Source organism: Kogia breviceps, chromosome 11, assembly GCF_026419965.1.
Source record: "Kogia breviceps isolate mKogBre1 chromosome 11, mKogBre1 haplotype 1, whole genome shotgun sequence".
NCBI lineage: Eukaryota > Metazoa > Chordata > Mammalia > Artiodactyla > Physeteridae > Kogia > Kogia breviceps.
This window is the reverse complement of record NC_081320.1, coordinates 58,107,332-58,395,689: the sequence shown is the minus strand read 5'-3', so window position 1 is coordinate 58,395,689 and position 288,358 is coordinate 58,107,332. Positions and strand designations below refer to the sequence as shown.

Sequence of the window (288,358 nt, the reverse complement as noted above, 5' to 3'; positions counted from 1 at the left end):
AAGTTGTAAAGGAAAAAGTCCTTTGAAAGTCCGTCATGTAGCCCAGGATGTCTAGTATACAAAATTTTGTGTATAGTAATTCTTATATACACTAAAGTATCACTGAGCTATAAGGACAAAAGGAAAATCCCTATCACATGTCTGCCTGCCTTAAGGGTTTCCTTCATTCTGTTTTTTTAAATTAGGATTCTATAACCCTACATGTTTGTGTAGTGAAGGATTAACCTTGCCTAGAAATAGGACTGGCCTCTCCTGTAAGGTCACTTCTAAGTGACCTTGGAATATCCTTCCTGATAAGAGTATCTTTGTTGACCTGGGAACCTTGGGCCATGCCAGATGGTCTATGCAACAGTGTGATTTATTGAGGGGTGTCTTGGGCTATGCAATATTAGTTTGATCTCTGGAGGGGCTGGAGACTAAGGTCAGCCATGCAGGCAGTCAACAATGGCTATATGACCAAGCTCAATAAAAACTCTGGACACCAAAACTCAGATAAGCATCCTAGGTGGCAATATTTCATATGTCTATCATGCAGTACTGATAGCAGTTAACACTATCCACAACTGCACAAGGAGACAACAACTGGAAGCTCAATCTTGGATCTCTCCTGGACACTGCCCTATGTGCCTCTTTTCTCTGCTGATTTTAATGTGTGTCTTTTCACTGTAATAAACTATAACCGTGCGTATAAGAACTTTTAGTGAGTTCTGTGACTCCTAGCAAATTATTGAACCTAAAGGTGATCTTGGGGACCGTTGAACTTGCAGTTAGTGTCAGAAAGGAAAGTGGTCTTGCGGGCTCTCAAACATTGCATTGCTGATTTATTTGTTGTGAGGATTAAACAAGATAATTAAGCCTATAGTGAAACTTCTTGGTAATGTAGAACCTCTCACTACATTAGATGGAGCTGGAATGACTGATAGAAGAAGTTAACAATAAATTGCATTTGTTTAGCTCTAAAAATATTCCCAAGCATTTTCAACCATGAAATTCTGAAGTTTTAAAGGACAAAGTATTGATATTATTACAACTAACCTCGGTTATGGTACAAGAAATGGCAAAATGAAGAAGAACTCTAAATGAGTCGATAAAACTCTCATTTCTTTAATCAATCCTATCAAAGGTCCTTTCAGCCTTAAAGTAGTAGTCACTATTTCTGGCTATGGTACAGCACCCTCCTTATTGACTTCTTTTAACTCTGCCTGCAGCTTCCTAAATAATCCCTTTATTCTCCACATTCACCCTGCTTGAGTGGTCATTATTATCTAGCTGGACCAGACTGATAAGTGATTGGCACTATCACATATGATCACAGAATCTTCTCAGCACTGAGCTCCAGGTTGTAACTATGAATTGATTAAAGCTGACATTTGAAATGCATTTGTCCTTCTTAGATTTGGGATGATATTCTTCTTGGTTTGAGCCTCCACCAAGAAACATGAAAAACATACCTTATTATTGGACACTTGATGGCTCTCTCAATTTCAGTTCACTGAGGAACAACTTCTAGTTAAACCACATCTCAGGTACACCACTCTATCTGTGGCCTCAGTAATGGGAATTTTAGCCCAATATATCTGTCTGTTAATATAACCTTGACAACCACCAAGATGCCCTGTGACCCAGTGAACTTCTGCATCATACCTCTTTGTTTGAGTCACCTGCCTCTATACCTCAAATGTCCTCAGAGACGAGGCAGGTAAACCAAAATAAGGCAGTGAAATAAATAAGAGACAGTTCTGATTTCTGGTATGTCAGAGAAAAGACTTCAGAAAATCCATTCCTCTGTGAAAGAAATGAGAACACTGGCAAAAGTGGTTAAAATCAACCATTTCAAAACTTTGAAAATTCATCAAAGGCTTACAATAACTGGAAGAGCAGTCATTCAATAAAAATGACTGAATCTTTGTGAGAACAGTGAGATTTGTGGTGTTTTAACTCACTCTATTTCCATCCCACTCTCAAAAAGAATAAAACCGTTAGGAATAAGTGTATCAAAAAATTGCAAGTCTTTTAAACTGAAAATGATAAAATATTGTAGAAAGAAATTAGAGGATCTACATAAGTGGAAAGAATGTGCATGTTCATGGACTGGTACAACTGATATTGTTAAAATCCAACACTCCCCAGTCTGGTTTACAGAGTCAACACAGTACCTTTCAAAATCCCAGGTGCCTTCTTTTGCAGAAATCAAAGCTGATCCAAAAATTCATATGGAAATGTAAGGGGCCCAGAATAGCCAAACAATCTTGAAAAAGAAGAACAAAGTAAGTACTCACACTTCCTAGTTTCAAAACTTACCACAAAGCTACAGTAAATCAAGACAGTGTGGTACTAGGATAAGGATAGACATATAGACCCATGGAATAGAATTGAGATTCCAGAAATAAACTTATATATCTGTGGTCAACTGATTTTCAAGAAGGATGCCAAGACAATTCAAAGGGGAAAGAATAGTCTTTTCAACAAATGGTGCTAGACAGCTGGATAACCACATGCAAAAGAATGAAGCTGGACCTCTTTTTTACACCTAACAAAAATCAATTCAAAATGGATCACTGATCTAAATGTAAGAGCAAAAACTATAAAACTTGTAAAAATACAACATAGGTATAAATCTTTATAGCCTTGGATTAGTCAATGGTTTCTAAGATATGACACCAAAAACACAAGGAACAAAAGAAAACATAGACAAGTCAGACTTTATTAAAATTTAAAGCAGTTGTGCTTCAGAGAACACCATCAAGAAAGTAAAAAGTCAACCCACTGGAGAAAATATTTGCAAATCATATGAGAGACTTTTATCCAAAACATAAACAATTTGTAAACTCAACAATTTTTTTTAAAAGGCCCATTTAAAAAACAGGCAAAGGGGCTTCCCTGGTGGCGCAGTGGTTGAGAATCTGCCTGCCAATGCAGGGGACACAGGTTCGAGCCCTGGTCTGGGAGGATCCCACATGCCGCGGAGCAACTAGGCCCATGAGCCACAACTACTGAGCCTGTGCATCTGGAGCCTGTGCTCCACAACAAGAGAGGCCGCGATAGTGAGAGGCCCGCGCACCGCGATGAAGAGTGGCCCCCGCTTGCTGCAACTAGAGAAAGCCCTCACACAGAAACGAAGACCCAACACAGCAAAAATAAATAAATTAATTAATAAATTCCTACCCCCAACATCTTCTTTCATAAATAAATAAATAAATAAAAATTAAAAACAGGCAAAGGATTTGAATAACTATTTCTCCAAGAAAGCTATATAAATGGCCAATAAACACATGAAAAGATTCTTAACATCTTGGGTCATTAGGGAAATGCAAATCAAAACCACAATGAAAAGCCACTCCATACCGCCTAGGATGGTAAAATCAAAAAGAAGACAAGTGCTGTTGAGAATGTGGAGAAATTGGAACCCTCATTCATTGTCGGTGGGTTTATAAAATGGTGCAGCCACTGTAAAAACAGTTTGGCAGTTCGTCAAAAAGTTAAACACAGAGTTATCATACAACCCAGCAATCCCACTCGTAGGATACCCAAGAAAAAGGAAAACATGTCCACACAAAAACACGTACACAAATGTTCCTGGCAGTGTTATTTATGAGGCAGAGGGCAGAAACAACCCAAATATCCATCAATTTTTGAATAAACGAAATGCAGTACAGATCTTCCTGGACTTACAGTGGTGTTAAGTCTCAATAAACCCATCTAAAGTTGAAAATAAAAGTCTAAATGCATTTAATAAACCTAACCTACCAAATATCATAGCCCAGTCTACCTTAAAGGCACTCAGAACATTTACATTAGCCTACAATTGGGCAAAATCATCTAACCGAGTCTATTTTATAATAAAGTGTAATCTCATGTAATTTATTGAATGTAATTCAATAAATATCTCATGTAATTTATTGCATGCTGTACTGAAAGTAAAAAAAGAATGGGTGTATGGGTACAGAATGGTTGTACATGTATTGGTTGTTTACCCTTGTGATCCTGTGGCTGATGGATTCTGCTGAACGTGTATCACTTTCGCACCACATAAAGTGAAAAAACGCTTAAGCTGGGGGCCATCTGTATACGCATCCAATGGAAGATTTATCAGCCATAAAAAGAAATGAAGTACAGATACATGTTACAGCATGGACAAATGTTGAAAATATTATGCTAAGTGAAAGAAGCCAGACAGAAGAGTCCACAAGTTATATGATTCCATTTGTAGGCAATGTCCCAAATAGGCAAATCCACTGAGACAAAAAGGAGATTAGTGGTTGCCAGGGGCTGGGGGTGGGAGAGAGGGAGTGAGGAGTGACTGCAAGGTAAGAGGTTTTTTCTGAGGTGATGAAAATGTTCTGCAATTAGATAGTGGTGATCAACGCACAGCACTGAATTCTACACTTTAACATGGTGAATTGGGGGTGGGGTGGGGATAAATTAGGAGTTTGGGTTTCACATATACACATTATTATATATAAAATAGATAACCAACAAGGACCTACTGTGTAGCACAGGGAACTATACTCAATATTTTGTAATAACGTATAAGGAAAAAGAATCTGGAAAAGTATATACACACACATATATATGAATCACTGTGGTGTACTTCTGAAACTAATACAACATTGTAAATCAACTATACTTCAGTTTTTAAATTACTTTTTTTTTTTTTTTTTTTGCGGTATGCGGGCCTCTCACTGTTGTGGCCTCTCCCGTTGCAGAGCACAGGCTCCGGACGCGCAGGCCTAGCGGCCATGGCTCACGGGCTTAGTTGCTCCGCGGCATGTGGGATCTTCCCGGACCAGGGCACGAACCCGTGTCTCCTGCATCGGCAGGCGGATTCTCAACCACTGCGCCACCAGGGAAGCCCTACTTCAGTTTTTAAAAGGTGCATTTTTATTGCATGTGAATTATATCTCTATGAAGTTGTTATTACAAAAAAGACAGTAGGCAGTGCTTAAATCTATAAAAAGCTCTGGAGTTCAGGTCCCTTCTAAAGATATAATTCAGAGACATTAAATATACAGGGCTCATTAAATAAAATACAGACTCAAACTTAAGCCCCAAGTAAGCATCTTCTAAGAAGGTCTTTATCTCATCACACCAGCCCTCTTAGAGATTCTGGCCTCTCAACTGGGAAAGGGAGAGGGAGGGGTTTCCCTCTGAAGTGAGCCATCACCTCTTGGCTGTCACCCCCTTTTTCTCCCACATATGGGACCTGGTCAGGAGGGCACCAAGAGTGAACCTGAGGTGTCTCCCTGTCACGTTACTCCCTTCTTTGCTGCCTCCTTGCCCACCTGGCATTACTGATTCCAGCTCCAGTAGGGTGGCTCAATCAAATTGAGCCCAACCGTCCTTCTAATCTTCTTGGAAATCCTGAATCCTCTCAAAACCAAGTCCCAGCTTCCTCAGGAGCGACCCAATCACTCTCATGTTCCTTACTGGCCTGTGGTGCCTCGTACCTCAGGCACGTGAAGCACAACTGGCCACAAGAAACTTCAACTGACATACCAGCTTGCAGAATAATACTCCTCTCCTAATAAGCACTTACATCCTCAGTTTACCAAAAACTAAAATTAAATTGACACAGGCAAAATGTTCAAGAATTTGTGTGGTGTGTGTCTGAAGTGAAATGATCCTAGACTTATAGACACTTTGACTACGATCATCTGACAATAATCCCTTCTTAGGACGCTAACAACAACAACAAAAAAATCCTGAACATTTCTGGGGAGGCAGCTTGGACCAAACCTGAACCAAATGCCGAAAAAACGGATTTCTAACCAAGGCAGGTCTTGGAGCAGGTCATCTCATCTATATAAACATCAGTTTTCTATTCCATGAAGTGAGAACAATTACATTCAGCTCTGCCTAAGTCACAGGTGATCTTGAGGATGAAACTGGAAACAAAAATTGATTGGAAAGTGCCCTAAAATTCGTAAAGCATCAGACAAATGTGAGGTTTCATGATGTCTTTGAAGTCATGATTCTATGAAAATTTTAATAGGCAAATAAAAATGGTTGTTTAAATAACTAGGACGATTCCTTGGTTACAGTGAAGCACTGTTTTTAAAGGGAGAAAAAAGAATACTACTGAATGCACTTATTTTCATATATATATATGAAATATATTCCTTCCTAGGCCACAGAGTAGTTTGTAAGTCAGTGTCATGCTGACATTTCTCATCACACCAGTCACACCTACGTTGCTAGAGTCTAAAAGAATTCAGTGACAGCAACGAAGGGTGTCCCGCTGTCCGACGGTCGAGTGGGAAGTTCCTTTCTTCATCTTGCTCCTAACATTATTACCAGTAAATTCACACAGTACAAAAACACCTGGTAATTCACTGCTACTTTAGTCTTATACTATATTTCAGTGCTGCCAGCTATCAAAAAAAGTCAAAATTACATTTTCAGAGAAGGGAGAGGGAAAAGAGGTAAAATTTCCTACTACCTGTACAAAAATGTTATAGAAAGCATGAGAGGTTAATTATAAAAATAAGTTTGCATATTCCTTTAAAAGTACATATTTTTTAAAATATTAGTTTTTATTTTAGTGCTTTGTAAAAAAAAAAAAAAAAAAAAAAAAAAACATGTAAAGAAGAGTAGCAATTTATTAACTCAGACCTGTTTCTGCACAGCTGATATTTTCTGGTTTTGCCATCCAGGATTCCACCTCTCAGAATCTGAACTGGGCTGGAACCCAAGTAACTTGTTGGAAACATGCAAATCTGTGAAAGAGTTCTGCCTGGTCACTCCTCCTAGGTAGCTTAAACTGTGGGGAAAAGTGAAGTAGCCCCAGTGAGCTTTAGAAGAAAAAAAGTTCTGTTTCAAAGGCCCCTTCCCTTGTGATATGGGTGGAGAGGAAGCCTGGGTGGAGGGTGGGCTGGGACTCACCAGGACCAGACAGGGTTCCTGACGTTCTTGGGAACTTCCTGAAAGCCTTGAGAGGTGAGGCCCAAACCCTGGAGGGACAGTCCACCGGTCAGCTCTGGCCTTACCCAGGGCCGCCTGCCAAGGGAACTGTTTTTATTGTTACCAAATGTCACTCCACCCAAGGCAGGATTTTCAAAGATTCCTTAGATGAATGGAAACTTCTGGTTGCTCCTTGTTTTCCGAAGTGTGTTATGACAGGCATTTGATCTGTTCCTCCTTTGTAATTCAGGAAAAATTCCTCAGGGCCTAGAGGGTGACCTTTAACAGAAAGCAGCGGACATTGTTATTCCTTTCCCCACGGTTTCAGGGTCTCTGCTGGGCTGAGAGATTCATTTTCTCACAGATGCATCCATGTTTTAGGCTATTCAAGGAGGAAGAGAAAACCCCTCACTGTTCTGAATATTTCCTTGTCCGATTTTGAGCCCTCCAAATAGGAAGATGGGGTGGATTGAGACTGGGTAAAGTATAAGCTGGGCCACAGCCCCCAGGGAGTGAGAGGTACCACCCAGCTGGGACCACCACTGGGGGCTTCCAGCTTTCCGCAGGGTGCTGGCTGATGTTGGGTTTTTAGGGGAAAAGCAGGCCTATCTTATTCAGCACCCCCTAACCTCCACAGCCATCTATGCTGGGAAAGGGGTCAGGGACATCTGGGCCTGGCATCTGCTCTGGTGCTGGGTCCGGAGGGAGCAGAGAGTACGTTGATGCGTCCAATCCCCAGTTCCTATTGGCTTCACCCCACCCCCATGCCAGAGCAAATGCGACAGTCTGGAGGTTTCAAGCAGGGAGGCCCTGTGCCTGCAGGAGCCACACCTGCTGTCACAGTTGTCAGCTTCTCGCCTCTAGTAAATTTCAGACATGCCGGTGGTGGGCGAGGGCCAAGGTAGCCGCAGCGGCGTCTCCCGGGAGGACAACATCAGTGCCAGAAACACAGTGGCTTTGCCAGGAAGCTAATCCCACAGTGTGGGTGGGCGCGGGAGTGAGCTCTTGCCTGGGGAGCAGCTGTGCTGGCTGCCGTGGGAAGAGCTGGGTCTAGGGAAGCAGCAGAGCAGGTTTCCGAGTTCCAGCTCAGTCACCTTCCAGCTGTGTGACCTTGAGAATGTCACCTAACCTCTCATTCCTTCATCTGTTAGATGATGATAACGCAAACAGCTACATCAGATGGTCCTAGTGAGGAATAAATGAGATGATGCATGTGGAATGCTCTGTAAACAATAATAGCTGCTAACATGTATTGAAGGCACCGTGTGCCTTGTACTATTCACAGGTCTTACTGGAATTCTCACTAACCCTTTGAAGTAGGTTACTATGATTATACCCATTAAAATGGGATAATAGATAAGGCACATGGGACACAGAGATAAGTAACTCACCTCTGGTCAAACTCTTCATGTGCACTGGAGCTGGTATTCAAACCCAGGTAGTCTGATTCCAAGTCTGCCCTCTGATCCTAGCAATAACGTTATAATGTGGGAAATTTCGATGTGCATATTCAGCTTTGAGGCTTCCTTCCTCCTTAACCTGATATTCCATCAGCTGCTGAGATCTGAAGAGTCTACTGGTGTCTCATATTTGTCCTCTTGTTTTTTTATTCTCTCAAACTTCTTGTGCTGGTTTTAACACATGGCCTGAAACTTTCTGATGTTCCTCCTATTGAGAGGAGTCTGTGTCCCCTTGCCTTGAATCTTAGTGGGCTTCTGACTACTTAGACCAATAGATCAAGGTGGAAGTGATGACGTCAGACTTCTAAGGCTAGGTCATAAAAGGCCATTCTCCAACGGTACAGTAAGCCACCATGTAAGAAGTTTAACTTCCCCAAGGCTGCGGTGCAGGGAAGGCTGCATGCGGGCATTCCACCAGCCTGGGCTGAGCCCAGCCTTCCAGTCTTCTCCACTGAGGTGCCAGATACATGAATGAAAAACTCATCTTGGAAGTGGCTCCTGCCGCTGAGCTCTTCCTGTCCCAGCCATCTGGAGGGTGTCCCAGCCTTCCTGTCCTGAGGCATGCCCAGTCTCCAGCGGAGGCCCCAGATAGGGAACAGAGATGAGCCATGTCCACAGTATAATAAAATGATCATTATCGTTTGCCACTACGTTTGGAGTTATTTATTGTGCTGCGATAGATAACTGGAACACTCGTCATGTCCCAGATCAGACTCATCCCTGCCCCCTATGTTCCCCCTCCCTTATTTCTGCCTTTAAGTTAATGGATCATAGGTTACCCAATGGGTCAGAAACTTTCATGTTCCATCTCTAGTTAGTCACCAAGTTCTATTTCATCCATCTGTTTCCTGTTTTCTATTTCCACTGCCTCTGCCTTACTTAGCTCAGGACTTAGCACTCACTCATCTACAGGCAATGCTTTCTTAACTGACCTGCCTGCCTTTAACTTCTCGTACCCCATGCACTCTCTGCACTCTGGCCAGATTTGGTCTTTGCAGATTCACCTAAGTTTGAGCAGTCTCAGCCTTACTGAAAACCCTCTAAAAGCTCCCCACTGCTGCCAGAAGGCCTTACAGGATCTTCATAGCCAGGCCGCCTCTCTCCAGCCTCCCAGGCCCCAGCCCAATGCCCTGTGCTCACACCTGGAGCTACTCACTCTTTCCAGAATATGCCAGGCATGTTCATGCTTCGGTGCCTTTATCCACACTGTTCCCTCTGCCTGGACCGCCCACACCTTCACACCTCCCCCACGTCTGTAACTTTCTTTTAGTCTTCCAAGGCCTAGCTCAGATATCACCCTCTCTGAAGCAGCCCCTCAAACAACCCCCAGCAGAACAAACTGTTCCTTCCTGTACATCCCATTGTTTCCCAGTTTGCATGTCACTTTGTAGGATGTACTTGATGTGTGTCTCTACACTCTGCATCTCCAGGGCCTACTGTGCAGCCTGCCTGGCATACAATATGTATGTATCAATGCTTCTAGGATAGCTACTGCTGCTGCCCTAATTTAGAGAATAATCTCCACCCTGTCTTCTTAAAATATAGCCCCCAACAGGCCACCTTCCCCTCAAAATGTTAGGTGGTTCTCCACCGAGTAGAGACAGAACTCCTTAGTATGGTATCTGTGACCTACACCTATGTCTATGGGCTGGAGGAGACTCAGTATAACGGTCAAACAGTTCAAGTTGCCCAATAAGCTGGGTGGGTGGTGCCCACCCCTGGGCTGTTTCTGACCCTCTCTCCCCTTGTCTGTACCCAGATATTCTCCAGCATGGTCCTGACCTCGGTTTTTTAATTTCTACTCATATATTTATCTTCCTAATAGTCTCTGTCTCTTGGACAACATTTATCCTTCCATTCCTGTCATCGAGTCTCCACATCAAATCTCAGGAATGCCCATGAGGTCATACTTAATTCTGGGTGCCAGACAGCAAGTTCACTTTCTTTATTGCCCATTGCCTAGGCAATGGCATATAGACACCTGGCATCAGAAGTATTGTTTTTTTGCTTCCTGTCCAATTATCTTAACTTGCATTTTACTATGCAGTTTGCCTTCTGTATTGCTCTTTTTTTTCTTATCCTCAATACTCTCCATAGTAACTGGTTTTACAGTCTTGTCTGAGCATTCATTGCTCTACACTGTAATTCTTACAGATGGGATCCTAAAATGTTGAAAATGAATGTCTTTTCTTTTTTCTCATTCTATTATAAGATATTTCAAGCAATTATATACCCATGTACTGGGAGTCCTATTTAAAAAAAGGTATTCTGAATAATTAGATTTGAGTTATCTGGTTGAGGAATGATAGTTAATAATTGCTGGTACATTCACAGTTCCTCTGGTCGTTGATGGGAGTTCAAGTAAAAAGAAAAACTATCTCAGGGCAAAAGGAGCATATGGATTTTAATATTTTAAGTAAAGACAAAATAATGCTTAAGGCATGCTTAAACATGCCTTAGGTTTCTCAGAGAATGACTAATTCCTTTCAGAATAACAGCATTGTTTGTTTCCATTTAAAGAACTTAAGCAGCAACCAGCTCCCATTTTGGTCCCTTTACAGGAATGTCATACACATTATTCTAAACGTGTGTTAGAAAGGGAAAACTGGGATAGACCTGGCCTTAAATATAGTGGTCACTTTTCAAACACAGAGCACTTGACAGATTTCTAATTCTCTTTCTTTTCTTTTTACGTGGCAAATAAAGGCAGAATAAACCAGTGCTAAATTTTGGCTCCAGAGCAAACGATGAAACGCGTACGTCAAGGCACCCTTTCCGTTTCCCATTTACCTCCCTTACTCCATTCCCACACACGTTTACAGCAGCTTTCTACTCCGCATCAGTTTCTTTCCTGATCTGTGAAAAAACATTTCTTAATCTTACTGGAAAATCATTTTTTGAGGTTTTGCTTCTGCATATAATAGAATATCTAGTAAAGTATTAAGTAAATGCTTGTTATTATTTTATGACATTAACTGGTCAAACTTTCAAGGTTTCTCCTTAAGGCTTTCCCTTACCTTATCAGCCTTTAAAAAATATCCAAAACAAGACCCCCAAACCCAGAAGCCAGAAGGAACAGATCAGAGTTTTCTACAAAAGAATGTTAACATGGCCAAAAATATAGCTCTAATAAAGTTGAAAGATAAATGGAAGAGAGAAAATATTTGTAACATATAACAAAATATTAATATATTCCCTAATATATAAAGATCTAAAAAGTTCTATATAAAGAACTCATACAAATCAGTAAAATAAAGTCACTCCAATAAATAGGAAAATGGGCAAAGGGCATGAACAGGAAATTCAAAGAAGTAATACAAAAAAATGTGAAAACAATGTCAAATAATTATAAAATAAGAACAAGATACAAGTTTTCACCTGAGTTGGGCCAAAATTTAAGATTGTTCATATAAAGTGTTGGTAAGGATGGGGGGGGGAAGGTACTTTACTATAAGGTTGTGGGAGTATAAATAGGTACAACTCTTTTGAAGGGCAATTTGACAAAAACAAAAGTGTAGATGCACATACAGTTTTACCCTACAATTTTATTCCTCGGTAGCTATCCCACAGACATATCTATACAAGTCAACAGGAGCATATTTATAAGGATGCTTATTTACTATATTATTTTAGTTGCAAACCATTGAAGAAAACTTCAATGTTCTTCAATAGAGAGCTGTTTAAATACATTATGGTACGTTGACACAATTGAATTCTCTAATGTACAGCCAAAGCAGGGGTTAGATCTCTAAGATATGTTGTGAACTGAACAAGTCACCAAACTATTTATACAGATAGTATGATCCAAATTTTTACCTAAAAATTTTCAAATCATGTAGATGAATTTGTGTGTGTGTGTGTGTGTGTGTGTGTGTGTGTGTGTGTGTGTGTGTGTGTGTATGTGTAGATAAAGTTCTGGAAGGATACACATCATTGCGATTATCCCAGGAAAGTTGGGATAAGGAGGCAACTCCCTTTTTAGCTTTATAATCTTGAATATTGTTTAAAATTTTTAGTGACAGGAGTCACTTTCTAATTTTTTTTTTATAAAAATAATTGAAGAAGAGAAATAATAACCAAAGAAATCTTACCTATATTCCTGTCATGGGTATTGACCCACCAAGTTTGAGATTCTCTAAGACCATATTTACCTTAAAATTTCAAACTTACTTTATGGTTCCTTCTCTCGGCACTAGAGTAGAGGAATGATTTTACATTTAAGGCCATGAGGTTTGTTTCTGAACCTCTTCCCAATTATTCCGAATTACTCATTTACAGATACCTTATTCCCATGGAGGTAAATCTGACCTTTTGTGAAGGTTGCCTGGAATAAAACAGTGTATACACACTGGGGCAATGGGCTGGCAGTGCTCAGAATCAGGAATCATACAGAGGGAGTTAAAGAAAGCCAGCCAGATACCATGTTCCACAACCTGCTGTGAGTGTGTGTCCACACACCTCACCAGCCCGGGCTGCCCTCTCTTGGCCATTAGCACTGAGGCCCAGGAAGAAGAGTATTCTGGAAAAAGCATTAGACACACTCCAGGGCTTCTGTCACTGTAAGCACAAGAAATTAGGCTTGGTTTTCCTTGAGGGCAAAGGCTCTACCTTTCAGGGTCACTGTCAAGCTCACAGAAGAGTCTTTGTGCCACAATTTTGTGAAAGAACAAGTCTTTACTACTCAGCCCACCAACATTCCAACAGACTTTCTGTTTTTTCCGACTTCCCAACCAAGTCTCTATTGAATGGTTGGCACTAGTGGGCTTACGGAAGATATTCATTAGTCTTTGCAGATTGTTTATTTCATGACAACACCTGTATGGGGACTGCCCAGTGGTATGCTGGTGAATGTATAACAACCGGCTCCTGGAGAAACTATGACCTGGTTGGTAATATTTACTGATTTCCACAGTGTGGCTACAATTCCCATGGCCAAACTCAAACTACCAACAAAATGTCACTGAATGTCAGTTGGAAGGTAGTGTACATAGCAGCATACGGTTATACAGTATTTCTACCTCAAAGTGTAAAGTAAAGTGTAATAAAATATTAGGAAGCACTGAGTTGTAAGAATGACATTTGTTTTAATAAAATTTATTTAATTGTAAGTTTATATAAATATATTTCTAATAACGGCTGGGCTTAACAGCAAGCTCACAAAATTCCTGAAAATTTAACAACTGACGTTTGCAGGCCAGTACAAGAAGGCTCCAGCACACTCGTGAGACCACCACATTGCAAGATTTTATGCATATTCTTTCTCCTGGAAAACCTACAGTCGTTATTTCCTTAATAAGAGCTCAGATCTCCAAGTGTTTCGGACAATACATATGTTTTTACATGTATACAGGTGTTTGTACATTGATGTGTGTCTGTATTTGTGCCTTCTTGGGCTTGGTGTTGGGGCTGAATAGTGCAGTAGATGAAGAAAGGCATGGACATTGGAATCAAATAGACTGCTCTGTGCCAATGTGCAATTTAATTAACCTTTAACTCTTAATTTAATAATATGTATTACCTATGGGATTGTTGGAAGAAGAAAGAGGAAAAGGAGGTAGAGAGTATACCTAAACACAGAGCAGGTATGAGGTTTAAGGACTGACATTTGTAAAACACTTGGCACATAACAGGAGCTAAATACATGTCAATCCCTTTTCTCTTTAACAAGCGTCTCCACGGATACCCAGGTAATTGACCAGAGCACTTTAGGGAGACCTGCAGAGCCAGGCAGCCTCAGGACACAGACAGGCTGAACTTGGCTCTCTTTTTCTTTTTACCTGATTTGAGAATCAGGCTGGGAGACACACTGACTTTATCATTCTGGTGCCTGGCAACAGTCGGTAGTTTAATCCTGTCAATTAGGGTTGTCATTGTGGGGCAGAAAGCTCTAGAGATAGAACTCTCCTGGATTTGTGGTGATAATATTCCTCTGGGTCACCAAGGTTGGATAAACAGTGCTACTCATTCTTGAGAAAAATCTCAGCCTCACATGCTTTGTGGCTGCACAAGCTTATCCAGCATGCTAGGCCTGCACCTAGCCAAGCCTGAAAGCAGTTTAAAAGTTTTTAAACAGGAAAACTATGTATTACAGCAATTTTAATTCTTTCTTAATTAATTGATCACATCAGATGCTTTATACATGCTAATGGATCTTTTTTTTAGAACATCAGAAGTTCATTCTAAAATGTACTTGGGAAAATATGCAGGTGAAATTACCAAAAAAATTGTCTAGAAAGAAGAAGTAAAAGAATGCCCAGCTTTCCTCCAAAATAGAATATATTATAATTAACAATAAAGTTTGAATAACAACACAATGTAGTAACACATCTAAAAACAGACTAAAGGATATGCAATAACTCACAAAACAATACACAAAAAAGAGGTACTCAATGAAAGTAGAAAGCTGGAATGCCCTCCTCTTGCTCTGTCTATTCAAATCAAACCCCCTTTTCAAGTCCCAACCTGGTTGCCAAGGGCTCCAGTAAACCTTTTTGGACCCACATCTCCTGTATTCCTGCAGCTATAGAACTTGTTACTTCTACTGCCCAGTTGATACTTTCCTCGCATTCTGTACTGTTATCCTTTGTAGAGATTCAAACTGTTATATTTAACATCTGTTTTTGAGTGCAGAGAACATGTACTGTACTTTTATGTGAGCTTCACGTAACAGGCAATTCATTTCATGAATGAATACATGAACCAACCAAGCAACAAATGAATGAACATCTATGGATTTGGGTAAAGCACAACTTCCATGGCCCTCAGTTTCCTTGGCCTTACACAAGAAGATTACATTGATTCAGCTGAAAAAACAGGCTTTTGCTGTGAATGTGGTTTACTGGCCTCAGGCCACTGTGACTGACATCTCTGGAAAGTAGTCTGGCTGCTCCTAACAACCCCTCCTCATCCACTTGGATAATAAAATAGCCAGAAAAAGACCCCTGCTATTCATCTGAGATCTTATCCTTTGACTTCTATTTTCTTCTCTAGTTCCAACGTCCTCCAGGGCGATGTTTTTCAATGGGTGGTTGTCCGATCAACTCATCAGATCACCTCTGGCCCTATTTAAATATGCTGATTTCTGGGTACTGTTTGCAGGCTCCTGGCTCAGATTCTTGCAGGTGAGGCAAGGCCTGCATCTCCCAGGTGGCTCGTATGTTACTCTAAAGTTTGATACTCTCTTATTGACAAGAGAGGGAAGGGAAATAAATGTGCTGTCTCCCACATGCCAGATGCTTCCTTTGATCTCGCAACACCACTAAAGGTACATTTTAGCATTTCTTTTGGTGATGAATCTCAGACACTAATGTACTGATGAGACAAATTGCCAAAGGCCCCACAGTGAGTTAGTACTAAGGCTGGATTCCAAAGTCCATCTGACCCCATGTCCTCAGTTCCTTCCATGACAACACACTGCCTACTCCACCCCCACCCAGGACACCTTCCATTTGCACACATTCAAGATCCCAGAGTCCAGCTATTTCCTATATTGACCCAAAATGACCTCTGAGATGCTACTCCCCAGCTCATTTGCCATAAGAGATAAAGCTCAAAAAGCTCCTCAGTTTAGTCCCAGCCATCAGCACTGTTTATACATCCTGACCATGGCTTAGAGAGTACAATTCAATTCAGTTCAGCAGGCCATCGTTAGGCCTGCCAAGCACTGGAATCCAGAAGAAGCAGGACTCCACTAGGCCTTGCAGATGTGAGGAGAGAAGACCTTGGCAGGGCGTGGAGGACCGCAGAAGGATCAGAGCGGTCGTCACCAGGCCTGCTCCAGCAGTGGCGGAGGATTGTGGGCAGCCTCTGAGATGGCCCCCAAATGTGGAATCCCCTTCACTGAATGTGGTCTGGGTTTAATGACTCATTTCTGACAAATGGAACACAGCAGAAGTGATGGTATGTCACCTCTGAGATTAGGTTATAAAAAGACTGCTGCTTCCATCCAGGGTATGAGAACACAGGACTTGGTGAAGCAGAAGGAGGAACGTAAACAATGTCCAGGTTTTTAGACTGAACACCTGAATGGATGTGGTGTCATTTACAAAGATGCTGAAGATTCAATTAAAAATCAGTTTAAACTCAGCCATAAAAAAGAACAAAATAATGTCATTTGCAGCAACAAGGATGCAACTAGAGATTATCATACTAAGTGAAGTCAGAAAGAGAAAGACAAATATATGATATCACTTACATGTGGAATCTAAACTACAACACAAATGAACCTATTTATGAAACAGAAAGAGAATCACAGACTTAGAGAACAGCCTGGTGGTTGCCAAGGGGAAGGTGGTTGGGGGAGGGGTGGAGTGGGAGGTTGGGATTAGCAGATGTAAGCTATTATATATAGAATGGATAAACAACAAGGTCCTACTGTATAGCACAGGGAACTATATTCAATATCCTATGATAAACCATAATGGAAAAGAATATTTTAAAAAGAGTGTATATATATATATATATATATATATATATATATATATGTATAACTGAATCACTTTGCTGCACAGCAGTAATTAATACAACATTGTAAATCAACTATACTTCGATAAAAAATAAAAATTAAAAAAATCAGTTTAAGAAGGAAAATGTTCTTAATCATGATTTTGGATTTGGATGTGAAGTTTGAGGTGTCTGTGTGACATCCAGATAAAAATTTCTGCTAAGCAGGTCGGATCTAGATCTGGAGCTCAGAAAAGAAGTTTGGGCTTGAGTGTTTGGGCTTGGGAGTTTCCAGAAGAAAAAGAAAGCTCCCGGGGAGTCCTCATCCACCTGTGGATACTACTACATGGGACCATGTTCTTATACCCTCCCTCCCAACTGCAACACCATGTGAACTGGGTGTGGGTCGTCCACACCTGTCCCCCCAACACGATTACACCTATGCCTCTGGGTGTAATCAACCCTACAGACGTGTGCTGCCATGGGAACGCGGGCACAGAATACATAGCTGGTTCCCCTCTTTCCCTTATAGATATTTTCAAAACAGTGTTTCTTTGGTGATATCTTTTTTAGTCTCCTTGTTTCCCTGACTACAGATTGAGAACGATGAAAATCCTCTGGGTGCTTTTTAGTAGCTCTTTCTCCACTGAGCATGGTGGCTGAATGACCGTATTCCTAGTCCTGATTCAAAGTCTATTGTATTAATCATTCACCTATTTGCAACCAAATCTCAGAATATGTTTGCATAAACCACCACGCTGCCTGAGAATTAAGGCGCTTCGATCTCAAGCTCCTCTCCGGCTTTCAAGGGCTGCTATTGCTCTGCCCTGCTCTGCCCAAACCTTCCTCTGCCACCTCTGGTCCAGGCCCACGTGATATTTCTGACCTCTATGCCTTTGTTCATGTGAGGTTCTTTATATTTATCTATTTATTTATTTATGGCTGCGTTGGGTCTTCGTTGCTCTGCACAGGCTTTCTCTAGTTGTGCTGAGCAGGGGCTACTCTTCGTTGCGGTGCATGGGCTTCTCACTGTGGTGGCTTCTCATTGCAGAGCACGGGCTCTAGGCATGTGGGCTTCAGTAGTTGTGGCTCGGAGGCTCTAGAGCACCGGCTCAGTAGTTGTGGTGCATGGGCTTAGTTGCTCCACGGCATATGGGATCCCCCAGGACCAGGGCTTGAACCCATGTCCCCTGCATTGGCAGATGGATTCTTAACCACTGCACCACCAGGGAAGCCCCTGTGAGGTTCTAATGTGAGTTTCTAATCCATTTCCTAACTATTGGGTTGGCCAAAAATTTCACTTGAGTTTTTCCATAACATCTCTATGGAAGAACCCGAACGAACTTTTTGGCCAACCCAATAATTTCTTATGTTATTTTGAGCAAGTTGTTAAAAACTCTCTCAGCCTGTTTCTTCCTTCACCATAAAGAAGCTCCATTGATCCTTGGAGTTACCGTTTGCTGCCCTAAATATTTTATGCATGTTTTCTCAAATCCTCCTAATACCCGTTCAAAGGGATATAATTGTTCCCATTATACAGATTAAGAAACTGAGACTGAAAGGGACTAAGTAAATTGCCTGAAGATACACAACTATTGAGGAGCAAAGAAGGAATGAGAAGCTGTGAAAGGAAAATTTGTTTTCCTCTACTTTACTCATGTCTGTGACCGTGTGTGGGTTTTATCCCCACACCAACCAATTCTCCAACACAGCTGGGCATCGTGCAACTTGACCAGTTCTGACATCATCCACCTGGAGTTAGCATTCAGTCCCACAAACTGCCCTCTTACTTCAGATACCAATTGCATGTCCCCAGTTATCACCTGCACTTCTGATTGACTGGCTATAAACTGGGGTTCTCATGACCCCCTCCTCGGGTTTGATAATTTGCTAGAATGGTCCATAGAACTCAGGGAAACACTTACTTACATTTACCAGTTTATTATATTATAAATGAAATAGATGAATAGCCAGATCAAGAGATACATAGAGCAAGGTCTGGAAGGGTCCCAAGCATAAGAGTTTCTGTCCCCGTGGAGTTGGGCAGTACCACCCTCCTAGTACATGGATGTGTTCACCAGTCAGGAAGCTCTCTGAACCCCATATTTTAGGGACTTTTATGGAGGCTTCTATCCTATAGGCATGATTTTTGATTAACGCAACCTCTAGCCCTTCTCCCTTAACTGGAGGCAGTAAGGAATGAGGCTGAAATTTGGTTCCCCTGGCAACCAACCCCTCATCCTTGGTGGCTTTCAAAAAACACCACATTAAAAATTAAAACAATGGGCTTCCCTGGTGGCGCAGTGGTTGAGAGTTCGCCTGCCGATGCAGGGGACACGGGTTCGTGCCCCGGTCCGGGAAGATCCCACGTGCCGCGGAGCGGCTAGGCCCGTGAGCCATGGCGGGGAGCCTGTGCGTCCGGAGCCTGTGCTCCGCAGGAGAGGCCACAACAGTGAGAGGCCCGCGTACGGGGGGGGGGGGGGGGGGGGGGGGGGGGGGGGGGGGGGGGGGGGGGGATTAAAATAAGCTCAGGTGTGGTTGAAAGTGGCTTCTTATAAATAACAAAAGACACTCCTTTCACTTTTCTTTGCTCTCATGACTTAGGAAATTCCAAGCGTTTCAGGAGCTCTGTGCTCTATATATATGTGGTCCACAAATTCTTCAATACTCCTCCTTTCAAGAAATGCAACTTAATTCCTCTTCCCTTGAGTGTGGGCTGGACTGAGTGACTCTCTTTTAGTGAACAAATATAGCAAAAATGGCAGCATGAGACTCCTGCAACTAGATCATAACAAGCATTAGGGCTTCCTTTTAGTTCTCTCTCAGATCCCTGGCTCTGGGGGAAGCCAGCTGCCATGTTGTAAGAACACTCCAACAGACCAATGGAAAGGTCCACATGGCAAGGAACTGAGACGTTCTGCCAATAGCCATGTGAGTAAGCTGTCTCGGAACATGATCCTCCAACCTCATTCAAGGCTTCTGATGACTGCAGCCCAGCCGAATCTTGACTGCAGCCTCATGAGAGACCCAAAGCTAGAACCACCCAGGTAAGCTGCTCTAGAATTCCTGACCAATGAGATTATGAGTTGTTTTAAGCTGTTTAAGTTTGGAGCAATTTGTCACACAACAATAGATAACTAATAGACCAGCCTAGCTACAAAACATCCCAAGCAGTATTTCACACACACATCCTCCTTTTTCCTACTTACCTTCCTACTTTCTTTGTCCTTTTTCCTACATACTTTGAAGTGAATGATACTGAAGCTCTAGAAGGCCACAAGATGGAAGGAGCAAGGATCCCTGAGTCACTTGGAGGAGAGGTAAACTCAAAAATCATCCCTACTATGTTAAACCACAGGCTTGGGGCTTGTGTGTTACAATAGCTAGCATCACTTATTCTGCGGATACACCCTCCTTTCTACTTCTCCTAGCGTGTGTGGTTCTTTACCACCTATGATATAATTGTGAGCATAAATGTCTTTTTTCCATTCTGGTCTACAAATTGCTTTCCTTTTAAAATGAATATCAAATGAGCAATTAGAAGATGCTTATGCTTGGTATTATGTACTTTGCCAGCATATCTCAACTAATTCTCACAATAGCCCTATAAAGTAGATTCTGTTATTATTCTGATCTTTCAGATGTGAACTCTGAGGCTGGGAGAGGTTAAGCGACTTGCTCAAGATCACATAGCCCAGAAGGGCAAAGAGGACAAGTGTTCCGAATGCCAAATTAGAACTCTTAGCCTCTCTGATCTCCTCCCTCCCAGGGACCCCTGGATTTCACACTGTGCCCAACAAAGTCTCTTGCATACTATTGTTGCTTAATTAATGTCTGCAGCTGCATGAGTAAGTCAATGAACAAATGGTAATATGTTAAGAGAGGAAATGTCATGAAAGTTCACAAATAATAAAAAATTCTGTTGTCCTGAAATATTTTGTTCCTCATACAAATGTCTCTTTTTACTTGTATGCCTCTGAACTTCAGGGTGTCAGTGGCTGGGACACATAAAGAGATTCATTCACTGGATGAAAAGTATGCTTTAGAGAATGATAAGAAATTCTTCGTGATGTCTACATTTTCAGATAAAGAGCCACGAGTGCTTAAGACATCAAACACATTCAGGACTTTTCTCAAGAGCAGACTCATTAAGGAAAGCGGCTGAAATCCACAGGCACGTCTTAAGGAGAGGATAGTAACTACTGTACAGCTGGGCCCCCATTTCACCAGAAACCCGCGTCCATTCACGGACCTCAGCAGCAGGACAAAGTCCGGATTGTTCTCTCCAGAACAACTCGATAGTGCAGTGGAAGAGTGGGCACCCTGTGTACCGAGGAAAAAGGCAGTAAATGAGCCCCTGGCACTGCCACAACAGGTCAGCCTTGACAAAGACGGGACAGAGCTCTTCGCCAAAAATCCCATCTCAGCTAGCTCGCTCTCTGAGAGAAGACTTGATCAGATTTAAACTAAAACCAGCTAAATTTCCAAACTCTGCAGCCAGGGCACCATGAGAAAAAGAAGACTATCTATTCCTAGGGAGGGTAAGTAAGTAATAAATAGTCTCAAACTCTTTTAATGAAAACAAAGCCCAGGCCTTCCTTTCTGATTTGTTCGGAAGTGGCATTAGCTTCAAGTCACCCCCGTTTCCACTACTAGTTGACACTTTTGTCTATTCCAATTCTCCCAGAGCAAAGCTTAAATTGTCCTACTGTAAACTTTTTTTTTTTCCTGAAATGAAAAATCTTGAAAGTGGTGGGCTCTGGGAAGAGAAAGAGAGATGGGAACAGAAAGAGGGAGATATTTGTTTTCTATTTTTACCTTCTGGTGTTCCTTTCTTTATTGTATTATTTATTTTATTAATGTTAGAGTTCATCAGAGTTAGGATTATGACCTTTTGGGTCTTCATTTTTCTATTACTTTGTTTCAAAAGAAGTCAAATATGCTTTCGTGTAAGTTTTATAACCACAAATCTCTGCCCTAAAACAACACTTATTGTTCCCATAAACAGAAGCCTTGCTTCTCAGAGAAAAGTCCCTTCAGTGTGTGTTTCTCACAGCAGAATGTTATAGAACACCTTCACTGAACAACAACAACAAAAAGTGGGTTATTGGGGTTTTCTGTCATTTTAGTATTGCTTAAGGTGGCATAAATATATATTACTCTTTTATATAGATTCATGGTTTCCAACTCAGGGTGATTTTTCCCCAGAGGACATTTGGCAATCTAGAAACAGTTTTTGTTGTCGTAACTAGGGAAGTGGGTCCTACTGGCAGCTGGTGGATAGAGGCCAGGGAGGCTGCTAATATCCCACAGTGCTCTGGACAGTCCTCACAACAGAGAACCATCTGGCCCAATATGTCAGTCATGCCCAGGTTGAGAAACCCTAATATAGGTATGATGACTCCACTGTTTAATATGTAGAAATTCACCCTAACATTGTGCTCACAGAATAACTGATTAGATTGGGGTGGGGAGGATGGTGATCTCCTGTTTGGATGACACACCAAGTGTGAGGTTGAGATTGACCAGAGTTAGGGGAAGCTGTTTGTGTCTGATCAAGGCACTCAGTAAATGCACATACCAGCCACTTGATAAATTCTTCAAAACAGAACTGAATCTATCCTTTATTCTTTATTCATTTATTTAACAAATATTTGTTGAATCTCTGCTATGCTATCAGGTAGACACAGCTAATAAGGGAAATCACACTCCAACTAGGAGTGCATCTGTTCTTAATAAAAACTAGAAGTACCCAGGCCATGTCAAAATATTACAATCAATATTTTGGCCAAGATATGTCTTTGAAGAACTGAAACGAAATGAGAATGAAACTGACATGCTTAAATATCTTACATATTAAACATACATACGATTAATTTCCAGCATGACTGATTTTGTCCTGCAGCCATTAAAAATAAACTCCTATTCCTTTAAAAAAGCCAGATCCTCAAAGGGCACCAATTCAGGGAGGCTAAAATAGGCTGAACAAGCCAAGTAAGAATTTAAGCCTGGGACGTGGATGGCAGGAGCTTTTGGTATTTCTGCTTTGTATTTCTGACTGGTCCCCACCCTAATCAGTTGTCTTGGGACAGGCGGTGCTCCTGGACTTCCCTTCGCAGCTAGAATAGCCAGAAGGACATGACCGTGTGGTCCCAGGGGCTGGACTTGTCTCCTCACTCTGAATGGAGTCATTAGGAAAGTTCCTGAACTATCCTTCCCTAAGCAATCATAAATCCACACTTAATTCTCCCCCATCAAAGTAAGCCTCATAAAAATATTCTCCCTTAAAGAAACCCCAGCAGGATGAATTCTCTCAGAAGTCGTAATAGTTGTAGCATTATTGATCCATGAACAATTGAATTCTTTGAATTTGTGCCTAAGAACACAAAAGACCCTGTACATTTTCACAAGTCCCTGTAGCATTTCTCATTCCAATAAAAGCAAGTTACACCTTTTTTGTTAATTTAGTAAGAGCACCATTTCCAATCCAAGTAACCACTTAATATAGTTTTTTTGTTTACTTACAATTCAGGAACTTTTTTATAATAAAAAAAGAAATGCAGCTAAAAAGTATTAAGATCAGAAAAAATCTATTTGCAAAAAATATATTGCAAATACAATTTTATCCCATTTTTGGTTACCTTCAAGGAAAACTTTAAGTTAGAAGAGCAGCATCGACACCAGTGCAACTGGGTCAGTAGCTGACCCAGAGTTGGGTGAGCCCACCAAGCTGAGGGCAGAGCAGGTCCAGCCTGACCTCCCTGCTGGGCAGGAGTCTGAGTAGGATTCTCTCTGTCTCAGATCACCCCGCCTGTGACTGCTCCTGATTAACCCTGCCTCCCACCCCCAATGGATCTTAGCTTGTAGCCCAACTCTAGTTCTGTACACGACCAAAAGCTCTGGTCAGGGTCCAAAGCCTATTGTCATTCTCAAAGTTCAGGATGTCCTGGTCTGGCCTGGAAATAGCCCAGATCATTTGGGGCCATAGCAGTGGATGCTGGGTCCAGGATCAGCCAAGGAGTCCTGGATCAACCTCATAGCTACTCAAAGCCAAGCAGTTTGACTGGAACCAGGAAAAATATGGGGAATGCAGCAAACCATCTGTCTGGCTGCATTCAGCCCTCTGGGTCAGTCACAATAGGTGTTCAGAACCCCCAGTCCCGTGTAATCAATCAAAGATAGACAACTTCCACTAAGAACTAAAAACCTGGGCAGACTGTCTGGCTTTAAATCATGCCTTGTGTCACTTTGGAACTATGGAATGAGTTAAACCTCAGCATGCTCCCTGACTTTTAACTCATTCCAGTTTTTAAAATGAGAACAAAGAAAACATGAGAATGTATCCATCAGCGTCACGATAGGCTCTACACTGGGCTAAGCACTGTATTTTCACCCCTAACTCAGAATTTCCTTTCACTTACAGATTTAATGCAAACCCTTTGTTTTGTTACATGGTGGCACACGTATTTGTTTTTATTTACTATGTGCTCAGAGGTGTCCTAAGTGCTTTATAAACATGAACATATTTATATGTATTTATATATGTATATGTACATTTATCACAAAATGTACATATCATGGGGTTGCATAAATTCAAACAAAGGATGCACTTTTTAAAGTTTTATTATTCATGACTGAATTTATTTTTTAAATATTTTTAATTGCTGAAGCAATATGTGCCAATTTTAAGAAAATAAAGCTAAGAAAGTTTTATGAAGAAAAAGTGAAAACTCTTGTTGTCGCCTTCTAGATCCATCCTTCCGAGGTAACACCAATGGTTAGAGTGGGATAAGCCTTCCAAAAGGAGTACAAGGAAGAGCCTTTGAAGGAAACCCAAGTCTCAAAGCAAACAATTAGCATGAGATAAAGAATGACATTTTTTTAAGTTAAGAAAAGAATTAAGAGATGAAGTGGAACACAAGGTAAAGGAAAATGCTCCCAGCATGAAAAGAGGCTCAATAGTGTAGCTGAGACGAATGGATAAAGAAGATGTGGAACATATATACAATGGAATATTACTCAGCCATAAAAAGGAGTGAAATTGGGTCATTTGTAGAGACGTGGATGGATCTAGAGACTGTCATACAGAGTGCAGTAAGTAAGAAAGAGAAAAACAAATATCGTATATTAACGCATATATGTGGAACCTAGAAAAATGGTACAGGTGAACCCGTTTGCAGGGCAGAAATAGAGACACACATGTAGAGAATAAACATATGGACACCAAGGGGGGAAAGTGGTGGTGGGGTGGGGTGGTGGTGGGATGAATTGGGAGATTGGGATTGACATATATACACTAATATGTATAAAATGGATAACTAGTAAGAACCCGCTGTATAAAAAAATAAAATAAAATTCAAAAAAAAAAGAATTTTTAACTTAATGCTGTTGAGGGAGGAATAGTGAAGAATGGACCATAAGTCAGCAGACCTGGGAGGTGGGTGGAGGGGACAATGTGACACTGCAGGCCTCCCATAAATGATCCGGGAGTTTCTAACAGTACAGAGAGAGTGCCTAGTAGTTCCTTTCAGCAGACATTTCCTTTCAAGAGTTTAGGCACGTGTCCTTTTCAAAACAGTCCAGTTACCCCAAGGAGCCCTGGGTTTGCATTTGAACAGTCTGGCAATGCAAAAAGGAAATCTCCTCCCTCTTCCCTGGAAAGAGGAATGCAGTGGCCCAAAAGGCAAATCTGGAAAAGTTTGTCCACTGAGACCCAGCGTCTCCCAAAAGCCTTCCTTCTCCCCTGTGACATGTGCAGAGGCATCTTGGCCTGACCTTCAAAAAGGCTTTGCAGCTGAGGGAAGTTCACAGGTGCCCTGGAGAATGGGATCTAAAGTGGTCAGAGCCAAAGAATCCTTTGTGGAACCAAAACATAGCACAACACAGTGGAGAGGATTTTGAGTCGGGGGAATCAACTGGAACATAGAGAAGGTAGCAATCAGGACAGAAAAACACTGTAAATCCTTCAGGGTCACGATTGCAAAACCTCAGAATAAAATGAAGGCTTCAGGCTCCAGGGACCACCCTTTCAGCTGCAAAAATGTTACAGACTGGGCATCTTTGTCTTTCAAGAAGAGCAAAACAAAGATCAAATAATGGAGGGGGTGGGGAGTGAGAATACAGACCCCCCCTAGCTCGCTGACCTTGACACTGCAAGTGATTTGGAAGCTTTGTTGTTATCACATAATAATCAGTCTCTTAGGCCTTTTAAAAATACATGTGTTAATAGTTATTCCATATCTGCATAGAGAACTCCTCTCCCCATAGCTAATTAATAATTATTAATGAGGGCAGGTGTCTTGACTTTAACTTCAAAGTGTTGGAAATACTCATGGGATGTGGTGAAGATGGTATATGTCCAAAGCAATGGTTCCGCACCCTGGCTGCACATTAGAATCACATGGAGAGTTTTAAAACATTGATTCCTGGAATCTACCCTCAGAAATTCTGATTTAATTGTTCTGTGGTAAGGCCAGGTTATCTATATTATTTTTAGAACCTCCCCAGGTGATTTGAATGTTCAGGAAGCCATGAAAAACAGGTGTAGGATCATTGGGATCCTAAGCCTTTCTAAACAACCCTCCCCTTCCTATGAGGTACACAGAGGAAAAAAATAAACCAAGTAACCCTTTACCAGCAGCTTGGGCCCCAAATCTCACTGCAACACTGCAGTGAGCTGGGCTGGAGCTAGTGAAGAATGCTTTGGCACACACCTGAATAGCCAAAAACCAAAGCCAGATGAAAAGCTAACTCTTGCTCTCCATCCACACAACCAAACCCAAGTCTGAGTTGTTACCACTACAACAAGAGGAACAGCCACATCCACCAGCAAGAAGCAAAATAAACACAACATATTTGCAACTCATATTGTCAATGAAGAAAGGATTTGTATCTCGAAATAGAAGGAAATATCAATCAATAAGAAAAAGGCAACAACCCAATGGCAAAGTGAGCAACGGGTATACACAGCTAATAAAAGAGTAGCCTTGAAAAACTAATAAATACATGAAAAGATCTTCAGTCTCATTAGTAATCAGGGAAATGCCAATGAGAATAACAAATGAGACTGATACCACTTTACACTTACCAGAATGACCAAAATCCAAACGTTTGGTAATACCAAAGGTTAGCAGGCATGCTGAGGAACAAGAACTCTGCTATATTACTTGTTGGGGTATAAATCTGCACAACTTAGAAGAGCAGTTTTTCAATATCTGCTAAATAATAATATAGAAGATGCTCATACCCTTCAAGAAATCAATTTCGGGCTTCCCTGGTGGCGCAGTGGTTGAGAGTCCGCCTGCCGATGCAGGGGACACGGGTTTGTGCCCCGGTCCGGGTAGATCCCACATGCCGCAGAGCGGCTGGGCCCCGTGAGCCATGGCCGCCGAGCCTGCGCGTCCGGAGCCTGTGCTCCGCAATGGGAGAGGCCACAACAGTGAGAGGCCCACATACCACAAAAAAATAATAATAATAAAGAAATCAATTTCCCTTTCAGGTATTTGCTGCTCAGACAGATACAGAAGGAGATACAACATAAGGTGTCCATTGCAGCATTCTTTGTAATGTGAATAGGTTGGAAGGGTTAATACCCTCCAAGAGTGGAACAGACAACTGTGGTTTCCTCACTATACGATGAAATAGTATACTCAGTTACAATAAATAAATAACATGCACATATTCCAACACAGATTAATCTAAAAAGTAAAGTTGAATGAAAAGTACAAGTTACACAAAGTAATTTTCAGTATGATACCTTTATGTAAAATATTAAAACACAGAAACAATAATATATCTACCCATGAACAAATATGTAGAAAGAGTATAAAAGCATAAGCAAGAAAATTGTGCATGAACAATAAATAAGAAAGTTATTACCTTTGGGGAGAGGTAATATCTCCTCGCTTGAGATTGGCAAGGCATTTCAACTGCCACTAAGATGTTTCCCTTCTCTTCCTTCCTTCCTTCCTTCCTTCCTTTTCTCCCTCCCTCCCTTCTTCCTGCCTCCCTTCCTGCCTGCCTTTTCTTATTGTTGTTTGTTAATTTGAAGCAAATGTGGCCAAATGTTAATTCAAAAACCTGGGTATTGGTAAACGTGTGCTGTTATAGTTTTATTTGTATCATATTATACATTTGAAATATATAATAATTAATTTAAAATTTTTTTCTTTCTTATTATTTTTCTTCTAATAATTAACTTTTAAAAGACTTTCTAAGGGGAAGATAAAGAAGCCGTGAGCATCTCCTTCAATAGGAGTTTTGGTGTATTTACTCTCTCTTCCTTTAGTACTGAGATGGCAAAACAGCTGTGGTAAAGAACCTGCAGCTGGCTTGCCGGGACCCACTTGCTGATGGGGACGGAGACTTCAGGGCTCCCAGGTGGCCCACTCCATAGTCACCCCACCAGGCTCTTGCTGCGTCATCAATGTCCCTTCAGTAACTCCACTTTGGAACGTGGGAGAGATTTAATCTGACTTCTGGAGGGACACACAAACCCTGGAGCAAAGGACCCTCCTTACTTATATAATTGGTGTTTTATGAGGGGAAATTGACTTGTATTTAACCTACGTTTGATGTGTTTCAAATACCCTGGTCCCTACAAAGATCAGGTTATGAGTTATTGATGAGCAAGCTGAGGGGATATTGGGAGCAGCTCAGGTGCCAGTGCTGCGGAGCATCGGATGGACAAGGAAACCGAGACTAGAGAAGCAGTGGGGCTTCGCAGAGCCTGCAGCTGTGCCACTGCTGGAGCCAAGGCCCCCGGGTCCATGACCCACTGCACAGTGCTCTGAGACCCCAGGCTGCCAAGCTGTCCTTTTTATGGACAGGTGACACATCCTCAGAGGAGAAAACTAGAAAAAGTTGAAACTTCTTGCCTGTTTCTTTTTCTCTCCGTGGTGTTATTTTTACACTTAAAATTTACAGAAACTATGTGCTAAACGTTTTAGGTAAACCAGTTTATTTGAAGAGCCTTAAACTGAAGAAGGATATATAAGAAAGTGGCTTTATACACACTTCTATCATTGCTCTCAACCGTGTCCTGTCAAACCGTCGTTTCCATCACTTAGTGTCATTGACGGGAGATTTGGTATCTCTCAGGTCACTTTTAGTTATTAAAATTTGTCCAAACTAATCTCATAAGGTATTCAAAATTCTTCTCTCCTTCCCCAGGGTAGGCTTCGAGTGTTGTGTGTGTGTATGTGTACGTATTGGGCCTGGGGGATAGGACTTGGATCTGACACTGCCAGCCCCTTGCTTCTCAGGCCCTAGCTTACTTGGGGGCTTCTGAGAGGGACAGGGGAAGCTTAAGAAACGTGCTTCTGTGGCTAGTGGTCCTCTGTTGGGGATGGGGGCTACTGGTGTCACACTGTTTTGTTGTGAATGTCTCTGAAACTAGAGGCCTCTGGTAATTTCATGGCCACCAAGAATCCATATGGTGCCTAAGCCAATGAGAAACAGGTGCCCCCAGGAAACCTTCCGGGGTGGTGGGAATGTTTTATTCCCACCATCTCTAAGGCAGCCACAGGAATAGTCCAGGCTCTTCAGTCAAGCCCTTCAAGGCCAAGGGTAGCACAGAGAGCAGATTGTTGGAGAATACCAGCTATACATGCATGGATTTTCCGGGCTCCACTGCCATCCAAGCCCACAGAGGCATCAGGATGCCTTTCCTGATTCAGTGTAGCTGCCAGAAAGAGGCTGAGTCCCTCTCAAATTCAGAAAAGGCCTTGCTTTTACCCTGAGAGGAGTCTGTTCTCATCTGCTAAACTAAGGGCTGGCCATTGAATCCTCGTGAATAATTTATCAGCACCTGTATCAATGTTTTTTCAGTGAGGAGTTAGGAAAAGAGGGGAAGAACAATGGGCCTCATCCATCCAGGTGGAAATGTCTACCCGGGAGAGAGGAAGTGTTCAAAGCCTTCATTCCAATAGCTATTTTGTTGTTTGGTTGTAGGAAGGAAGGACAAGGGTGGAGGGGAAGGAAGACGTGCCTGTTCTAATCAAAAAAAATTTTTTTAAGAAGAAAGTTCACCAGGAAGTTACCTCTGGAGAAAGGGTAATCCCCTCATCTGACCACGTCCACTCCCTACAGCCTTTACCTGTCCCCCCATCCACTGACTTAAGTTTAATGAAGCCTTTGGGTAGTGATTCTTGCTGAATCCTCCATACCAAGGGAGCTGTGAGCATTCGACTCCTGAAAGGAAGCTGTCTTTAAAAGAGAGGGCTATCCATACCAAATGGCAGGTCTTTTGGCTCTTTGGACCTTGTCCAGGACCTTCCATTTTGGATGAAATGCACCACATTTTAATCCCTTTCAATTTAGAGACCTTAAGCAGTTAAGGCTCTGTTTCTTATGAGCTCTTATTTAAAATTCTGTTTTTAGTGTCAAAACTTTCAAACCGGGCTTCCCTGGTGGCACAGTGGTTGAGAGTCCGCCTACCGATGCAGGGGACACGGGTTCGTGCCCCGGTCCGGGAATATCCCACATGCCGCGGAGCGGCTGGGCCCGTGAGCCATGGCTGCTGAGCCTGCGCGTCTGGAGCCTGTGCTCCGCAACGGGAGAGGCCACAGCAGTGAGAGGCCCACGTACTGCAAAAAAACAAAATTTTCAAACCTTAGAAGGGTCACTATATGTGCCTCTGGGTAGAAATTGATTTGCACTATATAGATCCTGAAATAATCCATGGAATACTTTGGTTAAGCACTACAATCCATATATTAATGTTATTTCAGTATTTTTTTATGTAACTGGGATGTTCCATAACCAATACATGTTCTGTGCTCAAAAGATGTTTCCAGTTCACAGGGGTCAGAAGTTACACAACCCACAGTCAATATAAGTTGCACTTACACCTTATAAGTGTAGAGGACTAGCTTCTATCAAACATTAAAAATAACATTCTGAAGGTAATACAGGATATCCAGGGAGAGATTTTGTTTCTTTAAATTTTCAAGACATTAATTTCCCTTTCAAATGTGTAGTCATTATTTACATTTTATGTCATTCATGTTAGTTAAAATTCTCCTCCCCTTAAAATATTATGAAATATAATGCTCTCTGGCTTTCTGTTCAAGTTGTGAGGAGCAACCTGGTGTGCAATTCAGGGAGGAGAGGATGAATCACAGTCATCTCAGACCAGAAGAGCGTATGGATCTCAAATACATATAATGTGGGCAGCTAAAGGATAAGTGCACTTGAGGGTGATTGTATGTATGCAATTAGCAGGATGCACAGCCTAACGATATATAGAAAAAGTGACAGTTACAAATAACATAAGCCTCTCTAGCTAAATATACATCTTCCAAATGTCTCTAAAACATTTCAGAATGTCTGTCATTAGCAATGATCACAGTGATGGTTTTAGAGAATTGCCACATCTCTTTGCATGAGTGGCTGGATGTGACTCAAGGCTGTAGTTTCCCATTAGAGAAAATCATGGGGTTGAAAAATGTGTGTGTGTGAGAGAGAGAGGCAGACAAGAATTCCAGGAACCCAATCATAAACCCACCATTGGGACCCCCAAGTTGCTAATACTGGCAGGTCACATATCATGGTGTTATTACTTCACTTGACCCCTTAGGATGATTCAGCAGAGGCACCTTCTCTAGAGATATTGAGAACTGACCCAGGAGTGCTTATCAATAGGGAACTTTCCTTCAGCAGGAGTTTTAAAGCAGAGGAACTCCTTGGTTTTCTCTCCTGCACATCCCTGCTCCTCAATCAGAAAGAAGTCAGTGAAGACCTAAGTGTCCTTTCAGCTGCAGCTGTTAATGCTTTGGCTACTAGAGACCCCTCAAGGAAACTTCTCTTTCCCCTGGGGCAGTTCATATGCCTTTAGCACTCTTATTCTACTCAAGGTGTCTACTAATTTTCTCTATATCTTTTTATATTTTAAAAAATTTATGCTGGGCTTTTAGTTTTTATAGGCTCCATCTCATACTCTTTATATCATGCAATGTGAAAATGCTCACATTTTCCCACCATCAATTAATTGACCTGGCTACTTGACTGTAAAGCACCTTTAGTGTTCCATTCAGAAACACAAGCGAGATGCTAATATTTTTACAGTCTACCCAGCTGCCTCTTTCTTCTCTGTGGTGAATGTGTATTGTGTCAATTTAGCTAAGCTTGGACTACATTTCCCAGAATTCTCCTCCTTACACAGCTGGCTTGGGTCGGAGGAGAAATTTTGTTTGTGATTCAGAAGGCAGGAATGAAGCAGCCATATTCTTTCTGTGCTCAGCAGGTTGATGCTGGTGTAGGGTGTGGACACCCCTCACAGGTGTCATCGCCAACTTGCTGGTTCCACTGTATGGTGTGGGGCAGCAGCCTGGCCCACAGCTCCTCCGGATCCCACTAAGTCTCCTGGGTCAACTTCTCTGACTCCAGGGCCAGGTCCACGCTTCTTTGTGGGAGAGAGAGGTACCAACCTATCCTGCAGGTCCCCTGTATCCTAGAGTTGGAGCCTTGTAGGTAGTTGAGAGTCCAATTCGAGGTCCAGCCATTCTCATGGTTTCCGCCGCATGCTCACATGTTCCAGTGTGTCTGTGCTTCCCTTACTTCACACCCCATGTCCTTCCCGAACTTCAAGTTCTAGTAGCCCCGAAGTAAAGCCTCACAGAGACATTTTAACCAGCTTCCACAACTGAATAAAGTCAAATCCCTAAAATGAATCCCTTATTATTATGTTACCCCTAGCTGTTGTGCTTCTCTGATAAAACCTTGATGTATACACTAACTTTACTCGCTTGGGTGTTATTTTGGTGAATAAAGAAAAGAGCACTTAGACTACAGCTCTTAAGGACAAGGTTACCTGTCCCTTAGCCTCACCTGGGTGGGAAATCCCCAGTCACACTTAAACATTTCTATTTGGGTCAAACACCTGGAATTTGAACCAACAGTGACATCAGCTTCCGTTCTAGTACTCAGAGCATTTTAAGGTTTTTGTCAGCGACTTTACTTTAGGTTCTCTGACATGAACAACCCCAGGATGAGTAAGTGGAGCACTGAGTGGCCGGGGTAGAATCTTCACCTTTGGGAGTGTCGTGCCGCCAATCTTCCACTGAGGCTGGGCAGTTCAGGGCACCCTGAGGTCCTCTGATCTGCCCAGTCAGCCGCCCCACATTACAGGATGTATTAAGAAGAGGACTTCTTAGAGAAAAGAGTAATCTTCTTGGGTAGCCAAGCAGTGAGAATTTATTTGACTCTTCTACATGGGTGGGTCTGTTGATTTTAAAGGATATGTTTTCAATTATGAGAGTTGCCCCAAAGCCACAAAAATACATTTTGGTTACACGCATGTTTATGCACAGAGAGCTGGTGGGATCTGGAAAACACTTTAGGAAACTCTCAGTATTGTTCCCATGGCTGAACTTTCTTGAATATAATGCCTTTTTTTTTTCATTTTTTATAAACATGAGAGTTTCTTTTGGATCTGCTTAAGTATATGGGTCATGACTTGTACAGGATCTTAAGTAATCCCAAATCTAGATGAATAAGAGCAGTTTCCAAACACAGCTGCTTGCCAATGTTCTTTTTATGAAGGGAAGGAAAAGATATTTTCAGAAATCTGTTTTCTTTCCTCCTGGAGTTTGTTTTTCACTCAATTCAAGACTGAAGAGTTATTTTTTTGTTAACTCCAAATATCCATCCTTGAAGTAATTTGGGGGTGGCTTTACTGCCTTAATAATCTTTACACCTTACCTAAATTATGCTGGATTCATTTTGTACAAGATCAAGCAAAAAGACTAAAATCATATTATGTTTAGCGAAGTAAGTCAGAAAGAGAAAGACAAATGCTGTATGATATCACTTACATGCGGAATCTAAAAAATAATACAAATGAATGATATGCAAAACAGAAACAGACTCAAAGATACAGAAAACCCACTTGTGGTTACCAAAGGGGAGAGGGAAGTAGGGAGGGAGAATTAGGGGTATGGGATTAACAGATACAAACTACTATGTACAAAACAGATAAGTAACAAGGATATACTGTAGAACACAGGGAACTATAGACAGACCTTGTAACAACCTATAATGGAGTCTGATCTGCAAAAATACTGAATCACTATGCTGTATACCTGAAACTAATATAATACTGTAAATCAACTAGACTTCGATAAAAAATAAATTAAATAAAATGGTTTATGATGTTGAAACAAAAAAGACTAAAATCAGTCCAGCTGGGCATGTACATGTTCAACTACATGATCCTGGCAGGAAAAAGGTCATAAATGGAAGTCAAACATTACCCAACCAAAGAAGACTACACCTTTTGATGCTATCTTTCATAGTCAAGTTTACAGTGAGGATCATTAGAAACTTGAGTGTCCTCTGGCCATACCAGGCTGAGGATACACAGGGGTTCATGCATTTAGGGATATTAGGATGTTCATACATACTACCTATCTTTTACCCATCTGGGTTCAATAAAAATTAAGAGCTAGACACAGGTGTCAGAAAAATAACAATCAAAATTATCAGCTTTGTAACTGAGAAAGGCTAAGTTAGAGGACACAGCTGAGTTGTGCAACAGTAGGCTTATTCCATGCTGCCCCGGTCACAGGCACAGCTGGATAACCTCCATCCTCAAGCACAGGGTCAAGGGCTGTCCACTAAGCTTCCTGCATGATCAGGAACAGATGAGTCAGGAGACCCCAAGGGAGTGGAAGGAGAAAAGGAATGAGCTGAGCATGCCCAGTTCCTGCCACCAAAATCCCCCATCAGAGAAATCACTACTCCTCTCATACAGAAAATGGAGTAAGGGTTGGGGAGAGAGATCAAGATGTTGTTCTGGGGAAGTTCCTCCACTTGGACATTGCTGCCCTTCCTGAGCTCTGCTGCTGTCTCCTACCAGGTTCCACCATGGCTTCTGGAGCTGTCAAGGAACCCAACAATCTTTAGCAAAGTAGGAGAGAATATATCCATACTTTTTATACTTTAGTGGCAGCATCTTGCTAACAGAATCCCAATCTTGCTCAGGTTGGCAATGTAGCAAGCTAACTATTTTTCTCCCCAGTCCCTTTGCATCAAGGGATGGCCATGTGACACAATTTGGACCAATGACACATTAACAGAAGTCTCCTAAATTTTTCTGTGACATATTTCAAATTTTAAAAATACATATAGGTAGTAGTATCCTCCCCTCCCACTCCCATCTTCCTTGGATTGGAAATGATGGATTTATAGCCATCTTGCAATCACAAAGAGTCAAGGATGAGGATGAAAACTGGCGCATTAAGCATGGTGCAACAGATACATAGAAAGAGACTAGGTGCCTGGTGGTACTTTGATCAGCTGAGCTAAACAAGCATCAGACTACTTCTGGGTTTCTTGTTATGTGGGAAAACAAAATCAAAATGGAAAGACATTTCTATAAGACACTCTGAGATGGGTTTTCTGTTACTTGAAGATAATTGCGGTCTGAACTGATAGCAACTGTTTCCCCAGGCAGCTTCTTCAGGAAGGAGTTTTGTGAAGCAGTAAAGGAGGAAGGAGGCTCCTCACGCTTCCCCGCTACCGCTCAGCCAGCCATAGCACCCAAACCAACACCGGAGACCACAGGGATGAAACATGTCATGGCCATTTCACCCCTACCCAATCCTCATTTAATTACACTGTCGGGCAGAGCCAATTTCTTCACTCTTATCACCCATGTGCTATTTAAATTCCACTCTCACTGCCTATACCAAGCCACCACCTCACTGACAATAATCACAGAGTCCATTCTCCTGGCTTTCTTGTTTAATCTAAAGGTCAGTTAACTTGCTAAGTCATCTACCATTTAGGAAAAAATAGAAAAATAATTATAAAAAGAAAAAATAAGTTAGAAATGTGTTTCTAATAGAGTCCATTTATAACAAGCTATTTTGTCACCAATGTCTCCAGCTTTTAGACAATCAATTCCTTTCTCAGCCAACCCCAAAACTTATTATCTTCAAAACCAGATTTGTATTGAGTAGAGACAGAGGCCGAGTCGAAGAGATTCCTGATACTAGATCAATAAAGAAATCATATCTCACCCCCTAGGTGGTACATCCTCAAATCCCAGGGAGTTCCATCTTACATAACTGAGTAGTATTCTTTGCTAGTCAGAGAGGTCGGAGGATATAGGGAGGGAGAAAAACCACCACCATATCATACCCTCATAGGCTGCTTCCTGACACATACAAACTTGAAAAAGATTACAAGGCAAAAGTGTCTGGATGCTTGTTTTATTTTGGTCAGAAATATAAAGTAATTTTTTTTTCTACCAGGAAATATTAACAGATCCAAGGAGCCTTGCAACAAATACTTATTGGGTTATTGGTTTTTCACTTTCTTCTGTAAGAGTATAACACTTTTCATATTAATCTGTATATTTGTTGTGATGTTTCCTGTCACTTTGTGGTTTCTATACATTAGATAGGTCTGTGTGCCAATAAGTTTTGGGTTTTTTTGTTTTGCTTTGTTTATGAATTTATTTATTTTATTCGTTCATTTTTAGCTGTATTGGGTCCTCGTTGCTGAACGTGGGTTTTCTCTAGTTGCGGCGAGTGGGGGCTACTCTTCGTTGCTGTGTGCAGGCTTCTCATTGCAGTGGCTTCCCTTGTTGCGGAGCACGGGCTCTAGGCACACAGGCTTCAGTAGTTGTAGCACACAGCCTCCGTAATTGTGGCTCGTGGGCTCTAGAGTACAGGCTCAGTAGTTGTGGCGCATGGGCTTAGTTGCTCTGCAGAATGTGGGATCTTCCCAGACCACGGATCGAACCTGTGTCCCCTGCATTGGCAGGTGGATTCTTAACCACTGCACCACCAGGGAAGCTCCAATAAATTTTATTTTTGTCTGGCTGCATCAGTTAGAATGCACCAAGCTTCAAGTAACAGAAAACCTAATAGCGGTTCAAACCACAAGGACATTTACTGTTTAGTTATCAAGAAGTCTTGAGACAGTCTGTCCTGGAGTTTGTCCAGTGACTCAGTGACATTGTAGACAACATCATGTACTAAGGCTCCTGCTATCATCCAACTCTGCCCTCCTCAAAGAGTTGGTGATGATTCAAAATGGCTGCCACAGCTTCCAGAATCAGTCCTTGTAAGCAAAAAGACAGAGCAAAAAGACAAAGGCAAAAAGGATTTTCTTTATGGGTCTCACTTCTTTATCAAGGAGGAAACTTCACAACAGCACCCCAACAGGCTTGCTATTGGATTTCACTGGCCAGGAATGGGTCACATGGCAAACACTGGCTGCAAAGGGGGTGGGGAAATCCAATATGGCATTTTCAACCTTGTGCGTAGGAGACAGGCAAAGAAGAAGGGCATTGGAACAGCTGCTGAGTAGGCCATGAATACCAACCACAGATATAAACTTTTAGAGATCACCAATTCCACATTTTTATTTGCTCTCTGTGTCCTTTTATAACAAAAAAAATAAAAACAATAATAACAGTGACTATATTCAAATAGTACTTTGAAAAACGAAAAACAATCACCCGTAATTCCACCCCTATTACAAAGATTTCTTTTTTGTGTATTGTTTTCTATTCACTGTCCATAGTCCATATTCATAAACACTTTTTACCTATTTTCAAATTAATTTTATATTTTTGCATTTAATATCACATCATAATTATTTTCCTATTTTTTCTATATATTTTTCATAATTATAACTTCTAATGTAAAAATAATTTTTTATTAAGATTCATATATCACAATTTACTTAACCATTTCCCTATTATTAGGGAACTCAGTTGATTTTCCATTTTTTGGCTAAAATAGATTATACTACAATAACATCTTTGTGTGTGGAAGTTTTCTGTGCAAGTAGATTAAGTGCAAAAAAAACTATGAAGTCATAAGGATGTAAGGTACAACATGGTGACTATAGTTAATAACACTGCAGTGCAAATTTGAAAATTGCTAAGAGAGTAGATCTTAAAAGTGCTCATCACATGAAGAAAACATTTTAACTATGCGTGGTAACAGACATTAACTAGACTTACTGTGATGATCATTCTGCAGTATATACAAGTACAGAATTACTATGTTGTACACCAGAAACTAATGGTATATGTCAATTGTACCTCAAAAAAACTAGGAATATTTTTATAACTTTTAAAGTATTGTCATAATCTCATACAATCAGGATGACTGTCAGTTTAAAATACTACTAATCATATATATATGCAAATTTCATCACAACCTCACTAGCATGGTGCCATCATTATTTAGATGCTTTTTTGTTTGTTTGCTTGTTTGCTGATTCACCAACTATAAAATGTTGCATTATATTTTATTTCCATTATTTTCCTTTTTCCTGGCAAGGAGACCACAGGACTAAACCAGCCAGGGAGGATCTTATATGACTACAGTTGGGGCCAGATAGTTTCTTATGCAGAGCTAAGTTAAACCAGAATGCTAATAATCTTTTGAATCTTTCAGAAAAGTATGTGAGGGAGATTTTGTCTGATTTTTATTTTCTGCCTTGTTTTTTTCTAATTATATATACATATATTGAATAGGAATTACTTTACTTTGATAATGAGTCTAAAGCAATTACAATATATTATTTTACTTTCAATGAGTTGAACTTTGATAGTACTGGCATAGGCGTGTTAGTAAAGAAAAGGGTCCAAAGAGGTCATCGGAACATGGTGAACCTAAGACAAGAATACACAGATGGGGCTTCCCTGGTGGCGCAGTGGTTGAGAGTCCGCCTGCCAATGCAGGGGACATGGGTTCGAGCCCTGGTCTGGGAGGATCCCACATGCCGCGGAGCAACTGGGCCCATGCACCACAGCCACTGAGCCCGTGCGCCACAACTACTGAGCCTGCGCGTCTGGAGCCTGTGCTCCGCAACAAGACAGGCCGCGACAGTGAGAGGCCCGCGCACCGCGATGAAGAGTGGACGCTGCTCGCCGCAACTTTGCCGCAACTAGAGAAAGCCCACGCACAGAAACGAAGACCCAACACAGCCAAAAATAAATAAATTTTTTTTAAAAAAAAGAATACACAGATGGATATACAGCCAAGGCTTGGGGAGTCCATGGAGACTGGAGTCTGGAGCAGCATGCCAACTGAGCAGTCAGGAAGCTAAAACAAGGGCTTAGGGGCAGCTGCTTCTCATGAGCCCCTGAAGCAAAGCAGGAGACAGACCAGACCTTTAGACAGTGGAAAAAAGAGCAGATTGTATCTGTGATTACTGCCAAGGTGTCTGCTTACTGTTAACTGTTCTTGAGTGAACTGTGTATTCACATCCTATAACATGCCTTTGTCATTATAATGGTCGTTCATTCCACAAATATTTATTGAGCACCCACTATGTACCAAGCATTGTGGTAAGCACTGGGATGCAGCATTAAACCCAGCAGACAAAGCCCCTAACCACAGTGGAAGATTAACTGTCACAAAGAAAATAAGGGTAAGGGTATAGAGAGTGTCTGGGAGAAGAGGGGGCCTCTTTCATGTAGCAGGTCCAAGAAGACATCTCTGGGGCTTCCCTGGTGGCACAGTGGTTGAGAATCCGCCTGCCGATGCAGGGGACACAGGTTCGTGCCCCGGTCCGGGAAGATCCCACATGCTGCGGAGCGGCTGAGCCCGTGAGCCATGGCCGCTGAGCCTGCGTGTCCGGAGCCTGCGCTCCGCAACGGGAGAGGCCACAGCAGTGAGAGGCCCACGTACCGCAAAAAAAAAAAAGAAGACATCTCTGATGAGGTGATGTTTGAATAGGACCTGGATGAAAGGAGGAAATAAGATATGCAAATATCTGAGCGAATGGTTTTCCAGACTGAGAAAACAGAAAGTAAAGAGGTCCTAAGACCTGAGCATACTGGAAGTGTTCAAAAAAAGAACAAGTTCAGTGTGGCTGGTGGGTAAAGTGAGGGAGAAAGTGGTAAGAGATGTGACTGGAGAGAAATCCAGAAGTCGCATTCCGGAGGCTTTCACAGGCCAAGGTAAGAATCTGAGATTGTGTTCCCAGTATGAGAAAAGTAGCTGGGTTTGCAAAGAGTTACATTTTAAAGGAACCACACGTTGCTCTCTGGAGAGTAGATTGGGGGCGGGGGATGGTGAAGGCAAGAGTGAAACCTGAGACTTATTGCAATAGTCTAGGGGTTTGGACCGAGGTAGAGGCGATGGAGCTAGTGAACAGCTGTCAGATTCTGGAGAGTTTTTCAGGATGGAGTTGCCAGAATTTGCTGATGGAGTAAATGTGGCATGTGAGAGAAAAGGAGGAACCCAGTGTGACTTCTAGGTTCTTGGCTAAGTGAATCTGTAGTCCTTTGTACTGCATTTTGAAACACTGGGGAAGGGGCTGGTTTAGAGGAGAAAATCAGAAGTTCAGCTCTCTTAAGTTTGAGATTAGGTATTCAAGTAAAGATGTTGAGTTGGCAATTGAATATATTTATTTGGTGTCCAGGGCAGAAATCAGGATTGGAGGTTTAATTTTACAAGCATCAGGTATAGGTAGTCTTTAAAGCCAAGAGCCTGGATGGGATCACCAAGGGAGTGAGTACAGGTGGAGAAGAGAAGCAGCTCTTTGTCAAGTGGGGACTCGGAAATTGAGGAGGATCCGGCCAAGGTCACTAAGGAGTAGCCAGAAAGGTGGGACGAGAACCAGGTGGGTTCGGGGTCCTGGAAGCCAGCTGAAGACATTGTTTCAAGAATTGTTTCAATTAACCATGCCAAGTGCTACCAAAAAGTCTAGTAAGATGAAGACTAAGCATTGATCTGCACTTATGTTCTGGCGCTTGGTAAACTTCCACATGCCCAAGGTGGATCAAAAGCACGTAAAACAATCCCAGCAACCATCTCTCCCTGGATGCTTCCAAAGTGACACCGGCAGGATTTGGATCTGTCTTTATGTAAGTAAGGACCAGTTGGCTGGTAGCTGGAAGTTCCACAAGTTGTTGTAATTCCTTGTTGGAGCTGAATGCTCGGGTATTCCTGAGGTTATTCTGAGAGGATTAAATGGGCAATAAATGCAAAGTATGAGGCACAGGTCTTGCACATTGTAATTGCTCAACAATGTCGGCGTGAGCTCTTATTGTAAACCTAGTGAGTCTCATTTAATGTTTAGCTCTCATTTCAGGCTGTTGCTTAGCAGTGTTCCAAAGATAAACACTATGTTTTCTGGAAATGATCGAAAGTAATCACAATGCCTTACAGGTGAAAAGAGTGTATGGATTAATTACTCCACTCTCTTCACTTGATAGATGAGAAAACAGAGATCCAGCAAGATTAGGTGACTTTCTCAGGGTCACCTACCAAATTTGTGGCAAGACTCAGACCAGAACACAGTTCTCCAAATGGCAAATCCTTGAGAATTAGAATAAAGCTCACCATTAGAGAACTGAACATTCCATTCCAGGGAATATCTCTCAGGTAATGGAAGCTTGTTCTTTTTAACCACTGTAACTTACCAACAGTCATTAGCATCATCATTATCACTCTTAATTAAAATCTTCTACTGCTTTTGATTAAAACACTTCAGCACAATGGAGTTATTTTAGTCTAAAGATTTGAAATCCTGAAAGGCAGCTTTTCTTGTTACCTCATTTCTTTACCAGCTGCTTTAAGCTTTGAGCAATCCCTTTGACTTGTAAAGCAAGTGACAACTTCATATGATAGTGTTACAATATTGTCAGATTGATCACTTGATATTTTCTAAGAAGACAGAAATCTAAGAAGTTAAGAACAGAAAGAAGCCCATGACTGCATCTAAGAGGATCCATGATTATGACTACATTTAAAAAAATTATATTCAATATATGCATGTAGAATTGTAAGTGTATTATTATGGAGATTTCAGTGCACAACACAGATTTGAAACTCAAAGGGAAATTAATCTTAAATGAGTCTGTGTTATTGTTCCTTCAGTTTTTCAGAGTATGAATGAAGCTCATATATATTTAGTTATTGAAAGAATTTGTGTCTCTAGCATTTTTCTGTAGAGAAATTCTGAATATCACTTCATTTAACACCTAAATACTCCTATGAGGGATGAGGAATCAGATATTACTATTCCTATTCTAGAAATGAGAAAACATCCTCTAATGTTAACAGGCCCAGAGGACCTATATGAACAAGAACAAAGTCCCTTTCTCCCTTCGCCTTCTCACCAGGCAATCTTTGAGTCTCATCCAGGTGTCTGAATTTAGCCCTCAGAATTTTCAGCTGTTCCAGGAATAGACCCTGTCAGAAAATAAAGCCCACTGATTCCTGGTACTCACAAATCCAACCTCAACTTTCCCTATCGCTAGTGACCTTAGGCTCAGCCTCTGTCTGCCTCTGAGGTCGTGGGGTCTCCATTGCTACAACAACCGTGAATCCACCACATTTCACTATTACATGTAAAGTGCCATTTACTTATATTCTGTCCGGTCTTGTTAGAGCAACCGAGCTGAGCATCTCTAGAGTGGATAGCAAATAACAGACCAGCAAAGGATTCCTTCTCTGCCTATTTAGATTTTGGTGCCTGTGAGTGACGAGAGATATTGGGCATGTGGAAAGTTCTGGAGGAAGAGATGACATATGGAATAATTACAAGGTGGTTGAAAGGATTAACATTAAAGGAGATAACACATGTAAAGTGCGTACTAAAGAGTCTTGCTGAAAGAAAATGTTCAAAAGATGTTAACTGTTGTTATTAGTATTTGTAGGTTAGCTGGTAGAATTTGGGAAGAGCTAATCATCATAAACATGGTTGCCATTTATTAAAATAGACTTAAATTTCACAAGGTTACAAGATGACTATCATTTTTCCCATTCCACAGATCAGACAGTTGCAGACTTGGGATCTGACAAAGGTTTCTCTGATTTTAGCAAGCTTATTCATTCATTCATTCATTAACAAATATTAGCTAAGCTACTGTGTACCAGGCTCTGAGCTAGGCAAAGAGGTGAACAAGACAGACCTGTCCTGTCCTCACAGGACATGGAACATAGAGAGGAGTAGAGTCAGGTGAAACCCAATGTCATCATGTCCCAATGCTCACCCCCATTCTTGCTCTGCCACCTTGCTCTGCCCTTCTCTTCCTCCTCCTAAAATAAATCTATTCTATTAGGCAAGGAAGAAAATGGTGTTTTACTGAAGAATGCATAGGGGAAGGAATTTACACTTCAAAACACACGTAATTTCTATCCATAAATCCCCCATAAACTCTTTGTTTTTCCCACCAGCTCAATCTTAACCTCCTCACCCAACCCTACTCTACCCCCAGGCTCCCAGCCCAGGGACAGGCCCCTGGCCCAGGGTCACCCTGCAGGCCAATCTATGGCTCTTCCTTCCTTATGCAGACTATTTGTCTTGCATCTCAGGTATCAAATAAAGGTCCTCCCATTAGCAAGATAAACTTCCTTATGAGATGGCCAGGGGATTACAAATACATTATTTTTTTTCTGGTCCCACAAGTAAACATGCAGCTCTACTATGTATAATCCCCTGTGTTAGAGGATCACAAAGAGGGTCTTGGAACTTGGACTTAGGAAAGCAATTCAGGAGTCCTGGGAAAAGTAACATCTAAAGTGTGGTGGGGCTTCCCTGGTGGCACAGTGGTTGAGAGTCCGCCTGCCGATGCAGGGGACACGGGTTCGTGCCCCAGTCCGGCAAGATCCCACATGCCGCAGAGCGGCTAAGCCTGTGAGCCATGGCCGCTGAGCCTACGCGTCTGGAGCCTGTGCTCCGCAACGGGAGAGGCCACAACAGTGAGAGGCCCGCATACCACAAATAAATAAATAAAGTGTGGTGGACGTTACGGTCGCCTTCTCAACATCAGTCATTCAACCCTTGGTAACTGCTCTAATTTGGTGGTAGAAATTGGAGTGGAGGGATACTTGTACCTCCTACATGAAGCCCACAAGCCTTGGGGGGGAACAATTCCAACCCCCCACTCAAGTCTAAGCTAAATAGCGTAATTTCATCCCCGCCCACTCAACCTTGCCACAGTTATTGGTTCAGGGGTGAGGGAGGACCTAAGCTTAGCCAATAAGACTGAAAAAAGATGTTGCGGAAAAGAGAAGGGGAGAAATGCGGGAAGGTCTAGAAAAGAAACAGTATCTTTAATGGACATAAATAAGGAAGTGCATAGGCTTAATCATTACTGTTGGCCCTCTGATCACCACAAGGACCACCAGCCTCAGCAGGAAGGCCTTGTGGCCCAGCAGATTGAAGAGCTAAAAAGAAATTAAACCCTTCAATACCTGGTAGAGCTGCCAAACTAACCTCAGTGCTGTGAGCCTCTCTTGTGTAGGGCAGTTTCGGCTTGAGTTTTCTTCTACCTGCAATCAAACCCAGCCTAACTGACACAGGTGAGATTAGATCAACAAGTAGGCAGGCAAGTCCCAGATCTACAACTTAAAGTTCATTTCAATAAAGACTGGCAAACCTGTGAGGAAGAACTTTTTTCCTTAAAACTTTATGAGGAATGGTAAAGAAAGAAAAAGATAGATAAATTCACATATGAATTTTAAACTTCTACACAATAAAAAATAGCAAAGACATAAGAAAACAGAATATAAAAAAATCTATATCATATTTTACAGACTATTGGGTCATAAATAAAATATAAAAGGAGCTTATTTAAGTTTATTAGCTGTATTTCTTCACTCTGATAGATAAATGGGCAAAGAACGTGAAGCAGCAATTCCCCCAAGGAGAAAAAGAAACAATAAATAAACACCTGAGAAAATGTTTGGCCCTGCTAGTAATCAAAGAAATACAAATTAAAGCAAACTTGAAATGTCATTTGACACCTACTAAATTAGCATTTTAAAAAGTGATGGGCTGGGCTTCCCTGGTGGCGCAGTGGTTGAGAGTCTGCCTGCCGATGCAGGGGACGCAGGTTCGTGCCCCGGTCTGGGAAGATCCCACATGCCACGGAGCTGCTGGGCCCGTGAGCCATGGCCGCTGAGCCTGCGCGTCCGGAGCCTGTGCTCCGCAATGGGAGAGGCCACAACAGCGAGAGGCCCGCATACGGAAAAAAAAAAAAAAAAGTGATGGGCTGGCAAGGTGACGGTGATATTGGCACACTCATTCATTTCAGGTGGCACAGCAAACTAGTACTGCCTTTGAGAAAGCACTATGGCAACATGGAGAAGCATTCGTGCCTTTTGACCCAGTAATTCCAGTTTTTGTAATTAGCATTAAGGAGAATAATTTGACAGAAGCAGAGACACTCAGCACCGTTCTTCAGAGCCTTGGCTGATTCAATTATATTCAATTAGCATATATTTGACACCTTCCACTGGCCAAGCAGGGGCAACAGGGACTCAGAAATTAGTAAGACACTGTATCTGACCTCAAGGGGCTCACAGTCTGGCAGAGGAGTCACGTAGGTAAATGAACGCATTACAGAATGGTTCGGTAAGTTCAGCAAGAAAACCACAGATGCAGTCAGCTGAGTTCGACTTTTATGATGGGGGGGTGGGGTAGGTGAGCAGAGAACAGCCAGGTTGACAGGAGGCTTGCAAAGGTGACAGGTGAAACTGTAGTTGAAGAGGCACAGAGAGTTAAAACAGGGACAGTGAGTGTCCGGTACTGTGGGAACAGGGATACCAGGAGGAAGCTTGTGGAAAACCAAGATTGGTGGCAGAGTGGAAAAAGAATTTTATTGCCCTTGTTTGACATCTATAATAGCAAAAAAATGGGACATTCTTAAATCACCAACATTGGAAATACCTCTTCATGAATTATGATACACAGTGGACCATTATTCCACCATAAGAATGAAAATTATGAAAAGTGTACACTTCCCTGGTGGCGCAGCAGTTAAGGATCCGCCTGCCAGTGCAGGGGACACGGGTTCGAGCCCTGGTCCGGGAAGATCCCACATGCTGCGGAGCAGCTAAGTCCGTGAGCCACAGCTACTGAGCCCACATGTCACAACTACTGAAGGCTGTGCCTAGAGCCGGTGCTCCACAACAGAAGAGGCCCACGCACCGTAACGAAGAGTTGCAGGCGGCAACAAAGACCCAACTCAGCCAATAAATAAATAAATAAATTTTTTAAAAAGAAAGAAAAGTATATAAGACACTTAAAAACATTTATGATATGCAGGCAAGATACCTGGGGGAAGAGCAGATGACCTTAACAGCCCTGAGCATTGCTCCAAAATTCCTTTTTCCCCTCAAATTTCTTTAATTGAAATATAATTCACATACTATAAAATTCACTCAAAGTATACAAGCCAGTGCTTTTAATAATATGTTCACGAAGTTGTGCAAAAATCACCACTAATTCCAGAACATTTTCATCACCTGAAAAAGGAACGCATTAGCAGTTACTCCTCATTCCTCCCAGACTTTGGGGACCACTAATCTACCTCCTGTGTCTGTAAACGTGCCTATTCCTCACACCTTGCCCTTTGAGAAGCCTCCCAAACCTCTGCTGTCCTCCCCAGGCCTGGGTAGGCAGGGGCAACACCTATTCGATGCTCTGGCCCCAGCGTAGCTACTGGCCCTCCCCAGGGTGTAGCTGACTGAATGCAAGTAAACACCACCCATTAAAGGCTCAGAGAGAACACAAGGGAAATCAGCATAGACTCAAGTGAAACTGGAGACTCTGCTACAGAACCGGTAACTTGCTCTGTGAGGCTCTCAAAGTCACCATGCTAACTTGAGGCCCTCCTCCCTGAGGTGAGCACTATCTTAGCTCCCACCCCGCAGCTTCCCTCTTTTTTAGTATATGTGCTGCCAAAGCGAGCACTCAGCTTCCCTCTTATATATCGAGAGACAAGAGAGCAGGACCAGTGAAATCCAGCGGGAGGAGAAAATGAGGGCAAGGCAGGAAGCACAGCGACCTGGGCTAACACACGCAAAGGAAACCTGGGGGTGAATTTTCACTTTTCTACTATGGCACTTGCGGGAGGCATGGTTCACGTGGTGGCTTGGCCTCTGGCTGCCTTCACCAAGTTGATTAACTCTCTTCTCCAGCCTTATCTACTGCAGGACACTGTTTTATTCCTTTCTTGGGGACACTGAGTGTAAAAGCTCTAGTTCTCTATGGAAATGACCGCAGGTGAGTTTCCTTGCAATTTGTGTTTGCCGTGTCTTCCTGACCAGTGAAAGAGGATACTGCATATTTGATGGGGAAGTTTGACTTTTTTGTCACCACAGCACATTTTCTTTGGTGGTCTCAGCGGTTAGAAGACCTTACTCTTCACAAACAAATAACAGTAATAATTTATCACTCCATTTTTCCCAGCCTCCTGGTAACCATGAAGTGAAGATGGGGATGAACTAAAACATCGTGTCGCAAGTGCAAACACAGAGGCAGGCTGGTGATGTGTTAGGAGGAGCACTGAGCAGGAGTCAGGTGGGTTTGGGATTAACCTCTCTGTTCTTGGTTCCTTCATTGATAAAGTGAGGGTTGGAATAGACAGAGGCCCCAGAACTTGCCACTAAATTGAAATTCCATAGTTTCTCTAAATTAGTAAGGTAAGAACCAGGTCTCATTGTTTAGGAGATATCTAGTCTCAGGGCCTTGTGAGAGGAAAAATGGGGAGGGGAAGGAGAGTAGGGGGCAAGAAACAAGAGAGCAGGGGACCTACAGGAAGGGAGGGGAAGTTCAGGAGGTGATGGAGGGGAAGGGGACAAGAGGGGATGGGGAAGGACAGAAGGGAGGGTGGGGAGGGGAGGAAGGGAGGGAGGGAACAAAAGGAGGGAGGGAACGGAACAGGTGGGGATGAGAGGAGAAAGGAAAGCAGGAAAGGGGACAGATGGACAGGAGGGGAGAGGAAGGGAATGGAGGGGAGGGAAGAGAAATATGGAGGGGACAGGAGGAGAGAAGAATGGCAAATGAATGAGACTTCGTTGGAGAGAAGATGGGAAGAACGGAACTAACATTTCTGATGTCCTATTAGATATCACTTCTCAAAATCACCTCCAAGGGGCTTCCCTGGTGGCACAGTGGTTGAGAGTCCGCCTGCTGATGCAAGGGACACGAGTTCGTGCCCCAGTCTGGGAAGATCCCACATGCCGCGGAGCGGCTGGGCCCGTGAGCCATGGCCGCTGAGCCTGCGCGTCCGGAGCCTGTGCTCTGCAACGGGAGAGGCCACAACACTGAGAGGCCCGCGTACCACAGAAAAAAAAAAACAAAAAACAAAAAACAAAAAAACCACCTCCAAGGTAGAATGCTGATACTGCTCTTTCACTAATGAGGACCTGAAATTTCAAATTCTTCGGTACCCTCTCCTGTATGTTGGATGAGCAATACCTCTCTCCTCCAAGAGATTTCAGTGCAATTGGACAGACTCTGCGACAAGATGGGCTAAGTAATTTGTCCAAAGTCTTACACTGATACTGGAATTCAGACTCAGGTCTATCCAGTTCTGAGACATTGTTCTTTCCACTCTACTAGGCAGAGAAAAGAAAACACAAAGAGAAGTGAGGAAAGGTTTCAGAGTAGATACCTCTCCGTGCACATAATAAGAAATGAGCTAAGAAACCCTCTCAATAAAATCCACCCTCAAAAAAAAAAAAAAAGGAGGAAGGAAAGAGTAGGCTAGTAAAATCTATTCAATTCAAGGGAACAGATTTAAGAAAAAGTCTCAGAGGCATTCCCGGGACAACAGACTTTTTCCATAATTAATATGTCTCCCTCTGTACTGGGCTGAAAATAACCCTTACTGCCTATTCTTTAATAGTGATCTTGATTTAACAATAATGCTTTTCATTTTATAGCAAATTCAGAATCTTTAAAACACTTTCACATTTATTATTCCTTTTGACCCTTAACATAATAATAATAATTATAACAGGCAGAAGACCTATTTTTGGAATAAGACCTCAGTTTGATTGTCATCCCTGAAACTTGTGAGCTGTGTGACCATAGGCTGATTAATTAACCATTCTGTGCCTCAATCTTCTCTCCTATCAGATGGAATAATAAAAGTGCCTATCTCATAGGGTTGTGGTGAGCCTCCAAAGAGATAATACATGGCAAGTGTTGCTCAGCACAGTGTCAGTGCTTAAGAAACGCTAGCCAAGTATTATTGTTATACACGTTTGTCAGAAAAATTATCTGACATTTGAAAATAGGCAGAGAAGTTTACTGGGCCTTCTTTCAGTGCCGTAATGGGATTGATTTTCTACTGTGCAGAGGCTAACTTGAAACTTTTTGTCTGGTGAAGATGCAAATAATTTCTGTTTAATAGAACAGATAAGTGCAAAGATTACAGCCTATTGTCCTGTGGGACATTAACCAGTTTTGTGTTTAACTTGGCAATCTTATTTTTTTTTAATTGAATTGTATATACACACATCTCTAATGCTCTTTGGGCCAGTTTTAACATCTTAATGTTCCCCTCAATAAATAAAATCTTTGACATGTATTCATATTATATTTGCCGGAGAGATATGATTTTACCCTTTTATATTGTAACATATTAGCTAGTACAGATAGGCCTGCCCCATTTACCTGAGGAACTCTGAAACTCAAAGAGATTTCAAGTTGCCCAGAGTTAGGAACAGAAATTGGTTTTCTCAAATTCCAGTCCCATAGTTTTTATTCTACCTTATGCCTTTGCGCAAATGATATACGAAAATAGAACAATAACAATAAAGAATATAAGGCCTCCTCTTCCCTTAGGCTTCAGCAGTTTGCCAGCTATCTACACAGCCATCACTCAAAGAGGAATGGAAGAAACGTCACGTGAAGCTGCTTTCAAAATGGTCTGCTTCTCTAAATATTTTTCAAACACGTAGGGGAAAAGAACCCTCTGTAAAGACAGCAATGGTCTAGAAAAGGGACGAGGTGGGGAATCCAATAGTTCACTAACCTAATTAATGAGAAATCAAAACTATTCTATGCAAAATAAACTTAATCTATATTGATTAGGTAGAGGGAGACTGGGTTGAATCTATCTTGGAATTTGAGCGGACTCAGTGCCTCTGAAAATTTTATATTCTCTTTTCTCAGCCTGAGAGGAAAGTTAGCTTTCAGAATTACGGGGTAATTAATAGTGATCCCTGTTCCAGTGGGCTGAACTTGCTGTAATGCCCTTAAGGCGGAAAGTAACCAAACCTAGCATGGTGCTCAGAATCCAGCAGGCCATTCTGTAAGGCAGAAGCAGCAAGCAGAGCAGAACAGTAGGAAGGTGAGTGTGGAACCAGGGTTAATTTCAATGAAGCAGTGCCTGAATCAAGTGAAAGGAGCTCTCTGTACACTTACTACAACTGTGGGTTTATTAAAATTATATAAATGAAGAGAGGTTTTGGTATTTTAAAAATTCTACCAACACGACATTTTGGCACAGTTGGCCGCTCACTTGTGCAATTCTTTCGTCTCCAAATTTCCCTGGATTTCTTCCTGTCTCTCTAGCTGTTTCTTCTCAGTCTCCTGATTGTTCACCCTTAATTCCTCAATGTCAACTCACACAAGAGTCGTTCCTTCCTTGGCCCTATCTTCTCATCCCTGCCTGATTTAAAAGTCATCCACAGACTGACGCTTCCCAAGTGTTATCTACCGCCTCAACCTCTTGCCTGAACTTAGAACTAATACATTCTGTTGCATATGTGAAACCCCCATCCGATGCCAATGATCAACTTAAAATTAATATGTTCAGAACAGAGTTTTGATTCTGTCCCCTAAAAGAACAAATTCCAGGTTAGGGTCTTTGCACAAGCTCTTCCCTGGGCCTGGAACACTCTTCGCCCAGTCATTTCATGGAAGCCTCCTCACTGTCATTCAGATCTTGTCCAAACATCGCTTCCTTCATGGAGCCTCCCCTGAGCCCCCATCTGAAGCAGCCTCTCCCTTCCCTGGCACCACCAGTCATTCAGCAGTCTTGGAGATAACCTGGAAACTGCTCTATAACCTTATTTTTATCACTATATGGAATTCTATTACTTAAGTGTTGAGTTGTTTCCTGTCACCCGCACCCCACAGTTCTGCCCCCCACCCCAACAGAAAATGAGCCTCGCGGGAGCTGGGACCATATGTCTTAGTCTCTGCTTTTCCATCAACACCTAGGCACTCAGCAAATTGTTATTGAATGTGTACATACATGCACAAATGCATCTCTGGAGGTCTGTTTTCCTGTATAACCCAAGGGTAATTATCACAAAAAGCATGCATGATGACTGGGAAGGAAGAAGATACCAGTGCAAGCATGACCTTGAATTTCTAAATTGATTCAGGGTTAGCAAATGCCACTGGGATGGTGAGGAGAACAAAGGATGTGTGTAGGGGGTGTGGAGGGGTGGGGGCAGGAGGGGTGAGCAAATAGAAGAACACAAGGAAGTGAATTGTTTACTTTCCAGACTTTGAGATTCCAATAATTCCTAAATGTCCAGAAAAACTAAGAGGTTGACATAGAGTAATCATTTTATTTTTATTTTGCCAAGTAAAAATACTAAGGGGAAAAGTTATCACCTACTGTCACCATCACCATCATAAAACAAAGAACAATTATTTTCCAAAAAGTAGAAAAGATGTACATTTCACAGTTTTTTCAAACTGAATAAACTTGGTTTGATGTAAACTTCCTATATTGACTCTATTTCTCTCATTGCTCTATGGTCTTTTGGAAGTGTCACCATTGACACTGTGAGAAACCTTTGACTGAAATGACAGTTCAAGGTCAATGGGCAATCACTGGAAAGTTTCCCAAGTCTGCACTTCTCAACATGTCTATGGCCAAGTAAAGCTCTCTGATAAATATTCTCTTCTAGGGTATTGTAATGTGCACGTGTCCTCAGAAACTTGACTTTGAAATGTTACTTTGAATTTTTCTCATACATTAACCAATGATAAGGCCAGGCATACAAAAAAAGGTAAGATATCTGAAATAAATAAACGAATACTTGTGCGAGCGTGCATGGGTGTGTGAGTGTGCGTGTGTATGTATAATGCACTAAGGAAGAAACTGGTGGTGGATATTCAATAGAGTTGTATCATGTAAAAAAGATCGGTAGTACCTACTGAAAATAATGACCAACATATCTCGTATCATGGTTACATTACATAAAATACAAAATAGAATTTCCTTTCATTTTACTATAAATTGTTTTAAAAATAAACATTTTTTAAAAGAATAAGATTAAAAGGTACACATAACAGAGACAACTGAAAAAAAAATGTGTAGTCTCTTGGGGAAACTAAGAAACAAAACCACGTGAGGTGGATGACATCAAGGGTTATTCACATTGACTGCTGAACCAATTTCTTCAGGAATAACACCCACACGAGAAGGAGAATATATTTTGAAAATGGAAATGTGAACAATTTCCTCAGATGACTTACTTCATATGAAAAGAGAAAAATCTGCTTGCAGAGAATACGCAGAACACAAATGACGGTGAGTAGAAACAAATTGTAAAGGGAGGAGAGAAAGTTCTGGGCAGAAGAGGCATCAGCCAGCCTGTATGTGAAAGAAGCAGGGGTGGCTGAGACATGCGTCACTACCCATTAGATGCCACTTTAAGAAATTAATAATTCAGGGCTCAGGGGGAGCATTGGGTGACTGTAGTCATCCATATAAGTAAATAACAATAAGGACAAAGTACTCTGGTCATTTCATTGACCTACGGGCTCCTGGAGGGCAGTAAACAGGGACTCCGTGTCTGGCTCTCTAATAAACAATAATAAGAGGAATAAAGGTTCCAATTTAGAACTCTAGCTCTTCAGGGGGCAGCCACATAATCCACTCAAGTCAAGAAGTAAGAAAACTCAATTAGCAGCTGTCTCCCCACCCCCTCTGATGAGGGAAAGGAGTAAAATTTTCCCCCCCACACTCTCTAAGCTGTAGGGGTGTCCATTGAGCTTCTGAACAACAGTCAGGAAAAGAGGCTGTTCAGTAAGTTGATACTGTGAACCACAGGTCCACTGAAGAGATTAAGTGGAAAATACTAGTAGATAGATTCAAATTCCCAGTAAAACTAAAGCTATTCTTCCTACTTAGTTCTAGTAGAAATTGTCATATTTTAAATAAGCACTGCACTACATTTGTAATTTAGAATCAAATTCAAAATCTTACCTTTCGGGCTTCCCTGGTGGCGCAGTGGTTGAGAGTCCGCCTGCCGAGGCAGGGGACACGGGTTCGTGCCCCGGTCCGGGAAGATCCCACACGCCGTGGAGCGCCTGGGCCCTTGAGCCATGGCCGCTGAGCCTGCGCGTCCGGAGCCTGTGCTCCGCAATGGGAGGGGCCACAACAGTGAGAGGCCCGCGTACCGCAAAAAAAAAAAAAAAAAAAAAAAATCTTACCTTTTGATGCAACAAGCAGGCAAGCCTTTTACTAGTACTCTGGAAAAACTTGGTACCAAGTTTCCTGAACCAGAGAATGTCCACCCGACACGCTCGTCCTGGAACCATCTTGAAAGCAAAATGGCTCCCAGACCCTCTGGTTTCCCTTTGTTACGGCAGTCAGAGCCCTTCATGGGCTGAAATCCTGCATACTCTTGGAGATATATTCCCAAGCAGAAGAGAATAGACCCAGGGACCCTGATTTATTTGAATATTAATAAAAAGTTTGCAGAGACTCCTATCATTTTTTGCTTCAAGATTCATCTCAGCTGAACTCAGGTTACTCTTACACTCACAGGGAGAGTCTCTGTGAAGAGGTGGGGATGGCAGGAGAGAGAAAGTGTCGCGAGACCTTCCCAGCGGCCCGCTGTGTGTTGGTGGTGGTCATGCAGTTGTCACTTACCTTCTCTGCACTTTCATTTCCTTGGCTGGATAATTGGGGTATTGATGATCTTTAAGTTTCTTTCTAGTTCCAAAATAATATGATTTGATATTTATAACTCTGTGTGATTGGACACAAAGTTTGAATAGGTCTGTTGCCCAAGAATAAACTGGTGATATCATTCAGTTATTTGAAATGACCAAGATAACTAGATTAAAATAAATGGTTGGCTAATTATTTCAGCAACCTTAACACTGACTGGCTTGACCATGAAGCAGTCCTTTTGATTGCTTAAAATAGCTTTAAAAAATAAGAATAGCCATCCATCCTTTGGTCTCTGATCTTGTTTATGGATATCTTGAGACGTACATCCCACAGGGTTATTTTGTAAACTCTCCCCTATAGCATAACATTTTTGCTGCATCCTGGATGCTTCTTCTTGTTCTATTTTACAACTTGTCTTTCTCTGCCCACTCCCTAAATGTTACTTCCTTAGCACTCCTCAGAACTTTTCCTCTTACTGTATTTGCCTTCCTTGGATGATTTATTTCACCCTCCACCCACACAAAGTGTGTGGTAAATGTTAACCAACAGCTCTTCCAGGGGGATTAAAAAGCCCAGATTTGTAGTGTTTGCTGATTTCTGTGGTGTAATATTCTCACCACTGTTGATTTCAAGCTACCAATCCTTGTGGAGTTGGGAATTGATGCACAAAATCAGCCCTTACCAGCTGTATGAGCCCACGCCAGCACACCACTGCACCCACCACTGCTACTACCACCTACAGGCTGAACCTCCTCCTCCCTCTCCCTCTCCCTCTCTCTCTCTCTCTCTCTCTCTCTCGTTTGCACCAAACTCAAATCTACTCGAATGTCATATCTTCTCAACAGCATCAAAGGCAAAATGGACACATGATCTTCCCATATACCTTTTCCTGTATTCCCAGTTTCTTACGGTAACCATGGGTAAGAGTGATCTACCCAGCCTGTGGGAAATATGCTAACCTTGAACTATTGTGTGAATGCATCTTCTGAGCAATAGAATAAGACCACAGGCTGGTGGGTGGATATAGAGTTTTTCCCAGCAGAGAATGGATACTTCTGCTCTGTCGTCCTGTGATGTGGTTTCTCTTGGGACAGAAATTGGAGGGTGGGGGGAGAATGCTCTAAACTGGAGGAGGAGAGAAAGATCTAGGGCCTAAGACCAACTGAGTCTGAACCTCAGATACAGAGGAGCCTAGAGTCGTTCTACTAGCAGAGTAACTGCTTCTATCACATGGAGGCAGTGAATGATTACACCAAGTTTCTGATCTAGCAGCAACGTGGAGGCTGGAAAAGCAAGGCCAAAAAAGAAAGAAAGGGTGGGGGTTGGAGTGGGGGGCGGGAAGCAGCTCTGCAGATGCCAAACTGAGGCAGCAAATGCGGACCTCGTTAGTCCCTAGAGGGCACATCCCATTTCCGAGGCTGGAATGGGGGTCCATAGGCAGCAATACCCGTAAGTCATCTGATCCCCAAGAGCAGGGATGTCAGAATGGCATTAACAGTAGCAGCAGCAATGAAGCAGCAAGATTAGGTTAGAGGGGAAGAACCCAAGGAACTTGCTCTGTAACTCAACGGAGACGCAGGCGCTCTAAGATACAGTCAGAATTAACAAACCAGACACTGACAGGACCTGGTTTCCAGCAAGTAGTTCCAGTGCAGGCTCTATGCTGTAAGAATTTAGATAGACTAGGGAAGAATCTCTTTTCTGTCGTAGTCACAGGCTAGCGGGGCCAGGGTATTCCATCTGGATTACATTTATTTCCATCTAAATCAGACCATTTACCCCAATGCCTAAGCCTGAGAACTGTGAGTCCTTCTGTATTACCTGACCTACCCTGGGTAATCAGTCACACAGCACTGTCAGTGCCATCACCCACATTTTCTTGAATCCATTTTTTTGCTTTTCAGGTTTACAGTCATTCCTTCAATTCAGGCCTTCATCCTTTCTCATGTGGATTTCTCTGAGAGCCTCCCAACTAGTCTCCCCAGTTTCTGCCTTGCTTCCTCCAACCAGCCCACCTACCACATTGCTACAGAGTCATCTTCAAACAAAAACTTGTTCAAGTCACTTCTTTGCTAAAAATCCTTCAGGATGAAATCCAGACCCCTCGGGATGGTATATGAGATCCTTCATGATCTTCCTAGGTTCATCTCATTCTCCCCTCTTCTTACCTCCAATACACAGAGTCAGCAGGTATGGGAGCATGCTTTGAATCTTTTCCCTACTTCTTTTTTTTTTTTTTTTTTTGCGGTATGCGGGCCTCTCACTGTTGTGGCCTCTCCTGTTGCGGAGCACAGGCTCCGGACGCGCAGGCCTAGCAGCCATGGCTCACGGGCTTAGTTGCTCCGCGGCATGTGGGATCTTCCCGGACCAGGGCACGAACCCGTGTCTCCTCCATCGGCAGGCGGATTCTCAACCACTGCGCCACCAGGGAAGCCCTCCCTACTTCTTTTTTAATCTTAATAACGTAGTTTTAAACTCTCATGCTTTCTATTGTTGGTGGGAATGCACATTGGTACAGCCACTGTTGAAAATAGCATGGAGATTCTTAAAAGCTTTAAAATAGGACTACCATATGATCCAGCTATCTCACTTCTGGATATTTATCCAAAGAACACAAGACACTAATATGAAAAGATATATGCACCCCTATGTTCATTGCAGCATTATTTACAATAGCCAAGATATAGAAGCAACCTAAGTGCCCATCAACAGATGAATGGATAAAGATGTGGAGTATATACATATGCCATAAAAAGATGAAATCTTGCCATTTGCAACAACATGGATGGACCTTAAGGGTATTATGCTAAGCTGAATAAGTCAGTTGGAAAAAGACAAACACTATAGGATTTCACTCATGTGGAATATAAAAAACAAATAAACAAAACAAAATAAATGAACAAATCAAACCAAACAAAAACAAACATGAAGATACAGAGAACAGAGTAGTGGTTACCAGAGGGGAAGAGGAGGTGAGTGGGAGGGTAAAGGGGGTCAACTGTATGTGACAGGTGGAAATGAAATTTTTGGTCGTGAGCGCACTGTAGAGTATACAGAAGTAGAAATATAGTGTTGTACATGTGAAACATACACTGTTATAAACCAATGTTACCTCAATTTTGTATTTTTTTATTTATGATTTTTTTTTTTTTGCGGTACGCAGGCCTCTCACTGCTGTGGCCTCTCCCATTGCAGAGCTCAGGCTCCGGACGCGCAGGCTCAGTGGCCATCGCTCACGGGCCCAGCCGCTCTGCAGCACATGGGATCTTCCCGGACCGGGGCACGAACCCGTGTCTCCTGCATCGGCAGGCAGACGCTCAACCACTGTGTCACCAGGGAAGCCCCAACCTCAATTTTTAAAAACTGATAAAAAAATGAGGGCAAAACTCTTATGCTTTCTTCCATTATACCACTCTCTTCTGGCTTTCTTCTTACATCCCTGGTTGTTTCTTCTCACATTCTTCTTCCTCTACCCATCCCTTAAGTGTTGATTTTCCCCAGGTTTCTTTCCTCAGATCTTTTTTCTCTCTTCCTGGAAAATGAAACTCATTTCTGGGGCATCTGCTTCCACCTAATACTGAATTCTCTTAAATCTTTGCCTCCAGATCAGAGTGTACTTCTCAACACCTCTATGCTATGTCTCTTAGTTATATTAAACTCCATATGTCTGAAACAGAGGTCTTCCACCTTCAGATGGGCTTTCCCTCCTATATTCTCTCCCCCAGTTTATGTCTCTGTTTGGAAGTTGTATCAGTTATTTACTGCTGCCTAACAAATCACCCCCAAATAGTGACTTAATATAACAGCCATTTATTATTGCTCACAAGTCTATGGGTCAGCTGGGCATTTCTGCTGACCTGAGCCAGACTCAGCTGATCCTGGCTGGGCACTCTCATGTCTGAGCCTCAGGTGGGACAACTGGGCTAACTGGGCACATATGGTCTCTGACCCTCCACCAAGTTGGCCTAGGTTTATTCACGTGGCAGAGGGGCAGAGTTCCAAGAAAGAAAGCAGAAACCATTCAAGACTTCTGGAAGACTAAGATGGGAATGAATACACTATCATTTTCATTATATTCTATTGGCCAGAAGTCACAAAGCCAGCCCAAGCTCGATGGATGGAGAAATACACACCAGCTCTTGATTGAAGAAGCTGCAAAGTCAAATTGTAATTGGTATGTATATGCAGAGTGATGGAGAAGTGCAGTGATTTTTGCAATCTACCACAGAAGTAATCCCAAATACCTCCATAATGATAATGTGCTGCTGGTGGTGGTGGTGATGATGGCAGCTAAGTTTTACTGAGTGCCTAGCACGTCGTACCTTGCTCTGAGATAATGTCAAGGAAAAGACAAATCCTGCATTGTGTTCCAAGTTATTCATTAAAATAATCTTTCATTTTATTTATAAGAAAATCTCAACTTTATGATATGATATAGGATACACGTACATTTAGTCAAATTATTTCATAAGGATTAAATCAAAACAAAATACTTGTCATTTAATGATACCTTCGATTTACTAATTCCTTGTCCTGGACTGGACTAACTATAGCTTTAAAGACTTTCTGGGTATTTTCACCTATACTTTTCATCAGCTAAATATGGGCAAAGAAAGCTGAAAGATGTAATCTTGTTGTCATCTTCAATGAAGTACATTTTCATATTTGCTAATATATTACATTTAGAATAGGATGCAAAATTTATATGTATTGCACAACTATATGTATTCACAAAGAAAATAATGGAAAATAAGTGCTCAGACTTTTAAAAAATGTCCTCATTCTTGCAAGTTTAATAATAATAAACAAATACATTTTAGTAATAAAGAAATTGTAGCCTCTGGTTTCAACTTTAATTTTAATCAAGGCTAAATCAAATATATTGGGGATTTATGTTAATTTTTTTCCAAATAGGTACTTTTCATTATCTCATTCAGTCCTCACAGTAACTCTAGACGGAAGTTATTTTTATTAATTCTTTAATTTATAGTTGAAGTAATAGAAGTTTACTTAGTATGGTAAAATGTGAAACTCAAGGTCACACAGCTAGTAAATGATGGGGTCAGTGTTTGAGTTCACCTAGTCTGACTCCAGTGCCTCTCTTAGACAAATGCTAAATTGGCACCTCCCTCTCTTTACCCCCCATTGATCTGCTAATTCTACCTCTTTCTCACTTATTGGCCTAACCTCTCCTATCCAACCCACTGGCCCTGAGTTTGTTCAGGCTTTCTTAAACTCTTAACTAGATTATTCCTTTAGCTTTCTGATGAGTTTCCGTATTGCTAGTCCTGCAGCTAAAGTACAAATCTGATAACTTCCCTCTCTTATTTAAAAGACTATGAGGAGTAACACACAAATTAAAACCGGATTGTTGTGATTCCACAACTCTATTAGTCAGCTTGCCCTGCGGTAACAAGATACCACAGACTGGGTGGCTTAAACAACAGACATTTGCTTCCTCCCAGTTCAGGAGACTGGACGTTCAAGATCAAGGTTCCAGCAGTGTTTGTTTCTTATGAGGGCTCCGTTCCTGGCTTGCAGTCAGCTGCCTTCTCACTGTGTCTTCACATGGCTTTTCCTGTGTGTGTGTGTGTGTGTGTGCAGAGAAAGAGAGAGGTCTCTGGTGTCTCTTCCTCTTCTTATATGGACACTACTCCTATTATAGATTAGGGCCCCACTTTTATGACCCAATTTAACCTTAATTACCTCTGTAAAGGTTCTAACTCCAAATACAGTCAGAATGGGGGATTAGGGCTTCAGTATATGAATTTGAGGGTGAGGCAAAATTCAGTCCATAACAATTACGTACACACACACACACACACACACACACACACACACTGGAACGGCTAAAATGAAAAGGACAATATCAATTGTTGGAAACTGGAACAGCTGGTACTCTTATACCCTGCTACTGGGGTTTTAAATTAGTCCAATCACTTTGTAAAACTGGCAGAATCCAATAAGCTGAATATATACTCAGCTTATGACCCAGAGATTCCACGCCTGGGTATTTTAGCCAGTGGAAATGTACACATATACTTACCAAAAGACATGTTCAAGAATATTCACAGCAGCAGTATTCATAATAGCCTCAAACTGGGAAGAACTCAAATGTTAATACATAATAGAAAGGATAAATAAATTATGGCAAATTCATACAATGGGATATTGTACAACAGTGAGATTGAATGAGCCACATCTCCATAAAACAGAATAGATGGTGCTCAGAAACATAGTGCTGGCTGGGAGAAGACACAGAAGACTACCTGTTTTACAATTCCACTTGAATAATGTTCAAAACAGGCAAAACAAATCTATCATGTTAGAAGTCAGGCCAATGGTCCCCCTTCGAGAGGGAAGTAGTGACTGGAAGGGAACAAGAGGGGTCTTCAAGGGTTTTGGTTACATTATAACCTAGTTTCTGGCTACACAGCTATGATAAGGTTATAAAAATTCATCTGGCTGAACACTTATCATATGTGCACATTCCTGCATATATTTTATACTTCAATAAAAATTTTTCTTAAAAAAGAAATATTCTGAAGACTCCATATAAACCCAGAATAAAGTTTCAATACTTTAGCCTGGCCTAAAGTCCTTTGTGACCTATTCCCAAGCCAACCTCTCCAGCCCTATCTGTACTACTCCTGGCCAAAACTCCAGCCAAAACAAGCCATCACCAATACCCACAATGCATCATGCTCTTTTGCTCTTTTCATGCTCTTCCCCTGCCTGCATACCCTCCTCACTTCATCTACCTGCTTAACTCCTTTCTCAACTGTAAAAGTCAGCTCAGACCTCATTCTCCACCAGGAAGTTTCTCCTCACCCCATTCAACCCAGGCTGAGTTAGGAGTCCCTGCTCTGTCCTCCTTCAACATTCTATGTATTGTATTTATACCCTTAGTATATCACACTGTCATTTTTGGTTGATACATCTGTTTTCACTGCTGGACTGTGAGTGTGATGAGGACAAGGACTGTATCCTTTATCTCTGCATTTGCATCTAATGTAGTGTCCAGCACATAGTACATACCCAGTGAACAGCAAATGAATTAATAAAGGGATTAATGAAATTCAGCTTGCATCTTGATTTTGGCACAGAATTTTTCTTTAGTCATTCTAACAAAAAAAAAAAAAAAAAAAAAAAAGAGAGAGAAAAACTAATTTGGCAGCACAGATTATACCTTACACAAAATTTAGTTTGCAATGAGTGTTTTGTTCCCCCTGAACATTAATGTCAGGAAAACCAAATACACATTTCTTAAAATATGTAATAGTAATATTGCCCATTCCCTAAAGACTATCCAACTGTACAAAATGATTGCATTCCTCTGGAATATGGGTGAAGTGTTAATGTTCTTGGTTCACTTGAAACTCAAGAAATTCTTCTAACATCTTGATTGGCCATGTTTCGTGCTGAATCTGCCAAAAATTCCTCAGATATCCCAGTCTGGGATAATGGACTGAGACGTTTATGATATTTTAGAGTGTAGAATAGGCTATTGTTTTACATAGTAGACAAGTCAAGTAAATGCAGCAAAAGCTGTGATTGGGCTGGGGGCCCAAAAAATGAGCCAAGTTGACAATAGTCATTTTCTGTGCAAGTTTCAAGTAGGCTTAACCCAGGCAAAATGCTAAGCAGTCATCATATTGAATTCTCAACAATGCTTCTTCCTACTTTGAGTTCGGGTGAGAGATATGGCTCCATAAGAGAAAGCCAGAAAAGGTATTAATGATGAAAGGTGGGATGATGAGGATATTGCCATGATGATGATTCATGGTAAATAAGGGTACACAATGCGCAACAGAACAAGCACAGATGCAAAACCTGACCTCAAACTGCTTATCGTCCAAAAATGTTAAAGCAAAGGTGAAGAGGTAGTAGTATAACTATTTTAAATATGTGTACAACCTGGGTCATGAACGTATACCTACCTTTGGAACAGGGGTCCCTAACCCATGGGCCATGGACCGCTACCAATCCGTGGCCTGTTAGGAAATGGGCCGCCCAGCAGGGGGTGAGCAGTGGGCGAGCGAGTGAAGCTTCATCTGTATTTATAGCCGCTCCCCATCATTCTCATTACCGCCTGAGCTCCACCTCCTGTCAGATCAGCGGGTGGCATTAGATTCTCGTAGGAGCGCAAACCCTACTGCAACTGCGCATGCGAGGGATCTTGTTTGCATGCTCCTTATGAGAATCTAATGCCTGATGGTCTGAGGTGGAGCTGAGGCAGTGATGCTAGTGCCGGGGAGCAGCTGCAAATACAGATTATCATCAGCAGAGAGGTTTGACTGCACAGAGACCATAATAAATCAATTGTTTGCAGTCTCATACCAAAACCCTATCTGTGAGTGGCAAGTGACAATTAAGCTGCATCTGGTGGCAGGCTTTATAGTGGCAAGTGAGTTGATGTACTTCAATTGTACAGCTGCATCTGTAGCAGGCATTAAGTCAGAATCTGACACTTATTTTAGTCTGCGAGTGGCCCGCCTATTATTTTATTTACCACTTCCATCTTTGCCTCTTTTCCGCACTGCACACTTGTCTCAGTCATAGTTTTGGTAAGCCCACATGCTAACCCTAGCCAAAATGAGTAAAAAACAAATGTCACTGGAGAGCTTCTTTGAAAAGGAGGAAAGACCCAATGATGAGGCAGCAGAAGACTCTAAGACTGCCTACAAAAAAAGGCTGCATTTAAAAGAAAATACCAAGAGTCCTACTTAAATTACGGGTTCATTGCAACAGGTGATTCACATCCTCCAAGCCCACTTTGTATAACATACGGTGACCAGTTATCCAATGAAACCATGAAAACTTCAAAACTGCTTTGCCACATGGAGACAAAGCACCCTGCATTAAAAGACAAGCCTCTGGAGTTTTGCAAAAGAAAAAAAAAGTAAACACGAAGAACAGAAGCAATTATTGAAGGCCACCACTTCATCAAATGTGTCTGCACTGAGATCATCATTCTCAGTGGCTAACCGCATTGCTAAAGCTAAGAAGCCCTTTACTATGGGTAAAGAGTTGATCCTGCCTGCTGCTAAGGACATTTGTCATGAACTTTTAGGAGAGGCTGCAGTTCAAAAGGTGGCACGTGTTCCTCTTTCGGCTAGCACCAAAACTAGATGAATTGATGAAATAGCAGAAGATATTGAGGCACAATTATTAGAGAGGATTAATGAGTCACCGTGGTACACAATCCAGGTTGATGAGTCGACCGATGTTGACAGCAAGGCAACAATGCTTGTTTTGGTGTGATATATTTTTCAGGAGGATGTGCATGAGGATATGTTATGTGCACTTCTGCTGGCAACCAACACCACAGCTGCAGAACTATTCAAGTCTTTGAATGATTACATATCAGGAAAACTGAATTGGTCATTTTGTGTCGGGATATGCATGGACGGAGCAGCTGCCATGACTGGATGGCTTTCTGGTTTCACTACTCAGGTCAAAGAGGTCGTTTCTGAATGTGAGTCTATGCACTGTGTCATCCATAGAGAAATGCTGGCTAGCCGATAAGCGTCACCTGAACTTAGCAACGTTTTGCAGGATGTGATTGATATAATCAACCACATTAAAGTACATGCCCTTAACTCACATCTGTTCGTGCAGCTCTGTGAGGAGATGGACCCAGAGCACACACGTCTTCTCTCATACACGGAAGTGAGATGGCTTTCTAAAGGTAGATCGCTGGCCAGGGTTTTTGAGTTAGAGAGCCGCTCTAGAGATTTCTTTTAGAAAAGCAGTCACCACTGACAGCACATTTCAGTAACACAGGATGGGTCGCAATACTTGCTTACTTGTGTGACATATTCAACCTGCTCAGCGAACTCAGTCTGTCACTTCAGGGGAGAACGACAACTGTGTTCAAGTCGGCAGATAAAGTGGCTGCATTCAAAGCCAAACTGGAATTATGGGGGCGACGAGTGAACATTGGGATTTTTGACATGTTTCAAACATTCGCAGAGATTTTGAAAGAGCCAGCGCCTTCTTTCTCCCAGCTGGTGTATGATCACCTATCTCAGCGTTCAAAAGAGTTTGAGCATTACTTCCCAACCACAAAAGACCCCCAAACTGGGAAGGAATGGATCCACGACCAATTTGTGTATAAGCCAGGTGAAATCGATTTGTCTGTGCTAGAAGAGGATCAGCTGCTTGAGATTGCAAATGACGGTGGCCTTAAAAATATGTTTGAGGGCTTCCCTGGTGGCATAGTGGTTGAGAGTCCGCCTGCCGATGCAGGGGACACGGGTTTGTGCGCCGGTCCGGGAAGATCCCACATGCCGCGGAGCGGCTGGGCCCGTGAGCCATGGCCGCTAAGCCTGTGCGTCCGTAGCCTGTGCTCTGCAACGGGAGAGGCCACAACAGTGAGATGCCCGCGTACCGCAAAAAAAAAAAAAAAAAAGTATGGTTGAGACAATGTCAAATCTCCATATGTTCTGGATTAAAGTCAAGGTGGAATATCCTGAGATTGCCACAAAAGCAATGAAAAGCCTGATTCCCAGCATCCTATCTTTGTGAAGCAGGGTTTTCTGCAGTGACAGCAACCGAAACGAGATTATGGAGTAGACCGGACATAAGCAACACACTTTGGGTGTCACTGTCTCCTGTCACTCCCAGATGGGACCATCTAATTGCAGGAAAACAAGCTCAGGGCTCCCAGTGATTCTGCATTATGGTGAGTTGTATAATTATTTCATTATATATTACAATGGAATAATAATAGAAATAAAGTGCACAATAAATGTAATGCGCTTGAATCATCCTCAAACCATCCCCCCACGCCACCGTCCATGGAAAAATTGTCTTCCATGAAACCAGTCCCTGGTGCCCAAAAGGTTGGGGACCACTACTTTAGAGCATTTGCCCACCCCCTCTTCATGAGGACTTCTCACCCACTCCACCCCAAGGATGTGACCTGAAGGTTTATTTATACCGTCCCAGACTCTATCCATCCTCTTTAGCCACAGCCAATTGGACCAGACATGGGCACCTGACTCAGGCTGGACCAATCAGATGCTCCGGATTTGGAATTGAGCTGCAGTTAAACCAGAGCTCCAAACCAGAGGACATGCAGCGCTGTCTGCCTAGCTATTTGGGGTGCAGAGGAGTGGGGAAGCAGAGAAAAGTGGATCGCAGGGAGAAAGAAGAGATAAAATAAACTATCGTGGCGGGATATGGGTTGGCAAGAAGAAAGATCAATTCCTGGTGCCTTTCATAATTCTGTTTCCAATCCTCTGGAAAGATCTGATACATTCCCTGCTCAAGTCTGGCCCACTCCTTATGACAAAACACCATGTTTTGTTCATGTTGCTCTGGGTGGACTTCTGAGGTTCCAGGACTAGGACACAAGGGCTCTGGTATTTGGGCAGGTCTGTCTTCACTCCCTCAGTGCCTTTGGAAAAGGAGAGAGGGTGCTAATGAGCCCAGCCCTCGGATGAGTGGGAATGCCCTGCAGCAATCCAAATCCACGGGCATTGCCCACTGGAGTTTTAGCTCTGAGTGCCAGGGCTTGCAAGCTGCTGGTGTGTCAGGGTGTTAAAGTGCTTCTTTAAAAAGGCAGCAAGACACTGTGAATGATGATATTTGAGTGTCAACAATACAAAATTAAGCCTGTGGAAAATTTTAATTATGATAACCAACACAGGAAATTGCATTTATGTATGGAAACTAAATTTCGAAGCCTGGACAGATTGACAGGCTCCTTCCTAAAACCATGTAAATAGCCCATGCCAGGTGCCAGGAAGTAACTGCAGTAGAGGGTCTGGCTAGGCAGGCAGGCCTTTTGGCTGTGTTAAAGTCTGAAGAAAGAAAAAAGGCTTTCTCTAGGTAAATTATTTTTTCAGAAGTGTTACCTTCCAGGGTTAGAGAGAATTAACAGATTTTAAAAGAAACATTTTCGAGGCAGTGCCTATTCTTTCTTTCGCTGCTTTGTGTTCGTAAACAAGGAAGGGTGTGGTCAGGATTTGGATTTGCTCTGGGCAGTGTTTATGCAGCCTGGCCAGCTGCTAGAGAGGCAGGACCCAGTGGAGAAGGGAAAGTGTGAGAGTGGGTGAGGGGAAATCTCTGTGCCCCCTACTCTTAGGGTTCCTTCCTTCCCACGCATTCCTCTTCAGCTTCAACTTCCAAATTGGGATCAGAGGCAGAGGGGTGACATTAATGGTGGTTGAGTAGGGCAAGGACATTGGAGTCAGGCAGACATGTTTGAAGCTCTGGTACTGTGACCAGTGCTACTCTCAGAGCCAGGCAAGTGGACCCTCTGCCCTGGGCCATGAGCTCCAGAGGGTCCCACTGCAGCCCTCCTCAAGGCGTGCTCCCCCCCATGGAGTGAAGGTCAAAAACCAGGTCAAAAAACATGCCCACCAGAGCCCATATCCCTCCCCCTAGACCATAATAAGACACCAGAATTCCCCTGTCAGCAGCCCTGAGCCTGCTTCCAGGACCTGTGCAGGCCACTCCCAGATGTGTCCTCCCCGTGGTATGCATCCCCTAGGTTTCAGAGTGGCTTAGGACAGCTGTTTGTAGAGAGTATGGACAGGAGTAGGTCATGCACACTAGAGTATCTGGATGTGAGTTTCAGGGGTGAGAAGAGAAGGGTACTGGGCCAGGGACTGGGGTATGACTCTGTGCCCCACCTCTTCTGGCTCAGACCAAGAAGTCTGAAAATTCTAAATTTGAATCTGGTCTTCCAGGTTGTTTTGAAGGTTTATTTTTCAAAACAACGGAAGAGAGGACATTTTGTTTAACCTTAGCTTGATGTAAAAGTTTTGCCATGAATATGGGTCTCTGTACTCTTGCTGCAGCTCCCCCAAATGTTAGGGGTGGGCCATGCCACCACTTCAATACTGTGTGACCTTCAATACATTACTTGCCTCTGAGCCTCAACTTCCTTCTCTGCAAAATGAAGGTAATATCAGTAGTAGTTGTTTAGAGAATTTAAAATGTAATTAATTCAATTATCGTTATATGCCCTTTGCAAGTTACTTAAACTCTCTGTGCCTCAGTGTTTTCATCTGTCAAGTGGGAAGATACAAACAGTACCTGTCGTATAGGATGTTATCAGTTAATGCATGTGCAAGTCTTAGAACAGTGTCTGGTGCATAGTAAATGCTATGTAAATGTTAGTTGTTGCTGTTGTTATTATTGTCCACTGCCCACTATCACCACCTGGCCAATTGGATTAAAGGAAACAGCATATGCAATGTGTAGGTCACAGTGAAACACGCCCCTGCCACATATTTTAGTTACTTTGAGACTTGTCTCATACTCCAGACTCATCCTGTGATTTCAAAATCCCTACCAGACTTCTTAGGAAACATGAAGGCTGTTCCTGCTTCCAACTGCAACTGTTGCTTTGGCCAAGTATAATCTGATGAATACAGACTAAGAGTCCTGTCCTGGGATAACCCTTATTCTTGTCTGTAAAGGGCTTTGAGATTCACTCAGGTGCAAAATAAATCTTAAATCTCTGGGCAGAGACACAATGGTGGCAACGAGTGAAGAACGCAGGTAGGACATTGGCCCTTCTCTTGAGATCGACTGATTGCCGTTGCTTTCTGTGGAAAGGTTTCCGCAGCCCTGCACACTGGCAGGCTCTCAGGGCTGGGCTGGGTTTGGGAATTAACTTGAAATATTAATTTTGTAAATATCTAGAGAGGGCTGATCTTCCATAGGAGGAGACTTGATCATATAGGAAGAAGCTATAAGCCACAGAAAGCTACAAAAGGGCTTGCCATCCACAAGTCGCATTTCTTTCTGCTACACAGCACAGCCTCTGTGGAGCAGCAGCTCTTCTTTCTGCTCAGGACCCAGGTAGCTCATTCGGTTTGCTTCAGCTTTGTACGGAGTCACCAACAGGCAGCTTAGACACCAGTGCTCTCCATGGGAATGAAACTTACGAGGGTTCTGAGGGAGGCCCTTAGCAAAACATCAAGCATCAAGCCCTTAGCTCCTTCCTCACCTTCAGGAGCACCCTTTCCCCAAGGGTTCATTGCAGGCAGGTTCTTCCTAGATCTCCAAGCTCTGTGGATACTTTATCTTAGGAACATGCTATTCCTTATTCATATTGAGACACGGGTAACTAAGAACAGCATACAGTATTATACCTCTCTCAAATATTGTCATTTTGAAAAGGCTTATCAAAGCCCTAAGCCAAAGAAATAAGGCAATTTCAGACAGCATTTAGCAGTCAGAGAGGGTTTTTATCAGGATGGTAGTCCTGGGAACCGTAGGCCTATTCCAAAGTCCTTCTCATCTCAGGGTCCATTTATTCAGCCTAGACAATTTTCTACCTGTGCTTTCTACCTGTGGATCAACGCCACAAGGTCACTGCCATCACTGTGGTTTAGGGCCAGTCATACAACTATTCCCCAGGACCGATGAACAGTGACCACTAAATCCATGTGGCCGTGGTTTCCAGCGAGGCCTTTGCTTTGGAGTTCCCTTCTCCTTATGGTCAACAGCTTTGAGTTCTACGGACACTCATGGAATGGTGCCTGTGCCACCTTTTACTTGTGTTTTGTGGTTCTGACCACGTATGTGCACTCCTACATCATAGGAATGGGATTATTTTAACATCTAGAAAAATGCTAGAGTGAGGAAAAGCAGAGCCATGGGGTTGCCAGTAAGGGTGCCTACTTTGATTGGCTTGAGCAGTGCCTTTAAGATCCTATTTGATGCTGGATGTAAATATGTAAGTTGATTCGCATGCTATGCTGAACAAGCCCAGCAATAAATTATAAACATCCTTGTGACATTTCTTAAAGGAAGTAGTTTCTATGTGTGATGTGACTAGTAACCACTTTTTCAAGAGTTAAGCATCTGAGCTATTTAAATTCCTCCGCAAAGTATGAAAAGCAAATTAAGTCATCATGGCACAATCACTCAAATCAGAAGGATGAGGAGTGCAGTAGTTTTGTTTTTTTCTTTCTTTCTTCTAACTGGTGAGGTGGTAGGGGAACATCAAATCTGATTGTCAAAATTCAGTCAAAATCTCTAGCAATTAAACGTTTTTAGGAGATAAATATCCCTGACAGATGACTAGCTAGGATGAACATCCTTGTGGCACAATCAAATCAACATGTATAATATTTGAAGGCTAACTGTTCGCTGTGTACTACAGAGTGTGTGTAAGTCCAGGGCGTGGGGAGACCATTGTATGAATGTGTTACAGGTGTGTCCATGAAGCAGCAGAAATATTTTTCTCAATGTTCTGTTTATGAAGCTAGTTCATTGGACAGCTGCTGAGGAGTCCAACCAAAGGATATGATCGTCAGTATGTTTCATCCATAAGACCTAATTTGAACGAATTTAACAGTGGTACAATAAGCCATATACTGTGCCAGCTCTTTTCTGTTCAAAAGTAAACAGAGATATCGCTAGGCTATTTCCCATGAAGGAAAAGTTTTGATTCAATCCTGAGTGTACCTTGGTTTATTTGTAGAGCAATTTCCTGTTTTTCTTATCAAAATATTTCAGCTGTAGCTTAAATTCAGAAGGTATTGGTGGTTCTATCCCAACCAAGTCAGATGAGTGTGTTTAATAACAGCTCTCAAGCAGATCCACTATGTTAGCCAGTAAAAAAAATAAAGGGAAAAATATTTTTTTCCAGTGTGTATCTCCCATGGGAAAAAAGACAGATGGAAAAAATAGCAGTGACGAGATAAAATTAATATATCCATATTATATAACAACCCAAAAAGCTGCCGTGTAACATTTCTGTTTTCTTTTACAAATAATGTGCATTTATTTCTTTGAATACGTGTTTATGCTTGAGTGGACAGCAGTCAAGCCTTAAAGGCATAGGCTAGATGATTGATTTCTGCCCCTTTAAGGAGATTTTACATATCTCTGCCCAGTGTCATTATGTGTTGATTTCAGAGTTTATCACTCAGAAAGTATGCTTCTTTCCTTATTTCCTATTTCTTGGCTGTATGTGTTTATTTCTCTATTTCCTATTTCGTGGCTGTTTTGGGGGCTGGGTGCTGACATCTTACTTTTGCCCTCGAGAACCTCATGATTTCACATATGTGAAATCAAATTCCGAGGTAATGTCTTCTAACTCCTCTGAGCGACATACGAAAATGTTTTATTATCAGAGACTGAATGTATTTCAGATTGCTGACAGATCCAGCTCTAAGCTATCAAAAGTTAGAGACTTTTTCTCCTCTGTTTCTTTCTATAGAGGAGTCAATAGTATTGAACAAGAAAGAACTGCCTTACTTTTAGGGCAGAGGGGTGCGGGCAGCACTTAGGAGAAGTAAGAGAGTTAATCATGCGTCCTAAATGCAGCTGGCGGCGATGTACCTAGTGCATCCAGTTAACTAATCTTTCATTTTTGTACTGGGCACAGAGTCAGCACATCCAGGGACCAGGAGAGATGATTAGGGAGAACGTTGTAAAACTGCTGAACCTAATTCCCTATACCAAATATAGACGTCTCTGAAGCTGATAATCTTATTCATAGGAAATGCAAGGACATGGTCCAAATCGTGAGAAAAGGAATCCAACTTGGTTGGGATAGGAAAGGCAAAACGAAAACAACAAAACTTTGGCCCACAAGTCCTTTCTGTTTGGAAAGATTTCTACAGAGTGCACTTAGGCCTGCAGTACACCTAACAGTGCGATCTGCTAGCGGGCCACCACGCAACCAAACCCAGCAGCTCAAGGTGGGAGAAAATTAAGTGGACAGAGTCTACCTTCTGAAGATGCTCTTCTTGTCAGAGCTTCCTGAGACCTTCCAGAGTGATGGGTTCCACACTATGTCCAGTCATTGCGGAGGGGGAGAGGGGAGATTTGGCCACCTGTAGACACTGGGTTTAATAATCTACAGGCTATTTCCAGCTTCAGAACAATTTCTGCTTCTACCTTATAACCCGCCACAGCCCAATTTTAAAGAATCTTAATGTGGTTTATTTTTTTGAAAGAAAATGACCGCAGAGAACACATTTTTTAAAACAACTACTTTCAAATTATACATACAGTGTATGTATATGTATGAATACATATATTTTATTCACACTAGGGATTTAAGTCAAGCAGGTGTTCTGGCTCTTTTCCCTATATGGAAAGTTTAAAGAGGAGGATCTAAACATGGCTTCTTCCTAAGTTAGGCGTATTCTTTGGAGCACATTTCACAGGATGTTACTTAGGTGTTCTAATTAGCTGGACAAAATAATAATTACAAGTACACAAAACAAATGGTTAATTTCTTTAGTATAAAAATGAGTCTTAGAAATCAATAAGTAAAGGATAATCCTGCAGGAAAATAGGCAAAGGATATATACAGATAGCTCAGAAACAGGAACAAAAACAGGAAATAGACATACAAAAATAAACTCAACTTCGCTCATAGTTTAAAAATTCAAATGATGATGAGATAGCAATTTTCACTTCCAATTGGCAAAGATTAAAAAGAGCAGTAATATCAGGATAAGATGTGAGGAAACAGTCACTTTAACACATTGTTGGTGAATGTATTGATTGATGTAATGTTTTTGTGGTGGCAAGTTTGTAATATCAAAGTTGATCCAGGAATTTTACTCCAGAAGGTAACCAGAAACACATAAGTACACAAAGACAAATTTACATGGATGATGATTGCAGCATAGTTCCTAATAGCCAGAAACTGGAAACAAACCACTAAAAAAAATGAGGTAGATCTATATGTACTCACACAGAAAGTGTTCTAAGATGTGGCAACAAGTGAAAACAGCGAGTTACAAAAATGATATAGAAAATGGTTCCATTTTTGTTATATGCAAATGAAAAAAATCTGATGGCATATATACTAAAATGTAAATACTGGTTATTTCTGGGGGTGACATTTTGGAGCACCTTCCATTTCTCCCTATGTATTTCTGTAATATTTGATCACATATTAAAGGTAAAATAAAAATAGTTTTAAAAAATAACAGCATGAACATCACTGAAGTCATTTTTCTGACAAACATATTAGATCTGAATCTCAACATGAAGAAACAATCCCGTAAATTCAGATTATGTAATATTCTACAGTACAATCTACCCAGACTCCTCAAATTTAACAATGTTATGAAAAATGGGAAGAGACTGTTCTAGATTAAGAATAACTAAAGAGAACTAATAACTAGCAATGTGTGATCTTTGGATCCTGCACACATAGAAAACATTATAAAGGACCTTGTAGAACACAGTTGCCTTGGTGAATCTAGGTGAAAGAATAGGATTTCTAGAATTATATTTTGGGAAATATTAGTATAGGAAATGCCTCTTTAACTGAAATGTATTGATGGCCTATTGATGCTAGGTGGTCCCATGGATTACCTCTTAAAAAAGGAAGATGACTTATTGTAGCTAAAACTCTAATTATTACTATTATTGCTGATGGATACCAATAGATTCAATTCTAGAGTATCTTAGCTGGTTTATAGATTTGCAATTAGTGCCTAGATGCCAACTAGGATTTATTATGAAGTTGGGGAATTTCAGAACTGGAGGGTTTCTTTCAGGTTGCATGGGCTCAACCCTCATGATTTTACAGATGAGCAAAAGGGAACCCAGTTGGGCTACAGTCAGTACCCACAGTCAGTTAAAGGAAAACTGGTTTTGGAAATCTTGCCTTCAAATTTAGTACGCTTACAATAAAACCCTAAAGACTTATTTAATGCTAGCTGAAACATCAACAAGGGACTAGGCATCATAATGGCCTGTCCTGAGATGGGCCCCTTCTGCATGGAAAAAGGCTTAACACTGGAAAAAAAAAAATGCATGATAATCCTCAAGGCACACAGAACCTCCACCTCTTAGCTCTTGTGATAATGCAGGCAGGCTGTGAATCCAGGTTGAACTAAGACATGCCATTTGCTTGACTTTTTTATTACATAAGAAAGCATGAGAGAGAAATCCCTGGTGGTGCGGTGGTTGAGAATCCTCCTGCCAATGCAGGGGACACGGGTTCGAGCCCTGGTCTGGGAAGATCCCACATGCCGCGGAGCAACTAAGCCTGTGTGCCACAACTACTGAGCCTGCACCCTAGAGCCCACGAACCACAACTACTGACCCCAAATGCCACAACTACTGAAGCCCACTCACCTAGAGCCTGAGCTCTGCAACAGGAGAAGCCACGCAATGAGAAGCCCACAGACCGCAATGAACAGTAGCCCCCGCTCACCGCAACTAGAGAAAGATCTTTGCAAAGATCCAATGCAGCCAAAAGTAAATAAATTAATTATTTTTTTTAAAAAAAGCACGAGGAGTTCAAGCCAACACTTTTATTCTCCCGAAGAAATACAAAAGAGAAAAGTGCCTGCTTATGGAAGGTAGGTGACAAAAGAGTCCTAAGTGCTTTACTATCCTCCTGATAAACACCTCCCTCACAACATTCCCAGCAGGTCTCACCCCATCTGGTAGAACGGTAGGAGAGACAGTAAATCATTTATCCTTTATAAAAGTTCTGTACCTCTTTCTTGACTGGACTAAGACTCCAGATTTACATCCCCTATTTTATATTTCCTTCTGAGAATAACTCTTGCCCTACACGGTGAATTTAAGGAAATCAAAAGCCCTTGTTTGTAAAATGATTTCTCTGACTGGCTCATGCTGATTCCTCAGGGGCCAGTGGACTGTCCTATAATGGTGACGGTGAGAGTGTGACTTCTTGTAGTGGGGCAGGTATTGGGGGTGGGGCAGGCAAAGGGCTCTAGAGGACACAGAGCACAAAGGTGAACAAGTCTAATGTCTGTAGAGGGAAGCCCAAGTCAAATAGCTGGAAGAACACATACGAGGTCAGGTCAGGAGGCTACTGAGATTGGGGTTGCTCAGTCTGGGACTGAATGGAGATGGGCTCATAGGACAGACAGTTTAGAGCCAGGCAAGGTGTCTTGGTAAACAGTCCCAGAGTCTAGCTGGCATATACAGCTCACCACTTGTGGCTGTCAGGGCCTGGTGTCTTGAAGCAACCAGGATCATGTGGACCCAGAAGAGCCACTGGTCAGTGAACAAGAGTAAGAGCACCAGGGCCTGCTTTAGGGTCTGGAGTGAAAAGTGGATCTCCACGTAAAAGGAGATCAGCAGGATGTAAAGTCAAGGATAAACGCATTGTTGCCCCAATAATCAAATCAAGGGAGGAGCAAGAATGCAAGTGTGAAGCCCAAGATAGCAGGCAGCCAAGGGGGTCGATCTTGGAGAAGTCCACACAGTGCTGAGGTGGGATGGGTTGGAGTGATGCCAGGGTCAAAGAGTGGACGGTGCAGCCACTTTGCACTCTGTTCTTACTGCTGTGAATGGGATGTGTCTTGTGCCATCCAAAGTTCCATCAAAAAATTTGTTTACTCTGTTTCCTTGCAATTAACTGGGAGTATGAAGGAACAAGGAAATGTTTGCTTATGGGGAAGAGTGTGTTTCTGTTGACAGGAAGGTTGAGTTGAAAGGAACCCGAGAATTTCTATCCAGCAGGCATTTCTACTGGAATTTACTGGAGCAGTAGGAAGGGGGGAATATGGCCACAGGGACTGCACCATGATCAGCTACACCGAGTTCTCCAACTGACTGACTGGTTGGGGATCCATGGGTCAGGCCAAGGTGTTCTGTTTAGAAAAACTGTGAGAATGCACTTATTTTGGAGAGGGTGGGTAGCATTAGCACACAGCTAATGAGGCTTTTTTTTTAAAATTTATTTTTGGCTGTGTTGGGTCTTCGTTTCTAGTTGTGGCAAGTGGGGGCCACTCTTCATCGTGGTGCGCGGGCCTCTCACTGTCGCGGCCTCTCTTGCTGCGGAGCACAGGCTCCAGACACGCAGGCTCAGTAGTTGTGGCTCACGGGCCCAGTTGCTCTGCGGCATATGGGATCTTCCCAGACCAGGGCTTGAACCCGTGTCCCCTGCATTAGCAGGCAGATTCTCAACCACTGCACCACCAGGGAAGCCCTAATGCGACATTTTAACAGCTCAACTAAGAGACATTTATGCTTAAGCCTGGAGAGAATGGAACGGAGGAACCTTGGGTTCTAGGGAAGGTGAGGTTCCCAGCATGGAAGCCTGAGAACACAGCGCACCAGCAGGGCAGGGGACAAAGAGAGCCTGCACCCTGGGGGTGCTCCAGGGCCTGCTCAGAAGAGGGTAGAGAGTAGAGTCCAGCTGATGGGATGCCAGTGTACCTACCTTGACCACAACTTCTACCACAATAGGTCAACCTTTGTTTATTTTGCACATAGGGTTTCTGTGATTTTCTTTCACTTGGCTTTAGATCACTTGAAAACCACCACCTTATACCAACAGCACTGAGTGCTGTCCATGTTCTCACCTCTGTGTTAGATGCTTTCTTGGTTATTCATGTAGGACCCTCTTCTCAAGGAGTTTACAGTCTCTCTGAAAATCCCAGTTTTATCTAATGGCAAAAAGGAGAGAACAGTACTTCCCTGGTGGTGCAGTGGTTAAGAATCCTCCTGCCAGTGCAGGGGACATGGGTTCAAGCCCTGGTCCGGGAAGAGCCCACATGCTGCAGAGCAACTAAGCCTGTGAGCCACAACTACTGAGCCCGAGTGCCACAACTACTGAGCCTGAGTGCCACAACTACTGAAGCCCGCACGCCTAGAATCTGTGCTCTGCAACAAGAGAAGCCACCACAGTGAGAAGCCCGTGCATCGCAACCACGAGTAGCCCCCGCTCACCGCAACTAGAGAAAGCCCACACGCAGCAATGAAGACCCAACGCAGCCAAAAATCAAACAATAAATATATAAATTAATTTTTTTAAAAAGGAGAGAACAATAGGGGAGCACTTAAGTGCTAAGTGTTAGGGGCTAGAAGTGAATCACAATTGCAAGGAAAAAGAGATCCCTGGGTTATGGCGGTGAGGGGCCATGTCAAAAAGGTACAGAAATTTCTACCCAAAAAAGTGGCGTTAGAGTTGAACCTTAAAGGAGAAGAGGATTTGGAAAAGTGGGAGGGTATTCTTAGCTTTGAGAACAGCATGAGCAAAGGTATAGGGATAGGAACACTCAAGGCCAGTTTGGAAAATAGTAGATAGAGAAAACATATGGATGACTGACAGTGTTTTCCATTTTCTAAATTACTTATTCAGACTGTATCCTGAGCAAGAACAATTTCCTGTGGTTTATAAATAGGTCCCAGTTATTTTAGTAGAATGTAACGCTGATGATCATTCATGGAATGTTCCACAGAGACTTCAGTTTCCCAAGGGACAGGAGAAAATGTATAAATGTGTAAGACACGGTGTAGCACATGAAACATCATATATTACCATAGGTTCATCAAGCCTAGCACAAAATTTATGCAGAAACTTAGTGCCACTAACCAGGTAATTGTCACTCTGTCTCATTCTCCCTCCTGGATTTGTTCCTGATTTACTATGCAAAGTGCATAAGGCTTCAGAAGACATGTACCTCTGGATACAAAAGAACGAGAATAGAAATTGGGAGATTAAAAAAAAAAAAAACAGGCACAAGAGATGTAGCCATTTGTCTGAGCTCACAGGGAGGGGGGGGTGCCAAGGTTACAATTCAGGATGCCCACTACAAGTTTCCTTTCACCCAAGATCTTGAAAACAGAATTCCTACCCACCTCCATAAACTGAGAAGTCACCAGAATTGGACAGAATTCCAATTCTCATGATTTCTAAGACGAGGAGCTTTTCACAAAGCAGGTATGTTTCTTGGGGGCTGGGGGTCCCAATTTCCTATACTTGAGAAACATTCCATTGCATACGTACATGTTATATGGTATCCAAAAGAAAGAAGATATTTATATTGGTAATTAATTAGTTGAGGGATGGATCTGTATTTTGTTGCAGTTAGCATTATCTGCAATGTTCCTATTCTATTTTCCAATCTGCTTAAAAGGGATCACTACCGAACATTCCCCAGACTATGAAATAACACTACAAGTGATTCTAGAAGTTTTTGCAAAATTTGGAGGCTTCACCCACACACCAGCTCTCTAAATAAGAACAAGTGTTATTAAATAGCCCTTTCATTCTTAAAATTAGGTCATCTTATTGAGTAATTAAAACCACCACCAATAGCATTTCTGGTCATTCCAATAATCGTCCCCCAAATTCTTAAAATACTACTAGAGTTGAAAAAGAAGTTCCACCCAACTTACCAAATGTCATAAAAAGTTCCTGAGAAAAGTCCTTTGACAGGCAGAATTTGTAGCCAGTCAAAGAATATTATTTTCACACAGTGTTTAAGATTTACAGAATCCTTTCTTTTTTTAAAATTTATTTTATTTTTTGGCTGTGTTGGGTCTTCGTTGCTGCACGCGGGCTTTCTCTAGTTGCGGCGAGCAGGGGCTACTCTTCATTGCGGTGGCTTCTCTTGTTGCAGAGCTCTAGGCATGCGGGCTTCAGTAGTTGTGGCACGTGGGCTCAGTAGCTGTGGTTCGTGGGCTTAGTTGCTCTGCGGCATGTGGGATCTTCCTGGGGCAGGGGTCAAACCTGTGTTGCCTGCATTGGCAGGTGGATTCTTAACCACTGCACCACTAGGGAAGCCCCAGAATCCTTTCTTAGTGCCTAAGGTTTTACTTGGTTCAGTCATGCTGGGTATAGGTTTTACATTTTATGACGATTTTCAGAAGGGAGAGGGTAAAGGTATTCTTTTTTGGACATGCTGTCTTTTATAGTGTTATGATAGCAACACTGGATTATATATTAAACCACCAGCTAAATACAAATTAAGTTCACAGGCATAATCCAATCAAGCATGACCTACATATATTTTTGGGTTTTGACATCCCAACATCTTAACCTTAGGGTATGAGAGAACTAGACTAGGAATTGGGAGATTCTACCATAGAAATCAAATCAGGTTTTTCCATTCTGATCCCTAAAACAAACAAAGACAATTTATTTGTTTTAGGGATCAAAAATTAAACAAAGACAAAAACAAAAAACAAAACACACCAGCATTCCGAGATGTGGAAGTTTAGATAATGTCTTTTCTGTGTAGTTCTCAGGAAGTAAGATTCAAGTGCCCTTTGTTTGTATTTGTAAAGAGTGGCCACACACCCAGGTGATCAGGAAACACACCTTTCCTTCCTTTCTCCAGTATGGTCTATGTAGGCTTTCCCAAACTAGTGTCCACCCAGCACTCTCTCCACCGAATGTGACTTGAACAAAGGGCTTGGGGGTGGTGGGAAAGGAGGGTATCGTGGTAAAACTAGCTTTGGAAATGTGAGACGTCCACCTTATGAAGCATGGTAGCCTATTAAAGTCTGAGAAAACCTGCAATTAAATTAAGGTCTGTTTTGGATTATCTGAGCATTTCCCAAGCCAGCTTCACCACGGAACTCCATTCCCCTCTAGGCCGTGCATTCTGTGGGCTACATTTAGATAAGCAAGAACGCTGGCTTTTGCTCAGACACAGGTCCTCAAAGTCTTTCTTTGCCACTTGACAGCTTTGAGAATCTGGGTAAGTCACTTACCCTCTCAGAGTCCTGGTTTCCTCATCTGAATTATGTAGAAAAGAAATCTAGCTCTGCCAGCCTGCCCTTGGATTCACCACCCCGCCGAGGAGCGAGCCTGGAAAGCCCACACTGGTGGGCCCCAAGTGGAACCCCCCCACACCAGCTGCCACCAGTTGCCTCAATGCCAGAGTAGAGCAGGGTCAGGGTTCCAAGTCTGTGGAAGACATAATCTTGTGCCTGCCTGCCCACCCCACTCTCTGACCTTGCTAGTCTCTCAGGGTCTGAGACCCTGACCTTCACTGCTCAGCTAAGGGCTCCAGAGACTCTTCTGTCCAGGGTCAAGCTGAGTAAACCTAGGATGCTGTTACACCTGAGGGGAGTGAGGAGCGAGCGGTCAAGGCACCAGAGTAAGAGCCTTCTGGGGCCTCAGGCAGAGTGAAACTGTAACCGACAGGGGATGAGTGAATTTTGGCACAAACTGGGCTGCTACGTGTTAGGGAGACCCCAGCTGAAGAAGAAGAGGAGGCGGCTTGACCGGGCCATGATTGGGGAACCAATGAATTTTGTCCACCTGACTCACATTGGCTCTAGGGAGATGGGGGTTGGAGATGGACTGGCCATGACAGGTGCAGTTCAGGAGCAGATGAGATTCAAGGGAAACCAAGACAGGCTGTGGAGCAATTCTAGGGGCTCGTAGCTCCAATAGGAATGGTTCTGCTGTATGTCCAAGCTTCACTCTGTCCAGCCCGGAAGAGATGCTGCCCCTACCAGTTTCCCTCCTAGAATCAGTGACCCCAGGGCCCCTCCTTTCCCTATCTAATAGTGCCTCAAAAGGCTTGGGCGCTGGACTCCCTCTACTCCCTCTGGCTGTAGTCCCTCCTGGAGATGGGGTCAAGGCAGCAGGACTGACCAAGTGACTATTCGTTCGCCAGAGGAGCTCAGCTGAAGCCCTGAACACTCTCAGATCTGAGGTAGGAGTTTTCTTGGACTTGGAATGTGATCCCTTCTCCTGAATGACAGCCTAGGTGCCATGTGCTTTTAAACTCTTAACCTGGAACTCCTTAAATATGGTCGGTAGGTGAGATAACCAAAGCTGAAGCTGGCTTTGCTGAGATGCTCCCTACCTCCCTGCCCTTCTCTTTCCTCCTGGAATGAACTGAAGCAGATGTCAAGCAGGGGCTGGGAGGGTGACCACTGGCTAGTCTACTCTTTCTCTTTAGATCTCAGACTTTAAACTCACAGTCCCTCAATATCTCTCTGCCAGTACCAGGGTCTTTCTCTAGGTAGGCTTCTAACCCTACATTTTGGTAGCATTGCTGGCTCCCTGAGATCTTTCCTTTTTTAAAATTAATAAAAAAGTTAATTAAAAAAAAGAAAATAAATCTATCTCTCATCATATTTTGAAGACATAGTATATACTCAATAGAGACTTGCCTCCTTCCCTTTGCAACCCATGGTAGTATAAATCTTTCTGTGTCTCACCAAGTGTTCCAACATCCTCTCTAATGTGACCACTTTCTTTTTCCAGTCTCATCTCCCAGTAACAGGGAGAAGTGCTAACGCTCTTTTAAAGCCAGACTGTCTAGAATGTAAACTTACTAGCTGTGGGACTTAAGCCCAGTTACCTACCTTCTCTGTGCCCAAGTGTTCCCACCTGGAAAATGGGGCTAATAATGGTAACTGCTTCATAGGGTTGTGAAGATTAAAGGATAATATTGATAAAGCACTCAGAATAACACCTGGCATAAGGTAAGTGCTCAATAATCTCATTAAAGCTACTAGTAGTTTTATTTTCTAATCATACACTATACTCTAGACACACCTGGCTCTTGGCTACACAAAGATACCTGATGCTTTCCCATGTCCATGTCTTTGCTCTTGCTGACCTCTTCACCTGGAATGTCCTTCTTCACCTGTTCAACCTGGTAAAATCCTATGCATTCTTCCAGGCCCAACCATGAATTCTACCTTCTTGATGAAGCCTTTCCAGACTTCCCCTAACCTGGTATCTTCCTCTTTGAAGGAATCCCCTCAGTGCTTTGTAGCTCTCTTCTGGCTCTTATCATGTTCAACTTCGTATCCAATGAGTTTTATACTCCTGGAGGAGCAATACACACACACACACACACACACACACACACACACACACACACACACCACCCAGCAGTGTGATCTAGCAGCGAAAACTTCAGGCTGGGAACCAGGAAGCCTGGCTCTGGTCCCAGACCAACCACTCTGTAATCTTGGGTAAGTCACTTCATTGAAATTTGGTTTCCTCTTTCTTAAAACAGTGGGTTGGATTAGATGAGATCCAAAGCCTCTTCTATCTCTACCCTTCTCTAAGTCAAGTGTACACTCCTTGGACTGCCATATACATGCCTGTGGGATTTCCAGTGAATAGAGGAACAAAGTTTGATCCAGAAATATCTGGTCACAAACCCTTGATTGCATTGTTTTTAAAAGCAAAAGACTGAACAATCCAAATAAAGTGTGGCATATAATGGAATAGTAAGCAGCTGTAACAACAACAACAACATAGAATAAGGAAGCTTACCATGTGCTGAGAAGGATAAAACTTTAGGATGCATTAAGTGGAAAAAAAAGGCAAGATACAGAACAGTGTTTGTAGTATGCTACCTGTTGTATAATAAAGGGAGAGAAGTAATAAAACTATATATTTGATTTTGTTTATGCATGCCTAAACAGACACTGGGCAGGTATCTCTTTTAGAGGGGTGCCCCGTTAGAATACATAGAAATTTAAAAAGTGGTTACCTATGGGGAATGGAGGTGGGGCTATGAGGTGGGTGGGGACAGGGTGAGAGTGAGAATTTCAATGCATACCTTTCAATACCATTTTGATTATTTAAGAATGTGAATGTATTGCCTACACAAAGAAAAAGCTAAAGTTAAAAGAGAAACCTCTGATGGTGACAGTATTTTTAAACAAATACAGATATTTATCTTGTTGATTTTCAGTTTTCATTGAGGCTAGGGAAGAACTAAGGAATGATTTACTAATTTATTGCTGCAGCTTTGTACTCGGGTATGAATCCCTGTGGCAATATTGTCGTTGGAAAGGTGAAACTTTGGCAGTTGAGATATTCCTGGAGTTTTCTTCTCAAGCCAGCCACATTGATTCTCCAGTTCATACCACCTGATACAGGTGCTCAGAAACCAGAGGCCTCCATCTGTCTGGGATGTGGCAGCCAGTGATTGTGTGAAAGGCCCACAACTACAGCATCAGCATCCTTACTCTTTCTGGAGGATCTGGGAGAATTCAGTTGAGGAGGACAGGGGCAGCCTAGCAAATTCTAAGATCCTCTTGGAGGGCAAATTAACAGAAGAATGACTGGAGAAGGCTCTGAGTAGCACCTACATTGCCAATAGCTAAGACACAATTCAGAGAACGCTTTCGGATAATTTTCCCAGCCTTTCCTAGAATCTACCCCTCAGATAGCATAAATCTTCCCACCAAATGGGTAAAATCCCCAATTCTTCTCAGATTCAGTTAGCCCACTGCCTTAAGAAACTTAGACCTAAAAATATTTTTGTTCCTACCAGAGCCCTGTAGCAATTAGAAATCCAATATATGATTTTCTCAGCTTGCTTTGGTCTAAGGTCCTCTTTGGAGAGAATCCTGAGAGTGTAAATTACTTGCAGCTGAGACAGGCCCATACTTACCCAGCAGGTATTGTATCAAACCCCAGCACTCCCACTTGGCTGCTCCTGGGAAGGCCTCAGAAGAGCTTTTCAAAGCAGACCTCATAAAAACAAACACTCCCACCTCTACCCCCATCTCCTGTCCCTTTCGAAAAAAACAAACAATACGGCTCTGTTCACCAAACACAGGGGGATTTTCTGTTTAAAGTATTTTTTCTTATTCCATATTGGCAGCACTTATTAAGGAGCAGATGACTTTCAAGTTGGGTGAACTTTGAAACATAAGCTCATAAGAATCCAGGTGCTTAAAATTTTTTCAAACTTAGACACATCCTTACAGACCTCGTCTGAAAAATATCTTTTTAAAAAATTTTATTATTATTATTATTTTTTGTGGTACGCGGGCCTCTCACTGTTGTGGCCTCTCCCGTTGCGGAGCACAGGCTCCGGACGCGCAGGCTCAGCGGCCATGGCTCACGGGCCCAGCCGCTCAGCGGCATGTGGGATCTTCCCGGACCGGGGCACCAACCCGTGTCCCCTGCATCGGCAGGCGGATTCTCAACCACTGCGCCACCAGGGAAGCCCTGAAAAATATCTTTTTAAAGTTTTATTAAAACCATGTCAGTTTTTTTAAAAAAGGGTGCCTTTGACCACATCTCCAGTCATTATGTTTGCTTTTAAAGCTTGTAGTAAAATGACTAAAATCCTATTTCCCTGTTCAAACTTTTGGAAATAGCTTTGGTGTCAGATGGACCTGAGTTTGAATTCTGTTTTCATCAGAATTCAAGACCTCTAAGATGTAAAGTACTTAGAGTGCCTACATATATATGTAGCAAAAATAATAATGTCAAAACAATAACCAAAAATATTATACCTTGCATCTCATTTGGGGAAAATGCTTATTAACTGAAATTTAGCAAATATCTCCTCATTTTTGTGAGTCTTTAAGGGCCCACATTTCAGTCTTAAATAAAGGCTTATTATTAAAATTGAACTCTTGCTTCCTCTAACCTGTGTGTAAAAGAAAGAACCCAAGAGAAGAGACCAGCCTGCAAACCATGAGAAGCAAGCAAGGACAGAATTTCATCGCCTCTATGGCAAATGTTCAGATAGTCTTAGTGTTTTTGTCATCCTCTGAGAATGAGGTGTAAAGTTTGTGCTGTGACCACACATCCCCACCCACTCAGTATCTGAGGACAGAGGATGGGAAATGAGGATACCCCAATGTCAGAAGTATGATTAGAGGACAAGATCCAATCACTCAATCCAGACAGAAGAGTTTCTCTTCAGACCAGCTACATGTTAAACTTCTCTGACCTCTGTGAGGGAGTGGTTTTTCTCTCCTTGTTTCTCTTTGTTTCTCTTTGCTCCTCCCCCATCAGCCTATGAATTTTTGCAATTTCTTGAATGAATTCTAGGCATGAATCTAGCCCACTTCTGGAATCCTTTACATAGGCCAGCAAAGTATGTCAGATTGGGGTGGGTGGGTGGTTTATCTTGAGGCAATGGCAAGATGTCATTGCCAAGGTCGTCTTTGGACTTCCAGAAGAATGATACCAGTCATGAAAACATTAGCCATGTCTGCCTTATGCTCTCAAAAAGCATCTGGCTTGCTGCCAACAGATACCGAGGCCATTGTGATGGAGGCATTATGGGAAGCCTGGCGTTAGGAAATGACCTCACTTTGGAGTTCTTGCTTTGTGACATATTCCAAATTCTAGTTGCTTTTCTTCTGTTTTCCCCAAACCTAAATAGTCAGAATGCCAATGACTGAGGTCCTCATTGACAATGTCAGCACCAGGGTTGTCCCACAGAATTGTAAGATGAGCCACATACATAATTTAAAAATTTTGCAATAGTTTCATTTGAAAAAAATAAAATAGAAATGGTGAAAATAATTTTTAAATGTTTTATTTAATCCATTATACCCAAGATAATATCATTGCAATGTATAATTGACATTTTACAAATTGAGATATTTCATTCTTTTTTTCTAAACTAAGTCTTTGAATTTGATGTGTATAAAGAGTTCATAAAATTTACAGTTACAACAAGTAGTTTCAAACACCCAAGTTGTTCTAAACATACTTAAAAATTGTCTAATAACTAAACTAAGAATCAATTTTAAAATTTAATCAAAATTAAAAATTCAGGTTTTCTGTCACTCCAGACACATTTCAAGTGCTCACTACCAGATGTGGACTGGTGGCTACTGTATTGGACAGTGCAGGTTGGGACGATGAAGAAAAGTACACGTTGTTATATGGAGAGCCATCACACTCTGAGCTTTTCCCCTCCTCATTCTCAGCTGCTACTTGCCAAAGGGAGATTCCAGAACATTCTTTTAAAAAATTTCTACTTTAGTTTCAACAATAAGAACTCAGATTACTTTTATATTTCTGTAGTGGAATAATGAGAATCAAGCTGCCTGAAAATATGCAAGTGGACTAATTAGCTTATATCTGAGAGGTAAATTGTGATAAACGCTTTCTCGAGAGGACCATGTAGGAAAGTTCTTTTTTTTTTTAACTTTATTTTCTTTATTTTTTTGGCTGCATTGGGTGTTAGTTACGGCACGAGGGATCTCGGCTGGGGCACAAGGGGTCTTTCGTTGCGGTGCACAGTCTCTTCATTGAGGCTCTGGGGCTTCTCTCTAGTTGTGGAGCGCGGGCTCCAGGACACATGGGCTCTGTAGTTTGCGGCACGTGGGCTCTCTCGTTGAGGCGCGCAATCTCAGTAGTTGTGGCACACGGGCTTAGTTGCCTCATGGCATGTGGGATCTTAGTTCCCCGAACAGGGATTGAACCCAGTCCCCTGCATTGAAAGGTGGATTCTTTACCACTGGACCACCAGGGAAGTCCCTGAAAATTTTAAAGAACATGCAAAAGTCCGTTTACCTGATGTGACAAGTGGTTGGTTAGTTATGAAAAAATGATGTTAAATGAGGAACTAATTAAAAAAAGATTTTCAATCTTGAATTGCATTTTTTAAATTGAGATGAAATTCACATAACTTAAGCTATCCATTTAAAGCAACCGTTTCAGTGGTATTTAATATATTCAATGTTATGCATTACCTCCTCTATCTAAACATTTTCATGACTCCAAAATAAAACCCCATACCCATTAAGCAGTTATACCCCATTCTCACACAGCCCCTCACTCCAGCCCCTGGCAACCACAATTTGTTTTCTATCTCTATGGATCTACCCATTCTGGATACTTCATATAAATGGAATCATACAATATGTGACTTTTGTGTTTGGCTTTTTTCACATTATGCTGTGTACATATGCTAAGTGTACAATTTAGTGCTTCGTTCCTTTCATGGCTGAGTAGTATTCCATTGTATATATCTATCACAGTTTGTTTATCCATCCATTGATGGACATTTGCAGTTGTTTCCACCTTTTGGCTATTGTGAAGAGAGCTACTATGAACATTTGTGCACAAGTGTTTTGAGTACCTGTTTTCAGTTCTTTTGGGAATATAGCTAGGAGCGGAATTGCTGTATTGTATGGTAATTCTATTTAACTTTTTGAAGGACTGCCAAACTGTTTTCCACAGCAGCTGTACCACTTTGTATTCCCACCAACAGTGCATGAAGATTCCAATTCCTCCACATTCTTGCCAATACTAGTTATTTTCTGCTGTTCCCCCAGTTTTGTTGATATATAATTGACATACAGCACTGTATAGGTTTAAGGTATACAGCATAATGATTTGACTTACATTTATTGTGAAATGATTACCACAAGTTTCGTTAACATCCATCATCTCCTATAGATACAAAATAAAAGAAAAACAATTTTTTTTCCTTATGATAAGAACTCTTAGGATTTACTGTCTCAGCAACTTTCACATATATCATAGAGCAGTGTTAACTGTTGTCTTTGTGTTGTGCATTATTTATCTTATAACTGGAAATTTGTACCTCTTGACTATATTGTCCACACTCCCCTCCACCGCCAACATCTCTGGTAACCACAAATCTGATCTCTTCCATTTTCTTGTGTTACCTTTTTTTTTTTTTTTTTTAAATTAAAGCTATCCTAGTGGGTTGCATTTCCCTAATGACTAATAATATTGAACATATTTTCACGTGTTTGTTGATCACTTGAATATCTTCTTTGGAGAAAATTCTATTCAACTCTTTTGCCCATTTTTGAATGGGGTTCTTTGTCTTTTTGTTGTTGAGTTGTGAGTTCTTTATATATTCTGAATACTAGACCCTTATCAGATGTATGATTTGCAAATATTTTCTCCTATTCTGTATATTTTTTCACTTTCTTGATACTGTCCTTTGATGGACAAAAGTTTTAAATTTTGATGAAGTCCAATTTGTCTATTTTTGTTGTTGTTCATGTTTTTGGTGTCATATCTAATGATTCATTGCCTAATCCTTGGAGCACATTTCGAAAGAAAAATAAAATTATAGCTGTATATCTGGAAAAAGACAAAGTTTTGTTTTACTTGAAACATAAATTTATATTCACCTGTTAATCTGTTGAAAAACAAAGTGTCTCTCTGAACATGTTTACTGAGTGAAAGGTCACTTCTCTTTTGCAAAAGCCACAGCTATTTGATACACAGTTTTGTCTTCTTTTAAGTTGATTCAGAACTTAGAGACACCTGCAAAGCAACCTGTCTCCTAATATTTCAAGGTTTTTATAATTTCCACACTTTCTAATTTTTTACTGTTAGTTTGACCATGCATAATTTGATGGCAATATTTTTAGCCTTTCTTGAGACATTTCAAAAATACTCATATTTAATTGGTGTATGTAATGCTTAATTATAGTAAGTATACTTTATAACTGGCATAAAAAATTTTGGGACAAACACATCTGCTTTGGTAAATACATAACACAACTGGTAGGAGCTGAAATACACAGATGTAGAAGAGAATAGTCTACCAGCAGAGTATGTTTGTTGTGCCTTAGACATCAGTGTGCTTACAACACAGAGCGAGTGAACAGTGTCATCCAACAAGTGGGCTAAGTGAAGAATCATTAAGATAACTTCTACTCTCTATTCCAGAGGTTTAAATTCAGAATTACTTTAAGAACTTTAAAAAACCTGTGGTAACATATACATAATATTTTCCATTTTAACCATTTTTAAATGTACAGTTCAATGGCATTAGTTCAGTCACACTGTTGTGCAACCATCACCACCAACCATCCCTAGAACATTTTTCATCTTGCACGGATAATTACTTTTTAATAATTAATATGCAATGCCCAGGCACACAGCTCTGATATACTAGCTTCCAAGTAGATATCATTGGCACTTAGTAGCTGTGTAAACTTGGACAACTCAACCTACCCATGTCTCAGTTCTTTCATTTGTAAAATGGGGTTGATATCTACGTCACAGAACTGACAAAAGGACAAGATAGTATGGCATTTGCTAAAGCACTTTAAAAACTGTTAAGCATTTTATAGTTGCTACTTATGATCATTATTATTGTTAACAGAAAAATTTGAAGAACCTTTATAGAAAGCTGAGAGTATTCTGACCATGTTACAAATATTATTTCTAAATATTTACATTACCATATAGTCAGATTAATCATCAGACATATGTTTTACTTGCTTATTGATTGATTGTACCCCCTACTACAATGGAAGATTCATGAAGGCAGTGATTTTTTTACTGTTTTCCCCACTGCTCTATTTCAGAACCTAGAACAGATTAAGGCATACATATTTCTTGAATAATTGAAAGAATGAATTATTTTATTCAGCAGTAAGTGTGTTATTGGTTCTCAAAAAGTATTCATTCATGGTAATGACAGTTTAAACATGTAAGTCTTTAGGTTTCCCCAGTGCAGAATTAATATGTGTAAATCACCAAATGGAACATTTCTAATATGAGGAGACTTCCCAGACTAGTTCAAGGTTGAAAGGAAGTCTGGTTTAAGGATATTAGAAATGAAAAAAGTTATTCAAGTTTTCAAAATGTGTCCTGATTTTAAAATTTTAGAGTACTATTATTATAATAAAAGATGGGCTTTATTTTTTTTTTCTTAATTTTTATTGTGGTAAAATATACATAACTTAGCATTTATAATCTGAATTTTTTTTAGTTATTATAAAATATTGGCTATATTCCCCACGTTCCACAATATATCCTTAGCTTATTTTATACATAATAGTTTGTATGTATATGGGTATTAATTGTGTTAATATAACCAAGGAAATAGTTAAAGTACCATTCTCTCTTTTCTAAATAAAACAGGTAGTGGCAGACAACACTATCGCTCATTCGTATCTGTTTTCAAGTGTAGCCACATGACTTGCTCTGGCAAATGAAACATGAGTGGAGGAAACCTTGTGTCATTTCTGGGCAGAAGTATTTAGTTGCTGGTACTTAACCCTCCATTACATTCTTCCCTTGCAACGGATATTGTGGGAGTACCCATTGACATGAAGGTACCATAGTATTAAAGTATTCTGGAATGTTGAGCTGACACTTGGAAGACAGCTTCCCCAGAGAGTCTCTTGGAACCACAGTTGACTTTGTATAAGCAACAAATTATTTTTTGTTGATTTGGAAAGTGCATATTATACTGAGATTTGGGAATTAGGTGTTATCATAACAGTCTATGGTGTTATCATAACAGTCTATAGTGACTAACGTATGTTGACAAGATTTTCCCCTAAATTTTCAATGGAAAGTTAAAATAACTATTCATATCTCAAAAATTTTGTAATAAAGTATTATTTCTATGGGAGACAAAGCCATATATACTCACATGGTTTTAAAAATGGAGAGTAGAATGTTACAGACAGGAAAACAAGGAGTTTAAGGTTCCTTTAAATCAACCTTGATTCTAAGGTGAGGATAAACTTCAGCAAAGTTGCTTCTGAGATATTTGGGAATAATCCTTTTGAGTTACCATCATTACTGCCTAAAGTTTTTTCTGTTTCCAGATTCTTTCTTTCCACAGAGAGATATGTGTGATGTGTCTTCTCCAATAATCTCTCCAGATTTAGACTTTTTTTTTTGACTTGTTAATTTTTCTTGGTTAGTGATACACTGGGCTCTCCTGGGTGATGCTTTCCCCCCACCCCAAAAGGTAAGAATTTGAAATTGCTAGTCAGGTATTTATAGTGAAATTCTGAATCCTTGTCTTTCACATGTTTGGAATACTTACTGCCACTTTACTGAAGTATCTTGCTAAAGTTATGTGTGGCTTTCCTTTTTGAAGGAAAATTTTAAAACGAAGTGGGAGTGGAATGGGGTAGGGGAGGTGACTCATGCATCAAATGCAGATTTATTCGAGTACTGTTATCTGTGATAAAGGAAGCAGTTAAGAGTCACAATTTCAGAATAACATTGAAATAATTTAAACAGGCATTTCTCAGTACTGCCATTGTTTTCATTCTATTTCATTAACACTGTAGGTGGGGAGGTGCTGGGGGCTCTGGCACAAAATAAGTTAAAGGGAAACAACTTTAATTTCTAGTGGGTTTCCAGCATCACCTAATAAGGGCAGCCACATACATGTTGATTCTGTTCAACTCAACAAATATTTTTTGAATACCTTTTAAATGCCTGCTATGTACAAGGAGTGAACAGAGAACCCTGCCTTTCGAGAGTTCACCAGGCTGTGTTGATCAACCTTGCGAGAAAAATGTTAAATCATTTGCCTTCCTCAATTTTTCTTCATATAGATCAAATATAAGCTTTGGTCAAACATTCAAACTGATGGCGAAAGCCTAAAAGGAAGAATCATCTTCACTTTGCGGAGACGATTTTGTTTAGTTTTATTTTAAAATATTCACGAAAAATACATACAAAAATATAAATCCATCATGTCTACTGATTTGAGACATAAGCACGATCCTAGCTATTTGACTGTCTATTATCATCGTTATTATTACTTATTTTTTGAAAAAAATTTTATTCAGGTATTGAGGGTCAGATCTTTAGGAGAAAAGCCTTAGGGCTTTTTTTTTTTTTTTTTTTTTTTTTTTTTTTTTTTTTTAAACAACGGAGAAGGCCCCTCTTCCCTCTGAAGGCTTACAGTGCCGCCTTGGGCACTTACAGAGCACGCAGAAAGTCAGTTTCTCCAGGCTGTTTTCTAAAGAGCGTTTCTATTCGTGGTCCTGGTGATGACACCATCTTTTCTCCTCAACAGTGGCCGTTCCAGAATTTCTACATAGCTTCGGGGATTGCCAGGGTAGGCAAGCTGGTTGAGAATCGGCTCCAGCACTTGCCAAGTCTCGAGGAAACGTCCCGTGTCCATCTCACGGTACATGGGTAGGGGGAAAACTCAAGCCCTCAGGCCATCGCGTCCCCACTTCCTAGGAGTGGCTCGGGAAGGGCACCCGAATCAGGCTAAAATGAGCCGGCGTTAGGGCGAGAGAGGCAAGAGTTGCACGAACAACTTGTAGGGCCTATTACCAGCTACCCCGAGGGAAAGGGTGAAAAATCACTCATAAAGGAGGAAAATCTTGACTTTGCCGAGGAAAAACCGCCTTCCCTCCATCGCCCAGGTTTCCCACGGAGAGGTCACCACCGGTCTTCATCAGGCTGGGCAGAACCTATAAGGCATCACCACCTAGAACTAAAACTAAACCACCAAAAGACTCTCCAAAGCCTCCCTCAACACGCTCTCTCCATTGCGTTCCAAACGCAAACATTGGGGGCAAAAAGAGGCTGCACGAGTCACGTAGAAAATTAGGCTGCCCTTTTCCATGGCGATAATCGAATTAGCCTCAAATTAAACATGAAATTGGCCCTTGCCGGCTGCGGGGACAAAGCCCCCATTGTCCTTTGGCTCGGACAGCGCGGCGGCGGTGCCCACCCTGCCCAGGCCAGCCCCGGCCAGTCCCCGCGGCAGGGGACAAGGTCGGCGCCGGGCCAGGGCAGAGGCTCCGCGGGGAAAGCGTGGACGCGCCCGAGGTTCGGGTCGCGCGCGGAGCAGGCGCCTGGTGGGCGGCTGCGGGTCTCACGGCGAGCGCGGAGGGCCGGCGGGCGAGGGAAACCGAGGAGGGAGGAGCGCGGCAGAGGGGAGGAGGGTGTGCGGGAGAGAGCGTGTGCGCGCGCGCGCGCCTGTGCGCGCACCCGGCGCCTGCCCGCGTCCGCGCGCTCCCTCTCCCCGCCCCTCGCCCCCTCCCTGCAGCTCCCTCCCCTCCTCCCCCCGCCCCGCGCTCCCGCCCAACCCCCGGAATCAGTGCAGCTGTTGCCGAGCAGGCTGCGGATTCCTCCAGTCCCTCCCTCGGCCGCCTCTCCGCCCGGAGCGAGCGCGCAGCCCCGCGCAGCAGCGCCCACTGGTCCCGTCCTGTGAGCCCCGGCCCCAGCCGCGGACAGCCCCGCGGAGTCGCCTCCCGGCCCACCCGCCCGGCCGCCGAGGAGCGGGAGGAGGACGGGACCCCGGCGCCCCCACCCCCTTATCCGCGGGAGGTAGGTAGGGGGCCTGAGGCAGGAAGATGCCAACTCACTGGGACTGTCTCCCGGGCTGGCTTCTGGGCGGCGGGAGGAGGGCCGCGGGCCCAGGCAGGGAGGACGCGGCTGTCCCGCTGTTGCCCTGCGCCTGGGAAGCGGGATGGGGGCGGGGAAGCTGTAGAGCCCGGGCGGGGGCGGCGCGGGGAGCCGGGTCTCCAGTGGCTTCTGAGTACGCGGGCGGTGCGGGGCGGGGGGCGGCGGGCTCCGCAGGGAGGCGGTCGCAGAGCAGCCGTGCGCACCGCGGCCGCCCAGCCTCATCCCTGGACGCACTGGGGCCGATTCCTTCCCCGCCTCCACCTCCACCTCCTCTCTCCAGCCGGGCGCAGCGGCCCCCGGCGCGGGGGTGGTTGCGAAGTGGGCAGACGGGAGGGTGTATTTTCGGGTGCCCTCTCTCTAGCCCCGGCTGGTGGCGAGCGGGGGCGGTGTTGACAGGGCCGAGCTCTGCGCGTAACGGTACGGGGGATGCAGCCAGGCGTGGTCCCGGCTGCGCCGCGCTGCAGCTGAAACGGAGGCGGCGGCCCGGCGCCCCCACCCCCGCCCATCCTCGCGCCCGCCCCCAGCCCCCCGCCCTCCCTGCCGTCCCTGCTCTCCCAGGGCTGGGCGGGAGCCGCCTCGGGTCGCGGAGCCGCCGCTGCGCCCGCCCTTAAGCTCCTGCCACCCTCTCTTCAACAGGTTTGTGCTAGCGCGGGGACCCTCCGGGCTTGCCTTTGGGGAGGTGGGCTGGAAGTACCTCTGGTCATCAGCCCTCACACCACGCCCGCGGCCCTCTTTTTGAGGGGAGCCTTCCCTTTGTTTTTGTGATAGGAAAGATGCCAAGTGCCTGCCGTCAGATGGGGAGGGGGGAGTGTTGTGGGCATCGGTACACAAACCGTGTCCGTTATTTTTCCATTCAAAAGCCGGGCCAGATAGTAAGTGAGGAGAGGGCGAGTATGGGGGTGCTTCGGCGGAGGAGAAAAATGGATTCGGTGAGGTTTATCTGGACGGGGATGTGATTTTTTTGGCAAGATGGATGGCTCACGGTGCCCTCGCCGTGATGCAGCACAATGCAGCAGTATCGCAGCCTCCCCTGGTTCTCGCTGGCGGGGCTTGGCAAGGCCACTCGGCGCCTGCGGCCCCCGCCGGGCCCCACCCAGGCCCAGGGCTGCCCTTGGCCGAGACCCGGAGCTGCTTCTACCTTGTCATGCAGCTTCAGCTGGATGTGGCGTCGGGAGGACCAGGTCACCTAGTTGTGAGGGGGACGAGTCTTCTCTTTGGGTAACCCCCTCCTGCCTAGCCTGTTGGGCCGTGCAGGGATGAAGGGGTTCCTGCAGTGCTAATGCGGACAGAGGGAGTCGGCCTGCGGCTGCGGACCCGAATCACATCTCCGACCGAGGGACCTGAGTCGTAGGGAGGGGCTACCGGGAGGACCGGGCCCAGTGGTGTGCGGAGGCAGTGGTGCAGTCTGTCCTGGGAGTCGCAGCGTCTTTTCCCCCGTAATTCGTAAACCACAACCCACCTCTCCATCTATTTCACCATACGTGAAAGTTGCTGTTTATTTCTTGGTGCTTCACAGCTACGGCATTACAGTACCTCCGTCTTCGATCAATACTAAGAGTAGGAATTTTTCCTGTAGGAAACCATTTTTTGAAACGAAACCATTGATATATTTTAGTTCTTATGTCCCTGAGACATTTTTAAAAATATTAACATTCAGTAAATTGTTTTAAAAAGAACTTATATATGTTTTTGATGGCTGGTAAATGGTTTCTTTAACCTGTATTTGCTTTGTTTTCGTCGTTTGCGTTTTCTGTAATCGAATACAATTACATATTCGGATTCTTTATTAAGGATTATTGGGTAAATGTGTCATGGTTGATGGTAAATTGGTATTCAGATTGGCTTTGATAGCCAAGTTAAGTCTCCAGTCATGAATAATGGGATTGTGGTGGTAACTGACTGCATTTGTTTGTTTATATGTATGTGTACTTTTTATATACATATATTTTGCAGATGTGGCGGGGGAGGGGATTGTGAAGGGTAGACCACCAGGGCCTGTGTAGCTGGTATCTGGTCAGAAGGAGATGTTCCAACATCCTCATCTATTTAGTCTGGGGTAGTACCCGAGGAATTTCCCTTCTAAATGCCACTTCTACAATTCAATGTGGGATGGCAAATGGGATACATTTCAGATTTCACTCCAGGCTCTTCTAGAATGTATAGGTGAAAAAGGGGATTTCAGTATGTTAACTGGAAGATCAGTGTTTCAAAGCAAGGGTATGTCTGCTTTTATTTTTTAAATCTCTAATGAACCCAAGTTAGTGGCATTTGATTTTATGTGGCTCTGCAGAATAGAATTGACTGCAGATTGTGTGATTTATGTGCATTATTTTCAGTAATAGAGGGCTATTAAAATGTAGAATTTTTTAGATTTGGGCTAAACCTTTGTTCTGGTTGTATAAAATCATGTTGCATTATGATGTTTGGGAGTATTCCTTCCATGGATTATCCAGACATTTTGGATTTATTGTGTTGTAAGAAAATACCCTGTGTTGATGTCACAGGAGTTTTAGCTGTTCTGACTTACCAGGTGAAGAATTCTGTTAGGTTAAGCTCTTTGTAACTCTGTTTTCTCTGGATGGACCAAAAGCTTCATCAGAGAGAATGAATGAGAAGTACTGGGGCAGTGAAGAAACTGCTGTCACTTGGACGTCTTCTCCTGTGCAGGCTTTCGGTAAAGAGCATCTCTCGGATGAGAGTAGTAACAACTGTCTGTGATGTCGCAGGAGCAAGCAACAAGACCTCACTCTACTAGTGACACATCCTTAGCAGAGACTTGGCATTGGCAGAGTTTCCTTGGAACAGTATGTGAGTGGTTATTTTGTCTTGCTGTATGAAAGTATGACTTTACATGTAGAAGTACTATTTTGAGATGGGAGGATTTTACTACTTCTAAACAAACGTAGTCCTGATGAGTGGAAATTATTCGGTGTGGTTTTTGTTGAGATAATAAGCTTTTCATTTTAACAGCATATTCTTAGAATTTTAAAGCCCAACATATATATTTTTTACATGCAGTGATGGGTTGCTCTTTTAATTATGTGGGGCCCCCCACCAACATCTGCATGATAATCAGGCCATAATTAATGTTTTGTGAATATCTTTATGGTAGTCCTGGTTTCTTCCTTTGAGACTTTTGGGAATGTAAACCATTCTCCATAAGGAAAGGGCTAATACCCCTGCTGGAAAAGCTATTTCTCTAGGTCTGTGCACGTGAGTACAACCTCTCCTGGAGTTCTCTTGTAAGTTTTCAGTCTTTGCTGTTTCTCAAAGCACCTTTTCTTTGCAAAAGACCTAGTTTAGTACTCTTGATTTTTTTCTGATAACGTGTCCTGTATCCAAGTTTTTATAGTGTAGGAATAACGTCATCAATCTCTACTTCAGGGGAAAATGAAACGGTCTCAATTAGATATTCTCATTTCTGTTTTTAAACATTACCAGAGAAGGCATTTTCATGATGTCTCTTGCTACCATAGTGAGGTGAGGTTCATGGACCAGCAACATCAGGACAGGGTCACTTATGAAGTGGGAGCTTGTTGTATATGTAAATTCTTAAGAGGCTCAGTCCTTTCCAATCAAAATTTGCACTTTTTTTTCTTTCTTTTTTTCTTTTATTTGTGGTACGCGGGCCTCTCACTGTTGTGGCCTCTCCCTTTGCGGAGCCTGTGCTCCAGACGCGCAGGCTCAGCGGCCATGGCTCACAGGGCCCAGCCGCTCTGCGGCATGTGGGATCTTCCCGGACCGGGGCACGAACCCGTGTCCCCTGCATCGTCAGGGGAGGACTGTCAACCACTGCGCCACCAGGGAAGCCCCAAATTTGCATTTTAACATGACCCCTAAGTGGTCTGTATGGACATTAAATTGAGAAACTGCTCTACTCCTTCAGCTAAAAGACCTCCATATCAAAAGGTTCTTACTAGTATCTTTTGTCTTTTGCTGACGTATCAGCATATCTTTTCATCTTGCATCACTAAGAAATTGATGCATGCATTGTAACTTATTTAATACAGAAATATTAAATAAATATTTAATTTAAAGTTCTATTATCTTTAGGTGGAAGAACTCTATTTACTGTGTTTATTTAGATTAATCATTTTTTTAGGTTCTTTTCTAAAACACCTCTAAAGTTGAAATCACAATCTCCCCACCCCTCCCCTAGAAGAAGGCGTTAGTTTTGAGAGAGCAGAACTGGAGTCCAGGAAGCTAAAGCCCTGACCATAGGGTCCCCTCTACTACCTCTGCTCTCCTCTGGCATCTTGTTCTCTGTCATCAGCTATTTTTCCTGGTGTATTCAATATCCTGACCTTCTGGTCCATTTTTTTCCCTTAAAGTTGTTTTTTATTAAGTGATTTGTATATACAAAATAATGCTCATAAAAGATATGTTACAGAATCACAAACCAATGGACACTCAGGCAGCCACCACTTAGTTCAAGAAGAAGAACCTGTTATACATTCGGAGTCTCCTATGTGCCCCTCTGTCATCCCATCTGAAGCAGCCATGGTCCTGAATTTTGTGTTTATCATTCCCTTGCTCTTTATGGGTTATCCTTTTAAAAATTCTTATTTATTTATATGTTTCAGAACTTTATATAAATGAAATTACACTTTACGTATTTTTCTGTGACTTTTCCTTTCAGATTAACATATTCCTGAGACTCATTCATTTTGTTGCTGTAGTTCATTCATTTTCACTGCTGTGTAGTATTCCACCATGGCTTATTTATTCTTTCTACTGTAGATGGAGATTTGGATTGATTTTAGTTTTTTTTTTCTTTTGCTATTATAAAAGGGCTGCTATGAATGGGTCTTCTACATGTCTTTTATTATGTATGTGGGGATACATGCACACGCACACAAACATATTATTTGTTTTTCTGTCTCTCAGAAATGAAATTTGCTGGCTCTTAGGATATATGCATCATCAACCTTACTAGATAATGCCAAACCTTATTAGATAATGCCAAAGAGATTGTATTGATTATATTCCTACTAGAAGTATACAGCTGTTATAGTTTTTCCACAACCTTGCCAGACTTCAGAATGTTGTCCAGTCATATTTGTGAAATGTTATCTCTTTGTGCTTTTTATTTGCAATTTCCCTGATTATTGAGGTTAAGTATATATTTATAGTATTGACCTTTTGGGTTCCCTCTTTTGTTAAGTCCTTGTTTAGTCTTTTGTCTGTATGTCTTTTAGATATTTTTTTATTGATTGCTTTAATGTAGATTGCCTAATAATCCCTTATGGATTATATGTGTTGCAAAACCTACCTCCCAGTTTGTGTTTTTTTTTTTTTTAAACTCTTTGTGGTCTATTTTGGTCAACAGTCACTCATAATTTAAGTAGAGTCATAATCAAGTTTTTGTCCTTTAAGGTCTGTAAGTATGATTATGATGTTGCAGAAAATTTTTCCTTAGTTTGGAAAGAGCTTGGGTTTTGGAGTCAAACAGATCTGGGCTCAAATCCTAATGCTATTGTATACCAGTGATGTGGTCACATCTAGGTCCTTGGGTTAGTTCATTACTCTTGGAATCATGATTTCCTCATCAGTAAAGTTGAAATAATAATACTTCCTCATACAGTTGTGAGATAGCAGTGTACGGTGCTAGGCACATAGTAGGCGTTCAGCTGTTAACAGTTCCATTCCTTTCTCTTTGGACTACCCAAGCTATACAAGCCACTGACCCCTCTTGGAGTGCTTTCTCAAAACTACCTTAACGTTTTTATGTCAAAAGAGCTGTTATTCGTTTATTTTTAAAAATTCTGTGTTACCAATGGAACTTTTATATTGATTAACAGAGGCTGCGCAAGACCACTTAGTGGAAACCCTTTGTCAGTTCAGTTTCCTGTTCTTGAAAGTAGTGTAATTATAGTTCTTTTACCAAGAAACATTTATATGAATGTTATTCCTTTGCTGCTATTCTAAGATTACTTTGCAGTATGGTTTTTAATGCAGTAAATAACTATTGGGTACCTTCTGTAGCCAAGACTTGTCATTGGGTTAGGATGATGGTGGTGTGGGCTGGCTTAAAGCTGGATAAGAATTAGTTCCTGAATCCAAGGACTTTATACTTCTAATGTATAGAATATACTCTCAAGCTGCCTTGACCTCTCTGTGAGCCTCAGTATCTTCATCTGCAAAACGGTGGTATGACAATTTCTGTCACAAAGGATTATGAAAGCTAAGTGGGATAATCCAGTGCCATCACAATACATTTTAATTATCATAAAACGTAGAATTTTTGCTTAGTTTCTCTTACTTTTATGCTTCCTTTCAAATAATTTGATTTATTCAGGAAAGACATGTTCCAGTAAACAATACCATCATGCAGATAAATAATGCTAAGTCTATATTAAACTTGTCCCTATGTCTAATTAGTAGGAAAAGCAAACATGATTAATACTTATTTTTAATAAATAAGAAAACGCTAAAACCCTAGTGCTTAGGGAAAGATAGGAACATAGTTTGTAAAAGAAGATAACATAGAAGCCAATAACCGTATTCAATTGTTCAAACCCACCAGTAATATGAAATAAGAACTAAAACAATTAGATTAATTTTCCACTTAAATTGGTAGGTAATGCTCTCTGGGATGCTGTGAGATTGGGCCTCTGCATCACCTGTTGGGAGAGTATTTGGATTAATACAAACTGAGAGGAAAACAGGGGGTCCTATATATATAAAACAGAAAACTTAAATGTTTATGCCTTTTGGGCTGAAATTCCCCTTGTAGTTCTGTAATCTAAAGAAAGAATTAAAAATAAGGACAGGCTTTTGAGCAGGGATTTTCTTAGCAATATTAATAGTGGAAAAGCAAATGTGGCATAGTCAAATAAATTATGGCACAGGCATAGTATGGAATTCAATGTACTGCTTAAAATAACGGTTTGTTAGAGTATTACTGAAAAGGGAAAATGCTAACAATATAATATTCATTGGAAATATCTGTATGCAAAGCTGTACAGTATGGTATAACTCCAGTTCTATTATATTAAAGACTGGAAGGAAATACATTAAAATATTAATGGTTGCTTTGGATGGTGGGTTGATGGGTGATTTCCTTTCTTATATGAAAGGAAATTCCTATGACTTAATGTTTCTCATTTGGAGTTTTGAAATAGTTTACAAATAGAGAAGAGTACAGTAAAAATAGACTACCATGAGGATCATTTTTAAAGTAATAAAGAAAGCAATCAACCATTTAGTTTTTTAAAAAGAAATGAAAAAAGTAAGCCTGGCCAATTGTAGATTATTGTTAGGGGATGGTTTAAGACTCCGAAGGGTTGTCATATCTGTCCTCTGCACTTATCTAGAGCAGTGGGAAAACATCAGCATCTGTAAGTCACCTTCTGAAGGGTGTGGATCTGAGAGGGGTAAAGCATTTAGATGTAGTGGAATGATAGCTTGACACCACTAATATGGGTCAGCTTAAAGAGTGGGGAAGAACAGGTTTCTTTATTGTTTCCAAACTGCACACTTGTGTCATGAGAGCAGTGGAATTCTGTGACATATTTGTTCTCACTTGTAGAAGCCCAAACACTGCTGCTGGAACTAATTTTGTAACCATTAGACCATCAGGTTTCATTGGTATTGGTTAGAAATGTAGATAAAATTACAAGTGAAATACTGTATGCTAACACATATATATGGAATCTAAAAAAAAAAAAAAAGGTTCTGAAGAACCTAGGGGCAGGACAGGAATAAAGACGCAGATGTAGAGAATGGACTTGAGGACACAGAGAGCGGGAAGGGTAAGCTGGGGCGAAGTGAGAGAGTGGCATGGACTTATATACACTACCAAATGTAGAACAGATAGCTAGTGGGAAGCAGCCGCATAGCACAGGGAGATCAGCTCCATGCTTTGTGACCACCTAGAGTGGTTGGATAGGGAAGGTGGGAGGGAGGGAGATGCAAGAGGGAAGAGATATGGGGATATATGTATATGTATAACTTATTCACTTTGTTATAGAACAGAAACTAACACACCATTGTAAAGCAATTATACTGCAATGAAGATGTTAAAAAAAATTATGAGTGAAAATTTTAAAATAAAAATGACTCGAGATTTAGATTACTTCCAATTAATGGTTTCTCAGCATTTGGGAATATTCAAGCTAAGAGTGGGAGGAATGAATTTTAATGATATCCTTCCTTTTTTCTTATGAAAAATTCTTATATGTTATATATGACATTTATGTATGCATATAATGATATCTAGTTTATCTGTCTATCACATAAATGAGAAAGAGAGATGTATGTGATTGAGAAAGCTCTACCATGAAGGGAGACAAAGGGCTATTTTAAGACTTTTTAAGTGGGGAATTTTATAGAGATAGTATTTTGAAGGAAGGTGAATCCCAGCAATGGGTCACTTTGTCCTTAGCTGGTGAGGGAAATGTTTGAGAGGAAATAGTACTTTCAGGTTTATGGTCCATGTCCTCAACTGTACTGGTACTTTGTAAAATGTAGCTTATAAAAATGAACTAATTTACTTTGAGGAATTTTGCATTTTTTCTGCCATGAACTTTAAATGGTTGATTGAGGAGGGGTTCAGGTGAAGTGTGCTTTGAGATATGAAAGTAAGATGTTATAACTTCAAGATTGCTTTAAAATTGGGCCTTGTATATAGGCATCATAGTTCCACTCTTAGTGAACTCTAAAGAACCGTTTGACATCTCTGCTCTAGGATCCTAGAGTTCCTTGCTGGTTCAGATCTTTAACATATAAACTTGAAGCCGTTACTTAGGCAGTAAACTCTGTATCAGAATATAACTACGAATTTTTATTTTTTTTATTTTTGGCTGTGTTGGGTCTTCGTTACTGTGCGAGGGCTCTCTCCAGTTGCGGCGAGTGGGGGCCACTCTTCATTGCGGTGCGCGGGCCTCTCACTATCGTGGCCTGTCTTGTTGCGGAGCACAGGCTCCAGACGCGCAGGCTCAGTAGTTGTGGCTCACGGGCTTAGTTGCTCCGCGGCATGTGGGATCTTCCCAGACCAGGGCTCGAACCTGTGTCCCCTGCATTGGCAGGCAGATTCCCAACCACTGCACCACCAGGGAAGCCCAGGGAAGCCCACTACGAATTTTTTACTCAACAGATGAAATAGGATGAAATTTAGAATGACATATAAATAGAGTTTATTCTTTTGAAATATTTATGTTCAGTGTTTAATTTGTATAATTAAATATGTCTCTGCTTAGTAAGTTCATTAGCCTAACAGTGGTTATCTCTGGGTGATGGGATTGTTGAGGAGTTCTAATTTCATCTCTCCATATATTCCAAATTTTTTGAAGATACTTACCAATAAACTTTTGATCTTTATTAAACATATCCTAACACCATAACAAATGTCATTTTAGCTGGATAAAAACTAATGAGTGAAATGATTAATCAGCTAAATATACCCTCTGCTGTTCAATTTTTTTCTACCAGGGCTTTCAGAAAGGCAGCATTAATAGTACTGAAGGTGTAAAGAACGCCGAAGTTTTGAAAAGATTTTTCCATTCCTCATTTAAATGTGCAGTTTGTTAGAGCCTTGCCATTTCCGTGGAGTGTGGGAAAAGATGTAGAAACTGGGACACAAGGGAGCCTGACAGAAGCATCATCCGGGCAGAGACCAGCCTCGAATGGCTACTGCTTTTGGTTCTGGATGAAATTTCTTGTTGTTTCCCTACCCTCTTGGATGGCTGTTTCAGGGATAATTTTTGTCCTGGTGTGTTTGCTTCAAGGCCAAATCTAAATGTTCAAGGGCTACACATTTTTCCGGAATGTTCTTCACCAGCTGTACAGAGTCTTTGAGGTGGGATAATGCATATTTTTATCACGGTCTAGGGCTTTTTTTTCCCCCCTTTTATCTTACTTAAAGGGGAAGAAAAACCTAGATTCTTCCCTAAGACAATACTTATTATTTTTCTCTGCGATGTTTAAACATTTTCCATTGCATAGGAGTGCTTTTATAGGGAGAACAATCATCTTAAAAATTAAGATGTTCATTTTCTTCACCTTTTAGAATCCCTGAATTTTTTGACAGTGTCTGCTACTATATACAGTATGTTAGGTTTTTTCTGAATAGTTTATGTAAAATATATATTTTCAAAAAGGTATAAATTAGCATAAAATCATCATAACATAACAATTTAACAAATTTCAAAATAATATTTCTTACTAAAATAATAAATATTGTAGAGCATGGAAAATAAAAATGAACACAAAGAAGAAAATTAAAGTCACTGACCCCATTCAGTGACCCCAGAGACATGCAGTTATCGTTTTGGTGTTTGTCTTTTAAACCTTTTTTCCCTCTTTACATATTTGTTCATCTCATGAATAAGGGTCAGTCCTCAAATCTCAAGCTAAAGATGTAAAGTTTTCACAGTCTGAATAATCCCTTGATGTTTATCACCCTTCCAGTTGGTACATGTAGCATGACAGAACATAATATCTTATTACTACTGGCCATATTTAAAACTGTGGCTTATGGATACTGTCGGTTTCCCTGAGTTGTTTCAGTGGCGGGGTGTTAAGGAAAATGGCAGAGATAGAGAGAACCCCAAATTTGCTTATTGTAGAACTTCTCTTCTTTAAAAAAATTGTTTTATAGTGGAAAAGTACTAGAAATTAAGCTATCATTAGATAATGTGTGCTTTCTGTTTGTTTTGAGAGGAATTCCCATCAGAGACATCTCGGTATGCTTCGGACAACATCTGATTTTACTTTTGTCTTCAGATTTCAGAGTCTTTGGAACCAGCTACCCTATAAAGTGTTGCAAATGGAATGGATGTGGTTATTATAATCTTGGTTTTAAATGTAATAAATTTTACTGGGCTGGGTTTGGTTGTAATTGTTGAAAGCATACAGTATAGCTCAGCTTTCCTAGGGTATTTGTATCAGCTGAACTCTTTAAAATTCTATCTTTGGATCCGGGATCTATTTCAAGGAGAAAAAGCAATATACATATTTGATTATGCAAACCAGTTTCTTAAGCCGTGGGACCTCAGATGGTTGGATGTGATGCAGGTGACTTGCTGGCGCTTCTTTGTTGCCTTAATCCTAGTATAGTTGGCCTCTTCCTGAAGAAGGTGCTAAAATGGTTTCTTCATGTGTTGAGGGAAAGAGGGAGTGGCGAGAGGGAAGAAATACCCTTTCATTGGAAGAGAAAGAAAGCCCTTGCCAGCAATTTCTGTGAGGTACTTTGTGGTTGTTACTGGTCTCACTTGGGTTGGTTGGCCACAAGGAAAAATGGCAAATGACCTTCTTCCCAGGGTTAAACACTAAGGCCTGTGGTGGCTCCTTGCACAGTTGAGAGGGGAAATCTGAGCTGGGCCTGGTGATGGTTGGAGCTGGGCTGTGTGATGGATGGAGCAGGGTTGGGTGATGGAGCTCAGGTACACTATGGACTTCCTCTCTCCAAATGAGGGATTGTTCAGAAACTCCCAACCTAGTGGGGAGTCATTTTCTTTGAGGGTGGCCAAAACCCATCAAGGGAAATGTTTAATGGTTAATGTGCCTGGGCTGACTGAAGCCTGGAGTAGGGAGGGAATCTCAGCTTGACCTACAGGCAGCTGCAAACGTTGAGTCTTGGCACCTGGGGAGGCACTGAGCTGAGACAGTGCCCAGAGTCTGGTCCTCGTGCCCCAGGTTAGGAAGAACAGGAGGCTTGAACGTAGCCTTATCTGGACCTTTGACTGGATGAGCACACCTGTCTCTATTTTAGGAGGCGAGTGGTTAGAGATATCAGTCGGGTAACTTCTCTGAAAGGGGCCTGGTCCTTCTCACAGCGAGGTTGACAACTCTGTGCTGCCAGCTGTCCTTAAATACCCGACTTATCTCCTGGGACGGAGTTGAAGAAGCACCCTGATCCTGGAGCAGAGACATTTGTGTGCCATTTGAGCAGAAGAGAAACCAGTGCACACTTTGTATTTTATTCTTTAAGGTAGGTTTTTTTGTTTTTTGGGGGGGGTTTTTGGGGTCTGTTTGTTTGTTTTTAAATCAACACCCACTGCCAGAAGAATTCCTGAATTTCCCTGATAATCAGGATGATTTCTCATTTCGAAAGACTTGTTTTGCTTTTTAAGTATGTGTTCCTGACATTAAGAACATCAACTTTCATCCTAGTTCTAAAAGTCATTGATTCAGAAAGGGTGAAAGTTTAATTAGACAGCAGGCTAATTTATTGTCTTGTTCCTGAGGAAGACTGTTCTTGTCTGTCAGTTGAATTTTATATATATTGATATATAATTTTATATATATATATATATTTCCAGTTCTGAAGAATGATTTTGTTAGTGTATGTTTGCATGACTATTTTCTCAATTATAATATATTTTCCTTTGGACTGTACCCTTGTTAAAGGAAACTTGTTCACATGAAATAAATATATTTTTAGTGGGTCATGCTTGAGAACTGCTTCTCAGTCTTCTCAACTTTTGAAGTCAGTAGTTTTTCAATGTAAAGCCTGTATCGATAGCTGGCCCATCACTGGAATGTTGTGCAGCTGTGCAGACCATGAGGAGCAAATGTGCTAATTAAATATATTTTTTTAGCAAGAATGGAATGTAACAGCATGTGGTTAACCATTCCAGTTTGTTTTTGAAGAGGACTTTTTTTTTTGGCCAAATATTCACAATTAGAGAGTACATTGACTTAGAGGATGTAATGCTGTGTTAAATCATTCTTTTCACGGAGGTAATGGCACTCATTAAGTCCTGAGATTATCCTTTAAAATACACCGTGATTAATAATCTGCCTCAAAATGTAGGCAGTGGCTGCATGACTAGGGTCTAGCATCTGTAGTCGGCATTTGATCTTGTTTTTTTCCCTCTGTATCAGTTCTCCTTCCTTGGTTGGTGAGTGTTCAGTCTTTCTCTGGGCACTGACACACAGCATTTCCTCCCAGTTTGAACAGTATTCTGATACTTGTTTTGGGGACCCATGTGAATTGGATCATTTGGATTAAGCTGCATCCACCCAGATGGTGCTCTGATTTTTTTTTTTTTTAGTCAGACATTGTTCAAAGTGAACGGATGGGAATAAATGGCAGGTTGGTTGTGTAATGTGGCAACATCTTACTTAGTGTGTCTTTAGAGATAAGTGGGGTGAGATTCCAGCAAGGCTGTGCATAAAAAATTAGAATGTGTTGGAGAACTGCCAAGAGATTGGGAGCAAGCTGTGTGACAAGCACTGATGCAGTTTTGTCCTGCCTTAAAATAGCTACAGTTTAACAAAATATCTTGAAACTTGTCATTTCACTTGAGCAAAGAATTGGAATAGAGGTGGTAGCTTTCCTCTTTAGCAAGGTTTATTTTTATTTATTTATCTTTTTGTTTCAGTGATCTTAAATCTTGTGACTATATGGAGGAAAACACTTCTGTGTAACATCAAATCTTGCATGGTTTTACCTGGACTAATGAGTAACGCATTCTCCCAGACTTCACGTGGAGGTTCCCCTGCCCCACCTACTCCACTCACTGCAAAATATGCAGTCTTTGTTGTTTGAATGAAAATTGGGGCCCCGAAGGTTTAAAGAAAAGTCCTATATTTTATATATCTGATTGTCATTTGTATATGAATTATTGATGGTTGGATGCCACAACATTGTAGAAGCAGAATAAAAGGCATTTGGTTACTGTCATGCAAAATCTTATTTTTTTCTTTGCTTACTCACTGTTGACTTTTTGACTTTTTTGACTTCATGTCATTGGCCGTTTGTCTGCAGTACTTGATTCTTGTGTGTAATTGGTTTACTTCCTGACTGTGGTCTTTCAAAATTGTTTTTAATTGCAAGGCTTGTTTTTTTAAGTCAGCATGGTAGAAACAAGGTGGGGGGGGGGCGGGGCTGTGCAGTCTTTAGGAGGAGCCCCGTGTGGGGCGCTGGGAGCCTGATGGGGACATGAACAGCGCAGGCGGGGTTGGTGGGTTGGGTGGCTGGGTGGAGGTGGGGGCTGCCTGTGGGGATAATCCAAAGAGTTTGGGTTCTGTGAAGATGAAATTTTTAAAAATGCAGTATTTGGATTACTGAGTGGAACTAAAATAAGAACAGAGGATGTAGATGTTAACTATGACAGGAAAACAGTGAGTGAACTTTTATCTTAAAGCACTTATATACAAACCAAGTTCCTAGTAAGAATTTTCTGAAAGTTGTTATTAACAGATATCTTAATTATCCTCTAATTTAAAGTCTGTTAGAAGTTTGGACTTGGACTAATTGCTATAATTTTATAGCTCTTTAGAGTGCCCCGCAAATGGCTTTGTTTCTTTTGTTTTGCTGTCTGCAGATCTATTATATTTTGAATTTTGCTTTGCCACTTTTTGTATCTTACATATATTTCAGAGGGCTTCTCCTTGTTTGGAAACATTATTTCTGGCTCTATGTAAGTGCCTCATACAGAGATTTATAGTTTATAATTATTAGGTCTTTGGTCAGTAAAGTTAAGGTTACTTTTCTAGGTGTGTTTTCAGAATCTGTAAAAAACATTTTGTTTTTTTTTACAACATGAAAAATATTTTGTAGAAAATGTGGAGATACTTAGCTTCTCAGAAGTATTGGTCTTTTTCATTCTTAAATGGCAAATGACTTCTCTATGTGGTATGGTTGATGTATTGGAAAATTTCTTTATGATTTCTAAACTTTTTAAATTACGCGTTTGCCTTTCCCTTCTTTTACACATTCCCTGTTTTTTGAAACATACTCTTGGATAGCCATGTTGGTAAGTTGAATTCAGAAGGTGTGAACTGTGAGCCAGAGCCACCAACCAGTTCCCTTTTTACTTAACACACTGTTATCTGATCTGCTTGTGAAACTTGATTTTGGGTTATTTTCATCTCAGACCATTCTTTTAATCTTGCAAGAGAGTTCAGTCATTCAGTGTAAGCAGTGAAAAGCCGGCAAAAAGTAAAATATTTGAATATCCCTTTTCTGAATTATTGTCTAAATTAGAAAGTCATTCATTTTAATTTTATACATGCATACAACATTGTATCTCTCTTTGTATGCCTTGTATTGCCACAAGCTTATAAGACTAGCAACAAATAAGGTTAGCATTTAAATTATTCCAGACATAAAAATTTACGGAATTTGCTTATGTATGTTGGGGGACACACAGAACAGACCCAGGGTTTTAATTGGCTCTTTGTGCCCTGTGAAGGCAGATGGAAACGTTACAGAAATCTGCTGCAGATGGCAGTGGGGTGGACAGGTGAGGACCACGTGGAAGTTCATACCAGGGGTAGGTGGAGCAGTGAGTTGGTTTATGAAATGCTAGCTGTCTTAGATGTTTCTACAGCTGTTGTCAGCTAGCTGAAAATAAATTGAACTTGTTAAAATGGTAAGAGTTTTGCTGTTTGAATAGGTTTAGATAAAATATTGCTTCAGATGCCTATAAAGATGTCTATTGTTAACATTATTATTATAATAGAAAACAAATTGGTAGTAACGCAAATGTCCATCATTGGTAAGTTAGAGGAAAGAATATTATGGAGGCAGTACAATATAGTGGTTAAGAGTGCTCACCCAGGGGCTACCTGGGTCTGGATCCCGACTCTCCCATGGATTCACTTTGTGACCTTGGGCAAGTCATTAACCCTACTCTGTCTCAGTTTCCTCATCCATAAGATGGGCACAATTGTAATACAGGCCTTAGAGAGTTATTGTCAGGATTAAATATGTTAATGTAAGTAAAGTGATTAGTCTAATACCTGGCAAATATATAACTATTGGTTATTATTATACTGATAAAATATTATTATTGAAAACCTAATAACATAGAAAAGTTTTTAATATGAGGGAAAAAAAGCAGAGCACAGTATTATATAAATGGTATGATCTCAACTATGTACAAAGCAAAGAAAAAGAGATAAGAAAATACTCCAAATATTAATTTTGGGAGAGAGTGGTAGGATTACTTGTGATTTTTATTTTTGTCTCCATGCTTTTCTGTACTTTCCAGTGTTCTACAATCTGTACGTCTTACTTTTATAATTTGAAAAAATAAACTTTTTTTGGAAAAGTGAATGTTATCCTTTGCAAGCAATTTGTATGTTAATTATAAGAACATCCTGTTTATTCTTTAAAAGCTCCAGGTCTTCCATTTGGCCAAAGTTTGCCCCCTTTTGATTCTACAATACTTTCACATTCTTACAAAGTGCATTAGAGTAATGACACTCCAAACTATTTTTTAAAAAATTTCATAGTTCAGGTGTTTCTACTAATTTAGACTAATGGTGTAATAAAAAGAATGTAGACAGGTATAGTTATATGAAAGCTGTTTATTACTGGTATGATCTTAGACGAATTATGTAATGGAATTTTGGTTTTCTCATGTGAAAGGGAGATGATGCCAACAGTTATCATTTACCAACTATCACAGTGTCAAGATTAAAAGCAGCAATCTGTACACTTTGTTTCTCAGGGTCCTGCACATTATAGGCACTCGGTAAGTGTTGTTGCTACCCTCGCTGCCCACCCGTGCCAAAAAACTAAACTGCAAACAGGCTAAACTTGGCCACTTCAAGTAGTCCATACATGGCATTTAGTTTTAGCTCACTGATCTTTAGATCTTTAAGATTCTGTAGACCAAAGTGGCCTTCTTAAAGATGCTTTCTTGTTGTATGCTTATTCTACTATCTGTCTCCCCATCCTTCAAATATTTCTATCTCTACATTTATTTTGTCACTTCCATTTATATTGTCATTTTAGTCAATTTGTATTGATTTATTTAAGAAAATTTACTTCCATAGCATATCAAGCAGGTGAGGCTGGTGCTGCAGTAACAAACATCTCCAAAATCTCAGTGGCTTAAACCCACAGAAGTGCATTCCTCATTCATATTTTATGTCCATCATAGGGTGGCAGGGGGCTCTCCCCCTTGTTTTTCTCCCTTAGGAACTCTGGCTGATGGGTCATATAAGTCAGTGGCCAGAACTAGTCACACGACCTTGCCCAGCTGCAGCGGGGAGCAGGGAAGTGTAATCTACCCATGTGACCGGAAAGAGAAGAGACTGGCTATTATGAACATTAGAAGTTTCTGACCAAACGTAGATGACGGTATAGGTAATACGGTCTAACTTGGCATTCCTTGTCAAGTTTTTTGTAGTATGTTAACATGTGTTATTTAAAAGAATGCTAGGTGAAGTAAAATGTAATAGGTTTCTTTAGTGAGGGACTTCTCAGAGCCTTTATAAGCCGATAGGCATTGTAGAGGGGAGAGTGATGTATGTTGTTTCCAAAGTTTAGCTGACTTTTGAATTCTTTTTTTTTTTTTTCATAGCCTCTCTTAGGCCAGGGTTTCATAGAATCTGCTTTGGGATGCCCTAGTCTAGTCTGTTCTCATACAAAGCAAAACTATTAGAATCACGTTTTAATTATTACATATGCTGGGAGGAAGCTTTGTTTTTATTGTTTGCTAGAAGAATTGATTATTTGAAGAGTCTGGTTTCTGCGATTATGAATCAGATTGCAGGCAATGTTGTTTTAAAATTTTAGTCATTGGTTCCTTGCCTGTGTTGAATCCATGGGATTTTGTCTTCATTTAGTCACTTTTGTGTTCTAAACTAACCCCTGAAAAGAGAGAGGTAAACAAACCAGGACCGCACATCTTTGTGGTGATAAAAGATTAAATTGGTTTGAGCAGATGGCCCAAACACATATACTTGTTTATTGGTTTCTGCATTTTTCTTGATTCTCTCTGACTTTCCATAACAAATTTTCTAGAAGTTTTGACGTTACTGAAATGAGGGCTCTGATAAGAAGCAGAGGACAACTTTTGTCAAGAGGTATCACTTATCTCTCTGCCAGGAGGCTTTGGGTTTAAACATGAGGTGTGTTGCCAGGGATTTAAGCCTGCATATGTAACAAATCTCAATATGGAAGTTTTCACTGAAACGTGGCTGTAAACTTCATGCAGTAAAACTTTAGGGGAGAAGGTAAGGTGCTCCTCCTGTTTCATAACTATGCATGAGTAGAACTTTATCGTGACTAACTCCCAGACCTTTGAGCTTACAGCGTTTTTTGTTAAGTGATGAATTCAGTTTCTGTGAAAAATCATGTGAAATCCAGGCTGAGAATTCAGTTTTCGTTTTCTGTTTTGTTTTTTTCCTTTGTGAGCGAAAGGCGTGGAGGGCCACTGCTGTTACGTGACAGGAAACATACTTTTAAAGCTATCGGTTAAATCAGCAGCCCCAATCCCACCCCTTTCCCACTGCTTTTGTAATCAGGACCTGACCAGCAGTAAACTTGCCTTGTGAAGGTGACTTGTGAGGATTTGAGGCAGGAAAAAAAACCTTCTTTGGAGCCATGGTTCCTAGTTTTGTCCTTTTTGTTGATTTTAGTGTCATCGTAGAAGAAGCATTCATGACCCATCACAAAAATAAACAGTAAAAAACATTTTTCACATGGCCTGGGTATGACAGGAGTCAGACTTAGTATATCAAGGAGTATGACAGACATGAGAATATCACTGTCCACCACAGGGCTGCTTCTGGGCCAGGTCACAAGACCGCTGTCTTTCAAAGGTCTTTCAGGTGTTCGACCACCTCAGATGCTTGTGTTGGCTTTCAGTAAAGGTAGCTTTGGTGTAAGTCTGCTTTTGAGAGAGGAGCATTGATTTCCTCGCCTTTGGGGACCTGTAGTGGTGTCCTTTCGTGGACCACCCTTCTGGACCAACCAGCTGAGAAGCCAGATGTTAGGAGGGTTTGTGGAGGAGCAGAGTTTTCACATTGTAGGCTGCAGTGCATGGTCAGGAAGACTGTAGAGAGTGTGTAGAATTGGAAGTTTCAGGGCCAGGCAGGACCCTGTAGACCTTAGTCCGTCCACTCCATTTTATAAGGAGGAGATAAGCTAAGAGAGACCAGGTAAAGTCACACAGCCACAAGTGTTAAGGGCTGAAATTACCATGTTAAGTGGGTGACACTTCCTTCTGAAGCATTTGCAGATATGTGGGAACACCTAGTCTGCTTGTGACCATTTCCTTGTGCTGAACCTTGAGAGGCATCTTACTTCTTGGACCGCTTGTGATGCATTTCATAATTATGTATATGAGGAGAGCCTACAAGTTAATGCTCATGTTCTCTGTCTTCATTGCTGTTAAACGAGCATTAATGTTTATTGGGAAAACAGTGTTTTGCCAAAGATTTTTTTTTTAAAAAGAGAGAAGTTTTTATTATAGGGAAAGAAGGAAAGCTCATTGTATATGGAACTAAAAACCAGCACGTACAGCATGCCCACCTTTGTTTTAATATAAATAGCAACAACCAAGCCCTGGCTGCCCAGACCAGGCTGAAGGAAGATGAAGGTCATTCCAAAATAGAAAAGGATCTAGTTAAATATTACTCTGATTAGTCGAGTAAGTTTAAAAATTTTTAGACCCAGTGATGTGGATATAGGTTGGCTGAGGAATTCTCTCTGCTCACAGATGATTTGTGCTGTGTATTATCAATGATTTAAAGGGAGTTAAAGGACAGTTCTGAAAAACATGACCCTCACCTACCCCCTGCCTTCAACCCACTTTGATTTGTAACCCTGCGGGATGTCTAGTAAAAAGGTTAATCTCATCTCCTTTTGGAACCCTCTTCCTGGAATGTAGGACTTGGGAGGGAGTATGTTTCAGTGACTGGCTTCTGTTTCTGGAACCACACTACCTGGATGGAACCTTGCCTCTGCAAGTTATTGACTGTGGGTCCTTGGTAGGTGACCATGTAATTTATCATCCAAACTGGGTAATTCATGAGCGTGATGAAAGGGGGTGCTTTTAATAATTGTACCAGGACAACAGGCATAAACTGGGACTGCCCGAGGCAAACCAGGAAATATGGTCGCCCTAGTCTTAGCAGATTTTCTAATCTCTGTGTCTCAGTTTCTTCACGTTGTAAAATGGGCATGATGGTAGTGCTCACTTCTTAGGGGATTAGGATTAAGTGCAATGAAACATGTAAAGTGTTTGGAATGTCGTTTGGCGCATAGTAACTGTTCAATAGAGTTAACTATTTTAAAAAATACTATTTAGGATGCTTAGTTCACGTAATAACCCCTTATATATTCAGTTTACTGTCTGTTGTCTTCATATTGTTTCTCCATAGCAAATTTTGCTTTTAATTTTACTGAATAAATAATAACATTTACTAATGACTTCTGTTTAGGGTACCTACTCATACTTAATTACTTACTTTATCTGAGCCCTTTACCCCTGGCACTGAGTTATGTAATTAGCATCTGTGGTCCAGAGAAGGATGGGCATTGGGGCTATTGTTTATCAGATGGTGGCTAATTAGTAGCCATACTAGAGGGAAGAGTTTTCACAGTTGACCTTGAGATACAGGAATGGTTGAGTGGTTGCTAGACTTCTTCCTTGCCTCTCTCAAATTGGATTTTCCTAGCATACTGATATGCAGGGTTGCCGGATTCAGGAAAAACAAAGAAACCAGAATACTCCATTAAATTTGAATTTCAGAGACTTTTCTGAAATTTAGCATATTTTTTTTAGTGGAAGTATGTCTCATGCAGTATTTGGCGTGTACTTTTGCTAAAAGTTTGTTTATCTGAAATTCAGCTTTAACTTGGCATCTTGTATTTATCTGGCAATTCAGTTATAAAGTCAAAAGAGACTTTTTAATTCTATAACCCACATTCAGATGTATATACAAAAGTATAATCCAGTTCCTGTTGTAAGTACTGTGTTACCTGTTAAAAAGTCCACGTTTTTTATCCACAATTGCAGTGGACAGTTGAGAAGTTGTTACTGTGTAGCTGCTCCTGGGTATCCACTAAGGCCAACACCAAATGGGCTTCAGTCTTCAGTTGTCACAGCAGCAGGGCTTACATTTGCTCCGTGAGAACTTCTTGTCTGTGAGTGTGTATGGACTCAAGCCAGATCTTTCTCTTTGAACCGGAGTCTATTGGTTAAGGTGACTTACTGAAGTCTTGGCTGACTCGGGGAGTTCTTGGTTTGAGATTGAATTATTTTAGTGATAGTTTGGGGAAGAGGATTTAATTTTGGATGATTTGTATTTCACTTGTCAACATAGAAGCAACAGCTCTTACTGTCATTAAGAGTGACCTTCAAATACTCTTCCCATTAAAATCTCTCTTCCTGTTTTTGACTTTCAGTAGTGCTGCTTAGAAAAAGCTGGCGAAGTTTTTGCATCAGTCTTGGAACTCTGTCAGCATTCAGCCTGAAGGGCAATGCATGCCTTTGGGAAATGCTGATTGGAAGATTAGAGGCCACGGAAACCTGAGTGTCTGTTTGCATTTCTTACACTCTGGGTATGATGCCTCTGTTAAGCCAAGTCTTGGAGAAAAAGCTTCACCCCGTTAATGATACACTTGGGGAAATTAGTAATGGCAAGTGAAGGTTGCCATTGTGCCTGCTGGAGAAGAGTGAGCCAGAGAGAGCGGGTTTTGGACCAATGCTGGCTTTTTAATTGCTGCCATTTAAGAAGTTTAATGTACCTAGTGAAAAAGCACAGGTTTCAGATTATCCTTTGAAGAAAAATGGGCAGTGGTGAGAGCTTACTCTGAGGCACCGATAGTGTGTGAGTGGATTAGCCAAAGGAAAAAATCCGATTAGAGCTGTTTGTCCAGAGTATCTGATCTTGAGGTGTATTTTGTTGTTAACTGGTAGCTTTCCAGAAAATAACTCATTTGTATGTAAGGGCTCATGCTAGCCAGGCTTTGGATGCCGATAGTTATTTCAAAAAACTCTTCCTTTCCTTTCTGAGCAGTCTCCTTGTCTCCTCATTGCTTCCTTTGGTGGCCCTTTGCCTTTGGACCTGAATTGCTCCTCAGGCTGTCACAAGCCTGAGGTTTATCATAGTGTTGTAGAATTGATTTGCATGGTGGGTGGAATATTTGGCCTAGTTGTTTAAATGGCTTAGTACTTGGAGGTGTCTGGTTGGATGAGGACTGGTTATTCATGGTGGACATTTTCACCTTTTAGAGCAGTGATTCTCTATCTTGGCAGCACTTGAGGAGATTAAAAAAAATGCAGATACGTGGGTCCCACCCTCAGAGAATTTGGTTTAATTATCTGGGGTACCACATGGGCGCTGGGACTTTGAAGAGCTCCCCAGGTGGTTCTAACCAAGTTTGCACGTTATCCGTTAGTGTACTCAGAACGATGGCTGTAGCCTACGCTGTTTGGGAGGGAAGCTAGGAGCCCCATGTGGCTACTAATATTGAAATTAATTAAGGAAAACTAAAACCTGAGGTCCTCAGTCACACTAGCCACATTTCAAATACTCAGTTCTCACATTAAGACTCATGGCTACTGTATTGGATTTTGCAGATACAGAATGTTTGCAACATGGCAGAAAGTTCTGGTGGACAGCCTACATTTAGGCTGTCTGTAGGATGTCGACAGAACAGGGTGGGGAGCCGTGAACATTTGAGAAGTCTGACACAGGAAGGACGGGCTTGGAATAGAGCTAATCCAATGGGACTTGCCAGTACCAAATTGCCACATACATTTTTAGCAGCCTCTTTGTCAATGGTCTTTTGGCACCAGAAGCTCTGCCGCAGCTGGTGCAATGGATTAGGTGTCACATCTTGTTGAAAGGCCCCGTTTAAAGCAGGCCAGCCTGAAAGGGGTGTGGTAAACTCTGAGGGCAGGAGAATGTGAACCCCTAGGAGTCCAGGGCCAGCAAGGGGAGAATTAAGCCTTATTCTTGCAGAGCTGAGGAATGCCCTTTTAGGGACTGAAGCATGAGATCTGGGGTAAAACTAGGTAGAGCAGATTCTGTCCCTTCTGTTGAAGAGACACCTGCCTCAGTCATTTGCCTCTCCTGGCTCATCTCTAGTGTGTGGGAGAGAAGGATGGTGCTGGCACATATTTCTAGTGAAATAAAGTTCCATGTAGGCCCCTATATTCTTGGGGCGTTGAGCAGATAGGGGTTGAGAGGATGGGAACAAACTAAATCTTTTTTTTTTTTTTCCAAGAAGATGTTGGGGGTAGGAGTTTATTAATTAATTAATTTATTTTTGCTGTGTTGGGTCTTCGGTTCTGTGCGATGGCTTTCTCTGGTTGTGGCAAGCGGGGGCCACTCACTATTGCGGCCTCTCTTGTTGCAGAGCACAGGCTCCAGACATGCAGGCTCAGTAACTGTGACTCACGGGCCTAGTTGCTCCGCAGCATGTGGGATCCTCCCAGACCAGGGCTCGAACCCGTGTCCCCTGCATTAGCAGGCAGATTCTCAACCACTGCGCCACCAGGGAAGCCCCTAAATCATTTATTCAGACATCTCACTTAGACAGCCAAGTTGGGTAGGGTCATGGAAAAGAGGAAGGATAGAGGAAAAATGAAGTATGCTAAAGGATGTGGATTTTTCCAAAGGACACTCCCCTCAGGCAGGTCCTCTGCAGGAGTCAGAAACCCGCAGTTGGAGAAGCTGTCATGAGGTTGGCACTTGAGTCTGTACTCTCCAGGCTGAACCCCCTCTCTCGCATTTCACTGGATATTAGCACCTCCCCAGGAACAGATTTCCATTGGTTTCTCTGAGCCCACCAAAAAGAAAATGTGAAGTGTTCATGGGCACAAGGAGAGCGCAGGAAGAGCTCTGACAGTGCGTGAATCAAACGCATGCAAGTGGTCCAGGGGTATGTGTGTCACAGCAGCTTAACAGGGTCTGTGAGTCACTTGAGGTTTTTCCTATTTTGTAATTGTCTGCTGTTACATCGGGTGAAGTGTAAATGCCTGTTGCAGGCCTCATTTTCTCATTTTGGTACACTCTTTGGCCAGTAAGAGTTCTCAACAGGGTAGTATCTAAATATCTGTACTGACAAATAATAACCATGCGGCACTGCCTGCTTTGCCTTGAGGAGTAGGTGATCAGGACCTCCCCGCATTACTTTCAGTCTGCTTTTTTTTTTTTTGGGGGGGGGAGGGTTAATATTTTGTTTTATTATTTTAAAAAATTAATTAATTTTTTTGGCTGCACAGTGCGGCTTGCAGGATCTTAGTTCCTTGACCAGGGATCGAACCCAGGCTCCCAGCAGTGGAAGCACGGAGCCCTAAGCACTGGACCACCAGGAAATTCCCTAATATTTTTTTTTTTTAATTTTTAAACATTTTTAATTTTTATTGAAGTATAGTTGATTTGCAGTGTTGTGTTAGTTTCAGATGTATGGCAAAGTGATTCAGTTACATATATATGTACATATATATTATGTATATATTCTTTTCAGATTTCTTTCCCTTATAGGTTATTATAGAATATTGATTATAGTTCCTTGTGCTATACAGTATGCCTGTGCTATCCTTGTTGGTTATCTGTTTTGTATATAGTAGTGTGCATATTTTAATCACCAAATCCTAATTTATTCCTCCTCTCCCATTCCTATTTGATTACCATAAGTTTGTTTTCTATGTCTGTGAGTCTGTTTCTGTTTTGTAAATAAGTTCATTTGTATCATTTTTTTAGTATATTCCACATATAAGTGATATCATATGATATTTGTCTTTGGCTTACTTCAGTTTTTATGATCATCTCTAGGTCCATCCATGTTGCTGCAAATGGCATCATTTCATTCTTTTTTATGGCTGAGTAACATTCCAGTGTGTGTGTGTGTGTGTGTGTGTGTGTGTGTGTGTGTGTGTGTGTGTGTGTGTGTGTGTGTGTGGTGTGTAGTATATACCACATTGTCTTTATCCATTCCTCCGTTGGTGGACATTTAGGTTGCTTCCATGTCTTCGCCATTGAACATGGTGCTGCAGTGAACATTGTGGTGCATGTATCTACTCTGCTTTTGACTGTTGGAGAAGAGGCATATTTCCTTTTCTTCCTATTGTCAATAATTTTTATACATTTTGTTAATACCCATCTTTACTGAATTACGTTGAACACTTTTATTTTGCCTGATTTTGTATATTCTCCTTTCTCAAGCTCAGAGATCTAGATAGGAAATGTTAACTTTTTTTTAAAAGCAGGAAAATGGAAGATCGGAAAGGCCAAAAAGAAATGCCAAGGAGAATAATAGGAAAGCAAGCATTGACTCATCAATTTCTTGTGTAGCAGGGAGCAATCCTGGTAACTTGAGTGCAGCTGGTCCTCTATTGCTTGTGGATTTCGGAGGTCTTTATAGAAATGAATTTTAAAGGGCAAGTAGAAAACGTACATCCAAGCCATTGAAAATCTGTGTTCTGAAATACCATAAGCTTTCAGTTTTTAGTATAGTACACAGAGAAATCCTCTAGAAATAAATAGACCTGGGTTCTCGACGGTGAGGTTAAATTGCAATGAAAAGGATGAGGTGGTACTTTAGAGATCATCTTGTTTGGTCGTTTCCAGACATGTGCATCAGAACCACCTGAGGGACTTTTTTAGAATTACAGGTTCCAGCCACATCACACCCCTGTTGGATTAGAATTTCTAGGCACGGGGTCCAGGAATCTGTATTAAAAATTCCTAGGTGATTTTGGTGAGTAGCCAAGTTTGAGAACTACTTGCTTCAGTTTTCAGATGAGAACTGAGGACTAGGGAGGTACCGTTAAAGGTAGCCAGAGAAGGGCTAGACCAGGTACCTGCCGAAGTCGTCCACACCTCTCCGCTCCCCTCGAGAATCAGTGACTCTCTGGTTTCACTTTAGACAGATGTGATGTCTACCTCACTCTTTAGTCTTCTTTCTGAAATTGACATCATTTTATTTTTAAATTTTGGCTCTGTTGACTTCTCCCATTTCATTCCCAGAGTCCTTTTTTTTTTTTTTTTTTTGCTTCATTTTAAAGGGTGGCATGTCACAGGTCCTGTGTGGTCACACTAGCTTGTGTGAGCTTTGAGGGTGATCTGTGGGCCCTCTTTTCTCAGATTTCAGTGTTGTGTGTTGTCTCATCCTAGTGGCTTCTTTGTTGTTTACAGTTTCTTTCTTCCTCTCACCATTAAAAAAAAAAGTCCTATCTCCTGATATATTTTTGGCTGCAGAATAACTCCAGATGGTACATTTTGTATAGGGAAAAAAATAACAGAATTTTTCACACTTTTCCATGAATTATTTTCCTACATTCAATTTAAATGAAGCTATTAATCTTACAAAGGACTCGTTTTGTAAAGAGACTAAACACTGAACAAACACAGTTGTATACAATATTTAATTCCACTGTTAACAATTAAGAGAATTGTTACTCTTACATCTTAACATCATTTGTTACTCTTTTACATCTTCAACACCAGATGTTAAAATAACAATCCAATTTTCTAGATTTAGAAAATTTAGGAAAAGAACTTTTAATCCTTGGATTTGACATTGAGAAGTGAGTGCTCAAAATGCGATCAAATAAAGTGATGTAATTGAAAGTACTTTGAAAAATACATGGCACTATACAGATCTAAGTTACTCATTTTCAAAATCACAGTTCTGACTTGAGAGCTGATCAGTTTCAGATGATTAAGAGCTTTTGCAAAGAGCATGCATACAGAAATCCCTAATTGGGAATGTTTTGCAAAATATTATTGAGTATATTTATGTGGGTTATTTATAGAGACTGTTCTTTGAAATGATCTTTTCACTGTTATTTTTCATTAGTTGGATTTTTCTGGATCAAGGAGAGGACCTGTGATCTGTTCTTTGAGCCTAAAATATTTTTAATCCTAGCTGTGTGTTTCCATAGGAATAGGAGAGCACCTGAGCCTTAATCATTCATGTTGATCTCTCAGAGCCACCTCAAGTCTGTTTAATTTTGCTGGGTTTATGATGCAGAGGATAGAAAACAACTTTTTGGAGATTTTATAAACAGATCTTTTTAGTTCTGAAAGTATTTAAAGGGTCTTTTCTGGTAATGCTCTAGGTAGGGTCCTAAGTTCAGGAAGGGTCCACCAAAAAGGGAAAATAGGACATTTGAACAATCTTGAAATCAGCACTGAAATGGCGATAAGAGCATTCTTTCAAAAGTCAGTTTCTCCAGAAATTTTGGATTGAGAATAAGTTATTTTAAAATAACTGGATACTTTGATGAATGACCATGTCTGGGTTTCCCCTGAGTAGCGGATGTGTTTTATTGGACTAATAAATAGGACCACTGCCTCACTAGCATCGATGGGCGTGGAGCTTCAGTCAGATTGTCGAGTGCTTCCCATTGCTGAGCTCTCTGCGAGCACCAGGGCACAGAAATGAGACAGTTCTGCCCTCGCTGGGCTAGCGTTCAGAGGAGGAAACAGGGAACCAGTGACAAGTCCTTGTCATGATTACTGTAAACTGTGGGCAGGTAGATAGATGATGGTTGCAAGGGGATAGGAACACCTTTCTGAAGACAGATGATGCCTGAGATGACTCTTGAAGAATGAATGGTGTTAGCTGGAAAGATTAGGGAGTAGGAGCGTCCCAAGCAGAGTGAACAACTTGTACAAAGCCAGGGAGAGAGAAGAAGATGGTGTGCTTTGGGGGAAGGGTTCTGTTACGGCCAGAACAGAGGGAGCATGTTGAGGATGAAGGGAAATGAAACAAGGCGTAATGTCGTGTACCCCTTCAAAGGAAGTCTTACCCAAAAGATGAAGGGGAGAGGGTGGTGAAAGATTTTAGGAAAGTTTTTGTGTTTTTCAAAGCTCACTTGAGCTCCGGCATGGAAGAGAGTGAATTTCAGTAGGGCATAGTGATGGCAGAGTAAGCAATAATTAAGTCAAGAAACACTATAACCAAAGTCAAGGTTATAGTTCATAATTTTGGGGGGATCCAGAGAAATTGCTAATGATAAACCCGACTGACAGGAAACACTGCATCCTAGGGCATCATGGTCCACCACTGTGAGGATTTACTTTTTCTCCCACATAGTCATATATTGTGAAGAGTCTCCAAATCCATATTCAGAGGTTGAAGATTTGCCCACGTTATTAACAGGACTGTATAATTTTCAAATGTGTTCTCTTTTGATTGCAATTTGGTAGAAAACATTTTTCATTATCCACTGGATATTAAGATTTGAACTGTTTTGGTAGTCATCATTCTTGGTGAAGAACTGGTCAGAAATTACTGGTCATACTACGTAAGAATAATTTTTTGGAGTCAGTATATCCCTGAAGAATTGCATGTGAGGTAAAATTTTGAACATTGTATTTTAAGTGCCTTCTAACCATAATAAATAATCATTTATTTATTTATTTGCGGTACGCGGGCCTCTCACTGTTGTGGCCTCTCCCATTGCGGAGCGCAGGCTCAGCGGCCATGGCTCATGGGCCCAGCCGCTCCACAGCATGTAGGGATCCTCCCGGACCGGGGCACAAACCCGTGTCCCCTGCATCGGCAGGCGGACTCTCAACCACTGTGCCACCAGGGAAGCCCATATGCATCATTTAAATTAATCTTTCTGAAACGTCTGTGGTTTGAAGAATCACTTTTATGTAATTTACTTCTTTTTATTCTCTTGTCTAAATCCAGATTTTCCTATTAGCCTTTGTTTATAGGCCCTTAAAGAAAATAACTCCTGATTATGAGAGTAATAGAGTCCTGTAATCCCAGGGTAACTCTTGTTAACATTTTGATATACTTCTTCCTGGTCTTGCTTATTTTCCATTGCACAAAGACATACACTCACGTTCTTACATTACACTTTTTAATGTAATTTTCCTCACTTTGTTACATTATGTGTTGTATTCACATTAAAAATGTTTTTTGAAAACTTTTTTTGTGGCTGTGTAAAGTACCCATACAGTCCCTTATGACTGGGCATTTAAGTTGTCTTCAGTATTTTTGCTGCTATAAAAAGTACAATGATGAGAGCATCATTGAATTAAAATTTTTATCCGAAGTCACCTTTTCCCGTAGATTCCTAAGAGGTAAACTGCTGGATCTAAGGAGTTTCATTTAACACCAGTTTCTAAGGCTGTGCGTTCCAGTGACCTCCTTGCAGGTGTCTTACTTACTGCCCTGTGTTGGCTGACTGACTCCTGTGGCAGATGCCTTCAGACTTAGTCAGGCTGGCAACATTTTATATGGGATTTGGTTTTTGTTACTTAAAAGGTTTGCTTCTGGAACATTTATGTAAATCACAGTGGTCTTCATGCTGAGGACACATGGACATGTGTCTTATGTCTCAAGCAAAGATACTCCTAGCCTACAGTAGAAATGTAATTGACTACTGGATGGATTTCCTTTCTTTTCATGTGGAATAAGAATGAGATTTATTGGCTTGTATAAACTAGAGCAGAAAAGTTAATAGAAATAGTAAAAGCTGTCAGACTCTGTTTAGCTTTATTATGCTTTTATACACAGATTCTTTTAAAACTATGTTTAGAAAATCATGTGCAGTTTAATGCCTCTACAAGAATATTGAATACAGTATTTACCAGAAAACCCAATCCTTTGAAGTTTAGATAGAACCGAAGAGCACTTTTCTTATAATCTCCCCGGTGTTCCAGATTACTCATATTCTGTAAACTGTATGCTTTTATGTGTTCTGAATTTAAATAGGTTTAAGTTGGAGGTGAGGGTCCCAGCCTAAGTGCCAAGGTAGAATATTTCCATGTAGAATTGCTTTCTTTTTTCATTGCTGAATAGACCTCTTAAACAGAAGGCCTTTTCAATCTCACATCTAATTTGGGGTGCTGATAGGGTGGCTGTCAAAAGACACAGAAAGTTAATATAACTCCCCCTAAGTCATATGAGCGGGCTACTGTCTTTTCTTGGAGCACATACAAAGAAAGGATCCTTCTTCAAGACTGATATAATCCCCACATCATGCTCTTTCTCACAACACCACTGTAGAGAATGCCAGAGAGAGAAGCAATTAAGTGGTGCCGTCCAAATCCTGAAAAGAACAAGGCTCACCGTAGGGAAATTGGGCAGTGGAGGGAGCACAAATTTTTATGTAACTGTAATTAATATAGGCATGACTCATTTGATGTTAAAAAAACTTGGTATGTGAAGATTGAATTTTAAAAGTCACAGAGAATGACTATTCACAGTGTAAAATGACTCATCCCTTATAAAAGGATTTATTATGTTTCTTTAAAAAGGATATTCCCCTGGTGCATTTGGGTACTTGTCTGCTCATTGTTTTTTGTTTTTTTTTTTTAACTTTATTAGAATGTCCCATGGTTCAGTTTCTTTAAAAAAATTACCATATGACCTATGATATGACCCAGGTGTTCCTGGGCATTTACCCAAGAGAAATGAAAGCACACGTCCACGCAGCAACTTCTACACAGATGTTCACAGCAGAGCTATTTGTGGTAGCCCTAAACAGTAAACAGCTCAAATGTCCATCACAGGTAAATGGATACATAAACTGAGTTGTATCCATACAACTGAATACTACTCAGCAATAAAAAGAGAGTCAACTATTGTTATATGCAGCAACATGGGTGAATCTCAAAATAATTATGCTGAGTGAAGAAGTCAGACAGAAAAAGGGTTCATACTGAGTGATTCCATGTATATAGAAGTTACAAACTAATCTATACTGACAGAAAGCAGATCTGTGGTTGTCTGGGGATCAGGGATGGGGATAAGTTGAGGTGGGCCAAGAGGAGTGGACTACAGAGGGGCATGAGGAAACTTTTTGGAGTGATGGATATGCTCATTTTCTTGATGGTGGTGATGGTTTCACAGGGGTATACGTATATCAAAACTTATCAGGGCTTCCCTGGTGGCGCAGTGGTTGAGAGTCCGCCTGCCGATGCAGGGGACGCGGGTTCGTGCCCGGGTCCGGGAAGATCCCACATGCCGCAGAGCGGGTGGGCCCGTGGGCCGTGGCCGCTGAGCCTGTGCATCTGGAGCCTGTGCTCCGCAACGGGAGAGGCCACAACAGTGAGAGGCCCGCGTACTGCAAAAAAAAACACCCCAAAAACAAAAAAAAACCCCATCAAATTGTGTAATTTATATATGTGCAGCTCATTATAGTTATTATATGTCAACTGTCCCTCAAGGAGCCCTCTCTCCACTTGTCTACTGGCTCCACCACTCTGCTGTAACCTACACAATCCACTCACAGTCAAGAAGGTGGGCAGGAATGGGCCAACGATTGTGGTCCAGTGTGCAGAACGCTGTCTAGATATGGGGCCGGGGGTACAGTGAAGCCCCCCTGCAGGAGATCAGGTTGAGCTGAGTGTGTACACTAGGGTTTACACTCAGTGTGTGTGCAGAGTCTGGGAACTGCGAGAGAGCGTTGAGCTGCCTGGAATTAAGGGTGTGTGGGTTTGTGGCAGGGGATGACACTGGGGAAGAGCAGGGGCCTTGTGTGCTTATCAGATAGTTTGAAGCTTTGTTTTGAAAGCCTTGGGGCATCATTGGCGGGTGGTAAGCAGGAGAAAGACAAAATCAGCTTGGGCCCTTTGCCCATGTCCGGGAGGATGTGGGGAGGTGTGGATCTCAGGTTCGGAGCTCAAGGAGCCCTGATGAGATGCCACTCCCCAGTCTGTCCACAGAATATTCCTGCTGGAGAGAACCTTGTTATCCAAGAGGGACCTGTCTTGCCAGACAGCTCTGCTCTGTCCAAGAAACTGCACACCACATTGGAATCCCACCTGTACAGATACTTAAAATTTCTCATTTCAAAAATAAAGTGTTCTTTGTAGAAACTAAGGGAAACATGGTTTTCTTTAGAAAATAAGAAAATTTAAATTGACTTTAATACCACCATGCAGTGCTAATAACTACTTTTAACATTTTGGTATATGTATTATTCCAAATAAAAGTATGTTTTCAAACAGAAATAGAATTGTCATATGCTTATTTTGTTTCCTGTTATTTCATCTGAGCATCATCCTGTTTTACACGTACATATAAAATATCATTGTTTTTATTGATGCTTGAGAGTCTACATATTATATATATAGTGATTTATTTAACTAAGCTCTGTTTTGGGATTTCTTTGTTGTTATAAAATTTTGTTATAAAATTCTGGAAAAATCAGAATTTTAATAAAAGTAAATCCAAGAATGTACAACTTATTAAAATTTAATTCAAATGTACTTTTGTTTATATTACAGAAAAGTAGTCTTGGTCTAGTGGATATTATAACTAGATGAAGGAGATGGAGGTCTACTTCTGTAGAATTACACGTGGGTACACACAGTGGTTCTTTGTTACCCAGTGATAATAATTTCATCTGTGCTGTTCAGAAAAAGTAACCACCAAGGTGAACTTTATTGTTTCAAAGGAAGATTTCTTCCTTACCAGAAATAAGTTAAAAAGTATAAATAATAATGATAAAAAACTTTTTTGAATGTTCCATGAATTGTTTTAAGCATTTTACATGCAATAACTCATTTAATTCTCAAAACAATGCTATGAGATATAGGTTCAATTATTATTCCTGTTTTACAGATAAATAAACTGAAGCACAGAGAGGTTAGTAATTTGCCCAAATAAGTGATCAATTTAGATTATGAAAACATATTCAAGGTCACATCACTAGTAAGCAAAGGTGTGCAATTAAAATAACAGTGAGATGTCACTTTAGAGATCTCTCTTTTTTTTGTAGTGATCTTAACCTACTTGGTGTGATCATGGTGGAGGGGAAACAGGCCTTCTCCTGTAGTGTTGGTGGGAGGAACCATTTTTGTAGGGCAGTAAGTTTCTGATCTAGAAATTTACCCTAACAAAATAACGGACAAGGTTACAATGATACTACCACATTCATGAAAATATTGAGAATAGTGAACAATTATGTATCTTATAGTAGGGAATTGGTTAAATAAAGTTATGGTACATCCATAATGTACAGCAGTGCTCAGCAGAAATTACGGACAATGATTTGGGCATACGGTTATGGAGATAGTTGTTCGGGAAATTGTATTCTCATCTCTCGGTATCCGGAGGGCGTTGGTTCCCGGAGCACTCTCCCACCCCATACAAAAATCTGCAGATGCTCAAGTCCCTTATATAAAATGGCATAGTACAGGCGGCCCTCCCTATTTGTGGATGCACTCATGGGTGCGGAGGGCCAGGTGTCAACGGGGAGAGACATACAGCATGGAACATGAAGATCCAACGTCTGTCCACAGTCTGAGCTCCTGGTTATAGGTATTCAGCCCCCCAGCAGGAAGCCAGCATACTCAGCTCTCGCCTCTGTTTACTGCCAGAGAAACTTGTCATCTGTTGACCCATAGGATGCGCATCTGGTCAAGGAACCCCTAGGGTTTCTGTGGGGAACCTCTGGGGTTCTCTGAAAGTAAGCATCATAAAAATGCCTTGATTAGGGCTTCCCTGGTGGCGCAGTGGTTGAGAATCCGCCTGCCGATGCAGGGGATACGGGTTCGTGCCCCGGTCCGGGAAGATCCCACATGCCGCGGAGAGGCTGGGCCCATGAGCCATGGCCGCTGAGCCTGTGCGTCCGTAGCCTGTGCTCCGCAACGGGAGAGGCCACAACAGTGAGAGGCCCGCGTACCACAAAAAAAAAAAAAAAAAAAAGCCTTGATTAGAACAGGGAGAGAAGGAATGAATATATTTTGTTATAGATCTTTTACTGACTTCATTTTAACAAACGCAGAAATAGAATTTTACAACTGGGAAGTCCAGCCACAGCAGAACTATGAATTAGTTTTGTTTTTCCAGTTTTCCTACTTTCGTTCTTTTTCCCTTGATACTCCACCCAGAGAGTTTTCCTCTACTTCTTTATTTTCCTTGCCCTCAGTTCTGGGACTTGACTTTTTTTCCTACCAACATTTAGCTGTCCTGTGTCTCATTTCCCCTCAAGTTCTTTTGGATTCAGTTGTTATGTTGAACAGTGACTTGATGTGTTACCCTTCTTAGGTAATTAAACTTTCACAACTGCCTTTTCTCAAAGGTGTAGCTATTTTAGGAGGTGCAGAAATCGTTAACACCCACCCCTCAGTGGCAGCTCACCCTGAATCCTCCTCTGAGACAGAGAATTTAAAGGCTGCATTGATACCAAAAACTTTGTTTCCCTGTTACAGAAAGAACCTTTTGTGATGTGCCTTCTGCATTTTGAAAGAATGTCCGCAAATATTTTGGGAGCTGAATTTCGGGAAGGGCTACCCTCTGGCTGAACTCTACTTAAAAAATCCATAAATCAGGGTTTCTGCCCTTCACAGCAGGACAGGTGCAAGTGTGCGCCAGTGACCTAACAGCCAGAGACCATTTCTGCAGACATCCTGTCAGGAGAACAGGACATAAAAAAGGCAAAAACCAAGCCAAGCTTTCTTGTTGAGGACGTTTATCAAGAGTCAAGCTGCTGTTGGCTTGTTTTTCTGTACTTTTGCTTAAAGAATGGGCGTTAGAGAGTCCCAATTGGAAAGCCCCTTTGTGTTATGTTTTATTAGGTTGGGGGCACAGCATGGAGATGGGAGTGCAGGGTGTGGAGCCACAGCCAGATGGAGAGGCGGCAGTTGAGCGTTGCTTGAGAGCATAGACCGTGCTTCCAGTGGGGCTTTCTGCCATGGTGGAATTGTTCCCCATCTTTGTTTTTTTCAGTGCTGTCGTCCTGATCTGTATGTGGCTTCTGAGTGCACGTGGCTAGTACATTGGAGGGCTGATATTTAATTTTCATTCATTTGAATTTAAATAGCCTCATGTGACTTGTGGCAACCATTATTAGACAGCGCAGGATACACTCAGAAACTAGACCACTTGGTTTCAAATCCCAGCTCCACTAACTTTACCTTTCTGACCTTAGGCAATTCCTTAACCACTCTGTGTCACAATCTTCTCATCTATAAAATGAGAAAGATAAGAGCGGCTACCACGAAAAGGATATTTTGAGGATTAAATGAGTTAGTATTTGTAAAGCTCTGAGGCCTGGCACATAGAGCAATGTAAGTGTTTTGTTAAATAATGCAAATATACATACATCCATAAAATTAAAAATTAAAGCCAGATCCATGTTATATTTTCTCTCAGGAAGCATTTTTCTTAAAATCCTTCAACACTGTGGAGATGAGAAAAGTCGTTTATTCAGTAAATATTTATCGAGCCCTGGCTTTGTGCCCAGTGCTGTGCTGGAGATACACATCGTGGGGCATAAGAGACTTGGTTCTTATCCCTCATCCTAATAAAATAGGTAACAGAGCAGCAGAGTGTTCTCACCTAGTGGTTATGGGACTTTAGAACAGGAAGGTAATTCAGAAGTAGGGTAAATATCCAGGTATAGATGCAGAAGCCTGGAGAAGCTTTGTGCCTGTTCCTGGTCAGCTAGCTGGTTTCAGCTTTCATCATCTGGCTACTGACTCACGCTTCCCTTTGCACCTGTGGGGCCAGGTGTGTCCTGGGGCGCTCCCTGCCCACTTTAGGAGCCTTGATGTAAAATCACCATTTGTTCTCTTCTGCAAAGGATTGATCTTTCAATTCTCAGATTATGATGATGACCCTTCTCCTATTTTGAGTCTTTTCTTTATACAGTAGTGGCGGTATCAGATAGTAGTTTTTCGTGTTTGTTTTAATTTTTACTCCTTAATAAAAGTTAGAAACCCATGTTGGTCCCTCCAATTTTTTTTTTTTTTTTGACTTTTAGAATTTTGCGAGATTGAAAAGTCTGTACTGGACCATACCACTCCATTTGGTTTATATAAACATTTAAAGAAAATAATGTAAGCCCCAACATTTATGAAGTACTAAAATTGAGAGGCTTTTGAGCCGTAATTGATTTGACAAGAAATGGATATAATGAAGGAAGGGGACTGGTTGTTGGCCTGTTGATTTGCTTTCCACACTTGCTAAAAAGTAGAGCGAGAAGGGGAGAAGATTGACCAGTTTGCTTTACATATGGAAAATACTAAAATGTCAGCGTGGACCAGCCAGTGACATAAGAAAAATTGTTTAATGTTAAGTCTCTAAATGATGTCCTAAAAACATAACATTTGTAATTACCTAAAGAAATTAATAAAGGCTGCAGGTAATAGAAGTGATATAGGAGGCATTTTCTGGCAGATAAAGCTTCAGAAACTTTCACATCTGCACGCGATTATGAAGACCCTGTTGTTACTTCACTTTCTCCCTTCCTTAGCCCACATTTCTCACTATTAAGTAATAGTACGTAATAATAAAACCCTGGATGTCAGCCAGCCCAGAGTTCTGGCCAACTTTTAGAGTGTTTGTAAAAGTTGAAAAAGCAATGCAGCTGTTATACTGGGTACTTTCCAACGGAGGATATGTTTTCCAGATGAAAGTGCAAATAGTAATTGAAATGTAATCAATATTTTTGGCATCTTGGTATTATAATTCTTTGCACTTTTTGTTATGTTAATTGTTCATTTCTTAGGACTTGTTTTATGTTTTTTCCTGTGGCCTCCAATCAGCTGAAAGTGAGCGAATGAATGAATGCTTAAGTAGTTTTTTATTCTTTGTTTAAAAAAAAAAACAATGGCAGGCAGTCTCATTTGTTAGCCGAAGACGTATTTAAAACAACCACAACATTTTCTTTTTAGTTTACTGTGAGACTCACGTTTCAGGCATCAGAGGGAAGAAAATCTAAATTCCAAGTACGTTGTCCGAATTTTAGAGCTGACTGGAAACTTCAAGATCCTTCAGGTAGGCTGCAGCCTCAGTGCTCATCAAGTATTTTCAGGGCCAGGTTGGCCCTACTCAGTGATGAGCTCACTTTTTTCATCCCCATCCATCACCCTTTAGCGGGAGGGGTGCAGATGGTTTCACTGATTTGGGGGGCTTAGGACATTTTTGTTTTGTTTAAGGTAGAAAGGGCTCTAGTTGATCAGTTGTTCTCAACCCTTTTACAGAGGCTGTTGCCCACCCACACCTGACCCTAATTAAATCACAGACTCACCAAAAGGGATGGTGATGTGTACCCAGGGCTGGGAACTGCTGTTCCGCTCCAATCCTCTCTCTTTACAGATGAGGAAACTGAGGCCCCGAGCCTCTCGGTGACTTGTCCCAAGGCCTCCCCTGGGACTGAGCTGAATGTGGGGGTCATCATTTTCTGGAAGAGATATCAGAGTCTCTGATTGCAGATCTCTGGTGATCTTCTCCCCAGAGGCCTGTGGACGGAGTCAGGCCAGGAGGTTGCAGGGAGCAGGATGTAGTGCACAGGATGGAGCATTGAGGTCCCTGCTCCTTTCACCCAAGTAGAAACCGCCGCCCTCTGTTTTCCCACTAGAGCTACTTACATTCCTCAGTGAGAGGGGAGATAAACTGCCTCAGGTGCTCCCCCCCAGCCCCAGCCCCCAAACAAATAGGTTTGTAATTAGCTAAATGAAATGGCAGCTTCCAGACCACTTGCCATTTATCACCAAAGAGCCTTTTGAATAGCTGGTCCCTTCCTGCATCTCTTAGACGCTTCCTTCTCCCCTTTTAAGGAGCAGTATATATTAATGAGGCACAGTGTTTGGTGTAACTGACAATTGCTAATGCTACGTTTGTCTCTTAGGGATAACTTAAGCCAATTAAGTGCTAACTTAGCTGGACAGCAAGGTGCAGGTATGTGTTATCCAAAAAGAGGGGCTGGACCGGGTGCCCTCTGAGTTTGTCATTTCCAGCCCTTCTTATGTCCGAGGCTTTGTCTACGATGCCCTCCTTACCTGTACTTCTGCTGCTTGCTGCTTGGGCAGGTGGGTGCTGCAGCTAGCTGCGCACTGGACCGCGGTACTGAGGGTGATAACCCAGCTCACCCCCTCTCCTCGCACTGGGCACCTGTGGCGCACCCCACCTGGGGGAAGAAGCCTCTAGGAGAGGAGATCACAAAGCAGGGGGCCTGGGGAGTTGTGAGAGGAGAGGAAGCCAGGACGTGGAGCAGTTTATGTGCACAGACACTTTCCTTGAGAAAAGTTTGAAGAAGTTTGGTAAGTATTTATAGCTCCGTGAAAATTTGTGCTGCAGGTGATGATTAGCATATTTTGGAGCATTTGGTAGAAAAACATTTGCATTGTAAAGCAAGACTGGATTAAAGGGCTTTGGTTCATTTCCAGACCTGCCGTTTATTCTCGTAACATGACAGCATCTGTTTCCAAATGTGAAACTCGGAGAAATGAAGAAAAGAAAAATGTTTGTGTTTTTCTTCTCAGGATGTCAATCAGAGAATTCGCTCATCCTTTATTTAAAACACTCACAGATCTCTGAAATGACCCTCCATCGCCACCCCCAAGAGGGGGACTGTGGCTGTGATGGAGAGGCTGGTGATTTTCTGCTTTCTGGCCCCGAAGGCCTCACCCCTGCTCTCTTCTGGAAGCTGATGGTCAAGGTTTGTTACTCTTGTCAGGAGCCGGTAACAAGGACCTGAGGAATGTAGGCCGCAGTGGGCAGGAGGCATGAACTGAGCCCCGCGGGATGGTCAGGCTGACAGAGTGGTCTGGCTTTACCTGCTTACCCGCTGCTCTGTGGGGAGCTGGTTTACATCAGAGAAGGCTGCTCCTGACATCGCTATTTCTGGCAGCAGAGGCACAGCAGAGATGGAAGAGACAGCCTGCCATTTAGAGGAAGTCAGATAAATATTCACTTCAGAGAATGCGTCTTGAGGCCTGCATGTGTATGCATGGGTGACAGCTCCCTGCCAGCTTTTCCTGCCCACGGTTCTGGATGTAAAGTTTAACGGGCTTAGCCTGAAGTCAGTCAGAGGTGTGTTAATGAAAAATCTATCTCATTGCAAAACCAAGGGCAAGCGCTGGTTTTGCTGGCCTCTTTTTCCTTCTTCGTCTGTTTGGAATGTACACTGAAAGCAAGGGGGAGGGGGCTCCTCATCCCTCGCTTGGAAAGCCTGTTGGACTGGTTAGCAGGAACTTTCTGGAACTTCTAGAGGGAGGTTGCCAGAGAGTGTGTGAGTGGTGAGCAGTGGGGATGAGGAGGGGCTGTCCCTCATTCAGAGCCAGCTGGGAGCCCTGCACAGACTCCTGGGATAACACAGCAGCCACCTCACCTCAGAGGAGCGAGCTTGACACCCCTGCAGTTCCCTCTGTGGTCACGGGGAAAGAGAGCTGATCCTCCCCGCCTGCGTAGCTGGAGTCCTTCCCCGCAAGGCAGTCATTCTGGATTTTACACTAAGAGGGGTTTTAACAACTGGGTACGTTCTTAGTCTTCTAGTAGTGATCCCTAAGTTAAAAAAAAAAAAAAAATCCTTTTCCTGTGTGGAGCTTACTCTGCTGAGCCTATTAATTTAAAAAATAAATAAATAAATAAATAAAAAGACATTTTGGGAACCTGGTCATACAGTCTCAAGCTGCCCCTAAGACTGGAGTCTCCATTCTGATACATTTTACTCGGTTTCTTTCCATCTGGAGATATGAGAATGATCTCGCAGGAACTTGGCCAGTCTTATCAGCCCATCGTGTAAGCCGAAGGCCGCCTTCCTCTTCTCGGAAGACTAGGCATAGTGTGAGGGGTTTCTTTGCTCACCTGCTTAGGGCTTTGGCAGTCAGAGCAAAGCCCTTCCTGTCATCCTTCTACAGGCCATTGTGGGGCAAGATGCGTTTCTTTGACATCGGCTCCATCCTCCCTCCCTTGGAGAATCTGAGGGATTTAAAAGGATCCAAGGGCTTCCTTGGTGGCGCAGTGGTTGAGAGTCCGCCTGCCGATGCAAGGGATGCTGGTTCGTGCCCCGGTCTGGGAGGATCCCACATGCCGCGGAGCGGCTGGGCCCGTGAGCCATGGCCGCTGAGCCTGCGCGTCCGGAGCCTGTGCTCCGCAACGGGAGGGGCCACAACAGTGAAAGGCCCGCGTACCACCAAAAAAAAAAAAAAAAGGATCCAAGGCAAGAAGTGTTTCCATAAGCATGAAAATGACCATCCTTATAGGTCACTGTTTTGATCCATGCTCTCATTACTGGTCTTACAAACAGGCCTTCTCTTTGTAGTCTTTGAACGTATCGATCAGTTCTTTTTGAGCAGCACATCAGTACAGAAAACAGAGGCCCGTTGCCATAAGGCAAAACTAACCAACTTCTGGCTGAGAAACAGTAAATGCCTGACTCTTCATCATCCCATAGCTGAGTGTGGTTACAAAGAATGGCTTTCCTGTATTTTCTTGATGCTTCCAAATGTATCAGTTCACTTTTTTCAGATGTGTTTTGGTGCTCTCGTGATCTGCCTATAGAAAGTGAGCGAGAGAAGGACACTTCTGGGAACTGCATTTAAAATAGCCATAATAAAACAAATTCTGCAGCCGGTGTGGTACCTTGTTTATTTGATTTGGTTTGTCACCAACTCATCTTCTGAGTAACCCTGTAGTTATGCCAGGACTAAACTGTAAAATGACCGATGCTGGATATGTGAGCATTGACCTTTAAGTGCACCAGGTGGGACTGATGTGGTCCAGTCCCCTCTGTTAGAGCAAAAATCTGATTGGGAGAATCACAGAGAAATTTCTTAGGGAGACTTGAAATGCAGTCCCCTTCTCCCCAAACTGAAGAAGCAAAGAGAGGTACAGAACACTTGTGAAGCACAAACTGTTTTATATTCTGATGTTCTATGACTTTTTTAGAAAAAAAACTTTTTACATTTTCACATCTGTTTAGATAGCAGGAATGTCTCTACTTTTTGTGAAGGACAAAATCCCAGGCTCAGTAATATGCCCTCAAAAATACGTCACATCAGCATAAGCAGTATTTTCCAGTGAAAAGTTTTTTAATAAACAGATTTTTAATTTGCTACCTTATGATATTAAAAAGTATAAATTTACCTAATAGAATAATTGGTTTGATAATAAATATTTCCAGTGGTGCACTTAAAATTAATGTTTTCATCAAAATGTAAAAGCTGTTGTCAAAACTTTTTTGCCCATTTTTTTCAGTGGGATTGTGAAACCCAATGTAAATGTTTATAAATGTTTGCAGAAGAGCACTTTTGTTTTAAAGATAATGCAAATGTTCTCTTACTATGAAAACACCCCAACAAAGAATGGTTGTAATTAAAGTAATAGAGATTCAGTTAAAAATAGGAAAAAAAAAAACCTTCTTTTGGAATATCCTCAGCCCCATGAAAGAGAGTGTGGTGTATACCTTGGGAACCAAGTTGTGAGTACTGTAGTATTACTACAGTGTGCTGATCAGAAGAACGGTGAACATTCTCTGGTTAACCAAATCACAGAGGCCTGTTAGTTGGAAGGGATCTTGGAATTCCTGAAGCCCAGCTTCGCACCCAGTGCTCCGTCCTACTGTGGCTGCCCTGTCAAATGATACTTACCCACCCAGGCTGAGCCTCTGGTGGTGCTGGTGAACTCCCTTGCTCTCGGGTCAGCCCTCTGCATTTTTGGACAGCTCTAGTTGTTCAGAAAGCTCCTTCTAACCCTGAGTCACTATGAATTTGTTGCTCACTGCCTGCCAAGGAGTCTATGCCAATGCCGACATGAGGGCTCCTGAAGCTACTTAAAGATAGTTAGTTGTCTGGTGTCTCTTTAAGACTTTTTTCCCCAGAGGGTCCTAAGTCCTGGCCGGGACTCCCAGGTGTCTTACAGCCTGGCTGCCCCCTTCTGGACACACTCGAGTTGCTCAGTACCATGGGTGGTTACTTCATGTCTAACAATTGCACTACCTTCTGCTGGTACTTTGTATTGAGCTGACCACGTTTTCTTTGCACTGCTGTCAGTTTTCACCTCTTCTACCCTTGGGTACTTAAAAAATCTAAATGTAGGACTCGATGTATTCTTAGTCTCTTCTTGGTCCAGGGTCCTCCGTGGGTACTCAGTGTGCTTTCTGAGATCGTAAGGAAGGTGTTGACTGGCTTGGGCCCTGCGTTATGAATTTGTCCCACCACTCTTTAATCTTCAAGTCAGCACCCTTTGAGTATGGCTGTTCAGCCAGCAATAAAGATTTGACTTGGGAAATCAGCCTCTGTAATTTAGATAGAAATTTGAGGTTGCCATTTGAAGTTTTTACTTTGGTGACTATGGGAAATCAAAAATACTAAGGAGGTAAGTAGAGTAGAAAAATTAAGATGTAGATAATCCTTTATCATTTAGGGGTTTATTTCAGTTTTGTTTGATTTTTACTGTTTCTAGCTTTAATTTGAACTAACTTACCATTGGATAAACTGGAAATTTTTTCTTCTTGATACAGCTGCTTTGGTAGGGAAATTGCCTATCATACCCTTGGAAGATTAAAATTGTTAAGTATAAAGTTTATTCATTAAATGTTTACCTATTGCCTGCCATGTGCTAGGCATTATACCTAGGGATATATTGCTGAAAAAGAAATGCCTAATAATTCATGGAGAGTACAGTATATAAAGTGAGATAGTCAGTTAGCAATTACACAGGTAATTTTTTAAACATTCTTGATACATGACACGAGAAAAGATTGCAACAAGAGCATATAGCAGGAGGCCCTGGGCTGGGAGCTTCAGAAGAGCCTTCCTGGAGAAAGTAATGTTTAGGCTGACCTGTTTCTTGTTTATCTGTTGTCCCTATCTTTAAAGCTCACAAATTATTGAGAGAGAGCAGCTCCACTGCTAATGAGAATAGAAAGCCTTCCTAATTGATACTTTTTGGGTTGGAATTGGCATTTACTGGCATGAAAGACAGTTTTAGGGTTCACTCAGACATCACTAAAAAATCCAGCCACTGCTGGGGTGCCCACCCCTTGATTTTCTCTCTGTACAGAATCATGGGATGCTAACATAATTTGACTTCCTCCAGTTCTCTAAATTGCCCTACTGTCGTGTTCATTCTTCACTCTTGCTGAGTCTGACAAAAGAAACGGCTAACTTCTTTGAAAGTGTTTGGAGGAAGGAAAAACAAAGTATGTGATATGTTGTAGATATTTTGGGAAGTAGAAAACTAGTTTATTAATAACATATTTCAAGGAGATGAAAATGCAGGCTTGATTTTGGTCAGGCAAGGAGTTCAAAAATACAGTTTCCAAAATCACATCACGAGGGAGCTTTTAAAGAAGGAAATTCAGAGCAGTCTGGATGTTCTGGTTCTTGTTCTTTAAAGCCTATATCCCCCTATTGCGGAGACAAGGAAAGTTGCTGGTTTCCTTTGCTCTCGTGCTCTCTCTCTCTCTTTTTTTTTTAATTTAAAAAATTATTTATTTTTATTCAAGTATAGTTAATTTACAATATTATGTTAGTTTCAGGTGTGTAGGGTAGTGCTTCAGTATTTTTGCAGATTATGCTCCATTTTAGATTATCACAAGATAATGGCTGTAATTCCCTGTGCTGTACAGTAAGATCGTTGTTGTTCCTTTGCTCTTGAACCTGATTGAGGACTTTACCAGCTAAGACCTCATTTTAATTTTGAAGTAATTTGAGCAATAGAGGGGGGGAGCCCAGCAAATTTGAATTGCAGGCCCCTGCCCCTGTAGCTTTGGAAGGGCCGTGCTTGATCCTTTGCCTTTCTTCCAAGCTTGGAGTGATGGGCTGCTGGCAGGGTTGGATTATGGCCTGGCCCTGTGGTGGATGTGTGTGCTTGTGTCTGGTCACCTATGTTGAATGCACGCTCATAGTTCTGTATCAGAGAGCGCCTCTGTAATTCTAAACTTACTGCAGTATTTTAACCACTGTGGCTCATTTTTCTCGCATGGCAGTGTTTAAATATTATTGAAAGCCAAAGTGAATCTCCACATTTGCCTTAACTGACCTTTGTTACCAAGCTTCATACCGAGCACCTTTGTAGTCAAGTTTTTTTTTTTAAAGGATGAATTTTTTTTAAACTTAATTAATTAATTTTTGGCTGTGTTGGGTCTTCATTTCTGTGCAAGGGCTTTCTCTAGTTGTGGCAAGCGGGGGCCACTCTTCATCGCGATGCGTGGGCCTCTCACTATCGCGGCCTCTCTTATTGCGGAGAACAAGCTCCAGACGCGCAGGCTCAGTAGTTGTGGCTCACAGGCCTAGTTGCTCCGCGGCATGTGGGATCTTCCCAGAACAGGGCTCGAACCCGTGTCCCCTGCATTAGCAGGCAGATTCTCAACCACTGTGCCACCAGGGAAGCCCTGTAGTCAAGTTTTTAAAAAGTAATGTGTGGAATTCTAATGGATTTCGGTTTGTATATGTTGTTAACAGTTTTTTTTTTAAAAAAAACCTTTTTTTTCAAATTGATAGGTTTAAACAAATTTTAGTAATTTGATCATGTTTGATCATGTTAAAATGGTAATTATTTGAATGTTTTTTCTGGGATTGATGTCACTTCTCCTTTTCAAGTATCATAGGCCAACCTTCACTCATTTTGTTTATTTGAAAGGTTACAGATTTCTAAATAGTTTGGGAATCATTTGCCAACCATGCAGAGGGGGAAGGCTTGCTGCTGACGTGTAAATCTAAGCAGTGAGGGTTGTTTGAACTGCTCTTTGAGACAATTTAACTAATAATATTTAAACCTTTGGAAATTTGGCTATTATTATTATTATTATTTTTATTTATTTTTTTTAATTTTATTTATTTTTTTGTGTGTGGTATGCGGGCCTCTCACTGTTGTGGCCTCTCCCGTTGTGGAGCACAGGCTCCGGACGCGCAGGCTCAGCAGCCATGGCTCACGGGCCCAGCCGCTCTGTGGCATGTGGGATCCTCCCCGACCGGGGCACGAACCCGTGTCCCCTGCATCGGCAGGCGGACTCTCAACCACTGCGCCACCAGGGAAGCCCCAAATTTGGCTATTATTAGACAAGCCTAGGATTTAAGTCATTTTCCAAAGGAGAATGATTCTCAAAATATGACATATTAAAATAAGTATGTTTGTTTATCCCAAATGAGATTGTGAAATTTGTGATTATTCCATTCCTGTCTAAATATGACCCTTCATATTTTGTTGGTTGAAAATAAATTTCTTATAAAAATTTATCCTTTGCTAAATGAATCTGGGTGAGGAGACTGTTGCCCCTTACATAACAATTACAATTTATCCTGATCCAGAATACATTATTATTTAGGCAGAAAGAAGCATTGTGCTTCAGCATTCGAATGCTCTGTGGTGACACTGCCCCTGCCACCTGCCATTTTCCTTCACGATTGTTTTTGAGCCTCTGCGGTGGCTTAAGTGCTGGTGCTGGGAATATAAAGATGAGCAGGACAGAGAGGATCCTGGCCCTCCTGGAGCTTAGCGTGTGTGCCTCGTTCATCATTTCCTGTAGTGTTGCTTTTCATTGTGGTTTTACATATTTCTGTCATGTGATCATTATTCCAGGAAATTGTGATACGCATTTTCGCTTGATAAGATTTGCAGAGAATTCAGGCACCGGGCTGTTCTAGGAGTAAAAGTCTGCTTCCAAATAGCATGTTATTGCTCCTCCGTTGTTCAGGCACTCAGGCCTTATAAAATTTCCCAAAGAGTAAGGCCGTGAAGTGCCAAACTCACTGAAAGTCAGGACTGGCGTTTTGGCAGCAGTACCATTAGACCTACACCCTAATGTAATTTAAAACTCTTCTGGAAGTAAAGGGAAGACCAAAGTGGTGATTTGTAGTGGCTCAGAAACCCCACGCTAGCCATCAGACCATGGTGTTAGGTCTGCATTGAGTTAATGATTTCACTTTTAATTGCTTTTCTCTGTTAACAGAACAAAAACAAGGATAGCCTTTAACTGCCAAGTATATGATGAAGGCTCGTATTTTAATAGGAATTATATTTAAATGTTTTTGTTTGGTTCAAATTAGGTGATTTTGAGGCTTATAGATAGATACTGGAAAAGCTGACCTTTCTTGATCTATTTTCGAAATAAAGCTAGTGTTAAAAAATTTTAGGGCTTACAAATTTATATTTAGAATCTAGATAGTATCATATGTAGGCACAGAAAAGAAATAAAGTACTTTGTTTAAAATTTTAAAGTACAAATAGTACATAAGGATAAATTTCTATGCCATATATTAAGAATTTTTCTTTTGTTTAAGGCACTCAAATAATAAATCTGTTTATAATTTTACTGTTCATTGTGCAGTTCACTCTGTGAAGTAGAGGGTCAGGGAGATGCCTTGTTATTTCCCCTACTTTCTACTTTTCCTTGTAGAAGAAATGTATTCTTGGTCATACTGTATAATGGTAAGTTCTTAAGCCACCCTGATGTAATCTTTTAAACAGATTGTTTTAAAATAAAACGAATTATGGTCAGTGTATTTTCCGATAGTGAATCTTTTAAAATAAGTAATTTTCTTTATAGTTAGGGTAATTTTGCTACTCCAAGTAGTAGAACCTGGTTTAACCTGTCCATTTTAAAAAAATAAAATTTGTCCCTACAACTTTATTCATAAAATTAGAACTGGCCTTCCAGTGGCATCTTTGATCTGGGTAGGAAAGAGGTTACTTCTGAATATTGGGAATGAAGGTGTCTTAGTCTGTGTGAACTGCTGTTACAAAACATCATAGACTGGGTGGCATATAAACAACATGTATTTCTCATAGTTCTAGAGGCTGGAAAGTCCATGAACAAGGTGCTGGCAGATTTGGTGTCTGGTGAGGGCCTGGTTCATAGACTGCCGTCATCCTGCTGTGTCCTCACATGATAGAAGGGGTGAGGTTACACTCTGGGGTTTCTCTTACAATTCCATTCATGAGGGCTCTGCCCTCATGATCTGATCACCTCGTCCCAACTCCAAATGCTGTCACATTGGGTGTTAGGAATTAACATGTGAATTTTATGGGGGAGGGCGACACAAACATTCAGTCGGTAGCAGCAGGCTTGTAATGAGTGCTTTAGTCTTTGAGCGTTGTAGGCAGAAGATGGCTAAATCATCACTGCTTCCCTGAAGTACATACGTTAGTGCTAGGGAGGAGTAGCCTAATGTGAGTTTTTATATCAGAGGCATGATAAATGGGACCCATGCCAATTCTTTAGTACAGGGAACTGTGCTCTTCATGTTCCTGTCTTCTAAGGCCTGCCTTCAAGTCTTTATTTACCTAAAGGTGGTACACATCTTTCCTTTAGCTTGGACAGTGTTTCTTAACCTGTTTTCCACTACTCTTTTCCTCCACCAGAAGTCTTTTAGACAGTTTGCAATTTTAATACCCATGAAATTTTAATACTACAGACATACTGTATCTGTGCTTACATAAAAGAAAGTTTTTTTGCCCCAACGCCCAAATGAATTCTCATCCTTTGGGACCAGTATTGCCCCCATTGAGAATACATGAGCTAGGATACCTGGCTGGGTGAGTTGCTGCCCTACCTAGTAATTCAGCTTTGAAGGAGGCTGATCTATTATTTATTTAAGAACCTTGAGTCCATTAGACAATTTTCTGATATGGACTGCTGTTAAAGGGTTGTTCCTCAAAGCACAAGCTATTTATTCATTCATGGAGTCATACACACTTGTTTCAAACCCTCCTGGCCTCCTCATTTCCTTGCTGTGCCACCAGGGGCAAAGCCTTAGTTTATTCATTTGTAAAGTAGGCAATAATAGTATCTACCTCAAAAGGTTGCTGGGGAAGACTGAAAAAGCGAGTAAAGCACCATGCTTGGCATAAAGTAAGCCAGCAAAAAAATGAAGTTATTTTTAATAGTACTAGAGTTTTCTTTGGTTGTTAGACTCATCCACTGTCTGCATTTTAAAGATTAGACAAGTTCTTACGGCTCTGGATTCAGTAGTGATAAAGATATTATAGATTGGGTTCATAGCTATATGACTTGATCCAGTTGTTTAAATCTTCACGCCCCAGTTTCCACATTTTGTTAAGATAGAAAGCAAGGTAAGTTGGTTGAAACTTCAAATATAGCAGTAATCCTAATAAATGTACATGCGTTATATTTGCCCACTAAATGACAGACTCTTGGATTGAATTTAAAAATAAGAGGCATACCTAAGACAGAATGACTCTAGAAAGTTTAAAGAACAGAAAGGGGGTGGAGAGGGACAGGCAAATATTACTATCAATAAAAATAGAATTAATATATGAATATGGAGGAAATATAATATTTCATGTTAACAACCCACCAAGAAGATAAAATAATTACGATTTTGCATGTATCCAGGGAGTTACAAGGGAAATCTGTTAAAACCACAATCATAGTGGTAGATTTTAACATACTCTGTCACTGATAAATAAAACATACAAAAGTTAGTATGACTGTAGAGTATTTGAAGACCACCTTTATTAACGAGGCTTCATTTTAAACAAGGCTCTGAGTACCGTTCCCTTGCAAAATGGTCTGAGTCTATGAATTTTGGCTGGTTTATGCAGCCATATAATGCTCTTTGTACAGTAGTTGTGTTCCTGTAAAGCTCCAAGTAAACTAGATAATTGTAAGAGTGAATGATAAACTTTTCTAAAGGACTTTGTATGCGTGTGATTTTTTCTTATGTTATCAGCTCTCACACTAGAACTTTTTCTGTGTGTCCTGGTGTTTGTGAGCAGAGAACTTTGAATGTTTAGGTTGGACTCTTGAGCTTTTTTATGGAACTGGGTCTGTGAACCTGAGTAACGGTGGTTAGCCAGATTTATTCATCACAGTGGTTCTAGATGTGGTTTCTTGCAGAGATTTGTCTTTATTGGGCCATTTACACGTGCTGCAGAATGCCTGCAGTTGGCAAACTGTAAACGGGGTGTGACTCTCTTGCTTTCTGGCTACTGAAGAGTTGAGAGGATTGAGGCAGAACTCTCAGAGGTCCCTTCCTGGAAACTCTCAGACATAGTTTGGTCCCTCCAGAGTCCCTGAGCAGGATCTGTTTTTTTTGTTTGTTTGTTTGTTTTCTTTTTTTTTAAGGTGGCACACCAGCAGTCCAGTGTATGCTTTTTCAAGTTTTTTTTTATGAGTGAAGTGGGAGGGTTTTTAAACGTCTGCAGAACATTTGGGTTTGTGAATTCTGTCGAAGTAATTGTTGGCATATGGTTTTCCTCCTTAAGAAGGGTTGGCAAATGTTGTCACCTTTTTCTTTAATTTGTTTGAGCCTTTAATTAATATTGGGTATTAATGAAGTGTGTGTTTGTACATGTATGTAGTGCCAGTGAAAATTCCATTTATTCTCTCTCTGTTGCTTTGTTCTCTAGTTTGGAGGAAAAATAAATTATTTTCATGGGTAAAAACTAAATTAAAAAGGAAAACATACATTTTAATAAGTACGTAGAGAAGCACCTTATTAAATATAAGTTCGTGTTCATTAGCAGACTAGTCTAAAAATGTGACTGCCTTGAAATGGAAGGCAGAGAGCCCAGCAGATCTGTGTAACTTAAAAGGGTATGTGTTCTGGGCTTTATGACTGATGGAGACGGTACCCCCCGTGGCAGCTTGAATTGTCATCGCTCCTATGGCCTCACCTTCCCATCCTCCATCCAGTCTCCCACCCTCCCAACCAGTCCATAAATAATTAACAAGCACTTAATGTTTCCAGGCACCTTGCCAGGAGTTGAGAAATATAAACACAGTATGATGGGGACATGACCTTAAGAGCCTGTGTCCTACTGATGATTAGTAAATAGAAGTTTTGTAATTATGAAACAGTCTTATGATGATAAGTGATAGGACAGAGGTATATAAGGTGTCTCTAGGAGGGAGGACATATGTGGGTCATCTAACTCAGACTAGGTGGTGGTGATGGAGGGGTCAGGGGCGGCTTCTTGGATGAGGTGATACATCAGCTAGGATTTGTTGCAATAGGAGAGAGCTGTTCTAGGTGGTAGTTTTGGAGGTGAGACCGGAACATGACTTTTCCTTCAGGAGCTACAAGAGTTAAAGACAAGAATATTGAAACCAGGCTGGAGAGCTGGGCAGGCCCCCTCATGAAGGCTCTCATTTCTCTTCAAAGGGTTCTGGGCATTATTCTGAAGGCGTGGGCATTGGCGGATTTTAGTCGTGGGAATAAAGTGATTAGAATTACATTTTAGAAAGGTCCCTCTGGCGGCAATGTAGGGTTGCGGATTAGGGGTTACAATGAGAGGTGAGGCACTGGAAGAAGAAACTATTGCTTGAGCTGATTTATGAGATTTTCAGGAGGTGCCGGCAACCCTGGGGCCTGAATGTGGGAGGAGAGAGAGCAGTGAGGGATGACCCGCAAGGTTTCTAGCTGAGGTCAGTGGGAGAAATGAGGGGGCTGTTCAGTGAGGGAGTGACAGAGGGAAAACAAGGTTTGGAGGGAGGAATTAGGAGTTTACTTGGAGACACAGACTTGTTGATCCTTAGGAGACGCTGCCCTTAGCTGTCCAGGGAGTGGTTTGTCAGCCTAGGGTAGCGGGTAACATCATCCAGGCAGACGGAAGAGGGCAGTGGAAGGAAGCCTGGAGATAAACTATAAAGAACAAAACCCTGTGTGTTGATCTAATACCCATGTGACAGGGAAAACAGATACGGTACCTTGGAAAATAAACAGATCAAGTGTTTTCCCTCTGGACTTGGCCAGGTGTTGACTTCCAGAATTTTAGTCAATGAAGAGAACTATCAATAATAACCCCTAAAGCTGGGAGTGGTGAAGCTCCAGTTTTTTTTTCCTGATGGTTATGACCTTGTGGTAGCATGTGCCAGAGCTGGAGGAACCGCTTTGCCTCTTTGGGCCTATGATAATAGCTTCCTCATCTCTTTCTGTCTTTGTCTGCCAGTTTGAAGAAATAAAATCGTCTTCTTAATGAAGAAGAAAATGATAAAGCGTTTGGAATGTCTTTGTATTTTTGGAAAATTCCAGTTCATAGGAATTAGAGAAGGGCAGAGGATTAGAGAAGAGTAATTTGTGGAGGGGGCTTGGCTTTTTTACCTACTTCTTATTTTTATACGTGCACACACACATACACATACACACACGCACACACACACACAGAGTTAGGATGGAGAAGAGCAGGGAAGCAGTTTTAATCATCTTTCCAGTGTCTGGCCACAGAAGACATGAGTATTATTCATATCACATCTGGGATATTAGTGATTTTTATTCACTCAAGGATTATTTAATGGGTTCCTGCCGTGGTGATCAAGTCAGAATTCGGGCTGCACCGAGCCAGCTGGGACAGTGAGAGCCTTTCTCTGAAGTGGAGATTGTCTTACCTCCCGCCACCCTTACGTAGTTCTCTCAAGCTTTCCTAATGGCAGCCCCACCACCAGGCCCAGTTCCAAGATGGCCAGCCCTCCTCTCTTCTCTCCTCCTAATCTTCCCACAGCCATCGAAGTACAGATTGCTTCACCGGCCCTTGGGACACATGGCTGATAGCTAGCACCTTGGGAAAATCTAGCCCTTTCTAGATAACCGCCTGGGGACACCTATAGGTGCGATGTAAGCTGCCCCCGCGGCTGGCACCGTCCTTTGTTGAAGTGGGTTAGGGGATAATGGTGGTAGTACCTTGCTGGGCTTTCTGGGATCCCTGTGCCATTGGCACGCTGTCGTCCATGCTCTTGCCTTGACTGCTACGGTTCCTTCACCCTCGGGTTCCTGCGTTGTTGCTATTGAATACCTGGAAGCACTACCATTTCACTATGGCCCTGATGGGGATGTGGGATTTTTTTTGCTTTGACATATCCCTGAAAATTAAAAAAAAAAAAATTCTATCATTATGAAAACTCTATTGTTTGGTGAGGATATTGTCTTAGGACAGAGAACGTTGAAGACAAAAATGCCCCTGATATCCAAGTTTTTAGACGCTCAAGTGGAACAATCGAATAAAAAGAGTAACTTATAGTCGATGTTTCTTTTGTATACCAACTCGTGTCTCCCCCCCCCACCCCCCCCCACCCCCCCCCCCCCCCGTCACCTCTTTGTTTTGAGGAACAATGGCATTATTAAAGAACAGCGTTAAAGAAGAATACTTAGGGGGCTTCCCTGGGGCTTCCCTGGTGGCGTGGTGGTTGAGAGTCTGCCTGCCGATGCAGGGCACACGGGTTCGCACCCTGGTCCGGGAAGATCCCACATGCTGTGGAGCGGCTGGGCCCGTGAACCATGGCCGCTGAGCCTGCGCGTCGCCTATGCTCCACAACGGGAGAGGCCACAACAGTGAAAGGCCCGAGTACTGCAAAAAAAAAAAAAAAAAAAAAAAAAAGAAGAATACTTAGGAAACATGTGCTGACATTCTCTGAACGACTTATTTTAAACTTAAGTCAAGGACTCAGTGTTTGCTTGTCGAGAAATTTGTGGATAAGTCAGTGGTAGGAAGAGATTCATGGGATGTAGTTGGGCTTACTCTGGAGTCAGGGGTGGTGGGAGCTGGAGCACAGGTTGGTTGCTGCCCTGGAGGCCTCGGTGTGGCTTGTTCTCATTGGTCAGCAGGTGGCACCAAATAGCCAGGACGAATCTGGGGAGAGGTATGTGGTGTTTCGATTTCACCTTGGGTTGGGTTAAACATTTCGGAGTTAATAGCACTCTCACGTTTTTTTCCCCCTAGAGATGGCATCTTCCAAGGCTGAATTTTGTAGAAGTCTTTGGCTTTGATAGAGTCATAAAACTTAACCTTCTCCAAGGTCAAATGGTACATAACGATATTGATTTTTTTTTTTTTTTGGAGGGGTTATGACTGAATGCTAAAAGCCAACTGTAAGATCCTTCTATAGAATATACGTACTGGCTTAGGTGTCTGAATTTTTTCGTGTTTTTATGAAATCTTTTCAATATGTTGCTAATGGAGGTGTTAAAATTGATCTACTGATAAATTTATATTTTTGACCTTGTTAATGTCTGCCTGATGGGAATCCAGGATTTTACTCCCCTCCGAGATGTTTCTGTTTGAGCAGAGGTGGATGACTCTGAGTTACAGATGGTGATTCAGTTGTGAGGGGGACACGGAGGATGTGTTGGGGATATTCTTGGATATCTTGTGAGAAAACAGCTAATGACAAAAGAGGGGGCAGGTCTGTGCTTTTGCCCGCAATTATTACACTACTTGAGGTGCAGTTCATTTGTTTCAGCTTAATTTATTGTCCACGGACCCCTGGTTGTGTGTGCCTTGTATGGTTCTGTGCTAGAACTTGAGAAAAAGCTGCCTTTTGAAGCACAGTAAGAGGGATGTTTCTTTTCTGCGTATGTGGCTTTGTTTATTTCCTTTGTTTGGTGCCATGTGTGGGGAAAAATGTGAGCTCCAGTGGTCCATTTGTGGTTGCCGGGTGGTGTGTGGTTTGATTAGTGCATGAGCTCCAGTGATTAGGCTTGCTAACTCTGGTCTGTGCATGCATTCTTGGTGCACGCTGAATGAGGTTTTCATGCAACGAGCATCCAGGTACAAAATCTTATAATTAATTTTTGAGTCTTAAGATGGGGCCTGTGGGAAGGGATGGGAGGGGGAGATGACAAACATCTTTTCCCTTGGGATATCTTCCTACAACTAAGTGGGGGGGGTGTGCATCTTTCTTCCTCCTCCTCTTTTTAATTTACTTAGATAGGCTTGTATATAAAATGTGCAGGAAGTTAACCACACCCATAGGAATTAAGCACATATCCTTGCCTCCTAGAATCTGTTTTTCACACAGCACCAGGATTGATTTTTTAAAAACATACATCCAGTGATGTCAGTCATTAGGTTAAAATCCTGTGGTGGCTTCCCTCACACTTAGGTTAACAGCCCTTTGTGGACTGGCTCCACCTACCTTTCCAACCTCATCTCCTTGTATCTCTCCCTGCCCAGGAGACTTGGACCACACTGAGCTCTTCATTCCTCCAACAAGCCCTGCTGTTCTCACCTTAGGGTGTTTACATGAGTAGTTTCCTTTGCCTGGAATGTCATTCCTCTTGATCTGGGTGTGACAAGACAAATTGAGAGCTCAGTTTAAATACCGACTCAGGCCTTCCCTGACCACCAGCTCTGAAATAGCCATTCATTCCTTTTCTCTCTTTTATTTTTAAATTAAGATATAACGGACACATAATACTTTGTAAGTTTTAAGGTGTAAGGTATGTTGATTTGATATGTTTATATATTGCAGTATGATTACCACTGTAGCATTAGCTAACACCTCTATCACTTCACATAATTATCATTTCTTTTTTGTGGTGAGGATGATTAAGTCTAGTCTCTTAGCAGCTTTGAAGTTTATGAGACAGTCTGATTGATTACTCACTCTGTGTCACATCACTCCAGTTTCATTTTATTTTCTTTCAACTATCTTGTCTTTTCTTATGTGCATTTTTTGTCCAGCTCTTCCTAGTAGGATGTAAGCTTCACTAGAGCCAGGTCCTTATCTTGTTTACCGTTAACCCAGCATCTGGAACAGTGCTGAGCATGTACTAGGTCCCCGGAACATTTTGGTTCCATGAATGAATAATAGCTATATTGAGGGGAGGAGCTATATATTTAAAGCTAAATGTAGCTCTCTTAATTCTCTGAGGGCACTGTGATAAAGATGGCAGTGGGCCAAACGTTGAGGCTGAAGTTCTTGTTTCCCATTTATCCCTGTAAAACATTGTGGCCCTGGTGGGTCCCTGAGACGTGGGTATTGGGGTGGGTAGTAGAATTTGTAATAACACAGTCATATACATAATTTCAGTCATTATCCAGTCATTTTTTGGTATCTGTTAAACACTAGTACTGTCCTTGCTGCTGTATATTTACTATGTCATTTAATCTTAGGCATCAGTTTTCTAATATGTAAATGATATGTTTAGATAAAATGATCTGTTAGTTCTCTTATATCACATTATATGAATTTCTAGGAGAAGCTAAAAGATTATAGTTTATGGTGGCACACAATAGAAACAGACTAGTTCACTCGGAATACCTACCCAAGGTAGGTATTCATCCAGCTCTAATAAAACTTTAAAATTGCAAAGTTTAAACTTTAGAAAGGAGGAAGAAACCCAAAGAAGATGTTGGGTATCCGTCAGCTCATTCAGTCTTCTCAACAACCTGTAGAGTATCTTCCCTCCTTAAGGTCTGTGGAAACGGAGGCTCAGAGGTGTTATGTGCCTTGGCCAAGGTCACACACCTGTTAAGAGGCAGTGCTGACGTTCCCAAGCAGCTTCGATTGACCCCAGAGACCTGCTCCCAGCACGTAGGAGTTGTGTTACCTTCTGCTCACCTCTCCCCAGTAGGCTGTGTGGGGATCGACAGCTTGGACTTCTGACTAGGGTTTTCCTTCTGTTTCTCCCAGACCTCTGAGAAGGAGCTGATGTGGAGGAGCAGCTGAGGCGGTCCAAGATGACGACCACAGTAGCCACAGACTACGACAACATTGAGATCCAACAGCAGTACAGCGATGTCAACAACCGCTGGGACGTGGACGACTGGGACAACGAGAACAGCTCCGCGCGGCTCTTTGAGCGTTCCCGCATCAAGGCTCTGGCAGGTAGGGTGCCCTTGCGTCCCGTCACAGAGGCCTGGGGTGCCTTACAGGTCCCTTTGAAATCATCCACCCTGTCCCCCCTCTCAAGATCAGCTCACCTCTACTTGAACACGTCCCACCAGGGCAAGCTGACTGTTTCCTAAGGTGGCCAGTTTCCTATTTGGGGGAACTGTCAGTGCCCACAAGCCAAAGTGACTCAGAGCACAGGGTGGTTTTTATAGCTGTTCAGAAAGAGATGCCCTAGGCTTGTCAGAAGTCTCTTATTTTTAACACGTCTTACATTTCAGTATATTGAAGTATACTATACCTTAGACACAAAAATACAGTTTGACCCTGGAACAACATGGGGGTTAGGGGCACCAGCCTGCTGCACGGTCGAAAAATCCATGTCTCTCTCAGTCAAATCCATGTATTTGACTCCCCCAGAGCTTAGCTACGAATAGCCCACTGTTGACCTGAAGCCTTATCCATAACATAAACAGTCGATTAACACATAATTTGTAAGTTACATGTATGATATACTGTATTCTTACTGTAAAGTAAGCTGGAGAAAAGAAAACGTTAGGAAGAAAATCATAAGGAAGGGAAAATACAGTTACTGTACAGCTGTATATATTTATTGAAAATAAATGTGTAAATGTAAGTGTACCTGCACAGTTCAAATGCTTGTTGTTCAAGGGTCAACTGTATACAAACTAACCTGTTTACTTAGGGCCTGTGATATATAAATTAACTTGACCTGTTACAGTACTTGCTTTGAGTGACCAAGGTTAGTTAGTATCACATGCAAAGGTTTTGGATCTGAAAAACAATAGCTTAATCTGGTGAGGGCACATTTAATGCTGTAACGGGTAAGTCTGCCATTGATAAAGTTAACAGGCACACATCCCTTACTTCATGATTTCTCACTCCCCTGTTGCTGTTGAATACTTAGGGCACACTTTTACCAGGGCCCTAGATGGGGTGGGAGTGTTTTACCTTGGAATTGCCCTGAAAATCAGGAAGGGGTTCAGTCACAATGAAAACTCAGCAGTATTGAATATGTGTAAACCAAGGGGCCAGTGTGGAGTTTATTCAAAATCTTGCCTCTGTACTTTGAGACTCCAAATAAAATGATTTCCAAATGAGAAAAGTGGGTTTATGTATTTTTTCCCTAATATCTTTAATTATGACAAGCAAACGAAACTCATGGCTTAAACAAGTAGGTTTCCTATTAATTGTGAAGATAGCTGACTTTTTTGTTACCTTTACAGTGTAATCTGTTTATGAGGCATGTGTCATTTGGAGTTCTCTTGATTGTAAGCAAAAGGAAACCTAACCCAAAGTGGGTTTAAATGACAAAGAGACATGACAGAGAATAGTAGACAAATTCAGCATTTAAGCCAGACTTGCTCCTGGGCTTAGATGGTATGACCAGGATCCAGTTTCTTTCCACTTTTTGGCTTTCCTTGCTGGTGTGGACTCCATCCTCAGGTAGGCCCTTGGTTCCCTGGAGTCCCAGGATGGCTGCCCCGGGTCCCAGATCTGTTTGTAAGGACATCCAGTAGAAAAGAGCACCTCTGCTTGCTCAGTACTGTACTTACACTGTGGCCGTGGGATCAGTCTCACTGGCTTGATTGGCTGTGCTTGGGTCACGTGTCTCTCTCAGAACCGCTCTCCACCGGAGTCAGAAGAGGATATGCTGATTGACATCAGCTAATCAGAATGCATCTTGGGGTGCAGGGAGTTGCAGGGTCGGGAGTGGCAAGGGGTCAGTCCCACCCAAACAGCTTGGCTAGAAAATTTAGAATATAACAGGAAGGAGGAAGAGGGAAATGGATGTTGAGGATGCAGGCAACTAAATGCTATGGAAAAATTGTTCAGCTGCCTCAGGGTAATTTGTTTTTTGAGTGGTGGTGATTTGTAGGTCTTTCTTGAGCTTGCCTGATTGGAGGGCATAAATGATTAACCAGATAGTCACTCTAGAATTAGAGCTTTATTTTCTAGCTTATTCATTAACATGGAACCTTATGGAAACCATGATCATGTCTTGTGCTAGTGGATCGATTTGTACTTTAATGTCTTACCTTATTTTCTTGAGGTTTCCTTTGAGCCATTAGACCAGTATGATATTAGTGGCCGGTTATCTTTGATCATGAGTCATTTACTTTCTGGTTCCAGACTACCAGGTACAGTTGACCCTTAAACAACGGGGGTTTGAACTGTGTGGAGGATTGGTGTCCCTCACCCCTGTGTTGTTCAAGGGTCAACTGTAGTATCTCCCTTTTAAGAATTTTACTCGCAAACTGCAGAGCAGTTCCTTGCTTTGTTCTTTTCTGTAGTTCCAGTGGAGATCCCCAGCTGTCCTTAGGATTAATCAGTTGTCCTTACACTTCCTAAGATGTCTTTCCCTCTGTGTTATCCAGGTCCTTGAACAAATGCTAATAATAGTAAGCACAATTACAGTGTGTGTCAGGTACTGTTTTAAATGCATTGCATATATTAACAGTTAATCCCATAACAACTATGAGAGAGATTATTGTTATCTACAATGTATAGATGAGGAAACTGAGGCACAAAGAGATTAAGTAGCTTGCCCAAGGTCACACCGCTGATAAGTGACTGAAGGCAGACTGGCTCCAAAGTGTACACTCTACTATTTTCTTTATATTCAGTACAATGCAAAATGATTCAAAGCTCACTGGTGTAGAGAACTGATGATAGGTAATGCAAACATGTTTAAAAAGATCTTTAGAAGGCTCAGAAATGCATCCTGTGGCTTTGAAGAAGCCATGAGTAACCACAAGAAGTTGCTGAAAAGAAAACATGCTGCCTCCAGGATAAATAATGTGGAAAAAAAAAAAAAAAGAAAAGAAAATCAAAAAAAAGAATTACTTTTAGTGAATCCAGAAGATACCAGGAAAACCACCTGTTCATGGAAGAAATTATCTTGCTTATTATCTGACTTCCCAGTTCTGTGGGACAGAAAAGTCTCTGAGCTCTCTAAGAAGCCTTATAAGCTGATAGCGAGAGTAACAGATCAGACCAGCACCGTCTAGAACTGTGGTTCTAGAATTTGAGTGGTCTTCAGAATCACAGCACAGATTGTGGGCCCACTGCCAGAGTTTCTGATTCAGTAAGTCCAAGATGGTACTTGATAATTTACGTTTCTGACAGGTTCCCAAGTGATGCTGATATGGCTGATCTGGGGAATCCCATTTTGAGACTGGTGTAGAGTATCGATGGTCATCTGGTCTACTTCCTTGGGAGTCTGAGGCCATTTCATCTAGAAACAAAACAAATGAACAAACAAACCAAAAACAAACTCACAGATACAGAGATCATATTAGTGGTTACCACAGGGAAAGTGGGGTGGGTATGGATGAAAGAGGTGAAGGGGGTCCACCGTATGGTGAATGGATGGTAACTAGAATTGTGCTGGTGATCACTTCATAGTGTATACAGATGAGGAATTCTATTGCTGTAAACCTGAAACTTACATATTAAAGAAACCCTTTCATCTTTTAAAGAAAGGTAAAAGCTAAACATTTTCTTTTTACAAGTGATGGGTGTTTATGGTTTAGGTTATATTTTGTGGAATCAACACAAATTAGGGGAAGTAGGAAAAGTAGTCTTTTTTTGTGTGTGTGTGTGTGTGTGTGTGTGTGGTAGGCGGGCCTCTCACTGTTGTGGCCTCTCCCGTTGCGGAGCACAGGCTCCGGACGCGCAGGCTCAGCAGCCATGGCTCACGGGCCCGGCCGCTCCGCGGCATGTGGGATCTTCCCGGACCGGAGCACGAACCCGTGTCCCCTGCATCGGCAGGCGGATTCTCAACCACTGCGCCACCAGGGAAGCCCGGAAAAGTAGTCTTTTAAAAAGTGCACCATCTAGCTTGAAAATATTGATAAAGTAATTAAAATTAATATCTTTATGTCAACACTCATAAATAGTGAATTTAAAAAATTAGGAGGCTATGTACCAAAATATTCCATGTTTCTTTCTGAGTAACTTATTTCTTATTTGTATTTGAACTTTTTCCTGAAATAAATATGAACAATTTTGTAATTAGGAAAAAAAAACACCATAAAAACATCTTAACATCTAATATCACATTCAAAAGTTTTGATTAATTTTTCTCCCAAAATAATGGCATAGAGAAGTAGTAAGAGAAAGCCTGTGTATGAATGAACATTTTTTAAAATGACAGAAATTAAAAACAAGATTACTTTGGGAGTTGTCACTTATCAGCATTTATGAGATAAAATTTTGCAGGAGAGCCTTTCTGGTAAGGGATGGACATGGGAAAAGAAATTGACCTTGAGTTTATGTGGTTATGGGGAATTAAGAACAGCTGAGAAACATAGGAAAATGAGGTGAAAGCACCTAATTGTATCTTTTACATTACATGGATAGAGTAAATAACACATATTAGTGGCTGTATGTGTAAGCCAGATTCCCTTTAAACGTAAGTATTTATTTGAGTGAGCAAGAATTTTGGTGGAGCATTTAATCAGCTAAAGCAGTGATGTACTTTAAATGTCCAGATCAGTGCTGTCTGAAAGAAATATAATACTAGCCACATGTGATTTTAAATGTTCTAAGTAAGATATTTCACTTAATCAGACAATCCAAAATATTGTGTCAACATGTAATCAATGTAAAAAACTTATTATAAATGAGATACTGTACATTTTTTATACTAAGTCTTTGAAATCCAGTATATATTTTATTTCCCATGTTTCTTTCACATGGTCATTTTTAGTCCTGCATGGCCAGTGGCTGCCAGTTTGGACAGTGCATCTCTAGTGCCTTCACGTAGATGCTTTTATTGGTGAAAACTTTATAGATCCTGCTGAACAAATGTGGGCTTTAAAATCCCTATCATGAATTTGATCTCGAGTATAGTTGTGAAGCCATGAGTAGTTGGCCACTTGGCTAAATGTGAATTTAAATTCTGATGAGGAATAACCCATCAATTGAATGATTATTTTTAAAATAATCACTCTTTATATGTGTGTGTGCCTTCCACTTCTAAACTTTTTATTAAATGGACGCAAAGTAGCAACAAAGATCCTCCACAACATCCACACTCTGCTGTTTCTGCTGAAAACTTTGGCGTTGTTCTTGAGCTCGAACACTGTTTTTGGATGTAGAAGACTCAATAGCAGACTTGTTTAAACATGCATATTCCAAGGTGTCCACGCTCCCTCCAAAAAATTGAGATTCACTTCAGTGGGAGGGAGCACAGGAATCTGCATTTTTAATGCATACAATACTCTTTGAGAAACATTTTCCTGTGACACGGTCTGAAGTGTTCTCACTTAATATTCAAATCTTATTATCCTTGAGTATTCTCACCAAAGTGAAAATCAACTTTTCATCTCTCCTTTAAAATATTAGTCTGCCCTTTCCCCCCAGTAAGTAGGTCACAGTTATGTTTTGGTATCTCAGCACCTAAGAGGGCTTAATGTTCTGCCTGAACTGAGTAGAGAGCTGTCTCATGGCAGGAGGAAAACATTCTTGCTGTAACCCCTGCCCTCATTATGGCCCCTGTCTGGGTGCATCTTCCTGCAGGAGGTGATGGAGGTTCCCCCGCCTAACCCCAGTCCCTAGAGTTGTTTGGGCCTTTTAATTTGTAGTCTCCAGGAGGGCAGAACATTTCTTGGGGGCCTAAAGTAGCTCTCTAGTGCTAATTAAAATTAGTGGGGACTTTTCAAAAGTTATAGATAAAAAAATTCAGGCACAGGGTTTTCTCAGGAGGAAAAAGACTTGGATTCCATACACTGAGAATTAAAGCAGAACTTGCCATCTACTTTCTGCCAGTTGACTGCAAATTTCAAGCTGTCATTAAGGTTATATACTTAAATTATTTACTTAATTCCCAAATAGATAGACCTGTGCATATATGGTGGAAACTTATTTTAAAACTGTAAAAGATTTTTTAGTTTACCTTTTTTGAGAGATGTCTTATTGTCTTTTCTACCTATAATCATGAATTTTTAATTAGGTGGTTTAGATATTGGCTTCATATTTTTTAAGATCCCCTGTGCTACGGTGGTTTTACTTAGAAACTTCCCAGAATACGACTGTTAATTCACAATCAATCCCCCCTGCCAAGACTGAATACACAAACAAACAAATCTATGTAAAATATTTTACTTCCTTCTAGTGGAAGTATGGTGCCACCTTGCTATTGAATATGCAGAGATCTATAAAACATGGTCTGGAATGATCTAATTAGGAAGATAAAACCTATTTACATGAAATGTGAACTAAACTTGTACGCAAGTGCCAAGAAAGTAGTGCAGGCAATTAGTGCTGTAGTAATTTAGAGGGAAGGATTGATCGCAAGAGGGGAAAAAAAAAAGTCATTTTAAGAGGATGGGTCAAGTAATGTAAAGAACATTGGAACTTGGAGAGAGAGAGAGTGGAGCCTGAATCTTGGCATGGCTGCTTCCGTTTCCACTGCAGCAAAACAGAAGAGGCCTTTCACTAAAACAGAAAGTGCTTTTGGCTTCTCAAGATGATACACCACCTTGAGCTTGGATTCGTTCCTTGAAAATTAAGCTAGAGCTTTTCTTATTTGCATACTCATCACCCTGTTCAGATGGAACACTTTTATGCCCCAAGGGAAAGGCTTCTTGCATGATGGAGTGGATTTTTATAGTTAGGCTTAACAGATTTAATATCTACCCCATCTTTTTCCCCATCTATTCTTGAGGCTGTTTGCCTAAATTATGCATTATTTGGGATTATTTGTGAGAAGGGCATGGTCCCTAGTGCCACTAAATACACCACCCATTACTTGTGAAGTCTGAATCTGAAAGAGCATTTCATATCAAAGAGGTTCATGCAGGCTAGTGAAGAGGAGGTCTGTTTAGGTCATTACAAGTAGTCCTGGATTATACCCTCAATTTATTTTCTGTGTACATAAGGCTTCAGTAGTTTCCTGACTGTAGGACTGCAGGAATCTTTTCTTTCTTTTTTGGGTAGAGGTTCCTCAGATTTCCCTCCCCTCTCTTTCTCCTTACTGCTGTAGATGACGGCCTCCCGACTTTTGAAATCAGCTTGGATTTCCGCTCCTGTGCCTTATATTCTTCAAATTTTCTTCTCATCTCAGCAATGGCTGAAACTCCATAGCAGCTGAGATGAATGATCCTGGCTGGGAGAAACAGCCTACTATTCCTCTCCTTCATCAAACCTCTTAACCACACGCCATTCCTCTTCCTAACCCAGCCCGCATTCCTGCCCTTCAGTCTCTTTCAAGTTTCATTCCTCAGGTCAGAGAACTTTTCACTCCTCATCCCTTACTCATCTCTTACTGCACCTTAGCCTTTGTCTTAACTTCTCACCCCACCAGAGTATTTTCCTTAAGTCAGTCCCTTACTTTTGAGGAACTCCAGTCACCATTTCTAGGGGAAAATCCCATATACTTTATGCCTGATTTGTGATTGAACTTAGGGAATGTGACCTGTCTTTTGTTGGAGACTGCCTAGGTAAGCAAAAGAGGAAAAATTCATGATTTTTCTCCTCTCTTCTACTTTTCCTGGCTCTCTCTGCATATGTGCACCCTCCACCCACTGCCATCTGTCTGTCTTTTAAATATCAGCTTTACTGAGATATTATTTACATACCATAAAATTTACCCCTGAGAAGTGTACAATTCAGTGATTTTTAATATACTCACACAGTTGTGCAACTATCACCACTAACCCCAGAACATTTTTATCACTCCCCAGAGAAGTCGCATACATATTAGCAGCCGCTTCCCATTTTCACTCCTCCCCAGCTCCAGGCAGCCACTAATCTAGTTTCTGGCTGTGGTTTTGTCTATTCTGGACATTTTATCTAAATGGAATCATACTACATGTGGCCGTTTGTGACTGGTTTCTTTTACTTAGCAAAACATTTTCAAGGTTCATCCGTGTTGTATATGCATGTTATCAGTACCTCTCTGATTTTTCCCTCTGTTCTCTTACGTAAGTAATAGTGGTAGATTAGTGAGGAAGAACAGAAAAAATTCTATGAAAGTTACTGACAGCATAATACGGTGATTTTAGTTGGCAGTTGCCTGGGAATAGATGGCAAATACCTCGTAGGCATCTGAAAGTACTGTAGAGTTAAGTACTTCTTCATTTACCTGGATGTGGTCATCAGATAACCCGCCTGGTGGGTGTTCGGTCATCTCATATGGTTATCTTTGTCCCATCTGTTAAATTCACTTATACCGTTTAACTCTTTTGCCAGTTTTCTATCAACGTGGACCTGTGAGCAGGTAAAGAAGAAAATATAAGAAGGTAAAAAGAAAATACATCATTACATACAGTGCATTTATAAACTCCTGTCCACTTAAAAAACATGTCCCACAATGAGAACAAGCTAAAAGTGTCATGAAGTAGGTTTTATATTAACAATGGCAATTCAGATAGCTAAGGTTTTTATTTAACCACCATCTGCGGCAGTAACATTCAATTTAATTTTCTAATTTGTAGGGAAAATTGATGCTGGGTAGACGTTAAATAGTTTCTTAAATTATGTTTTGATGTTTGACACCAAGTTGATTAAAGAAGATGGCTTTGATTAATAAACTGCGTATTCGTCGATCGTTTTGACACGATCACATAGATAATAACCCAGTGGGAGGGTTCCGGGTAAGAAGGTAACAAGGTAGTTTGTGTCTGTTGATTGGCTTCTCTGGAAAGAATTCTGCATTCACAATTATTTGGGGTTAGTCCTTTCTGGTTTTCAGGAACAGAAATTCACTTGAGTGTCTGAATAAAAAAAGATAGTGTGTGGTGGAGTGGGGGTGGGGAGATTACTGCAAAGTTTCAGGTGCATGAGCCCCAGGAATCCATTAGTGACTGAGGCTGCTGTAGGGCTGGAGGTGATCTTCATCTTTCAGGAGGGGTGGGTACCTCATGGATGGGAGCCCCCTGCATAGTGCTGGTATCTGCTCATCATAACTCAGCTCACCGATGGCTTTGGTATACTGTGGTTCCAACTCTACCTCCTGCCAATCTTTCTGTTTTGACGTCATTGCTAAACGACTCAATATCCTGGCCTCCTCTGGTTCAGATCTCTGTAAGGTTGAATATGGAGTTGGGGCTCTGATTGGCCCGGATAATATTTTTATACCAGTTCATGACCAACTGGTTACTTACGAATGATTACCTTTAAAAGAGTTACCCAGAACATTGGTGAAGAGCAGGAAGTCATATGTATAAAACATACAAGCTGCGTTCATCCACAGATTAAAGGGGATTTGGCTGGCAGTTGGAGGCTATGGTTGGCATTTCTAATGCAGAATTGTGGTGTGGTGGGGGAAGGTATTTTATATTAGGACTTTTGGGGAAAGATATTGGTATATCTTGTGTGATCAACGGAAGAGCTAAGCAGCCAGTCTGAGGGAAAGGCAAAGTGCAGATAGGCCCCGGAACAACAGAAATTATGGCTTTCCATCTCTCAATCTCTTGATTTTAGTTTCTGTCTCTGCCCCTGCAGGTGGTCTTTCAGGTAGCAGGAGATGTGGTTGCCATGTGCCCATGGACTTTGCGATCTACCACTTGCCCCATTTTTCTAGTTCCAGTTGGAAACATTGGGGCTGTTTGCTACGTTGGAGGATGTAATTTACGAGGCTTTGGTCATGGGGTGACTCGTGAACCGGTGCACTGTGATGTAGGGTGTAGAGGGATGTAAGAACACAGTAGCTCTCCCTGGAACCACATGGAGGTCCTCCTGAAAAAGGGAGTGGGTGTTGGGCAGATGGCAGTATATAACAATAAATGTTCACGGCATGTTTTCTGATAGATTGATGTCCTTGATTCAGAGGGAACACTATTTTATAAAAATGGCAGGATGACCCTCTCCACTGACTAACAGCTTCCTTAAAACAAAGCAACCAATAACCTTACAGCTTCCTTTAAGATCTTTGAAGAAGTAAATAAAGAGAAATGAACATTAGCGTGTCAGTCTTCAGAATATGTCTTATTAGAATTAGTTGTTCAGTCTGTACCTAAGTTAATTTGTGAATTTGCTTGGTGATTTAGTGACTTGGAAACAGTCTATCCCATTCTTTCTTCTGGGGCCTCAAGGACCAGCACATTCTTAGAGTATGACAGGTGCCCAGTAATAGAGTGTCATTCCAGATTTTTTAGCAGTATAGTGACGTAAGTACAGTATTAGCATGTTCCTTACCGACATGTAATCTATTTTGGGAAAATAGACTGTATGTATAAAACAGTCAGTGCACGCGACAGTATTACACAGAAGTGTTGTGACACTTCCCCAAAACCTGAATCTTGGTCTCTTCATTTTCTGGTTGATAGAGATGTCTATTTTCCACAATTCTTATCTCTTCTAGAGTCTCATTAAGTAATTTTCAAGGGAAGTTTTAATCTCTTTCTTGCACACCTGTGAGTTTTCAGAACCCTAAGGTAGTGACATAATTGGGTGATGGGCACATGTTACTGGGTGAGGCTGATAGAAATTCTGTCACATAGGTTTACATTTCTGCAGACTCCTCTGATTTCTTGAACATGCATGTGAAATTGCTTCATTAGCCACATCATTGTGTCCGTAGGCATCGTAAGAAACAGATGGACTGAAGTCAGGGAGATGCTGGGCCATTTGCCAGGTCCCTGGACCCTCCCTGCCTTGCATGTTACCGTTTGGATCACCCTGTAAGTCTTCAACAAACCCAAGCCCTCGCCACTGGCTCTAGCCTGAGCATTATTAATTTTGTGTGTGTGCTCAAGGTGGATGTATCCATACTTTGTCTCTCTGTCTGACTGCTAAACTCCTCAAAGACAGTGACAACGAGAATGTTTTTTTTCCGGCATTCCTTGCATAAGTCAGAATGCGATTATGTACTTTTACTTGTCAGACTGAAGAACTGATTCATGATCAGAACTACTAAATATCACTTCATTTGGGGGAAATTTCTCCCTAATTTCTGTAATACCATTGAAAACTTAGTTCTATGTATTTAAGAATTTTACATTAAAATATATTATAAAATAATGCCTTGCATTGTATATTGTATGTTACAGTGCATGCATTGTTAAAAAAGAAAAAAGAAAGAAAGTCCAAACTACGGAAGTAGACAGTGAATGTTTCCCCTCCCCCAAACCTGTCTCCATCCCTAAAGATAATTCCTTTTAAAAGTTTGATGTATATCTTTTGGGATATTTTCCATGTAAATTATTAAAACAGTAGCAGGACCAGCTGATTGTTAGAATCTGGAGTTTAGTCTTTTCCCCACCAAAGAGGACTGTCTTAGATTTTCGTTCTTGCAGGAGCCGATCTCCTTACTGCATTGTCACCTGAAGAGAGGCTTTTGGAAGTTTGGGGCATTGTTTGGAAGCTGGTACGAGCCATTCTACAGTGGATCAGACATCCTTCCACGATGCTCTCAGGGTGGCACCTGCCTCCTTTTGTGCTGCACTTGTCTGCCCCTAGGGTTTTATGCATTTTGGCCAGAAGAGCTAAAGCTAAAGATTTCTTGATTTGTCTTCTCCTCTTTCAGGTCACTGCAGTGTTTCTCGACCTCTTCTCTCGTTGTCTTTTGCCTTCCATGTTTCTGGGATACTAGAGGTGCTCAATGGGGGGGCATCTCTAAAGAGGCACTCACTCCTGGTTGGGCCTGCAAGTTTGCCTGTGTTCTCCTGTGTGTCATCATTAGCCTCAAGTGGGTGCCGGCAGTTGGAGTTTGATAATTTAAAGGTTCATCACAAATTTGTAAATGCTGGCCACAGTTTTCCTCCTGGAATACTGTATTGTGACTTTAAGGACATAGGGAATTTGGCGAATATGGTGGCCACACACACACGACAGAGAAGGAATTGCTATCATTGTAGTATATGGTTCCTAGAATACTTCCGTTTTGCTTCAACAGCCAAAGGCCACTCATCTGTCCCCTAGACTAGGCTCCAAGTGGACTCGAGTGCTATTGTCATGATGGTTGTTTTCACTGGTGTCTAATTTAAGCCTTTTCTTCTGTGGTTACCAACAACAGAAACAATCTAGTAACTTTCTGAACCCATGGGGCTAGCGGCCTGTCATTTATCCAGCTTGGGCCCGTGGTCAGTTTTTACCTTTTCTCTAGCCAGGATGTGGGTTTGACAGTTCCATGGATTGATAGTCCTGAAGCTGTGTTATATACTGATGTTGGAGAAATAAGTTTACAGACCACATCTTTTAGCCCTTTGTGTGTCTCTACTGTGAAAATACAAAGTTTTGTACCTGGAACTGGTTGTCCTGCAGAGGATCAGTATGTACCTCTTGCTTTTGCCCTGAGCCCCTAAACGCACCGTTCCTGGAGCTGTCTCCATGCATTTGAGGGAAGGCCTGTATTAGTAGGGATGCTTGTAAATAATGGAGAGGTATTTAAGACTGCCTTGAGAATTATGGGATGGAGAGGAGGCAAGGCTGGAGAAGGCACTTGATACTAATTTGAAACCCAAAACCCCTGACACTGAATTAACAGGTGTGCTTGTGCTTTCTTTGTGCATTTAATCAGCTGTAATCTTCAGGTGTGCCCACATGTAGGTTTTTTTTTTTTTTTTTTTTTTTTTTAACTCCCTCACATTCAGGGAGCCATTTTAATTGGCACACCCAACACCGTTATTATCTGAACTGAATTTTATCATGAAGGATGAAGTTTCTATGTTTTTTAAACTGAATGGAGGACTCTAGAGTAATCACGTTGATCTAATCTATAACTGACTTAAGATTTTCAAAGAAAGAAATTTGAGCAAACTGTCAGTAAGAAATATAGCTTACATGGCAATCTAGTACACACATAAATTTATGTCCAGATCTTCATTGACTTACGATAAGGTTATGTCCTGATAAACCCATCAGCAAGTTGAAAATGTCGTAAGTCAAAAAAAATGCATTTAATACACCTAACCTACTGAACACCATAGCTTAGCCTTGCCTACCTTAAACGTGCTCAGAACACTTACATTAGCCTGAATCTAACAAAGCCTATTTTATAATGAAGTGTTGTCTATCTCATGTAATGTATTGTTTATGCTGTACTAAAAGTGAAAATGAGAATGGTTCTGAGTGTATTGGTTATTTACCCCGTGACCACCTGGTTGACTAGAGTTGCTGCCCAGCATCACGAGACAGTATCATACAGCATATTGCTAGCCCAGGAAAAGATCAAAATTCACAATTCAAAGTATGGTTTCTACCGAACGTGTATTGCTTTTTCAAAATCGAGTTGAACCATCGTAAGGAACTGTCTGTATGTGGGTATATGTGTGTGCACCCACATTTCAATTTCACAAAGTAGTGTTTACGTGTATTTCATGAGATGCTCTGCTATTTTTCATTCATTTTTTTTTTAATGCTAGTGTTGATCCGCTAATTAGAGTTTATAACCAACAGTGTTGGAAAACCCTGTGATAACAGGTCCATTTGAAAGAACATCTAAGTGGTCTCTCTGTTTTTAAGCTTTATGAATCATCATTATTAGAGTGATTATTTGTTTTTGTTTCATTCATTTATTAGTGAATGAATGAATAAATGAACTCTTTATTGAGTACCTACTATGTACCAGGCACTGTGATTAACATTAGAAATGCAGCTGACCCTTGAACAATGTGGGGGTTAGTGATGCCGACCCTCTGTGTCAGTGAGAAATCGAAGTATTGTATAACTTTGCAGTTAGCCTTCTGTATCATGGTTCCTCTGTATGTGTGGTTTTGCATCTGCTGGATTCAACCAACCGTGGATCATGTAACACTGTAATGTAGTATCTACTGTTGAAAAAAATACACATAGAAGTGGGCCTGCACAGTTCAAACCCACGTTGTTCAAGGGTCAACTGTATAGAGATAGGTTATGAAGTGAAAACAAACTTGTGGCCAGCAGAAAAGATTTTCAGTTCTCGCAGAGGAGAGGCAATGTCAGTAGATGGAAGGGAGTTACAGGCTGAACAGGTGGTGCCCAGAATGGCACGATGGTGCCTGGCTGTCTTGGGGAGCCATGCAGAAGTGCAGAAGAAGCTAGAGAGAGAACCCTAGAAGTGCACGAGGAGGGCCTCGAATGCCACGCGAAGGAGTTGTCTTTATCCTTAAATTTAGCCTGTGGTTTTCAACACTGAGTTTGGGAGAATTTTTATTTTTAAGTAGAATTGTATTTGCTACCTCAATATCTAAAATGGCAAACTTGGAGCCACTCTGGATGAAACAGAGTGGCCTTACCTGGATTTCTACCTCCAGGGGTCCTGAGCCTTCTAGTGACTTAACCAGAGAACCATTGGTAGGATGGCACTTGGGTCTCAGCAGGAGCCCTCTGGGGATACCATGGAGGAAGGCCTAGGAGAAAAGCTAGATAGAGGGAAGCCATTTGGGGAGACTGTCCTGTTTGTCTGGAGGAGATTAGTAGGAGGCCCTGAAACTGGGGCGGTCGCCAAGGGTTTGAGAGAGCAAGGACTTAAACTGTTAATGAGAATCCCTAGGACTTGCTCTCCAGTGGGCTGTGGAGGGGATGGGAAAGGAAGGAAGGAGGAGCATGAATCTGGTTTTGGTTATATGAAACCTCATGCTAAGTTTTTTCTTCTGGGTTCCAGATGCTTGGGGTATCTTGAGAGCTGTATGGGGTATTTTGGTCACAAATATGCACGGCAGGCCACTGTTCAGTATTTTGTTTTTGTTTTTGCTCTTATCACGTGGCCTCTAGTTTTCAGGATTATACCACGTTTTCCTTAGCTTGCATTTGCCTGTATTCTCCCCAGCCTTTGGAAAACACATGGGCCCCGAGCTCTCTCGTCTGCCTCTCCGCATGCCCATGTGCGGGTCCTCCTAGGACCTGAGCACCTGGCTGTTCCTAGGCTTGGATTCAGGCATCCAGGACCATCCGTCACAGGGCTGATGCTGAGAAAGGAAGAGTGGCTTTTGAGGCCTGGGATCTGAGATTAAATCCCTGCTCTGCTACTTACTAGCTGTAAGGTAGTGGGGCAAAGTTACTTCTATAGGATGAGAATCATAATATCCTCCCTGTGGGATTGTTGCGAGAACTTTCATGTGGAAGCTGCCTAGCTCAGCATCTGCAGCACAAGGTAGGCATGCGTGGGAGGTGCTAATTATAACATTGCACTAGGAAGATAAATCTCCTGAAGAGAGGTCTCCTCTCTCCTTCTGCAAGGAGGCCTTCCATATTAAGAAATGCTACATTAATACATGGTCGGAAGATCACAAGTCAAGGTGGAAAAGCAAGAACTTTCAAAGGATGCCTGTCTGATGGCCTAAAGATAGTGCCGACCTGTGGCTTTGTTTGCTGCGGTGTTTAGAGGGCATTTGTGATTCCAGGCCTTCTTCTGGGGAGTAGGAAAAGCATTGGAAAAGACTCCTTTTTAATTAAAAAAAAAAACCCTAATATGTTGTTCGCGTTTGCATCTTCTCTTGATGCATTTTCCTGTTTTGGGTTTGTACTCAGTGCACATTAAAATGATCAGAACCCTAAACATTCATTGAGAGAATGATTTAGGGGAAAAGTTCCATAAAAACATTTAAAAACTTTTCTTGGAGTGGAGGTTGAGAAATTTATTTATTTTTTTCCCTGCAAACAACCAGGATTGGAGGGAGGGAGTGATGGAGATGGGAGTGGGAGACCTGTGTTGCTTGGAGGGGGCGGGGTGAGCTCAGCATAGACCATCCAAGTTGAGTAGGCCGGCGCTTGCTGGGAGAGGGTTGATCCTTCATGGGGGTTATTAGGTTTGATGCTCTTCCCTTCTTGTTGAGACAGCTGTAGTTTGGTATCAGGGGATAATACAGAAGAAGTATTGCTAGATTTTCAGGGGAATTATTTGTAATACTTAAACTTTGTGTATCATTTTCATCTTGGGGAAGATTATAAAAATATTACCTAAATATTAAGAGCAGTCTTCAGTAGGGGGCGTTAGCCCCCATTTCACAGATTTCAGTCTGAGATTTTCTGAATTAGGTTGTTATTTGCCCCAGCCTTCCTACTTTAGTAGTAATATAAATCAGAGGCCCCTGCGTTCCAGGGCCGTAATTGAAAGCCTCTGATGCCTATCTTTGACCTATCTTCTCTAACTCTCTTGTAAATTGCCCTCCTTCGCATAAGTATTTGTAGGTATCTGAATGCCTTTTAATTCACGAAAAAAAAAATCTTGTACCTCTTCCTACAGTTACTCCATATCAGAGAATTATGAGTAAGACTCTGAGATACCTTGCGTAAACTTAGAAGGTTAGAACTGCTGGAGGAACAGAAATTAGAGCAAAGTTTTTAGAGTTGTTTTTTTTTTTAAGTAATGAATACTCATTTATGACATCAGTGGTGATTGAGCTTATTTTAAAACCTTTTCTGATAGAGCCAAACATTACCTATGTTTAACAGGAAAGCTGAATCAAGAATCAGATATTTTACAGAGTTCTTTCTTCTGATTGTCACGCGCAAGAGAAATGTGACCAGTTTAAAAAGGGAGGCCTGGCTTCCCTGGTGGCGCAGTGGTTGAGAATCCGCCTGCCGATGCAGGAGACACGGGTTCGTGCCCTGGTCCGGGAAGATCCCACATGCCGCGGAGCAACTAAGCCCGTGAGCCATGGCCGCTGGGCCTGTGCATCCGGAGCCTGTGCTCCGCAACGGGAGAGGCCACAACAGTGAGAGGCCCGCATACCGAAAAAAAAAGAAAAAAAAAAAAAAGGGAGGCCTAAGTGACTTATTTTTTAAAAAGGTCAAATATTTATCTGTGTTAAATAGTATACTAAAAAGATATGGTGGTATGAATTACCTCGTAAGGTATGGAGGTATAAAATATATCCTAGATATGACTGTTGGTAGGCTGTAGAAACAACTTGAAAAACATTTTTAGAAAAGGGGTATGTTTATATTTAAGGAAGGATGAAATTAAGTAAGTGAAGGTATCCTGGGATACCTGGGCACTTTGTTTACCGTGCCTACTATTGCATTGCTCTTCTACTGTTAGAGAAAAGCCAGGCATTAAAGATGGGCATTATAGTCTAGGGAAAACTTTTTTTAGGTCCCAAAGCTTTTCACAGCGTTGACAAAAGGGCTTCAGCTGGGAAGCTGTTGTCAGTATCGTTTCTGCAGTCAGGAGATCGAGGTGCTGCTGGGCTTGGCTGGTTGAGACTTTAGAGAAATCATGCAGCCTCTCTCTCAGCTTCAGTTTCATTTGGAAAGCGAGGGACGGGCTGGTTGGGTATTCTAAGGTCCCATAGGCCTCCAAGAGTGTGTGTGGGCTCCTGAGGAGTTAGCAGGCTGCCTTCCTGTGGTTACCAAGGTGAATCTTTGGCCTCTTTTCCCAGTGGTTTCTGTGTACACAGTGAGATGCAAACTGTGTATAGGGATGATAGCAAACGTTGTCCTTCTCCAGGAAATGATAAATGCCATGTGACTCTTACTCAAGTCCTAGTCTCTTGTTAATTTTTTGTAAACTTTTTATGTTTGATGCGTCAGAAGCGCAGGCTCCTGTAGAGTGTTAACGAGACTTTGATTATAATCACTTCAAATTGCAGGCCCTTCTCCTGTGTAATGATTTTTGCCATTCGCCTTTCCATAATCTTACATAGTCAGGATAGAAGGACGCTTTGATCAGTAAGAACTGTGATCTGTTGCTTCGTGAGCCCTCGTTACACTAAAATTACTCTTAACAGAAAACTATGTATGTGCACACATTAAGAGGATATCAGCAAGTCTGAATATTTCATGAGAGTTGATGGAGTATCACAAAACCTTAAGAGTACGGAAAACTCCTCTGTTAATATCAGCCAAGGTGATCCTGTGCACATGAGGGCCTGCTCATGGACGCACACACCACACCCACACCCAAATTGTATAGATGTATGCATGCCTGCTTAACTATGAAGTGTTGCTACTGACTCTTCCTAAACTACCAAAAACTACTACTACAGATTTGTGTATTGGGGATTCAGTCTCAAAGAGGCTGACTGAAAAAATAGTTTTTGAACAATTTCGTGAAGGGTGGACTTGCAGAGATCAGAAGGCCTGACCCTAGGGGTAACTGCAGTACATGGAGGTTACTCTACAGCACTATGTACGCAGACATGAGGCTTGGAGGCATTTTGGAGTCAATAAGTACTTTATTGGGACTTTTGTTGTAAAAATGAGAGTTGGCAGGATTCCAATACAGTTTTTTTTTTTTCTTAAGAGTTGAAGAGAGGACTTGGAGGGATCAGTGTGTTAGTTGATAGCATTTGAGAACGTTTTGTTTGAGTTTGGAGTCATAGACGCGTAACATGGCCTTAGGTCAGCTTTTCTTCCCATACCCAGTAGTGGATTCCCACAGAGTCAGTACCAAAGCTTTTTAATTTCATTTAACTTTATTTTTAATTGTGGTAAAAAAAAAAACACATAACATAAAATTTACCATGTTAACCATTTTTAAGTGTACAGTTCAATAGTGTTAACTGTATCAACATTGTTACGTAGCAAATCTCTAGAACTTTTTCATCTTGCAAAACTGAAACTCAATACCTATTAAACAACAACTCCCCAATTCCCCCTCCACCAGCTCCTGGCAACATCCATTCTACTTTCTGTTTCCTTGAGTTTGACTACTAGATACCTCAAGTAAGTGGAATCATACAGTACCCGTCATTTTATGACTGGCTTATTTCATGATGTCCTCATAATGACTTAGCAGAGTGTCCTCAAGGTTCATCCATCTTGAAGCATGTGACAGGATTTCCTTCTTTTTTAAGGCTGAATAGTATCCCATTGTATGTATATACCACATTTTCTTTATCCATTCATTCATTCGTAGACATCTGGATTACTTCCACCTTTTGGCTCTGATGAATAATGCTGCAGGGAACATGGGTGTGCAAATATCTCTGAGATTCTGCTTTCAGTTCTTTTGGATAAGCCCAGAATTGGGGTTGCTGGATCATATGTAATTCTATTTTTAATTCTTCGAGAAACCATCATACTGTTTTTCACAGCAGCTTCACCATTTTACATTCACACCAACGGTGCACAAGGGTTCCAATTTCTCCCCATCCTTTACTGAAACTTTTATTGTTATTGAGATAAGATGTAGTGGAAAAAGATACCATCGTGGTCACAATTCGTGGTTTTCCTGGTGGATGATAATTTAAAAGGGTGATAAGAATGGTAATAAAAAGATGAGTGGAGAGGTGGTTATAGTTGAGCATGGCAAGTTTTAGAAAAGAGCTTAGTCTCTCTCTTCTCTGACTTCATTCTTTACCTGTTGTTAAAGTGCTGGTTATAATGAATAGATTCATTCATCAGATGTGTTTTTAAAATGCCTCCTGAGTAAACTATTCCCTCTGAACATCATAAGAATAATAGAGGACTTCTCTGGTGGCACAGTGCTTAAGAATCCATCTGCCAATGCAGGGGACACAGGTTCGATCCCTGGTCTGGGGAAAATCCCACATGCCGCGGAGCAACGAAGTGCATGCGCCATAACTACTGAGCCTGCGCTCTAGAGCCCGTGAGCCACAACTATTGAGCCTGTGCACCGCAGCTACTGAGCCCGCATGCTGCAACTACTGAAGCCCACACGCCTAGAGCCCGTGCTCTGCAACAAGTGAAGCCACTGCAATGAGAAGCCCGTGCACCAAAACGAAGAGTGGCTCCCACTAGCTGCATCTAAAGAAAGCCCGTGCACAGCAACGAAGACCCAATGCAGCCAAAAAAAAAAAAAAAAAAGAATAATAATAGAGAAAAATCTAGTGAAGAAAACCAAGAGAAAGGGGGTCTTTGAACAACAAACCTTGGGATTCAGTTTGTTTGGGACTGACTGTGTGTTCGGGTCTCTGCTGGGCTGGGAGGGTGAGATCCAAGGGGCCAGTACCACAGTCTGGGGCCTCCTTGTCTCTCAGCTGGTACAAGTTGGATGTCAGAGAACACACAGAAAGATATGGGTCATCTGCCACTTAGTACAAGCGTGTCGGCTCCAACTTGGTGTTGGATCCTGGAAGGGAGGTGGGAGAGGGGATGAGGATGCCCTTTCTCTGATTTCAAGCCCTGGGCCCACTTCACTGACCGAAAGGCTCAAGAAATGCGTGCCACTGCCTTTGTCCTCAGCCCCCGATACCTTCAGGTTTTCCCTGGAAATGAAAGAGGCAGCAGGAATTCAGAAGGCCTGCTGTCTGATTGCTGGTGTGCAGTGACTTACTCTGCGTCTGGGGGCATGCCACTCTGTGCTTCATTTTCCTTCTCTATAAATGAGATGGTTGGCTCAGGTGGGTGAATTTTGAAAAGGACCTTCTTGACACCTGTTCAGAGTTCTAGCTCTCATCTCCTTGTGAAGGATTAAGGTATGGATGGGGGGTGATACATAAGGTGGAACAGGCCCTGCGGTTTACCATATGGTGTCCACTATCTCACAGAGCCCTTGCTCTGTTCAGGCTTCTGTTCAGTGTGCAGTCTTCTGAAATGCCTAAGTCGCTTTTGAACAGTTGTTTCTTAGAGGATACTGGGCTAGGTGTGGAGTGAAGGTTATGTAAGACTTGCATCTGCCCTAAAACAGATCATGATGTATTGCTAAGAGCGTTATATCCAGAGGACCCTGGAGATTTTCTATTTTATTTTATTTTATTTTTTTGGTGGTACGCGGGCCTCTCCCATTGCGGAGTGCAGGCTCTGGACGCACAGGCTCAGCGGCCATGGCTCACGGGCCCAGCCGCTCTGCGGCATGTGGGATCTTCCCAGACCGGGGCACGAACCCGTGTCCCCTGCATCGGCAGGCAGACTCTCAACCACTGCGCCACCAGGGAAGCCCTCTATTTTAGATATCTTCGTTTTTAGGGAGAGCATTTTGAGAAGCCAAGGGCCGGGTGCTGGGTCAGCAAGGCCAGTCAGTGTCAGAAGCTGAGACTGGAGTCCACTTTTCACTTCTCTTGAGTCTGTAACGGGTGCATTCTCCATTATTTTAATTAGGTAGATAAGACTGGTGCCCAAGAAGAGATAAGCAGTACTCTAAGGCAGCACACAAAAGGTGCCAGACGATGCGGGGGCTGACAGTATGGGTATAGGGTTTCTGAAAAGGAGCAATCATTCCAGCTGGGATAATCTGGGAAGCCTTCCTTGAGGAGGGAAGTTTTGAGTTGGGCTTGAAGGATGGGTGGACTTTAGACGGAAAGGGAGTGGGGGGCGTGCCAGGAGCAGAGGCGTGGAGATGAGAAAGCCCGAGACGGTGGTGGGGGATCCGTTTGGCTGGGGCAGAGAGACAGGAAGGAGGAGGGGATGAGGACTGACATTTACTGAGCATCTCTCTGGCGTCAGGCACAGTGTCTGGCCCTTCACCTGTGTCATCTCAGCATGCTGAGTTGGGGGAATGACATCCTGACCAAGTGCTCATTTGAGCTCGTCACTTTCTCCCCTCCCCATCTGTACTTGGGACCTGTCCTCCTTAGAGTAAAAGTCGGTTACACTTTGATCTGGTGGGAAAGTACCTGGTTTCAAGTGGGGAGAAAAAGAAAACAGGGAAGGATTGTCAGGTTCTGTAAAGAAGGTCTCTGAGGCCGTTGATAGTATTTCATTCTTCTACTGTGAGCCTGGAGCCTGCCTCCCAGTTAATGGCAGCTGGCGTGCCTTGGCGCTCCTGAGTGACTGGACTGACCATGAATTATTCAGGGCCTGTACCCAACGAGTGGCTGCCTGGCCAAGCCCTGTGGGAAGGAGGCTGTGCTGTATCACTGAGGGATCAGCAGAGGCTCAGGTGCAGAGGATGAAGAAATGACTGCACCCTTAAAATATTTCACGCTTTAACATGCTAGGGCTGCCTGCACTGTTCCATGGCCCTGCAGCTGGGTAATCGGGGCCTGTTTTTCAGAGTGAGAAATCACGTCCCCCACGCCCAGTTAATAAGTGCAGTAACCTACACACTCGTGTTAGCATGGCACATGTTGTCAGGGATTTGGTGAGAAGCCACATTAAAATTGCAGATAGGATGGTATGGCAACGGAGAGCATTCGGGTGGAAGGAACCCCACTCTGCTCTGTTCTTTTCTCAGCCAAGGAGAAGAATGCTGTTGTTGATCCATTCAGAGTGGGGTTCTCACACCGACTCTCACTAACCTCACTTGTCATGCATTACCACATCTTTGCATTTGTGTGTACATGCCCGTGTGCGTTTGTGTGTCCTGTTTCCGCCTCTGGGCCGAAAGTGCCTGCAGAGAAGAAATCACTTCTTCTGACGCTGTGGGTCCCTCAGATGGCCTGAGCTGAGAACACGGTAGGGCTGAGAACTTGTTGGATGGGTTGGCTTTTGCTCTGTGCAAACCAGGAGCGGCGGGGCCTGTGTCTTGATGATGAGGTTGGCATCCCTCACTCCCTTCCTTTTCTTCCTTTCCTCTCCAGGTGCCTGTTCAACCTGCTCCTTTCAACCTCTCTCATTACAGCCAGTCTGTGTTAAGCCCCTGGAAAAGATAACCTGGGTGTGGATACCTGTGTGCAGGGTCCAAAGGCCTATTTTCACAAAGAATAGATTAGTATTTCCTCTTTTCCCATTTCTTTCCCACGAGCCGTGCTACCAGGAAACAGCGTCTTGTCACTGTTCGATCTGCCCCTTTGTAGAACGCTGGCCCGGTGGCTCTGAATACCTGTGTGTGTCAGCCTTTTCCCTCCAAGCTGGAGGTGGGGAGCAGAATCAAAAATGCTGGGCAAGAGCAGACCTGGCCCCAACTGCATTCCTCAGATGTTCTTTCCTTTGAACCATTCTACCTGTGTGGAGGAGCCCAGTCTTGGCTCTGGCTGGTGTTATATATTCACAGGCATAGCAACACCTGTTTGCCAAAGGTGGGGCCTCTGGACTGGAGCATTTCTTTTGCCTCTACAGGGAAGCTTTGCATGTGCAGATAACAGATGAGATAAGAATGCAGGATAAGGTTTGGCTGGGGTAGAAGATTCAATAAACTGCATTCCTTCCTTCCCCCGGGACCTTGGGTGCTTGTTACTGAGTGTAACTTGCCATTTTTTCTCCTTCTCAGCAGAGGTGTCAGTGCTTTGTATTCAGTTCTGCTGTGACCAGTGGAACAAGAAACAGGAAGAGGGTATGAATAAAAATTAGATTTGCCCCGGTATTTCAGCCATAAAACTATATGATTTTGTGGGAGGGGTGAGTGTGTGTGTGTGTGTGTGTGTGTGTGTGTGTGTGTAAAGAGAGAGATCCATTTGTCCATCCATCCATCCATCCATATCCTCCAAGGTACAGAGATAGCAATTGTTGTGTATGGAAAATACCTTTAGCCTTCCATTTAATCTTTGTTCTACTTACTCTGAGTCCCGAAGTATCAAATCTGATAGCCTCACCTCAAACAAACATTGGCCTTTATAAAAACATAGGCCTTTTGTAACTTGTTTCATAGTGAGTATTGTGTTCCTGCTATCTCTGAGATATTACTACTTTTATGACTGTAAAATATGATTTTGAATATGCCTTTCCCAGTGCATAATGGGGTGAGTTAAAGAGAGGGAGGGAATGGGGTTTGTGAGTACTTCCCAGGTGGAGGACTGGTCCTGCTATTCCGAACTGTCCTTGTCCCAAAATCCAAAGGGGTTCCCAGCCTGAGGACAGTGATTCCACCTGGAACCTATAACATCCTCCAGCTGGTAGACTCCTTGGTGAAGAGGTGGGACAGAATTAGTTTTTGAGATTTCCTCTATGAGAAGTTTAAAGACTAGTAATCATAGCTGCTATGATGGTGCTAAGATCTTTCTAAACATTTAATTGAATTATAGAAAAACTCTTTGAGGTTGGTCGCATTATTGGGCCAGTTTTTCAGGCTCAGGATCACAAAGTTAGAAAGTGGCAGAGCCAGCTTCCTAGGTTCCAAGTCTGTTTTTAATCACCTTTCCTCCTCTAGCTTTGCATTTCCAAACCCTGACCCAAACACTCAGTGGGCAGTGCTCTAGGGGTAAATATGGGGGTGGTCTCAGCCCTGATCTAGGCGTCCTGTGGGTTGTGAGGGGAGGGGAAGTGCTGCTGACTGCTTCCAGCCACCCAGGCTGTAGGCCCTGAGAACGGAGACATTCTGGAGAGCTTGGCAGGCACAGAAATGCCAGTGTCACAGATGTGTCTGCCAGTGAGACTTTGTGAAAATTGTTCTTTGGGGTGGGAAAAGGAGGTTTCAGATAATTTCTTGTTTTCTGGTTTTGGCTGGATTTCATGGTAGTATGCTTGGTTGGTTGGTTGAGTTTTCTGGTAAGTGGGGCCGTTTCCATTGAAAAAGGGATGGGTTCTAAGAGACGATGCATCCTGAGGCAGGCTTTGGGGAGTAAGGCCAGGAGTAACTAGGTAGTTATCAGGTGGGAGGCTCTCCAGGCATTATATAGTAGAAGTAGAAGGAGAATGATCACAGTTAAGGTTCAAGACTGGGGGAGATGGGCAGGAGGCCCCTGGAGGAGGGAATGGGTGGGCCAGAGAGGTAAGACCGAAGGAAAATTGGGGAGACGAGACAGAAAGATAATATAAGTTTCAGCTGCAGGGAGCATAAACGTAGCAGTATGGTTTGGAGCCCGCTTGTCTATTTGGCCACATGGGTGGAAGAGGATAATTTTAGTAGTAGTATTTTGGTTTCCTATAAAGAAAGGCTCAGGAGAAATTGGCTGTGGTAGTCCAACTGTCAAGGGATTTGACCGCGATGAACATGAAAGGCAGATCTGGAAACAGCAGTAGAAAGCAGCAGAGAATTTGGCAAGATAGTTTGTATGTGAAACCTTGTTTCACTCCCTGTTCCTACCACTTCTTTCCCAACTCTTTGGGTGGGTTGGCTTTTCTTTTCTTTTTCCTTTTTTTTTTTTTTTGCGGTATGCGGGCCTCACACTGCCGTGGCCTCTCCCGTTGCGGAGCGCAGGCTCCAGACGCGCAGGCTCAGTGGCCATGGCTCACGGGCCCAGCCGCTCGGCAGCATGTGGGATCTTCCCGGACCGGGGCACGAACCCGTGTCCCCTGCATTGGCAGGCGGACTTTCAACCACTGCGCCACCAGGGAAGCCCTGGGTTGGCTTTTCAAGTCCTTGAATGTGTACAAATCCCATCACATTTTAGCATTTTGGCCATCCTCTCCCAGACATTTCAATCTTGCTAATGTTTAGATGTTCAGGAAATGAACACCCCATGGTTTACCCTTTCAGGCTTGCTGTAATGCAGGAAAAGCAATCTTTCTTTTTTTCTTTTCCTTTTGTCCTCCCAGACTACATAAAGCCTCTTGGAACAAACATAGGTTTAATCTCACTCCCTTAGTGTTCCCCTTCATGTGCTACATGCCAAATCATACAGAATCTTAGTTACAGGTCCACCAAGTATGAGAAAAGGAATAAAACAAGACCAGAAAAAACCCATTCACAACAAGGGAACCCTCCAAGTAGCAACTTCTGTGTGAACCAGCAGAGAATGTGCCTGATCCTGACCCAGACTAAGTGTTGTCTAGGTTCTTGTGGAGGCTTGCTTGGGTTTTAGGTTTACCTTGATACCATTTATCAAGTCTTAGAGTTTTTCTGAAAAGTGTAGACACCATTAGTGAGCTGATATTATACTCTGAGTACATAGGAGAAACCTCGCTAGACCGGTAGGTCTGCCGTCCAGGTGTGGCTCTGCCTCAGCAGCTCTGTGGCCCTGGGCAAGACACTGTATCTCTCTGAACCTCTGTTGCCTTGTCTGCAAAATGGACACAATACCCACCTCACTTGAGAAAATGTATATGAAAGCTACAGGGTGCTGTAATAATGTGATGTTGTTGTTACTATGGCCGTTCAGTTTATGTGGAGACTGAACTCAAATCACTCATACATTTAGAACCAGAAGGAGTTTTTATGACCATAGATTCCAACCTGTTTGATTTGTGGGCGAGGATTGCAAGACCCAGGGAGGTGAGGCACCTGTGCAATCACTTAGCTCCTTGGTGGCCCTCAGGAGTTGGGGTGAGCCTGAGAATCTGACCGTGGTCTTGAGTCTGTCCGCCACACCACAGCGCTTCTGATTTGTGCTGTCTACAGATAACCATAGCAACTTGGCTTTACCTTTCTGGCATCACAAGGATAGCAGATACATGTTACTTGGGCTTCAGTTGCTTCAGTCCCATAGCTGACTTGACCAGTCAATTGTGGCCATCTTTCATTATGCCTTGGAATCTTTTTCTTTTCTTTTCTTTTTTTTTTGGCTGCGTCGTGCGGCTTGTGGAATTTTAGTTCCCTGACCAGGGATTGAACCCACGCCCTTGTCAGTGAGAGCACCAAGTCCTAACCACTGGATTGCCAGGGAATTCTCACGCCTTGGAATCTTGATGCAGCTTGAAGGCAGGCACAACCGCTTAGCAGGGTTGGCCACATGTGTTGATATCCTTGGCGTTAGGGAGGGACAGTAAGTAGTTTTTCAGATTAGAAAAGATTGAGGGGAGAGGCCGAGATGGCAGGGTCTGCTTCTGCGGGAAGCTTGACTGTTGAGCATTCTGAAACCCGCCCCCCGCATTAATGTTCCCATTCACGCGCTGCGTGTTTCTGTCACAGGTGTCTTCAGGATTCTTTTTCTCAGATCACTAGAAATAAAACTGTGACTCGGACCCCTGGCCTCTTGCTTTATTGAGTTAGAGCTGGGCAAGCTCCTTTAAATTCCTGCTTTCCTCCTCTGAACATCTCCGTCCTTGCCCGCCTGCCTGTGAAGGTTAGTGGGCCTCCTCTTGGCTGAGGCTGCCTGTGCCACCCACACCGGTGAGCCATTGCCCACCGGCCTTTTCCTGCCCGTGCCGCCTCGGGGCTGAGGCCTGTGCGCGCGGAGGACATGCCAGCTCGGCCCGCCCCAGAACCCGTCCCTGGTCCTGTAGCTCCCTTCCCTCATCTTGCCTTCACCACCTCTACCTTCTTGTCCTCCATCTTCTGTTTTCTCATTCTCCAACTCCCTGTGACCTCACTTCAGCTTGTATTATCCCTGTGACCTCCTAAGTCACACACTGGATCACCGGTTCTTTGATTGTTCTCTGATCCCTGTTCTTTCTGCAGCATGTGCTGCCATCGTCTACCACCTTTCCTGCTTGAATATCTCTCCCCTCTCTTGAACTTTCATTCTATGAATCCCTTGGTATCTCCACTGTTGTTTCTCCTTCCTCCCAGATGCTGGCCTTCCCCAGGGCTCTCTGCTCGGCCGCTTGCCTCTTACATCCCTTCCTAGACTTCAGCCCACTGTAGTCTCAACTCTCAGTCTGTGCACGGGCTTTATCTTCAGCCTTGAGCTCTGTTTCCACGTCCCTGACTGCTTCTGGACATGTCCCCCTGTGGAGTTGCAGCCTGTCTGGAAGAAAATGTTCATTCCCCTCCCCTGTACCCCACAGCCAGCTCTAAAAACCCCAGAGTCTGAAGTTCACCCCTAGCCTTTGAACCTCCCAAACACTTTGAAGTCCCATAGGACTTGAATTGGTTACCAAAGTCCTATGGATCAACTCTTGCATCATTCCATTCCTTTCTGCTCCTATTGCCATACCCTGACTAGCCCTTTGACCTGGACAACTGCAGTGACCACCTTGCTGCCTTTAATGTCTCCCTCCTCTCAACCCATTCTAATCTACCACTGCCACATTAATCGTCCCTAGAGCCCAACCCAGAACCCATCCTCCTCTGGCTCAAAAATCTCCAGTGGTTCCAAGCCTGCCTCTCTTGGCTTTCCTCCTGCCTGACCCTAGTTCCTTATGTTTCAGTCAAATGGTAGCACCCGCTGGTGCTGTTCCCCCGACAGTCCGGTTGGTGCCTTTACTTGGGCTGCTTTCCCCCATCTAGGAGAAGAGCTTCCCCCTCATCCCAGCCTGTTGATAGTCTACCTGTGCTTCAAGATCTGGTCAAATGCCAGTCCCTCCTGGAGTCGTTCTTCCTGCCTTCCTATGCAGATGTGACCTCCTTGTCCACTGAACTCTTGCAGCTCCCCTACCTACTCCTCACTCTGTTCTGCTTTTGGACTATTGGCGTATCTGCCCCATCTCCTTTAGCTACCATCTCTCCCAGTTATCTTTGACTCCTCCAAAACACCAGGCAGTGTGCCCTGCGTACAGTTGGCATCCAGGAAATACTGCGTGGAATAAAGAATGAATGTTCTGGCCTTCCTTTACCTCCTCCCGCTGCTGAGGTGGAGGTGGTCACGTGAGCCATTAGGGTTGGGTCCTCTTCTTCCCTGGCCCCATCACACCACAGCATTCCCACGTCTCAACCCCTGCCCCTGTGGGGTTATTAAACCCTTTCATAGCCTCAAAACCTTTCTTTCTAATATTTACAGGTGTCCACTTCACCTGGCTTGTTCTAAGTCTGCTCTTGAGGATCCAGTGTGGCTACACGAGCCCCAGCCTCTCCCTCCATCACTTCACATGTACCCTGGCGAATTAGAAAGCTTATTTTACCGACTTCCCTGTACCAGAGGGACCTGAAAGGGAGACTAAGAGTGGTGACTCATACTCTGTTCACTAAGTGGCTTAAAGATTAAAAATGTGTTGTAAATTGTCAAGCACTTTGCAGTCTCATTTTGTGTGCCCATAGCTAGACACTTAAGACTTAACCGTATCACCAGTATATTTAATAGTGAAGAGGTGCCTGGTGAAAAGATCTCAAATGAGAAAATTCTCCATTCTCCTCTTTGTAGCCTTGATGTGATAACGTGGGGGTAAAATCAAGAAGAGGTGCATTTTGCAAAACATACTTCTAATTTTGAATAGTATGAGCATTTTTAGGGCATTTTCACATCATCCCCTCAGTAATCTTGTAGGTAGGCATTAATTATCCCTGTCTGACAGCAGAGGTTTAGAAAGAACCCAGGGTTTCTTCTAAGGTCATAAGTGATTAAGAGGCTTGGCCAGGACTAGAAACTCAGGTCTTGGGAATCCTAGTCAAGTGCTTCTTCCAAGACCCTGCATTTTGCCACCTTGCTGTCAGTGTTTTGAATTGCAGTAGAGGGGCTTTAGAAAATGCTCTACATCTTGGATGTGGAGAAATATCTTCAAATCCTGGGCCTGGCTTTAGAAAGCTCAAGGTTGACACTGGATGCATTAAAAACCCAGCGGTGTGGATGGAAGGAGTGGGGTTGTTCCGAGTTGAGCAGTTAGCTAGACTCTGGGTTTGTTTTAACTTTAGCCCTGAACAGGATGCAGTTGCTTGAATTAGAAGTGCCCTGGGGACTAAAGTAAACCTGTGGTGGAGCCCATCTCTTCAGGGCAGATTGGAATCCCTTAGGAATGAAATTACCTTCTTCAGTGAATATGGCTGCAAGGCTACACGGTTGAAACGCTAAATTTGTAATTTGTTGTCTGCCTGTAGTTACTGAGAAAGGGGATGGGTGGGTAACTAGGGTCAGTTATTTCCCAAGAACACATTTTGATCAGTTATTGTCTATGTAGAGGACTGTTTTTGGTTGAGACTGGTGGGAGAAGTTAGGGAGGAGAGTTTTAAATTTTTGAAGAACTCATAAGTTTAAAGGCTTTGTTTTACAAATCACAGTGGGATTTCTGGGTGATTTCTTTTATCTCCTCATTGGTTCCTAAAATCATCCAGGTCAGGGATCCTGGAGCTGTTTACCTGTGTACCTTTCAACCACAATGCCTTGCAAGTCGGTGCACCCATAAAGCTTGCATTGAGTTACTGTTATAGGGCCGGTGTTATCCCGGAAAACCTCCGCTTAACGTCTCGTACTGGCAGCGGCAGGTCTGCTGAGAAGATCCTTCCGTGAGCCTGAACTTACACGCTCCCCCCCCCCGCCCCCCTCGCTGTGGCCTTGCCCAACGCCCAGAGGGACTTTTACTTTGACCCGCTAGCACGGCCGGGCCGCCTCCGCGTGGTCGGCGCCCGCGCGGTGAGGACGCTGAGCGCCCAGGTGCGCGGCCCGCATGGCTGCGTGAGCTCCTGAAGCTAAATAGTGGAGGAGCCGCCCCGGCCGGGGACCTGCGGGGAGCCTTACCCTACCGGGCCGCCTCCTTTTCATGAGATAGTAATCGGAGACTTTTCCGTTACGTGAGGCTCTCAACAAAAGATTGTAATTCCAGCAGCTTTGTTTGGGAAGGTACCACCGCTGCAGGCGCGTCCTGGGCCCGACCCGGGGGTCGGCGGCCCCGCGGCGGCCGGTGGGTGGGGGCTGCGGCCGGCCGGCCTCCCCCGCGCCCCTCGTGGTACAGCCTGCGTTTTCTCTACAATGCAGTTATGCTAATCAGGTGACATCACCGCCCAGCGCACGGCGAGTGGCTCCTGATTAAATTACAAACCGGCGGCCGCCAAGGGCAGCCGGGAGGAGGTGTGTGCGCTGTGCCCGCGAGCTCCCGGGCTCGGCGACCGAGGCGTGTTTAGGATTGGCCATATTTTAAAAAAATTTTAAGTAGGACTTGCGCCTCCCTCCCTCCGTCCTCCCGCCCCTCCTCGGTAATTTATTTCAAGCCTAGAGCCAAGGGCCACAAAAGGAAGGAAAGCCACAAGGAATTAGATGCGTGAGTGGCCGGGCTAAGGTGGACTCTTCCTGCGGCCAACTTCCTATCAGATCTGCCTGCTGGACTTTCACACCGGGATGGGGCTTGCCTAAGGTCCAGCCCTTTTTAGCCGGGGCCGGGAGCCAAGCGTTGCGGAAGCTGCTGCGTGTTGGATGGGGGTAGGAGGGGGCCGGAGCGGGATTTCCACCGTGCAGCCCGCCGGGGCGTTACGCTGGGCATAATGGAATTGCAGAGGACGTCTAGCATCTCCGGGCCGCTGTCGCCGGCTTACACGGGGCAGGTGCCTTACAACTACAACCAGCTGGAAGGGAGATTCAAGCAGCTACAAGGTAAACTCCCGTCTCAAAGGCCGGGCCTGCCCGGGGGCCGTGCTGCCTCCAGGGGTTCTGAGGGTTTATTTGTGCCATATGGTACGTGACCCTAATGAAGACCGGCGGCCGCGCGCCCGGCCCCAAAGCCTCTGGTTGGCTGCGAGCACCCCATTCACTACTTAAAGGAGACAGTTTCTCACTCTTTACTCCAGAAAAGCCACCATTTGGAGTCTCCCTCTCCAGTTTCCCTTGGGCTCTCTTGGTTGTCAGGTATCTGGTGCCCACTGCACACACATTTTCTGTCTTTTTAGCTGTCTTTGCATTTTAGTAGATCAATGATAATAGACCTATTAGTATGCAAGTATTTGATTCCGGGTCGCCTCAGTCTCCCAGCCCCCAGCGTTTTACCTCTGGGAAGCCTAAAGGTGTAAAGTGCACTGCTGGACACCCTGTAGAACAATAGCAAAGGGAAGGAGGGAGTGGTCTTTTTGTTCCTAAGCCTTGGGTAAATTACGGTTTTGATTTCGAATCTTCATTTTAACCCTTTTGATGTATTGTGTTGGGATAGAGCCTTGCCATCAATTTAGTGGGCTATGTAATTTATAATGAAAACCAGTTATTGTCATTCCAGTGCTATTGGGTTAGATCAGTTGGATCAATTACACGTTTCTTGGAGTCTGTATTAATCTCAAACAGTTGAACGAATCTAATATTTTTATGGAGAACAGTGTGTGGGGTGATTGGCCTGCAGCCTGCGGCCAAAGTGGCCCCTGCAACCCCATTGGCTGTCCCTGCCCAGCCAGCAGGCCTGGCCGGTGGTGTCTTGGAGCTTATACATGGAAAAGGATTTGTAACTGAAAACAGAACTCCTTCCGTTAGGAAGCCCCTGGAATCGATAATAGGCTGCGAATGATTCTAGTGCCGTGAAAAAGTAGCCTTTGCAGACGGTGTATGTTTCTTATTTTAACTCTTCTTGGTGCCGCAAATGTGGATCCTGGGAGGAGGAGGAGGAAGGAAGGAAGCAGCTCAGTCTTAGAATGTTTTCACTGGGGAGACGGGGAGGCTGGCTATATTTCATTCACAGGTTTATTTGTCTTGTGAAATAGTTGACAGTAATGACACTTTTCTGGAAAACAAGAGGCAGAACAGGACATGATTTTAAACATTTGCTAGGCTGTGCTGCATTCCTTGGGCAGTTAGCTAAGAGGAAGCTCCTTTCTCTCTAGGGAATGGTTGTGTGTCTTTGCTTCATCCCTCTTGAGCTCTTCGAAGGTAGAATTTGCTTTTTTGGAAAACTTAGTGGGGGGGGCCAGAGCTGGTGGCGGGGTGGGGACTTGAAGATGGTGAATAGAGGAGTGGGTGTGTCCATTATCTTCTGGGTGTGTGATCAAAGGCCCACAGTTCGAGGTTTTCGGTCCTGAGAATTCAGAATGCACCTCTTCTTCAAATGACCCAGGCTCCTCACTTCATTGTATCATACTGCCAAGGAGAAAGCACCAAGGAGGATCCTTGATCTGAAAACCTATAACTGAGGTCCAGTCAACCCCCTCCTGTAGTCTCAGAAGAAATGAAAACCAAGGAGAAAATACAAGAAGGTGTGGGGAGCAGTGTGCCCACAGGCCCACCCATAACAAAAGGCTGTTATTCTGAAAAGTTTCAGGACAGTTGTAAAACTGCTCACTGAGGAGGGTGGAGCTTACACACAGGAAATGTCTTAAACTGTCCTCTCTGGAAAAGTAAAATTTAAATTAAAAAAAATCACCGCGTGCCTTTGATACTTTACCTCGGGTTTTCCAAGGAAATTCCTTCGAAAGGGGTGAGCTCCACATTTTGTGTGGTGATTTTTTAAAATGACCTTTGTCCCCTAATTTAGTTGCAGATAACTTTCTTATTTCTAAATATTGCGGTTTAGAAGTTGCACAAGTTTAGTGTTGGTATTTCTTCTATAACAGGAAACCACCCGTGTTGGGGAACTGAGACAGGGTGAATTAACTCTCAAGTATGGTGGGGATCCCAGGAGAATTACAAACAGTTGGCATCATCCTTAGTTACACATGGAATTGATTGCATTTTAAGCAACGTGAGGAATATTTTTTTTTGAGGAATTTTTTTTTTTTTTAGGAATATTTTTTTTTTAACATCTTTATTGGAGTATCATTGTTTTACAATAGTGTGTTAGTTTTTCCTTTACAACAAACTGAATCAGTTATACATATACATATGTTCCCATATCTCTTCCTGAGGAATATTTTTGATAAAACCTTTTCCCATCCCTACCCACCCCTGACCCCCGTCTGGTATTTGTTACTTATTGTTTAGTATTTGTAGTTCTTCCAATCATCACATCTTTGATAACATACAGATTCTGTCTGCTGATTGAATTTTGTACATGCCTACTAAGCTGCCTTTTAACTCTTTTTAATCCTTCCTAGTACTTATAAACCAATACTGGCAAACGGCACCTCTGAATCTGTATCGATTTTTTTTTTTAGTGCCTCTTATATGAACTTATTCATTTAGCATCTATACCTTTGAGTCTGAGAGTGCTGTGATTTTGTAGGAGATATTTCTGCAGTTTTCTTGGTTTCAAATATTTTCACACTGGATCCTAAAAAATCTCAGGAGGGGGCGGAGTTTTAATGTTCTAGCTAAGGGAAATACAATGTTAAAATGAGTCTGGTCTTTTAGATAAAATAGTTTATAGAGATTTATCAGTAAGTAAATAAGTGTGTTTAGAAACAAAACCTCACTGAGGGACTTAAGGGGCCGAGATGCAGAGGGATGTCTTTCACACTGATGCTCCTGGCATAAGAGATAGGACCTTCCACCTCTGATGGCTTCAGACAGTAACCACTGACGCCCAGCACACACCTGACTGGCATATCCACTGCGCACTCGAGATCTCTTTCGAATTTCACCTGCAAGATTAAGTTACCACCTTCCTCAGAATCTGTTCGTGTATCTTATACAGTTAGATTTGTTGTCTTGTTTTTCTTTTTTAAATAAGAGAGGACTGCTGAAACACAACAAAACTCAACCTCACATGTTTTTTAAAAATGTGTTTGTAGTAACAGAGAAGTTCATGATGATACCTTTTCTCCAGTTTCACATCAGCCAGCTCCACTCCTTATCAGTCGATACTCCTCCTCCTCCTCTACTCAGAGGCTGTTGCGCCTGCCTCTTGCGTAAATTAAATTCCAGGCTCCTTAGCCTGGCATTCAGGACCCTCCCCCAGATGGCCCCAGACACGAAATTCCTATTCCAGCTCTTTACATTCCAATCAAATAAATCTTCCAGGTGGGCAGGCCTGCAGCTCCTCAGGAAACCCAGCCCTGGGTTTTTCTTTCAGTGTCTGCCTTCTGCCTCACAGGCTCTGCCCTTCCATTTTACCAATAGAAATCCTTCCTACAATTTTTTTAAGACTGTGCTTACATTCCATTATTCCAGAAAGCTTCTCCTTGTCTCCTCCGTTGGGTAGTGGGAAAAAGATTTCTTGGAGTGCTCACCATGCACCAGACGTGTTAGTGGGAGCTTTGTCTATATCTCATCTTGTGTTCATAGCACACTTAGGAGATTTTTTTTTAATTGAAGTATAATTGATGTACAATATATGTTACAGGTGTACAATATAGTGTTTTACGGTTTCAAAGATTATACTCCATTTATAACTACTATAAAATATTGGCTTATTTCCTGTGTTTTACGGTACATCCTTGTAGCTTATTTTACATATAGTAGTTTGTACCTCTTAATCCTTTGCCCCCTATATTGCGCCCCCCCCCCCCCACCCAGGTTTTAAAGATGAAAAGGTAGAGTCAAACAGCTTGTTCCAGGTCCCAGGCACTGATGAGCTCAGGCTGAACATTGTTGTTCTCGAACTTTCTCCTCCCAGACTTCTAGATATTAATATTATTTTATTTCTGTAAAAAAGAGAGAGAAGGTGACCTTGTGAAATGCCAGCCCCAACCTTCTCTCTTCTTCCTACCTGCCCCCTCAGAGCACTGACTCTATCAGTGGACTTGTAATGAAGACAGAATCTAGTTGAAATACACCAACATGAACTTTCTCTGCCTTCTTTGCAGCCTGACCCTGACATCCAGCACCTGGTGTTTCTGGAGAAGGTGCTTTCTCTTAGCTGTTCTGGCTCAATGAATTTTTCCAGCTGTCCAGAAGGAATCATGGAGTCACCTGTCTTCATTGGGACATAGAGGGAGACTAAAGAGTTGCAGGCTGTGGGAGTGGGTTACACTCAAGTTTATTACATGCTCTCTCAGCGTTGCCTCCTTGAATTTCTTCATTTTTTTGGTTTTGATTTCTAAACTGTTAGGGAAAGAATTTTGCTGGTTTTATACCCGCAGATCATGGGGGAAATACATTCTTAAGTGTTTAAAAAGAACTTTCCAGTTTGTTATGGTACCTAGATGTTTGTCTTGTGTAATTTCATAAACCACAGAGAGAGAAGATTGCTCGGTTTACACCTGCTTATCATGAAGAAAACTTTTAAGTTCTTAGATACAAAGTAATAACCTTCCGATATTTCCAACTGTGGCAGTGAAAAGAGTTGGTGACAAATGATAACCCTGTTTTTTTTGGGGGTGGCCAAGATTTATAAGAACATTTTCTGGGTTCTTGTCTGGATACCTGCCGATGCTGTACTATGATACTATAGATTTTTCTAAGCCCAGATAACTTTGTGGGATAAGTCACCAGTTAAAAAAAAAAAAAACTCTTTTCACCAGTTTACCACAGTTTCAGCTCAAAATTTAGAACTTCCAAGCAGATTTGTGATTTAGAATCTTTTATGAGTGATGTACTACTATTAATTATTAATATTTATAGCACTTAACTTTAATATGTACCATCTTGCTTAATTAACTACATGAGATTATTCAGAGTACCCAGCATGGGAGCTAGTACTCAGTAAGTTCTAAATAAGTGGGCATTTCCTCAATACTAATAATAATCCTGTGGGATATTCTCTTCCTTTTTATAAAGAAATAGATCATTGGATTAAGATCGACCAGTATGAGGCTGCCTCTCCAGAATCCAGGTTTTCTGACTCCAAATTTGATCTTCTCCTATAGGACCACAAAGTGAAGGTTAGGTGTGAGCCATGATACCCATTACCCAGATATCATGAATACATTCTGGTGGCATGGAAAATTAATGAGCGCAGAACTGCTCGGATTTCTGGACATGTGGTGCCCTCAGTTTTTGGTGGTCTAGGAACACCGACAGTCAAGGGAACACTGATTCTTTTACCTTAAGTCCAGTGTTTGACTGGGATGACTGTAAAAAGGACTCTTGGAGACCAGTTAGGAAGAAGAGGAGGGAGATAGTTACTCCGTTTGAGGAAAAGATACCACTTAACGGTAGTGAAAGAATGGGACCCTAAACGTCCTGGCTACTGAGGAAGCTTTCTGGATGATTGTGTTCCCAATTTTCACCTCTTCTCATGCTTTGGGCCTAGAAAGGGGTCTGTTCACAGCCCCACTGCTCCCTCCTCTGTGTTAGTCTCTTTCCGTGGTTTCCTAATGCCCCCCTCCTCCCCACGCAGCTGCCCCCGCCTCCCTAAATGCAGGCTCTGATAAGAGATCTCCCTGCAAAAACTTGGGATTTGACTCCAGCTGACCTTCCCACCTCCAGCTCCTGCTATTCCTTACTCCACGGTACTCATGATTCCCTAAACCTACCCTGCATTTTCCTCCTCTCCTGGTTTCTTCCCCCTAGGAATTATTTCTTGTGTTAGGATCAGTTTTTTTTTTTTTTTTTTTTTTTTTTTTTTTGAGGTTCAGTTCAGATGCCACTTAATTCAAGGGAGAGGTGATCAGAATCTCTGCTTGGATTCTTTTCCTTTAAGATTTAAAGTTTAAGCACTTGGTCATTCTCCTGTGATTTTCACATGCTGCCTTTGGTTACAGTTTAAGTATCTGTCTCTCTGCTTTCCTTACATTTCACAAAGTCTGTGAGCGTAAAGACAAAAGTCTGATACAGCCTGTCTTACCCAGAGAAGTCACTAAGTATTTATAAAGGAGTAAATGAATGAAGTAGTATTATGGAATACTTTGTTTCAATGGTTCTCAAAATGAGGTTCCTAGACCAGTAGCAGCATCATGACCTGGGCACTTGCTCTAAGTATAAATTCTCAGGCACTGCTTCTGACCTACCAAATCAGAAACTCTCCAGGTGAGGCCTAGTCATAGGTTTTTAACTAGCATGCCTGGTGACTGTGATGTACACTCAAGGTTGAGAAACGCTCCCTTATTGGATCATTGTACCCTCTTTGCAATTTGGGGGTGGGAGGATTTGGGAAGAACAGATTGCATGAATTGCTCCCAGATAGGAGCAGATATTGTATCTGATTTCTTATTCAAGAATGAAGAGTTAGGGAAAAGTATGTTTTAGAACAAAATTGTGTAGTAGTGGAAAAGGTAGTTAGCTAGTCAGGAATGAGCTCTACCCTGCTAAACTAGAGGGGCCATTTAACATCTGAGGACCTCAGCCAACTCATGACTGCCAAATGGGGTCAATAATCTGTCAGAGCTTCAAGTTTCCAGTGAACCAGAGCTTCACAGCCATTCATCTGTTCCTACTGGAATCATACTTGTGCATATTATCAAAAATACTCCAGGTAGATCCCAGCCATTTTTAGATCTTAGTGCCTTTTCTCCCTTTTGCCTGACAAGTTTCTATCAACTCTTAGAAGCCCCAGCCATGAAAAACTAATGACAGAGGGAAATAAATGATGAGGGCATTGTAAAGCCTTTTTCTAACTTCAGTATTCTTTGCTTGATTGGCTTACTTAAAAATCTGGCAGTTGTTTGTATATCGTGGGTGCAAAGGACCTGCCATTTAAAAAGCTTCTCAGTAGTTGGTTACTAATCTAGGCTATTTTAAAGCAAGAAGACTCCTAAGAAATAAAATGATAAAAGAGTTTTAAGCAGTATAGGACATGCTTTTTTGTTCTCTTTGTTTATTAACACATATTTATTGATTGCCTGCTTTTCAGTAAGCAGCTGTCCTCTGGTTAGGAAGTGTATGAGTAAGCGTGGCTCAGCTATGCTGCCGAGCTGACCGATGAGTACAAGCAAGTGGAGAAATAAACTTGTTCCAGGTGGGGACCCAGGTAGGGGAATTGGAGCAGGGCCAGGGTGGCCGGAGCTTAGAGTCCAGAGTGAGGAAGTGTTGGTAGGAGGGGTACTAGAGGGGATAGTAAACAAAGGCCAGAGGATGCACCATCCTGTAAATCACGTTAAGGAGTTGGGAAGGCAGAGTGGGAGGCTACTGAAGGATTTTAAATATGAGAGTGACTTGGTCTGATTTTTTTCTCCTTAAGGAAAGGCCAGTCTGATTCCTGAGTATAATGATTGTTTTGGAAGGTGGGTGGTGGTCAAGAGAAGAGGCGGGAGACCACTTAGGAGGCTGTTGCATTTGTTGTGATGAAAAACAGAAACAGCATAACCCCCTTGAATTTTGAACTGCAAGGTACTTAGAAGCTTATTACTCAGCGTGGTCTGTAGATGACCTGGGAGTTTGTTAGAAATGCAGAATCTCAGGCTCGCCCCAAACCCACTAAGTCATAATTTCCTTTTAGCAAGATCCCCAAGTGGTTTGTATGCACAGACAAGTCTAAGAAGTGCTGCCTTGGAAATAATCTCTGCCTGCTCCCCCTACCCCTTGAGCCGGGAAGGAAATAGTTCTAAAGAGGCTATGACCTTTCTGAGGTTTAACGTTTGTGTTTCATATATAGTATGCTTTAAAGGAAGGAGGTGTGTGTGGGTGTGTGGGTGTGTTTCTTAAGTAAACTGGATCATTTTAACTGTAAAAATAATATAGTATCCAAATGAATAATAGTTAATTAAAGAAAGTTTAGCGTTACCCTAGGAGATTACAGGGCTTTAAAGCATGTTTGGTTAATTCCTAGCTTTATAAATCTTTGTAGAGTTTGGCTAGGATTCTCTTACTTGCTAATCCTGCAGTTCTAGAAATTTGTGAAGTCAAAAAAACACATTTCCTTTTCATTTATCCATTTGGTATTAATGGAGAATTACAAAAATACTCTGGGCTACTTTCTCTAAGTTCTTCCAGAATTTCAACATGGTGTCCTGGGAAGTAGAGGCTTATTAAGTCCATACTTGCTTCATGACTTAAACCTTTGATATACTTTTAAACTATTTTTTAAAGCAAAAATACCCCCTCCTCCCCACACTCCATCTTACTAAAATGATCCTAATTAAATGAATGTTGGTGTTCTTCCAGTTGGTTTAGACTTTAGTCCGGTTTCATATATATCAAACTTACCCAGCAAGTTCCTTCAGGTTTTGGTGTTAAAGCTGGATTTGCAATACATTAAATATCTGTTACTTGATAAGCGCTCGTTTCCTGTGAGTCTGCAGGTGGAGCTTTAAAATTACTGGTTATTGATTAGGTAGGGGAGAAAAAGCACCTGCTGAAACTTGTTGGCCAGAATTTTTTGCCCCTTAGAAGAAGGAAAAGGGGTGGGGAGATAAGTGACTTCTGTTCTGACTGGCATCGCTCCAGAACCTTTCTGACAGGGGAAGGGGTGTGGGTAATGAAAGCAGTAGTAGTCAGATGGTGTTGTTTCAAAGGCAAGGTTGAAGGTTATTAATAGACAAAAATTAAATTTCTAGCTGTTCTTTGTATTATTCCAACATTTTTTATATTTATTATTTCACAGCCGTTATCAGGTCCTCTCCAGAATAAATAAAAATGAAAGAATAATTCATATAAAATCCAGCAGTCCCAACAAATCTTAACTTTCTGATAGTTCTTGTTTACATACAGTTTAACAGTGCTATAGTCATTATATAGATTCAGTTTTGTCTTGGCATCTTATTTTTATTTTTTACTTAACATTATATGACAAACATTTCACATGTGGTTATTTTCTGTGCCTCTTGCCAAATTGCTTTCCAAATCCAGGCAGTTTATTTACCAACCTGAACCTGCTGTCTCTTCTGTGGGATAGGGGTAATACAACTTCTGTGTAATAAGATTGTTGGAAGAGTAATCGAGATTCTCCATGGAAATTGTTCCGGCACACGGTGGGCCCTCAGTAGTCAACAGCAGCCTTTATTACTACAGGTCCTGGTTAAAAGGCAAAGCAGTACCCTGCAGCAGCAAGTCTTTTGAACTTGAGTTGAATGCCTCAACCCCGCCCCCACCCCCGAAACCTGTTCTGGGTGTGGCTTCCTTCAGCATGTGTAGAAGAGCGTTGAGTTTGCCTGAAAATGCACCCAGCCGAAAACACCCCCTTTTATGTTGCCCTTTAGAAAGTACACAGGGTTGGCAGCAGTCACTTGAGCCTGGTGACTTTTGATGTTGGTTGAGGACACAGTGGTGGTGCCTCTCCCAAGTTCATAAAAAGCGTGCGGAGCACTTAGTGCTGCAGCTAGAAAGTCCAGCACGTCCTCAGAAGAGACTGCTGTAGCCAGACTCACATTAGCTGCCCTCTGTAGAATGCCTCTACTGTGTTTGCTTTTGAAAGTCCTCTCTTAGCCTTTCTCTCTCTCTCTCTCTCTCCCCTAACCTTGTTTTCAAGAGGCACAGGACCTTTAAGTAGCAAATCCGGTAATCACACACAGTAGCATGAAGACACAGGCTGGCCTATATTTGGTCTCACAAAGGCCTTGTGAACGAACTGGCCTTAAAGTCTTCTTTTAATGCTTAAATGATGCAAGTGGAAAGTTAATTTGAGGATCACTGAGGCACGCTTCATTCATGAAGAATGTGAGCAAAACGTAAAACGTCCGGAGGCTCTGTTCTTCTCAGGTGGCAAGGAAATTACATAGGCTGTGTCATTATTTGGGTGAATTTTACCCCCCCTCTGAGAGTGCAGTTGTGTTGGAATTTTGGAGTGAGAGCTGTGGGTTTAAGCACGACTAGTTGCAGGAGTGTGTGTGTGTGTGTGTGTGTGTGTGTGTGTGTGTGTGTGTTGCCTGAAATCCTTATACAAACCATAGACATTATTTTGGCCACACTAATAAGCAAATGGTGGTTAGCTCTTGGAATGTGGCCTTGGCATTTTGAATTAGGTTTGTTTTTTAAAGAGAAACTTTGAAGGTCTGGTTTAAAGTGGATAGAGCCTTTGAAAATCTGCCTAGTCTGTTTGAACTGTTAAATGCCAGTGAGTTTCTGTAGATTGCTAGCTTGATTCTATAGTAGTTGAGAGGTGAATACAAGTCTAGTGCAAAGTGTGTTTCTGGTGCTTGAAAACGGTGCCCTGATTTCTATTGAGGAAGACATTTATTCCTACAGAGGTTTAAACGACTTGCTATAAAAAAAAATTCAGTCTTGCAGTGGTAGAAGGAGATTGTGTGCTATCTGCGAACAACTGCCAAGCAGATGAAATCCCAGCTGCACAGAGTTTGTGGTGGAGAATGGGTGGCAGTGACCAGGGGAGCAGGGGAGCAGAGGAGCAGGGAAGCAGCAGGCGGTCGTGAGACGGGCTGTGTGCAGAATGAGCACATTTTATCTCTCATTTTAGAAACTCAACGGTGGTGGAAAGTTCATGGGCTGTGGATTCATAGAAGCCAGCATTCAAATCCTGGCTCCACCATTGACCTCACGGAGCCCCATTTCCTTCATCTGTAAAAACCGGGAAGAATAAATAGCCCTTGGGGGGGGGTGGTTGGGAAGCTTAAATTCATATATTGTATAAATAGGGTGACCAACTCATCCTGGTTTGACAGAGGCTTCCCCAGTTTAGCACTCGTTGTCCCACATCCAGGGAATCTCCCAGATTCTAGGAGAGAGAGAATCTCTCTTAGAGTGCCAGGCAAGCTGGGCGCTAGGTCACCCTAATTATATATAAAAGCGCCTATTACTGTGTACAGAGGACGGAGATGATGTCTGTATGTGTTAGTTCATCCCTGCATTCCTTCCTAGTGCTTGGCACGTAAATAAGTATCTCATAAATAAAGGAGTGTATGAATGAATGAGTAAAGTAATGAAGGCAGTAGTAACACATATAGAGTTGTTTTAAAGTGAGTTAGCGGCTCTTCTTCCCTGTTGACTCTTATTCCCTGAGAAGAGGTGGCCTCACCAGCCACATGGTAAATAATGTGCTGAATGAAAGAATGAATCACTCATGCTAATGATTTTGGCTCTATGATGTAGCTAAACTATACCTTCAGGAAGAGCTTATCTGAGTCTGTCTCCTTTTTTGATAAAATGAAACTTTGATAGGACCCTAGGGAGCTCTCTCATGTAGTCCCTGTACCCTACAGGGCACTGGGGAATTGACTTAACTTTGGTGGGGAGGGGAGGAGAGGAGAGGGAAGGGAGCCCACAGCCTTACGGTACTTGTAGAGAGAGGAACCGGTCCTTGGAAGTTAATTAGGTACCAGTTTGTCTCTTCATTTGTATTGCTTTTCTTTTTCCTTTGAGTGGGTGGGCAAGAGTAGTTGGACCAGGAGAAAAGTTTAAGGGTGACACTAGGACATAGCAAAAGAGGTAAGAGTATACCCCGTGAAACTGCAATCCATTCTTCTAGGTGTGGTAGCCACTCAGAGCTTTATATTGTGTGGCTGCAAATAAAATGAATGTGATTTCTCTAATGTGAATATGCCTTTACTCAGAGTGATGCCTCATGAGTAATGCTTTTCTGGAAGCCAGGCAGTTAATAATACTCTGGGCAAATAAAGGCACAGCCTCAGAAGTTTAGATACCAGCTAAATGTGCAAGCTTGGTCTTTTAAACTGAAGAAATAACCATGGAGAAAACAAATTTTGGCCCAAGAACTACTGCTTACCAGCCCTCAGAGCCTTACAATCACCACCCCCAACACTCGCCCCCCCTTTAAAAAAATCTTTGGTTTTCCTCTGCAAATATATATGATTTCAATTTTGAGACGGGAGGTTATTTTTTCACTTGAAACACAAGGAAGCAATTTTTTAAAGTCATACTCATTTTGTAGTGGGCTTGACTGTAGCTGGACTTGACTAGGAGTTCTTGGCCACAGAACCACATGCACTGTTTATCAGGGTAGTAAATTCAGATGGCTTTTGGGGAAGGGAGAGGGTTGGAGTTGAGGGAGGGGCACTAGAGCGAGATCTGCTGGGCCAGATCTGGCGCTGGCTGTCTCTGTGAGGGTTTGCCCCTGGTGTGCTGGGGGTCAGATGGGAGAGCGGACCCAGATGTTCATCTCAGCCATTGCTATCCAGGGATTCTGAAATGACCTTTCTTACTCGTTTTCCTACGAGCTCATAATTGTCTGCACACATCAATTGTGTCCTGGGTCCTGGCTCCCTCTTTGTTTGATCAGGAGCTGCTTGTCTGCTCAGTGCTTTTTTGGGAGTGTAAAGCGAGGCCCAGGTCATTCTGTGATGCAGCAGTTGATTTGGGATCTTCTGTCTTTGTTCCCCCTCCCCCAGTGGGAATTCACACTGTAACTCATCGTCTAAGGTTCCCTGCCTTAAAAACCCACAAACAAAACTCCTATTGGAGTAGGAGCCCTGATCATTGGAATAATGAATGGTGTTACTCAACCCCTGTTGAATATTCTGCCTGACGGAGGGCCTCTGTCTGTAGCTCTTTGCTAGGCACTGGGGTACAGTTTCTTTTCCTGTCCTCAAGAAGCTCACAAACAAGTCAAGACACAGGAAAACAGTTTTTGTAATAGGATTTGAATGGATATATATGAGGATGGGGGGGGGCTGCTTTATTATACACCTGCATAGTGAAGAACACTGGCCCTCCCCTCTCTTCCCGGTTTTCTGTGACAATCGGTTACATCATAATTCGTGAACTCCCTATGAAAAATACAAATTCATAATCGATTCTAAGAAGTTTTTGTTGGGGAAACAAATGGCGAGGCTGTCCTTGTGCTCAGGTACACTCAGCTGGTATGGTGTTCACTGAGGAAGGAAGCAGAGACCTTTCAATAACAATAGCCAACATTTATTCTTCAGTACCTGACTCTGTGCCGTTTATTATATGCATTACCTGACTGCATACTTGGGAGAATGCTAGAGATGGGCACAGATCTGTTTATAGATGAGGAAACTAAGCCTTGGGGAGATGAAGCAACTTGCTCAGAGGCAGACGGCTAGTAAGCAGTGGGCTGGGCCTGGCAGTCGTGCCTGGCTGTGTGTTCACCGAGCCCTGCTCCACACTGCCTCTCCTAGGTGCTTATCTTCCTGGAAGGATCTAGGTGTGGCTGGGTGTGGAGGGAGCAGTTGGACCACATCTTCTAGCAGCAGGCTGCACAGTGTCTTGTCTGCTTTGAAGCATCTCCCTCAGCCCTAGCTCCTCAGAAAGCATCCTCCCCTCTGGGGGTGAGATTTATGATGTGGTTTCCTTCCTCCTCCCTCTGGAGGTCAGCTCTTCTCCCCCAGGGTCAGAAAGCCCCCTCGGTTGCTGAGTCGGCCCTGCTGGAGTCGCTGCCCGCCCTGTGTTCAGGATGGGTCATGCTTGTGTCACCACGCGGTAAGCCGGGGGTGCTGTGAGGGCCGGATCAATGTGGTCTGGTTTGGAATTGCAGGTCAGACCCTTTCCACCACATTGCTCATGAAGCTACTAATGCCTGTGATGTAAAAGTGAAACCACAGGCTGCTTTCTCTTGCCCTGAACGTGACTTTTAAAAAAGTTTTTGTGGGCTTTCCAGCCTGAGCTCTAGGTATAAGTCAGGTACCTTCACCTACATATGATTTATCCATTCAGTAGCCCTGTGAGGTAGGTGGTATAACGTCTGCTCTGTGGATTGAGAAACCTGAGGATCAGAAAGGTAAAGCAAGGTGGCAAGGTTCTTAGCCAGCATGTGACAAAATGGGTGACTTTGTGAAATTCTCCAGCAAGGAGGGGCCTTTTTCAACACTTCTTTGAACTTAGAGCAATGTGCTTTTTTAAAATAGGTGGAGGCACATAGCAAGGCTTATAGTGTACGTGTCTGTCAGCACATATGTGGATTGCATTGATTTTAATTTTTGTTTTAAATTTTGTTTAAAACGTGTATTTAATTATTCTTATTTGACATCTAGCCAAATTCACAGGTGTTTAAAAGTGTACCATCTAGGGACTTCCCTGGTGACGCAGTGGTTAAGAGTCCGCCTGGCAATGCAGAGGACACAGGTTCGAGCCCTGGTCTAGGAAGATCCCACATGCCACAGAGCAGCTAAGCCCGTGAGCCACAACTACTGAGCCTGCGCACCTAGAGCCCGTGCTCCACAACAAAGAGAAGCCACTGTAATGAGAAGCCCGTGCACCACAAGGAATAGTGGATCCTGCTCGCCACAACTAGAGAAAGCCCGCGTGCAGCAACAAAAACCCAATGCAGCCAAAAATAAATAAGTTAATTAATTTCAAAAGGAAAAAAAAGTGTACCATCTAACCTAGCAACAAATCGAATACACAGCTTGAAAATGGAAGGCTCACCAATAGGTTTCTCAGGTGTCAATTTCTGATAAGACTGTTGCTATTGCTGAGTAAGTCCTTCCATTAAAAACAATGCAATCTGCTTGTTTGCTTATCTTTGATGTTGCAAGGAGCATAATTTTGTGGGGATGGGTAACATATCTACATATCTTTTTTTCAAGGGCCTCTCACTGTCGTGGCCTCTCCGGTTGCGGAGCACAGGCTCCAGATGCGCAGGCTCAGCGGCCATGGCTCACGGGCCCAGCCGCTCTGCGGCACGTGGGATCTTCCCGGACCGGGGCACGAACCCACGTCCCCTGAATTGGCAGGTGGACTCTCAACCACTGCGCCACCAGGAAAGCCCTGTATCTACATATCTTAAAGGACAGAGTAGACGTTCACCCACGTGTGGATACAGTGTTTGGTAAATGCAGTTAGGCTATTTGGGGGATGTTGAGCCATGTAATAGCCTAAATTCAGGTGATTTTGAGCCTTGACATATCAAAATCCTTTTGAATGTAGTTAACAGACATGGATATAGATCCACTGCTAATACGTTGAAGGCGCTGGATCCCAAATTGTTAGAGATGAAATACCTGCAGCCAAGCATCTCTTGATGCAGTGATGTGGTGGTGACTCAGTGACAGCCAGACTGCTCGGCTTCTAGGTACCAACGACTCATTTGAACCTGCCCACAAGCCTCTGAATCAAAAGGAGCTGGAAAGTGTGCTTACCTACATTTGGAAAACGGGGTCCCAACACACCTCTGCTTAGACCATCATGAAAACCTTGTCTTTCTTCCTTTATCCTGGGTGAGACAGGAATTAACCTGCATCACAAAAGAAACATGTTTGGGTGGGTGCTTAGGGCAGCCTCCAGATTCTGGTTCAGTTTAGGTTTTGGCAGCAGAGTTAGAGGGAAAGGTGGGTATGGTGATGGTCTGTGTTAATTCCTGTCATCACTCAGATCTGTCTCTCCTTTCTGCTGCTCCCGTGGGTCAAGTAATGACTTAAAGCTAGAACGTTGATGGGAGGTGTATGTAGGCCCAGTTTTTTCACTGTTGGCTCTAGTTTCTTCACTTTGGTGATAAATATTGTTATCTATAACTTGTCTTCAAAACTCAACTGTGGGGAGACTTCCCTGGTGGCACAGTGGTTAAGAATCCACCTGCCAATGCAGGGGACATGGGTTCGAGCCCTGGTCCGGGAAGATCCCACATGCCGCAGAGCAACTAAGCCCATGTGCCGCAACTGCTGAGCCTGCGCTCTAGAGCCCGCGAGCCACAACTGCTTAGCCTGTGCGCCACAACTACTGAAGCCTGCATGCCTAGAGCCCGTGCTCCGCCACCGCAATGAGAAGCCCGCGCTTCACAACAAAGAGTAGCCCCTGCTCGCTGAAACTAGAGAAAGCCCACGCACAGCAATGAAGACCCAACGCGACCAAAAATAAATAAATAAAATAAATTTTTAAAAAACTCAACTGTCAAAAAATCTGGAAGTCAGTTGCTTATAATACGCTGTAGTTGATTTCCCAGTTCATGTTGGCTGTTGGACTAGAATAGCCTGTACCTCCTCAGTAATGAAGAATAAGTGCTGTGGATGAAGGCAGGGTATGTTTTTAGAACACCTTCATAGCTCTAAGATCTCTAAAGGAGCCATCAAATGTGTCCACCCATGCAGTCGTTCAACAAGCACAGGTGAGCAAGTTGCATTGCTAATAAGCACATTAGAAACACAGAAGTGTAACAGACAGCCACTGTCTGAAGTTACATTCTAAAAGAGAATACTAGGTAGAAAGTGGCAGGTGTTCTAAGACATGCACGTAACATTCCTGGGTTGTGGGATGTGAGAGAGGCTTTTTGGAGGAGTTGACATTTGAGCTGCAACTTTAAATATGACCAGGATTAGGTAATGAGATGGTGGGTGCCTGGGGGTGGGGGTGGGATATGACCAGAAGGAGCTGCAGAACCGTGAGGGATGCTGGGGGAACAGCTAGACTTTGGCTAGGATATGATGTATATTTTTTCCCTTCCATTTCAATTATTAATGCTTATAATTATTAGTTGGGATTTTTGCCTCCTTTTTGTTAGCCAGCATTCAGCTAGTGTTGGCATAGGTACAGGGAATCAGGTGCTTAGCAGCTGATGTTGATGAAATGACCTTGCACAAGCAACTTGTTTCTCACTTCTGTTACCTGTTACGAAGGGTTGTTTGATCATCATTGGTTGCAGATTTAAGGACCTCTTCAAATAAATGCATGGAGGGTACTACTGGCCATCTTCGGTAACTTTCATTTCACCAAACGCTTCTATGAGATTCTGCTGGGTAGATTCCCACTGCTCAAAAAAAATGGCTCCTCTGTTCTCTGGGCTCACAGAACCAGTCCTGCGGTGGAACTAACAGGCTAGCAAGGAGAGGGAAAGCAAAAGAGAAGTATGTCCTCATGCAAACAGAGAAGGAAAGTAGGTCCCTCCTTAAACTCTAGCCCAGAAGTGGTAGTGGCTGTAATAGTAATACAGCTAAAACTTCTTGATACTTAACCCTGGGCCAGTGCTGTTCTAATGCTCCTCACAGCATCCCGGTGAGATAAGAATTATTCTCATTGTGGAGGTGAGGAAGCTGAGGTACAAGGGATACTTTGCCGAAGAACACATAGCTAGTAAGTGGTAGAGTCTTGGATCCCAACCCAGGCAGGCTGCTTCTGGACTCTGAATCCTTAACCACTTTGCTGTGCTGCCTCTCAAGAGTATTTCCCACAGGATGATGGAGGCCTGGGTGTTTGTAGATCTTGGATTAGCATTTTGTTAGGACCTGGGAAACCTTGGTTTGGTGAAAGCCGTTGCCGAGAAGTGGAAATTCCTGATCCTATTCCAACTCTAAAGGATTTGTTGACTTTTGCTCTTAATTGGCAGCAATGGTGAGGGGCAGGGCAGCATGGTAGATGCGATGTAAAATTCAAGCCTTGCTTAATCTTGGAAGACTTTGTTTCCTTTTGTTTGATGGTCGTTTACTCGGGCAATTGTGGCAGAATAAGGGACTGAACTGACAGCGCAGACTCTGATTTTTTTCCCCAGTGTTACAAGTCATTTGTCACCGTATCATAAACTCACCATTTCTGTTCTCGCAGTATTGAGTTTTTTGCTGTTTAGATATTTTGGCTTTGGTAGTGGTGGTTTTGTTTGTATTTGCCTGGTATCTTGCTAGTACATAAAATTATCTGTAAAGGAACTTTGAGAATGTGGAATGAAGGGTACCAGCCCTGAAGTAGAATTTTGGAGTTAGAAGTCTGATCTTGACTCCTTGGTACAGAAGGGAACCCTGGAGCGATTTTCAACAGCGATGGCATTACCTAGGAGCATGGAGTTGAGCCCAAACCCATGTTTTAAGTTCAGACTGTTGGAATTTTCTGATTTTTCTTGACTTTAAACATTTTCAGCTGCTGGAGCATTTGCTGCTGTATTTAGGCCAAGTTGCCTTTTGTTCTGTGATTTCCAACGTGTGAATAAAGTAGATAATCCCTGTTCCTGGTTCGGCTGCTGCCAAGAATATGTGAAGACTTCCAGCTGCCATTCAGATTTTTTTCCAGGCCACCTTTTGAGTTTCCCCGTGGCAGATAGGTAGAAAAATAGGTCTTAAGAGGGGCACCTGTTCATCCTTACTTGTTGTTATAACCTAAAAAACACAAGCTTGATTTTGTTTGCCATCTATTGTGTTGTGAATTTGGCATAAGAGAAGCAAGTAATTTATGTTTGTTTATACCCCATCTCGTTCAAGAAATGATTTAATTTGGCTTAGGCAAGTGTCTCCTGACGGTTTTGTGTGCATGTGTGTGTGTTGTGCGTGTGCGTGTGATGATAATTCTGCTGCGGCAGAGTCTGGAATCACAAGACTCGTCATAGGATCGTTGGGTTGGTGAACTCTAGGTTTGTTCTCTTCCTGGGAGCCTCTATCTAGAAAAATGTGAATGTCTTTAGTCTTTCTTGGGAAGGTCTGACATTATTAGACTGAAAGGTGCCATGTCACTGCTACGTGTTTTCCCCAAGAAATTTTCTGTTGGGGATGCTGTAGAAGAACCTTCCTGTATAGTGAGTGTGTATGTTGTAAACTCCCATTTTGATCTCTTTTGAGAGTAAAGCTTTTTTTATGATTTTTATAGTTCTACTGATCTCTTTCACCTTCTCTTTGAGCTGCAGTGTACTTAAAATGTAGAAGGAGCTTGCAGTCAGAAGGAAGCATGCAGTCAGAATGAATTATAATAGCTTCCATTCAGCATGGGGTGCCTCACAGGTGTAAGAATGTCACCCAGAGGGAGAGAATACAGGATTATCAGTTACCATTTTTTGAGATTGATTCTGTGGAGATGACAGCCTGTGTGTTTGTGATATTATATGCTGTATGGGAAAACCATATCATATTATCACAAACCAGAGTTTCTAAAAACACCTAACCCGCCATCTTTCACATTTCACACGGAGGGTCTGTAGCACCCAATGAGGGTTGCTTCTTCTCTTTACAGTAGGAACAGCACAGTAGACAGGAAACTACTGCTCTCTTAATACCACACTCTGGATGGAGCAGATCCTCACTGGCTGGGGCACATCAGGGGAATTGAGCGCTGCTGCCCGGTTCTGCTTTTGAATTGGGAACACGTATCTGCTGTGTGGGGTTCTGAAACGCACCTTTGTGAGTCTCTCTAACTCCTGACTGTTGACCTTTGGGTGTAGATAGAGTGTCAGTCTCGGAGGATTGATGAGAATGTTGGAACCAGTTCTGGCCACTGCATGAAGACTTAATGACTGTATTGTGTGTTAGAGCTTTTGAGAAAATACAATGTGACAGAGATCCTAAAACTGGAAAAGTAAATAGCCTCAAGCAGTTTAACTGTATTTAGTTTGGAAACAGGTTATAAACCCAAAGCTCTGATGAGTGAATGAGTTTCTTTTCTTCTTTCCGGGGCCGGAGTAAAAGCTGCTGGCTGGCGAGACCTGCTCTCTGGTGTCACTAGGACAAGCCTGTATGACCTCCTTCGTGTCAATAATTAACAGTGGAATATTTTCATTACGTTACGGCCATATATGAAAGTGGTTTCCAGGCTGGTTCTGACAGCTTCTGGCCCAAGGGGAAAGGAAGCTAATGCTGAAAAAAATGCAGGTTTCTCCCTAGAATATCCTCTTCTTGGCAATGATGGCTGCAAGGCTTCTTTTCTTTGAAGTAAAAACCCAGCGTGTGAAGGTTACTCTGGGGTGACTTTATTGTTACATAAGGAGTAGATTTTTTGCCTCTTGCTGGTGTGCTGAGTGGTGGAGGTTAAAGGTAGAACTTTGTGTGGAACTAAAAGGCACCTGAAACTTTTAGAAAACCGGCAACATCTGAGGCTTCTGGCCCACTTTGGCCCGGCACTTTTCACTTTTAAGGCCTACACTGGCTCTTCACAGCCTATTTCTTGAATGCGCATAGAGCAGATTCATCCACATTATTGGGAAAGCAGCCTGAAGCACAGGCCTGGTCAGTTGGGAAGATCAATATTATTGCCATCAGCTGCTTATTGGTGTGTTTGTGTGGAGGGGAGAGATTATAATCCCAGAATTGTCAGGTTTCCCTTTGAACAAAGAAACTTCCCTCCCTCACCGTTTCTTGACAGAATGAGAAATTTGCCGCCAGTAACTAGTTAATTCTGAGAGAATTTGGGTTCCTACCATGCAGTTCTTAAATGATGATCCAAGTGCAGGATGTAGAGCAAAAAGAGTTGTCCGTTGTCATTAAGTGCTTCTCCTTCATAATTAATAACCTTCTAAATAGTCTTAGTATTGGGGAGGAAGGGATGCTCAGAACTGAGAATTCTCAGTAAGGTCTTCAGTGAGACACACGATGGTGACTGTCCAGCTTGCCCAGGATGTGGTCATCCTTTGACGCCGACAGAATTTGGTGTTGCTCCCCAGGGAACCGTGCTGGCACTGAGCTGCCACAGCCTCTGTGCTCCCACGGTTACTCCTGCTCAGCTGGAAGCCAGCGTTCATGCTTTGGTTTCTTTGCCTTTTAAAAAAAAAAAAATTTATTTGCCCTGGGACCACTTGGAGTCTTTTCAGGAATTTTCCTGGGGGCACAGCCCCCCAGTTAGGAAAACTGTCCAAGGCCTGAGCTCATAACAAGAATAAAACCCCTTTTCCCTTGTCATGACTGCTTCCTCTTCACTGACTAATTAGCCAGCTGCTGCAGGTCTCATTACACTTCATTAATCCTGAGCATCATCTGTCTATTGGAACTGCCTCAAGATAAAAAGGGGACACTCAGCTAAACATTTTTGTTGCTGCTGCTAATTACCCCAAGCTATATATTTTTTTAAATTAATTAATTGCTCTACTTACTTTCAAATCTGAATGAAGACTTTTCCCCATGCCAGACAACAGGCATTTCACTCTCCCCTGGCTGCAGAGGTGCTGCTCTGTGGTTTGGTACATGGAGTGCCTATAATTATCAGGGCCAATAATAGGGTGGCTCTGGAAACCAAGGTAAAAGAAAAACACACCTGGCAGTCTGGCTGTGTATAACCCAGGCTTGTTCAAAGTTTTCAGTTGATATTGATGCTTTTTTAAAAACAGGTACAATCTTAAATGATCTCATCTGTTTGTTAAAATACAGGATGGTAAAACAATTACAAAGCTAGTTTTCTTGCCTCAATGGTTCCGGAGTCTAAAAAATAATTTAAACGGGGGTCAGGATAGGAGAGGGTCATGGACATTTCTATGCTGTAGCTAAAGGTGATGTCTGAGAAGGAAAGTGTTGATCTTGGGTTTGGATTGGTGGTGACTGGGAGCAACGTGAATTACATTTCTCCCAGGTGTGAGGCAGGGGAGAGGAGCACGTCCCTTGATGAGACTTGAAGAGAGACCCTGATGGAATTGAAAGAACAGTTGAAAAGCTGGAGGGCTTTCTGATGAGGCCTTCTGCTATCACTGAATTATAAGTAAAACTCTTGGTTTTGGAACTGTCAGGAATTAAGGTGCTTGGAACTAAGATACTTAGTTCCACGTGCTCCCTGTAGGTGGGGAGGAAGCTAATTTAACGTTCAGGCTTGAGCCCCATTTCATATCAGTTGCACCGCAAGGTCCGTGCCAGTGTAGAATTCTTTTTGGAGCAGTAGGGGCTGTGGCGTCAGACCTTGGGTCAGAGTTCTGGGGCTGCGCTTGCCTTGTGGCCATGGCAAGCCACGGAACCTCTCGGAGCCTTACGGTTTACTCTTAGGCAAGATACGTGTGACGGCAAGAGTGCCTGCTGCACAGCGCAGTTGTGGGAATTAAATAAGTTTGGGTGAAGTGCTTAGAAGGGTGTTGGTCCCTTCTAGTAAGTGCTCCATAAACTCTTAAGTATGTGGGTGGATATGGGAGATGATGCTGGAATTCCCCATGATTCAGGATCCCGTCAATGGAACTTGCCACTCGTGTAGCTGGAGTACTGGTGGACCAACCCCAGTAGGCTCTGATCCTCTCCTTGCTGCTGATCTGTGATGTCTTCTTGAGTCAAATCTCAGCTGTGAAGCTTTGACCGCTTGACTCACCTCCGCTTGGTTGATCCCTCTGTGCTTTGCTTGTTCCTCATTACTGCGCAATATAATTACTTGTCGTAGAGGGTGGCGCGTCATTAAACTGTAAACTGCTTCAGCATCTCTCTTTATTTCCCATTGCTTAGTACAGCGATTTTACAAACATTTTTTAAAAATGGAATTTGTTTTTCCCCTAGATTAAATCTGAGGTGGGATTCCAGTAAATAAAGGGTGTAAAATGAAGTGTTTCTGACCAAAGTACAGGTGAGAAGGTGGTACTTGGAGCCTGACCTCGAGGAACCTGGTTTGAAAACTGCTTCCCTAGACCTCAGTGTTTCTTCAGTGATTGTCACTTATTTTTGTATTAATATCCTCAGTTCCACATCTATTGAAAGGAAGTATTAATAGTCGTTTGCCTTGTTTTGCTTATAAGTGTTGTATAATGTTAAATACTGATTTAGTATTCTCCAGAAAAAAGACATGAAAATTCAGGGTGGTATTTTATTTATTTTAGAGAACTCATTGAAGAAGACAGCATTTCACATATGACCTCCTTTTTTTTTTTTTTTTTTTTAAATTTATTTATTTATTTATCCATTTTTGGCCGTGTTGGGTCTTCGTTTCTGTGCGAGGGCTTTCTCCAATTGCGGCGAGCAGAGGCCACTCTTCATTGCGGTGCGCGGGCCTCTCACCATCGCGGCCTCTCTTGCTGCGGAGCACAGGCTCTGGACGCGCAGGCTCAGTAGTTGTGGCTCACGGGCCCAGCCGCTCTGCAGCATGTGGGATCTTCCCAGACCAGGGCTCGAACTCGTGTCCCCTGCGTTGGCAGGCAGATTCTTAACCACTGCGCCACCAGGGAAGCCCTCACATATGACCTCTTGCGGTGCCCTGGGAGACTTGTTTTCCTCCAGTGAGTGCCCTTTTTATTCGTGCTCATCAATCTCAGACCCATTGGTGAACCTTAGTTCTCTTATCAGATAAAAATGAATTGTGTGTTTTCCATTCAAATAGAAATGCCCTTTACATATTTAAAAAATGGTGTGTGCTCATTAAAGAAAGAAAAAAAACCCAGTAAACTGCAGAAATACAGAAGCGGAAATGCCTTCCGCATCTGCTCCTACTACCTTGAGACAATTAGAGTTAATAGTTCGGAAAGTATCCTCCTGGACTTTTTAATGTGATTACTTATATTTAAATAAATAAATATTCATAGGATCATACAAATATATATATATATATATATATATATATATATACACACTATTCAAGTAACTCTTTATTCATTTCCCTTACTCTTTTTAGAGTGTACATACTGTTCTTTCATATGAATGCATCTTTTTTTTTTTTTTTTTTTTTTCTGCTGCTCCGCGTAGCATGCGGGATCTTAGTTCCCTGACCCGGGATCAAACCTGTGCCCCCTGCAGTGGAAGCGTGGAGTCTTAACCACTGGACTGCCAGGGAAGTGCCTGAGTACATCATATTTTAATAAATTAGTATATTAATATATTTACTTGTTTCTGGTCTTTTTATGTTGTTTTTGCTATCCATTTTTTACAATTATTTTAAAAATCTGTACTTCATATCCTGTACGTCTTCCTTTTTTAAAGATTTGTGCATTTTATTGAATGTGAGTTATAATTCAATTTTTAAAAAAAATTTTGAGGTAATACCTCGTTTTTTTCCTTGAATTTTATTTTATTTTTTATACAGAAGGTTCTTATTAGTTATCCATTTTATACATATTAGTGTATATATGTCAATCCCAATCTCCCAGTTCATTCCACCACCACCCTCCCCCTCTCCCCCCTGGTGTCCGCACACCTGCTCTCCACATCTGTGTCTCTACTTCTGCCGTGCAAACTGGTCCATCTGTATACCATTTTTCTAGATTCCACATGTATGAGTTAATAATACGATATTTGTTTCTCTCTTTCTGACTTACTTCACTCTGTATGACAGTCTCTAGGTCCATCCATGTCTTTATAAATGACACAGTTTCATTCCTTTTTATGGCTGAGGAATATTCCATTGTATATATGTACCACATCTTCTTTATCCATTTGTCTGTCAATGGGCATTTAGGTTGCTTCCATGACCTGGGTGTCATAAACAGTGCTGCAGTGAACATTGGGGTGCATGTGTCTTTTTGAATGATGGTTTTCTCTGGGTATATGCCCAGTAGTGGGATTGCTGGGTCATATGGTAATTCTATTTTTGGTTTTGTAAGGAACCTCCATACTGTTCTCCATAGTGGTTGTATCAATTTACATTCCCACCACAGTGCTAGAGGGTTCCCTTTTCTCCACACCCTCTCCAGCATTTGTTTGTTTATAGATTTTCAGATGATGCCCATTCTAACTGGTGTGAGGTGATACCTCATTGTAGTTTTGATTTGCATTTCTCTAATAATGGGTGATGTTGAGCAGCTTTTCATGTGCTTCGTGGCCATCTCTATGTCTTCTTTGGAGAAATGTCTATTTGGGTCTTCTGACCATTTTTTGATTGGGTTGTTTGTTTTTTTAATATTGAGCTGCATGAGCTGTTTATATGTTTTGGAAATTAATCCTTTGTCCATTGGTTTGTTTGCAAATATTTTCTGCCATTCTGAGGGTTGTCTTTTTGTCTTGTTTATGGTGTCCTTTGCTGTGCAAAAGCTTGTATGTTTCATTTGGTCCCATTTGTTTATTTTTGTTTTTACTTCCTTTACTCTAGGAGGTGGGTCAAAAAAGATCTTCCTGTGATTTTTGTCAGAGTATTTTTCCTATGTTTTCCTCTAAGAGTTTTATAGTGTCTTGTCTTACATTTAGGTCTTTAATCCATTTGGAGTTTATTTTTGTGTAAGGATGGTGTTAGGGAGTGTTCTAATTTCATTCTTTTACATGTAGCTGTCCAGTTCTCCCAGCACCACTTATTGAAGAGACTGTCTTTTCTCCATTGTATATCCTTGCCTCCTTTGTCATAGATTAGTTGACCATAGGTGTGTGGGTTTATCTCAGCTGTTAACATTATGGGACTTCCCTTGTATGTTATTTGTTGTTTTTCCCTTGTTGCTTTTATTTTTTTTTATTTTTTATTTATTTTTTATTTTTTTTATTTTTTTTTGTGGTACGCGGGCCTCTCACTGTCATGGCATCTCCTGTTGTGGAGCACAGGCTCCGGAGGCGCAGGCTCAGCGGCCATGGCTCACGGGCCCAGCCGCTCCGCGGCATGTGGGATCTTCCCGGACCGGGGCACGAACCCGTGTCCCCTGCATCGGCAGGCGGATTCTCAACCACTGCGCCACCAGGGAAGCCCTCCCTTGTTGCTTTTAATAAGTTTTCTTTGTCTTTAATTTTTGTCAATTTGGTTACTATGTGTCTTGGCGTGTTTCTCCTTGGGTTTTTCCTGCCTGGGACTCTCTGTGCTTCCTGAACTTGGGTGGCTATTTCTTTTCCCATGTTAGGGAAGTTTTCCGCTATAATCTCTTCAGATATTTTCTCAGGTCCTTTCTCTGTCTCTTCGCCTTCTGGGACCCCTATAATGTGAATGTTGTTACGTTTAATGTTGTTCCAGAGGTCTCTTAGGCTGTCTTCATTTCTTTTCTCTTTATTCTGTTCCATGGCAGTGAATTCTGCCATTCTGTCTTTCAGGTCACTTATCTGTTCTTTTGCCTCCTTTATTCTGCTATTGATTCCTTCTAATGTATTTTTCATTTCAGTTATTGTATTGTTCATCTCTGTTTGTTTGTTCTTTAATTCTTTTAGTTGTTTGTTCTTTAATTCTTCTAGGTCTTTGTTAAACATTTCTTGTGTCTTCTTTTTTTAAAACTTTATTTATTTATTTATTTATTTTTGGCTGTGTTGGGTCTTCGTTTCTGTGCGAGGGCTTTCTCTAGTTGTGGCAAGTGGGGGGCCACTCTTCATCGTGGTGCGCAGGCCTCTCACTATTGCGGCCTCGTTGCGGAGCACAGGCTCCAGATGCACAGGCTCAGTAGTTGTGGCTCACGGGCCTAGTTGCTCCACGGCATGTGGTATCCTCCCAGACCAGGGCTCAAACCCATGTCCCCTGTATTGGCAGGCGGATTCTCAACCACTGCGACACCAGAGAAGCCCTTCTTGCATCTTCTTGATCTTTGCCTCCATTTTATTTTCCAAGGTCCTGGATCATCTTTACTGTCATTATTTTGAATTCCTTTTCTGGAAGGTTGCCTATCTCCACTTCATTTAGTTGTTTTTCTGGGGTTTTATCTTGTTCCTTCATCTGGTACATACATAGCCCTCTGCCTTTTCATCTTGTCTATCTTTCTGTGAATGTGGTTTTTGTTCCACAGGCTGCAGGATTGTCGTTCTTCTTGCTTCTGCTCTCTGGCCTCTGGTGGATGAGGCTGTTTGAGAGGCTTGTGCACGTTTCCTGATGGGAGGGAATGGTGGTGGGTAGAGCTAGGTGTTGCTCTGGTGGGCAGAGCTCAGTAAAACTTTAATCTGCTTGTCTGCTGATGGGTGGGGCTGAGTTCCCTCCCTGTTGGTTGTTTGGCCTGAGGCGACCCAGCACTGGAGGCTACAGGCTCTTTGGTGGGGCTGGTGGTGGACCCTGGGAGGTCTCACACCAAGGAGTACTTCCCAGAACTTCCGCTGCCAGTGTCCGCATCCCCACAGTGAGCCACGGCCAGCTCCCACCTCCACAGGAGACCCTCTAACACCAGCAGGTAGGTCTGGCCCAGTCTCCTATGGGGTCACTGCTCCTTCCCTCTGTGTCCCGATGCACACACTACTTTGTGTGTGTCCTCCAAGAGTGAGGTCTCTGCTTCCCCCAGTCCTGTTGAAGCCCTGCAATCAAATCCCGCTAGCCTTCAAAGTCTGATTCTCTGGGAATTCCTCCTCCCGTTGCCAGACCCCCCAGGCCTGGAAGCCTGATGTGGGGCTCAGAACCTTCACTCCAGTGGGCGGACTTCTGTGGTATAAGTGTTCTCCAGTCTGTGAGTCACCCACCCAGCTGTTAAGGGATTTGATTTTATTGTGATTGCGCCCCTCTTACCATCTCATTGCGGCTTCTCTGCTGTCCTTGAATGTGGGGTATCTTTTTTGGTGAGTTCCAGTGTCTTCCTCTCGATGATTGTTCAGCAGTTAGTTGTGATTCCAGTGCTCTCGCAAGAGGGAGTGAGCGCATGTCCCTCTACTCCTCCATCTTGAACCAATCTCCCTTCATATCCTGTACATCTTTGTGTGTAAGTATTTCTAGAAAGTATCTAAGGTGTGATTGGTAGGTGGAGAAAATGCATTTTAATAATTTTGATATTGCCCACTTACCCTCCCACCAGCTACATACTAGTGTGTCCATTTGTCTGTGTCTTCAGACAAGATTTGTTTTTCATATTCAAGGAGCAGAGTTTATTTTCGCCTACTTTCACCTAGTCCTGGAAGTGGAACTTCTGCTGTTTGACGCCCCAACGGAACCTCTCTGGGCCTCCAGCCCTTCCCACTCAGTTCCAAGATTATTACCTTTATAGAGGCTGTTGAGGAGGAACTGCCAAGAACTTTATGAAGCACTAAAATGTCCCAAAGAACAAATCAGCTATAGCAGTAGGCTTCCCAGGCCACGTCCAGGTAATAGGAGTAATACTTACCCTGTGACAGGCCCATTTCCCTACAGACGGGCAAAACTATAGCAGCCAGGGACTTCCCTGGCAGCCCAGTGGTTAAGACTTTGCCTTCCAATGCTGGGGGTACGGGTTTGATCCCTGGTCGGTGAGCTGAGATCCCACATGCCTCAGGGCCAAAAAAACCAAAACTCAAAACAGAAACAGTATTGTAACAAATTCAATAAAGAGCTTAAAAATGGTTCACAGCAAAAAAAAAAAAAAAAAAAAAAAAAAAAAAAAAAAAAGCAGCCAAGTTCCACACACCTGTTGTAAGCTCCCAGTTTTGTGGAGTGAGAGTTAATGCCTTGCTAGTGGGGGATGGGGGCCTGCACGGTGTGTGTGTGTGTGTGTGTGTGCGTGTGCGCGTGCACGCCCCCGCGTGCACTTTGGGACATTATAAAGGTTCTGTGGGAAGACACTTACATTTAAGTTAAGTGGCATTGTGCAACAGGTTTAAGTTTCCAAATCAAACAGAACAGCAGAAAAAAACGATCTCCCCATTTATGCCCCCTTTTTGCTTTTTCACTTGAAAAAATTAAATTAAGGTAGATGACCAGCTGTAAGCTAGGAAGATTCAATGTGATCCAGGGCACACCTTGTACATTAGCTTCTGTAAAGCTATGCTTAAATCTTTGATGAGCGTTCCTATCAATGAGAAATAGGTACTGATTTTAAAACAAACCAACAAACAAATAAACGTAGTATCAACCGTTAACTGTCCTACCCTCCTGCGATTAGTGTGAGGGCTCCTTCGGAGCCACCCACCTGTTGACTAGATCATTACAGGGGTTGACTCTGAGGTCATTTCCTCCTCCAGTTTTTCTTTCCTCCTTTATTAAAACAAGGTACTGTACATTGTGTACTTGTAGATCTGCCCGCCAAAACTCTGTGCTGTTTGGCTTTGTAAGAAATTTTGTGTGGCCATTTATTCTATGTGTGGGTTTGAGGAAAGCCACAGAGGAAGTTAGCAGAATTGTTGCATATTTGATGCTGTGAGTGATAACTTTCTCTTCATTTTGACACCTTAAAAATAACTAAACGGTAGTTGAGTATAGGTATCAATTATCTACTGCTGTGAATCTCCAAGGAATTGAAAATTGCTGGTGAACTTTTAAAAACTGAAATACAGTTGATGTACAGTATTGTTCGTTTTAGGTGTACTATATAATGATTTGACCTTTGGGTATATTATGAAATGATCACTGTAAGGGAAGAACTCTTAATACTTTTAGGTGCTCTTTCCAATGCCTTCATACCGTTTACTCAATAAATGGTTGCTCATTGGTTGATAGATTGATCCAAGATGAAAAAAAGGACAGTAGACCTGTACGGCTGAATGTCAAATACTAGTGTGTAGACCATTTGCTCTTCTGTGTGGAATCAGTTTCCAGTGAAGTAGTTGGCTGAGTTACATATATAATCGAGGATTGGGTCAGAATTTATCATTCAGTAATTACTTCTTGGATGAAGGATATGCATTGTGAGAAGTGAAATTTTGGTTTGATGCATTGTGATATCATTTAGAAAGTAGTGCTAAGCTCTAAAATTATTTAGTTCAGTCCAGAGAGCAGCTCATCTTTATAACATTGTTCATTTTGTATTTTCATCTTGGCACAACTACTAGTTATTTCTGAAATCCAAGTGTAGTTTGGGTACCTTTCTCCCAAACACACATGAAAACTTGGGCTTATTTAATTTTGGAGATTGGCACTGAAATTGAGAGACAGTCTTACTTAATTTATTCTGCCTTTTCAACCCTCATCGTTTTTGTGGTGCATCATGGTTATTGGCAAGAAGGGGCTTAGGTGACTAATTTGTAATGCTCTCTAGGGCAGAAGCCAGTTTTAAAATTCTTTTGTTTCATTTGTTTTTAAATACAATTTCTCTTCTCATTAAGTGGAACCTTGTCATCACTATATAGATCCAAGTGATAACTGGGCATCACCGTGGCTTTCTTTGTTCCAAAATGCCAAACCTTTGTAGATTAAATTTACACACATAGCCTTATTTGGAGGACTTCCATGATATCTTAGATTTTCTTACATAGGTGCTTCCATAATCAGTTCATTCAGAAATGATTATTTTAGTAAACACTATACTATCCATGAAAAGCAGGCAGCATTAGGGTGACTTTTAGGTCTTTGACTGCTCCCTCCTTCTTGTTTGTGTGTCTTTCTAGTTTAAAAAAGAGTCCCTTGGATCTGAGCTTTTTGGACTCAGTGAATTACGGTTAATTTGGACAGCCTCATTTTACAGGAGAGTGTTATTGGGGACTGTCCTCAGTGGCTGCAGTTGGTGCAGTCATCTTTTTGGCCGCCTCAGCCTCTTTGAAAACATTGAGTAGTAAGTGTCCTCTCGTATCTTGAGTGTCTGACAGTAATGTGACTCTAGTGTATGAAAGAGAGTTCTGTTTCCCTCCCTGCACTGTTGACCTTAAGAATTCTGGAAAACTGGAAAAGATAGAAAAATCATAAGCAAGGGCCAGGGCACACACTATTTGATTTTTAATGTACTGGTTTAGACCAACCACATACAGTCCGCAGAACAGAATGGCTCCCTTTTTTGTTCATTGAACAAAAAAAGAGGCATAGTAAACTTCTCTCTCACCTCACCACCTGCACTTAATCCCAAGACTCCTATAATAAAAACCTACCTTTAAGCCCTTGAAAATGAAATACAGGATTTTGTCTCTACCAGTGAATTTGTGTGCCACATAATAGTCTGGTTTAGCATATATTATTTACTGCTTTTTTAGTTGTTGCGTAGAAAAAGTAATACCACACAGACACACACCTTCATATATTATAATTAAAGTACCTTCACAAAGTCTTATCTTTAGCGTACCTATATATTTGTTGCCCCTTAAAAAATTCTCTCCTAGTCTGTATTAATGTGAGCATTCTGCCATATAAGTTTAATAATTAAGGATATGGTATCTGTTTAGGTCCAAGCCTTTTCCATCTTTTGAGGATATTAACAAATTACCCTCAGTCTACCTTAACTTACTAGTTTGTAGTCTTCTTTCCAGGGAGGATTAGGGAGGAGAGGTGGTGGCGAATAAAATGTCCTTCAGGGAAAGAACTGAGAACCTGAAGCTTGTGTACCTGGAGAGGCGGGTGGGGAATCTGGTCTCCAGCCTCCTGGCTCTTCCTCATCCTTTGAAGGGGAAGAGAAGGTGTGGCCTTGAGTACCAGGAGCCTGTGGTGTTCATCATGCTTTGTCCCTCCTGACAGCTGGGGTAGCGCTGTTAATCCTGTTGTAACCAGATAAATACCCCTCAGCTGAGAGGGCCTGAGTTGTCCCCCACAGCACCCCCTGCCCCTACTGACCTCACATGTGGGCAGCGTCCTAGTGAAATAACTTGGAAAAAAAAAAAAAAAAGCTCATGTAGCTATAGCACGTCACCCTGGCCTCATGTCCTTGAAAATGGAAACTAAGAAATAGGAGGTGGGACCAATGACATACAAGATGTTTTTAACCAGGACTTGACAAACTTTTTCTGTAAACGGCCAGATAGTAACTATGTTAGGCTCTGCAGGCCACGTGGGGCTATCTTATCTCCTCAACCTTCTCCGATGCCCCTCCCCGACCCTCAAAAGAAGGAAAAACCCTCTAGCTCCCAGGCTGTACAGAAACAGACTATATATAACGCCCACGTTTGCTGATGCCTGTTTTAAATTTCAGTCATGAAAAAACTGGGCTGAGATGGATTGGCTGTGATTTCTGTGCTGTGTGGGGAGATGGCATCATGTTTTCTGCAGGCACTGTGGGATGAGATGTGCGTAGGAGCTTCGGGATTCTTCAAGGTTCGGCTCCTGGGTGGGCCTTTGCTGGCTGTACGCCCTCAGGAGAATCCCTAGAACCTTTCTGGGCCTTGTCTAGTTAGAACTGACGGCCTCTACCAGTGCATAGGAGCAGAGGAGGACTGACTTCATCCTTCGTCCACCTGATTCTCCTTGGCTGCGGTTTCAGGCTGGTTCCTGCTGGCCTGTCCCACAGCGGCGGAGAGCAGCAGGGCAGCGGGCTCATGGCATAGTTTCCTATCTGTGAAGGCATTTTGAAGCATGCCACCCATTTTCAGGCCATTGGAGCGGGCGGTCTCTGAATATTTCTTCCTGAGGTCCTGACTCTGTGTTTTAAGGCACTTAGTCTCCCCTCCTGGCTTTGGCATTGTGTGCTACTTCCTTCAGCCTCATTCTCATCGCAGAGGGGTCAGTGCTGTTGCTCTGCCGTGTGCTTTCGGAACTGGCCCCCGTCGTTACCTCCACCTCCTCCACGGCCTCGGCGTTGGTGGTTTGTGACCTTGAGGAGATAACCATGGCAGGGGCGGCGGGGGCCCTGGAATGTGGCTTACTTTCTCAGTTAATCACTGCAGGCTCTCCTCCAGAGCTTCCCTGAGCAGTGCCTTGGTTTCCACACTGGCAAAGCAGGGGCTGTGCTGCTCAGAAGAAAGACCCTCTGGAAGCTGTGAGCCAGGCCTGCTCAGCTGACGTAAGCCGTGGGTGCCGGGTTACAGGGAGTTCATGGTTGTTTTATAGTCTGCACATCAGAGTGTTAAGTACTAGCAGAGAATTGCATACTTGCTACACATGCATTTAGAACAGATGTTTACATGTGTTTTGTCCATGAAGCTGGCTAAACTGTTAGGAAAAGTATTTCAACTCAAGTTCTATTTATATACAAGTCAGCAAACATAAATTAAAGGCCCCCAGACTAATCCGTCACAGGGACTTTAGTCAAAAGATTAGTTTCCTTCCTTTTGCTGCCTCAGGATAACAGTTTGATTCTCTATTATCAGTACAGCCAGTTGCCTGTTTCCGGTTTCCTGTTCTGTGTGTTTTGCATGCTGCTCTTGGGAAATGGTGTATTTATTTTTTCAAGCCAAGGCACATATGGGGACTCCACCCTACTGTATTCTTTTGTTTTCAATTAGAATTCTTTTTTTTTTTTTTAACAACTCAAGAATTGAGCTGTAATGGATAAATTGTTAAAATTAAAATAAATTAAGTCTTGTGCCTGTTGGCTTGTTTGGGTCATGTTAAAATAATGTTATAATTATACCCTTATATGTTTTGCAGCTTCACTCTTACTGTATGGGCATGTGGTGGCAATTGCCCCCAAAACAAAAATAAAAAAAAAATTAAATAAAATAGAAAAATAAATAAATAAAAACAAAAACAAACAAACAAACTTTTGTGAAACTTTTTAGGTTAGCTTTGGACCCCGTTGAAGCTGAAAGACAGTACCACAAAGTTGCATTTTTATCATTTATCAGACCCTGAAGAACAATTACAGTTCAGGTGTTAAAAGTTTTTAGTGACATGCAATGATGTCTATGTGATTTGGAAAATGTCTTTCTTCGTTAACAGTGGGGGCCGCCATCAGCAGCAAGACTTATTGAGAGCCTATTTCTTGGGCACTGGAGTTTTGTTTATTCATTCAACAAACGTGTGTTGTGTTGTGCACCCGCCCCCCGCCCCACAGTCCCCAGGCACATGCTGAGGCCCTAAATGGATACAGAATTGGAGGCAGTTACAGGCTAGCTGAGGAGGTGGGACACAGGATACATAATAAAAAGATTAGAGGGACAGAGACCTCATTCCACCAAGTGAAATCCTCTTGGAAGAACGACTCTTGGCCTGGGTCTTAAAAGAAGGGCGAAAGAAGAGCAAGTACAGTACATTCCAGGTTAGGAGAATGGTGTAAGCAAAGGTGGGAAGAGGAATGTGCAAGGTGAGAGTTGAGAACACGATGAATAAGAAGATCTGTTGGGTTGGATTGGAACACAGAGATGGGTGGGTGTCAGGGAAGATCCCAGACGAAGCAGGTGCCCTGGGGGAGGCTGCTGAGGAACCTTGAACACCAGGCTCAGATTTGGACCCTCTTGTAGATGGCTGGGGTCCTTTGAAGGTATTGGTTCAGTGGTATAACTTTGAAAAAACCACTGTTTGGGGGAAGACGACTATGGCAGTGATGTTTAAGCAGAGTAAGAATGGGAAAGGCACAAGGCCGGGGATTTTAGTAACTGTTGGATGACGGGACCTGAAACCATCCTAATTGTAGTGAGTTTTTTCTTCCAAACACCCAAAAATACATTGTTGAAATCATTCTCTTGGCACCCAATCCTGTACTGCTTTGTAATATCTTTTGTTATTTCTTTAACTTTGCATGTAAAAAGTTTCCCCAGCTAGACTTCTAGTTCACTGAGGGCAGGAGAGCTTGTCTTACATAGAGAGTTCTGCATGCAGTAGGCACTTTGTAAAATGTTGGAGTATTGTTGATTTAAATAGCCACTTGTGGGGATGTGTTCATGGGACACTTGCTTTATCATCTCCTTTTGATGTCTTTTCCGCTTCCATCCTTGTACCTCTTTTCCTTCTATGAACCCAACTCTGTACCTTATTTAGCTATGTATTTATATGGAGAAAAAAGTAAGGGATTGCCAGCCCTTACTTAAAATAGGCCATTTATCTTAGCGCAGTTGTGGAAGATCCTGATAGAAAACATTATTGGGTTATGTCAGCAGGTTCAGACTGTTTGAAAAGTAGAAGAAAGATTTGCTCTCTTGTGCCAGGTATAAATTCAGTCTTTGAGGGAATAATAAATGGGGTCATTGGTCAGCTCCCGTTTCTGTATTTCCCTTATTTTCCATCCAGCGATGGTTACATGCCTTCAGGCCTTTCTTCATCCCTGGCCCCCATCCCTTTCCATAGCTGGAGCTGTGGCATATGGTGAATGTGGTTATGTTTAGCATTCTGTACAGAGGGTGTTGCAGAAAGATACTGTACAATCATTTGCATAACACAGTGCCCTTCTGTTCATCAAAGCTATTTCTATATCCTGTAGCTTAACTCATGCTAACACAATGTTCATTTTTCCAGTTACAGCCAATTTTCCAGAGTAAGTAAGTTTTGAAGTGTTCCAGCCTTCCAATATTGATGATAGTCATTCCCTAAAAAGAAAGGAAGTTGATTATGTGCTTCTAGAAGGGGAGGATGGAGAGGATATTCACAGCCCTTTGGTTGATATTAAGCAAGTACGGTTCTCTGTTTTGAATATCTCCTCCTCTTTTTGTAAGACGTCTTCTGAAAATTTCAAGTTATGTATCCCAAACAAAAGACAGTGAGTCTAGATACTCAGAGGAGAGGATCCTAATCCTTCTTAACCTAAACAGTGGAAGAGACAACACCACCCAAAGACACCCACCCAGCGCTCCCAGTGTCACTGCTGGCTGGTGACAGTGAGCAGCCCGCCACCTCACTAAGCCTTGGGCTTTGCTGGAGGTCACGCCTGGTGTCCCACCTCCCTGACGGGGTTACTGTGCAGATCTAGTGAGCTTTGAGAAAGTGTAAGTTGCTCTTCAGATGCATGATGGTGCATTGCAGGCACATCATCTTGTAAAATTCTGTTTTCGGGAAAGAGCACCGTAATAGAAAGCCATTTATCTAATTCAGTCCTTCCAGTCAGAGGCCAGCGCGGATGTTGTCACCCATTCAAGGTTGGGTTTCTTGTTTGCTTCCCAGTGGTCCTCGCTGACCAGGTGGTCGGCTAGTTCACGTCTCAGGCTGTGGAGCTAAGAAGACTTAAGTGGCTGGATCTTCACACTTGGAACCGCTCTGGTTCCTAGGTTCTCGGGGTTCCACGGACATTCTGGTAGAGATTGCGGTTCTGGCAAACTTATTTTTGAGAGCTGCTTTAAGAGCCCTTCCTGTCTGCCACCCCTGCGCTGACACACAGACTGCCTCACCAGGCTCCCTCCCGCAGAGGGCTGCTGGGTTCTTTTTGCCCTTTCCTCACTTGGTTCCCCACTTCTGTTGCCTCCGGACTGCTGCTGCTGCGGCTGCCTCAAGTCCCGGCTTGTATCAGTTAGGGGTGTGGGAGGTAGGCTTGTATCAGGAGGCCACCAAGAGGTGGCTGTGTCTTCAGGTACCATCTTGGGTTCCACGCTGCCCACCACATTGTGACAGTCATGCAAAGAGGGGTCGGTGAGGAGTGTTCACACCTGAAGGCCTTTACGTGGAGGAGTGAGGAGACCTATTCTCTGTAGCTTCAAAGGTGGAGCAAGCTTCCTCTGCAGGCCACAGAGCCAGATCTCGTCTCGATGGAGACAGCAGCCCAACAATTGGAGCTACCCAGTGATGGAGTGGACCCTTTCACAGAATAAAGACTTGGGTTAGGATGGTGAGATTACGGGTGATTCTATATGTTGTATCATTGAAACTTTTTTTTTTTTTTTTTTTTTTTAATGTTGTGGTAGAGACATTATTGCATAGTGACTGAGAACCTGGGCTTTGGAGCCAGCCTGCCCTGGAGAGTTAACAGATCCTAACTAATGGAGTAGTTAGGAGTGTAAAGCACTCGGATCAGTACCAGGGACGTAGTAAGTACGCTGTGTATGCTATTATTATTTTAATAAGAAAGAACAAGTTGTCTTCTTTCTATACAACTATTAACCTCCTGCTGTGTACACACACAGTTTCCCCCCCCCCCCCCTTTTTTGGAATTTTGAAATAGCTGGTCCAGGTACAGTAGAAGGGAGTTTTTGCTTTTGAAAGAAAGTTGATTCAGATGACTTGTAAAGCCTTGTTGCACCCTGAGATGATATGATTCCATGATCCCTGGTAAGTTTCTTGGATAGTTTGAGTTGTTGAAAGGGCTACTTTGCTGGGGAAAGAGAGAGGGAACCAAGGTATGAGAGTTACAACACGCCGGGCGCCCTGACGTCCTCGCATTGAATGCCAGAGCAAGTTTTAGGTGAGTCCCTCCACATAAGTGTCATGTGGGGGAGAGGGGCAAGTACAGCTGAAGGATACTCACAGGGAGCAGCTGTGGGGTCCCTGTTCCTAGGAGGCACCGCTGCTGAGTTTGGGGCGGAGACGGGTGGGAACCTGCCACAGCATCAGGCTCATCCAGGTGAATTCTCGGGAGGAGATGCGGGCATGCTTTGGCTTGATTAACAGCACTACAAGGCCCTGAAAGGGAAAAGGAGGACAGAAATGGCACGGGGGACAGAAATGCCCGTGTCACGCTGACCAGACGGAGCCCACCCCTGCGGTTGTCCTTCTGCCTTGCAAGGAAGGAGCCAGCTCTTTGTGAAATTGAGTGGACCTGAGGGCAGGGAGTTTCTGCTGCCATCAGCCAACAAGCACACCATCCGGATCAAAAAGCCTTTGATGCAGGCATAGGGAGTAATGAATGAATAGTACCCCAACTCAACTCGGGTGTCCTGATGTCACCTCCAGTTGGTGTAAGCCCAGAGTGTCTCAACCAGGGTTTCTCAGCCCAGCTCAGGCATTGCTGACATTCAGGGCTGGAAAACCAGATCAGGTGGAGGTTGTAAGGGCTCCCAGAGCTGCTTGTGCTTATAGAACAGGAAGTGGGTGCTCTTCCCTCCGCTGCCCCCACCTCCTCCTCACGTAGCTCGGGCACAGTGACGGCAGCTGGAAGTTGGGAACACGCCTCCGGACTGTCTTCCACTGTCTGCGTCAAGGGTCTCCAGCTCCTCGGGCAGGCGTCTGGCCTGGCCTCACTGGGTTGGGAGTGCAGGGGTGATGTCATTGCGCCTTCCCAGGAAGGGTGGAACAAAGGACGGAGTCCCCAAGGACAGGCAGCCTCATCCTCAGCTGGCCTGCTGGGTAGGTTTTTTTCCCTTCCTTTCCCTCCTTCCGGTTTCAAAAGTGTTTGTTGTTCACGAAGTGCTCCATTGTAAGAGGACACGTTGAGTTGGCTGGGCTTTGTGTCCCTCGGCTGAGCCCGTTTCCTGCCCCTTGTGTGTCGTAAGGGTGTTGATTCTGGTCCAGTCCCTGGATGGAATCTTCCATGCCTTTTCCAGTAAAGCCCTAGGAACTTGAGCCCTCCGTGATTTTTCTAGAATGCTCACGCTACCTGGAGCCTGCCCCTGAGGCCGAGGGCAGAGTAGAGAGCTGGGAAGCAGGAGAGCAAGCTCTCGTTCCTTCTGTTTAATTTTAGTTTTGAACTTCTCTTCCTTCTCTTCTTTCCTCCCTTCTTCCAGAAGGTTCTGAGGACCCCAGCAGCCTTGGGGAGCCATCCCCTCACAGATCCTCAGCCTGTCCTATTTCCACCCAGTTCCCTCTGCTCCACCCGTGACCTCTTTGTTTGCTTGCGTCTTCATGGGGAGGAGGGTTGGTGTTAGCCCCCAGCTCTTCAGGACGGCGTGCTGTGGGAGCGCACTGTCTTTATGAGGAGATCCTCGAACCTCCTCGTAAAGGAACCTGTTAATTCAGAACCTGAAAAAAGCCAGAGGTGTTTCTGTAATGTGAGATTCACCCAAAGCAGTGACAGTTGGCTGGGGGACACATTTGGTACTTGTTTATTTAGAAATAACTTAATCCAAGCAGGTTTTCGTTTTGACCTTGTTCCCGTGATAGGCTGGGTGTGGTAGTGATTTGGAGCCCCAGACCCTTTAATAACAACCTAGGATACCCATCAAGGGCTTTATTAAAGACATTTCCAACTGTGTAGCACATAAAACATATTATAATTTAACCATCGGGCAGGGCTGCAAAGGACCCCACTGTGACCTTGTCTGTCGTGTTGCCTCTTCAGCAGAGGTGGGAGCAAATGAGATGAGTGCGAGCAAAGGATGCTCTGCTGATGGTTATGCTCCGAGGCTCCAATGTTCAGCGATTGTATGGTTCCCCTGTTCCCGAGTTGTTGACCGTGCGTTAGAGGAGCCAAGGTTCATTACAGTTGAGTTTTGCTCTTCTTCCTTTGGCCAGGGTCTCATGCCCCGGCTGGCACACACCCACCACTGCCCAGGCTGTGGTTGGTGGTAAAGAGAGCTCTCCTCTGCTTGCAGATGAACGTGAAGCCGTGCAGAAGAAGACCTTCACCAAGTGGGTCAACTCCCACCTCGCCCGGGTGTCCTGCCGGATCACAGACCTGTACACTGACCTTCGGGATGGACGGATGCTCATCAAGCTGCTGGAGGTCCTCTCCGGAGAGAGACTGGTAAGAGGGGATGTGAAGTGTGGTGCACTGTAGGTGGGAAAATGTGCTTTTGAGGAATCAAGTGTGGACTTGTCTCCTGTTGATTCCTGTAGTTAATGGTTGATAGTTTTGAGGAGGAGACTCTCGATAAGTGAGATGATTACGCTGGGGAAAGCTCCAGGGTGACATTCTGAGTCTGGGTGATTTTCTTGAACTGTAATGAAGCGGCTTCATTCTGGTTATTTGCAAGGTTACTACCTTTGGGGAGAAAGATCTTGGCTGGTGTCCCCTGTTGAACAGGGCACGGTGCTGGAAATTTAAGGGCCAGCCTTGGGTGCTGGCTCCAGGACGTACCTGTATTCCTTGAGATCACGGGATAATTTTAAATTTGTGTCTTACTGATTCTCTGGAAAATCTGAGCTGCTGTTTTAAGGTGGCAGGAACTGAATTCAGTGGTCCCTGGTGCTTTTTTGGTTTCTTCCGTGCACACTTTTTGTTTTGGGGGTGGAGGGAGAGGCTGGTGCTGTGTCGCCTTGGAAACTTGGAGCTTTGATGAATTCCCCCGGAGCCTCTTTGGGCAGGGCAGTTGTCAGCCTACAGTGAAACTGTTCTCCCTATGCTGTTTCCCAGAGCTGCCATAGCTGTCTCTGATGTGACTTTTGTCTATGGACCTTAAACTGAGGAATCTTAAACCCGTCATTGTAACTGACCCAGCAGGTTTTGTCTCGCCTTGGTGTGGAAATGGGTGCTGTCTCCTGCCAGAGCACAGGCAGTTCCATAGGTGCCGGTGGGGGCCCAGCCAAAGGCAGGCTGACGCCCAGGGATCGAGCCCACATCTGCAGTGACATCACCAGGAAAACATGATGCTGGTGGTTGGCAGGGCTGCCAGAAAGCCTTACTTTTAACTCGAGCTCCACCCTGTCACTTGACAAACTGCAGTGGGTCTGCGTGCAGACTGACTCACACACCTCTGACCACAGGCAAGGGGCTGCGGTTGAACCCTGTCCTGTCATTAGCCCACAGACAGAACGGCCCCTTTGAGCCCGGGTAAGAACAGCCAGGTTTCCCTTTCCCTGCCCCTCCGTTCAAGAACAGCCTCCTCTAAGAGACAGTGAAGCCCCGTCTCATCCTCAGTGCCTTTTGTCCACATGCTCTTTGTTCCCTGAGCGTGCACGTTTTGTTGCCTTATTTTCTTGAGAGGTTGTGGGTCAAGCTAGACACACTGGATACACAAAGGAGGCTTCTGCCTCCGTGACCGTGATGCTGCCCTGAAGGCGGTTTGTAAGGTGGAAGTGGGAGGAGTGGGTCCACATTAGGAGGGCCGGTCATTTTGGTTTGTTTTTTGACATGAGTCTAGGCCAGAATTATTGTGATATTCATCTTTAAATACAATTTTGGTAACCAGACTTTCTCAACTACCCCACATTTTTTTCCCTTTTAATGTTTAACCTAGTATGATTGTCTATTGATTTTTTTTTTGAATGATGTTTTGAAAGTAGCTAAAAAAAAAATCATTAAAGGTCACCTGAAACTAGAAATTAGTTTGAACATTAATTTTTGTCCCAATAGGGTCCTGTCTTCAGGGCTGTGGGGAGTAAATTGTTCACCCTGGAAGGTCCATAATTCTTTCATACCAAGAAGATTGTGTCCTTGATAATGTCCACATAATAAACGGGATCAGACCCTTTGCCCTTTATTCTGGAAAGGGCAGCAAAAACATTAGGGAGAAAAAAAGCAACCAGCAAAGCATAATTCTTAGTTGTTTGCAGATACCTCCCACTCCTCTGTTTATTTGCTGCCAGTGGTATATATATTTATATATATATATTTTCTGCAGTGACCCAGAGGCCTGGGAGAGTAGAGATGGAGAAACACGAGAGGGCTGCCATCTCCAACCTCTCAGGCAGTCAGTGGCAGAAGCTGTGTTTAGCCATGACTTACCACTTTGTAAAACCCCAAGAGCCTTGATTTCTTTTATTGTCCTTTCCTCACAGCCAACTCGTGACTATAGGTTGGGCAGTCTGATTAATCTTCTTATTCCAAAAGTAAGGATACCATAGATAGAGTGAGCTACAGCTCTTGTTCATTTGTACTGGAGATTTTTGGCCTCTTTGGTTTGCCCCGTGGTTTATTTGGTTTATGGAGCCTTCTGGAAGGGACACAGACCACACTCTGCTGTTGGTTGCAGAGGCTGCCAGGGACTCGACGTTAGAGACCCTCCCCGCAGGAGAGGATATCCATCCATGAGGGCTTGCCCCAAAGGATTCTTGCATCCTCAGATTCCAGGCCTGGGTAAATTAATGTCCACAGCTAAACGGTTGTATCATCAGATAATGTTCAGTCAGCGCTGGGCTTTCTGCACCCGTGATCCAAAGCCCTGGCTCACATAAACATTTGCACTCCATCTGGAGCCATGTCTCCATCGGCATTTCAGCGCCAGCATTTACCACCAGCTTGACAGTAGGTAGTAGCTAAATGTTTGAGGGACTGCAGTATCTAAATTTATTTTATTAATAGATTCTTGGAGCCAGCTCATTCCTCTTTACAGAGGGGGAAATTTGTCTTATTTTTGCTGAGTGAAGTTCAAAGAAATACATTAGCTTAATGATCCAGAGCATTCCACCCTAACCCCACCCTGCATTTCGGCTTAATAAAATTTGTGTTAGATTTGAGCAGGTTTGGGGTAGGCATTTTGGGTTATCAAGGCACTTGATTCCAATGTACTGGGGAACATGTGAGGGCAGGAATCCTCACGTCTGGTCCTGACTTGGGCGGGATCCGTGTCTGGAAGTTGTCGCTCTTTTTGCCGCAAGGTATGTCAGATCCTGGAGCAGTGAGGAAACTCTTTGGCTGAGCCCGGAAGCTGCTGCTAATCGGGATTGGGTTGATGACAAAGAAAACCTTTGCTTTCCAATGTGTTGCTCTGAAATTACCATGTACTATAAGTTCATAAATGTCTTGCTTTAAACCTTCCATAAAGAATATAGACCACCCTGTGCAGCATCAACTTACCAGGTAAAAGCGGTCACTGTGTTGGTCACTTTGTCATTAGTCCTGGGTCCCAGGGCCAGATGAGAAACGGGACTTGAGGGGTAAAGGTTTGTCCTGCGCAACCCACTGACATTTGGAGGGAGTGGGGCCTCTGGACTTCGGGGGTGAAGTGGAGCCCACGGGTCCTCATCCAGGTTCGAAGATGGCCAGTGCCTGCCCCCTTCCCTCCGTGGGCCTCAGCATGAAGGACGGTTCTGAATAAGACAGTTTCCTCCCTTGCTCCTGCCAGACTGAGCCCTCGCCTCTGACCAAGAGGACAAGGTTTTCTGAACACTTCTGCCCTCCCCCCAGCCCCCGCCATTTCCAATAGCAGGTATCAATGATTTGGGGTTGCTTGATGTTTTCCTGATATTCTGTCTTCCTATTCTGTTAATCAATCTCAAAGAAGACAGTGCAACAAAAAGAGGTTGTTTTTTTTTTTTTTTTTTTTTTTTAACCACCGTTAATTCCAAAACAGGCTGAGCTAGGTGGAGAAGATAGGTTTACCATGAGATTTGCTAAGCCTTAAATAAATCCCATGTTGAACTACCCTGAGTGCGTTTTACATAGAGCCTTTGTTAGGAGAACATGCTGGCATGTATTGTTGTAGAAACGGGGTTTTATGGACTGGCCACAGAACCTGCCTGTTGTTTGTAATGTCTCTTGTGTGGGAGAATTTGCTTTTGTTCTAAACAACCAGACACAGAAGAATGCCCCTGTTAAATTCAGGTCTAATTGCACAAATACTAAAAGTGAATTAATAGTAACAGGTAGTAGTAATACCATGTGATAAAGTACTGAATGAATGGCCCCAAAGCCCTAGAGTTCAGAAGGGGAAACAGGCCTTCTGGATGGGGTGTCAAGGAGGGGGCCGCGTGTCAGCCGTGAGGAAGAGTGAAGAGAGCGCTTGGGGGTGGGTGGCAGGAGGGAACAGGTGTAGGGAAAGCATCCTGGCTGAACTGGAGTTTGTTTTTGGAAGGAGTGATGATGGTCAGTCACTTTTAGTGTTTTCTGTCACATGCGTAATGTGTTTAGTTCTCACAGTCTAATCAAGGGGAAAACTTAACACTTTATAGGAGAAACAGGCAGTGAGTGACCAGGGCCTCGCCCAAGGCCAGTATCACTACTGAGGAATATAACTTGGACTGCAGCCTATTCTCCTGTCTGTTGGTCCCCTCCTTTCTCATTGAGCCCTGCTAAAGGAGGAGATTCTCCTTGGGAGTGGGTCCCAGCCAGGAAGGAGACGGGCAGGAATTAATGGAACAAAGTATGTTGTTTTCTGTTTAATTTTAATTGGGCAAGAATCGTTTATACTCTTCTTAAAGCTCAAAGTGTGATGTGTAGGGAGGTGTTTGGGGACATAAATGTGAAATGAGTTTGGCTGTTGTATCAGAGGAGATTTTGCAGTTCCTATCCCCAAATCCCAAATTCCAATCCCATCCTACCCTCTGTATTAAGTAGAGGCGTGTGTGTGTGTGTGTGTGTGTGTGTGTGTGTGTGTGTGTGTGTAGCAAACACTGATTTCTGATTAAAAGGCAAAAATGTAAGCAAGTATCCATTGCTCTGATATACTGAGACCAGTAGTGTCTTTTCTCTATTTCTTCTTCACCTAAACGAGAGATCAGGAGGCGCTTTAGAATTCACCTTGCATGCTAGTGAGTCTTTCACCCTCCAACACATAGGTTGTATTTTATAGCTGGAAGTGACTTTAGTGGCCACTAAGTTAGATCCCTTTATTTCATAGGTCCTGTAACTGAGAGTCAGCAGCCATCAAGGCTGTCCAGCTGGCATGTGGCAGTCGGCCTCTCCCAGTTCCCAGGATTGGTGTTCTGTCTACCCTGCAACCCTTGGAGAGCTGTTGCTCCAGGTGGCTTCAGGGTGGCTTTGGACACCCAAGAAGAAAATCAAAAGGAGTGGGGCTTACCAGGGTAGAAGAGTGGCCCATCTCCCCAGGGTCCTCCCAAAATACCCTGCCAGGAATCCTCCTTTATGTCTTCCTCTTCTATTCAAGGAGGCTAAGAATGGCTCCAGGAAACATTTGCTTTTTCTTTTCCATCTCTAGACTCTGACAAAAAGCCTGCCATCGTGGTTACTCCACAGTTCTGCAAATCCTGATGCCCTACAGCGTGTAATTGATCCAAACTCCAGGCTGAGTGACAGTCGGGGCAGAGCCATCGGGGGGTGGGGCGGCATCCAGCTCCCTCCTTCCTTTCTCAGGGTCTTGGGCCCACTTGGCGAATTTGCTCAGGACCACACCGCTTCTCAGGGGCAGGGCTTGGACTAGCTGCTCTAATAAGCAATCAGGATTATATTGTCAGTTTCTGGAGGTTGGTTCTTTAGCCCTGTAATTCCCACTCCTCCTTTGGAGTTGGAAAGAAGATGGGTCTGGAGTAAGGCCCAGATGGGTTGGAGCTGTGGTTCATAACGATTTGAGACTAGAAGGGAAAGAAGGGACCTTGGGAAGGGGAAACAGGAAAAGTGCCCGCAAAACGCAGGCCCACAGGCCCTGGTGTGGAAGAGCAGGGACACTTGTTAGATTGATTTCAAGGAGGATCTGTAAAAATCGGCATTTCCTCAGAGGAGCCCATGCCTGCAGAGCCCCCCTTGCTTGAGTTGCACGCGAGTCTGGTATTGATCCTTGCCTCCTAAGTCGCATCTCAAACTGCCCCATCAGAAAGGACACAGAGGACAGAAATGCGCATGTTGCCGTGGGAACGGACCTGTGTCGCACTAGGAACTTGACAGTAATTAATGGAGCCGAGACAGGGAAGGTTCCTTTTCTTGGCAGAGCGAGCTACTCTTGGGTCGAGGCTTGTGTTTATCCCTGAGCAATGCACCCCTCCCCCAGTTGCACTGTGTTCAGTTCTCTCCATTGTTATCTCTTCTTCCTCTTGAGAAGATGGAAGTTGAGTAAAATAAAAATAGCTCTTTTAAAAAAAAGGGAAAACTGTCTGCCAGATGGGAACCGAGCCTCGTAATTTCCTTTCACGTAGACGTGTGTGTGTACTGCCCTTGGTTCCCGGTGTAGCATGAAGAGGGCGCGCTCTGGAATCCCGGCTCACCGCACACCAGCCAGCCGTGCGCCCCCTCTAAACCGGCATGTTCTCATCTGCAAAATGGCAAGAATAGTAATAATTATTGCTGTGCAGTGTTAGTGTGAGGATTAAATGTAAGCCACCCAACAGAGAGGTTAACATAGTGGCACAGGAAATGGCAGCTAAGAATTTTTAGATCTTGGGAGTTTTGCCGTTTATATGACCCAGTGTGTTTCAGTGTATATAGTTCTGTGCAATCGTTAACGCTTCTAAAATAAATTCCCCGTAATGATTGCCCCCTAAACTTGCCCAGGTACCGTGCCTTGAAACACTTCAGAAGCCCTCTCTGAAGCAGATACAACATGAGTTGCAGGAGTTGGTATTCTTGAGTTTCAGTCTTGATTCTTACTCCCCCTCAATGTGCTCCCCGTACATCATCTAATCACGCCAAGTCTGGTTTATTCTTTTGGTTTAAAAAGGGGTTAATATGCCACCGAAGATGAGTGAGCTTCAGTTGAGATGAAATGTGGGAAAGTGTTTGAAAAACATAGGGAGAGAGGTATAGTGAGGCAGTGAAGCAACTTTCACTGCACAACATTTAGCCTAGTTTGAATTACTAGCTGCACAGCATACTAGTAATATTTAAAATATCTCTGTAAATCGTGCTTTCCAGCCTTGTTTCCTAGTAAGCTCTGAGTCATAGAGGTCTTACTGTGTATGGAGGCCTTAAGTGTTGAGCTTTGGGTGTTTTCACATCCTCTCCGCTCTCTCGTCCTATCTCCCCTCCCTCCAGGTACCAGCCAGTCATAAGTTTTCTCTACCACATTTTCCTTTTATTTCTGTCCAGAGTTTAATTTGAGGTGTCAGGATTAGAAGAATAATATCATTACCATTATTTGGGGGGCACATTCCCTTCTGGTATTAAATTTGCCTTTCAGTTGACGTATACCAACTTCTCTGCCTCTCAGTGGGAGAGTTCTATCTAGACCCTGAACACTTCCTGTTGTCTAACAGAGAGGTGTGTTATTTCTAAACAGTTTGAAGCCCAAGTGGCATGGAGATGGGGAGCCCCCTCTTTTAAGTAGAATCGTTGGGAGGAAGATCCTCGAGGCACCCCTGTTGGTAGACACACTTTGTGGGTTTGAGAACACCATAATCATTAGTTCACCATTTCATTTATGTAGTGGTCCTTTGAGATAATTATTCATATTATCCCCATGTTATAGATAAACAGACATTTGAGAAGTAAGGCACTGATTTTGTAGAAAGTGGGGAAATTGTAACTTAAATGTGGGCATTTTAACATTAACATCATCTTCTACACTGAATTGCCCAACAGAAGCATATACAGAGATCCGGTTTGTTCATGTTTCATGTTTTATGTTTTAAAAGATATAAAGGCCAGGAGCAGTAGGAAAATTAAAAATAAAAAGACTTCAGAGGGAGAAGAGCAGAGTATCATCCCCCCGAATCTTGGTTTGATTTTTGGGAGAATTGCAAAAAAAACCCCAAGTAGAGTAAGGGGGTCTCCTGAAAGTTTTCCATTTCCTCTGACTTTTGGAAATTGGTGAGGTTTGTTTTTTAACCATTTGAAGAAGTCTGATCATCTACCCAGAGATGTTTCTCTGCCGTTTTTATTTTAGTTCCTTCCTTTGTGTTCCCGTGCACTAGTGTTTCTGATGGCTGGTGCTGGAGGGGACTTAACGTTGTGTCCAGGTCTGGGGTGAACCATCCTCAGATCCCACCTGGCATGGCCAGTCAGCATCAGCGCGGCATCCCTGCCACGTGGCGTTGGGCTTTTCCAGCCTGCAGGAAAGCCTTTGGACCCCTCTCGCAGCCCTCCCCCTCCCATACCCTTGCACCCCATACTCATGTGGAAACGAACACACAGTCGGCTGGGATTTTGTAACGAGAGAACAGAGGCCTGAACGGTGTCTCACGTGCCTTTGAAGTTGAGTTTTTCAAGATAAAGGCTAAAAGGACCAACTGCAGAATTACACCTGCTGCAACCTGGGAAGGTCCCGGCAGCCCCCAGCCTGTTCCTCGTTTTCCTGCTGCCCAGGTCCCTCTGTCAGAGGGCAGAACTAAACAGTTTAGTAAAGAGTTTGATGTCCTTTATTCAAGGGGACACAGTCCGTGGACACAGGAGTGCAGTGCCTCACAAGTGGTGGAGAATGCTGCCCTAGGGATTTGGGGCGAGAGCAGGTTTCCAGAGGTTAGAAAAGGGGCAGCGCGGGAACAGGGCGTGACTGGCTAGGAGGTTGGAGGTTTCCTTAGGAGGTGAGCGGGTCCCGTTTTCTGGGGCAAGGTGAGCTGGGGGGCTGTGATGGGTATGTGTTTGATGTGTTTGGGCTCCTTGACAGCTCTTTCCCTCAGGGCAGTCTGACTTAGGTCTGTGACATGGGCCGAGCCACTGGGGTGGCCTCTCTTTTGTGGGTCCTGCTACTCGAATTAAGTTTACCAATTCTAGTTCCATCCATACTGTTCCTCTCGCACTCAGGTTAGGACATAACCTTTTCTGGCCTCGCAGATACCTGCTGCCATTAGGAGAACGCTTCCATCCCTGTTGCTCTGCGGTCCCGGGCTTATGGTGCCTGACACGCGCTGTTTGGTCACAGGCTCGCTGGTCAGGGCACGGGCGTTAAAGAGACTAGAGGAAGAGGCCTCTGTAGAGCAATGAGAAATGTCAGGAGCCCCTGCCCCAGAATTCACATGCTTCCTTAGGGGCAGTTAATCCCCACCGTTCGACTTTGAACAGAGTTTCAGCAGGAGCCACCTGGACACGAGAAGAACAAGGGACCGCTGTGGGTGGTCACTTTGTCAACCTCAAGAAATGACCGCTGATCCAGAGAAAATGAGAAGAACCGAAAGCTGGCCCGCGAGAACCAGGTGCAGAGTCCAGGGACTTCTCCCCCGAGGGCTCTGGGCACACCCCTCCATCAGGGCCATCTCCCCTGTTAGGAGGGGACCCATGGGAGGAGGCTGCTGGGCGCACCTTGGAAGAAGGGGGCTCCAGTGTTGGCCTCAGACTGCGTCTACACGGTCGCTCACGGAATCTTAGATGGAGTCCACCGCTTTCTGTTTTAAATATCTGACCTTTTTCTTCCCTTGCCATATTGCTTGATTTTGATGTAATGTTATCACTTGACCTAACATGAAAAACAAATCCTAGCATTTCTGACATACCTGAAATGTATTAGTGGTGACGTTTCTGAGAGACGATGCCTTTTTGCGGGGGGTGGTGGGAGGTTGTAAGCAAACTCTTACAATGCAGACTTCCCTCGATGCCCCGAAGAGGGATTGGTTCCAGGACTTGCCGCGGGTACGGAGGGCCGACTGGACCGTGAAAAGCTGGACTTTTAGAGACATTTCTTTTTCCATTGCTGTTATTTGAAAACATCTGCCATTTGTGGTAAGGCTTCTGGCCATAATCTTATTTCCTCGGGGTCAAGGCACACATTCTTCTATGCTTGCCAGTCCTTTCTTGTAGAAGAGAAAGTCAAGAAAAAAAATAACATAATCTGAGACTGAGTACTTAAAGTGGTTACTTGTTAGCCAAGTTATCTTCTCTTTATATGTTTTCCATCTAGCACTTAACTGAGGATCTCAGCTACAGAGGGTAAAGTGGGAAGCAGGCAAGACCTTTACCGTAGGACTAGCTGCTGCCCACACCTGCGTGTGCTCAGGTTGCTGCACACCTGGCTGCCTTTCCTCTGTGAGGCTGGCTCATAGCGCACACCGTTGCCTAGTCCATCTGTGGGTGTTCAGGTCACTCCATGTAGGCCTTGGGCTCTGAACCAAACCAGAGGCCACGGAGAATACAGCGAATATAAAGCATTATCCTTGCTCTCAAGCCAGTAGTCAAGTTGGAAGTAAGAAGAACAACACATCCGAGATAATAGCAAAAACATAAGATATGTGATTAGTTCCTGAACTCTGTGGTCCAGACAGAGACCACAGATGTATAGGTTTGGGGGGCAAGGGGAGACCTGTGAGAACTGGAATGGTTGGAAATGACTCCTAGAAGGAAAGATGTGCCTTGACCTGAACCTTGAAAGGTGGGTGGGGTACAGTGAGTTGGCTGAGGAGGCAGGATGGCAGCCAGGCCAGGTTCATCTTCTGGCCAGGGGGGTGTGGGCAACCTGGTGGCAGCTTTGTGGAGTAATAAGATCAGCCTGAGGTGCACCCTCAGCTAGAAGGGGGAGTCATGGGCGATAGAGAGGAGGGTGGGAAGGGTGGAGGCGGGCGATGGAGGCATGAGCTTGTTCTTGACACAGGAGGTGATAGAGACCCATTGAAAATTTCGAGTGTGTGTGTATCTTTACCTATTGCTTTGTTTATTTAAAATGCTCACCTTGAAAACGCCTTTTTTTGATTTTGATATAACTGATTAAAAGGAATAGACATTTGAGGTAGTCAAATTAGACTACTCATATTTTTCTTTATCCTTTCTTTCCAGTAAGTCACACCCTTTTACTCAACCCCCCTCCATCATCCTCACAAAACCAGCACTTGAAAATTCTGCTGATTTGGTGGAGTGTCCCCCCTTTTTCATTTTGAGCCAACCTTGGGAAACAACCCGAACCAGCAGGTAGCAAACCTGTTTTTACGTTTAAAGCAGCCAGAAAATCCTCAGAGGTGTTTCGCTGTGCGTCTGCAAAAATTACATGGATGGCAGTAGTAGCTCTGAAATTCTTTATGAAAATTGGGTTCCTTTTTCTCTAAGCTTCCAGCTTCTGTGCTCATTTGTAAGTTGTGTCACTTTCATGATTAAACAAAAACCTCTGAAGAGTGATCGGTTACCATCCCTTAAGTAAACTTTTCTAAGGCTGTTAGATAAACTCTGTCCTTGGACTGAATGAGCATGTTTTTTTTTTTTAACGTTTTGGTATGGGTCGGAAAGTGCTGCATGAACGGGCACGTGTGCACTTTCTGGGCTGTAGTTCTGAGCTGCTTTCTGCCCTCTTGGATGATCTGTTTCCACCTTCTGCTCATCTGTTTTAGCCTAAACCCACCAAGGGACGAATGCGCATCCACTGTCTGGAGAACGTGGACAAGGCCCTTCAGTTCCTGAAGGAGCAGAGAGTCCATCTTGAGAACATGGGGTCCCACGACATCGTGGATGGGAACCACCGGCTGACCCTCGGCCTTATCTGGACCATCATCCTGCGCTTCCAGGTAAGGGACTTGGCCCGGCGATTCGGCCTGCCTCCTGGGTGTGAGCATCCCTGTGAAACTGGCCTCCCCATTCCAGAGGGACCAGCTAGACCAGGTTGAAATGTCATCTTAGAGTCAGGTGTGCAGAGCAGCGGGTCACATTTGGCTGCCCTGTAGGCATGTGGCAGGCAGCTAACCATATCCTCCCTCAGTTTTGCCAGCCCCTGAAAGTCTTGACTCTCCTGACAAATAAGAGGGTTTCTGGGCTGCGTCTCAGCCCACCACTTCACCGACACCTACTGTAAACGTCTGGTGTCTGCTGCTCAGCTTTCAGGAGCAGAGGTGTAAGGATGTGGTCGATGCTAGGGTACTACCACTAGACTGTTTGAACGTTGCCAGATTGTGGCATGCATCATAGAATATCTTTAGGCGAAGCTGCTTAGGATCACGACACATGTGTGGGCTCTGTTTTCACCTTCTCCTTCTCCTTTGGATGTGAGGAAGCAGTTTTCAGGGGAGATGTGCAAGAAAGCCTTATGCTTGTTTGAATTGGTGACGATTTTATGGGTTTGTTATACCCGAGCGAAAGGTTCTAAGTATAGAAATACTCTAAGCCAGAAGGTACTCTCAAGGTCATTTTGTCCACTTCCTTCACTTTATGAGGGAAGGGAGGAGCCTTGCCAGGGATCACACAGCCAGTCAGGGCTGCTGTGCATGCTTCTGACCCCTTGGAAGAGAGCTCAGCCTTTCTTGTCTGTGAAGCACCTCCAGCCTGATTACTGGTTCTTTCTCCAGGCTGTTGCTTCATGCTCCTGCTTTTCAGTTAAAATCTGAAATTCAGGAAACACTTCTTACCACAGCGTCAGGTTGCTCTGCAAACAAAAGTCCAAACAGTCCTGTCTCCACCCTGGCTGTGTTCTCTGTATCTTCCCTTCCTGTTAAGCCCCTTTGATGAAGTTTGATTGATTTTTTTTTTTTTCCCCTAGGTAAATAAAAATCTCACCAACAAAGGGCCATGTCAGAAATCAAATTATAGCTCTCTTTGTATTCTTACTAAAACGCTGAAATCAACCTCTAACCAATCGTTTTCCTTCTCGCTTCCCTCGGGATCAGGCAGCTGTAGTTTAGTGGTCTGGGTGGGTATGTGGGAAGGGTGGGGGTAGGGGACCAAACCAGAGCTGTACAGAGACACTCCCTGCATGGGAGTTTCTCAGTCTGGACCTGCCTTGCGAAAGCCGAAAGCCGTGTATTCATTCAGGTTCCCTGGTCCCAGCCCCAGTGCTTCTAATTAAATAGGTCTGAGACTGGGAACCACTGTGAAGGTGACATCGTTAGTGGAGATTTAATTGCAACAATCAGTGACTTTATTTTGCAAACAGAACTCTTCTGCAGGTTTCTGTCATTTAGTTCCTGAATGGTTTGAAAACAGAGTGAATACCATTGTATTCACTAACTACTGCTCTTGGCCTTAGGCCAACAGGACTCTCCTGGAGCATCGCCTCAGTTCTGTAGAGTAAAAAGTCCCCATTTCTCTTGCCTTTGGCCTGTAGTAATCAGAGCGTGGAAGGGCGTACTGACAGTGGCCTCTCTTGACAGCGGGTCTTGTGCCCATGGCGGGGAGCTGGCACACACAGCCCTTTCCGGGATTCTCGGCATGAATTGGGTTGCATCATTGACTAATTAGCTTCCTGCCAGCTTGCCTTTTTCTGTGCTTGAACCTGTAAATGCTGATACGTAGTTTCTCCCTTTCCTTTGAGGCTGATGTCACTGCATGGCCTGCAGGGTTGGTGTCTGACATGACCCCACCTCCTGCAGCAGTTTTATCAAATCATCCCCCGCTCCACAAACATGTATTGATTCTGCACCAGCCAAGGCCCAGCTCACATTCTGTGTCCTCTGCGAAGTGTCCCACGTATCTACAAAGATCTCTCTCCCTACCGCCCCCCAGCTCCTGAATGTGCAACCTTGTCTTACATTTCGTGTGTGTGTGTGTGTGTGTGTGTGTGTCCCCAGAGTCCCCAAGACGTGGCCTGCCCTGATGTGTGTAGCAGGTGTGCATTAAATACCGATGATGACAGACAGCTTTTATGCTGCTTTCCCTTAAAAGAGAGTACAAGGTGGTGTGAGAAACTGGAATGAAAGTCATCGAGTCTGCCTGGTCCACATAGGGAGCTGTCTTCATTTCAGAAGGGTAGATACTGTTTGTAAAAGAACAAGTCTGGTAACAGATTTCCTTCACACTGAGGCATAGGAAAGCTGACGGGGGTTAATGTGTAAAGTTCCACCTGCCTTTCCTGGTGAGTCTGTGTCTTACTCCTTGAGTGAAGGTTATTCTTACACACTCTTTGGAGTTTGGAGTTTATGTAAGCTCAGACTTCACTTAAAACAGTTAAAAATGGAGAATTTTTTTAGAGGTGTAATTATTTCAATTTCTAGGTGTGTTTTCTAGTTGAAAGTTTCTAACTCTTTAATCTTAATTTTATCCTCCTCCTACCTCTTTCTCTTAAAAAAGAATTCTGGGGCGTGTTTCTAGATTAAATGGAAAGACCTTTGACAGGGGCCAGGACAGGGAAGCTTGGAGTGGTTAGAGCTGAAAGAGAGGCCAACACCCTTTCCCCTGGCTCCATCCCACATTTTATCATTACAATCAAGGAACTAAAGGCAAAGGGGTATTTAGAGCATTTGTTTAAAATCACGTAACTGGTTGGCAGCCCGTGATCCAAAGAGCTGACATGTATGGATCCTTACTAAGAGCCCAGCCCTTCGTACTTTGCATTTGTTCAAGTGTACAGCAGCGCTCCGAGATGGCCACCCCTCAGAGGGGAAGCTGAGGAACTCGCCCAAGGACACGCAGTAGGTGGGGGAGCCTGGATTTGGACCCAGAGAGTTTGACTTTGGTGCCAGTAGACCAGGCTGTATGTCCTGTTGAGAATCAGCGGCCTATGAGTAGCTGATGAATACAGGCTGTCTTAGTCCATTCAGGCTGCTGAAACAAAGTACCACAGATTGGGTGGCTTCCAAACAGTAGAAATTTATTGCTTACGGTCTGGAGGCTGTAAGTCTGAGATCAGGGTGCTAGCATGGTCAGATGAGGGCCCTCTTCCGGGTTGCATACTTCTCATTGTGTCCTCACATGGTGGGAGGCGCTAGGGATCTCTCTGGAGCCTCTTTTATAAGGCACAAATCCCATTTATGAGGGCTCTACCCTCATAACTTAAGCATCTCCTAAAGGCCCCACCTCTTAACACCGTCACCTGGGGGCTTAGGATTTCAACATAAGAATTGGTGAGGGTGTGGGAGACAAACATTCAGACCATGGAAGCACAGCATTTAAGGGCACTCTTTCTCTGAGAGTTTGGGTCAGTTTTCAGGAAATGGTGCACGCGTTGTCCTCATCAGTGAAGGACTCACTCACCCTGGGGTAAAAAAATCTTTGGTTGTGAGAAAGCAAATGGTATTTTTCTAGAGTCTGCTGAGGTTCAGGGTGTACCGTATGAACCACCGTTCTAGCCTGTACTTGGAGAAGATGGGCTATGTTGAGGGTAGAAATGACCCCTAATCGGTTCTTGGAAGTCAGGCAGGTAACTAGTTTTCACTTCAGTCTTATCTTTGTGCAAAATAGAGAACCTAGTCCTGGGTTGGTGTTTCTAAGAAGTGAACCCTGGCTTCAGAAGGCAGTTCTCATTGACCCTTGGAGTAGACAGTCTGCAGGGCTAGGTGTTGATCTAAAGTTTACTCTTTATGTTTATGCAGACCTGTTCTTCTGTGGCTTTCATTAGGAAGCTAACACATCTATTGGTCTAATATTTCTTTGTAAATCTTAGATCCAGGATATCAGCGTGGAAACTGAAGACAACAAAGAAAAGAAATCTGCCAAGGATGCATTGCTGTTGTGGTGCCAGATGAAGACAGCTGGGTGAGCACGAACTCAGGGGGTTAGGGGCTGCTTCTCCCAGGACCAAGTTCTACCAGAGTCATCACTTACAAGGTGTTGTTGACGAGTATCTTTTCCACCACTTCCGTTGAGATGTCTTGTTGACTCGCAAGCAGTTGATGCACTGACATTTCAGCTAGCTCTCAGAACAGGAGTTGATTTATATCCTGGACCTGTCATTTGCACAATCAGTTTCCCTCTGTTTGTTAAGGAAGTTCCAGAGAGAAGTTAATCTTGAATTTTAAAACCCTGAAACCATGTTCAAGAATCTCATCCATGATATTTGTAAAAAGTTGTGGGTTTTCTCCTCTCTTTAATTTCTGTTGCTTTGGGAAGCTCTGTGCAGTAAACTTAAAGGGTGGGTGGTCTTTGTACATTATCTCAGTTTCCCCTTCTTTTGTTCTTTCACTGAAATTTCAGTCAAGATATTTTTTAGCGAATTGCATCTTGCTCATTGCTCACTGAAACTGTCGGCGCTCCTAGGTACTAATTGAGAATTGGTTTTGTACCAGGTTAATTTTGCACCAAGTCAGGACTACTTGGAGGACAGATGTAACTGTAATGGACATGGTCAGTCAGTGGTAACTATGGAAACCATAAAGAGTATAAGGCTTAGTAAGGGGATCAAGTTAGGAATGAACTTTTAATCAACCACAGGTAGAAAGTTATTAATAATCAATGTGGTGTAGAGTAGCTGATTGACTGCGGGTAAGTTTCAAACATAGGGAAGTGTTTCAGGGAGGTACTAGATTTACAAAACTTCATCCAGTTCAGTGGGATAAGGAAGGAGAGCTGAGTGTTTGAACAGGTAATCCCAGCTACTTCCTCTCCCGGAGTGCCGTGTGAACTCGGGTCTTGGTGTCTGCAGGGTTCTGATAGCTGTGCTGGGGGCGTGGAAAGCCAGTGAAGCAAGGAGGCCTCAGAGGCATCTAGTTGTGGTCACTTTTTTCTCAGTAAGCCTGGGGTTTTCAGTCGAGGACGCAGATCACAGATCGAATTACCAAGAAAGAAAAGCCATGTGGACGTGTGTTTTATTCTTATTTTCCAACAAGGAGAAGTTGAGGAGGATCTTAGCTTCGATTTGATTGTCCTTACTGATATTCACTGCCCGACATTTTCTCAGTGCCTACAGACTTTTTTTTTTTTTTTAAACACTGGGTTTAGCAAAAGCACAGACCTTTATTTGATAACCGTGTCGCTCTTGTCTTGTGCCTCGTGTTTGTTAGGTACCCCAACGTCAACATTCACAATTTCACCACTAGCTGGAGGGACGGCATGGCCTTCAATGCACTGATACACAAACACCGGTGAGTCCTTAGAGGTCATGCTAACAATTTGGGGGTGGAATGTTGACATCCTTGTGTAGCAGATCTGGGTGACTTTCAGTCCTCATGTCCGTTGCCCTGGCTGTTGCATCACGGTGGAAATTCCTGCCTTCCCCGTGAGGAAGTTGAGAGAGAATGTGTAAATTCTCCCAAACCAGAGAAACAAGTTCACCCATTGTCTTCATAAACTTTGAGGTTGTTTATTCAAAAATCTGGTTTCATTGTTTGATGATTAACTAATATTGTAGGCTTTTACTCTGCTAAGTGGACACTTTTGGAGTAGTAATCGAGTCCCACTGGTCACACGGAGTGTTTTCAACCCACGGTTTCTGTTGTGTCCCACTGTTGTTCTGTACAGGCCTGACCTGATAGATTTTGACAAGCTAAAGAAATCCAATGCACACTACAATCTGCAGAATGCATTTAACCTTGCAGAGCAGCACCTCGGCCTTACTAAACTGTTGGACCCCGAAGGTAAGGACTCCAGGAGTACAAGGTGGGACCTTTGGCATCTCTAGCACTGAGGGGTAAATATAAAATTTGCTTCGTGTCAGTTTGTTTAATCTGTACGGTGTGCTTTGGGAATTATCTAAGGAAGAGGAGTTTAATTTTGGTGTGGGAATTACTTGAGGATTTGTGTAAAGGATTCCGTCTGAAAGGCCTTGAAAGATGAGTATGATTTAAACATGTGCCAGAGGAGAGGGCAGCAGACAGAGGAATTTGTGTGAGCAAAGGAACCAGGAAAGGGGAAGGCGTGACTGGGGACTGACCGTTTATTGGGGGTGGTGTTGGTGTTAGCGTCATGTTGAGAAAAATACAACTGGAAAGGTGGGCGAGGGCCCAACAGCTTACAGTCTTTAGAGGGTGTTCAGCAGGCAGTGGGGAGTCATGGAAGCCTCTTAGCCTCTGTGCTCGAGGAAGAGAACCTGCCTTAGGCTCTCCATACATGCTTGTTGACTGACGTTCATCCCACGGTGGCAAGAGCATGGTTTGGCCTAGGTAGAGATAGGGGCAGGGCCCTCCTTAGGAGACTGTGCAGTGTTTGCTCGTGAGCATGAAGAGCTTCAGTGAGGAAGGTGCACCCGGCACGTGTGGGCGGCAGGAGTCACACGCGCAGTCCCTCCTCGTGGCTGGCTGCTTGGCGGCCCAGTCTCTGCACGGAACCCGCCTCTCTGCTCTGCGGATCCCTGCAGCAGGACCCTGAAGACTGACTGCGGGTGACATGGAGCAGACCTGTGTGGGACAGTCCCATAGGTTGTAAATCCTTTGCTTACCAAAATCCTAACTGTAGGCTTCATCTTAGCATGAGCTATCACAGGAACGTCTTCTGATGTCGAGAAGCATTTAAAACGTAAGAGGATTTGTTTGTAGGGCTGGAGCTTTTTAGACCCTCTCAGCTGTTAGCAAATATTAGAGAGAAAAAACTGTGTGTGAGTGAAAGTTTAAAGTTCTTATAAATATAGAACAGGAAGTTGAACTCCCCAAGGGCAGATCGAGGTCAGGAGGCTGCCAGGCAGGCGTCTTGCTATTTTCCAGTGCATCAGATGCACTGATAGTTTCACTACAGGAAGCTGAGATAAAGTTATCTTTGTGCTGGCCCATTAAATGATTTCTCCATATAAACACAAAACTAAAATTCCTTGGACTGTGATAAATCTTTTTTTTTTTTTTTTTTTTTTTTTTTTTGTGATAAATCTTTGTGCTTAACCCCTGCCTTACTCTGGAAAGGCATCCTCCCTGAGCCCGAGCTCTTTGTGCTTAGATAAAGAATCTTCTTTTTTTTTTTTAAATCACTATGACAAAAAGAAGTTTAATAAGTTGCTCATTAGTTAATCTTTCTAATCACCACCCACTGCGAAAAGGGGATTGATGTTCCCCAGATCATTCGAAGACAAGGAGCTAAAAAAAGCAGTCGATGTCACTTATTCTGTGGGTTTGATCTTATTAGCTGTCCTTAGCTGCCATTAGTTGTCCGGTGCCCCAGAGAGCATCAGTTAAAATAAAATGGTAAACAAGTTAAAAAGGGTTTTGCTTGCTCACTCCTTCCCAGTTATGTCGACATTTTATGTTTATTAAATTGCATACAGGGATGGCATTTTTTTCCTGGCCTTCCTCCAATTCTGTCTCCACGGGGCCCACTTTGATGGGGCCAGACAGACACAGGAGTTGGCCACAGGGGCCCTGGGGTGGGAACAGTAGCTGTGGCCCCCAGTGCCATCAGCTGCCTCAGTGACTCTGGGGAGGGAGCTTTCCCGCCCTGTGCCCTGGTAGTCAAGTCTTTAAAACAAGAGAAACAACCTGCCTCACACAGGGCTGACAGGAGGATAGAAGTGAAGGCGCGTGTGCGGATGCACATTGAAAAAAGAGCCCCATACGTCAACAAAGAGCCATCTGTGTGTTCTCTCCTCCGTCTATCCTGAGTTGAGTACTTCCCTCAACATTGCCATACCCCGAAGACTGACCACCTTCATTCATTTGCTCCCTCCCTCGATAAATATTTATTGGCAACCCGCCCCATATATAGACAGCACAGTTAGGAGGTGGGGAGGCACGGTGGCACAGGGCTTCCCAAGACTGGGTTCCTGCCTTGGAAACTCAGTCTTGTAAGACTAATGAAATGTGCATAAGTAATCATAGGACCTGGCAGAAAGCAAACCATAAACAAAGCCCTTTAGGTAACAGAGGAGACAGTCATTCCAGCTGTAGGGATTGGAAATGGCTGTGTTGGAGTGGTGCCTTCTGAGCTGGACCTGAAGGTTAGGAAAAAGGTGATGTGCTGGGGAAGGCCCTTTCAGACAAAGGGAGGCTGTAATTGGAAGGAATATTGGGAATTGAGGGGTGGTAAATAGTCCAGTTGGGTTTAGATCTGTAGTGCCTTAGAAGAAGCAGTAGGCTATAGAATGAGAAATGTCTAGAATGGCACTTGGCGCTTAGAGGAAGCTTGATAAATATTCGATGGATAGATGGAAGGAAGGGAGGGGGAGGGAAAGAAAGGGCAAATTGTAGAGGCCTTTGGGGTTTATACTTTATTTTTCAGACTGCAGGGCACTTCTGAGTAATTTGGGCTTGGGAGGAAGCTGTGCTTCACAGCTGTGCTTCTGGAAGATCAGCTAGGCAAGGTGTGTAAAGTGAATCAAGTAGCAGGGAGACCCAGTGAGGAAGCCGTTGCTTCAGGTCTGGTTATGTGACCCTGAGAGCTGGACCCGAGAGTGACAATAAGGATTCCATAAGTAGAATCATCAGGTCTCAGACCCGGTGACTAACTGGATTTGGGAAACAAGGAGATAAAGATGTCCATGGACTTAGTGGCCGGGAAAGATTCTGGTGCCACTGGCAGAAATAAGGACCACAGAGAAACACAGACCAGCCTAGAGGTCAGGGAGGCAGGGAGGTGAATGTGGTGTGTCTGGGTGGTCGCCACATCACTGAGATATCTGACTCAATTCTTACCATGTTCTTCATTTCTGTGTAGTAGTTGTGTGTATATTTTGTCACCTCAGTGGCCTGAGATCCTCTAGAGAAAGGATCATGTCTATTAAGACTTTTATGTCCTTCTGTCATACAGAGTGAAGTAAGTCCGAAAGAGAAAAACAGATACCGTATGCTAACACATATATATGGAATCTTAAAAAAAAATAAAGCGGTTCTGATGAACCTAGGAGCAGGACAGGAATAAAGACGCAGATGTAGAGAATGGACTTGAGGACACGGGGAGGGGGAAGGGTAAGGTGGGACGAAGTGAGAGAGTGGCATGGACCTATATACACTACCAAATGTAAAATAGATAGCTAGTGGGAAGCAGCCGCATAGCACAGGGAGATCAGCTCAGTGCTCTGTGACCACCTAGAGGGGTGGGATAGGGAGGGTGGGAGGGAGACGCAAGAGGGAGGAGATGTGGGCATATATGTACACATATAGCCGATTCACTTTGTTATACAGCAGCAACTAACACACCATTGTAAAGCAATTATACTTCAATAAAGATGTTAAAAAAAGACTTTTATGTTCTTATCGCAGTAGAAGGCACTTATGAATGTTCATATAATAGAAGAGCCAGGGAGGTGATTTCATCCCTGTTAGTTAACTTTATAATTAATGCATTGATGGCAGAGCTCTCAAGCCCCAGAAATGAAGATATGGGCCTGTGCAGTGCTGAGCAGCTGTTCTGGGTTGTTCCTGCTGCCTGGTTGGTGGTGCCGTGAGCAGAGTACTGAACAGAATCTTCTCTGGGTTGCAGATATCAGTGTGGACCACCCCGATGAGAAGTCCATTATCACTTATGTGGTGACTTATTACCACTACTTCTCAAAGATGAAGGCCTTGGCTGTTGAAGGAAAACGAATTGGAAAGGTGAGCTCATACTCCTTTTGTACGTTGTGAGACGTAATCAATGTTCACACCTTAATGTGCTGCCACCATGCACTCAGACGTTTAGCTACTGGGAGTTCTTGGCAGGTTCTCCACACAGCAGGGAAGTGGGCAGCAGCCTCTCGATCCCAAAGAGTAACAGGAGGCAGGAGTGGTGGGTGGCTAAAATACTTAGAAAGGGATTTCAGGGGGATCTCAGACCCAGAAACACCCCTCCCCTCAACCTTTCCAGAAAATTGGGTATTGAAAATCTGATTGAGTTGCCTGATGCCATTGATGTGAAAATCCTACTTACCACGCTTGGAAAGGCCTCATCAGTGTTACGCTTTTTATTTACTTATTATTATTTTATTTATTTATTTATTTATTTTTTTTTTGCGGTACGCGGGCCTCTCACTGTTGTGGCCTCTCCCGTTGCGGAGCACAGGCTCTGAACGCACAGGCTCAGCGGCCATGGCTCACGGGCCCAGCCGCTCCGCAGCATGCAGGACCCTCCCGGACCGGGGCACGAACCCGTGTTCCCTGCATCGGCAGGCGGACTCTCAACCACTGCGCCACCAGGGAAGCCCAGTATTATGCTTTTTAAATTTTTTTGTTTGGCTGATGTTCCCCTGCCATATATTTCAGAACACCTCAGATCAGATGACATTGTCTTCTCAGTGCAGTGGAATGGAAAATTCATGGGCGTTCATGGGACTGGACCAAGCAAAATAGAGCCCTTTTTGTTCCTCTAGGAATTTCGGAGCTGAGGCATCAGGAGTCATTCAGGCTCTGAAACCCTTTGCCTGGAGGTTGGGAGGTTACAGAACCAATTACAGTTGAGTTAAGCTGTCATTGCTCACAAATGATAGCCACGGTCTGAGTGCTTATTAGCACATGGTTCTTGGAGTTTTAAAAACTCTTGTGCCAAAGTCTCATAGAACCGTTTTCAGAGCCAGCGCTGAAGTGTGTGTGGGCTCCCGTAGGGCTGCAGTCATGTCTCCCTTACGTAGGGATACGATCTTGTTTTTCCATTTTTCTGACTCTTGTTTACAGGTGCTCGACAATGCTATTGAAACAGAAAAAATGATTGAAAAGTATGAATCCCTTGCCTCTGACCTTCTGGAGTGGATTGAACAAACCATCATTATTTTGAACAATCGCAAATTTGCCAACTCGCTGGTTGGGGTTCAACAACAGCTTCAGGCTTTCAACACCTACCGCACTGTGGAGAAACCTCCCAAGTAAGATACAGAGAGTAATGCCTTGCTCTTCTTATGGGGAGAGAGATGATTGCAGCCGCAGACCCCTGTTTTCTGACTTGCATGGTCTCACCTCTCAATGAATGCCTCTTGCCAGCGGCCTGTCCTACTCTTTTTTTTTTTTTTTTTGTGGTACGCGGGCCTCTCACTGTTGTGGCCTCTCCCGTTGCGGAGCGCAGGCTCAGCGGCCATGGCTCACGGGCCTAGCCACTCTGCAGCATGTGGGATCTTCCCGGACTGGGGCACGAACCCGTGTCCCCTGCATCGGCAGGCAGACTCTCAACCACTGCGCCACCAGGGAAGCCCTGTCCTACTCCTTTTAATCTGAGCCTGTGTTGGCGAGATGTATTCCAAATTATACCCTCTGTGAGCCCTTTCCAGCAGAAATGTGCCACTGGTACGTGTGATACATGAGAATCCCAAGAAATGGTGCAGGTCCCCATTTCCTTATCCAAAGCTCTTGTGCCTAATGTGTTTCAGAATTCCATCGTTTCTGGATTTTAGAGAAGTAACAGGGTACATGCCTGGTGGGTCTGAGGCAGTTAACTCATATCAGGCCTCCTCACATATCTGTAGCAAAACATGTAATTATTCACAGTGTGTGAATTTAAAAAACAATAGTTTCATATCCGTTCAAATCAGGTTTTGCTGCCCCCAGAAGTCTGATTTTTCACTTATTTTAAAGATACGTAGTTGTCCAGTAAAGATTGTGGCCCTTATCTCTTGCTTATTATGACAAGAGTCACCCCTCCTTTTCCTGAAAACTCCACTCAGTTGTGAATTCCTGGCTGAGGTCTCCACAACCCATTGACAGTGACCCTAGGTGGTCGTTTGAAATGATCCTTGTTGAATGCATTCAGCTGTGCTCTCTGAATGAAGCAAGTTCATCGGTCCAGGGCTTGGGGTCTAAATCTTGATTGAGTTGATTAACAAAAGAGTAGCATTCTGTGCCCCTGACTGTAAATCTCAGCAACAACAATGAACCACAAGAAAAAACCCCACATTTTGGCGCATACTGAGATCTTCAGTGCCCCAAAACTAACCCACTGCTGTTTCTCTAACACACACACGTTTCACATAAAAGTCAGACCGGAGATAAATGCCTTTTAAAATTGTGAGGCTGCATGAAGTGTGTTTTTTTTATTTTATTTTATTTTATTTTTTTCTCTAGAAGCAGATGCATTTTTCCTTTTGAAAGAACAAAATATAGTATAATGTTTATGGCTGGTTTTCTCTGCTTAGATTTACTGAGAAGGGGAACTTGGAAGTCCTGCTTTTCACTATTCAGAGCAAGATGAGGGCCAATAACCAGAAGGTCTACATGCCCCGGGAGGGGAAGCTCATCTCTGACATTAACAAGGTAAAACCGATCCATCTGGCCTCCTTCGTGGTTCCTGCCCTCCTGTGTGGGCGCCAGCCTCTTGTAGGTTTTCAGGCTCTATCAGTGTGTCTTGATTGCTAAGAGATCTTGAAAGGCTTCCTTCCTGGCTTGCTGAGTTGATAAGCGGCAGTCATTGCTCCCATAGTGCTCAGGGTCAAGGGAGTGCTTGTGGTGGTTTGGGGGCAGGTGGCTGGTGTGTGTGTCTGGGGGGTGGGCAGGTGGCTGGCGGATGTGTGTGTGTGTATGTTTAGATTTTATCAATCCAGGTTCAGCCTGTTTACCTTGTCACTCAGATACATAATCAGTTTACCTGTCATTTGTCCCAGGCAATTGGCTCAAACATCTTTAAATTGCAGAAGGGAGAATTAAAAAACCTTATTTCATGTATCTGGAATCCCTAGAGGTTAGGGCTTAGGATTTTGACTCCTTCCGTCAAGAAGCTGTCAAAAAATTTGTTTCCATGCCTGTTACATCTGCAATAATAGAATTTCATGATGGGCATTATTTCCAAGTAGAAATCTGAAAAATCTAGAACTGTGGTCAGTTGTACACATTTAGATTCTTTTAAGTGGAATTTTTTTTTAATGTGAAGTAAGATACATTTCATTGGAATGAATTTAATTGGTGAGTATTTTGGAAAAATATACTCCGATATGTGAATTAAAAATAAGTGACTTCAGAGTGGGGTGAATGAGAGATTCATAATATGATTTCTTAGAAGTTGTCATTTTTCTTTTTTACATTAGAGCTGTTGAAGATACTTTGCTTCCTCTCAATTAAAGTTAAGGGCTTTGTAACGTAGTTACACCGCTCCATATCTACACTGTTTTGTTTCCCAGATATGACATAGGATCTTTAGATTTATATGGGGGAGAGTGTTCCCATGGGGCTCAGCTGAGAGAAAATTATTTTTTTCCCAAGGCTTAAGAGTCAGTGAGGTTGGGAATGGGATTTCCCTTTTAAGTTCTCAGGTCTTTTTGAGAAGCACTGGCTGTTAACTGCAGCATAGGATTGTTCCTTGAATGTAGCAGGAAACTGTTCTCTTTCATTTCTGTAGGCCTGGGAAAGACTGGAAAAAGCCGAACATGAACGAGAACTGGCCCTGCGGAACGAGCTTATAAGACAGGAGAAACTGGAACAGCTTGCCCGCAGATTTGACCGCAAGGCAGCTATGAGGGAGACCTGGCTGAGCGAGAACCAGCGTCTGGTGTCCCAGGTCCTGCTCTAGAACAGTGTTCAAGAAAACTGCTCCCGGGGTCCGCTAGAACCTAGACCACACTCAGGGGCCCTAGGACAGCTGTTTGTCAACATCCAGTATCCTGAAGCAGCTGTCAAGTCATCTCACCCACTTCCCATGAAGAGGATGTTTATAATTTCTAATATATTTTCTCTTCTATTTATCTGACTTTTTATAGATCTGGAAGTAGCTCAAACAAAGTTTGTTTAGAGCCAGTGAGTGTGTGTGAACTGTTCATATTTAAAAATTTCTCTCTTTCTCCCAGTCTTTGGCCTTCAAGGCAGCTAGACTGGCCATGAAATTAAGTAAGTGGCTTCTTTTCTACTTGGCTTAACCAAAGCCATCTCCTGCTCCAGTCTCGTAAGTTGGGTGCTACCTATGTACTTGCACCCCTCTGTAAAGTGAGAAGTTGCTGGTTTGCTTTGGGGATAGCATTTGAGCCCAAGCACAGTTCTAAGGGCCCCCAGGAAGGCGGAGACCAGCGGGGGTCGGGAGTCGGTGTTTGGCTTTGGGACCTGCCCCCCCTGCCCGCTGCCCAAAGAGTAAGGGGTGTGCCCAGGACTCCACCTCCGTTTTCTGTTTTTTTTTGTTCCAAATTGGACGGCTCTTGAATTCTGTGCTTCTTTTCTTTTTGTTCCCTTTTCTCTTAGGACAACTTTGGATTTGACCTTCCCGCAGTTGAGGCTGCCACGAAAAAGCACGAGGCCATTGAGACGGACATTGCCGCGTACGAGGAGCGCGTGCAGGCCGTGGTGGCCGTGGCCAGAGAGCTGGAAGCGGAGAACTACCACGACATCAAGCGCATTGCGGCGAGGAAGGACAACGTCATCCGGCTCTGGGAGTACCTGCTGGAGCTGCTCAGGGCCCGGCGGCAGCGCCTCGAGATGAACCTGGGGCTGCAGAAGATATTCCAGGAAATGCTCTACATTATGGACTGGATGGATGAAATGAAGGTAAAACGTGCCTGCATGGAGGCCCGAGCCCATCCAGTCAGGCCTCTCTTGTCTGGGACCCGCCCACTAACCCACCAACACACAGCCATGCCCCTGGTCTAATCGCCCACTTAACAGCCAGAGAAGGGCCGTGTCACCCACGGGAAGGTTGTTAGCTCACAAGTTAAATGAGACGTGAAGTGAGAAGAAGTTGTGACAAAGGTCAGTTCCATAGCTGGAGGGCTGCTGCTTGTGACGCAGGTCTAATTTAGGTATATCCCATGTTAGGGGGTCAGTCAAATTGTGGTCTTCTGTGGTTTTAACTTTTTAGAGTTGGGGCTACCTTTCCGTCTCATTGGTCTATGTGTGAGTGGCTCTGCTTTGGGGAGAGGCCAGGCGGGTGGCACGGAAGAGTAGTAGGCAGTGTGGACAGAGCTCATCCCGGGAACCAGGCAGCCAGCGTTCAGATGACGAGCACCGGAGCTTCCCGATCTCCTTGAGCCTCCTTCCTTCACGTGTAAGCGGAGAGCTTATTTACCATTGCCTCATCTACCTCATACGGTTATGGCGAGAATTAAGTGCAAGATATGTGTATGTATCACAGGACGGCACACTGGTTGGAGAGGGCTGCCAGAGCCGATCTGTGCCTCTCCTTCCTTCACTGACAGCTCTGGGCATGGTGTTCCCAGCTTTCCCCCAACCCAGGAAGAGACCTGCCGTTGTGCTGTAGTCCTGTGCCTGTCTGTGTCCTCTGATGCAAGCCTCTGATGAAAGCTCATCTGTGTCAAGCAGTTCTCCAGCTGGCAGGCCTTTAGCCACATAGCTAGGACAGAACAGGGCAGATTTCAGGCCGTACCATGAAGCCTCCTTTACCTCAACACGCTGTGTTCCCCCAGCTTGACCTCATGCGAGGGATTTTTCCTGGGATGTAAGCCCTTGTCTTTGGCTTACCTCTTGAACTGTTCCTAGCAGGGGGAGCAAGGTCACTTCACACCATCAGTTTTCCCTCTTTTGTCCCAGGTATTTGATGTTCTCATGTATGGTCTGTCTTGACCTCTTAAAATGGAAATGTTCATAAAATCTAGCAGAGATGTGCTTTTCATTTTAGAATTCATCATGCACTTTATAATTCAGATTGGGCCAGAGACTTCCTCATGAGTAAGAATGAAGTAGAAATTCCATCTGGAGAGGATGTGTGATGAGAGCCCCAAGTTGGGCTGATGGAAAAAATGAAAGAAAATATTAGTGGGTCCAAACTTAAACCAGAGATGTTGCTCAGGACCTCCTAAGCGTGACAGTCACCTGACCCTGTTCTTCTTCTTTGGTTAGAGATGTGGTTTGTAAGCTTTTCAACTAGGTGTTTCTCCCGTTGATTGTATAAGTATCACAGAGGTGTACCAACGAGCTCGCAGGTGAGGAGAGCATCCAGTTAAGGGGTCAGCAACTTCTAGAAAACTTCTTTAAACTTTGACATGAAACAGCTCTGTTACCTTTATCTTATCTTCTTGAATGGTTGTTATTGCAGGCACTTCCTTCTTGGAGGCTCAGTTTATATTTCATACTGGTTTCTCCTCTCTTCCTTTTTTTTTTCCTTTTTTCCTTTTTTCTATTCTTTACTTTTTAGTATAGGTTTGACTTCTTATTCCAAGGTAGATGGTCATTAGTTTATAATGTCTCTCCTGCTACAGGCTTTTGGGTTTGTTTTGCTCTGGTTTGCATGCCATCATCTTCCCCTAAAGATACGGGGAGGATGGCTGGCTAGAGGGAGGGTGCAGCTTGGTTGGTGGCTCTCATCCTGTCCAAAGATTATGAGACGCTGATGTCAAGGTTGTGTTCCTGGATGTCTTTTTTGTTGCCTCTTGCATGCAGGTGCTATTATTGTCTCAAGACTATGGCAAACACTTGCTCGGCGTGGAAGACCTGTTACAGAAGCACGCCCTGGTTGAAGCGGACATTGGCATCCAGGCAGAGCGGGTGAGAGGTGTCAATGCCTCTGCCCAGAAGTTTGCAACAGACGGGGAAGGTAAAGACAGACCGTTCCAGACGTTACCCCCTCGTCACCAGAAGTCCATCTCCAGAGACGTAGATGGGTTATGTGTGGCAGTGGGACCTGTAAAGTTACCTTGCTATTGTGGATTCCCAGTGGGCCGTGTTGTGGGTATAATGAGATGCAGTAGGGTGGCCTTCCATTATATTTTAACTCTGTCTTGCTATTCTGAAATGGACCTGTCTTTTCCTTCCGTACTTGAGTGCTGCTTGGTTTTTAGTGGCTTGGTGTTGGCCACTGAAATCTGCCAGACCACACTCTGCACACCGAGAGCCTGATGTGTCTCTCAGGCACCTCGTGGCTTTCACACCTGGCTATGCATATCTTTGTTTAAAGGATGTTTGGAAGGATTTGGTTTTGTTCTGTTTTAGAAACAATTAAATGCAACTGCCTTCTTTCTTACAATTTACCTGCTATTTTTGGTTCCTAAGTGATCAAAAAAAAAAAATAATGCTTGGGGGGAAAAAAAAAAAAGCAGTTATCCTTGTCTCTCCCTCCTCATCCAGTCAAGATCCTAGAAGGTGCTCCATTGCCCCATAACGTGGCTCTGCACCTAGCATAAACTGGTGATCTAGGAGGGAGAATGGGGGTGTAGCCGACTGCCTGCAAATGCGCAGGAGCCTGTGCTGCCGCCGTCACACCCACGTACCCGCCTTGGCGTTAAACAGGTTACAAGCCCTGCGACCCCCAGGTGATCCGAGACCGCGTGGCCCACATGGAGTTCTGTTACCAAGAGCTTTGCCAGCTGGCGGCCGAGCGCCGGGCCCGCCTGGAAGAGTCCCGTCGCCTCTGGAAGTTCTTCTGGGAGATGGCCGAGGAGGAAGGCTGGATCCGGGAGAAGGAGAAGATCCTGTCCTCCGACGACTATGGCAAAGACCTCACCAGCGTCATGCGGCTGCTCAGCAAGCACCGGGCGTTCGAGGACGAGATGAGCGGCCGCAGCGGCCACTTCGAGCAGGCCATCAAGGAGGGCGAAGACATGATCGCCGAGGAGCACTTCGGGTCGGAGAAGATCCGGGAGCGGATCGCCTACATTCGCGAGCAGTGGGCCCACCTGGAGCAGCTCTCGGCCATCCGCAAGAAGCGCCTGGAGGAGGCCTCGCTGCTGCATCAGTTCCAGGCGGACGCCGACGACATCGACGCCTGGATGCTGGACATCCTCAAGATCGTCTCCAGCAACGACGTGGGCCACGACGAGTACTCCACCCAGTCCCTGGTCAAGAAGCACAAGGACGTGGCAGAGGAGATCGCCAACTACCGGCCCACCATCGACTCGCTGCACGAGCAGGCCGGCGCCCTCCCCCAGGAGCACGCTGAGTCTCCCGACGTGCAGGGCCGACTGGCGGGCATCGAGGAGCGCTACAAGGAGGTGGCCGAGCTGACGCGGCTGCGGAAGCAGGCGCTGCAGGACACCCTGGCCCTCTACAAGATGTTCAGCGAGGCCGGCGCCTGCGAGCTCTGGATCGACGAGAAGGAGCAGTGGCTCGACAACATGCAGATCCCAGAGAAGCTGGAGGACCTGGAGGTCATCCAGCACAGGTGAGCGGGTGCCGCGGGGACACTGGCCTGCCCGCCCCTCGCAGCCGAGGTGACCGAGCAGGTGACCTCCCTGTTGAATTGCCTTTGCAGATTCGAGAGCCTAGAGCCAGAGATGAACAACCAGGCTTCCCGGGTGGCGGTGGTGAACCAGATCGCTCGGCAGCTGATGCACAGCGGCCACCCGAGTGAGAAGGAGATCAAGGCCCAGCAGGACAAGCTCAACACGAGGTAAGCGTGAGACAGGAGGCGGGCCGGCTCCCTGTGTGCCAGGCCAGGATGGCGAGGTCACCTGCTGAGCCTCGGGGTCAGGAATTTCCTGCACAGGGTCACTGACATTGTGGCGCTGACGTCATGATGTCAGCGTCTGCCTTTCAACACACCCGGGTTTTTCAAGAAGTGTCTCTGAGAAAGATGGGGGTGGGGGGGGGCGACATCATTCGGGGCAGCCCCTCCCGACGTGGGAAGCGAGGGCCTGGGTGTGAGACCTGTGCCCAGCGTGGTAGATCACGGCATCAAGGCGGCACCTGTCCTGTGTCTTTTAAAATGATTTCTGGAACAGGGTTTTAGCATGTTTGAGATGTAATTGGTGGATGAAAGTCCTGATTATCAAGGTGAACCTTTGTCCCGGTCCTATCTTTCTGTTGAATAAATACATTTGAGTAGGTCGTGGTGGCAAGCTGGCCTTGGTTCTGAAGCCTTTGGGTGTGGGAAACGTTCATTAGGTGCAGCTCGGAGATGAGTAAAATGTGCATCGCAGACATGAATTAAGTGACTCTTTGGGGGACAGATGTGTTGTCACTGCTGACTTTGCAGCTCCTTTGACAAGTTCCCCCCTCTTGTCAGGCTCTATCCTGATTATAGTGTGTCTCTGAGCTGTTTCGACGGTGATATTTGGTGTCCATATACTGAGGGAAATGATTTTCCAAAACGCATGTAGTCAAAGCAAAGTTGGAGGGGGAGTCACAGCTTCGACCGTCACTGTTAATTTTCTTGTCCAGCCGTGAGCTTCTGGCCTCTCTCCCACTCTGCTCTCTCCTCCGCCCCTGCACCCACAGGTGGAGTCAGTTCAGGGAGCTGGTGGACCGGAAGAAGGACGCTCTCCTCTCCGCCCTGAGCATCCAGAACTACCACCTCGAGTGCAACGAAACCAAGTCCTGGATTCGGGAAAAGACCAAGGTCATTGAATCCACCCAGGACCTGGGCAACGACCTGGCGGGAGTCATGGCCCTGCAGCGCAAGCTGACCGGCATGGAGCGGGACCTGGTGGCCATCGAGGCAAAGCTGAGCGACCTGCAGAAGGAGGCCGAGAAGCTGGAGTCCGAGCACCCCGACCAGGCCCAGGCCATCCTGTCTCGGCTGGCCGAGATCAGCGACGTGTGGGAGGAGATGAAGACCACGCTGAAGAACCGCGAGGCCTCCTTGGGAGAGGCCAGCAAGCTGCAGCAGTTCCTGCGGGACCTGGATGACTTCCAGTCCTGGCTCTCCAGGACCCAGACGGCCATCGCCTCCGAGGACATGCCCAACACCCTGACCGAGGCTGAGAAGCTCCTCACGCAGCACGAGAACATCAAAAACGAGATCGACAACTATGAGGAGGACTATCAAAAGATGAGGGACATGGGCGAGATGGTCACCCAGGGCCAGACCGACGCCCAGTACATGTTCTTGCGGCAGCGGCTGCAGGCCCTGGACACTGGGTGGAATGAGCTCCACAAGATGTGGGAGAACAGGCAGAACCTCCTCTCCCAGTCCCACGCCTACCAGCAGTTCCTGCGGGACACGAAGCAGGCCGAAGCCTTCCTTAACAACCAGGTAACGTCCCCCCTTGCCTCGGCTTCCTTCCTGTCGGAGCAGGCCCCGGCTGCCTTTGGAAGCATGCCTGCCAGGGCTGCTGGTTTAAACCTCACCCGTGGGAAGTGAGAGGAATAATGGAAAGACATTTGTTTTTTCCTGACATCTAAGGCACTGAAACCCATCACGATCCATCACGATGTTAGGGGATAGATAGAGTTGAAGATTTCCACAGGGGCTATCTTGCCTTGCAAAGTACAATTCCAGTGCAGTGTGACAGTCGAGGACCTCTTAGTGTGTTCATAGTACGTATGTCCTCATAGTAGTTCATTAAATTAGCGACATTCTGAGAGGTGTTAATTCAATCTAAAAAGTATTGGGTTGGCCAAAAGTTCGTTAGGGTTTTTCCATAAGATTACGGAAAAATCCAAATGAACTTTTTGGCCAACCCAGTATTTTAGGGGATTTTTTTTTCTCTTTCTTTCTTTCTTTTTTTTTTTCTGAATGGTTCTGTCTTCGTTGCTCTAGAAAGGTCAGGGACTTGACCCAATGACCCAAGGGCAGTGATTAGAGAAAGAGAAAGAGCTAAGGATGGTCGCCAACATTGTGGTTGGTAATCCCTCTTAAAAGATTGGGTTTGAACGGTCTGTTGCTGTCATCTTATGGGCACATGAGTGGACGCTTATGGCTGATGCACAAACCTTTGTTCACTTCCCTCACTCTCTTTGGGAAAAAAATAAGAGCATTTAACCACTTAGGGAAATTTAGTCACTTGCGGTGTCCCACTGGGATTATTTTTTCCCGCCCAGCTTTTTGTGTTATCTGACTCCATAGATGATTTCATGTAAGTGTGACGAAGCAATTGTTGCGAAGTATGTTGCGTGGAAATGCAGGATGTAGGAAAGAGAGCTTTTTTGTTGTTCTTCTGAAAGCAAGTTGTATTTCATGATTTCTCATCCTGCTCTGATTTTGTTTTTCCCTTTTTTAAATAAGGAGTATGTTTTGGCCCATACTGAAATGCCCACCACCTTGGAAGGAGCTGAAGCAGCTATTAAAAAACAAGAGGACTTCATGACCACCATGGACGCCAACGAGGAGAAGATCAATGCGGTCGTGGAGACGGGCCGGAGGCTGGTGAGCGATGGGAACATCAGTGCGGACCGCATCCAGGAGAAGGTGGACTCTATCGATGACAGGTGCGGCGTCCTGAGGTTCTCAGGGGGAGTCTTGCACCCTGGGGGCTGTCAAGCATCTGAGTCACTGGCCGGTGTCTTTGGGGCTGTGGGTGTAAATTCCCAGTGGGCAGGATGTGGGCACCTAGCAAAATTTAATCTACAAAAGAGAGAAAGCCTGAGACACCAGACTGATTCTTAACCAAAGACTTAGGAGAGCCAGAGTGCTGGGTAGCGGTGGGGTGTGAGCATTGCCCTGTGAGAGGTGACACGTAGCGTGTCACCCAGTGGGACCCCGAAAGCCAGACGCTTCCCCAGCCAAGCCCACATTCACCTTCATCCACACAAGACTCCTCTGAGGCCTTTCCGGAGAGGACAGGGAGGAAGGGCAAAGTTGGCTTGTCCTGAGTACCTGGCAGAGGCAAAAGTGAACACCATCAGGCCTTTCTTGGAAAATTGGCTTGGGTAATGCTGTAATAGGAACTTTTTCATAATAAGAAAAAAGACTCTTTTCCTCCTTTTCTGCTAAGGCCTCTCCAAGATTAGATGGTCTTGTTTTGTTTTTATTTATTTGACATTCCAAAAGATTTTTCTACCTGGCCAGTGTTCTCTGTTAGACCCTCATGACTGACTCTTAACTCTGCCTTGGTTATTACTGAAGTAGGAGGTCTGGGCAGATCTGGTTTGGAAGCACAGCCTGAGCTGGCTCTGGCTTGGTTCTGGACTGGCCACTTCTCTCTGGGTGTGGCCCGTCTGGGTCAGTCACTAGCCTCTGCTCCAGCTGATCTTCTCCGGTGCCAGGGAGCCATGGGCCAGATTTAAGGGCTCGTTGTGAGACTGATGTCATCGAGAAACAGCCTCTTCTTCAAGGGTTCTCCGGCCTTCAAGTGCAGTGAAGAGGAAGAACTTCTTGCTGAGAGCGTTTCCTTACTTACCTTCTTATCATGTCTGAGAGGGTCTCCTGGGACCCTGGGCCAGATGAATGTTTTACCATGTGCGGTGGACAGGGGAATTGCTCTTGCCCTGTAAAGATTGAGCTCCTAGCTTTAACCAGTCTGTCCTTTGCACTGCTTCAGATCCTAAACCATATGCTCTCAAGGTGGTACTATGGAATAGGATGTAAGGTATATTAATTATAATTTTGTATCTGTTGCTTTTAAAACAGCTATGAAAAATAAAAAGAAAACAGTCCCTCCACCAAGCCCTTCTTTAATGAGTGTGAGAAACAAGGATTGGGCAAGACAGGCTGAACCTGGAGAAGAAAGAATTTCTTTTCCCTCAATGTTAGATCTCGTGTTGTTTTGTAAACATGATACACCATGTTCTTCCACGTTAAGTGCACACAGCTGGTTTCTTGAAGGCAGGCCGGGCCACTGGGGACACTTGTGTTCAGGCAGGCGTGCAGCTGCCTGGCAGCTTCCTCAGTGTGTTTATCTGTCCCCTGATGCTGCAGCTGCAAGGGCTTGTTGGAAGCAGGTGACTCTGTCAAGACCGGAGGCTCCTGGATGTGAGAGAATGCTTCAGCAGCTCTCAAGTGTGGCTTAACCTTCCTTTTGTCCTTGACTGAGAGCCTGGGCCCCTGGGGTTCCTAGGTCGCCTGGGGATTTCTTTTGTTAAAAAAGCATTGGGAAGAAGATTCCTTACTATCCGGAAGCATAAGAGAGATAGAAGGGGGACGGGGCTTTCCAGTGATCTGCCCTCAGGAGGACTACATTTTCTTATTTTCCTCAGCATGTGTTAACTGAATTCTGGTTTCACTTTAATATCCCCAGAGGCCTCAAGATCTGAAACTTGACCCCAGAGGACTCTGGTCTGTTATAAAAAAAATATACAAATCTGAGTTCCAGGTGGTGTCAGGGCACAAGCTAAGTAAATATCTAATTCTTTGGATCTGATCCCCTTCCAGAAACATTCTGACGCTCCCGTGGAGCTACTTTTGTAGAAAGCAAAATGATTATAACCTGCTTACGTTCTGGAAATCTTGTCGATTACCAACCACTGAAGTGTGTTGAGAAGAAGAAGTACTAGAACAGGGCTTCCCTGGTGGCGCAGTGGTTGAGAGTCCGCCTGCCGATGCAGGGGACGCGGGTTCGTGCCCCGGTCCGGTTAGATCCCACATGCCGCGGAGCGGCTGGGCCCGTGAGCCGTGGCCGCTGAGCCTGGGCGTCCGGAGCCTGTGCTCCGCAACGGGAGAGGCCACAACAGTGAGAGGCCTGCGTACCGCAAAAAAAAAAAAAAAAAAAAAAAAGTACTAGAACAAAGACACTGACTCTTAACAGATGTGGGTGGGGCATGAGTGGCCTTTAAAGGGCTTGTGACTGGGTGGAAAGGCGCCTGCTGTCCAAGTCTGCTCAGGGGGGGTGTGAACCGGTGAGCTTCCTGGCTCAGAGGGAAATTCTAGCCCCAGTGCAGTCCTGGGAGAAAAGGAAAAGTGTCCAGTTTCATAAAGCCAGACCTGATCTCAAGTGGGAAAAAAAGCTTAAAAATCACCAACCCACTTAGATACCTGTGGTTCTTTGTTTTCCGTAAGAACCACAGTTAAGCCCAATATCTGCTTCATGTGGTGAGGAGCTTTTGAGTCTCCTTATAGGGGTAGGTAGTGAGAGATGGAACGAAAGCAAGAGATTTAACCTTGCCCCAAAGAGCACTCTTAGGAGTGTGGGAAGCTACGGCCAAGTTTAAGAAGGTCCTTCCCTATAATTAAATCCACGATCACCCCTCGAAAGACCTTCCCAAGTTTCACTTCCCGTGAATACCATTGGTGACCACTAATGCACAGTTAAGCCACGCTCACTTCTCTCGAGGGTTTTCTGAAGCAGTAACCATCTCAGCTGCCTGTGTAGCTGTTTTTCGTTCCGCAGAGCACATCACTCAGAGGCCATCCTTATGCCCTCCTGATCGGTGTTGTTTGGACATGAGGCCTTAAATCACCGTTTGGCCTTTCCCTCCTTCATGCACCCACCGAAAGAGGAAAATTGTCCAGACAGAAGTCTACTGGGCATGTGTGAGTCTTGATTATATAAGAGAGACATTCAAGATTCCATCTGGTGGTATTTCTCTCTGAGTAAATTTTCTCAGTGTTTGAAGTTATTTTTACTCCTATTATTTCTGCGAGCTTCAAAGTTGCATGTCCTGGTTTAACTGCCCGGGTCTCTGATTACTCCTTGCCATTCTAGCATTTTTGTGTGACGCCGGGGAAGGAAATGGGAACTTTCATTCAAGGCCTTTGGCCAAAGGCAGGACTCTTGCATTTTGTGACTTAACTCCAACTCAAATTACCTTCCTCCTGAAGGTTTGCTTTATTTGCTTTCTTTCTCTTTAACCCCCCTACAAATAGTGACTGGAATTTGAGGGTTGGGAACTTGAAGAACTTTTCTTGACATTCCTTCCCCACCCACATTTTTAGATGACTAAATTCCTTTAGTCCGAAATCACTAACAATCTTTAAAAAACATTTAAAAAAATTTTTTGATCTCTGAGAAAGGATAGCAACGAAGTAAAGAGGCTTTGGCCTTTATTTTTTATTATAAAAGCCACAATGTTAAAAATTCGGAGGGGAGGTGGAAACTACTACTTTTTAATCTCCCCTTTAGCACATGATATTTTAGTATTTGCTTTTCCAATTTGTGCCTTGGAGTTTTGTATCATTGGCTGTGCATAAACTCTTTTCATTTAGCATTCTATGAGAAGTACTTTTCTATTGTTGCATTTTGCCTACGTGGTATAAACATATTATAATAAACAATAATACCTGACAGTATTATTTCCATTCATGTTGTTGCTGTGTTCTGTAGTCGCCGGTACCTGTAGGAACAGAGGGCATTTCCCTTTGGTCCCCAGGCAAGGTGGTAGCTACAGAGCTGCCACTGTCCCTTGTTGCCAGCAGCCACTGCAGGCCTGTGTGACACATGCATCACTGTAAGGTCTTTCTTGCTCTTGAAGAAGGTTCTTTTTTTTTTTTTTTTTTTTTTTTTTTGTGGTACGTGGGCCTCTCACTGTTGTGGCCTCTCCTGTTGCGGAGCACAGGCTCCAGACGCACAGGCTTCAGTTGCCATGGCTCACGGGCCCAGCCGCTCCGCAGCGCGTGGAATCTTCCCGGACCCGGGGCACAAACCCGTGTCCCCTGCATCGGCAGGCGGACCCTCAACCACTGCGCCACCAGGGAAGCCCTTGAAGAAGGTTCTTTAAAAGCCAGTTGGCATGAGGTGCTCCCTGAGCTGCCCTTTCTTGGTGTTGTAGAGAATCAGAGGTTGTGTTCTTCTTCCTCCCTGCCATGGAGGGCAGGCAGGGCTGGTCGAGAGACCTTGCCCAGGCACTGCAGCAAGACATTGCTTTGGGAATTGGAATGAAAAAAACAAACCTCCCCATTTGCACTCTTCCTTTTGCCCTTCCTCATACCCTTTGCTTCGGCTGGCTGGCGCTTGGGTTCCTTGGGAAGATGGGAGAGCTGTGTTACGGTGATGCTTCTCGATGCTCAGTGTGGTATGGCTCTGCCCCATGGCAGTAGAACCACGTGAAGGTAGCCCTTTCCATGGCACTCGTGGCACTCAACAGCATTCACATAGCTCTTCTTCACAGTCTGGTGGAGAAGCCCCTGGGCGCGTAAAGGAGGCTTGCAGGGGAGTTCTGGCACCTCCACAGTGCGTGCCAAGAAGCCCTGTGCCCAGCATCCGGGCTGGGGAGCGAGCACTCCACGTCCCTTGTCGTTCCCCAAGTTCAGCAGCTCCTTCCAGCTCTTTTAAGTTTTTCAGTTAAGGTTTTGTGCTTTAACTTCTTTAGACCTTGGTGGCCCTTATCTATTGATGAAGAGTGGGACTGAGTTAGGTGTGCGATGTCACAGGTCTAAAAATTTTCATTCTTGGTTTATTGTTGATTTGGGTGAGTTTTTCTCCTGACAAGAATCTCATTATCAGGGAAGGATCCTTTAAGCCAGTTACATGGTTTTATGCATTTTCTTAGCCATGTACATGGCCTGTCACCCAGGTATGAGTTTCTTAAAGATCAGTTTTGTATTGTCACACAGTTCCTAAAATGGAGACCCTTACTCAGCACATGCTCAGGGTTTTTCTCCCCTGACACCAGATTTATGAAGCTCTTTTGCCTGCATCCTGGCCTGTTGTGTGGCTGGGACAGGTGTGATGGTCTCTTGTACCATGGCTTACTCATTTGGAGGATGCTAAACTCTCTTGGTTATCTTGTCTCCTTGACATGATTGAGAACCGTAAGCAAACTGTGTTTTCAGCATATATTGAGACCCCAGAAAGAAGCTGAGTTGTAAATTCTGCATTTCAAGATTCCCTAATTCCTCTTTTTAAAATTATTTTTCTTATCTTTGTAACAGACATAGGAAGAATCGTGAGGCAGCCAGTGAGCTTCTGATGAGACTGAAGGACAACAGGGATCTTCAGAAATTCCTGCAAGATTGTCAGGAGGTGCGTCTCCTTTTAACTCCTCCTTTCCTCTCTTCTCACAAGAGCAGCCGAGCATTTGGCATAAGAGCCCTTGGAATTATAAAATTAACTGAGGCCAGAAATTCATATCACCTATATAATTTGCAGGTGGGGCAGTATCAGTTCTCCAGACTACAAGCTACCACTTAGAGTAACCAGATTATTACAGTCTAGAATATTGTAGTCTAGAACTGTGCTGTCCAATACAGTAGATACTAGCTACATGTGGCTGTCTCATTTTAAATCAAATGAAATTAAGAGTGTAGTTCCTCCATCACACTTGCCGTATTTTAAGTGCTCAGTAGCCAACTGTGATTCGTGGCTGCCGTATCGCATGAACAACGCAGATGTAGAACATTTCCATCGTCAAAGACAGTGATATTCTCAAGTATGCTGTAACCTAAAAGCATCTAATATTATATTTTAAACTATTTACAATATTCGCACATTTAATAGTACAGAAGGAAAGAACTAAAAGGAACTGCAATTGGCTACCCAGGTAAGAAGAAAGATTTAAAAACATACAAAATGACTTTCTTATTCACTGAAGACCTTGAAATATCCATCTTTCAGGCTCCTCAGGTGTCTGTCTAATATGCCAAGAGCAGTAATCCTGATTTCAAACCCTTGAGTTTTAGCATGTGGTATTAATCTGGTGATTCTCCAACTATTTCATGCTCCCCTGATACATGCATAAACAAACTGGGGAAACTAAAGTTAGCCAGAAAAATGCAATCTCTCTGCAAGCTAGTTGGAAGAAAGCATCTTGCTGACTTCACATGGGTGAGATCACGAGCACATCGTATTTCACTGTCTGCCAGAGAACCACAGTGAGACCCGGTCCTCTCTGGTTTATTAGACTTAAATCCCATCAGAGGCAGAATATCCAATGGATGAAGAATATCCAAGTGAAGCTGCAGGGACCTTGGGGATGGGGAGTTTGAGGGGTGGGGTGAGAATCAAGGTCATGTGCGAAAAATAGGACTGGACTCAGCACGAATCCCTCACAGGCAAACTTATAGCTGTGAGTTAAAAGACATGTGGCTCTAATAACAGCTGAGTCAGAGAGTTGGTGACAGAAGCAATCCTTCATGTCCATTAAACTGCTGTCTTACTGTGAATCTTAAAATATGCTCTAGTAGCTAAACCTTGAGAAGGGAAGAAAGCCCCTCAACTATGTGGCTTAGGGTCTGTTGGCTTTCAGGGCCACACTGATGGACCTAGGTCTCTCGGGGTTTGTCTGGAGCCAGATAGGCTGAGGACAGGAGTGCCTCTTCAAGTGACACCTGAGCATTAATTACCTATTTGAATAGGATGCTCATTTAAAGAGGCATTCACGTCCCCAGACAAGGCATGGGGAAGAGTAATGGGCTCCAAGTTTCGCTGTGTGGAGTTGCATGATGTGCTGCAGTGAATACCAAGTGGCCCTTCAGCACTGGAGGGAGTGAAAGTTGTCAGGAGACGATTGCAGCCTGGGCTGTGCCTTCCCCAGATCGAAGGTCCCTGAGATACCTTGCTGTTTCCCTGGAAGCACCACCAGTGACTTGTTTTAACCTCCAGACATATTGGAAGTGTTGTGCTGGGGAAATCAGTGAGATTCCATACCCTTGCTTAAAGGACAAGTTTCTGAGATGAAATTCATTGACCTGAGCATGGTGAAACCTGGACTAAATTTGGGAAAGAGAATGCCAGGAAATGAGCAGGAAGTGAGAGGACGGAGGAACCTTTGAGAGAAGCTCGGTTGAAATTTCCAGCCCCGGATTTTCCATTTACACACGTGTGGATTCGAAAATAGAAATGTGTGGGAAAACTAAGCAGATAAAAACGATAGTCCTTGCAAGTTGAATCACAGGAAATAGTTTTAGTAGATTCTTAGATCTTTGTTAACGCTTGTTCCAAATTAGCATCCTTAGTTACAAGGAGTTCCCTCCTTAACACACACCAGTGACTGTTAGGCACGCCCAGAGGGCTCAGCCCTGCACGATTTCCCCTCAAAGTATGCACAGAGGTTTTGACTGGGCTTTTTTGTCCTGGAGATGATACGCAGGTCTCTTTGTGACTGCTCGGCCAAGTCTCCCTGGTTTATCTTTCTCTCCTTGAACCTCATTAAGAGTTAGTGATGGAATTGAGGTCAGGTTTCGGGCTCCAAACCCTCAGTGTAGCAGTACAAGCAAAGGGGTGATATTATTATTAAGAGATACTATTCCTTGTCTATAAACTTCCCATCATTCAGCCTCATTAAAATACACCCCTGTGTGTGGACCAGCCCAGTATTTGAAAACCTATCTATTATTGTGCTGGTGGATTTTTACAGAGCACCCAGAGGTCAGATTTAATACCATTGCTGGCTGTTGGTATTGTTCAAGGTCTAGAGAATCCAGGTTGTCTCGCTGTCACACCCCCTTCCTCGTGGGTTAGAGGCTAGAGGGGGCTGGGTTGTGAACTCTGTCATCATCGCTACCCCTCCAGAAACACTTCCTGGATGGGGAAATTTATCGCAGCGGTGCCGTGGGAATGAGCAGGGCCCACCTAGTCCCAGTTACAGATAGCGACACAAAGAGCATCATAATTTTTGTACTGTTATTTTAATGTGATATCCTGAAAAATGAATGATTTAAAAGGTACTTCTGGGCTTCCCTGGTGGCGCAGTGGTTGAGAGCCTGCCTGCCGATGCAGGGGACACGGGTTCGTGCCCCGGTCCGGGAGGATCCCATGTGCCGCGGAGCGGCTGGGCCCGTGAGCCGTGGCCGCTGAGCCTGCGCTCCACGACGGGAGAGGCCACAACAGTGAGATGCCCGCGTACCGCAAATAAATAAATAAATAAATAAATAAATAAAAGTAATAAATAAATGGATGGATGGATGGTACTGCTTTTCTCTTGTATTCCCTCCCACCATACCTCCTGTTTTCTGAAATTGATTTTTTTTTCCCCAGGAGGACAGTATAACTAGACATGGTAGCACAGGAATAGCAAGTTCAGTGCTTTGCTTTGAGCTTAATTCAGTGACCAAAGCATTTTTTCCTATCCTTTTCCAGTCTGCACAGTGTTCTGTTCTGCTGAGAATGAGTATATTCTTAAATGACCTTTGTAAATGCCCACAAATAATAACTGTGGTTCTGATTCCAGAATGCTGATGGAGGGCTGATAAACTAGCAAGTTCCATAGCTCCATTTCATTGTGCTGCATTGCACGCTGCTTTATCTGTAGGATGATGTGTTCAGCAAAGAGCAGATTTGTTTATAAGCCTCTGATTTTTAAAAAGTAGCTCTTTTTTTAAAAATCTCTCTTGGGTAGGTGTTTATGAATAGCGCAAATATGTGAATGTCCTTTGCACTTTGGATAAATGCCTTTTATTGTGTTTAGTGTGTGTGTACAGAGTACAGGGGAAAGTTTTACCATTTGGTTTCCTTTTAACCTCTTTTCTCCTTAGATTGAATGGCCATAGCATTTCAGATCTTAGTTACTCAGGTAACTGGAAGGAAAATAGGTAATGCTTTTAAAGTAGGAAATTTAGTGTCTCGGTTGTTGTGTAACAAATCTATGCTCCTTGCTTACAAAGGGCTTTATGAGATTTACTGGCGTTTTTTTCCCTTAATAAAGCGTGACATCAAAGATCTCACTACCTTTTGCTTTCAACCCCACTCCGTCCTGTGTGGTGGGTGAGTATCCTGAGGAGAGTAGGGATGGTGCCTGGGGGCTCACCCATGTGCAGAGCCGGGGTGCTCCCATGACCCGCATCACCCTCCTTGACATCGTTTTCAAAGAACAGACTTTGTATTGTTGAAACAAATTTATGGGGAAGCCTTTCCTAGCAGCAGCCCAGGGTACAAGTGAATGGCCTCAGAATTGTTGATTCTGTAAGTGTTTCTGTTGGTTTTATGCACCATGTCTAAACCTTTGGTGATGGGACCATGAAGCAGTTTGGGTGCAGATTCGTTGTGGCAGCAACTGGTGTAAGAGTGGCATCTTGTGGTCACATTAGGAGAAAGGGCACAGCCCCTGAAGAAGTTTGCTTCTGGTTCCAGGCTGATCCTGCATTTGTTTGCGTATCTTTCGCCTGAGCAAACAAAAAGCTCTTCCTGGTTAGTGCTGTGATGGGATAGGAATTAGGACCCTGGTGTGGCCAACTACAGGCAGGCAGTGAGGAGCCAGGCAAATCAGGATGAAAGCCAGCAAGAGAAGTGTGTCCAGGAGCCAGGCTGGGCTGACTCCTGCCCCAGGCTTCTCAGATCTGTCTGTCAGTGGCTGGCAGGCTCTGTGAAGAGGCTTCCTAGAGTTCAGATCCAAGTAAGACATTTTGGTCCGCAAAATCAAGTCCTGTGAAGTGTTTCTTGGTCTGAATGGAAGGTTCTTTACAGACAGGGGAAGAAAAGATGAGGGTGACTCAGACTTGAAGGGAGCATTGAGAGGGCATCGTTGCTGCCTTACCCCTATAGTGAGCAAGTTACTTATGCTTTTTGGCGTCCCCGTAGATAGGCCTGTGAAGGAAAAGAGAGGGATAAAAGAGTAGGGGCTTTGGTTTTTTTAAATAAAATAATTAAAAGAGTAAAAACATTACCGAACAGAGTAGAAGACACTTAATCTTGCTTAACATGGCATAGCTGGCACGGCTCTTTGAAGGAGAAAGAAGGTTGTGACTTAGCCTGGTCAGGGCAGAATTTTAAACACAAGCCTTTGGGGGAAAAGCTGGTTAAGGGTGCCAAGCAGTTTGAAAGCTGGCTCGGAGCACTTTTGTACTCCTGGATTTAATGTTAGGTACGTAAGTCGGGAGCAAGTCTCCGGTACAGTGTCCATACAGTGGAGATACCTGCTGTGACGAGTCAGAGTTGTAAAGTGAACGTTTGGTTGTTTGTTGACATGGAAACGTGGAGTGTGTGTAGTACGACATCATGGCTCTTTCCGGGCAGAAGAAAGGCTGATGTCACTGTGATCACAATCTCTGAAACCTTCCTGATTTTTTTTTTTTTTTTCTTTCCTAGCTGTCTCTCTGGATCAATGAAAAGATGCTTACAGCCCAGGACATGTCTTATGATGAAGCCAGAAATCTGCACAGTAAATGGTTAAAACATCAAGCCTTTATGGCAGAACTTGCATCCAACAAAGAATGGCTTGACAAAATTGAGAAGGTGAGTTAAGATGTTTGATGGGGCTCCATCAGTGTGGCCGTGGTGAGTAAGCGAACTGGGTGGAAATGAGCTCCTTTGTGTTTAGCACGTTTTCCAGCATATTTGAGTCGTATCTGACCACATACAGAAGTTACACAGCCGGGAGCAGTCCCACCTCCGCCTACCAACTCCTGACTTCAACCCAGCAGAAGGGAGAAAAGCAGAAACCCAACCGGGTGGCACAAAACACCTGCTTTGTCTTTTGATGACTACTAGGAGTTGAGTTTCTGTTGTGTGTCTCATCTGCTGCACCTGATGGACCGCAAGCCCCTAGGGCGGGGCGGCATCCTCACTCTGTTGACCATGTTATGTGTGCAGGACTGTGACAGAGACTGAGCGGATCCATAGAACTTAGAAATGTTATATATTTTAAATAATCTAAAATGTGTTGCTTCGGCACAGGGAGGTTCTCTGCAGCGCAATAGAACATGAATGTGACATTCCCCACCCACCCTTCTCTTCCTTCACACTCTGTATTGTTTCAGACTCATCACTTGGTGCTCCATGCCTGTGAAAACCACAGTAGGCCAGGCCATTGTCAATTTTGTTGAGCGGTTAGCTCTATGTGGAAAGGCTGCGTGTGCATGCATGCGTGCATGCGTGTGTGTGTGTGTGTGTGTGTGTGTGTGTGTGTGTTGAATGAATAGGAAACTCACAGATCAAATATCTCAGGTTTGTTTTTCACAGTGGCACCTATTCTCCTGCAAACCACATGTATGTGTGTTTTCCAGGAAGGAATGCAGCTCATTTCAGAAAAGCCAGAGACGGAAGCCGTGGTGAAGGAGAAACTCACAGGTTTACATAAAATGTGGGAAGTCCTTGAGTCTACCACACAGACCAAGGCCCAGCGGCTCTTCGACGCAAACAGAGCTGAACTCTTCACCCAGAGCTGTGCAGATCTGGACAAATGGCTGCACGGCCTGGAGAGTCAGATTCAATCTGACGACTATGGCAAAGACCTCACCAGTGTCAACATCCTGCTGAAAAAGCAACAGGCAAGTGGCTGTTTCCCTGCCGTGGTCCTGATAGTCTTAACTCGCCCACCGTGTTCTCAGACATCCCCTTGGTGTGTGAAGGGATTTTAACCCAGCACAGCGGGCTCTGACAGCATCGTGGGACATTTCCAGAATCAACTGGAAAGACACAGTAGCAGTGTTGGGTGTCCATGCATGGAAATATTCTTTCATTATCATCTTGGTTGATGGATAGTATCACCACTTAACAGTTGAGTACATATTCATTTCATTTAGTCCACAGTTTACCCGAAGGAAAGTTATTGTGTTTGCATACTTCGCTGTATAACGTCTAGATATGTGATAGTTACCTGAGTTGTCCAGGGCACTTTATAAATAATAAAAGAAATTTGGGTTTTTTTTGGCATCACAGTGAAGCCCTTCTAAGGGCCAATGACTTTACTCTGAATTGAGGAGGAAACAGCTCTGGTGAGGTTGAGCAAGCAAGTTGGTGGCAGAACCTGGCAGGAGCTCCCTGGGCCAGGTTTGCAGCGTGTGGCCGGGTCCTCCCCTACCTAAGAAAAGAGCCAGTTTATTCTCAGACGCCAGCCCCTTGTCTCTACGCCGGCAGTGTGTGGGCTTCCGAGGGTGGTCCTTCCTGAGTGAGAGACCTCTGCTTCTGCCTTTGCTCGCTTTCCTCATGTAAATCACAGTTAGGCTGTTTTTAGCCATTATCCAGTGTTTTAAAAAAGGATAATCAGCTTTCTGACTGAAGAAATCGAGAGAAGATGGTGGTAACATTGGCTGTCCTTCCGGCCTAAAAGAACTGGAAGCAGGAGACCTGACTCCTTCCTGGGGGTTCAGCTGGTTTCCAACGTCATTATGGCTTCTTGAACAGGCAGATAAAGACTGTCCTTCCCCATAATTAATTCTGGCTTCCCTTATCATTTGCCTCCTAAGTTCCTGGATAAACTTGACTGTTGCTCCCAAGTTGAAAAAAATCTTTCTAGGGATTTTTTTTTTTGAAAGATCAGCTGACGAAGTGGAGGGCTAATTGCTGGTTCGCTGGCCGTGCGGAACCATTTCTTGGGCTCTCCACTGTATCAGTCAATGTTCTTGGGTCTTCCATTTTGGCCAGTGCCGCAAGGGAGCATTTTACAGCACCCTCCGTGTGTCCCTCGTCTCGGGTGTGAAGGTGGGTCTGTCTTCGCCCTCAGATGCTGGAGAATCAGATGGAGGTGCGGAAGAAGGAGATCGAAGAGCTCCAGAGCCAGGCGCAGGCCCTTAGCCAGGAGGGGAAGAGCACGGACGAGGTGGACAGCAAGCGCCTCACTGTGCAGACCAAGTTCATGGCACTGCTGGAGCCCCTGAATGAGAGGAAGCAGAACCTGCTGGCCTCCAGAGAGATCCATCAGTTCAACAGGGACGTGGAGGACGAGATCGTGAGTACCTCCCTGCCTGGCCCGCCCGGTACCCGTGTTCTCACTGCTGGGCCCGACCCACCTTGGTCACGTCAGTGGGCTGAGCCATCCCAGCCCTGCTCTGTGTATCCACACAGAATGTAACTCTGTTTTTTTGTCGGGTTTTCTCAACATAACTCAAGGGTTTAATGCCCCTTGAATGGTAGTTTTAAAAACAAGAGAATGAGGACTCACGGAGAGTCCGGTATTGAGGATGAAGTAAGGTCTGGAAGACTGGACCGTGCCCTGTGTCGGAGAAGAAGGGCAGGTGCCCCAGGCCGCCCTTCCCAGTGGGATTCTTCTTCTTTTTCTAAATTTTATTAAAGTATAGTTGATTTATAATGTTGTGTTAATTTCCGCTGTACAGCAGAGTGACCCAGTTATACGTGTATATGTCCTTTTTCATATTCTTTTCCATTACGGTTTATCACAGGATATTGAATATGGTTCACTGTGCTGTACGGTAGGGCCTTGTCGTTTATCCCCCAGTGGGGTTGAACACACTTCCTGTCTCACGCTGGCCTCCCTGCTCTCCCCTCCTGCCCTCGTTTGCATCAAATATTTTGTTCTTTTTGAGTGGCCCTCTGACCACCTATTTACAATTCCTTCCAGTTGTGGGTTGGAGAGAGGATGCCTTTGGCAACTTCCACGGATCACGGCCACAATCTCCAGACCGTGCAGCTGTTAATAAAGAAAAATCAGGTAAGCGTGTCTGCTGGGGCTGGCTCCTCCTGGTAAATCGGCGCCACGCTACAAGGCGGTGAGGGGGAGAGCTCCAAGGGGCTGGCGGTTTCTCCTCGGCCCCCGAGGCGTGGCACAAGCAGCGAGCGGCCGCGGCTTAGCGAGCCTCCGGCGTGTACGCCCTGCTCCCACAGACCCTGCAGAAGGAGATCCAGGGGCACCAGCCCCGCATCGACGACATCTTTGAGAGGAGCCAGAACATCGTCACGGACAGCAGCCTCAACGCCGAGGCCATCCGGCAGAGGCTGGCCGACCTGAAGCAGCTGTGGGGCCTCCTCATCGAGGAGACGGAGAAGCGGCACCGGCGGCTGGAGGAGGCACACAAGGCCCAGCAGTACTACTTCGACGCGGCCGAGGCCGAGGCGTGGATGAGCGAGCAGGAGCTGTACATGATGTCCGAGGAGAAGGCCAAGGTGAGGCAGGGAGGCCAAGCCCCCTCCCCCAACCCCTGCCGCTGGAGGAGGGCCTCAGACTGAGAGCCTGAGCTTGTGTACCGCTGGGGGCGACGTCCTTGTGAAACGTTTCGTTGTCGCCTCGGTCGTGGGGGCAGTGTGGTGCATACCGGTGGCTGGAACCTGGCTCTTTGCCCCTCGATGCAGAATTTTCTTGTCTGAATCCCGGTATTGTCGTTAAGATTGGATTCATCATGCCCTCCGCTTTTTAAAATAGAAATTTGCCAAAGTCTGCCTTTTACAGTATATAGTAGATGCTTTTGTTTTGAGACAACCTAGGAGTATTTGAAAGTATTCTCACCAGGATGCTGTTACGTACATCTGTTAGACCGTGGAGAGTTTTTCAGACAGCCAGGATACACTTGGTTTGTCTGGGCTTTACCTCATACTTCAGCGGGTCCTCGTCACCCTGCGTCATCCTCATGTCCGTCTTTCAGAGGCTCCCAGGGTCCAGTCCACATTGAAGCTCATGGAGCGCTCCGTATTCCAGCGCCCATATCACGCTTGTGGCTTTTTTCTTTCTGCCAAGTCTTCCTCCTGCCACACCACGCAGTCAGCCGGCCCCTCTTCCGGGGGCTTGTGGGTCAAGGGGCGGGGGCACGGCTGTGGTTGTGACCGCCCCCTCTCTAAGCAGGATGAGCAGAGCGCCGTCTCCATGTTGAAGAAGCACCAGATTCTGGAACAAGCCGTGGAGGACTACGCGGAGACGGTGCATCAGCTCTCCAAGACCAGCCGGGCCCTGGTGGCCGACAGCCATCCTGAAAGGTGACTGCCGTTCTGTGAAGATTGCCAGCTCCTCCCCAGTCAGGGCCTCTTGCTCGAGTAACTGGTAATGTAGATCTTTGGGAAGCATTTTTATAGCAGACCCAGTAGGCCTGTGCTGAACAGAAAGGGTGAACGGTTACATGACAGGAGCTCACTCTTGCGGGCTGATTATCTCCTACTGACCAAGCCCTGTTGAGAAGATTATTGGTGTCAGGCATCAGAGGTACCGATTGACGTGCATGGGTATACAGGTGATAAAAGCACCTACCCTTGGGTTTAAAAAGTCATCCAGTTTAGGAAAGTAATTACTAGTTTTAATAGAGCAATGGATAAGGATACTTGGACCTGTAAATTAAAAGGGCTACCGGGAGAAGAAAATGATGCCGCCTCTGAACTCTTATACATTGAGTCTTGAGAATGCCTCAGGAATAAGAAAAAGGAGTGTGTGGTACTCCTGCCCTGTTACATACCAGGCTTACATGCTCACTTCAGTGGCAGTCATTTTAGGCTTTCTCTGGAACTGCCTGTTACGGCTCAGACAGACAAGAATCGTCTTTGTGCATTAACCAACGCAAGTTGGAGATGAGGTCAGTGGCTGGGTTGGTACAGGGGGTCCTTCAGGTGTTCATGATCAGGACTCCCAGGAAAGTGGCCTTCCTCATCTCCCAAGGACAGGCGCCAATAAGTCCTTGTCTGACTGCTTTCATGCTGGAAGACTGTCATTCTGGGAGAAGTTGGAGGGAGGGGGATGGATGCTGCACCCCCAGGACCCAGGAAATGGGAGCAGCAGGGCCCGCCCTCCCGGCAGAGAAGAGCATGTAGCCCAGAGAAGGTCAAGGTGTGTGCAGACGGGGATGTTATCTGTCCCTTCGACAGCATGGCACCTGAGAACGGATCCTGGGTTAACTTCTAATGTCAGAGGAAGTCCTGACATACGGAGCCAGCAGTGCAGAGTGTTTCGATTTCTCTCGCCTTCCTCCATCATCACGGCCAGGATGGCCTTTGTCCTTAATCACTGTGTTTTGTTACACGTTGGCTCTTTATTACTTGAGGTCAAATTTCAGAGTTTTATTTTTTAGGCTAAATAGGTTAACTTGAGGTTTCCTTTGAGAAATGTTGTAGAACGTGATCTCTTGGCATTCCCCCTCATTTACTGGCTCCCTGAAGGACATGTCCCCCTCATCTCGCCCCCCTCGCAGTGAGCGCATCAGCATGCGGCAGTCCAAGGTGGACAAGCTGTATGCGGGCCTCAAGGACCTGGCCGAGGAGAGGAGGGGCAAGCTGGACGAGCGGCACCGGCTGTTCCAGCTCAACCGGGAGGTCGACGACCTGGAGCAGTGGATCGCCGAGAGGGAGGTGGTCGCAGGGTCGCACGAGCTGGGGCAGGACTACGAGCACGTCACGGCAAGTACTGTGGGCGGGGCGGCCGTGCGCGGGCTGTGGAAGGCCCCTTGCGCGCCCTGTCCGTGAGCAGAGAGTGCACCCCAGACTCGGGCCAGAGATGGTGGGGTTTGGTTTCAACTTGACACTTTGATCACCGGGCCACTTGGGGGTTGTTGAACTTCTCTGCTGTGCCCTGTCCTCCTCTGGTCAGAGGAGGTGGAGCCCGTGCCTTACTCGGCGGCAGTGAGCAAGGAGGAAGCCTGGTGGTTGATGAGAGGCGTTGGAGCTGAGATCTGTTAAGTCAGGCATTTCTCTCCAAAGGACATGCGCGTGGTCAAGAAATAAAGTGTTCACAGTAGTCTCACTGATTTCTTGGTGCGCATCCCTGTTTCAGATGCTACAAGAACGATTCCGGGAGTTCGCCCGGGACACAGGGAACATTGGGCAGGAGCGCGTGGACACGGTCAATCACATGGCAGACGAACTCATCAACTCTGGACACTCGGATGCCGCCACCATCGCCGAGTGGAAGGATGGGCTCAACGAAGCCTGGGCTGACCTCCTGGAGCTCATCGACACGAGGACGCAGATCCTCGCCGCCTCCTATGAACTGCACAAGTTTTACCACGATGCCAAGGAGATCTTTGGGCGCATCCAGGACAAGCACAAGAAACTCCCCGAGGAGCTCGGGAGAGATCAGAACACAGTGGAGACCTTACAGAGAATGCACACCACGTTTGAGCACGACATCCAGGCTCTGGGAACTCAGGTGGGTGAGGCGCTGCCCAGCCGTGGTGGGAGGGCTTCTTTCCGTACAGTGTCTCTGTGCCTCTCAGAGCATCTGTCTCCATTCCTTGGCTCCGCAAAACATGCCTCAAAGAATTGCCCCAGTTAAACGGACATGCGTGTGCACACACACGTATCACACACACTGTTGTAACGCTCCATCTGGGAGAACTTAGCAGTCCGTAACGTTCTCGGTTTGCCACATTTTGCAGACACTGTTGGATGAACAGTATTTGTGATTAAAATAAACAACCCAGACACATATACAAACATTTACAAGTTTTAGGCCTTCTCAACAAGAATTTGAATTAACGTTGGCATATCCATCCGGAATAATTTCCAAAATGATGCCTCGTTATTTTCCGTCAACCAGAGTCTGAGTTGTGTATTGGAGAAGAGAGAAAACAAGATTCCAACGTTTTACTATGCCCGCTCTTCCCCTCCCCACTATGAAGTGGTTAACACTAAGGCTTTGTTTAAGAGCTGTCTGGCAAAGTGATAACAATATAACAGTAACAATCTATAGTATAATCACTCTCTAATTCACACTCTCATTCCTGCACAGTTTACTGCTTAGTTTTACGCCTATTAGATGAAAAACAAATTGTATCTGTCTTTTCCCTGAAATTTCAAGATCTTAGAGAAGTCCGTTTTCTTAAAGTTATCAGCCCTGAGGATATCAGGAGGTTTGTTTTTACCTTTTAGAAGCGTGTCAGTGATCTAGTGCAGGGGTTGGCAGACTTCTTCTGTAGGAGCCCAGACAATACAGATTTTTGGTTTTGTGGGACCCACAGTCTGTTACAACTACTCAGCTCTGCCATCGTAGCATAAAGCAGCCACGGACAATCCGAAAGCGAAGGGCGTGGCTGTGTGCCAGCAAAGCTTTATAAAAAAACAGGGCGCCCAGATTTGCCGTGGGCCAGCCCCTGATCTAGTGTGCCAGCCTTCTTTGGTGTGCTTTGGGGTTTGTTCTCTGGAAGGACCACCTTTACAGCTGTTGTCTTCCCCTTAATTTGCCCCTTCTAAAAGCAAAGGTAGGTCACAGCTGGGGCTCCATTCATGTTAAGTGGCTTCCCCTTTTCCATCCTGGAGGTAGAAGGTGTGGAGGGAATATTTTAAGAGATCTGTGGAGTGGCTGAGGGTCTGCATCAGGCAGAATTTAAAAGCGCCCACCGAGCATTGTGCGAGTTTCCAGTCTTTCCTTCACGGCTGGCAGATTCTCCGTTCAGAAGCTTGTCAGTTTCCTGTTCAGCGGCTCTCACTGCGTGTAAGGTCCTGGAGCACCATGTGAGCGCGTAAGGATCCTGAGCCATGCAGTCTGACGTGCACATGCACTTAGAGCACGGCCACCAGAGAAGGGCCGACCCTGGCTTGAATTGAGCCTGTCACGCTGTATCGCTGCAAGTTTTAATTTCCTTCCTAAGCTTTGGTTCCCTAATGCTTTAAGGATTGCAGTGTGTGCATTGTTACCGTTTTTAAGAAGCTTAAGACAACTTCTGGAATGCCTGGAAGCCTTATTAGCAGCAGGTCTTTCCTCTGCACCTGTAAAATCATTTACTTTTAGAACTTCAGGAGACTCCAGAGATGGTAGAGTTGCTCCTTCATTTTTTTTTCATTAAATCCCTTCACTTTGTGAGGCTCAGAGAGATGCAGGAGCCCACTGAGAGTCCAGGAACGTCCAGGGCAGGAATCTGTTCCGTCAAGCCTGATGGTCTGCACCTCACCATACCCGCTGGGCCAGGCTATTTCAGCCACAAAAGTATGCATGCAGTTAGAGCAGAAGTGCAGGGGTGTTGGGGGGCGGCTCTTGGTGCAGGCTCCAGAAGCCGATGGCATTTCCTCCTTGGCTGCTTTACTCTTAATGCCAGCTGACCCGCCACCATCCTCCGTTCTGTGCGGGAACAGTGGACATGAGGGAACCTGATGATGGTCTGCAGTGACTTCTCAAAGCAGTAGTTAATTCTAGCGGGAATTTCTCCTTTTGCTCTCCTCATCTACCTTGTTTGTTGTCGTGAGAACAAATTAAAAACAGCTAGAGGCCCAGGAAACTTTTTTTTTTTAAAACTTGTTTGGAAAGATTTGGTTAGTCATATAGGAGATAAGCTTTTCAAATAATTTCCTAGGAGCTTGCTTATTGTCATTTGAGTTAATACATGAGCCATATTTAAAGAACGTTTCCAAAAGTCTCTTAGGATATGGAAATCAAATCACAGGGAAACCAAACCCCATTGATTCTTCTTTGCATCTCTTGCAGAAATTTGTTTTCCTTACCTACCACCACCTAGAGCCTTTTGAGTGACCGGGGTCGGTACACCTCCCCGCAAGCCCCAGTGTCCACCCCCTCCGTGATGTTTGTCCACATACTCCCCTCACGGACATCTGAAGGCTGCTATCATTCAGGATGGCTGTTGTCTTCAGACTTTGATCAGTAAATGAAGATTGGGTGTACGCTCCCCATACATGTATATTTTAAATTCGATGTTGTGCATGAGTATGGCATTACTAATACATACTTTATATAAATAAGAGAAGGAAATTTTTGAATACAAAATAAGCCACGGTTATTAGTTTCTCTTGTAAAGGTGTGTCTGCCCTCCACCACCACCCTCGCCCCCAACAAAAGGGTGAAAGCCTTTTTTTGTTTTTTTCCCCCCTTTTTACACAGAAAGTATTGATATTATGTACACTCTCTGTGCCTTCTCTATGTAGCCGTCATCTTGGAGTACTTCTCATATGAGTACACAGAGCCCTTCTGCATTCTTTTTCATGACTGCATGGGAGCCTCCTGTATGAATGTGCCATTGTAATTTAACCAGTTCCTCATGGACGAACAGATACTTTTATTTTCAGTCTTTTGCATTTACAGACATTGGTGCAATAAATAACCTTATGTATATTTCATTTCCTAAAAGTGCAAGAGTATATGTAGGATAAATTCCCCAAAGTGGAATTATAAAATCAAAAGGCATACGCATTTATAAGTTTGTTGGGTACTGCCTGTGCCTTCTGCAGGAGCTGTAACCTTTTGTGCCATCAGCAGTGAATCAGCTCACTGACATAAATACATCATCAAGCTTGAAATTTTGCCAACTAGGAGATGACAAATTACAGTATCTCCATGTAGCATTTTTTCATAAGGCTTATTGGCATTTCTTGTTCTCCAGAGTTTTTATTGAAGTTTGGCTGGTTAAGATTTTACCTTCTTTGGCATCAGCATTTTCAACTGCATTAAATGCTGCTTTTTTGTTTTTCACGTTGGAATGTGCCGTTGTGGGAGCTCTTACAGGTGATGCATCATATATTGTTTTCAACAGCAACATCACATAACTAATGGAAGAAGTGTTTTCAGAATGAGTTCTTGATGGCAGTTTCTCATTCCTGATTTAAAAAAACACCATCTGTGCCATGCAGGAGCAGATTTGGTGTTTATCCTTTACTGTATCTGGGTGCATACCGTGTGTTTCTGTGCCATCTTCACATCCTGGGCCACCTCCGGGGACCTTTCCCGACCGGGGCTCCCATCAGCGCGAAGGCAGAATAGTGTGCAGAGGGGGAGTGGGAGGCCGGGTGGTGGTGCGGAGGCCCAGCTCTGACCAGTCTCGTCTCCTGGCGGCTTCACAGGTGAGACAGCTGCAGGAGGATGCAGCCCGCCTCCAGGCCGCCTATGCAGGCGACAAGGCCGAGGACATCCAGAAGCGGGAGAACGAGGTCCTGGAAGCCTGGAAGGCCCTGCTGGACGCCTGCGAGGGCCGCAGGGTGCGGCTGGTGGACACGGGGGACAAGTTCCGCTTCTTCAGCATGGTGCGCGACCTCATGCTGTGGATGGAGGATGTCATCCGGCAGATCGAAGCCCAGGAGAAGCCACGGTAACGCTGCCGCTGGCCTCCCGGCTGGGCCCTACCCCAGAGCTCCGAGGCCAGAGCCGGGGCAGGGAGGGGTTTTGTGGGGAGAGGCCGCTGTTCCACTTGTCTCCTGCACACGGTTTCAGGGAACGAGGGGCCCAGTGTAGTCGAGCCCTGTGGAGCCCTCCCCATTTCTCCCCGACCCTCTCCCCCGGGTCCACGCTCACCCAGGCCCTCCTGCTCTCATCTGTGGGCCTCGTGCCTCAAAGCAGCCACATACCTGGGACCGGACTAGCTCTACCTCACCGCTGGAATGAGATGGCTTTTCTGAGTTCTTTTTCTATGTCTGTCAGATCAAAAACCACTCGATCCCTTTTCAGACATATTACTAAAGGTGCCTCTTACACTCAGCATCTGCTTTAATGGTGTCTTGGGATTCGTATTTAGAATTTGTTCTGTGTCTTCTCTTTGGCCATGTTTCATGCAAAGCAGTGAAGAGGAGCTAGTGGGTGTACAGGCAGGCACGTATACAGCCTCCTGTTCACCCCTGCCGGCTCCAGCCCTCACCATAACTGAGAAATGAACTGTGCCCCCAAAGAAGAAATACGGTTATTATATACATGAAGCAGTTGTGTTTCCTTAGGTCAGGACTTTCCAGTCAAGTCAGTTTTGACGGATGAGCCGTTCTCACGGCTCTGCCAGTCGCTGATTGCTTGGCTGGTTCCTGCTCTGTGTGTCTTCATGTCTAAATAAGGAGACAGTATTTGCTGCTCTTTGAAACACACACGTACTGAACCTTCGGCAGCTAACTCACCGGGGTACAACTGGAGACACCTGTTACTGCCTCTGTCTGTACCTTCTTGAAGAGTCTGAAGTGCATTTCAGAGCAAAAGGTTGAACAGAGATCTGGTGGTTTTTCTGGTCTCCACCTAGAAAAATTGTTTCAGCGCACACACAAAAATAAAAGTAACCTTATTATCAGTGTTAGGTGGCGAAGCTGTGCCTGAGTTACACCATCGTAGCGCTGCAGCTCAGTGACCCAGCCTGCGCTCAGACTGTGAATCAGATACTGTGCCGCTGGTTTCCTTCAAATTAATTAAGTGTTTTGAAACCTACACATTTGTTTGAAAAGCTTGGTCTCCTAAAGGAAGTATTATTTGTGTAATTTTAGGGATGTGTCCTCTGTTGAACTATTAATGAATAATCATCAAGGTATCAAAGCAGAAATCGATGCTCGTAATGACAGTTTCACGACCTGCATTGAACTTGGGAAATCGCTGCTGGCGAGGAAGCACTACGCATCAGAGGAGGTAGGATGCCGCTTAACGCTTTGGGGCCCCTGGGGTGAGCGTAGTTGGTGTTCAGATGTAAAGTGACTCACTCTTGTGAGCGTGTGTATATGTGTGTGGGGGCATGTATAGACACACACACACAGAGAAATCTATGCTTACATTCACACACACGTATGCACACACTTATATGTGTTTCAGAACTCCTTGCTTCTTTCCTGTATGTGTAGAATAAGACAGGCAAGTCTCTAGGTGTAGAGCCAATCAATCCATGGCACAGAAGACAATCTTTGAGGGCCTCTGGCCAAGGGTTCGTCCTCGCTCACCTCCTCCATCAGTTCTAGAAGGTGTCACCCCTTCTCTGACACCTGTGCCCTAGATCTGTTTGCTCTTTAGCGGATGGTTGCTAAGTCGAGTTGGGATGCTGGTGACACAGAGGGGAGTGGTGATCAGTGTGAGGCCTCCGAGAGCTCAGGGCTTTGCCCCTCTCGCCGCCCCCCACTCTTAACCTGAGTGTGTTCGCCACAGGGAGCCCCGGAGTCTGGAGGGGGCTCAGTGCGTTGTTGGCCTCCTTATGACAGAGCAGCTTTGGGTGGAGCCCAGCCTTCCTCCCAGCCCCTTCTGGAAGGAACGTCGCCACGCTTTTCTCTCCTCTCCCAGTACGCAGATAGACTGAGCAGTCCTTAGATCTTTCCTGCCTTAGTGGTTGTCTCTACGTAAAAAGTGTTCTTCTTATATGAAGCGGCCCATCAAGGGGCAGACTAGGAGGATGTGATCTACTCTATTAAGATGTCCTTGGGGTCCTCTTTTCTCACAGATCAAGGAGAAGTTACTGCAGTTGACGGAAAAGAGGAAAGAAATGATTGACAAGTGGGAAGACCGATGGGAATGGTTAAGACTGAGTAAGGATGTACCTAATCTCTCTGCCCTTTTTGGGTCCCCACTGAAAGCAAGCCAGTTTATTTAACTGCTTTAATTGATTGGATATGATGTCATCTCTTAATGATTTTTGGAGTCTTTCTGAATGCTGCTCTTTTAATGTCCTATTTCACCATTTCATGCTAATAAGTATTTTTAAGTAGTTCCCTGTGACACGTTCATTATCTTTCATCTCATGATTGACCTCAGTGTCGTGCGTGGGGTCTGAGTGTGTAGGCACAGTATGGGGACGACAGGATGTGGCATCCCTCTGGGAGAGTGCAGACAGGAGCCCCTTCTCCTCCAGTTATCTTTAAGAAGAATTGTTACTGTGGAGTCAAGAAGATGGAAAGTTGGCTTGTTAGGTCTTATGAAAGCTAACAACGATGAAGATTTTGCACTGAACCGGGCATTATTCTAAGTGTTTTATGTGTTTTTCTTTATTGACTTCCCACAATAACCCTCTGAAGTAGATTCTATTTTTAATCTCATTTTATAAAGGAATATGTGAGCTAACACAGAGTTCATGATATACAGTATTGGGAAGAGCATTTATGATTGGTATGAACTGCAAAGGTAGCCCAACTGAAGCATCATTTACCGTACCTTGCCATTCTGTGTTTGGGGCTCCGGGCTCTGTCCTTATATTATATTATAACCTTATTCTCAGGCACCAGGAGTGCTTTCTAGAAGCAGAATCCAAGGGGCCTTTTCTGAAAGGTGTGTAAGAGACCTAGTGGAGGCATCTCAATTCTTTTGAAAAAGAAACCCCACTTTTGATCATTCTTTGTATGAGGATTTGGTCTGTAAATTTTGCCAGCTCCCAGGGCAGGTTCAGTTCAGTTCAGCAAAACCCAGATTACACTCCACTGTGAACTAGGCACCAGGTTGCATGCTGGGCGTTCCTGATGAGGTGACCAGTTTCTCGAGCAGTGGGGGCATCTCCTTGTGCCGTGTTGGAGGCCACCAGGGTGACACCAGTGCTGCCTGCAGCCGCCTTCTTACCTGAATGACCCCAACCTTTGCTGCTTAAGGTATAATGAAAATGCCAGCCATAGCGCAGGCGGAGCTGAGGTCTGGCCTGCCTTCTCACAGCTGCAGTGGGTGGAGGTCATGCTGTGTTTCCTCACATGTGGAGGGACAGAACAAATAAAGCAGAAACCGTAGCCCATACTGTCCCTACTTTCCCTACTGCTTCCAGATCCTTCCCTGCCTCTCAACCCCCCAAAGTAAAACATAGCACTTCCACCCCAGAAAGGGTGATTGATGAATGGCTGTCCCATCAGAGTAATCTGGTTATATGTAAATTGTGAATTCTTCAGGACTCTGAGGCTTACCTCACTGAAGTAGGGCTGAGTGAGCAGAGCATACCTCCTGGCCCTGCATGGCTGTATAGTAGCCACTGCCCACGTGGGGCTCTTCAGAACGTGCAACATGGCTGGTCCAAATTAAGATGTGCTCCAAGTATAAAATAACATGTCGGATTTCAAAGACAGAAGAAAAAAAGATGTAACACAACTCAGTTAATTTTTATACTGATTACCTATTGAAATAACAGCTATATCAGGTTGTCTAAACTAGGCATTTGAGATCAACTTCACATGTTTTTAATGTGGCTGCCAGGAAGGTTAAAGCTGTACACGTGTGGCTCCCACGACGTTTGTGGGGACGGCGCAGATCTAGACTAGACTGTAAGCTGGTTGTGCCGGCAGCTGCCAGCAGAGGGCAGTGCCAGCCTGAGCTGCCGAGTCACCCCGCCCTCCACACTCACTCTTGGCTCCCTGTGCAGTCTTGGAGGTCCATCAGTTCTCAAGGGACGCCAGCGTGGCCGAGGCCTGGCTGCTGGGACAGGAGCCCTACCTGTCCAGCCGAGAAATAGGCCAGAGCGTGGACGAGGTGGAGAAGCTCATCAAGCGCCACGAGGCTTTTGAAAAGTCTGCAGCGACCTGGGACGAGAGGTTCTCCGCCCTGGAAAGGCTGACGACAGTAAGTGGGCCCTGGGAGCCGGGGAGCTCTGCCATGGTTCCCGTGGGCAGCCTCTCCCTCCTGCTCACCTCCTAGGCGAGGGAGCTCAGGTCATTGCTCTGATTTTAAAAGCAGGAAGGATCTTCCTGGAGTTGGAGTTTCTCTTGGTACAGGACGTGGGGAGATGGTCCAGGGCCCCTGCCCCCTCAACCACTTCCTGGGCACCTAGGTCTGTGGTCACTTCCTGTCTGGGAATTGATCAATTGGGATTTGCTTTTCTCTTTCGATCTGCTTTTCTTCCTGTATCTCAGTGGAAGCTGTGGTTTCTAGGGAGCATAGCCTTACAGTTGTCTTCCGATTTCAGGATTAGAATACCCATCAAGCACTAGTAGCTCTATCTTCGACCACTGAAAACTCTCCCCAGTCCTGATAATCTCTTTTGCCAAAATAAAGGCCTTAGAATAGGCCTTGCTCACTGGAGTTTTCTCTCCCAAGACACTTGGCACTCCTGGTGGAAGGCTGATTCTTTATGGTGTGCTTCCCGATTTCTACAGTTGTGGGCAACTAAAATGTACCTGTACACATGTGTGTTAAAACGGAATACTTTGGGTACACGCATGTATTGCTCATGAAATGGCTTAGTTCCAGTTAGTCTATCTCCTGGCTTTTTAAAATGTGTTATTGGGGTTTGGCTGAACCTGAATCCCTACCGCAGCACAAGAAGCCTCTGTGGGAATTGCTGCAGCTCTAACTCAGTGGTGTTTGTCTGATCTCTGATGAGAAGTCCAGCACGGACCCGCACGCTCAGGTGCTTCCTTTCTCAGCAAAGTTGAGAGCTGCAGAGTTCATTTAGAAACTAAACCCGCTGTCCCAGGGGCACACACAACTCACAGGGCTTCTGCCAGCCCACAGAATGGATCTGTTTCATCACTCAGACCTCTGCTTCCTGTGGTTTGGGGTTGTAGCTGCAGTTCCTATGACCTTAACGAGATTTTGCTTAGGATGTCAGAGCTTCTGGTTGTCCCGCGTGATCCAGCGTAGACCACTCAGACAGGAGGGTTTGCCTGGAGCCCTCTCCTTAAAAGAGGCAGAGTTTGGGGCTCTGCCACACATCAGCGTGTTCTCCCTCAGTTGGAGCTACTGGAAGTGCGCAGACAGCAAGAGGAAGAGGAGAGGAAGAGGCGGCCGCCTTCTCCTGAGCCGAGCTCGAAGGTTTCCGAGGAGACCGAGTCCCAGCAGCAGTGGTGAGTCACGGGCAGCCCGCCCACTTCAGTCTCAGCTTCAGTGACAAGAGAGGTTTAGGGAGCACACTTTCTAAGCCTGTGCTGATGTGCCCTTCCTGTTAGCCACTTCTGAAGACTACTGAGCCTCCGTACAGTCACCCCTGGATCATATTTGAGGACAGTGACTTGTCCACGGTCACATTGCTATGTTGTTAGCAGAAGTGGAATGTCGACAGCACCCATATCTGCTGTGCACATGTGTGTATGTACACACACACATGCACACGCACACACACACACAGACACACGCACACTTAGAATTTCCACATGAGTAAATGGATGGAGTGAACTACCCAGATTTCAGGCCAAGTGATTGTGTGGTGATGCTTTCTGAAAGTTCTGGGTGACTTTCACACGAAGGGCAGAAATTAACCGTGTATTTCTGAAAGGCTGATTATTTTGCTGGGGTCCAAGCTCCATGACAACCCTGAATACCACCTTTATGGGCGGGGGTGCCTGTGGTCTTACTCTCTGTCTAGAGTCAATTTGAAACACTTAAAGAGATTTTAGAAAGAAATCATGTCATGTGAAAGAGGGGGGCTGCATATGTTTTCCTGAGAGAGGGACTCTAATAAAGTTGACTTGTGTTCTCCCCCATCTTCTTCTCTTTCTCCTTCTCTTTTCTTCCCCTCTCCCCTCCCTCTTTCCCCCTTTCCTCCTCTTCTCTCCTCTGTCTTCTTTCTCCCGCTTCCCCAACAGGGATACTTCAAAAGGAGAGCAAGTTTCCCAGAATGGTTTGCCGGCTGAACAGGGATCTCCACGGGTTAGTTACCGCTCTCAAACCTACCAAAACTACAAAAACTTTAATAGCAGACGGACAGCCAGTGACCAGCCGTGGTCTGGACTGTGAAGTTCACTACCATTTGTCAAGAACCACTCTTTCCAAATCCTGTTGGTTTGACCTTTTGGCTTCCACTTCACCCACAGTGTTAAAAATTTTACTTAATTCATAGCCTTCCTTGGTTTCATGTTTGTTTGCATTTAATTCATGTTTATTTGAGTTTTTTAACTGATGGATGCTCAGTTGCCTGAAAGCAACATACGTATTTTTTATTTATCGTGAGCTTTTTACTTTATTAAGATTTTGCAGCGAAAGCCTTACGTGAGTAATTGAAATTAAATGAGATTACAGCAAAATGAAGAAGAAAACTAGAATCTGACAGGTATGACACATCCAGTTATACTAACAGGGTGCAGTCCTGCTCTATACGTAGCCCCCTTTACAGAGTTATTAACCTGCAGTAGTTTACTAGGAATTGAGGAGGGAGACTTCCAGTACTAAGATTAAAACCTAGAGTCAGCTGTGTAACATTCCATGAAGGATACATTCATTTATTGAAAATGATTTTTTAAAAAAAGTTGAATCTACTTGGGAAGGTTTTTTTAAACTTTAGGCACAGAATCTGAACAGTTTTGAGACCGTCGGATCATTTATTACTTTTTTACAAACCAGGTCCTCTCTTTATTTTTTTCTGCCAAGTCCTGAACCGAGAATTGTAGGCTCGCCTGCAGCAGATAATGCAGCTGGCCTCAGGAGTCAGGGGCCCACTGACTGCTGCCACCACCTCTGTCTGGGTCACTGTTGGCACCGCCGGAACATGGGATGTGGCAAGTGTGGCAGCACTTCTCGGCCCGTTGGGGAAGCCTGCCTACCAGACTTTTCCACACCTCTCCGTTCAGTTGATGACTTCAGGGTGTCAAACTGTTTAAATTTTGCAAACAAATGGAACAAAAGCCATTCTGGTTCACCCTGATTACTTGAACGACGCACTTGGGGGAACCACCCCAGGAGCTGTTGCCTGCCTCCAGGCTCCAGAAGTCCTTCAGCGTCTCTGTAGACAGAAACTCCGTTGTATGTCTCGTATGGATCTTCTGACTCATTTTTCATTTTCCTATGACCTTTTTTGAAGCTCTCTCTAATAAAGAGTCGTTTAGGATGACATTTATCAGACCACCAGCAGGGATTTGAAAATGTTTTAACAGAAATTCTATTCACCAAACCAAGTCCATATTACATCAAAGCCTTGTGAGACATTCACTTGCTCATTTGCCATATTTAGATGTTAGTGGAATCAGAAAACCTGTTTTGATATGTGTTCTCCATGAGTTAAGTCTAATTTGTCTTTTCATTTCATGATGCATGTCTTTTTTTTCTTTTGTCAGGATAACATCATATAGCATCTTGTTTGTTTTTTCCTCATTTCTATGTACATATCTATCTACTCGCGACCGTAGATGGGTATATAGATAGATGCCAAGCTTCTTATGTTCTGGGAGTAGTATGCACCATTATTGGGTCTCTGCCTTAAAACACACCAAAATTCATTTTAGAAAAGAAACTACTGCTTCATCTTTGGTGATTAGGGAGCCCTGACATGTGTTTCTGGCTCCAAATGATAATGTGTCATTGATCTATATGTATATATGTGATGTGTCCATATATATATGTTTAAATTTTGTATCATGAGGGCTAATACCCAATTTTATGCCTTTCGTATTCAGAAGACCAAAAACAAAACAAAACGAAACAAAGCCACATAAGCACACAGGAAAGAAAGGAGTGCTGTGTTGCTTTTGGCATTTGTTCCCATGCCTATTTTTATCTAGATTTTTAAACTGTAGCTTGCCAGACAAATTTTTAATTGAAATTGGATTGTATGAGAAGAAGAAAAGCTCTTTTCATTCTTCCGAGTTATGGTGCAGAGACTCAAGTTAATGAACTTGAAAACAGTGTTGCTTCTTGCACTTAGAAAACCAGTCAGGTGTTCCTTGTGCTACTAGGTGTCACGTTGCATTTATGTTCACCTCCTGACTGAAGTATCTCAGGTGTACGCAGCCACTAATCGCTAAAGAGAAGCAACGTGGGGTGGGGGTAGGAGTGTATCCACATGTACCCACTGTTTGGTCACAGCACTACGATTTGCTTTTGATGTTTGTCTCTAGTGGCGTGTTGTCTGTTGGCATGCTTAAGCACATGTCCATTAAAATTCATTTTGTTCCTTTTATTTTCCTTGTTTTCTTGGTTAGTGATTCATTTGCATAAACATTAATTATCTCTGCATACTGGTTTGGGGTTTTCTCTTTCCTTCTAACTCTAAAGAAAAAAATTTTTGCTGCAGAATTTCCCCCAGAAGGGGCTTCCCCTGGCTGTCACCTACCTTGAAGTTTGACCAAGTATGATAAATTTTAGCCTTTTTCCAGTAAACATTCCTCTATCCAGGTCACTGCTGTCACTAGCAGTTTTTGAGTCACACCTGCAGCACTAATTTTTTTTTGTTTAACCTGGTTTCTATAGACACTAACCCCATGTCTCCCTGGACTCATGCCTGGCACAGGCCTTCCAGACCGATCTCATACTTCCTCCCAACCAGAAGTTTCCTGAAATCTCACACTAGAACAGATATGTCAACCTTAAAATCCACTCACTTACTTTTGACTCGGGGGTTTTGTTTTTTTGGTTACTATTTCCCCTTTGTCTCTCCTTTAAAAGGGAAAGGCAAGAGAGATATTTAAATAGCCTATTTCTTATAAGCACTGGTCGACAAGCCGTCACTTGCAAGGCCAGGATAATCACCATGCGTCTCCTCCCTATGCCTTTCTACCCCAAGAATCCTTTTTCCACGTTGCTGTGTGGATAAAGGGTTCTAATCACAAACACCCTTCAAGTGCATAGCCTCTAGTCTTACCTTAAACCACCCCCCCACCCGCACCCCCCGCCGCTGCTGACAGTGATAGTTTGTATAGACAGAGTATAAACTTGACTCCCAGCCCACCACTTAGATAAGGCCCAACAGAGACATCCCAGTTCCTGAGAGTTGACATATCGGATGTTCAGTCGGTGGTGGCCAGTCTCCCATTGATCCTGTTGAGGTTGTTGCTGCTAATTTTGCTGTCACCTGGTTCTGGGCAGCAGAGGTGGGGGACGTATCTAATGAGCGTGCCGTTGACACCTCCATGTTTGTCCGTGTACGAAGGGTGCAGGTTGTCTGTAATCCACTAAAGCGTCAGCCACACCCAGCTTTAGTAACTCGCTAATCCCACACCCTGGGTGTATCAGCCAGGGGCCGCTTCAGTTCATGGTACACAGTTGATGGCACACAGGCTGAAAGCGATAATGAATGGAGACCCTACTGCATTTCCCAAGCCGCAAAGCCATGAGGGTTACAATATAAATGAGCTTGGGAAGGAACAGCTCCCGAAGACGTCTCCAGCCTGAAGGGTCAGAGCCGCTGGAAGCCTGGCTGTCTGGGCTTTCTCGTCTCAGTGCAGCAAGGCACCGTGATCAACCAACACGTGATGGGGAAGGCCCTGGTTCTGTCTTTGTTTGGGGGTAAATAGCCGTGTGGTGTTGAGTGACTGTGATTGGCTTTTCCAGCTCCTTTAACACAAACTACAACCCACTCACGATACAACTTCGGCAGATGTGGTTAAATTGATGTTCGTTGACTTGCCTCATTTCCTTCCAGCTCTTAAGTTCCAAAGTCTAACGGGGATGGTAGATGTGAAGTGCATGATTGCCATCCTAATTTCTGCATGTGTTTATGACGATGTGTCGAGGGGTGGTGGGAGGAGAGCCGGAGAGCATTTTCAGAAACCAAAGGTCTTTCTTGTCTGACTTTGGGGGAATGCCGTGTAGTTCTGATAGAGTTGTCTATCCATCTGTTTGTGAATGCCCTTTCGCTTCAACTTCCAGCCCTTCTGGTGGCGTCCTTGGTTGTAAGGTGGCTGCTGTATAACGTCCACTCTCTCATATTTAATATGTGTGATTGTTAACTGTTGTCCTTTTGTTTTAAAGTAACCATAAGAGGAAATGATCTGAGTTCTATTAGAGAAAATGGATTGATCAGAGGAACAGAGTGCAGTAAAACTCATCCTGGCATTTCGCTTTTCTCATTTCCCCGTAAACGGGCGGGTATTAATCCATTCCCACCTTCTAATGTCCTTGGTGTCCAGCTGGCTTTGTGGGATGTGCAATGGTTTTACTGTACTGCCTCGATCTGTGCCAGGCATTTATACACAGCCACGTGTGCGAGTCAGAGCGTATGTGGTCACCCCGGGGGCTCACGGGGTTAGCTGAATGGCCTCTCCGCTGTCCCTAGATGGCAGAAACGGTGGACACGAGCGAAATGGTCAATGGCGCTGCAGAACAGAGGACAAGCTCGAAAGAGTCCAGCCCCATTCCCTCTCCCACCTCCGAGCGCAAAGCCAAGACTGCCCTCCCGGCCCAGAGTGCTGCCACCTTGCCGGCCAGGACCCAGGAGACGCCTTTGGCCCAGATGGAAGGCTTCCTGAATCGGAAGCACGAGTGGGAGGCCCACAATAAGAAGGCCTCAAGCAGGTAACAGCACAGAGGCTGAGGCAGTCCCGGGGCAAGTCGGCCCATTAAGAGGTGGAGGTGTGGGCCACTCTTGATCGAAAGGGGAGTATGTGTTTATGTGGTTGATCTGTTCTGTAGCTTCCCGGGGAATTACATCCTTCTCGGGCCTGACGTTAGGAAGTGGGAGTAGAGTGCTTTTTTGTTCACCGGGAGAATGAAGAATTACGTGTGCGTGTGGGAACAGCAAGAAGAGGACTTAGTAGTTCCTCCTGAGAAGGAATATTGCTAGATTGAGGTGGGGGAGTCTTCCCTAGAGTGAAATGATGTCACTGTTTTTTTTCCCTCCTGTGGGATGTCTTAAGACATTCACCATTTCCCCTACCTCATCTCCATATCAGTCTTTATATTTATCTCCCAGTAGCCCTACTTGTATTATCTCCATTTTACAAATGAAGAAACTGAGGCTCTGGGAGGTTAAGAAAGCTCACTCTGTGTAGCTTCCTAGTAAATGGCAGAGCTAGGGTAAAACTCATCTGACTCCACAGCCTGTGTGCTTAACCAGTAAACTAAACTGCCTAGGACCACCATGTACAGTTGTACAGGTTGTACACCGTACAAGGGAATCCCATCTAAGAGCTGCTATCCACATGGGGACGTTATAGATTTATTTGTTAATACAGGCAGGTCTTGTTCTAATAAAAGCAGTATATTAAGGACAGTTTGCCATACCCTGGGGGAAAGGCTACCTTTTTCTAATTCAGCCAGTGTACCGTAAGTGCTAGTGGCCCTGGGTCTGCCTCCCACTCCCTGTCACGTTGCCAGGCCACTTCATTACAGAATGAAGCTGAGGTGGAAGAGCTGCTTAAGGACAGGCATGTTTCCAGTAAGGAGCTTGGCCTGTACCGTTACCACAAGAGTGTACCAAGCACCAACATTGCCTTTCCCGTCAGAGCCAAGAGTGCCTTTATGTAATGAAAGAGGTCACTGTGGTTTTCTTCAAAATCAAAAATGAGAAGTGGCCCTCAAAAACCTGCCACTAGCAGTACGTGTCTTGTCTTGGGAGTCCACAGAGGAATTTTGTTCCATTGCATATTTTTAGCAGGATTTAGGAAGGGCTTTTTTTAACAGGGGATCATCCCATGTTGTGTGAGGATCATTTTCGTGTTAATCAGACCCTTAGTTCTTGAAGGGAGTGTGGAGCAGAAACTTGAAGTTCCTTTCTTTACTGCTCAGGTCCTGGCACAATGTTTACTGTGTCATAAATATCCAAGAAATGGGTTTCTACAAAGATGCAAAGACAGCTGCTTCCGGAATTCCCTACCACAGCGAGGTCCCTGTGAGTTTGAAAGAAGCCATCTGTGAAGTGGCCCTTGATTACAAAAAGAAGAAACACGTGTTCAAGCTAAGGTGCGCATTGCCAGAGAGTGGGTGTGTGTTTATTTTCACTCTGGGGGTTGGTTCTCTTAGACAGATGCTGTGATCAGTTGATTCCTCTCCTCTGCCATTTAAAAAAATCACCAACAAAGTGACCAACCGGATAGGCACACGTCTTGGTTAGGATCTCTGGGCTCTGTGGCCGGTTAACGGCACAACTGAACATGGAAGAAACGGAGCTTTCCTTTTTATAAGCTGGAACTTAGTGTTTCCTTAGACAAGGTGAGCTAGTCACATTTCACAGTTTAAGGGGAGCTTAGAAAAATAGTTTCCCCGTCTTTGCAGCTAATCCAGACCCAGGAGATGCTGTTCTTTGCTCGTGACTTATCTGGAGGTGGGTCAAGTGAGTTATCCCGGAGCCAGGTGGAGACAAACAGGAAGGGGAGGGAGGGGCCCTGTGCTCCCCTGACTCACCCGGTGGATGTTCCAGATGCCTCTGGAACCATTCAGTTCCAAATGTCTCTACCCTGTACAACACATACAACTCCCAGCAGAGTGGATCCAAGCTCTGAAGTTCTGCCTGTACTTGGAAATGGGCTGAAAAACCCATTTTTCTTTTAAAAGCGTGAAAAATAAACATGTTAGTGGTTAGGACGATACTTAGTCTGATACTAACTTGATCTGTTGCTTTGGGATTTGAAAAGCAAACTTTGGTCCTCAGTTACACATGAGTCTCATGCCAGCTGGACGAGGCCAAGGACCACAAATGAGAGCAGTTCAAATGGGGTGATCCCTTGAGCCCTGGATGGGCACTGGAGGCAGGCCCCAGGGACCTGGGACGCTTTACACGCTGTAAGACCAGGCGTGGGCAGCCTGGCACCCACCCTGGCTGCACGCCCACTTTGTACTTCCTTGATGCAGCTTCAGAGCGTCGGGGTATCGGCAGAGGGCATTTACCTCCTCTGCACCGGCAACACCCACTTCCTCTTGATGCAGCAGAGAAGGAGGGGCCGTCCCAGCCAGCGTCCTCTCCGTGTCACAGCGCTAGCCCGGCCAGGGCAGTTTCTTTTGTTCTGAGAGGTGTATAAGAAGAGAAGTCTAGGAGAACTTTTCTGGGTGTTAGTTCAGAAAGCCTGGTATTTGTTAACGTGGGGGATGTAAGTCCAGTGGCAGAATTTCAGGAGGGCCCGTGAGTTTTAAAGAACTTTCTTCTGCGTTCAGTTTAGAGCAGTGATCGGTCATTCCAGTGGTCTTTGCCACAACAGATCCCGGTGTTGACATGTCCTTCCAGTGATTGAAACACCCATGTTACCTGTGCATATTGGCCCAGTTATATGGCTTCTTGATGCCCCAGGGCGCGGCTGCTGGGCCCTAGCAGGCCCCCGGCATGGTTGGCGACGTGTGCAGAGTTCCCACGGGCATTTCTGATGTGATTCCTGCGGCCTGCTTGTATCCCACATGACAGTTGGGGGATTTTTTTTTTTTTTTCCTTAAGTTATATTGTGACTGAGTTTCTTCCTTCAAATTACAGACTAAATGACGGCAATGAGTACCTCTTCCAAGCCAAAGACGATGTAAGTTTCTAAGTTTCATTTTTTCAAATACTTAGAAGTTTGCAAGGGTTGGTGGCCCGATGAGCTTTATTTATGATTTTCTTCACATAAGTAATGATCCAGTGGTGACTTCTGTCCTCTGGCCTCCACGGTCATGAACGCTGGCAGGTGTTGAGTTCTCCTGTATCTCTCAGAGGCAGTGAATGTCATCTCGCTGTCCTCCCGCCGCGGCAGGAGACCTAGTGCAGGGTCCCTTGAAGTCCGCGGAGGACAACTGTGGGTGAAGCACAGGGAGCAGGTTCCAGGACTGGGTGTGGATCCTGCAGCCCAGTCAGGAGCCTCCCCGTTGCACTCACTGCACCCCACTGCCTTTAACCAACCACCGTATGGCTGTGCTCCTCCTTGAGAGGAGAGAGGGTCGGCCGATGGGAAAACTAACACGTATGCAGGGCTTTAAATTCGAAAAAAGTAACTTCTGTTAAATTCATACAATGTTATGCGTCAAATATATTTCAGCTTAAAAAAGGAAAAGAAAAAGCACCTTCTAGGGTGGGACCTGACACCCTACTGTAGACCAGTCTTCCAGCTCGTCCACATTTGTAGGGCCACATACTAGAGTGAGGACCTTCAGGTACCGTAAACCGAATTCTGGTGAGCGTTCAATCATGTTCACTAATGTCCTGTCCTGACAAAGCAGAGGTTCGTTTGGCAACTGCTTTCCCCTCTCAGGCAGACACACTGTTCCCAAGCCTTCCAGCCCACAGAGGCTCACACGGTCGCTCAGGTGGACTGAGAGCGTCTCGTGCCCGTCCCTCTTAGTTGAGTCTCACCTGTGTCCCCTCCTCCATCCAGGAGGAAATGAACACATGGATCCAGGCCATCTCCTCTGCCATCTCCTCCGATAAACACGAGGTGTCTGCCAGCACCCAGAGCACGCCAGCATCCAGCCGGGCTCAGACCTTGCCCACCAGCGTTGTCACCATCACCAGCGAGTCCAGTCCCGGCAAACGGGAGAAGGACAAAGAGAAAGACAAAGAAAAGAGGTTCAGCCTTTTTGGCAAAAAGAAGTGAACTCCTTTCCGTCACCTCCTGCCCTTCTCTTAACCTTTTCAGTGAAATTCCAGCATGCAAGCTCAGAACCAACACATTACTCTCTGTGCCTAAATGTTCCTCAATGTGGTTGATTTTTTTCTTTTAATTTATAGAGCATTTCTCGGGGTGGGGTGGGGTGGGGAAAATACACCTAAACACTTTATCTCCAAGTTACAAAAAAGCTTGAGGTGCAGAGGGAAGACCAGATTTTTTTAAACGAAATTATATAGATTAGATCTCAATATTTAAACTGTTCCTCAATTTTGTGAGGCTGTGTTGGAAATAACCCGCCTCTAGTGCTGTTGGTATGCAAGGCAGCGGTGCTTAAACAGTACTTCCTGTGCTCACCACAGACAAAATGTACCACCTTCCCAACACCATTCTCTTCCATTTACTTCCAGTGGTTACCTTGAGTCTTGACTCTTAGAAGTGCCCACGATGGGTCTAACCTGGAATAAACAGATTGTGTATTACGATCTCGCTGCAGCCACAGTGCAGCTCCATTGTTAATTCTACAGACCAAACTGTTTGTATCTGGCATCACTTACTAACACACGACATGCGGCTCTTCTGCATCAACCTGGACGACGGTTAAGAATGTCAGGATCCAAGAAGGAGTAGAAAACTGATACTGTTTTAAATAATCTGTAATTTCAATTTTTTTTTTTTTTTTTTTTGCTGAAATACATTATATTGTATGTTTGAGATAATTCTAGTACAAAGTATAAGAAAACTAGATGTATAATAAACCCTTTAAATCATTGGTAAGTGTACAAGTGGAACTGAAGCATTTACTGGACAAAGTCCTGTTACCCTAATGGTTACTTGCTTGTGCGTTGCCACACTGTGTTATAATTTGCTTCATTACCTTGCTATTTGATACATAGTGTGCATTTCTCTGTCACTGTAACGATTGTAATGACAAATTTTCATCTTACTGCACAATCAAAATGGCATTGATAGGAATGAACTCCAGAGGCTGGGCCTGAGCAGGGAGGTGGTCACTCAGGCCCGGTGCTCAGTCGTTATGACCTTTACCTCTCGACTTTTGCCCTATCTGTTAAATATATGCTATGTCATTAAATGCTTTTAAATCTAGCACGGTGGGTAATTGTTGTTTTTCCTCTCCTTGCATGCACGCCATGTAGGGAATTTGCAAAGTGAGAAATAGCAAATGGGAAACATTAGACCGTCCATCTGGGTTCCTGTTTCGCATTCTTGTGCATGTCTGGTACCCTAGCTTTGAAAGTTACAATAAATGGAGTAATAAATATGGAATGTCTTGCAGCTCTGCATCCAGATTTTATCTTCTATTTGTGAAAAAGTTATCAGAGAGCTTGCCAAACCTGAGCTCTGAGGCAAGGGTTAGAAAACGTTTTCAGTAAATGGCCAGAGATAAGTAAACGTTTTAGGCTCTGTAGGCCGTACTCTCTCTGTTGAAACTCTGCCATTGTGTAATACAGAGGCAGCCATCGATGATGTGTAACCAAGTGGGCGTGGCCGTGTTCCGGTAAAACCTTACGTGTGGACACAGATTTGAATTTCATATAATTTTCATGTGCCACGTCATATTCTTTTTTGATTTTTTAAAAAACATTGAAAATGTAATATCTATTTTATACAGATTGTACAAAAACAGATGACAGGCCAGGTGTGGCCCGTGGGCCAGTTTGCTGATGCCACAGTAGGATCGTGGGTTAGATACGTGTGTTGTACTTGTCCTAGATTATCTGTGTGTATCGACTCCACACCACTTGCATGTTTTCTTACATAAAGTAGCAATGGGTGCTAGTATCATAGACTTTTCAGTAGTTTATTCCCCAGAGGACATGCCTACCATGACATCAGTCCTGGGCCTCACAGCTGACTAAGCATCAGGGCTTTCTGTTGCCCTCAGGTGAACTGAGACCTCACTGTTTATTCTCCCTACCCCCACCTGTACCCCCCCAAGCACCCAAGGCCATTTATCTCACCATGACGCTCCCTTGCCCCTCGCCTTACTCAGGATTGGAATCAAGCTGTTCAATTCTCAACAGGTGAACCTCTGACTTAAGAAAAAGCATCTTAAAAAAATAATCATGATTAAGCTACAATGAGGTATCACCTCACACCAGTCAGAATGGCCGTCATCAAAAAATCTACAAACAGTAAATGCTCGAGAGGGTGTGGAGAAAAGGGAACCCTCTTGCACTGTTGGTGGGAATGTAAATTGATGCCGCCACTATGGAGAACAGTATGGAGGTTCCTTAAAAAAACTGAAAATAGAACTATCGTATGACCCAGCAATCCCACTACTGGGCATATACCCTGAGAAAACCATAAATCAAAAAGAGTCATGTACCACAAAGTTCATTGCAGCTCTATTTACTTACAATAGCCAGGACATGGCAGCAACCTAAGTGTCCATCGACAGATGAATGGATCAAGAAGATGTGCCACATATATACAATGGAATATTGCTCAGCCATAAAAAGAAACAAAATTGAGTTATTTGTAGTGAGGTGTAGTAAGTCAGAAAGAGAAAAACAAATACCGAATGCTAACACATATATATGGAATCAAAAAAAAAAAAAAAAGGTTCTGAAGAACCTAGGGGCAGGACAGGGATAAAGACACAGATGTAGAGAATGGACTTGAGGACATGGGGAGTGGAAAGGGTAAGCTGGGACGAAGTGAGAAAGTGGCATGGACATATATACACTACCAAATGTAAAATAGATAGCTAGTGGGAAGCAGCCGCATAGCACAGGGAGATCAGCTGGGTGCTTTGTGACCACCTAGAGGGTTGGGATAGGTAGGGTGGGAGGGAGACGCAAGAGGGAGGAGATATGGGGTATATATGTATACGTATAGCGGATTCAGTTTGTTATAAAGCAGAAACTAGCACACCATTGTAAAGCAATTATATTCCAATAAAGATGTTAAAAAAATAATAATAATGATTGATTACAGCCTACCTGACAAAGCCAGGCAGGTGGCAGGCAGGCCACACTCAAAAGGAAACTAACCAGGAATCCCAGATTCCCATAGAAAGTAGATGTGGATGGAACATTTTGCACACAATTCCAGAGGCTTGCAGACCCCCGATTCCTGGTTTTGGTGGTACATGCTCTCCTCACTGCCCTTGCTGAGGATGCCTGAGGCCTGAAAGTGGAAGATGTTGGGCAGCAGAAGGAGAAACAGCCTCAGAAGAATGGCTTCTGTGGGTCATCAGGAGCTGATGTCAGTACATGTGATTAGAAAATCCGAATGAAGACATGTTCACAGGGGGAAGTTACAGGCCATACAAGATCGTGATCTTCAATCCTGTCAGGGTAAATAGTGGAATTTAAAAATCATGCACTGCTTAACATTTTGAGAATTGTGCACATTTATTTTTGTTGCTATAGTGTACTATTTTACCTGAATTTTTAGTGGTACAGGATGGGTAATAGAACTGGTCTTTCTGTGTATGCAACTGAGAAGTGAGAAGCAGTAAATTAAGACTTTCAGGACGTGAAGGAGGCATTTCTTGATTGATTAAAGGCCGCTTTTGTCACATTTGAACGTCTCTAAAGTTGGAATGCATCTTCAATTCCCAAGCCTCAGCGTTGTGTTTTCTTGGCAGTACTGAGAGTGATGATTCTTTGTACAACCTACAGGTCTTCAGTCAATGCAATAGAGTATATCAGGCTGAGCAGTGGACACATGGCTATCTTCTCACCAACTTTTTGGCACTTTTAGGATTGGTGGTGTATGGGGGGAGCAGCTATGATATTTCCCTCTGGATACATTCTCTTCATTTATTAGTTGGAATATTTGAATATTCCATCTAGTGGTAGAATTCATATAGGAAAGACAGGGTAAATGCCTGAGTCTTCACCATGATTTAAGCTGGTCTTTCTAAGCATGATCCATAACCCCAAAAAGCATAAATTAAAGAAAAAAGGTAAAACTTCTATCCACTGAAGCTCAGGACTTTTTCTCATCATTGAAATCATTCACTTCCCACTTCGCAACACTGACCACTGATGAAATTACCCTTTTTGAAATTTAAAGATGTCCCATCTTTGGCTGGTTGGAAGTCCCTTCAAGTTGGCTTCTGAGTCCTTTTGATATCCCCTTCCTCCTTATCTGGCATGACACACTGTCCCAGTCTCCTCCAGTACATGTCTTGCCCCCAGACCTGCAATCAGAGATTCCTCTAAGAAAACCTGGTTTCTTTTAGTGTAAAATGGTATTTTGAAAACCATAATTCGTGTGCTAGCAATGCTCGTTGCTACTGGGTTGGTCCTTGTTTTCTAGGCGTATCAGTAGATAGAGCTAAGAAAAAATAACTGTAATTCAGGATTGTAGAGGTTTTTCCTGTATTATGTCCTAATCATTTTCACTCAGGATCATGGCTTTCAAGGATACAGGAGCCATAGAATTAGAATATCCTATAATTACTCATGTGCTTTATCCCAAATTACATGCATCAACTCAGAATACCAATAATACCACCACCAATATAATTGCTGAGAACAGTTTTTATTTTTTTAATTAAACTTTTAAATTTTGTGACCACTGTAGATACGCTCGGGGTTGCAAGAAGCAATTCGGTACCCTTTTACCCAGTTTCCCCCAGTGGTGCCATCTTGCAAAACTATATAGCACAGTATCACATCCAGAATATTTGATATACTCAAGATACAGAACATGTCCATCACCACAAAGATCCTTCCCACTGCCCTTTCATGTAGCCACACCTGCTTTCCAGCCCCACCGCCTTCAACTTCTGCCAACCCCCAGTCTGTTTTCCATTACTATGAATTTGTCATTTCCAGAATGATGTATAAATGGAATCACCCAGGATGTAATCTTTTAGGATTGGCCTTTTTTCACTCGGCATACTTCTCTGGAGATTTATCCAGGTTATTGTGTGTATTGTATGTATCCATACCTTTTTTTATTGGTGAGTGCTATTAAATGGGGTGGATATACCACCATTTGCTTAATCATTCACTTACTGAAGGACATCTGGATAATTTCTAGTTTTGGGCTGTTACAAATAGAGCTGCTGTAAACATTTATGTGTGGGTTTTTGTGTGAGCATACACCTTCATTTCTCTGGGATAAAAATTTTTGCCCAGGAGTGCTGAGAACAATTTTTAAAAAACATTTTGTATGTGGTTTCTCAGTTCTCCCCTTTACCCCACGTCTAGGTCGTTTTATTGTATCTAAAATGTCTGAGCAAGTAGTTCTCTCTCCCTCTGAACCCTTGTGTAGTCTTAGTTCTACAAATAA

The 288,358-nt window shown here is 43.7% G+C and overlaps 1 protein-coding gene and 1 pseudogene across 10 annotated transcripts; both read left to right on the top strand.

Moving 5' to 3' along the window:
• Positions 1-78,310: 78,310 nt before the first annotated feature.
• Positions 78,311-78,550, top strand: LOC131765397 (CDC42 small effector protein 1 pseudogene; annotated as a pseudogene).
• Positions 78,551-90,699: 12,149 nt separating this feature from the next.
• On the top strand, positions 90,700-284,191 carry SPTBN1 (spectrin beta, non-erythrocytic 1). 10 transcript variants are annotated; one of them, XM_067007595.1, is made up of 37 exons: positions 90,711-90,931; positions 102,723-102,941; positions 145,729-145,923; positions 214,985-215,136; positions 226,185-226,358; positions 230,162-230,253; positions 231,498-231,578; positions 231,955-232,070; positions 235,834-235,946; positions 237,000-237,187; positions 238,448-238,565; positions 239,644-239,802; positions 240,474-240,776; positions 242,625-242,778; positions 243,471-244,341; positions 244,432-244,569; positions 245,397-246,153; positions 247,126-247,328; positions 252,646-252,736; positions 257,735-257,881; positions 258,652-258,915; positions 260,091-260,315; positions 260,946-261,035; positions 261,209-261,487; positions 262,158-262,291; positions 263,491-263,695; positions 264,069-264,443; positions 268,082-268,326; positions 269,474-269,612; positions 270,409-270,493; positions 272,299-272,495; positions 273,606-273,718; positions 274,457-274,520; positions 278,857-279,095; positions 280,308-280,481; positions 281,980-282,022; positions 282,854-284,191. In XM_067007595.1, the coding sequence occupies exons 3-37, from the start codon at positions 145,776-145,778 to the stop codon at positions 283,070-283,072; spliced, it is 7,095 nt and encodes a 2,364-aa protein (XP_066863696.1). In that variant the 5' UTR covers positions 90,711-90,931; positions 102,723-102,941; positions 145,729-145,775; the 3' UTR covers positions 283,073-284,191. The 10 variants fall into 10 exon arrangements, with proteins under 10 accessions (XP_058934904.1, XP_066863692.1, XP_066863699.1 ...); XM_067007593.1 differs by lacking the exon at positions 102,723-102,941 and adding an exon at positions 93,736-93,817; XM_067007596.1 differs by lacking the exons at positions 90,711-90,931; positions 102,723-102,941 and adding exons at positions 91,560-91,645; positions 93,736-93,817.
• The last annotated feature ends 4,167 nt before the right edge of the window (positions 284,192-288,358 follow it).

Excerpts from the sequence above, each read along its gene's own strand:
- SPTBN1 (XM_067007591.1), top strand. The coding sequence starts at position 145,776 with ATGACGACCACAGTAGCCACAGACTACGACAACATTGAGATCCAACAG. Across the intron at positions 238,566-239,643 it reads TCATCTCTGACATTAACAAG|GCCTGGGAAAGACTGGAAAA; the intron begins GTAAAACCGATC and ends TCATTTCTGTAG. Across the intron at positions 240,777-242,624 it reads ACTGGATGGATGAAATGAAG|GTGCTATTATTGTCTCAAGA; the intron begins GTAAAACGTGCC and ends TCTTGCATGCAG.